Raw genomic sequence first — 288,358 nt, 5'->3', positions numbered from 1 at the left:
TAAATCTCATTAGTTGAGCAAATTGTCTTATTATAATTTCTGTTGCTACATTTTCACCAATAGTTTGTATGACAGCTGTCTGCAGACATCCCACAAAATCAGCAAAGGGTTCATTTGGAACTTGTGCTATTTTCATGAAGGCTTCCTCTCAATCTTGTCTTCCTGGGAGAGTGCCCCATGCTTTGATAGCAGCAGAAGCAATTTGTTCATATGCTGTCAAAGGGTAATTAATCTGTGCTAGTGTCTGCATAAGGACCTACACCTGTTAGTTGATCAAAAGTGACTGGTATATTAACTCCAAGTTGCCTGTTTTGCTGAGCTTGTATTCTACAGACTTCCTTATATTCAGAAAATCATAAGAAATTTTGTCCATGTACTAAGCATGTCCTTTCTATAGATTGCCAATCATTAGGGGTTATAACTTCAAAAGCCAAATTCTCTAATAACATCCTAACATAAGATGATGTAGCCCCATAAAGAATGCAAGCCTTTTTTTTTCAGATCTTTAATAATTTCTAGATTAAACGGAGCATATTTTCTTTTTTCTTGATTTGAAGAGCCAAACTTTTTAATCACAGAATATGCTTCTATTTTCAAATTAGATGTATCCTGTCCTTCATTTCTACCTTTAATTAGTGCCCTTTGTAATTGTGTCATAGGGAATGGATAAAGCTCCTACATGGATAGTGCTAATGGTGTCACTGCCCTTTCCCCTCCTCCTCCTCCCTTCACTCAGGAAGACTAAATTCAGGGAGGAGGGTCAGGAGATGGGGAATGACCTAAGGGCACCTTGTTCTGGTGTAATTTACCTGTGAATGTGAGAAGCACCACACTCTTTAAGCTTAATTTGGTCTAACTAACTATGTCCTCCAGCTGTGTTGTCAGTACCATCCACCTCCTCCTCTTTCTCCTCACACTTCCTTGTCTGGCTATTCTCCTTAGAACATTTCCTTTTTTTTTTTTTTTTTTAGAATTTGTGTGTTCTTTAAAGGCAATTCCATTATGTTATATATATTGAATGTTTCCTTAGAAACTGAATCAGGACCATTATAATTGTAATATTCAATTAGTTGCTCTCCCACTTATCTTTCCAATTTCCAGTTATCTGGCTCTAATTATTCTTCTTTAGAGAGCTAAGGAGACTGTATTCTAATGTTTCTAAGAGTCCAACGATCTGCTCCCAACTTACCAACAAACCTTCGTTTTTTAGTAACTTAAGTATGCATTCTTCATGCTTCCCTTGGGGTGGGGGTGAGGGAGGGTCTTTTCTTAGTATTTGCCCCATTTCAGCAGAAAAATAAAAGTGACTTGTTTAGCTCTTACCAAAGTTTCTTGCTTGTCTATTTTTATATTCACTCTATTTCCGGGTCACAGGGGACTTTTCTCCACTGAACTTGGCCAATAGCATCAGTTCAACTGATTTGTGCCCTGCTTTTCAAGGCCCTGCATGTCTGATTAAATTTGAGTTGATTTGTATAGGACCTAACCTGGAGCCCCACATTTGGGCACCAAATTGTAATGACTGGACTAGCTCTCTGGAGAACCTCAGGATCAGCCTGAGTCCTTGGTCTTAGTGGGGGAGTGAAAGAGGCAGTAGGGCAATGTGGCTGGTCAAAGATAGAATCTGGAATCTTGTTGTCTTCTCTTGTGTCTGTGAATGAGAGCTGTGGCTGAGAGAGACTCCCTTTAAATACTCCAGTACGATTACCTCAATACCTCACACTAAGCATATGCAACCATACTGAGCATAATCAATTGTAGTCATTATATCACCATATTACCCTAAATATATGCTAAATAGATTGATTACACCATTACATTACATTAAGTATGTGCTTAACTATACTTCATGTTGAGTAAGTACTTAACTATAAATATCCTGCTGTTCTAGATTTAATTACACCTTTTCAGAGTTCCTGCCCTCTACATGATCTGCTTTTACTGTCCTCAGGGTGTGAAATCTGTTCTCTTTCTCCATAAAAATTATCTATGGTCAGAGTTCTTTTTGCTTTTTTGCTCATTTTTTTTAAAGGTTGAGATTTTTTTATTATAGTTTTTTTTTTTTTAATTTTCAAAATATATGCATAGGTAATTTTTTCACCATTGACCCTTGCAAAATCTTCTATTTCAAATTTCCCCCTCCTTTTCCCCCACCCCCTCCTCTAGATGGCAGGTATTTATTACCTACTCTAATTCCTTTCATCTTTTTTTCTTTGAATATTGGCTTACCAACATATTTTTTTTCATTTTTCTTTCTAACATTTATAATACAATATTGAATAGTAATAATGATAGTGGGCAACCTTGTTTCACCCCTGATCCTACTGGGAATGGTTTCACTTTCTCCCCATTATATATAATGCTTGCTGATAGTTTTAAATAGATGCTGCTGACTATTTTAAGGAAAAGTCCATTTATGCCTATACTTTCTAGTGTTTTAATAGGAATGAGTGTTGTATTTTATCAAATGCCTTTTCTGCATCTATTGAGATGATCATATGATTTTTGTTAAATTTTGTTATTGATATAGTCAATTATGCTAATAGTTTTCCTAATATTAAACCAGCCCTGCATTCCTGGTACAAATCCTACTTGGTTATGGTGTATTATTCAAGGGATGTTTTTCTATAATCCCTTTGCTAATATTTTATTTAAGATTTTTGCATCAATATTCATTAGGGAGATTGCTCAATAATTTTCTTTCTCTGTTTTTGTGCTACCTGATTTAGTATCAGTACCATGTCTTTGTCATAAAAGGAATTTGGTAGGACTCCTTCATTCCCTATTTTTTCAAATAGTTGATATAGTATTGGAGTTAATTGTTCTTTAAATGTTTGGTAGAATTCACATACAAATTCATCTGGTCCTGGGGATTTGTTCTTAGGGAGTTGATTAATACTTTGTTCTATTTCTTTTTCTAAGATGGGACTGTTTAACCAATTTACTTCTTCCTCTGTTAATCTGGGCAAGCTATATTTTTAAAGGTATTCTTCCATTTCATTTAAGTTATCGAATTTATTGGCATAAAGTTGGGCAAAGTAACCCCTCATTATTGCTATAATTAGTGGTGAGTTCTCCCTTTTTATTTTTAAGACTAACAATTTGATTTTCCTCTTTCCTTTTTCTAATCAAATTTACCAGATTTTTATCTATTTTATTGTTTTTTTTTCATAAAACCGACTCTTAGTTATATTTATTAATTCAATTGTCTTTTACTTTCAATTTCATTAATCTCTTTTTCTTTTTAGAATTTCAAGTTTGGTATTTGGTTGGAGTTTTTTAACTTGCTCTTTTTCTAGCTTTTTTAGTTGCAAGTCCAATTCATTGATCTTCTCTTTCTCTATTTTATGCAAGTAAGCATCTAGAGATGTAAAATTTCTCCTTATAACCACTTTGGTTGCATCCCACAAATTTTGGTATGTTGTCTCATTGTTGTCATTATCTTGGATGAAATTATTAATTGTGTTTATTATTTGCTATGGCACCAATTCATTCTTTAGGATGAGATTATTTTTTGGTCTATTTTCCCCTGGCCTTTTATTGAATTTAATTTTTATTGCATCATGATCTGAAAAGGATGCATTTAGTATTTCTTCCTTTCTGCGTTTGGATTTGAGGTCTTTATGTCCTAATACGTGGTAAATTTTTGTATAAGTTCCATGAACTGCTGAGAAGAAAGTGTACTCCTTTCTGTCTCCATTAAATTTTCTCCAAAGATTTATCATACCTAATTTTTCTAGTATTCTATTTACCTTTTTTAACTTCTTATTTATTTATTTTGTGGTTTGATTTTTTAGTTCTGAGAGAGCACATTGAGATCTCCCACTATTATAGTTTTGCTATTTCTTCACAGCTCTCTTAACTTCTCCTTTAGGAATTTCCATGCTATACCACTTGGTGCATATATATTTAGTATTGATATTGCTTCATTATCTATGGTACTCTTTAGCAAGGTATAGTTTCCTTCCTTATCTCTTTTAATTAGCTCAATTTTTGCTTTTGCTTGATCTGAGATCAAGATGGATACCTCTGCTTTTTTTTTTACTTCACCTGAAGCATAATAGATTCTGCTCCAGCCTTTTACCTTTCCTCTGTATGTATCACTCTGCTTTTAAATGTGTTTCTTGGAAACAACTTAATGTAGGATTCTGGATTTTAATCCAGACTGCTATCTGCTTCCACTTTATGGGAGAGTTCACACTATTCACATTTACAATTGAAACTACTAATTCTGTATTTCATGCCATTTTATCATCCCCAGATTATACTTTTCTCTTTCCTTTTCCCCTTTCCCTCCTCCTTGGTATTTAACTTATGAGCATCACGTGCCTCAATCAGCCCTCCCGCTTTAAAATCTCTTCCCCTTTAGCATCTTTCCCTCTTTCTTATACTTTCCCCTTCTATTTCTGTTTTCCCTTCTATTTAGCCTACCTCTTCCCTTTTTGGCTTTCCTCTCTCACTTTTTATTAAGGTGAGAGAAGTTTCTTTGTAAACCAAATATGTTTAATATATTCTCTTTGAGTCAAATCTGATGAGAGTAAGATTCACACAATGTTCATCTTCCTACCTTCTTTCCCTCAAATATAATAAGTTTCCTTTGCCTCTTTGTGAGATGTCACTTCTCTCCACTTTTCCCTTTTTTCTGGTACCATCCCCTTTCCACCTCTAATTCCTTTTTTATATTATAACAATAAAATCTAATTATACATGTACTATGTATACCCATAATAGAAATATAGTTCTCAAGAGTTTTTACCTTGTTATCCTTTTTTTGACTCCTATATTTGAAGGTTAAATGTTTTGTTTAGTTTTGGTCTTTTCATCAGAAATAAATGGAATTTACCTTTTTCATTGAATGCCCATCTTCTTCCCTGGAAGAAAATGCTCAATTTAGCAGGGTAGTTTATTCTTGGGTGCATTCCAAGTTCTTTTGCCTTATGGAATATCAGATTCCTGGCTCTTTGATCATTTAAAATGGAAGCTTCTAGTTCTTGGGTAATCCTTATTGTGGTTCCTCAGGCTTTGAATTGTTTTGTTTTGTTTTGTTTTTTTTTCTGGCTGCTTCTATCATTTTTTCCTGGGTTTAATAGTTCTGAAATTTAGCCACAATATTCCTTGGAGTTTTAATTTTGTGGTCTATTTCAGGAGATGTTCAGTGAATTCTTTCAATGGCTATTTTACCTTCTGATTCTATGATATCAGGACAATTATATTTGATTATTTCCTGATAATTAGTGTCTAGGCTCATTTTTTCATCATGGTTTTCAAGGAATCCAGTGATCCTTAGATTGTCTCTACTAGATCTATTTTACAGGTCAATTGTTTTCCCAAACAAGTATTTTACGTTTTTTTTTCTTTTCTTTTCTTTTTTTTTTCTTTTTTTTTTTTTTTTTTTGGTTTTGCTTGAATGATTCTTGATGTCTCATTGAGTCATTCATTTCCATTTGTTCAGTTTGATTTTTAGTGAATTATTTTCTTCATTTATTTTTTTTACTTCTTTTTGTATTTGTCCAATTGTGCTTTTAAATGAGTTGTTTTGTTCTATGGATTTTTTTTTCCATTTCACAAATTCTGTTTTTAAGGAATTATTTTCTTTTTTCCATTTCACAAATTCTGTTTTCCTGGGAATTATATACCTTTTGCATTTCACAAATTCTGTTTTTCAGTGAGTAGTATTCTTTTTCCATTTTGTCAAATCTATCTTTTAATGTGTTATATATGTTTTACAAACCCTTTTGCAAACTTTTCCTTTCCTTTCCCCATTTTCTTCTAGCTCTCTTTTAAATTTTTTCTAGGAGAGCTTTGTGTGATGGGGATCAGGTTATATCAACTTTTGGGGCTTCATCTGGAGACAATCTGCTTTTAGTCTCTTCAGGGTTTAAAATGTGTTCTCTTTCACTATCAAAACTATCTATGGTTAGAGTTCTCTTTGCCTTTTTACTAATTTGTTTAAAAAGTTGGCATCTGCTTTTAGGGCAAGGGAGATTTTCCAAGCTTCCTCTACAAGCAGCAAAGCAGCTGTGGCTGCACTGGGTTCTTGCTGACTCACTCCTCTTGCTGGTGGGTGTGGCCAGGTCCTGTGAGACTCCAGTGTGTAAGGATCACTATTTACCTTTTGTGTTTGTGTTGGATGTTTTTAAACTTCTTTGTTGATCTACTGGCTTGCTCCCAGGGCACAGTAGTCAACACTGGTGTAGATTCTCCCTTGTGCAGAGTCTGCACTAACCCATGGAGACCACACCCCATCTGGGTCCACACAGTGTCTACTGACATCCATGTTCTCTGCCTGTGCCTGGCCACTTCCCTCCATGCCTGACCAAAACAGATCTTTTCTAAAGATTTTTCCAATTATCTTCTGCTGGTAATTTTCTGCACTCCCAATATTTGTGGATTTTGCCAGTCCAGAACTAATTCAGATGTTGAATTTGCTAATTAGTTGAGAGTCATAGGAGAAAATCAGAAAGAAACACATTCCTCTCTGCCATTTTGGATCCTAGTTATTGCTCTTTTTTTTTTTTTTTAAAGATTGAGGTCTGCTTTTAGGGAAAAAGGGAGATTGTCTTGTATAGGCAACAATGGCTGCACTAGGTAGGTGCTAATTTATGGGACTGGGTGGGTGTGGCTTGGTCCTGTGTTATTCTGGGGTTCAGGGGCTTACTATTTGCGTTTTATTGGATGTCTTACAGTTAATCTACTGATCTATTGGCTTTCAAACAGCTCAAAATAGCCAACACTGCTGTAGATTCCTCTCATTATATTTCCTGGTAGGACTCCACACTGCCCTGGGTCTGCTCTCTGCCTGTTCTCAGTCTCTCCCTCCATGCCCAATTGAATGATACCTTTTCTGAACTTCTTCCAAAATATCTTCTGCTGGAAATTTGTTACACTCCACATATTTGTGGGTTCTGTCACTTCAAAACCAATTCAGAGTCTGATTTGGTGCTGATCTGAGGGAGATCATGGAGAGCTCAGATAAAGATCTGTCTTCTTTCAGCCATCTTGGCTCCATCTCCTTATAGTCTATAATTTTCTTTCTCTATTTTGTCTCTTACTGGTTTAGGTATCAGCACCATATTTTTGGTTGTAAAAATAATTTGGTAAGACTCCTTCTTCAACTGTTTTCCCAAAAGGTATTGGAATTGTTTATTAAAGTTTTAAAGATTTGATTTATAAATCTATCTTGTCCTGGAACATTTTTTGTTAAAGAATTCATTGATTGTTCATTCAATTTCTTTGTCTAAAGTGGGGTTATTTAAATATTTTGTTTCTCCTGTTAATATTGGTAATTTTTATTTTTGTAAATAGTTATCCATTTCACTTAGTTTGTTGGTTATTGTTTTACAATTGACCAACATAACTAATGTATAGTTTCATTTCTCTTCATTGGAAGTTTATTCACTGTTTTAATTTTTGATATAAGTAATTTGGTTTTCTTTTTTTAGTTAAATTAATCAAAGCTTTATCCACTTTTTGTTTTTTTTCTTGATAAAACCAATTCTTACTTTTATTAGTTACAGTTGTTTTTTTTTTTTTTTTACTTTTAATTTCATTAATCCCACCTTTGATTTTCAGAATTGAAATTTGGGTATTTAATTGGGGAGTTAATTAGTTCTTTTTCTTTTTTTTTATTATACTTTCACTTCCTTGATCTTCTCTTTTTTTCTATTTTATTCATATAAGCATTTAAAGATATAAAATTTTTCTCAAGAACTGCTTTGGCTATATTTGATAAGTTTGGATATGTTGTTTTATAATCATCATTCCCTTTGATTAAATTAGTAGTTATTTCTGATTTAGTTTTTGACCCATTCATTCTTTAGTTTCCAGTTAGTTTTTAATCTATTTTCCATGGTCTTTTATTATATGCATTTTTTATTGTACCACAATCTGAAAATAATGTATTTTATATTTCTGCTTTTCAGCATTTGATTGCGGTTTTTATGCTCTAATTTTGTGTAGGTGCCATGTACCATAGAGGGAAAAGGATTTTACTTTCTATCCCTATTCAATTTTCTGCCAATGTCTATCATATCTAACTTTTCTAAACTTTATTCATTCTCTTAATTTCATTCTTGCCTACTTTCTGGCTAAATTTATCAAGATCTGAGAGCTGGAGACTGGGGTAACCCACAGTGTAGTTTTGCCATATATTTCTTGCTATATTTCACTTAATTTCTTTTCTAAAAATGTGGATGCATTATACTTGGTGCATATGTTTAGTATTTATATTACTTCGTTGCCTATAATATCTCTTTTATTAAGGTAATTCTCTTTTTGTAATTTTATGGCATCTCTCATTTGTTTTCCCAATTTTCCTCTATTACTCATCTCTTTTTTAAAAAAATTCTTCCAGGAGTTTTTCTTGGGCTTGGGTCCACTGTGTATTGTTCTTTGAGGCTGTTCTTGTAGGTTTTGTTACATTGTTGTCTTTCTTCAGATTTTGTATCTTGATCTTTCCTGCCACCACAACTGCTTTTTATGGTCATGTTTTTTTGTTGTAGTTTCCTCATCTTTCCAGTCTATTTCTTGATTTTGAACTTTATGTTAAAGTTGAAACCTGCTCACATGGAGATGGAGATGGATTGTTTTCAGAGCTAATTCTGAGGTTTTGCTTTTGTGTTCCTAAGGTTGTGTGATCTGGAGAGGTATAATCATTGCTCTCCTGCTGTGTGCTCTGTTCTTTATGCAGAAGGGCCATTGTACACCTGCAGCCACAAGTACTAGTACTCCTCTTAACCGTGGCATAAGAAGTAGAATCCCGCTCTCCTGCAGGTGCAAGCATTAATGCTAGTCTCTGTCCTGTAACTGAAATTTGAAACTTTGTAAGGGGAATGCAACAAGGTTCTGTGCCCAGTGCTGGCTCAGAGTCCCCTATAATCTCTGACTAATTTCCAGGTCACTCTACTATCTCTGGCTTGCAAGATCTAAATGCTGTTACTACTACTTTTACAGCAGCCTCTAAGGACTTGTTCCAGGCTGGCCTCTATCACAGATGTCACAGATCTTTTCTGCTGACCTCCTAAATTGACTTGAGTAGGAAAAATGTTTCACCTTGATCTTCTGTTGATTATTTCACTTCAGAAGTCATTTTGAAGAGTTATTTTTAAATTGTTTTGTGGGGGATGTTAAGAAACTTTGGCTGGGTTTTTCCCTCTATTCTACCATCTTGGCTCCATCCTTTCAGCCTTGCTCTAAAACCTAATCTTAATCTCCACTATTTTCCTATTTTCCTGATTCATCTTCCTTGATACATCATTCATGTATGCCTTTACATTCTTTTCTTCAGTCTTGACTTTATAATTACCTAGCTGAATTGTATTCTGTGTTTTACTTTTGACTTTTTTCAACTATAGATCACTCTTATCCTCTCTGTTCAGATGATTTCCAGGTCTAGATATCCAGCCCAACTATAGCTCCTGAGCTTCAATCACACATTACCAACTGCCTTTCAGGTTACTTTCAACTGCCTTGAATTGAGTCTTATGGGCATCTCAAATTCAATATATTTAAAACAGAACTTTTCTTTACCTCAAAAATCTTCCTCCTTCTGAATTTTCTCATAATTGTTGAGGTTCTATTCTTCACCTAGATCCTCTACCTCATTTTCATTTCTCCCACATATCAATCCATTGCTCATATAGCCAATCCATTGCTCAATCTTGTTGATTTTTACCTTCACAGTTTCTCTTATAGCCATCCATCAATCTAATTCAGGCCTGTCACTTATTGCCTAAAATTCAAATAAAAGCAGATCCATGTGGACCTCATATAGACTTTAAAAAGCACAATTTTGCATTATATATTTTGTATTAAATTTTCATTTTGTTAAACATTTCCCAATTGCATTTTAATATGGGTTAGGTATATGGCCTACTAGCTGCATTTGACACATTTGACTTAGAATACTTCAGTCTTCTCTCTAGCCTCCTTGACTCAAGTCTCTTCCTACCTTCATTCATTTTTTCATTTGGCTACCCCGATGATTTTCTCAAGTATAGTTCTAATCATGTCATCCCTTGCTCATTAAACTCCAGTGACCTCTATATTCCTTTTAAGATCAAAAACAAATTATTGTAATGTGGCATTAAAAGTTTTTTTCACCTTGGTATCATCTTACCTTTTCAGTCTTGTTACACTTTAGTCCTTTCCACATATTCTGCTCAGGAGTCATATTGGCTGCTCCTCAAACATAATTTTCCATCTTCTGTCTCCATGTCTTGATGCCAGTTGCCACCCAAGCCTGAAATGTTCTTTCTTGTAATGACTGCATATTTAAAATCAGCCAGAGTCAGGAATTCAGGTTAAGGGGAAAATCTTCAATCTTTATTGAAGTGAAGAGGTGAAAAAAGATTGTGATAGCAATATGGGCATGAAGGATTGCGATAGCAATATGGGCAGCTGCGACAGGAAGCCAGCTAACAGAGAGAGACCTGAGCTGAAGGGCCGTCGTAATGGCAATGCGAGCAGCTGTGTCAAGATGCCAGCCAGCAGTCTCTCCTTCCCCTTCCTTTTCCACTCCCCTGCCTTCACCAACCAAAATCATCATTTCATATACAACACATCAGGACTTGCACAAAGAGTGGGCGGGGCCATTCTTTCTCCAGGCTTATATATTAATAGAGTATGGTCCAATTACTATTTAGCCTCCCGTGCTTGGGGCCTCAGTGCATCAACTCGAGCCTCAGCCCATTACTCTTTCTCCCTCGCTTCTATTTCTTAGATTCCTTGGCTTCTCAAATGCTATCTCTTCAAAAGTCCTGTGCTAGGCTTTCTAACTGCTAGAGCACTTGTTTCTGGGGTTATCTTCTATTTACTTTCCTTATATCTTATATGGGTCTAGTTATTTATACAGTATCTGTTTCACTAGAATGTAAGATTTTTGAGGACAGGGCCAATGTTTTTGTCTTTGTATCTCCAATAATTTGCACATTATCTGGCATACAATAGAGCTTAATAAGTGTTTGTTGCCTGAATAAATAGATGATTTGATTTCTATATGTAAATTCTTTGATGGTATTGCAGCAGAAATTCAAAAGCCATGCAGAGCAATAAAGATCAGAATGAGACAAAGCAAAGTAAGGTTTCTGATAACTAAATAAGTTGTAAAATGGTATAACTGAAAGAACTTTGCAAATCATTTAGTCCAACCTTCTCATTTTACAGAGAAGAAAATTGAGATATGGATTGAATTCCCATTAGTTAGTTGTAGAGCCTGGACTAAAATTCAGGTCTCCTGACCCCTAGTCCAATTCATGATACCCCATCTTCTTAATCTATGATTTGCAACAGTTATTTGAGGGTTGCAAAATTATGATTGTTACTAAATGTCAGATTTGTATACTTATTTTATATATCTATATATTTGTTGTCATGTAAAAATATTTTAGGGGATAGGAGGTTGGAAAAATTTAAGAAACCCTGTACTATACTATAGGCATTCATTCAAAAATATTTAGTAGGCACATATTATATAGTATACAAATTCTGGTTCTAGCTACAAAGGGATTCTATCTTTTTCCTTAAGGAGGAAAATGGCATAAAAGAGCCATAAAGTTTTGAAGGATCCTGAGGTAAATATTTAATGACCCATAAATTCAGGAGAACTTAAGAAATAAAGTAAGATGGTTGATGTAAGGACTTAACAAATAGTTAAGGACAAGAAGAGCTACAGGAACCAAGAAATCAATCCCAGCAGAAGTAACAGCTTAACCTGTCAAAATTGTCCTTTACAATAGCCCTGAGACTTTTCCACTTTGCCTTCTGTCTCCCTTTGGTACTTAAACATATGAACAAAATGCAGGAGAAAACAAGCACAGCTGTGAAATATAAAGCTTTTGAGGGTGGGGGGAGAATTTATAATCATTTTTTTTTTAATTTTGAGGCATGGGTTCCAGCAGAGCCATAAATAGGGAAGGGTGACTCATCTTTGCCCCAGGATGCCAAATTTAGAGGGTGCTGACAGCACTTGCAGTCCTACAGCAGCATAGATACAACAAAGCTTAACACTTAGTTAGCAAGAATAATTAGCTAAAATAGGAACCTACCAGATGGCACTTCCTCCCTCCCAAATTGTATCGAGCTCCTACCCATTCTGGCCCTACCCTCAACTACTCCTCCCCCCTTACTGTTTTATAGTAGTCTTCCATGATCAGCCCTCTGTTGTTCCCTACACACACACACACACACACACACACACACACACACATAGTCCACAACTAAATTGGCCTTGACAATAGTGTAGACTACACAGAGGTTACAGATGATTTTTCAGGATATTTCATGACATAGAATTTGGCATAGACATTCTTCCTTCAATTTGGCTCGTGGGAATAAATGGTTTGTTGTACTAGTTATTATGTATACATAAGTGAGTTTTGTGAACTAATTTTGATGCAAGGATTAGAATTAGAAGGAAATTTAAAAATCAATTGGTCTTCCCTTAAATGTGTACCATTTTACTAAAGGGGAAAATCTAAAAGAGGTGAAATTATTTGTGGTTCTCTGAAGAAATACCATCACTACTCTCTCTTCCTCATAACCCTTACCAAGCATTTTCTTCTCCAAATTGATTTTTATATTTTGTGGTCTCTAGTCTTCTCGTGGTCCTGGTGAAGCTCTAATTTGTCGTTGTCCTTCCTAAAATGTAGCATCTAGAAATTAATGCTATATTTCCTATGTGCTCTGACCAGAATCATGTAAAGCAGAACTATGACCTCTGACATTTTGGAAATTCAGATGAATCTCCAACAGCATTGCTATGGACGTTCTCTCCAGCAATGCAGATTCAATCCATCCACATGTATCCATCCTTATGTGATTCTATTCCATATCCTCCCATAAGTTTCACACAAGTTCTAATCAATATACTGAAGGCTTGTCTTCCTTTCCCCTAACATAATGATACAATAGAATTCCTGGATTATTCAACTATCTTCCCCTGCATTCATCATAAGATCAACTAGTCTTTTCTTTCTATCATATATTGCCTTTTAGTCTTCAATTTTTTTTCCATCAGTTATATTATAACTTATTCATAATTGCTACACATCTCTCCATTGTACTCTATGGGGGACACAAAAAACTGTTGTATGCTAGGTCACCTTATTATAGAGCAACATATTTATTGACACTAAAAATGTGCCCTTGTTTTCACACAATGTGCCTTTATGACCTCATTAAAGGTAACTTGCGCTTACTGCAGGCAATCCAATCTGTTCTTCAACTCCCATTCAATTCTAATCCCAGTTATTGTCCATTTGTGCTATCTGTCCCAGACATACATAATGATGGACAAGTTTCATTGGTTATCTTTCCTCCCAAATGAGTCTACCTCACAATTGTCATTCTTTACTCATTTGGCCTTTCCTGTATGGAAAGTTAAGTCAAACTCATTTGGGCGATTATTGATCTCTTTCAGGAGATTTTTCAATATCCTGCAGTTTAATGTAACCAGCACAGTGTAATCTGCAAAGAATAGCATCTAGAGGACCTCACCATCCATCAGGAATCCTTAAATTTGAACTCATATTGGACATCTTCCATCACAATGATAAACACTTTTAGTGAGAATACTTATCCTTATTTTATTATTATTATGGGGGTTATGATCAGAAGGTCTTTGAACAGGATTATATCTACTATCTCTTTCAAGAAATTATAATGTAATCTTTTCTCACTGTAGCTCAGGATGAAATTAGTTCTTTTGGCTGAAGTACCATACTATTGATTCATTCTGAGGTTCAAGTTTATTCAGATCTACAGATCTTATTCATGAAAATTTGTCTACCTACATGTCCCTTCTGAAACTGATTCTTTGAACCTCAATATAGAAGTTCATATTTATCCCTGTTAATACTTGTCTTATTCAATTTGGCCTATCATTCTAGCACATGATATTTTTGGATCCTAACTATAATTCGATATATTGGTTATTCTTCTTAGTGCTGAGTCATCTGCAAGAATGATAAGTACGCCTTTCATTGCCTTTACTTCTAAATCAGTGACTAAAATGTTGATTAGTCCAGAAACAAGGACAGAACCTGAGGGCACACTATTAGATATCCTTCCAAGCCAATGGTAACTTATTAAAGACTACTTTTAGGATCTAATCATTAGTTAGTTTTAAATCTATCAAAATTTACTATCATCTCACACATATCTGTGTATTTTGTCCACAAAGATAGCATGAGGCACTATCAAGTGCTTTGCCGAAAGGTATAATATGCATAAAATTTTCCTCCCTTTTACTATTCTAACAATTCTGTTTAAAAAAAATAAAACCTGCCTATTCTTACTGAATTCATACTGGTTTTGTGATCACTACTTCTTTTTCTGAATATTTATAAATTGTACTTAATAATCAGTCCTAAAATTCAGCCAGTGATAGAACTCAAATTCACAAGATTTTATTTTGCCTCAGTTTGTCCATTTTGTAGTTTGTTTGGTGGTGTTGTCGTCATCCTTATTTAGTAATTTCCTGCATGCAGAACTCTTTGTGACCTCATTTGGGTTTGTTTGTTTGGTTTGGTTTGTTTTTTGCAAAGATACTTAAGTGGTTTGACATTTCCTTCTCCAGGTTATTTTACAGATGAGAAACTGAGACAAAAAGGGATAAATAATTTTCCAAGAGTCACATAGTTAGCAAGTTTCTGAGGCTAGATTTGGACACAGGAAGAGGAATGTTCCTGATTCTATGTTCATCATTCTATCCATTTTGCCACCAAGCACCATTCACCCTTTCTAGTCCCATTCCATTCCCTATTCCCTAAGAGTTCATACAAAAAAAAGGAAACCTTTTATTATACTGTTTTGGGATATTGTTGTGAGAATTGTATCCAATATTTCATGATAAACTTTCAAAAATTATAGTTTCAAACTATTAGTATGAATGAACCAGGGCAAAGAAGTCCTGTATCTGTAAGCCAATGTTTTTCACATACACATATGCATGCATATCTGTGCATGTGTGTTTATGTGAACATCTAGGTATATGTATATACATGTATATGTATATGTATATACATGTATATGTGTATTACATATATTCTTACGTGATGTATGTTTATATATGCATACACACACACACACAAACATACATACATACATACTTTTTTTCTTTTAACAAGATCTCATTTTAGAGCAAGTATCCTTAACCTTTTTTCCCTGTAGAGATTTCAAGGGCATCTGTGAACTTGAATGAGGAAGAAAGGATATCTTTATCTTCATTAAAATCTTAAGTTAAATTTAGCATTTCCTTCAACTATGAATGTCAGCAACAAACCTTATTCTGAGAAAGGGATCTTTGGGTTTCACCAGACTGCCTAAAGAGACCATAACATAAAAATATTTTAAACCCCAATTTTAAAGTCATGGCCTATGGTATTTCCAGATTAAACTGAAGTGCCACTTCTTTGCATAACAACTTTTTCTGGTTCCCCTAGATGTTAGTGCCTTTTCTCACAAAGTAACTCTGCTTCTACTTTTTGGCTTTTGTTCTCAATGCTTAGACTAGTGTCTGGCAGAAAGGTAATAGATGTTTGATAATATTTGTTTTCTATATACTTATAGCTATACATCTATGCATGTTGTCCTTCATTGGCAAGGTTCTCTTTGTATTGCCTTTGCCTTATGCAGATATTTCATGGTTCCTTTATTTATTTATTTTTTATTTGATTGATATGAAGTGCTAATGAATAGAAAGATCACTGGATTGGAAATTGGAATTCCATAGTTTAGAGCGTGCTTGACACTAATTAACTTCATCATCTTAACATGTCACTCTCCACCTTTATTTTCTTATTTACAAAAAATATAAAGATAATATATTTAAGGGACTCACCTATTCTGCACCCTATGAGCCTTGGGTCTTATTAAATGCTATGAGGTCACACAAAATGGAAAGATAGACATTTACTAGTTGGATCAAAAAAAAATTAGTAAAAAATCAGGGATTGAACAGATGAGGACACAAGAAACCAAATCAATTTCCTAATCTACATTCAGTACATGACATTGAGCTTGAGTGAATGTTGCCAGTGCTAACCCAGGGAAACTATTTAATGCCTGAACCTAAGCCTTCAATCCCAGCATGCTAGTACCTCTGGATCTAAGATAGAGGCTGTTTCCCAGTGTATAAGTGAAAATCTTCACGTACGGATGCAGATGTCCACTCAACCCTTCACCACAGCTATCCTAAGATTCCTATCTCAGGCTGAACTTATATTCACCTCTGTGTTGGCAAGAAACCTTTTGAAAGAGATGTTCCAGTCATTGAGGCACCTGCAACTACTGAAGGGTATCATTTGATTACTTGGAAACACTCTACAGAAATGCAAAATCTTAAAATCATCTTCATCTAATCTCCATCCTATTAGAGAAACTTATATTAGTCTATGATAACTACAGTGAAATCTGTGCAGAGCTGAAACTCATTCTAATACTTGATCCCTTTCCTTATCTGGAAGATGATTTAAAGAATGATGATTGAGATATTTCTTGCCAAGTTTTTTTTTCCTAATGAAGTGAGAAATAGCAGAAGTAAGTTTAAAAAATTAAAATGGAAAAATCAATAGCTGAAGCAAATTATAGACCAATTAAGGAATTGCATCTGGAACATAAATGCCAAGCTGGCAATGAAGAACTGATTTAAAAAAAAAAGTCAATGCTTTAGGACTAGCATAACTGTTTTTTTTTTTTTCTCCTTGGTGATTAATTCTTTTTTAAAGCAGTAATTTGTTTGCATTCATTCTAATGTTATAAATATTCATTTAAATTATTTGGTTTGGTATCTTGGATTTACATTAAATATTTACAGTTTAGAAAATCATGTAAACCTTACATTGGCTATGGTAATTTTATTAATATCTGTTTCAATTTTCACAAGTTTAGTAGGATTCAACAATTATGGAAAAACTTTGAAACCAACTTCATATTAATCAAAAAACATTTATTAGGAACTTACTATGTGCTAGATACTTGAAATATATATACAAGAAATGAAATATTTCTCAATCATAAAGAACTTACATTCTAACAGGGAACATAAGAACACTTATAATTGCCTATAGAATAAATATAAAGAGAATAAATAAAAAATTAAATGTAGTCTTAGAAATGGGTCACTGATTCAAGATAAATCCAATAGACTTGGAATAAAAAATATCAACTGCAGAGACAAAACAATGAAGGATGAATGTGAATTGAAGCATTGTATTTTCATCCTCTTTGTGTTTTCTTTATTTTCTTTATTTTTTTTATATACTAGTCTGATTTTATTGTACAACATGGCAAATATGGAAATATGTTTAAGAGGATTGTACATTGTTAACCTATATCAGATTGCTTACTGTCTTAGAGAGGAGAAAAATAAGGAAGGGAGAAAAATTTGGAACACAAAATCTTACAAAAATGAATGTTAAAAACTATTTTTATCTATATTTGGAAAAATAAAATACTAAAGAAATGAAAGGGAGCACTGGCAGTTGGGGAGATCAGGAAAACTTTCATGTAGAAGGTTATGATTGAGTTTAGAACTGCAAGTGAATATTGGTTGAATTTTACCCATGGCTCCAAGAAGTTGTAGTATGCACAATAGCCACACCCCAGGAAAACTGAGGAAAATCAACAAGCCTCAATCCCATCAGTGAAGTGAGGGGGGGTGACTACCCCAACCACATGAAGATTTCATCTAGTAGAATGGATGGATGAGAAAAATGTGTTCCAACAGTCATGAAAGCATTAGAAGTAGGTGATGTGGAACATTTGGAGCTTGGTCAATCATCTTAGATGCCAAGGTCATTCCCTGAATCCCAGACCATTTATAATTGTCTTGACTTCTTCTGCCATGGGATTTTGATGATCAGAAGGAGAGTGTGAGAGACTCACAACTCTCTACAACTCTGTCTTATTTAAATCCAATTTACACACATGTCAAGATATCACCTGTGATTTCATTGGTCCTCTTTGAAAATGAAAGATACTATTGATCAGAGAAATGCTAATTAAGACAATTCTGAGGTACCACTACATACTTCACAGATTGACTAAGAAGGAAAAGATAATGATGCATGTTAAAGGGGATGTGGGAAAGCTGGGACAGTGATACTTTGCTAGTGGAGTTGTAAACTGATTCAACCAGTGTGGAGAACAATATGGAATTGTGCCCAAGGGGCTATCAAAGTGTCCATATCCTTTGATACACCAGTGTCTATACTGGGCCCTGTATCCCAAAGAGATCATAAAAAAGGGAAAAGGACCCACATGTGCTAAAATCTTTATAGGAGCCCCTTTTGTAGTGGCAAGGAATTGGAGACTGAGTAGATGCCCATCAGTTGGAGAATGACTTAATAAGTCATGGTATATGAATATTATGGAATATTATTGTTCTATAAGAAATGATCAGCAAGATGATTTCAGAAAGACCTGGAGAAAGTTACATGAACCTATGCTAATTAAAATGAGTAGACTCAAGAGAACATTGTACACAGCAACAAGATAGTTCCATGGTGATTAATTCTAATGGACATGCCTCTTTTCAACAGCAATGTAATTCAGGCAGTTCCAATGGTCTTGGGATGGAGATAGCTATCTGCACCAAGAGAGAGAACTGTAGGGACCTAGTGTGAATCACAAAATTATATTTTTGCTTTTTATGTATTTGCTTGCATTTTGTTTTTTTTTTCTTATTTTTTTTTTTTACTTTTTGTTCTGTGTGTGTGTGTGTGTGTGTGTGTGTGTGTGTGTGTGCAGCATGAAAATTGTGGAAATATCAAAAAAAAAAGAAAGAAAACATAAGGAAGTGCAACAACAAAAATATTCTTGAGCTATTCTTTAAGGAAGATAGGAATTCTCTGAAGCATAGCTCGAGTATATTTCAGCCTTGAAGTATAAACATTGCAAAGGCATAGACAAACAATATTACCTTTGAGAAAGAGAAGTTGATCAGATTAACTAAATTGGAGAAGGTGAGCAATCAATTAATCAATAAGCATTTACTAAGTATTTACATTATGCCATTACTGTGATAAATACTGTGTATACAAAAAAAGATAAAAACTATAAAGCTAAATCCAGGATAAATAGAAGATAATTAATAGAAAAAAAAACATTAAAATTTTGAGAGATTAGAGAAAGCATTCTGTAGAAGGCAATATTTTAGTTGGGATGCTAGGGAGTTCAGTAGTTCTAAAGTAGGGAGAGCATTTTCAGGAATGGGGAACAGCCAAAAAATGTCAAGAGCTGAGAGACAATATGTCTTGTTCATGTCTTATGTCATTAGATCAAAAAATATGCCTCTGGGATTATGGTTTGAAAGAAATGGAAAAGTAGTAAGGGACTAGGTTATGAAGGTATTTGAAATACCAAAAAGTATTTGATCCTGAGACAATAGGAAGTCACTAGAATTTGTCAAATAGTAAAAGTTACATGATCAGACTCATACTTTCAGAAAATAACTTTAGTGGCTGAATGGAAGATTGATTGGAGTAGGGAGAGACTTGAGATGGGCAGACTCATCAGGAGACTATTACAGTGAACTAGACACAATATAAGAGGGTCTATATTAATGGTGCCACGACCAGGAAAGAGAGAGGGGAGCATGTTAAAGAGATAATGCAAAAACAAAACTGTTAGACCTTGGTAACAGATTAGTTGTGGGAGATGGCAAATAGGAATCCAGGATGGCTCTTAGTTTGGTATCCCAAGGAGTTGGGAGAGTGATGTGTTTATGATCATAGGAAAATTAAGGGAAAAGGGGGGTTTAAAGGGAAAGATAATAAGTTCTGGTTTGGACATATTGAGTTTGAGATGTAGACTAAATATCCAGTGCTGATGTCTGAAAGGCAGTTGTAGATGTAAAATTGAAGGTCAGCAGAGAAATTGAAAATAGGATAGGAACATCTGAGAACTATCTACATAAAGATCCAAGTCATATATAATATAGAGTAATAGGTTAGGACAAGGCTGTGGGGGACTTTAAAAACTAAATAGAGGTTTCATTTTATCTTCAAGTCAGTAGAAAACTAGTGGAGTTTATTAAGGTTCCCTAAAACTTAAAAAGGAAAGAAAGATGGGAAGTCAAGTGCTGAACTCATTAACAAAAGAGAGATAATGACCTGGGAGACAGCATACAACAGTTACCATGATCTGGAAAAGATAATGGCCTAGAGGACAGCATACAATAGTTACCATGACCTGGAAAAGATTGAAATTTTTTATTGAATAACAGTGATAAAGGGAGAAATTGGAAGTGGAAGTGGGAAACAACAAAAATTTCATCTTCCCTATCAGAACCAATGCATTGGGATTGTGAATTAAAGCACAGCCTATTATGGAAAAGATAAACAGAGATTAAGTGCTATGTGAAAGAGGCAAGATCTCAGTGAAGGCACATAGATTAGAGCATGAAGTTTATGAGACAATGAGATGTAGGGATAAAGGAATTTTTTAAATTGTGGAATAGGAATTCCATAGGGCATAGTAAAAGAGATGGGCAAGGTTACAGTGGGTAATGAATAGGATAAGTTGGGGTGGAATAAGAAGGTAGAAATAAAATTGAGGAATGATTCACTTTCATGTTTTCAACATTGATTAACATAGGGATAGGGAGAGAAATAAATGGTGAGAGAGACATGAGGATAATAGTGAATGGCAGCTGAGTTGAAATATTTAGAGATTCCAAGTATTGTTGTAGGTCCTTAGCCATCCTTACCTTCTCTTCCTAAGTAAAAGTGGGGAGAAGAGTGAGGTCTCTGGGTTTGGACTGGTTTTCAGATATTCCCTCTTCTTTTGTTGTGGTGTGTCTGGGGATGTGTAACAGGAATACCAGGAAAAGTAAGCATCGGGGTCAGCCTGAAAACAAGGGTCTTTAACTGAACGTCCAGGATGGAAAAGATTTGTATAAGCAGAAGAGAAAAGAATGAATATTCCAAAAAAATGAATTATTGAAGGGCTAGACAGACTACATATAAAAAATAGTTCACATTTATATAGTATTTTAAAGTTTGCAGAATTTTATCTTTACTCCAGACATCCTAAGCAAACACTGTAGGAAAAGACCCTTTTACCTTAATAATAACTGACATTTAAATAGTTCTTTAAATAAATTCTCATTCAATCCAAATATCAATTCTCTAAAGTATGTATCACAAGTATTATTTTTCCCATTTTATGAGAAGAAACAAGATCAGAAGGGTAAGGGATTTGCCTATGAACTAACTGGGTCAGAAACTAACTTCAAATTCAGGTCTCTCCTGACAATTCCATTATTCTGCTACAAAGGAGTTGCACCTCAAATAACATTTCTCTTCAAGAAAGGGATTTCTCTGCATTTTTCCTGGATCTTCCTCTAATTCTAAGGGCACTTGGGTAATATCTGTCAATACTTATCAACAGAGCTCTCCTTGGGTCGCAAGGGAATAGCAAACTTAAGCAATTGTCTTAGTCCCATATTCCAGTATCAATGGAAACTATAAGAAAATAAGGAGGTTCCTAGACACTGTTGGCTAAAGTGTAACTTGCCTCCTGCGTACAACTACATTCCTCTTCTATGACTGTTGAATTATTGGGTGACCTATGTGATAACTCCTAATTTATAAAGGTCAATCTATGTTCTAGGTTGTGCAAATAAAGTTGTCCTTGGCTCCTTCTTTAATCCCCATTTCCTCTCCATGAATATGTGAGTCAAGGGATGTGATAATTAGTTTAGACCAACAAATCCCTTGGAGAAGAGTCTAAGGATTATTCTGGTGTAGAATTAAAAGTAAAATTTTTCTGGCACCAAGTCTAGCTCTTTAACCCTTATACTATCTAGCTACTTTAGTTTCACCATCTTTAAAAGAGACTAGGACTATATCATCTCTAAGAAGTCTTTTCCAACCTTAGTAATTTCTATGATTCCATGATTTTGAGTCTATTTCATTTTTGTCCCACAGACTCTCAGTCGCTTCATTTATCAATGTTTCTACAAATATATGGTCCAAATTCCACATCTCAACACTTTTATCTCCTTTAAGCCTCATTGTCTGAATATGTTGTAGTGCTAACCAGAGAAATGCAAGGGATGTTTTGGGAGAAGAGATACAATGAGTATTTTCTCTTCTAGGTAAATATTATTGTGAAGTATTTAAAAGTCCTATTTTTCATGCAGAAATCTTTTGTTTTTCCCCTCTCTTTGTGTCTCCCAACACATACTTCCTACTAAAAAGTCCTATAGTCAGAGGAATCTTAAAATCATTTCTGAAACCAAATGAAAAACTTTATGTTTATTTCTATTATATTTCATCTTTACATCCATCCCTATCTTCTAGCCTGTCAGAAACATTTCTGGATTCTGACCCCATCATCTAGGGTGGTAACTACCTAACTTTAAATCATTTGAAAATTTGATAGTCTTGCTATCTATGCCTTTATCTAAGTCATATAAATATATTTAAGACCATAGATTTAAATTCAGACAGAAAGTCCACATCTTTATTTTACAGATGAAAAACTAAAGCCAAGAGATTAAATAGCTATGTAAATAGAGGTCACATGGCTAGTAAGTATCTGAGGTGAGATTTGAATCCAATTCTTCCTGATTCCAAGTCCAACATTCCATCCATGCCATGCTGCACATTTGTCTTGCACATACCAAATTTGGGATATTGTAGATATCTAATTAAAAATACCCAACAGGCTAATAATAATGTTGAACAAGAATAAGACAATACAGGACATAATACTTTAGCCACAGGAAAGACATATTCACCTTCTTAATCATCCACTTCAGTGATGTGACAAGCTCAAATATTAACTCTTTTCTTTTGGCAGTAAGTAAAATAAGTCTAATTGATTATTTACATAAAAACCCTTCAAATAATCTTAAAGACGGGTGCTTGAATCTAAGTCTTTTTTCCAGATCAAACAATGTCAGTTCCAATAGTAACATAATCACTTTGCTTAAATTATCAATCTTTATATCATCAACTCTTTGTTACTGCCTATTTGTTTGTTTATTTTGCTATCAGAACCTTTCCCTTCTCTCAAACCAACTCAACTTTCCAAATGAAGTTGTTCATAAAAATTGGGATTGCTGCGACTTACTTATATACACAATATAAAAATTAATTTATCTTCCTGGAAGAATTTTCTGTGTGACATGACAAGATCCACAGCCTGATAAAACAGAGCCTTGCTTTTCCTTGACCCAAAAGGCACCACAAAAATAGTTAACAAATATTAGAATTTAACATCTAAGTCTCAGCAGTTATGCTATCAAATGCTAGAATAAATTCTATAACTGATGTTTTAAGTTTCTAAATTTTGGGGACTTCTCCCTAAATTAAGGACTATAATTATCTGTCCAGGAAAAAGGAATGGAAAGATAGCTTTTGTTTATTTATAAGATCTTAGTTTTTGGCTAAGTTAATTTGTTTGGAGAATTGTTGATTGAAACATTAACAAGAAGTGAAAGAGTCACGGAAGTTGATATGCATCTTACCATTTATTTGACTACAGAATAAAAATTTGTTTGAAAAAGAATATATGAACATTAAGAAAGTTTAAAATTACGTGCAATTCTGCTACTTTCAAATATAATTAAAAGTACTATAAAACTTGTTATTGAATTATTTTGGTCGTGTCCAATTTTTTTATAATTACATTTGAGGTTTCCTTGGTAAAAATACTGAATAGTTTGCTATTTCCTTCTCCAGTTCATTTTACAGATGAGGAAACTGAAGGAAACAGGGTTAAGTGACTTTTCTAAGGTCACACAGTTGTCTGAGGTCAAATTTGAATTCACATTTTTCTGCCTCCAGGGCTGACTCTTCATTCCCTGGGCTGCTTAGCTATATGTGTATATACATTTATGTGTGTGTATATATCTGTATATTTGTGTGTATGTGTATATGTATTTATGTACACTGTATGATTTTTATAGTATATATAACATTTCATATAAACATTATATAATTATGATGTAATAATATTAATACATCATCAAAACAATTATAATTTAAACTAAATAATATGGTAAAATTTTGACAAGTAAACCAACAAATTAATTATAACTAGTAGACCTGGTATTTATATGTTTATGAGTACTTTCCAAGTCCTTAAGAACTGCATTTTTTTACAATTTTTACAATCATTTTTGCTAAAACCCCTATAATTTTAGTTGATTCTATCAGTTTGCTTAACAGATACTCTTCTTTACAGATAGATCAAAAGTTAAGTTCAATTTAGAAAAGATTAAATTTTTTTTCTGAAGTAGAAGAGTCACCATTCTTGTTTCATATATATAAACATATATGCCAAACTCCTCTATATTCAAAAATTGCATACATGATGAACTTTATGAAAGATCTAATTTTCTTCTCTATAGTATTTTATTTTTCCAATACATTCAAAGATAGTTTTCAACATTCACCTTTGCAAAATCTTGTGTTCCAAATTATTATCCCTCCAAAGATAGCAAATAACCTGACATAAGTTAAACATGTGCAATCCTTCTTAGCATGTTTTCAAATCCATCATCCTGTCTTAGAAAAATTATTTCAAAAGAGAAAAAAATAAGAAAAAATAAGCAAACAACATTAAAAAGGTTAAAAAACTATTCTCTGATCAATATTCAAAAATCTAATTTTCACAACACAAATTTCAATGCTCTATGATCAAGAATAAATCCCTTGGGAATTCTCCTGAAGACTTCATTATAAGTTAATGTTGAACTTTTAATAATTACTTTTATAGTCTTTTACTCTAACCCCCATATCTCTATCTTTTCCACAAGAATAATATGAGAAAAACTGACATAACCCTTTTACTAAAATCTTGTTAAACCAAATCATTAATATTTGTATGATCAAACATTTTACTAAGGTTGTCAAAAAAAGAAAATGAGGTTAGTCTGCTCTGACTTGTTCTTGATGAAACCACCCTGGCTCTTTGTGATGTACTAACATAACTTTAATAATCAGGAATAGATGTTGTCATAAATAAAAGCCCAGCTCATTGGCAAATATTTTTTCAGACTATTCTCTTCTTTTTAATAATTTATCCTTTTTAATCCTGAAATAACTTTCCCATTCTCGATAGCTTTTATGTCACTGATAGTGCCTGTTAAATTATATTCATTAGTTTTTTCACTATCTTAATCAAGTCCACAAGCACATATTAAATATCTTTACTAAGTATTAAGCATCTCATGCAATATAGTAAGAACTAGAGACACAAAAAAGCCAAAATTTTAATTGAATTTAATTTAAAAATCAGTCCTTCTGCAGAAGGAACATTTAGTCTAATGGGAGAGAAAAGATGCAAGCAATGTATAAACAAGAAATTGGATAATTGGAGATAATCTCACAGGAAAGGCATTAACATTAAGGAGGACTGGGAAAAGCTTCTTGCGGAAGGTGGTGTTTTAGCTAACACTTAAAGAAGTCAGAAAAGCCAAGAAACAAAAATCGAGAAGAGTATTTCAGGCATGAAGATAGCCTGTGAAAATGCTTGGAGTTGGGAAATGGAGGATTTCATGTGAGGAATAACAAGGATATAGGTGTCCCTAAATTTTAAAGTTATATAAAGGAGAATAAAGCACAAGATGGGAAAGGTAAGAAGGGGATAGATAATAACAGATTAGGATACAGTTTATCTGAGTCTTGTGATCTGAAATGGGTATCAATTCCTTATTAGTCCCCTGGTTTTGCTGACTTCGTTCTATATCATCTCATATAAATCTCTTTAGGTTTCTTTAAAATATCTTCCATCCTTTCTTACAGTACAATAATATTTTATTACATGCTTTGTATTATCATTGATTCAACCAATTCAACCATCTCCTTATTTTGCATTGTTGTGTCATGTATATCTAATCTATTTGATTGATCCACCACTCTATTTCTTAGCCAGTACAATGGTTTTGATGACTGCTACTTTATAATATAGATTTAGCTTTCATATTACTAAGCCACCATATTTGTATTTTTTCAGTTAATTCCCTTGATATTCTTGACCTTTTGTTCATCCAGATGAATTTTGTTATTATTTTTCTTCTTCTATAAAATAGTTATTTAACAATTTGGTATGGCATTTAACAAGTAGACCAATTTAGATAGATAGATAGATAGATAGATAGATAGAAAATTGTCATTTTTATTATCCTCAGTCAATCCATGAGCAATTGATAATTTTCTAATTGTTTAGATCTAACTTTATGTGTATGAAAAGTGTTTTGTAATTGTGTTCATATGCATGTTTGTCTTGACAGGTAGACTTTCAAGTATATTATTTTGACTACAGCAATTTTAAATGAAATTTCTCTTTCTATTTCTTACTGATGGGCTTTGTCAGTAATATATAGAAATACTGATGGTTTATGTTGTTTATTATATATGCTGCAACTTTGCTAAAGCTGTAAATTGTTTCCAGTAGGTTTTTGGATGCCATTCTAGCATTTTTAAATATATCGTCATTTCACCTGCAAAGAGTGATAGTTTTATTTCTTCATTGCCTATTCTAATTTCTTTAATTTCTTTTTTTTTATTTTATTTTATTTATTTTATTTTTTTTTATTGCTAAAGTCAACATTTCTGGTACAATATTGAATAATAGTGGTGATACCAGGCATCTTTGTTTCACCCCTGATCTTAATGGGAATGCACATATTTCTCTCCATTATGAATAATGCTTGTTGTTGGTTTTAGACAGATACTGCTTATTATTCTAAAGAAAACTTCCTTTATCCCTAGACTTTCTAGTATTTTTAATAGGGATGGTTGCTTTATTTTGACAAAAGCTTTTTCTGCATTCATTATCATGTGATTTCTGTTGGCTTTGTTATTGATATGGTTGATTGAAATATGAACTAGTCCTGCATTCCTGGAATAAATCCCACTTGGTCACAGTGTATTATCCTGCTAATAAGTGAGTATAATCTCTTTGCTAATATTTTATTTAAAATATTTTCACCAATATTCATAAAGGATATAGATTTATAATTTTCTTTCACTGTTTTGAGTTTTCCTGGATTAAGTAACAGTACCATATTTGTATCATAGAAGGAATGAGACAGGACTCCTTCTTTACCTATTTTTCCAAATAGTTTATATAACATTAGAATTGTTCTTTAAATGTTTGGTAAAATTCACTTGTGAATCCATCTGGCCCAGAAGATTTTTTTATTAGATTTTTGTTTTATTCAATTTCTTTTTTTCTAAAATAGGACTATTAATTTTTTTCCTCTTCTGTTAATTCGGGAAATTTATATTTTTGTAAATATTCATCCACTTCAGTTAGATTGTGAGATGTGCTACCATACAGCTGGGCAAAATAGCTCCTAATTCTTGTTTAATTTCTTTGTCATTAATGATAAGTTCATTCTTCATTTTTGATGCAGGTAATTTGTTTTTTTTTCTTTCATTTTTCTAACCACATTAACTAAAGATTTATCTATTTTGTTGGGTTTTTTTCATAAGACTAACTCTTAATTTTATTAATTAGTTCAATAGTTTCCAAAATGGCTTTAAGCATAGGGGCCCCTTATGTTTGCAGGGGGTTGCTTTGCCTACTCTTTTCAGGAAACAGCCTGATTTCTCAGAGATTTAGCTCTCTGCCTCAGGACTAAGGTTCTTATTTGCTGTGATTAACACTCTCATTTTCCCAGAGTCTATCTGAGCTGGGATGAACACCGTTTTTACTCCAGTGCAACTGACCTTTCTTAAAGTTTTTTTCAGTCTCTCTTGAGTTGGAGAACAGTTTCATTCCATCAGACTCTGTTCAGAGTCTTGGTTTCATGTGATTTTTGAGGGAAACTGGGAGAGCTCAAGCAGCTTCCTGGCTTCACTTGGCCATCTTGGCTATACCCTGTTTCTTAAATTAAAAAAAACAAAAAACAAACAAAAAAAAAAACTTTTTTATTATTTTAGAATAACACCAATCCAACCAAAGTTATGGAGCAGCTAGGTGGATAGAGCACCAGGCCTGGAGTGAAAAGACATGAATTCAAATACTGCCTCAGATACATGCTTGGGCAATTTAATATCCTGTATGTCTCATTTCTTCAAGTATAAAATGAGCTAGAGAAAGAAATGGCAAATTACTTTCATATCTTTCCTAAAAAAAACCAAAAAATGGTCATAAATATTCAGAAAGTGACTGAAACAACTGAACAACAACCAGGCTAGTCATTAATTGCATTTCAGTAAGGCTCAAGATATTTTTGAGATCAAATTTAACCTTAGGAGTTTTGATTTATCTTGCTTTTTTGCCTAATTATTGTCCATCTGTATATAGACATTTGGGACCATGAGTTAAATATATTCTTTGATTTTGTCCCTTGTGAACTTCTTTATGTTATCTATTTTGGTAAGAAAAAAATACATGTGCATATAAACATCCATGTTTGTTGCATGTAAATTTCTGTACACATGGGCATTGGTATCTGTATATGTCTATATATGTCTATATATGTATAAGCATACATATACACATATGTGTCCATCAATATAAATGTTAGAATGTTGTTGTTTATCCTTTTTCAAAGAGGACCAAAGAAATCATGGGCTTGACTTGCTTATAAATTATATTTAAATGAGTCAGAATTGCACAGACTCATCAACCTCATTCTCTTTTCCAGAGTCATCGAAATCCAAGGGCAAGACAAAAGTCAGAATGATAGGCAATGTCCTGGGATGCAGTGGATGACCATAGTGTCTTCAATTACTAATCAAGCTCTAAGTGCTCAACAGCATCTGCTTCAGCAACCCTCATGGCAATTGGAGCAAATTGTTCACCTCTTCCCATTTTTATAAGGGAAGTCTTCATATGTTTGTGGTTGACATTCCCCTAAGTCACTGACTAGGTGAGGACTGTTGGTTACCCTCAGCCAAAAAGATATCTATACAGTGATGGAAAGAGAATAGGAGTTGAAATTATTTGGGGAACATGACTTAAAATGTAAGAATGAAGAATGACTGCTGGCCAGAAACAGATTGCATGATAAAAATGTATTTGCCTAGTTTTTTATAAATGTAACAAAAAGAACTATAAACTAAAACAAATTGGAGAAGAAAAATGTATATTATATATACATTTATATATACACATATATATGTATATATATAAATATACACACACACATATATATATATACACACACAGTATGTATACATATATGTACATAGATATATGTGTATAAATATACAAGTATTTTTGTCTCTGCCTCATTTTTTTCCAGTTTAAAGCTCTTTTAATTGCATTTACAAGAAACTAGGCAAATATTCTTTTCAGGCAATCTAATCTTAGCCAGGAGCCTATAATTCTTATATTTTAAGCTATGGCCCCAAAAATCCAAATCCCATTCTCAGTACCATGTTATTAGACATCTTTTCTTACTTCCCATGGCTCATAGAATCACAAGATTTTAAACTAAAAAGGATTTTTAAGCAGATAAATTACACCATTCCACCTCTCTTTTTCCATTTCTCTCAATACAATTTCCCTCTCACCTCTTAATTTTATTATTTTAGGCATTATCCCTTCATATTCAATTCATGCCTATTTTGGCTCATATAGGACTCTTTCCCTTCTTTAATATTTCTTTGGGATATAAGCCCAGTAGTAGCACTGCTGGATCAAAGGGTATGCACAATTTGATAACTTTTTAGGCATAATTCCACATTGCTCTCCAGAATGGTTGTATTCATTCACAATTCCATCAACAATGCATCAGTGTCCCAGTTTTCCTACACCTCCTCCAACATTCATCATTATTTTTTCCTGTCATCTTAGCCAATCTGACAGGTGTGTAGTGGTATCTCAGAGTTATCTTAATTTGCATTTCTCTGATCAATAGTGATTTGGAACACTTTCATATGAGTGGAAATAGTTTCAATTTCATCATCTGAAAATTGTCTGTTCATATCCTTTGACTATTTATCAATTGGAGAATGGCTTGATTTCTTATAAACTAGAGTCAATTCTCTATATATTTTGGAAATGAGGCCTTTATCAGAACCTTTAACTGTAAAAATGTTTTCTCAGTTTGTTGCTTTCCTTCTAATCTTGTTTGCATTAGTTTTGTTTGTACAAAGGCTTTTTAATCTGATATAATCAAAATTTGTTATTTTGTGATCAATAATGATCTCTAGTTCTTCTTTGGTCATAAATTCCCTCCTCCTCCACAAGTCTGAGAGGTAAACTATTCTATGTTCCTCTAATTTATTTATAATCTCATTCTTTATGCGTAGGTCAAGAACCCATTTTGACCTTATCTTGGTGTATAGTGTTAAGTATGGGTTGATGCCTAGTTTCTGCCATACTAGTTTCCAATTTTCCCAGCAATTTTTATCAAACAGTGAGTTCTTATCCCAAAAGCTGGGGTCTCTGGGTTTGTCAAACACTAGCAATGTGTTTGTCACAATGTGTGACAATATTAGTCACACTAATATAGTTATTGACTGTTTTTTCTTGTGAACCTAACCTATTCCACTGATCAACTAATCTATTTCTTAGCCAATACCAAATGGTTTTGGTGACTGCTGCTTTATAATATAGTTTTAGATCAGTTACAGCTAGGCCAACTTCATTTGATTTTTTTTTTCATTAATTCCCTTGAAATTCTCAACTTTTTGTTCTTCCATATGAATTTTGTTGCTATTTTTTCTAGGTCATTAAAATAGTTTCTTGGGAGTCTGATTGATATAGCATTAAATAAATAGATTAGTTTAGGGAGTCTTGTCATCTATTTGCTTGGCCTATCCAAGAGCACTTAATATTTTTCCAATTATTTAAATCTGACTTTATTTGTGTGGAAAGTGTTTTGTAATTTTGCTCATATAATTCCTGACTTTCCTTTGATAAGATTCCCAAATATTTTATGCTATTGACAGTTATTTTGAATGAAATTTCTCTTTGTATCTCTTGCTGTTGGATTTTGTTGGTGATGTATAAAAATGCTGAGGGTTTATGTGGATTTATTTTGTATCCTGCAACTTTGCTAAAGTTATGAATTATTTCTAATAGCTTTTTAGAAGAATCTCTGGGGTTCTCTAGGTATACCATCATATCATCTGCAAAGAGTGATAGTTTGGTTTCCTCATTACCTACTCTAATTCCTTTCATCTCTTTCTTGACTCTTATTGCAGAGATTAGCATTTCTAATACAATATTGAATAATAATGGTGATAGTGGACAACCTTGTTTCACTCCTGATCTTACTGGGAAGGGTTCCAGTTTTTCCCCATTACATATGATACTTACTGATGGGCTTAAATATATGCTCCTAACTATTTTAAGGAAAAGTCCATTTATTCCTATCCTCTTAAGTGTTTTTATTAGGAATGGATGTTGGATTTTATCGGATGCTTTTTCTGTGTCTATTGAGATGATCATATGATTTTTGTTAATTTGGTTATTGATATAGTCAATTATGCTAATAGTTTTTTCAATATTATGAACCAACCTTGCATTCCTGGTATAAATCTTACCTGGTCATAGTGTATTATCCTGGGGATGATTTTCTGTAATCTCTTTGCTAATATTTTATTTAAGATTTTAGCATCAATATTCATTAGGGAGATTGGTCTATAATTTTCTTTCTCTGTTTTCAACCTACCTGGTTTAGGTTATCAGTACCATGTCTGTGTGAGACTAATTTTTCTGAGACTTTGGATATAGCCTCTTTGACTGCTATATTCTTTTGAGTGTGTTTTGTTCTTCCTTGTCACCACTTTTCTATGATCAGAATCTTTTTCTGTTGTTTGCTCATTTTTTCCAGCTTATTATTTGGCCTTTAACTGTTAAAGTAGGGCTCATTTGCCATGATGGGAGGTGTGATATCCCAAGTTTCAGGTAACTTATACAACTGATTTCAGAGCTCCTTGTAGGGAATTGAAAGTTTTCAGTTTTTTTCAAAATGTTATGATCTAAGGAGAAGTGTGTTAAAGTGGCCACAAGCACTTTTTTTCTGCCTTAGACCTATGAAGAGGATTCCTGTTCCACTGAAGCTGTAAGTTATAGTGTACTAAAGCAACAGAGCCCTTCTTCAGTTCTATAAAAAGACCTTCTGACTAGTTCAACTCCTGCCCTTTACTGTATGTGCGCTGTAGCTGGAAGTTGCAGCTATCACTGTTACTTATGCAGTTGCTGCTGCCCACTGCTGCCGTTACTGTTGCCACTGCTGATTCAGTGACTCCCAAGGCCTGCTCCTGGCTTGCTGGTTTTCTGAGGCCTTTTTACCCTAGTGAGACAAATATTTTTTGTTAGCCTTTCAAGTTGTCTTTGGTATCTCTGGGTTGAGAGATCTGAAAACTGCCATTACCATCACTAATTCAAAGTCCCATAGGTCCACTCCTAGTTTGCTGGAGCTGGGGCTGAGGCTGTACTATACTTCTATCCTGGTGCAACAGACCTTTCTTAAAGAGATTGTCTTCTAAGTTGTCTTTGGTTATAAAAAATTGTTCCACTACATCTTTTTGTGGGCTCTAATGCTCCAAATTTTGTTTAGAGTTATTATTTTGTAAAAATTTAGAGGAGATTGGGGGAGAGCTCAAGCAAGTCCTTGACTTTATTCTGCCATCTTGACTCTGACTCCACTATATCCATTTTTCAAAAGAAAAAGAAAAACTTAGGCTTAGCAAGGTTAAGAAATTTTCCTGTTATTGCACAACTAATTATTTAGTGTCTCATATTTGACACAAGTCTTGATTACAAGTTGGTGCTCATCCATTTTTCCACCCACCTCACTACTATTCCTGATTCAAATAATTGTGTTTAGCATATGGTAAGCAGAAGTGGTATAGTCAATTCTTAGCTTAATATATAACTGGTGTTTTAGCAAGTTTTATAATGTATTTGACCTAATTCAATGTCTGGAAGGCACTCTTAACAATACTTGTGATAGGATAGAGAGAGTGGGAGATGACTGAGATATATCTTTCCCCATTATAAAAACAAAATGTTTTTCTTTTGGGTTACTTAATTTCTACATGGTGAATAAATGATCAGAATTGCAGAAAATAAAGCAAGGTAATAATGATTCCCCTATTTCAACTCCAAACAAATACACAATGTTTTAATCAGTGGCACTTACAGAGAGAAATTCCATAAAGATAGGGAATGTATATATTCCAAGATCATATTCAAAGCAAATTTAGTTAAAGTAATTTACTCTGTTGGCTTGGGTGGAAGCTTTCCAATTCTGTTTTCTTCATGTCTTTCAGACAGGAGATTAAGAAAGACAATAGTGAATGAGTTTATTTTTCAAGGATTCTTCAGATCACCACCTTACTTTCTTTGTTATGTTTCTTGCCCTGTTCATTATAATACTTCTAGCAACACTATCATAAATATAATAATTAGCAATGATCATCACCTCCACACTCCTACATACTTCTTGAGTATGCTGTCAACTTCTGAAATGTTGTATACTTTTGGTCATTATCCTATAAATGCTGTCTAATTTTATGAGGTAAGGCTGAGCCACCTTTTTCTTTTTCACTTTAGGTATCACAACTGCTTCATGATCACAGCAATGGGATATAATTGATATGTAGCCATCTGCAATTCTCTGATATACAGTCATCATGAACTCAGCTTATGTAGCACATGTAACATTGATTTTATGGCAATGATACAAGTGACATCTTTTTGTGATAAAGAGGTATCCCACTTCTGTGACATTCATCCTTGTGAAATCATTGACACCACTGTCAAAGAGATTTTGACATTCATAGTAAGTGTGATGATATCCTTGTGCCCACGTCTTGGTCTTCATCTGCTATATGCTCATCATCTTCACCATTCTTGAAATTGCTTTTTTAGAGGGTCAGAAAGGTCTTTTCTACATGGGCCTCCCACATCTATGTGGTCATCGTTCACTAGGGTTATGTTTCTATTGCCTATCTAAAGCCCAACTCAAAGAATACCAGAAACCAGGACCAGTTGATTTCAATGACCTATACTGTTATCACTCCACTACTCAGTGCAATTGTACATAGCCTGAGAAATTAGAGGGTCAAGGATGCTTTGTATCAAGCTTTATGTGAAGAGTTTTTTTTTTTTTAATTGTATAGCTTCATGGTTTTAAGAAACCACCACAGTAGATATGAGAGGTCCTGGATATGAATGGATATATACTATTCAAAAGAAATTAGATATTAAGAAATTTTAAAGAATTCAGGAATCAGAGAGAACTTGGATGGAGGTTAAAGAGAGATAAACAAAAGCAATTTTTTTATTGTACCATATTATTAAGTACTTATACAGAAAAAGGAAATAGATGAGGAATATTCTCCAGCCCTCACACACTAGCATGACAAAATAGTGTTAAAAATTTTAATTATTCAGACATCTAATGAAGTTATCTCTGTCAAAAACAGAGTAGCAAATTATTTTTTATTTACCTCAATAATAATTTCACTCTTCCAAAGATAAGAGTAATAAACAAGGAAACATTCTTTTCTGTATCTTTCCTAACAAAGACAGATAATCTGCTTGTTGTAATAAAATATAAAACTTTTTTAGGGAAATTACCCCTTTTTCTTAGAGTTTATGATAGAAGAGGGGAAATTTACATGTACATTGATATGCATACTACAGTTAGAGAAAGTAAGCTTCAAAGAGTTCATATAAGTAGGATCCCATTGAGTAAAATTCTATAGAAGAAAGTCCAGGAAAGATGGGAGATGCTCTTAAATAAAATTTGGAAAACACAAAGAGAAACAATTCCAGTAAGGAAAGTCAATGGTATTCATGGTAAGAGACCAATCTCAATGTTCAGAAGAAATGCACAAGTTTACATTTTAAAAAGAAATGGATAGAAGATAAAACAAGGTCAAGTAAAAGTGAGAGAAAGGTGGTATGATACCCTAAAAAATAGTTTTTGTAAATATTAAAGCTCAGAATGATCTGAAACTAACAAAGGAAACCAAGGACTCCAAAATATTTTTGTCTTCAGCTACTGTAAAAGATGAAGAGGAACAAAAGACAGGAGACTTTTCATTGGAGTGGATGAGACAATGATAAATGACTTTAAAAAGACAGAGTTGTTCAATTTTTATTTTTTTCTGTACAAATGAGAATCATCATCTACTGTAAGTGACAAAACAAAAATGACTAATAGGTAATTGACACTCAAGATAAGGAGATAACAAAATAACATCTAATTTCCCTTGAAGAATTCAAGTTACTTAGCCCATATGACCTTTATCTTTGTTTTCTGAAGGAACTAGCACATGTAATTGCTGAGTCAATATCAATGACATTTAAAATAATGTAGAAAATAAAAGAAGTAGCATAAAATTGGAGAAGGGCAAAGGTGGTCTAAAATTTTAAAAATAAAAAAGAGCAGTCTGCAAAACTGTTACCCAACAAATATGAATTCAAACTTAAACAAAGAGAGGTTCATTCTTAAATTGGCTTTGAAGTAATAAAATTGGGGGCCATAGTAAAATTATGCCTCAATATTCAATTTGGCCAAATTTGTATTTGCTTTCTCTCTCATAAAATCATCTCTTGTCTCTGTATCTTTTCAATGATTGCCCTTCCTACATGCTTGGGTGTGGTACTCACTTTTTACCCCTCTTTTCATTTCCACTCAGCTTAAGCACTATCTTCTTTATGAAGTCTTTTAACTCTTTCCAACTAACTACTTAGTGCTCTCCCTCTCAAAATATATTGCCTTTATGATCTATTTATTCTCTTATATTTAGCATGTACTTGTCTCCCCTATTAAAACTGTTAACTCTGCGAAAGTAGAAAATATTTTGTTTTTTATAAATGTATCTCGTGTATTTGGCCTAGTGTTGGAATCTTTACAAACTGTTAAGTCATTAGATCAGCCCAGCCAGCCAAGTGGAAACTGGAGTGGATGTCTCTTGCCTCAGAGAGAAGGCTTCTGGCTCTCAATCTCCCAGAGTGCTCTGCGTCTGTACCAGCATGCTCCTCTTCAATCTAATCCAGCTGAACTCTCACCCAAAGTAACTAACTAGCCTGTAGCTAAGAGCCTCTTTATAAATGATTTCCCAAAGGTTGACTCCTCCTTCCGGAGGCACACTTAAGGGAGGTGTGAATTCACAAAGTTACAAAGTTTACTTTGTAAATCTCCCATACTTGTGAACTCCAAAGAGTACTGGTGTGAACACAAGCATTGTATCAATTAGTTCTACTTAGTACTTTGTTTCAGGTTCTGGCCCAAAACATCTCTTTGTAAGATCAGATCAATGATGCTGAACCATGTTAAATTAGATAATTATTGTCTCTATCAACTCTAATGACTTAATTTGTAAAGATTCTAACAGCATGGTACCTAGGATAGTCAATTCTTAATTGCAATGGGCTGAAACTGAGCAGATGCACTTGGACAGCTGAATATTTAAGGCTAATTACTTATTGGACAATGCTCTATTAGCATTTGCTTAGTAAATGGCCTGCCCCACTATTCTGTGCTGGCTTGATCTGTTGGTGTATAGAGAGATTTAGAAGAGGGATTAGAGGGTGGAGTAAGACAAACCAGGTGACTCCTGTCGAGAGAGGGAGAGGTGTGGAGATTCCTATGTCCATTCTTCTGACTTTGACAAAGAATGTTTATCTACTGATTGGTTGACTTTCTGAATGAGCTGAAGTAGCCAGAACTTATATACTTACTAGCATAATCTTCAAAAACATAGTGCCATCAAGACTTACATGAACATCATGATGCTAAGTGAAATGAGCAGAACCAGGAGATCATTATACACTTCCACAACGATATTGTATGAGGACATATTTTGATGGAAGTGGATTTCTTTGACAAAGAGACCTAACTGAGTTTCAATTGATAAATGACGGACAGAAGCAGCTACACCCAAAGAAAGAACACTGGGAAACGAATGTGAACTATCTACATTTTTGTTTTTCTTCCCGGGTTAATTTTACCTTCTGAATCCAATTCTCCCTGTGCAACAAGAGAACTGTTCGGTTCTGCAAACATATATTGTATCTAGGATATACTGCAACATATCTGACATATATAAAACTGCTTGCCATCTAGGGGAGGGGGTGGAGGGAGGGAGGGGAAAAATCGGAACAGAAACGAGTGCAAGGGATAATGTTGTAAAAAAATTACCCTGGCATGGATTCTGTCAATATAAGGTAATTATTAAATAAAAATGAAAAAAAAAATGAAAAAAAAAAAAAACATTGCCATCTCCACACAATGAAGATTTAAAAATAAAAAACATGAGACACCAAAATATGTCCAAGAGAATGGGGCAAATTATCTCACATAATTGGCATGAAAGAAAGAACTTTTGCAATGGATGGAAAAATGGAGGGTGGGAAAGTATCAAGTCAGTGTTTGAATGCTACTCTCATTGAAATTGATTCAGGGAGGGAATGGGACATACACACTTAGTTGAAAATAGAAATCTATCTTATCCTACAGACTAGTAGGAGGAGGTAAAAGAAGTACAGGTTACTTACAATGGGAAAACATACTAAGGAAAGTTTTGGTCAGAAAGAAAACACTTTTATGAAGATACAGCATGAAAGGAGAAGGAGAGAGGAATAAATAGGAAAATAAGATAGAGGGAAATACACAGTAATCAAAACTATAAAAAATTACTATGACAAATGTCTCTGATAAAAGCCTAATTTCTCTAATATAGAGAGAATTTAGTTAAATTTATAAGAATATGAGTCATTTCCTAATTGGTAAATGGTGAAAGGATTTGAAAAGGATGTTTTCAGATGAAGAAATTGAAGCTATTTATAACCATATGGAAAAAAATTCTCTAAATCATTATTAGAGAAATGCACATTAAAAATTCTGAAGTACAAACTCATATGCTATTGGCTAATATGGCAGAAAAAAAAATGTGGAGGGGATATGGAAAAACTGGGACACTGAAGTACTATCTATGGAGCTGTAAATTGAGCCAACCATACTGGAGCACAATTTGGAATTATGTCAAAAAAAACTATAAAACTTTTGACCCAGAAATACCACTACTTAAATCTGTATAAAAAGACAAAAAACAAAAAGGGAAATGACCTATATGCACAAAATTATAATAACATTTTTGTGGTGGCAAAGAATTGGAAACTGAATGAATGCCTATCAATTGGGAAATGGCTGAACACATTGCGATATTGATTATGATAGAATACCATAGTGCTTTACAAAGTGATGAGCAGGACACTCTCAGAAAAACCTAAAAATACTTCCAAGAACTGATACAAAGTGAAATGAGCAGAATTTGAAGAATATTGTGCATATTAACAGCAATATTGTACAGTGATCAAATATGAATCATTTGGCTATTCTCAGCAATACAATGATCCAATATAATTTCAAAGGACTTAGAATTTTTAAAATGCTATCCATTTCCAAAGAGAAAAAAAAATAAGTCTTACTGCAGATCAAAAAATACTTTATTTTTCTAAAATGTTTTTGAAGGAGATGGTATTTTCTTTTACAATATATTTAATAATGAAATATTTTTCATAACTATGCAACCTATATCAAATTTCTTGCTTTTGCAAATGAAGAAGGGTAAGAAGAGTGTTTTTTAAAGAATGTTTAAATTTTATTTTTATATGTAATTGAAGAGAATATGTTAAAAAGAAAAAATAAAATTCACCTTCCACAGGAAAAAAATTGTCTTTGTTTTATTGGAAAAATAAAATAGAAAAAAATCAATAAAATGAATTGAATGAACTAGGAAAAAGAATAAAGTTGAGTGCATATTAAGGAGGGAAGGGGAAAGTCATACTTAGCTCAAAAATTCTGGTCTTTTCCATCTAGACAAGTAAGATCAATTTTTATCTCTAATATTTAAAAACATGCAGTCTATTATTACTAAACTCTAGTTGAGAGTCCAGTTTCAGGTTAAATATATTTTTATAAGTTACCTAAACCCAAACTAGCTGTTATTTGCTAGGAAACACTTGTATTGACATTATTTTAAAATCTTCATTATTTTCTGTTTGAAATACTATATTGAATTGAATATGAGATACCTGCAAATATTGATTATATCCTTAAAGTGAGATTTCTTCAAAGAGAAAAAAAATTGTAGACTATAAACAACAAATCATTATAAAATTATTTAATAAACTATATTTATTGTGAATGTATTTTTTTCTCTTTCCATTTCTTTCTATTCAAATAAAGTCTGAAAAGGAAAAAAATGATAATGAGTGTAATAAAGATAAGAAGAGCAATTAGAATAAAACTTATTTTCTTCCTCAGAATCTTCCTATAATATGTGATTTTTTCCTATTAAAATTTTGAGATAATAGACTTTAAATCAGATATGGATTTAGAAAGAATAATAGGGGAACTTTGTCCTTTTATTTTGTTTTATCAATCTAGAAAGTATTTCTCAGGAAAAAAAAAAAAAAAACATTTCCTTCTAGAAAGGCATAAAGCCTAAAACAAAGGATTAATAAGGAAAGCTTCTTCATATAAGAAAGACTAAAGCAAAGTAAAGGTATTCATACTATCATAGATATACTGCCTGAAGAGATGCTAGAAATCATCTAGTCCAATTTCAACATTTAACAATTGAGGAAGTAGGCAAAGAAAAGGGAAGTGGCCACCCATGATCACACAGGCGCTGGGATTCAAATCCTTATTCTCTGATGTCAAAACCATGTTTCTTCCATTTCACATATTACTTTTCTAAACCAAAATCAACCACAAAGGGGGTCAAATCATAAGTTTTCATGAATTGAAAGAAAAGTCTTGGCCTAGAAATAATGCTAAAAAGAAGACAATTTGGAGCATTTCTTTTTTCATAAAAATACAAGAAAAAAACAAAAGGAGTATAGTAGTGACAGGAGTCACTACTACTACTACTACTACTACTACAGTTGTAGAAAGAAATGACTTTTATATACTAAATACAAGATACAATAGAAAGAAATTTAGCAATCTAAATGCTGTTTTATTTTAAATTTATATGATCTTGCCAAGCTGTTTCCCTTCTTTCATCATACTTTTCTCTATAAGTGAGTTAGGCTACATAATCTTTAAAGTTCTTTCTCCAGGGAGGAACTTATAACCAAAGAAAAACTAGAGAACATTACAAAATGCAAAATGGATAATTTTGATTACATTAAGAAAGTTTTTGCACAAACAAAACCAATACAGTCAACATTAGAAAGGAAGCAGAAAACTGGGAAACAATTTTAATAGACACTTTCTGATAAATCTCTCATTTCTAAAATATAGAGAAAATTGATTCAAACATAAGAATATAAGTCATTATTCAATTGATAAATGGTCGAAGGATATGAATGGATAATTTTCAGATGAAGACATTAAAGCCATTTCTAATAATAGGAAAAAATTCTCTAATTCACTATTGTTGAGAGAAATACAAATTAAGACGATTCTGAGGTGCCACATCAGGCCTATCTGATTGGCTAAGGTGACAGGAAAAGGTGATGATTAATATTGGAAGGAATGTAGGAAAACTAGAACATTTGTTTGTGGAGTTGTGAAATAATCCAACTATCCTGAAGGGAAGTTTGGACCTATGCCCAAAGGGCTATAGACCTATGCCTTTGATCCAGCAGTCTCTACTGGTCTGTATCCCAAGAGATCATAAAAGAGGGGAAATAACCCTCTTGTGCAAAAAATGTTTGTCGCAGCCCTTTTGTAGTGGCAAGATACTGGAAATCAAGTGTATGCCCATCAATTGGGGGATGGATGAATAAGTTATAGTATATTAATGTGATGGAATATTTTTGTCCTATGAGAAATAATGAGGAGGCTAATTTCATAAAAAGCCTGGAAAAATTTAAATGAACTGATGCTGATGAAGTTGATGAGGTTTAGATTTGGGGTACCCAAATGAAATTAGAGTTTCTGGTGGTCAGGGAGTTAAATAAGGTCTAGTGGCAGGTTTGGGTTCAGGGAATCAAATGCAGGGGGTTGTCTCCCCTGCAATCCCTCGGAATTTGGTGCAAGCATAAGTTTTCTGTAAAGGAATTTACAGACCCAAAAACCTATATTGATAAAAGAGATTTATTATAAGGATTGGAAGTAAAGTTAAAGTCTGGTTAAGGAAATAAGTGAGGATAGAGAGAAGAGGGCATTGGAAAAGAGTATTCCAGTGGGCAGAAGCTCCTTGGGGTGCCAAGCATGGTGTGGCTGGCATGTTTGGAACCTCTGTAAAGAGGCAGTTTTAGTTTGGCTCTTTTTATAATAGGGGGCTTTGGCTACAAGCTGAAGGGAGCTTGTGGGTGAAGTCTCAAGTTGGCTCCTTGCTGGGTTTCAACTTAGAGTTGGAATTTGAATTGAATTCAATGGGTTTCAGGCCTGAGCTGACCCCACCCAGATAACAAATTTGAAACTGTTTGTCCTTTGGGCGGGGTCTCTTGCTGAGGCAGAGTTGAAGGAAATTTTCTCCTTTAAAGATTTTCAGAGTTTTGGGTTCCCCTCTTCAAAGTTGAGCAGAACAAACAGAACATTGGATATAGTAATAACAAGATTAGACTTAACTCTTGTCAGCAATGCAGTGATTCTAATTCCAATAGACTTGGAACAAAAAATGTCATCTGCATCCAGAGAGAGAACAAGGAGAGGCTGAATGTGAATTGGAACAGAATATTTTCATCTTTTTTGTTTATTTGTTTGCTTGCTTATCTGCTTTTTCTTTGTCTTATTTTTTTCCCTTTTGGTCTGATTCTTCTTGTATAGCACAACAAATATGGAAATACACTTTAAAATATTGTATAAGCATAACTCATCTGAGATTGTTGCTGTTTTGGTGAGGGGGTGGTAAGGAAGAGAGGGAAGAAAAATTTGGAACACAAAATCTTAAGAAAAGTAATGTTGTTAAAAAACATCTTTACAAGTATTTTGGAAAAATAAAATATTGAAAAAAAAATAATAACATTCCTTCTATAACATTCTTTGATATTAATTTTCTAATCAGAACCTACTTATGTGTTGGAGGGAAGAGATTAAGAGGAGAGTCAAGTAGCTAGAAATGTGTAGGAATTATAGATTTGTATTAAGAATACCTAAGTAGCAATTAAAGCTACAATAGAACAATACAAGAATCAAATGAGGTAATATTTGTAAAGTACCTGACACAAAGTAGGCACTTGTATAAATATAAGTTGAGTCATAATGATCATTGTTTTGAAAGGACAATTACAATGAGAATGTTTGCCTTTCTTTCACATTTCTTCCTATTATCCTTAAAATGTTTTTGTTCTTAAGATCTGTATATACTCTTGCTATTAGGAGACCTCTTGCTTTTCAAGTACAAATTCACAACAATGCAATGCAACTGTCTCAGCTCTCATCTTTTTTTGGAGATGACTTCAAATGTGACTGCATCAATGTTAAAATATTAAAATAAATAATAAATATGCATTATCATAGCAACAATGTCCCATAGGATTAATATACTATACAGTGAGATATCACTGAATTAATATACTAAACAGTAGGATTTTACAGCAACAGAAATGAGTTCAAATCATGGACTAGTACTGTTGGAATCTTTACAAACTGCTAACTCATTAGAGTTGATAGATTATTGAGCTGATCTTACAAGAAGATGTTTTGGGCCAGAACCTGAAACAAGGTACTAAGTAGAACTAATTAATACAGCGCTTGTGTTTACACCTTTACTCATTGGAATTCACAAGTATGGGAGATTCACAAAGTAAACTTTATAACTTTGTGAATTCACACCTCCCTTGAAGCTCTTAGGGCCAGAGAGCACTATGGGAAAAACCCATAATCCCTCTCTCTGGCATCCCACAATTCCTCTCTCTAGAATAAATAGAGCTTCAAGGGGCTAGTCAGAAGAGTTTTCAGAGGAAGAAGCTAGGAGTCGAGAGTTCAGCTGAAGATTGAGAAGGCTCTCTCAGAGGCAAGACAGCCAACTTGGTGCTGGCTCTGGAGGCTGAAGAAAGCAGAGGCAGAAGCAAAGGACAAAGCAGCAAGAGCTCTTGGAACCAAGCAGAGAGATAGGCCTCTAAGCTAACCGGGCTATATTGGAGATAATAAAAGATCTGAATTTTTATCACCTGGCTGCGTTTTGGGTAATTATTACTCTTAACTGAAACTAAGACTGCCTCCAAGACAACTTCCCAGAGAAACCTGCTCTCCCTCCCAGAGAGAACCATCATATTTATTATATATTTTAAAGAAGAAAAAGATCACCAACAAGTACCAATGTATTTTTCATGTATTAACTTATAGATCTTAATAATGCATTCAGCAAACTTGATTAGAGATAAAATATTAATAAAGTCCTCAAAACACAAACAGCATAACCATATTTTCATGGTAGCCTCAGGTAGGAAATGACACTAAGCTAGTTAAATATTAAATATTTATTTATATAAATATAAATATTTATAATTAAACATTAAGTAAATATTAAAATAACTAGAATAGTTTAGAAGAAACATTCTCTTAAAAAACATTTCCAGGTAACAATCAAGTAAACAAAAAACTAAAATTATCTTTGTCTTAAAAGAAAACTAACTACCAGAAAAAGAATTTGGGGAAAAAAGCAATTTCTAGAATGAAAATAATGCTACTGAATAATGAAAGTCTGAGTCTACAGAGTCACTTATAGGTAGAGGCATGTGCCCAGAGTTATTTAATTTGTAAGTGCTACTTAAAGACTATCTTTCTGGAAAAAATTGGGCCATCCTCTTTTCTTTCATCCTAGAAGAGAAAAAAATACATTATTTCAGAAAAGTCTAAGCAAAATTCCTATAGCTTCTCTGACTTCTTTCAAAGCTTGGATGAATCCTCCCTTCTGCAAGAGACTTTTTTCTAATCCCCCTTAATGTTAGTGCCTTTCCTGTTTGTACATAATTGTCTAAATATAAAAATGTGAGTTCATTGAAGACAAGGGCAGGTTTTGCCTTTCTTTGTATCCCCAGTTCTTAGTATAGTGCCTGATACATATTAAGCATTCAGTAAATGCTTGTTGACTGGAAAAAGAAAATACTTGTATGAAGAACAGACAGAAATTAGTTCTATGTTTCCCATGATGGAATCTTATATATAATATATGAATACAGAAAGGTTAACTAAATATATAGTCTAATGTTGGGGTGGTATGGGACAAATAAGATCTGATCCTCATACATGAGGAAACCTAAGACTATGCTTGTACATACGGTTTGATGTAGGGGAGGGACTGAAGAGTATCTCAGTCAAAGTATTTATCTTATGACATCTGGAACCAAATCAATAATTCTCATATTTTTTAATTCAAAAATTTATTAATTATCTACTATGTGTCAGTATGTTAAGTACTTTAAAGTTATTAACTCATTTGATCTTCACAACAATTCCAGTAAGTGCTATTATTACCCCTAATTTAAAATTGAGGTAATTGATTTAGGCAGCAATCTAGTGTCTTTTCCCATGGTTACATAACTAGTAATGATGAATTTGAAGGGTCTGAACTCAGGTCTTCCTGATATCAGGCCCAGTGCTTTTATAAAGGTACACATCATATAGCTCAGCATTCCCTCTACCCCTCAGGAGTAAAATCTCCCTCCACTTAAGTAGCAATGTCCCAAATCGTCCCTTTTTGGGTGACAGCTGAGTTATACAAGCATGTCATCTCTTCTTCCCAAATTAGAATCATTTTTGTGTTCAGAATTTTATTTTTGAGAATATTTCATCCTTACTAGGATAACACCCAACTGGAGAATTTGAAATAAAGGATCCTAGCCTTTTTTTTCCTGAGCTATTAAAATCTATTCCCTATTTTAAAATCTATTTAAAATCTATATTTCTCATGTGAAAGGAATTATGTCCAAGTTTTCCCCCTTTCCCATCCATCATGATTTCTAAAATGGTCACTTCCTCCAAGATTTCTGCCATTTCTACCTCAGCAACAAGATCCTATTTATCATAAGAATAGTAGTTACCTTCTTGACTTTATCTGCCTATTGAAGAAAGAAATTATCATTATAATTCAAAAGTCCACTGGCAAACATTTAAGGTCCCACAAAATGTAGCTTCAATTTATTTTTCTAGTCTTATCTTGTGCTATTTTCCTACATGTAGTCAAACTGGATTACTTGACTCCCTAGTATGTCCTAAATTTTTTCACCTCCGTGCCTTTTATTAGACTTAAAGGATAGTCTGTACCAGATATATCTTCTCCTCTAAGTCCATCCCTATTTTCTTTAATCCTGCCCATCCTTTAATGTCAAATTCAAATGCCACTTCCTGTGACACTCCTAGCCAAGAGTGATGATTTCCTTCTTGGAAACTTCATAGTATTTTGTGTCTCTTTTATACAAACATGTTGTAAGAATGAGTTCAAAGCCCTTTCATCTTTAGCTGTTCCCATATCCATACTGAAGACCAGGGATTGTCTGAGAAAATAAACGAGATAATGGCTTTATTCCCTATGGTTGGTTTTATTTCTGTACATTTCCTTTGCCTATTTGGTTAAATGAGAAAGTAAAAGAAACTATAGAATTAAGGAACTAAAGAACATCAAACCCCAGGATTATTTTGGTAGTTTTGGGGAAAGTAACTTCTATATAGGTATAGCATAGTCTAACCATCACAAATTAAAATAAGGAAGTATCAGGAATATGGATAACAAGTCATGGGATCTATGACAAAGAAATACAAGCACTTACACAAGAAATTTTAATCCAGAAAGGTTCAGGTGATTATCTGGTGAGAAAAACATACTGATTAAAGAATCTCCACATGGGGATAGAAAACCTTTCTAGCCAAGACTCTAGAAAGGAACAAATAGTCCCCAAGAGTGGGGAAGCTGAGAAACCCACTCTTCTACCCAGGGAAGATTGTTGCTGGTCTTATTAATGAAGTAAAGGTGATGGATTTAGTTAAAATTTTCCCCTAAAAATCTTATGACTTTTAAATTTAAAAGAATAGAGTGACAATCCACTCTTTTGACTTCTCTTCCATCTCTCAAATTCTGTGATTCTGCAATAAAAAAAGATAGTGAGGCAGCTAGGTGGCACAGTGGATAGAGCACCAGCCCTGAAATCAGGAGGACCTAAGTTCAAATTTGACTTCAGACACTTAATTCTTCCTAGCTATGTGACCCTGGGCAAGTTACTTAATTCCAATTGCCTCAATGAAAGAGAAAGAGACAGAGAGAGAGAGAGAGAGAGGAGAGAGAGAGAGAGAGAGAGAGAGAGAGAGAGAGAGAGAGAGAACACCACAGCCAAAGACTATAATCAAGTAAAATCAAACCTAGAACCATACAATGGTACAATGGAAATTATGTAGCTATCAGGAGGTCATTCGATGTAGCAAGATGTAACAGAGTACCATCTGATGGAAAATACACATACAATGAAGCAGTGGTTAATGGGGCAGCATCCATCAGAGGCAATGCAATGTTATTTATAAATCAGTAAGCATTTATGAAGCACCTACTATGGATCAGGCACTGTCCTAAGAACTGGGGTCTTAAAAAAAGGAAAAAGAAATTCCCTATCCATATCCCTATCCACAATCTGAATGTATAACAGGCAAATAACTATGTGTGGACAAGATATGGGGAAGAGGAAGAGGAAACATTCAGCAGAAAAAAGTAGAACAGGGATTAGAACAAGTTCCCTATAGAAAGTAGGGCATTAGCTGAGACTTGAAAAAAAATAGAGACGATAAGAGGTATAGATGAAGAGGCTGAGCATTGCATGAATGGAAAATAGGAAAAATGCCTAGAATTAAGAGATGGAACATTTTGCTTGAGGAAAAACAAAGAGGCTAGTAGAGGACAGAGTATGTGGTAGAGAGTAAGATATAACAATAACAACACAACAATAATAATAATTAACAATAACAATAGCATTTATATATATATATGTATTATATGTCAGGCATTATGCTAACTTTGCTATAACTATTATCTCCTTTGAGAGACATAAGACTGGAAAAGAATAAGGGGTAAATTTTTGGAGGTCTTTGAATGTCATATACTTTATCCTAAAGGTCCTTGGAGTTTATTGAATAGGAAAAGGATGATATGGTAAGATTTGTAATTTAGGATAATTAATTTAATAACTAAGTGGAAGATCAACTGAAGTTGTGAAAGTCTTTTGTCTGGGAAACCTTTTGGATGGCTATTGGAATAGTCCAGGTATGAAGGGACTAAATCAGTATGACATCAAAGAAGAGAAGGGAGTGTGTGAGAGAGATAAAATTGTCAGGACATGATAGTATATTGAAGATGGGAATTGAAAGAGATTGAAGACTCAAGGCTGTGAGTCCCTGGATAACTGTCAATAGGCAAAGATAAATTGAAGATAAAGGAGAGGATGAGTATTGTAGAAAGAACAAGATAGAAACATTGGGACAGAATGGGATCAATTGGGCATGTAGAGGACTTAACTGTGAAAAAAAGGCCATTTTTTTTCTATAAAAAACAAACAGTGAAGGAGGAGATGCTGGCAGAAGGTATCTAAATGATAGGAGATGAAGAGAAAGAAGAAAAGAAAATTTTGGTTGATCTCAATTTTTTATATTGAAATATGAGGCAAGTATCTTAGCTGAAAGGATCTGGAAAATAGAGCCATGAGAGATTAGAGGAAGGATGACTAAAGTTTGTAAAAACTATTGTAGTGAGTGGAAGAGTGTGTTAATTAGAGAAGCATAAAAAAGTCCTTGCTTCAGTGAGGATCCAGTTGAAATCATGTAACAAATTTGTAATGGAACCAGGCAGAATAATTTCATGATTTTTCTCCACCTTTGTTCAGCTGCACATGAATATAGATCGCAGATTGGGAGAGTAATCTCAAGAGTGAGTCTCCTCAGGGAAAGATCAATGAAAGGAAAAGGGATAAAGGAATGGAAAGAAGACAGTATAGAGTTGAACTAGTTCACTAAGAGGATAAAAGAATGGGAAAAAAAGAGTGTAACTAATGTGTGGGTGATGGCATGGGAAAAAACTAAAGGCTCAATAGATCGGAAGTCACAGTGACAAAAAGTGTGAGTGTTTTAGCAAAAAAGGAAATGTGGAAAGACAGTAAATAGTAATGAGACAAGGGGATTTCAGAGTCCATGAACATGAAAATGATGCATTTGTGGGTGAGGATGGTCAGATAAATTGTATGACCATCATTCTGTGGCACTGCGATAGGGTCAAACAATAGATCTTGTGAAATTAGTAAAATGAGGATTTCTGAGATTAGAATGTTTGAGTGATCCCTTATTATGTAGCCATAAGTTGGGACAGAAAGATTGTGCACATGTATTGAATTCATGGAGAAAAGAAAGGGAATGTCCTAAAAGTTAATACATAACAGCTACCAGAATTTTAATTGTGATAGCTATGGATTGACCTGACCTCAAAGAATGGAAGAATTTATTCATAGGTCTGAGTAATTGTAGAAGGAAAATCTGGAATTGGAAATTAAAGAATGAGGTTTGAATAATGACAGCTGGTTGCTCAGAATAACTAGAATGGAGATTGAGGGAGAAAGGGAGGAGAGGCTAGTTTACTGTTCATTGAGGAATGAGTTTATATAGGTTATCAATATCTTTATGGGTGTTTGTTTATATTTGAAGATGTTGTGATCCGGAAGCATCTGTAATGAAAATTACCCCTTTATGAATGTACCTGGCCACATATATTCCCTACATAGGATGATAGAATAAAAGATTTAAAACTGGAAAAGATCTTAGATGCTATTGAGGGCACACCATGCCCATTCCTCATTTTTAAATGAGGAAACTGAGCTTCAGACTTATCCACAGTCACATAACTTTCACTCATCTAGTATCTAAAATAGGATTTCAACCTAGGTCCTCCTGTCTTCAAGTTCAGTGCACTCTTTACTACATGCAGTTTCCACTTCAAGATATGTGTTTGTCCCTCCATAAGTGTTCCTGGACCTCAAATAGTCTCTTTATGTATGCTTCTCCATTCATGTTCCATATATGTTCCCTCTTCCTACTGATACTGTATATATTTAGGGTGAGCGTATGACATAGGTTTATGTAGAAAATATTTTATTAACACACTTCTTCCTTTGCCACTTCATTAATATGCTTTTGCTTTTAAATAGTTGTATATTCTGGCTAATTAATAAGTAAACACTGAAGTAAATGCTTCAGTGAGGGAAACATGAAAGCTATAGTTTTATAGTTGAAAGCTATTGCAAACTATAGTTTGTGGATAAAAAAATAGCTTGACCTTGAGATAGCCTTTTCTTGGAAACCTGCCCTGCAAACTTATCTAGGTATCATATAGTAATTTCTGTTCATGTCTCATAGAAGCAGTATAATGTAGAGGATATTTTAGTTTGGAGTCAGAAAGACGAGTTCAAATATAGGACCTGACATGTAATTGATATATGATCCCAGTTGTCACTTAACTTTTGTGTGCCTTATATAACTTATCTACTAAGTTATAGATGGTTTATGATCTTTAGGATGGGAGGAAGTTCTCATATCAGGCATTACTCAAACTGACAAAGTCACTTATCCTTCTTCAATTCATATATGTATTTCATATCTCCTTTACTAAATTGTGACCATTCTATGGTCAGTCATGTTATTTCTCTTTGACTCTTACTCACTATATTACACAAAGCCTTGCATGTCACACTTTCTTAATAAATGTGTATTGAATGAATGGGTGAATGAACAAAGTCCATAACCCTCCATAATCATTGAGTCTGATTTGTTTCTCAATGTTGAAGGGAATGACAGGAGAAATAATCAATTAACATTTACAACATACCTATTATGTGCCAGACACTGGGCTAAGAGTTTTGAAAAAAAGCAAAAGACAATCCTTGCCCTCAAAATCTAATGAAGACAATGTGAAAGCATTTATATACAAACAAGATCAATATAGACATAGGTAGTATTTATTTATATGTATATATGAATATATGTATACATATGTATGTAAACATACATATATGTATACAATAGGAAATAATTAATAGAGGGAAGGCAATAAAATTAAGAAAAAATTGTATGTAGTAGAAGATCTGTATAACATTTGTTTTATATATTATCATGAATTGTAATTTTTCATCTATATTGTAGATATTGTAGATAAATTCTATGACAGCAAGGGCAATGTCTTAATATCCTTGAATCTCCTAGCACCTAGCACCTTGTTTTGTACATATCAGGTGCTTAATTACATGGGTTTTTTTATTTAAATGAGGCGAATTTTGTCCTATTTATAGGTTACTACTAGGTGAAAATAACACAATGCAGGGTGATAACAAGCTATAAAGGAGCTTCCTTAGATTTAACAAAGCTTTCGTCTCCTAGAGATTATTGCCACAACTCTGTGGAAAAATAGAACCTGCTCATTAAAATGAGAATTTCACTATTTAACCCAAATTCCTTCTAAGGAAGCTCCTACCTGGGATGAAAGTGCTGAAAGGTTTCCTTCACATTAATTATAGAATTGGGGAAATTATAATGAGCTCCCTGAGGAACTAGGTGTTTGGATTCAGACTCCTCTTGGCCCTTGGGCGACTGTTAGTATCTCTTCAGAGAATGTGCCCAGGACCCCCATGGCTCCTCTTCGGGGAACTCCAGTTACTGTTCTAAGTTTAAAAGTCTCTCTTTTTTACAAAGGGACTATAGTTGGTGACGCACGCTCTCGGATTCATTCTAAGTCCTGACCAAACACTGGAGAGAGATGGACTGATGAGATTTCTAAAGAAGCCTGTATTGCCTACTAGCTATTTCACTGTGTCCATTGCTCTCTAACCAAGGCCCAGAAACCTTACCATCCCTTTATTCTCCCTCCTAACGATAGGCTCTAACTGAGCTGCCCGGCAAATGTAAGTGATACTTTAAGGTGGGTAAATAAAATGGGGATTTATTATAATTATACTAGGAAATGATTTGATTACCTCTCTGGGATAAGTGCCTTGAATTCCACCTATGTCTTTTACCTGACTTTCTTTTCTTCTTCTCCCAAACTATACTTCCTTCTAAAAAATAGTAAATTTATGATGTTGGAAGGAATAGTAGTCTACAGATTATTTTATCTATCCTCCATTTCCAGATAGGATTCTATCATATAAAAAACAGACAAATTCTACTCTAGCTTGGTCTTAAAAGTCTTCCAAGGGAAACAAAGTGTAAATATAATACAATACGGCACAACAAAATAAAGTACAACAGAATACAATATAGTACAATTCAATAAAACACAAGAGAGGCAGCCAGGTAAAGTGAATAAAACACTGGAATTGGTGTCAGGAAGACGTGTTTAACTTCTACCTTCACTAGTGGTATAAGTAAGAACAAGATTTTTAAACCTTGTGGGTCCTAGTTTCTTCATCTGTAAAGTGAAGAATTTGGTCTTGATGACCTTTAAGATCCCTTCCAAATCTAGATATATGATCCCACAATGAATATTTATTAAGTGCCTTTTTCAGCCTTTCAAATCATATCTGACTCTACATGATTTACTGATTTGTCATTTCCTTCTCTAGTGTGTCTCCATTTTACAGATGAGGACCTGAGGCAAATAGGGAGGAAGCAACTTGCTCAGAATCACCCAACTAGCAATATCTAAGACCACATTTGAATGCTTATCTTCCTGCCTGCATATCCAAGTGCTTTATCAACCATACCAACTAGTTGCCCCTAGTGCCTAATTATCTTAAATGCCTACTGTGTGCAAAAACCTGGACTAAGTTCTAGGAAAATACCATGCCTAGAAAAGACAGGTTCCACCCTAAGGAGCTTAGATTTAGCAAGGAAAATAACATACAGGAAAAGATAAAGGAATAAATATATGATGCCTACTATATGCCAAATACTATGTTAAGTGACTTTACCAGTGTTATCTCATTTAATCATCACAACAATCCTGCAAAGTAGATGCTATTATTACCCTATTTTATAACTGAGGAAACTGAAGCAATCAGAAGTGTCTTCCCAAAGATCATATAACTAAGGGTCTGGATCAGATTTGAATATGGGTCACCCTGATTCCAGGTCCAGAGATCTATCCTCTGTGCCACTAGCTGTTTGTACTGAAAATAACTATAACAAAAAGTTGGATGTAACTGAGAAAGGTGTAGAGAAGAGAATAAACTGAGGGTGGCAAACAACTGAAATCAAAAAAACTGAATTTTTTTTTAAGTACTCAGTAGTAAAGTTATCAAGGGAGATAAACCATGATCCTTTATCATAAATTCTAATTTTAAGTAAATTTTAGTATCAAAAATTATTTTTATTTCTAATCTCAATCTATTCAATTACAGTTTAACCATATATGTCCTCTGCACTTTCCCCAGTTTGGAAAGTTCCCTCTGACTTCACTTTATAGAGTTGATACTTCCATACTTCAAAGATGATTTCCTTGATTTGTGCCTTGTGTCCTGCCAGTGCAAAGAACAATCCCTCTAAAGAATCATGGGAGGCTTCATGAGTTGCCATGACTGAAAAATCAATTGCCTGATAGGGTGACTTTTTTATCTCTAGCTACTAATCTCTGTGATCTTAATTAGCTGTACTCAGACAGTGTACAATTTGAGGACCACATTTTAAAAAATCTTTCCAATTTCATGGGATCATACAAAGTTTATTTTCTATTATCATAGATTTCAAGAACTTGGAGTCATTTCCAGGACCTGAAACATCAGAGTAAAATTTTAATAAATACTAAATATATTACTGAAAATGTGGAAATTCACAAATTAAATCCCTTTTCTAAAACTTAAGTCAAGCATGACAGAAATGATTGAACAACATATAATAAATTCTTTAGTAAACTAAATAATCTCAAATAAACACAATTTATTTCTGCATAGCATACTTTTTATTCTGATTGCAGCTGACCTTTATATAATGCTCAAAGGTTTAAAAGGATTTTCTTTGCATTAATACTGACGTAGGTAGCAAATATTATTATTACCATTATGCAGATAAGGAATTAGAGATTCAGGGAAACCAAGGTAATATAGCTAGCAAAAGACAGAGTCATGACTGCAACAAATTTCTGATTCCAAATCCATCGCACTTTTCAAAAAACCATGCTGTATCTGTGCTTGATTGAAACAAGTAATGTCTATATCCTCTCTCCAGAGAGAGAGGATGTATAATTTTACATGTATAGCTACCTTTAGCAAAATGTTTAAATGCCATTGTAAGGTTACATGACCAATAAACATCACCCAATTCTGATTAATAATGTTTGAACTTGGTTTGTTAGAATGATAATTAAGGGTACATGAACAGTCAGAGCTTTGTCCTAGAATTCAGAAATTTAGAGAGAACAGGAGTTTGGACAGTAGAAACAACTGAGTTTATGACCTAGTTAACAAGAATATTTAGTTAAAATAGGACCCTCCCATTGTTAATAACATCTGTGGATCATTATAATAGTTAATTCACCCTCCTGTGAAAATGAGTTTGCTGGATAGTTTTCAACAAGAACTGGCCTCAAAATTGAGAAAACTGTTCAGGTGTGTCTTTAATATGTACTAACCGTATAACCATGGAAAAGTCATTTAACTCTTCAGTGTTCCAAATGATTAAGACCATAATAGATACACTATTTCAATTACAAGTGGAAGGAATTTCTATCTGGAATTTCTCCACATTTATGAAAATTTTAATAATATATAACATTTATGTACACATGCACATATGTTCTATATATGCATGCATATATATACATATACTATATATGCATATGCATATATGAATGTGTATATACATTATTAATTAATAAGTATTAAGAGTTGCTTAATATATGTTGAAAACCACATCACTGAAGGGAACTATCAAATAAATGCAATTACAGATCCATTTAAGTATTTCAGTATCATGATTTAGGAAATTCTGACATGTTTATATTGCTTACCCTGTGAATCAAACTTGCTAGTTTAAAATAGCTTTTGGTTTTATCATTTCTATGTTTTTTCCTAGTTAATTTACATCTGTTTTAATTTTAATATCTCTTCTTTTGAGCTTATTTCTGGTTTAATTGTTAGGTTTTTAAATGTATATTCAATTCATTAATACTCTTTTTTCCTATGTTGTTATTGTATATTCACAGGGATATAATTATTCCCCCAAAGGTTGTTTAAGCAGCATCCCAGAAATACTGGTATTTTGTTTCATTGCCATTTCTTTCACATAGTTATTGCTTTTATGATTTGTTTTTCAACCCACTTATTTTTACATTGTTAAATCTCTGTCTTTGGTTTGTATTCCTGACATGATTTTTTTTTTCTTTTTTGCATTATGGTCTTTAAAGGATTTGTTTACTATTCTTTCCCTTTAACTTTCTTTGCAGTATCTTTGTATTCTAATACATGGTCGATTTCTGAGAAAATTCTATGTAGTTCTGAGAAAAAAAGAATTATTTTTAGCAGCCCTGTTTTTAAAAATACCATAAGTCTTTTAGCTCTATTTTCTCTAGCAATTTGTTCAATTTTATTTTTTCTCTTTTTCTGTTTTTATTTTCCAGAACTGAGAAAGAGACAATGAACTCTCCTACCATTTATTTTATTATTTCTAATATATTCTTGTAATTCAAGTAAAATTTTCTCTATGAATTTACATACTGAGGCAATTGGAGTATGTAAGTTTAATATTGACAAGAACTGATAGCCTATGGGTCCTTCACTGTAGTTCCCTCATTTATGCCTTTTATTTAAAATATATATTTTTTCATTCATCCTCTTCACTATTTATTTTTCTATACTGTCTTTTAAACAGTTTCTATGATATTATCTTGAAGATCTTACTACTGGCTCCCTTTTTATGATAACTCACTCTTAGAAATACCAGTTCCTGCCAATGATAGCAAGGTTATTTCCAATACTAGTAATTTTCCTATTCTCAGTTTTCCAGATCATTATTGACTTTTGCCCTTCTAAATATCATTTTCCCCATTTGCCATGAATTCTCTTCTCTGTGTCCATAATTTTCCTCTCTTATAGGTGTCAGTTGCTATCAAGAATACTGGTTCATGTTCTCTGTAGGTAAAATGAGTAATATTTTAGGCAACAAACCTCTGAAGTTTATGCCCATTATAAGATTCCCAATTCCCTTTCTAGAATAATTATCTTCCTTCATGAGAGCATTCTTCAATTGTATCCCCTCCCACTACTGAAACAATGCTTCCTACTTTCTTTCCATTATTTCCCTCCCTTTGTTTCCTTATCCGTTCTTCTATAATCCTGCTTCTTCCTGAGAAACTACAATTATTTTCTCTTTTTAGTTCATCTCTGATTTTATAAAAGTACATCACACAATCCTTTCTATTTCTTCCTGCCTGTCCTCTTTTATTTGTCCTTTCATTCTATAATTTAGGTTTTTAAAAAAATGATTCATGTATAAGCACCTGTAAGCAGGTCTGTTTCTCTCCCAGGAATTCTATGTGACTTCTGCTTTCACCTTTGTCTCAGTATAATTTTACAAAGTAATCTCTTAATGGTCTCTCTGTTGATATTTTCTTGTTTTTCTTCTTAGTTGCTATATTAATGGAGCTTTCTTTTAGTTCTATTGCCCAGTGAGCTTTTGCACTTCCTTTTCTACTTGGTCAAATCTACTTTTTAAGGAGTTCTCTCCAGTGAATTTTCGGGTTTCTTTTACAGTTTGGCCAATTCTATTTTTTCAAAGCATTATTTTTCTCACTGGTTTTTGTGCCTCATTTACCATTTGGCATACTATGTTTTTAAAGGTGTTATTTTCTTCATTTTTTGTGTTTGTGTCCTTTACTAAGCTGTTGACTCTTTTTTAATTATTTTCTTTTCTCATTCTTACTTCTCTTCCCAATTTTTCCTTTACCTTTCTTATATGATTTTCAAAATCTTTTTTGAACTATTCTATGACCTGAGACCAATTCCTATTTTTCTTAGAGGCTTTGTTTGCAGAAGTTTTGACTTTATCTTCTTCTGAGTCTGTGTTTTGATCTTCCTTGTCACCATAGTAATTTTCTGTGGCCAAAATTATTTTTCTGTTGTTTGCTCATTTTCCAAGCCTATTATTTGAGTTAAAAGTCAAATTTTTACCTCTATACTAAAGTGGGTCTCTGCTTCCCAAATGGAGGATGCACCATCTTAAGCTTCAGGTTTTTGTGTAGATATTTTCAAAGAATTTCAAAGGTAATTCTGGAGATCTGTAAACGTTTGATGCTTCCAAAGTGGTGTGATCTAGGGAGAGATGTGTTTACTACTTTCCTGTACTGTGCAGATCTATGAGCAACTACAAGCGCTTTTTTCAACCCAGAACTGTGACTAGGATTCCTGCTCCCCTGGAACTCCAAACTCTGGTATGTTAGTGCTCTTCTTTGCCTTGATACTGCCACCCAGGACTGCAACCCAGATCCAAAGATGGGCAAAGCAACAGAGTTCTGTCCCAAGTGCAGGGAAAGAGGATCCCTGTGATCTCTTTCTGACTAATTTTTCACCCCCTTTTCATGTGTGGGCTGAGAGTTACAGAAGCAGCCATTGTTGCTGCTGATTCAGCTGCTGCCAAGATCTACTCCTGGTTTGCTGGAACCTAATCTGCCCTGGTGCAGAGCTGCATTCCTCTCTCACCCTGGTACATCAGATCTTTCCTGCTGACCTTCTAAATTGTCTTGGAACTAGAAAATTACTTCACTCCATCTTTTTGTGGGGTTTGATGCTCTAGAATTTCTTTAGAGTTATTATTTTAAAGGCACTTGGAGGGATGTGAGGGAGAGCTCAGCCAAGTCCCTGCCTTTACTCTGCATTCTTGGCTATATCTCCAGAATAGTCTAGTTCAGTTTTCTTTTCTTTATATTTGAAACTTTTTTCTCCTCACCACTCGTAGAATATTTTGTCATTAAAATTGTTAAATTCAACCATGTGTCTTAGAATTTTTAAGATAAATTTGGCTTTGGTGTTGGTTTTCCTAGAAGCAGTATGTGGATTACTTTGATTTGTGCTTGTTTTCTTTGTTCAAAAGTTATGGACAATTTCCTAGCATGTATTATTTCTTGTGCTGTTATGCTCATAGTTTGGAGGGGTTTTTTGATGTGTTCCTCTGAGAGACAACAAATTAAATCCTTAAATTTTCTCTTTGCATCCTGTCTTTGAAAGTAATACTTTTTGCTTGTTTGAAGATAATATTTCTTAATGCTTTTTGCTTTTCTTTTTCCAGATTACCCTTTATTTCCAGGTAGTTGTTACATTCCTAATCAGTTATTCTTTATTCTACATCTTTGGTAAAACTTGTAATAGTTAATTCAAGTTCTCTTATTTTTCCAGTTATTTCACAATTATTATTTCTCTATTTAAAAAATTGGGAGTGATCCACACTCTCTTCATAATCTCCAGGGTCCTCTGCCTTCTCAGGTATTAATTCATTCCCTTTTGTCTTGCAATATTTATCCAAAGATGCCTGGACTCACTCAGCTGTTCTGGAGGCCATATTCTCTTATTAATATCTTCTCTTTTGGCTTATCTGCTTATGCTCTGGTTCTTTAATTAAATGTTTTCCCTCCTAAGATCTTGGATAATTCCATTCTTCTCCCCTTGTATTATTCTACTGTTCACTTTCTGATTTCTTCCCTTTTGATGGTGGTTTTCCTAAGAGCCAGATCTTAAGATTGCCTTAGCTTCCTTCAGTATCTGACAATTCATGTTTTACAAGCTTCAATCTCTGCCCTAGGTGACTACTAGAAAGACATAATTTCCACCAGCTAGATTCTGGGCTTTTTACAACCCTGGTGAATCCACACACTCTCTAGTTTTCTGCCCTGCTTCCCCCTTCTTTTTTAAATCTCTTATTGAACACCGCTGTCATAGAATATTGCCATACAACAGTGCCAGCCAGAGCAAAATTCTATGTTTTAGTTTTCTGTGACAGTATAAGGAGGAGATTAAAGAATGAGAGTTGAACTCTGTAACAAGCCTGCAACTTGGCTTGTGCAGCTTTGCCAGAGGATTATGAGTCATGAAGGAAGGGTAAAAGTTGGGGATTGGATTAAAGGTTAGCCTTCTCTGATTCTGGTTCACTGGGTTTTTACCTCATTAGGATTTCTGATGATTTGGATCATTTTACTAGCTAAAATTATATTATCTCTAGTGCATGTCATTGCTGTGGGTTAGATTTTTAGAAATCATAAGAATTGAAGAAATATTATTACTTTCATCTTGTTGGTCATATAAGTAAGAAGAATAGAGCAATGTGTTCTAATCAATCAAATTGGCAAATATGAGAGACATGATAACCTGTCTTTTTGCCCCAGGTGGACATCATAATTATCATTATCATCATTATAGCATTGTACAACACATTGCTTGCAAAATGTTTTTTACATATTATCTCATATAACAGCAACCTTATGAGATAAACACTATTAGTTTCCCCATCTAATAAACAAAGAAACTGAAATTCAGAGAAATCAAGTGTCTTGTCTAGGGTCATACGGTAATTAAACATTTGAGACGAAATTTGAATTCAGGTTTTCCCAACTACAAACCCAGTTGTCTATCCACAATGCCACCTAGTTCCCTTATTTTCAGAATTGCATTCTGAGTAATACCTTTTAGAGGAGACATTAACAAATTGGAACTTGTCTAAAGGAGGGTGATCTTTCTGATGAGGTCTATTCATGTTACGTGGAAAAAAAAAGAGAAAAAACAGAGAATGGTTAGCCTGAAGTGGAAAACAACAAAGGAAACATATCATCTTCAAATATTTGAAGACTTGCCTCATAGACTAGGGATCAGTCATATTTTGTTTAGCTCTCCACTCAGAAGAAAGAACTAATGCTAAAAGGTAGAAGTAACAGAAAAGCAGGTTTCAGATGAGTATAATAAAGAACTTCCCAGAAATTAGATCTATCTCTAAATGGAATAGTTTGCATTAGGGAGTAGGAGCCACCTATGAATATGTTTACACAAAGACTAGATGATTTTTAATAGGTAAAACATGATGAGAATTTCTGCATAGAATAGATAAGTCTGAATTAATCCTGTTGATTGATTAATAAATTAATTTTAAAAATTTGTTAAATGTTTCCCATATTCCAGGCACAGGGGATATAAATACAAGAAAATATTAGAGTCCCACATTCTAATAGAGGAAGACAACACAAATTGGGGGAAGGGTCAATAAGGAATTGAAAATGAATTGTGATTGAAATCATAGCACAGATGATTGACATGTCCCTTCCAGGAATCTAGAAATGGTATTGTTGATTTGGTCTCTATTCTGAGAGACAGAGTTGGAATAGCTGTGCCTGATATTGATATAACACTTTAAAACTTATAAAGCATTTTATATACACATATATATATACATAAATATATATGATATATAATATATAATATAAACATATATATCATGTTTAAAAGATATATAGATAGATATGTAAATTTTGATCCTTATCATAATTCTAGTAAGTAGGTTCTATAATTATTACAACTTTATAAATTCCAGTTTGGTGGTTTAGTGACTTGCCCAGGGTCCCCCAGCTAGTGAAATGTCTGAGGCAGGATTTGAATCCAGATCTCCTTCAAATCCAATTGTTGAATCACTATTTTACACTGTGTATGTGGTGTATGTGTTATGCACAGGCATGTGTGTTTGAAAAGCATAGGAAAGGCTCATGGAGATAGCATGGTATGTTCTTGAGCATGATAAAATGAAAGCCCACCAATCAGAAGCCAAGGATAGTAGGATTTAGGGTTTTTTTTTTTAACCTAATCTACCCAACAGAGTGCTAATCTATAGAAAGGACACGCAGAAATGTACAACATGATCTAAGACTTTCAAAAAGCCTACATTTTACATAGACACACAGCACTAACTTAGAAAAAGAAATTAAAGGACAATCAAGTATAAAACTGTTAAGTAGAATAGGATCAAAGGGTACAGACAGTTTAATAACTCTATGAGTATTATTCCACTTTGCTCTTCAAAAAGGATGGATTAGTTCACAGCCCCACCAACAGTGAATTATTGTCCCAATTTTTCCATATTCCCTCCAACATTGTCACTCTCCCCTTCAAACATTTGAAATCATGGTAATAGCAATATCATTTCAAGAACAACTTTAAGCAACTACATCATTTTTACTATTATAAATCCCCAAATTATCTATAAAGGATCTGTGAAGGAAGAAGCTATCCCCTATCCAGGGAAAGAACTGATTATTAAAATTATGTATAGAATGACTTTATATATATATGTGTGTGTGTGTGTGTGTGTGTGTGTGTGTGTGTGTATGTGAATGTGTGTATGTATATACACACATATATATGTATATGTGTACATGTCTCTATATACATGTATGTATGTATATGTGTATTGTGTAACTAATGGCATGAATCATCAGAACATGAGGGGAGGGTAAGAAAGAAAAAAAGGGGAAAATATAACTCTACATGATAATTTTAATATATATTTAAAAATTATTCATAATAGATTTGCACAGCATTGTTTGTTTTCTTTCTCTCTCTTTTTTTTTACTGAGGCAATTGGGGTTAAGTGACTTGCCCAGGGTCACACAGCCAAAAGGTGTTAAATATCTGAGACCAGATTTGGAATCAGGTCCTCCTGACTTCAGGGCTGGTGCTCTATCCACTGCGCCACCTGTTTTATTTCTTAAATTCAGAATAAAATTTTTAAAGTACAGTAGGAGTTCAGAGAATAGAGATATCAGAGAAGATTTCATGTATGACAGAAGACTCAAGCTAGTCTTTGGAAGAATTTTCAGATTAGGAAAAGGGAATGAAAATAGGTAATTTCAGGTAGTAAGAACTGTATGAATAAAACCACAGGGGGAAAAGTGTGGAAAGAAAATATACTGACCTTGAGACAAGAAATTGTCATGTGTGGTTGATTGTGATGATTATTGGTTACAAAAAGGATTTCTACACAAAGATTCAATAATGTTGTGATTTAGGAAGGAAGAGCAGAGAATCATGAGTTGAAAAGATGCAAAGGAGCTTAGAAATCATCTATTTCAGTTCTCTCTCTCTCTTTAAAAAAAGTACAGTAAAAGGTAGTATGGTTCAGGGGAAAGAACACTGACTCTGAAGTCAGAGATCCTGATTTCAAATCCCATCTACCTCCATTTACTACCTCTATTGGTTTCTTCAACTTTTTTCCCTTGTAACCCCTTTTCACCCAAGAAATTTTTATATGGCCTAAGCTGTATAGGTATATAAAATTGATATACAATTAGACATTTGCTGATAATAAATCATAATTTCATGACACCCACATTCAATGGCAAGATCCTGTATGGCATTGTGAATTAAAATTTAAGAAGCTGGGACCTCTAAGACCTTGGATAAGTTATATAATCTCTTGGTGATTCAGTTTCATCATCTAGAAAAAGAGAGAAGTTGGACTAGATAGTGTTTGAAGTCCCTCCTGCCTCTACATCTATGATCCCATTACACTGATGGGGTTTAGGAAGTGACTTATCCAAAGTTATTCAAGCAATTAGCAAAGCTATGGTGTTACTATAGGGTTGACTCTAAAGTTCATGTTATTTCTCCTATCCCAAGGAAATAAATGGTCCCTAAGTTATAGAGAAAATCTGAGTTAATTTAGTTATGAAAATGTGAGAATGTTTTTAGTAGAAAGTCCTCCAACTCTGTTCCTTCCTTCCTCTTCAGAATTGAAGGTCACTCAATGAGGAGACATAACCGCACAGAGGTGAGTGAGTTTTTTTTTCAAGGATTCTCCAGTTTCCAGGAGCATCAGATCACACTCTTTGTGGTCTTCCTGGCCCTGTACATTTTTACCTTGGCTGGCAATGTTATTATTGTGATAATCATACGAATTGACAGTCATTTGCATACACCTATGTACTTCTTTTTGAGCATGTTATCTACTTCTGAGACCTTGTACTCATTGGTCATTATCCCACGAATGTTGTCTAGCCTTGTATCCAGGGATATGTCCATTTCCCTGGCAGACTGTGCTACTCAAATGTTCTTTTTTGTCACCTTTGGCATCAATAACTGTTTCCTGCTCACAGCAATGGGATATGATCGTTATGTGGCCATCTGCAACCCACTGAGGTATACAGTCATCATGAACAGGAAGGTGTGTGTCTTACTGGTATGGATGGCATTTAGCATTGGTCTTATTGTAGCAGTGACACAAGTGACCTCTGTATTTAGGCTGCCTTTCTGTGGTGTAGAAGTAGCCCACTTTTTTTGTGATATCCGTCCTGTGATGAAACTCTCCTGTATTGATACTACCATCAATGAGATCTTAACTCTAATAATCAGTGTCTTGGTGCTTCTGGTGCCTATGGGCTTGGTCTTTATCTCCTACGTCCTCATCATCTCCACCATTCTTAAAATTGCCTCTGCTGAAGGTCGGCAAAAGGCCTTTGCCACATGTGCCTCTCATCTCACTGTGGTCATTGTTCACTATGGCTGTGCTGCCATTGCGTATCTGAAACCTAAGTCAGAGAACACCAGAGACCAGGACCAACTGATTTCAGTGACTTATACTGTCATCACCCCACTGCTAAATCCTGTTGTATACAGCCTAAGGAACAAAGAGGTCAAGGATGCTTTGCTCCGAGTTTTTGGTAAAAAACATCCCTAATTTTAACTGCAATTATCATGAAGCACTTAACCATTACGCTATATATAAAAAGCAAGAGCAGTATTTAAGTGTTGCTGTTCAAATTTAAGTTCATGGATTGTGCTCTGACAGCAAGAGGATATTTATTGGAAGAAAAAACAGATATTCAATCTCAATCAGTGGTAGTGGGGAGGAGAGGGAGATTCTTTGATGGAAGAATTTACCTCTGGAAGAGAACCAGAAAAAAGAAGGTATGAGCCTGTGATTGTGGTTTTTGCAGCAATAAAAATATGAGCATACAAGGGAACAGTGAAAAATGAGATAAGACTAAGAAATGATGCAGGAATATGTTCTTTTCAAATTCCCTTCAAATTTCTTCGTGAGACTCTGATGAGTTGGCAAATCTTAAGGGAGATGGTCCTCATATTTTCAGAGATGTCAGTAACTCTGGTCAAGTAGTTATAAAAGTGAACTAGTATGGCAAAAAAAAATGAGGGCTCTAAGATTGTCCAGGGAGGGTGGGATATAGAATTAGATTCATTTTTGGTAAAGTTAAGGAACAGAGATAAAGTTTTGGGAGGTTTGGGTTTTTTTTTTTATTCTTTGCAAAGGAAATTGAATCAAGGGGGAAAGGGGAAAAGGAGCTAAGAAAGGAAATATAAAGCTCAGAGAGAAAGAGAGACAGAGAGAGAGAGAAAGAGAGACAGAGAGAGGAAGAGAGACCGATAGAGAGATGGAGAGATAGAGAAAGAATGAGGGATGGAGAAGAAGGGAGAGAGAAGGCAAAAGAGAAGGAGAAAGAGAAAGAGAGAGAGAGAGAGCACTAATGATAATAGTTATGGTAGTTATGGCAGAGGAAAATAGGATATACAATTATTTTACATTTTGAGGGACTAATCCTCCAACCATCTGGGATATAATATTAGGAAGTCCTCAACCCCAGTTAAAGGAGAAATAAAATATAACCAACTACACAAGGATATGATAAAGAGGGTGGTTTTATCTACTTCTGTAACAACTTATTGTCCTTAGATTGAAAAACAAACATACACTTTTGTCTAAAAGGGCTTCTTTCACAATTGTAAAAGAATCTGAACATTTTTTCTTGTCTCCTATCACTGAACAGAAAATATTTGCTCATAATAAATTTTGCAAGTTGAATTCCAAATACTCTCTTTTTCTCCCTTGGCTGATCCTCCCTCCCCTCTCTCAATCCATCCTTTTTCTGTGAAGTGCTTTGCTTATCTATTCTAAGTTGCTGCACAATGTTGCTGATTCACTGTGTACTCTAAATGGGCCTGAAATGTCATAAAAAACAAATTTTTATTCTAGGAAATTGAAGCTGCTATTCAACAAGAACAGTATTCCATTACATGCTAATAAATTTATTTTTTTTTAAATTTGGCTTCCAATTTTTGACCCATAGTCATCAGACCTGCCTCCTCCTAAGTAGTTCTATTTCTCTCAATTGAAATAATTCCCCAATAGCCAGAGTGAGGAACCACTAAGTTCTAAGTGAAGGCAACAGTCCAAATAATTTGAGGTTTGTCCCCTCTCTTGGGAGGAATTACTCAAAATAATTCATTCTTCTTATTATAACATTTATTACTCAAATTTCCTGCTATGTATGTCTGAATATGAGGTTTAATCTTACATACAGAGCATAGTCTTTTGTCTCATTTAGATTCTGCCCATCCAGGAAACATTCAAACAGAACCTGCTTACAGTATTCATTTTTTTTCTGAGAAATATATGCAGAGATCTCCAATCTTCCCAATAAAGAATAGAGCCTTACTAAATCCACCCTATCTGGTCTCAATTTTAAAATGATCTTGACCTCCACAAGCTTTCCATTCCTTTGGCTTTTCCTGAGCTCAGTGATGCAATATAACACAGTTCAACAATCATTTACTAAGTGCCTGCTATGTGCAGAGTACTGAGTTAGGCACTATGAGAGATCCAAAGTTCAGAAAAGACATGACTCCTGACAGACCTTGAATTCTAGCATGGAAATACTAGAATATGAACACAGATGAAATTAATGGATAGCATTCCTTCGTGTATGCAAGTAGAGACACAAAACAAGATTTATGTGAGATTTAACAGTGAAAATTCTTATGATTGAGGCTAATTCATAAAAAGTACAGAAACTTGAGCTAGGGACAACTTTGAATGACATCATTCCCCACCCAAAACAAAACACCATCTTTAAGGTTTTTTAAAATTGAATCTTTCATTTGAATATATGTGGTAAAGCTGAAGACCTTGTCAGAGTCTAGGGAGGCACAAACTGAATCTCTCCCATGACTTCTTCAGATTCAACATTAATATCAAGTAGGCTTTAGCAACATTTGAGATGATTAAAAAATTCAAATTTTAGCCTACTCAGATTCACAGAAGACTTGAAGGAAAATCATTTCAAGCTGCTGAACACTGGTTTGGATTCTTATGATTGAAAAGATGCTAAGAACAATCAACATTACAAATCTCACATTCAATATTATATTCCAATATATCAAGTGTATATTGGGGGGAAAGAGAGGGAGATATAATCAGACATTCACAGTGCCCCTTCTCCTTTACCTCCCTTAATATACTTGCCAAAAAACTGAGCTTGTGTAAAAAATGATAGATAGATTCTGAGTTCTCAAAACAGAATGGGTGGGGAATACTTCCAGTGGCTCTGGAAGCATGGATGGGTAGAAAAAAAAAAAAAGAAAAGAAAAGTCAATAAGAAAAGTTAATAGGAAGAAAACGTATTTATTAAATGTCTATTTTGTGCCAGTTACTATACTTAAGTTCATTATAAATATCATCCGATTTGGTCTTCACAACAGTATTATGAGTGCTATAATTATCCCCAGTTTATAGGTGAGAAAACCAAAGCAGACAGAAACTAAGTAGTTTACCCAGGGTCACATAGCCAGTACATATTGGGCTGAATTCGAACTCAGGCCTTTTTGACTGCAGATATAACAGTCTATCTGCTGAACCACCCTAGCTGTCTCAACATTCCAGTCAATGGACAGAAAAATATTGGCTTTATAGAAACATGGACTCTGAAATATAAAGGTTAAGTTAAGGAGTGCTGCTATCTACTTAATGTGACTGAAGCTATCAAGAATGCACATGAGTACTAGTAACAGTCAAATGACTCTGGGCATCATCAGGAAACAGCCAATCGAAAGAATAATCTATAGATATGGGAATCATACCTCTAATGAATCTTTTGGAAAGAAAAGGCTTAATTATAATAGTTTAATTAATCATTCAATTCAACAAACTTTAAGTATCCATTTATTATGTGATAGGCACTGAAGGCAATGCTTGTAGAGAGCTTAGAATCTAATTAGGGATAAAAGATGAGTACATATACAAGAATTATACAGAATAAAATGTGATAATACTGAAGAAGAACTGTGAAAAAAGGTATGAGAAATTTGAGGAAGGAGAGCTTATTTTCACCCGCTGACATGCTGAGGACTTCACAAGGGAGGTAATTTTTGAGTGGAACACTGAAGGACATCAATAGATGAAAATATTGGAGAGAAGCACATATTCAAAATCTGGGAGTCAGTGGGGACCAAGTAATAGAGATAGGAGGGGATAAAATGAGAAAGGGAAAGTAAGAGCAGTTCTTTTTGTTCGTAAGGTATGATATGTCAAAAGTAGCAAGCAATAAGGCTAAATAAATTAGAAGTTTTTAAATGATAGATGAGGAAATTTAGACTCCAGCCTTTATTGAGTGGGAAAAGGGAAGTAAAAGACTTCTCACTATATCTGAGAAAAATGAAATGGGATGTAAAAATTTCTCAGTACAATTCAAATGTTAGAGATTATCTATTGGGTACATCTATTTGATCACTAGAAAGATAGACTTGACAGAATTTTATGGAGATAAACATAGTATTATTGCAAAGAGAGCTCTAGAATTAGAATAAAAATTAGAATCAGAAGACCTGAGTCTTCTTTTCTCATGTATTAGCTATACAATCATAGGAAAGTTATTTAATTAGCCTCAATTTCCTCATTCATAAAATGGAGGTTACGAATACTTGTACTTTGCATCTTGTAGACAAGGCTGGGTACAGCCATTAACATCTCCAGTAGTTAGAGGTAGCCATGACCATTTTCCACCCCCTCAACTGCCACTGCCTCCCTGATCCTATCAGTCCAGAAGCAAGGATGATAACCAGGAAGAACAGTATAAATATGTGGTAGTATGTATGCATGTATACATGCATGTATACATGTACATATGCATATGTATGCATCTATTCATATAGATGCATAAATATGTATGTGCATAATAATGGATAAAATATATTGTGATTTATTTTAAATATATTTAAATTATATTTCACATGAAATATAATTTATATAATTACAATATGCTATGCAACACATTATATATCATATCAATTATATATCCTGCATCTAATTATATGAATATATAATATTATTTAATTCAAATAAATGTATTATATTTGATGTGCTATACATTTAATAAGTAGTATATTTTATATAAGACATGCATGACCTGCAACATGATCCTGTTGCTAGGAACAAGTAGATCTCCTAAAATGCGATGCAGGGGTTAACATATTCTCTATGCAGCTGAGGATTGATGTGCAGCAGGTTTACCATTCTTCTGCAACCAAGGTTGAGAATAGGACATGTTGACCAATTAGATCAAACAAGTGCTGCTAGCACAAAGATGTAATAAATCTGGAAATTACCTATGTGAATATGTAAGCATCAGGAAAACGTATTTGATATAAATTCAATATAACTTTGATGATGTATGCATGGAAAAGGAACAAGGCATCACAAACTAGACAATTTATGATTATGCTGTGGTACACAGATTGTTGTTGCTAGTTACCATTTAATTTTACTGTCTAGCTACAATGTAACAATGGAATATACATAATGTAACTTAGAGACACCTGGTGTTATTGCAATACTAGCATAAAGAGTATACAAACCCTTACTCTAGGTTCAATAAATGAACTTCATTAGGTGAAGTGTCCATCTGTCCTGCATCATACTTTCTCCTCGACGAGGCCCTTGAGCTGGTCTCAAATGGCGCCCCAACAGAGACATGAACATAGGCCTACACTGAAGCAGAGAAGCATTGAGAAGGAGAAGGTAGCCCTAATCATTCAAGACTTTGGAACAACAAAAGATAAGGGGGACAACAGGAAAGCATCAAATCAACCTACCTATTGGAGGTAGAAAAGGAGCTATAGTTTCATTAAAGCCTTAGGCTAATTGAATTTCACAATGGGACAATCTCAATCAGCAAAAAAAAAAAAAAAAAAAAAAAAAAAAAAAAAAAAAAAAAAAAAAAAAAAAAAAGGAAAAAAAGAGAAAAAAGCTATATTTAAAAATGTTTAAAAAGGTAGTTAAAGAAAGGCGGCTACTGTTAACTAAAGATCAATTAAAAGTATTCATGGAATCCATAGAGAAGTCCTGCCCCTATAACTTTTTCCAGCCTTATACATGGCTTATCTCCAACATTTAATTTATATAAACACAAGTACATGTTTTTAATATAGAACATTTTATATTTTATATACTATATAATGCATTTTATATGTTGTATATCACACAGTACATGTTGTACATAGGGTATATTGTATATATTTTATAGTAATATTTAATTTATTATATCACATATGATATAAAATTACGCTTTTACAATATGATCGATTTTTTCATCACATACTATCTATAATATATTTAATATTTATATGACCTATAAAGTTATATTAATTACATTAATTTGTATAAATTATATAATAACTAATATGTTTCCTATATTGTAACCCTATATGGAAACATATATAATGTATCAACCTAGTTAAGTCACTTATTACTCTGCCATATGCCATACATAATGAATGAAATAACTGTTAAAATATAAGAATAATTCTAATATAGGTATATCATATGTATATCTATAAAGATAATATTTATAGGCATATTTATGCAATTATAAATTACATATTATAATTAATAAATTTTAAAATACTTAGTGGCTTTGTTCTTTAGTGTTTGGGAATCTATCCAAAGGGCTCATCTCTTCATGAGGACTGGTACTATTATATGGACTGGTCCTTTCCCATCCCACTACCCAATCCTTCAGGGCCCAACTGGCACTACCTTGAGGGAAGAGGTCCTTCCCTCACTGACCATTTTGAGGCCTTCCTGTTCCATTTTACTACTGCTACCTTATTCTGTGTATGCAACTAGATCTCCCAAAGTCAACAACCACCTTTCTGCTCCCCAACTCAATTCTGTTATCAACTCTGGTCACAAAGGCATAGAGAAGGATAGGGAAACCTCTCTTCTTCTCTGCAGTCACTCCTGCCATCCTTCCCTGGAGACTTTAGTCCTAGGATGAACATGCTAGTAAGGGAGAGCAAAATAAATAGAATATATTTATACATGATATAGCATAGTGTACATATTTTATGTAAAAAACACCTTTTATATTTGACATCATATATAAAATCATCATATTTACATATTAAATGTAGAATGTAGATTAAATTATTTTTATAGTATAATATATAAGATAAACATGTTGTATTAGACATGATACATTTATGTACATATAATGAGTATAACTTGCATGTGTATATTAAATTCTAAAAAATTATATTATTTTATGCAAATATATTATATAATAGATTCATTTTAAGAGATATATAATATAATCTAGTTTATAATATCACACATATATACTATAATCCATCCATGATTTATTATATCATGTTATATGTCATACAATTGGTTATCACATCAATTATATATTTCAATTTTCTATCTATAATTTTATTCTATATGAATACATGATATAGGCTATGTCATCTATATCATATTGACATATTATAAGTATGCAATTCATTCACATATAATATACTATTTTATACAATATACACTGTATGGCACTGTATATATAAAAATATTATTGTATGTCAGTTAACTATTTAATATATCTTATGTCATTGTGATATATCATATTTTAAATATATAATTTAAATCTGTAATTTATACTTATCATGTGTGTTATAGGATTCTATAATTACATGTACTATATAATTAATTATACTATCACATATTGCCTATGATATAGAATTATATTTATATTATATATAATAATTCAGATAATACTACACATAATTGAATACATATAAATATTTATAATATTACAATTCTTAAGCTGTGTAACATAATGTGCAACATGTAATATGCAATATATTATGCATTTCATATCTGTCACCACAATAAATTAATTTCCACTGATGCAAATTAAATTACATTTATTATTTAATAATAGCTCTTAAGTATTATAATATGTACATAGTATAGTATATGTAAATACATTGTACATTTTATGTTCTATTTATATAATTGAAACTATATTTTTTAATTATAAAAAGTTGGAATATCAAGAGGAAACATCTTCTCATGGGCACTTATATCATTCAGATGATTTCTCAGTCCCCCCATGGCACTCCCATGAGGGCAAAGAGGAGTCTTCCCCTCCTTCAATCTGGGCCTTGTTATTCCATTTGATCAGGGTTGTTCATCTTTTATTGTTCTCACTGCAGACTTCATAGGCCTTCCTTTCCTGCAATCAAAATCACCAATCACCTGGATGGCCAGTACCAGCAAACCGTGAGGCAGGTATCCCTTTCCCACTGGGATCCACTATTCTACTCACCACCAACTCCACAGGTTTGATGCCACTGTTTACTCCACTGAGTTTATAAACTATATCATACATTATATAAAACATTTATATAGCATATAGCATATAACAATATATAATTTACTATATTATCACATAAATTGCCTGATACCTTTTATGTCCCTAAGCCAAGACCACCCAGAATCAGCAGTCTCCCAACTCCCAGCACCAGCTACAACCAACAGTTGTCCATAAGGCAGATGGCTCGCTGCACTCCAAGATCCATGCCTCCAGAAACTTAAAGATATTTGTAAAGACCTCCATACACCTCAGCTATGCAAGCTGTTTTCTATGCTCCAAACAATTCCAGACTAAAGATGAGAATTCTAGCCAACAAAAACAGCTTAAATGTAATATATTATAAAATTATATATATATAATCTTATATGCTGATATATATGTAATTTATGTAACCAAACTCATTATATGTATTATAATTATATCATATGATAACATTTTGATATTGATATATTATGTATAATATATGCGTTTATTTAATATGTATAATATATAGAATATATAGTTCATAATCATATCACATGATGTTGCTGTTCAGTTATTTCTAATTTTTTATGACCCCATTTGGAGTTTTCTTTGCAAAAATAGTGGAGTGCTTTGCCGTTTCCTTCTCCATATCACTTTACAGTAGAAAAACTGAAGCAAACGACTTGTCATCCATCTAGCAAGTGTTTTAAGACCAGATTTGAACTCAAAAAGAGAAGTCTCTCTGACTTCAGGTCTGGCACTCTATCCACTGTAACTATAACATATTATATAATAAAATTGAGATTTGAGAGATATTCATTATATATTATATATAATTTATTAGTGTATTCATATTAAAGTATAATAAATATGCTGTTATATATTATTAGTATATTGTATATAATACTACTTATGTGCGTTCCATCTATAATTATATATTTAAGACACATTTATAGAACATATATTTAATTAACATAATACACATTATTTTCTATGAATTATCTGATATACTACATGTAGTATGATATACTGTGTACAAATATAATATATGCAATATTATATATAATTTAATGTATTATATACTATATGTTAGAGGTTATATATTTCTAATAAATTTTGTTATATGATTGTTTTGTTTTATATAACAATTAAATGTAATTTTTACCACATATAATATTAGATATTTATATTTTTAAAAGTTAACTCATGAAATAACAGATAGAGTGCTAAGCTTAGAGCCAGGAAGACTTGGATTTTAATCTAGCCTTAGACACTTAAGCATGAAACCTGGGGCAAATTTTAATCTCTCTGTGCCTCACTTTCCTCATTTATTAAATGGAAATAATAATAGCACTGATGTTCAAATAAGATGATATTTGAAAAGAGCCTGGTACATTGCCTGGCACACAGTATACTAGCTATCATCATCACAGGTTAGTCAAGAGGCAAATATTTTCTAAATTATAAAACACTTAATATGTTAGATAATGGGTTAGTGTAGCACCATTTTATTAGACTCTGATGTTATTCTAGAGAGTAATTATGAACTTTATGCTTATTTGACAAAAATAGTCATCCATAAGCTAGTTGAAGTCTGATTTTGATTAGATTTTTGTGAATTTAATTCATGGGAGTCAATTCACCATAATCTGACTAACATATGAGAAGCTAAGTAGTTCTAAATGGCACAGTGAATAGAATGTCCTACTTGGAGACAGGAAGACCTGAAATGCAGCCTCAAACACTTATTAGCCATGTGATTCTGGGTAAGTCATTTAACCCCTGTCTGCCTCAGCTTCCTCAATGATAAAATGGAAATAAATAAAGCACCTATCTTAAAGTATTGGTGTAAGGATAAAATGAGATAATATCTCTAAATCACCTATAAGCCATGAAATGTTATATAAATATTAACTATTATTATTGCTCAAAGGACATTTTTTAAAATCCATCACTATATGTAAGAAATTGCTTCAGAAACTACCAGATTAGGAGGATAGATGGGGATAGTTACAAAGAAAGTTATGATTATGTAAAATCCCTCAAGAAGTTCATAGTCTTGTTTGAAAGATAAAACATAAAATCCTGGAAAGCCAAATAGCAATATAGTTAAATTGTATCAATTAAATAACCTCTATTAAATATTTATTCTGCTTTAGGTGCTGTGCTAAGCATTTGGGATACATGTTAAGACAAAAACAATCCCTTTCCTGAAAGAGATGATATTCTAGAAGGATGTAAAATACTAAAGATATGAAATATACACTTAGAATCAATGGAAAGTAACCCAAGAAGACAATGCTTTAGCATCTTGGGTGAGGAGAGGAGTGAACAAGACAGGAAAGGACTCCTGAAGAAGAAGATGGGATTTGAACTGAATTGAAAGTGAGGATGGAGATCATTCCAGGCAGGGAAGGAAAGCCTGGAAGTTATGGAAATGGAAATTGTAGTTTCATGTGTGTTGAACAGCAAGTAGGACAACAGTAGAGGAGAGCAACATGTGAAAAGCTTAGAAAGACAGGAAGTAGCCATGTTAGGAAGTTTGTGTGGAATCTGTAGTCATCCCTTGGAATACTATACCCATAATGGTATAGCCAGAAAACCTATCTATTCAGTGTAATCTTGTTTCTTTTTTGTCATATATGGCTTTCTTCTAGGTCTCAACATCCCCTGGGTACTAGTAACACATAAAAGCTATACATTTTGTTAAGTCATTTCAATCATGTCCAATTCTTTGTGTCTTTGTGGCAAAGATATTGGAATGGTTTGCCATTTCCTTCTCCAGACCATTTTATAAATGAAGAATTAAGGCAAATGGGGGAAATGACTTGTATAGGTCTAGTATCTGTACACAGCTAGTAAGTGAAAACATATTTAACCTCATAAAGTTGAGTTTTCCTGATTCCAAGAATAATGCTCTATCCATAGCATCACCTAGCTGCCCATACATTTTGTTTTATGTACTGTTTCTTATACTCACAATTTTTTATCAAGATCCCATATAATACTTTGTTTTTTATTAGTATTCTAAGGTAACATTGCTTTTGGCTATTGTGTTCCTCCTTTTGAAAAGGAAACTATTTCTCCTGGGAAGCTTTTGGATAGCTCCTCTTGGATTTTTACTAGTTAAACTTCTATAGGTAATCCATACTGATTTCTCTTTTATCCACTTCCCATTTCTAGTGTGGATAACTTGTTTGAATAAGTCAGGTAAGACTACTTAATTATTATGTAAAGCGACTTCTTAACCTTTAATCTTTCTGTTTATTTAGTGCTGACTTCAACTTTTGCTTTTACAAGTTGTGATCTGACTGCATTGAGGCAGCGGATTCAAGAATAACCTCCACATCATTATCCTATCATTTTCTGTCTATTAAAACAGTCAACATTTTTTGTACAATACTTATTATGTGTAGAGCCTGCCAACATTTATTTCAGAAGAAAGTTATTCCAGTATGTGTAGAGGTGAGATTGCTGAGGGGTTTACAAACCTGTGAATTTTCTCATTTATGAATCCAGAACTATATTTTTAAAAATATTTTATAAGGTGCTTCTTTATATTCACCTTTGCATGGAAGTTGCCTAGTTCTAGTATATATAAACACACACACACACACACACACACACACACACACACAGATTTGAGCTGGAAAATCTTGTTGACTTTTTCATAGAATTCTCATACCTCCAGATCCTTTACAACAGGTGTTGGCATATAAGTTGCAATTTTTTTTTCTTTATGCTCATCTTAGCACTATAAGGTTAGGAAATAAAGCACTACATTAATCGACAATTCTTGTAGCCTTTGGGTATGCAATGCAATGAACTCTACCAACTCCTTTATTTGCTTCTCTAAGTAGAATCTATGTCATCAATACATTTAGCCACAACTTCATTATGTCTTCTAGTTTTATTTTTATATCAGTATTATAGGGCTTAGTTTCTTCATTAATATTTCAACTCTCAGAATCACAAACTCTAATAGCTGGAAAGGACTTCAATGTTCATCTATACTAATCTCTATCTGCATAAAAATCCTCTCTATAACACATTCACCATTGACAGGTTCTCAGTAGGAGAGTCATGTAATTGGAGTGGTACATTGAAAAAGATTAATTAGACAACAGTGTGTAGCAAGAATTGGAAGGAAAACAGACTGCAGGCTAGGCAACTGGGAGAAAAATAACAAGACTACATATAGTTGTTGAAGCATGAGTGTATAAAATTTCTGAAAATTAAAAAAAGAAAAATAATATATCATATAACTGCAAGGAGGTCATAACTAAGAAGATATATTCAAATATAGCAAAATATTTATAGCATCACTTTTTGTTGTAGCAAAGAACTGGAAACAAAATAGATACCCATCAATTGGGAAATGCTTACAAATTGTGGTACATGAATATAATGAAATCTTACTTTAAGAAATGATGGATACAATAGTACAGAGAGGCTTGGAAAGACATGAACTGAATCAAAATGAAGTAAACAGAGTCCAGAAAACAATACACAATGGCCACAACAATGTAAATAGAAAAAACAATCACAAAACAATCAAAAAATGAATTTGGAGAAAAGATATGAAAAGACAACACATACATACACATACACTGTTTTGCAGAGATAGGAGGTCCCCTGGATATGGAACATTGTAAATATTTTCAGACTTTTTCAAAATATTGATCAGTTTTACTGATTTTTTTTTCTTTTCCTCTTTTTAGTGTTTTTTAAAAGTATAATTTATTATTTTGTTTAGCTCTCTGGGGAAATTCATGTGATATGAAAACAAAGATAACAAAATGGTTTTTTTAAATGAATGAAACATTGCAGAGCTTCATAAATTGGATCTACAAATATTCAAAAGGTGTCAGTCTGGCTATCTATATTGAATTAGACTAGTTCTAATTTCAGATTAAGATATCCATAATGTTTTTTTTTAATTCTTTCTAAAATTTAATTAACAAAAACTCTGAATCCAGAATGAAAAAAAAAAGTGAAGGAAAGCCAGCTGGATTGTTTTGGATAATTTACACAGTTCTGGTAATGATTACAACCATCTCCTAGAAATAATGACTACCTTCTTTGCACTGACATTTTTCTGTTGCTGAGATATGGCTGAGATTCAGGAAGGGCAGCACAATGTTCTGCTGTTTACTATCAACGCAACCCTGGACAGTCACACTAATTGGACCTCAGTTTCCTTATCTATAAAAATGGAGGAGATAGAATTTGACTAGATGATAATAGAAGTCCTTTAAATCTCTAAATATCTGATCTTATAAATTTGTGATTTGAAGAATTAAAGTTGAATGTGATCAAAAGAACAGAGGCTCATGGTAGGAATGAGCAGGCTGCAACTCTTAACCTAACAAGAATTTTGCAGAAAAGGCATAAATGATTGTATTGGCTAAACAATAAAGACAATGGATTGATCAGGAAACAAGCATGGGGAGGAAACAATGGATAAATCTAATATTCCAGGAGTACCTATGTCAGCTGAAGAAATCTAGAATAGGAGTTGGCAAACTACAGCCAGAGAGCCAAATCTCCCTTGCCACCTAAATTTGCAGTATTCTAAAGCTAAGAACATTTTTTACATTTTTATTCATTTAAATTCATTACATTTATGATTTAAAGGAAGGCTTGTAGCATGCTAGTCTGATCCCCTAAACTCTGTGGGAAAGTATTTTGAGGAAAGATTTGTACAGAGTGAAAAAAAATTAATGGATTGTAATCTGCTTCATTGGGAAAAGTGCCCACATCAGAGAAATCACTGATCCACTAAAGTATAAAAACTTCAACATATTGAAAAATAAGGCTTTTTCAGTGACAGATGGGAATAAGTATAAGAAGAGGGGGAGAATATATGAGTATGGACCTATATTTGAAGTGAAATAGAAATGTATAGAATATTTTCTGTTTGCTATTACAAATCAAAAGTCACTTAATCACCTTAGGAAAATAAAAAATGCATTATGAATACCTTGGTTTGTGATAAAATTATCATGTTTGAAATATTGTTGTTGTTAGTAGTGATGGTAGTGTTCCTCCTTCATTCTCAAAGAGGAATGTGATATCAGGAGAGTGACATCTTGACTTACAAGTGAACTGGATTTAAGTGAGGCAGAGATGTATGAAATCACAGCCTCACTCTTTCTTATTATGAGTTATTACAAGTCCAGTGACAAAATGACTGATGATGGTTAGTCAATATTGATTATAATGGCACCAAGCCGTTCCAGTGTCTCTGTCAAGAAAATCCCAAATGGGATCATGAAAAGCCTGACATAACCAAAAAATAATTGAGCAAAAACGATTGTGTATTCAGAAAACAACTGCATACTTTCCAAGTAAATTCATTTTAAATGGTTTTAGTTTTCTTTATAAAGGAACAATACAGGCTACTGAACTCTTTAGTTAGCCAATCAATAGTGATAATAAGTCAGCTTCACCACTGAGAGTCCAGGTTACTAAAGGGATGCCAGGATTTAGGTAAATGGACAGTGGTCCATTTAGTCCCTCCTCTCTTCTTTCATAATAACATGGGGTGGCAGACCAGTTCTGTGTCAAACATCCATCTATGAATTAACCTTCAACATAGATTACTGATTAGGGCCCAGCCTAGCTGTAGAAGCTGCTGTTAATGCAACAGGGAGCTTCTAGGTACAAAACTCAGTGCTTTGCCAACAATCTTTTCAGAACTGAGCAAAGAATGAGATAACAGGCTAAGAAAGAGAAGCACTAAAATATCCCTCAACCCCAGAAGCTTGCTCTCTCTCTCTCTCTCTCTCTCTCTCTCTCTCTCTTTATATATGTATGCATGTATGTATGTATGTATGTATAGGCAAGTTATCGGCTTGGAGGAATGAAGAAGTATAAGGCTATAATTACAGTGGCAAATGCCAAAAAGTAAAGACATTTTAAATTAGTCAGTCAGAGATCTTATCTTAACAGATCCAATAGGGAATAAAAAGGAAGGAAATATTTATTAAGTTTCTATGTTCTGCTAAGCACTTCACAAATATTCTCTCATTTGAGTATCTTAATGATTCTGGGAAGTAGATGCTTCTATTATTCATATTTTATAGTCGAGGAAACAGAGGCAGACAGTGGTTAAGTGACTTTCCCAGGGTCACATATCTAATTAAATGGCTGAGGCTAGATTTGCCTTCAGATCCAGTCCTCTATCTACTGAATTAACTAGATGTCTAATATTTATACATGAAAAATACTGAGGTACAAAAAAATGTGTATAGAGATGGGAACTGACTTTTTGAGTCCAGAAAAGATCCAAGTGTGTTTCTAAAATAGAGGATGTGAAAAGGATTTATGTGACTTAAGACAAGAAAGGTTTGCTGGAAGAGTATTGTAAATGGCTTTTAAACAGAAGAATATGTTATCTTAGAGATAAAACAAAATTACTGTAGATTAAAGATAAAAGCTCATTAACAAGGGAAAAGTATACAAATAGCTAATAAGTAACGTAGTAACTTGGGGATAGGGGGTATTTCATGTTTTTGTCTTTGTGGCACAGTGCCTAGCACACAAGATACATGTGGTTTGACTGACTGGATGACTCTTGGAATGAAAGCTCATAGTGTTCCAAAAGCCACTAGCTTTTAAAGTCTATTTCAGCCATGTAGAATCGTTCACTAAAAAAAGTTTCTTGTGCTAGTGGGGCCACTAATAAAATAGGAATAAGCACTGGAGCTATGATTTCATTGGTACAAGGAACAGCCAGTAAAGAAAATCTATCAATGTAGGTCAGGTCATCATTAGTTAGCACTTTATAGTCTTAAAAAGTCACTTATAGCATGGAGGTTAAGGGACTTACTCAGTATCACACAACCACTAAAATACTCAATTTGTGGTTGAGATATGTCTGACTCTTTTTTATCTCATTTGGAAATTTTTTGACAAAGATACCACAGCAGAAGTATCCATTTCCTTCTCCAACTCATTTTATAGATGAAGAACTGAAGCAAAAAGGGTTAAGTGATTTGCCTAACGTCCCACAGCTAGGAAGTATTTGATCTTATGAACATGAACATTGACTGATTCTAATCCCAGTGCCCTATCCACTAGGTGCCAACTTGATGCCCCATAAAACACTAAATAGGCCCCACTAATAAGATAATAATATAGACTTTTATGATGATAATAATCACTGCCTTTTACAGTGCTTACTGTGTGCCAAAAACTGAGTTAAATGCTTTATAAATATTATTTCATTTGATTCTCACAACTCTGAGAGAAAGTGATAGATGCTATTTTTATCCCCATTTTATAGATGAAAAAGTGAGGCAAGCAGTAATTAAGTAATATACAAGGATACTTCAAAATTAAAACCTGCTTTCGAGGGCACTGATAAAAAAAAAATCTGTCCTAAGTCCATGCCTGAAGCCCTTGACCCTGGAGGGATACAGCATCACTCACTATGAGGCACAACCAACAGAAGTAAAAAAGAAATCAATTAACCATAGGAATACTATAGAAAATACAATGGGATAAGAGGTCTAGAACAGATTTTAAAAGCCATTTAGTCCAATCCTCTGCCCTGTTTTCCTGACCGATGCCCAGGGAAATTAAATGATTTGGTTAAGTCCACACAGACAGTATCAGTTACTACATTTAAACTCTAGTCCTTTGACTTTTCAGCATCTTCACCTGCTGTCACATCAGTCTGCCTTCCTAAATCTCCCATGTTCAGCATTTCAATTTGGGGAACACATGAGGAACAGAGGTGCCGTGGCAACTTAAGAATGACTCATATTCTTCAGCAAACTATTAAAAGAGAAAATTCTTTCCCTTGAATCACTCTATCTTTTTCATCTTTGACAAGGCTGTCTGCTCTCTGGCACCAAGGGAGATACTGAAACAGATGAAACAGACCAGGAAGGATGAAGTAACTACAAATGGGAGGAGCAAGATTCAAGGAAAAAATGAAAAGATTATTTGGACCAGGATGGAACAAGGCAATAGTTAATAGGAAAGGGAAAGAAGAGGTGGACAATTATCTTATTTAATTAAATGATTGATTTGATAAAATCTTGCCGGCAATTGTATTTCTGCTTGAGATCTTAGCACAGAGGACAGCTGAGAAAAGCTTCTAATTTCATTAGAGCTTGGCAGGAATCTGCTAATTGCCAATCAAAGGCGGGTGAGCAAGCTAATATCACATTGTGAGAAAAGGCAGGAAGCCTGCAATAAATAAATTAAACCTCACACGGGAGTTCCCAGCTACTGACTCTCAAATGCAGTAAACAGATATGGAAAATGGCACTTTGCCAATCAGTTTACTACAAGAGTTAACTGTGAGAGCTCTACCAACAAGAATCGCTGAGGAGGAAAATATTACTTCCAGGATGTCTGTAACTCAATTCTGCAGTGACCTATAGTTTGTGCAACATATATGGAGGATGAAAGAGAGTGCTAATTAATCTTACAAAGAGCCATGTGTCCAGGCGAGTAGAGGGAGATATTTAGAGATTAGCATCAAAGTAAAACAAGAGGGAAAAGTGGGAAACAGGATTCATTAGGTGACTAATTTTCATTATTGTGTTATGTCGTATATGTTTATGTGTCCTTTGATTATTTTTGCTAAATAAATTGAATCTCTAAAATAGAAATATGATTTGCATGACTTCACATGTATAATGGGTATCACATTGCTTGCCCTCTCCATTGGTGAGGGGAAGGTTAAACAGGAGAGATTTTGGAAATAAAAAGAAAATGCATAAAGAAAAAATAGAATGTTACTTTACCATAACAAATAACCAAGTTGATAAAGTTATGAACTGATGCAGAGTCAAATGACTAGAACCAGGAGAGCAATATGTGCGATGATAAAAATATTCTATGAAAAAAGTCTGAAAGACTTTAGACCTCTGATCAGTGCAATGAGAAACAGTAATCCAGAGTTAACAATGAAGTAAGCTATATAGAAACAATGGACTTAAAATAGAGAATAAGTTCTACATTTTTGTAAATGGTCAATAAAGAATTTTACTTCATGTAACTAAACATATTTGTTATATTTTTTGCTTTAATTATTTATCATTTCATAAAAAAGAGAAAAATAGACAAATAAATGAAAAAAGAAAGAAGAGAGAGTGAAGAGAGAGAGAAGGGGAAAAAGAAAGAGGGAGAGAAGGAAAAAGGGAGGAAGAAAGAAGGAAAGGAAGGAAAGAAGAAAGGAAGAAGGGAGGAGGGAGGGAAGGAAGGAAGGAAAGAAAGGAAGAAGGAAGGAAAGAAAGAAGGAAGGAAGGAAGAAACGAAGGAAGGAACGAAGGAAGGAACGAAGGAAGGAAAGAAGGAAGGAAGGAAGGAAGGAAGGAAGGAAGGAAGGAAGGAAGGAAGGAAGGAAGGAAGGAAGGAAGGAAGGAAGGAAGGAAGGAAGGAAGGAAGGAAGGAAGGAAGGAAGAAAAAAATACCTCACACCTGTTGCTCATCCCCACATTCAAATAATTGGCACCAACAAAAAAAAAATCCAACATCAGGGAAATAGAAAAGTCTATTTTAAGATAAGTAAAATGAGATAGATCAGTTTGGGTACTAAAATGTTGTATGTAATTAGGTTGTTGCCACAATAGTTAGCCACAAAGGTTACTAAAGGAAACTAGAAAAAGACCTTGCTTCAGACAAGTATAAATGACTGTCTTAATGCTCTTCAAGTGAGGTTTAGGATTCCAAAGTGAAGTACGAGGAAAGTTGGCAATCTCTTTTATATGCTACTCATTTTGCCATGGGAAAAGCTCTGAAGGCATGAACTTCAAAGTAGGTGGGTCCCACAAACACATCCCAAATGTCAGGAAAAGGAAGGATACCCTACCTTTAAGACATAGTGTTCCCTTCAGTTCTAGTCTCTGTATTCTACATGCCCTAAACTAAAGTTTGGACAGTAGAAGTAGCTACTAAGGTTGCTAGTTCTAATCTTGGATAATACTTGTGATACTTCTGTGATGAAAAGGCTGGAGTAAAAGTAAAGCACCAAGAAACAAAACAAGAAAAGAAAGAGCAGAAAGAAAGTTTTATTAAAGGAAAATACAATGTGAAAGGCTGGCATCATATAAGATGAACACAGAACAAGGCCATTAGGATCTTAGGTGGCATTACGTACCTTAAAATGATAAAGCTAGGGTGGGTTTTTATAAGGCTCTTATCTGGGTAAAAAAGAATTGGACATTGGGAGGAGAGAACAAGGAACCTAGAGCTAGGGTATAGTTTAAGGTTTAAGTTTAGTGATGACTTCTGCTAGGTATAGAATTTTTATTTTTTTACCTCAATTTGGTATTCATACAAAATGTTTCTAGATTAACTGTCTAATTTGATCAAGTATTTTTCCCTTTTAAAACCAAAGCTAATAATATAGTCACTAAAATTATTTACATGTTTACCTACTTAGATTTTAGGAGAACAATTTGTCAATGTTGTTGTTTTGAAATTATGGTTCTCTAAAGTGCCTGTGTTTTAAAAATAAACTTTTTATTATTTTGCATGCTTTTGTCATAGAGTTCTGGGCAGTTATATGACACAGGAGATCAAATATGGAGTCAGGAAGACCTGAATTCAAATCCTATCTCAGACATTCACTAGTGGTGTAATCCTAGGCAAGTTACTTAACCCTGTTTGCTTCAGTTTCCTCATTTGTAAAATGACCTGGAGAAAGAAATGCCAACCACTTCAGTTTCTTTGCCCAGAAAACCTCCGTTGAGGTCACAAGGGAGTTGGAAATGACTGAACAACTGTTTCATTAGGCCTTTTTTTTAACTCTTGGAATATTTCAGTGTTGTGTTTATTTATGTATGATTCAGGAGGAATGTAGTACATCTGAATCCTGGATGACTCTAATAAACTTATAATTATAGATGTTTGAAAAAAAAAAGGAAAATAGAAAGGTCCCCAGACTAAGGAACTTCATAGTTCCCACTAGTTGAGGATTGAAGAGGAAAGGGAATAAACACATATCACACCTACTACATGCCAGGCACTGGACTACATATTTTACAAATATTATGTCATTTGATACTCGCAATAATCTTATAAAATAGCTGCTATTACTATTCTTGTGTTATAGTTTAGAAAATTGAAGCATACAGAGTGGGAAAAAGAGCTTTTGGCCATTCTTGTGAGGCTTACTTTGATAGGGTGATCCTAGATTTAATCTTCTCTGGAGTTCCTTCATTTAGTAGGGCTGAGAAGCTACTGAAATCCTTACAATAATCTGCAGAGATAGCATATTGAAGTTTTCATTCATATCAAGACGTACATATAAAGGTAAGAAATTTTTCTTCCTGGAAGAAAAGGGGAAATTACTAAAATAATATGTTTCTACTCTCCAGGTTGTCAGGGAAAATGAAGTTTCCCTTGAAAGAACGGGAAAAAATAATTCAAGCAGAAATCAAAGAAGAGAGAGGATGTGAAGAAGCAGAGGGGAAATTAGGAAACTGGAAGTGGCAGAGTGTGATAGAGGGAAAAGGTTTGGAGGTATATTATAGATTTCACACTCTTCCTATAGAGAAAAGATGAAAATGAAACTTCATTAGAAGATGCAGCTTCTTTTGCTGAAAAGAACAATAATGGAAAACCGCAAGTCATCAGGTGAAACATCATTCATTAATGGTCAAAAAGAAGAGTAGCTATCATTTGAAACTCCCTAAGTTCTAGAAGCAATAATATCCTAGGTTCCTGCCCAATGTGTGTTGGATTAATATTGAAACCTTCTTAAAAGTCCTAGAGGTTCTAGTGACTAAGAGATAGTTTTCTGATAACCTAAGCACAAGAGCAGTATGCAAGGAATCACGAGCTCCTCCATTAGGCTTAATCAACGTGTCAGCATGTTCAACACAGAGGTGAGGAAGGTGAATCAATGTTGGATCCTTACTAAATATCCTCTCCATGCCATGATAAAATAAAATCCCTTTTATCAAGCACTGAATGGTCTACAGATTGATCAAACATGTAATCTGAGTGCTTCATGAAACCCACAACATCCCAAAATACTGTCCAAATCAAATCAAAATGGAGTTTCTCTCTGGTTTTAAAGCATTGATGTATTAATTTCAAAAATAGATACATGTAAACATGTATACTTTTCTATATGGTTCACAAGGCTCCCCATTAGATTGTAAATTTCATAAGGGCAGACACCATCTTTTGCCTCTTTTTGTACCTTCAATGCTTAACACAATTCATGGCACATAACAAGTGTTTAATAAATGTTGATTGATTAATTGTTGATCTACAGTTTAGTGGCCCCTGTTTCTATTTGAGTTAGACACCACTAATCTATAAAATTACACACAGCACAAATCTTTTAGGCCAGATCTAACTCAAATAGTCAGTGAGGCAAATCTTGCAGGCAACAGTGTCCAATTAAAAAACTGGGATAAATTTGAGTGCAATCTGATTGTAATCCAAATCAGATTTAAAGGTAATTGGGAAATGTTTTAAAAAATAAATTAAAAGGGGGCAACTAGTTGACATAGTGGACAGAGCATCAGCCCTGAAGTCAGGAAGATCTCATTTCAAATCTGGTCTCAGACACTTCTTGACTGTGTGGTCCTGGGCAAATCACTTAACCCCATATAAGTAAAAATAAAATACAGCATATGTTAATTTGATGTTTATTGTCATTATGAAGCTTCAGGGAACTATTTTCTATTTGAGTTTGACATCACTGGCCTACAACACCATGATAAGGAGAAAAAAAGGAAGATATATTTGTTGACCTGATATGAAAAAAGGCCTACTGTCATCCCAGGGCCATTACCTTAGTTATAATATGGAAACCTGTTGGAATCCTTACAAACTGCTAACTAATTAGAGTTGATCTAATCTTACAAGAAGATTTTGGCCAGAACCTGAAACAAGGTACTAAGTAGAACTAATCAGTACAATGCTTGTGTTTACACCTTTGTGTTCACACCTCCCTTAAAGCTCTTTGGGCCAGAGAGCACTATGGGAGAAAACCCATAATCCCATTCTCTCAGAAGATTCACATATAAGGCCAATGAGGAGAGAGAGCTATTCCAGAATACTTTTTCCACTTGGCTGGCTGGTCGCAGAGGAGAGTTCAGCTGGACTGGAGAGGAGCGACTCTGGTGCAGACAGAGAGCACTTTGCGGAATTACGCCAGAAGCCCTCTCTCCGAGGCAAGGCAGAATATATTCCACTTGGCTGGCTGGTGGCAGACGAAGAGTTTTCAAAGGATAAAGCTACGAGTGAGAGTTCAGTGGACAACCAGATTCATCTTCATCTCACACCACTGCGGTAGGTGGCTGGGCTCCTGCATGCCCCCAACTGAGACCAAGCTGGTCTGAAAGACTCACCAGAAAGCTAGCCGAGCCCCAAGAGAAGGAAACAAGAGATTCATTCCATCTCTGTGCTGGTTGGAGGCTGAAAAAAGCAGAGGCAGAGGCTAACGGACAGGACCTTTGGATTTGGAGATATTCGGAGGGCCCTAAGCTAAACCGGCTGTGTTTTGAGAAGAACAAGAACTCCAACATTTGAACTCACTACAGAAACCTCCCAAAATTGTATAACTTGATGATCTAGAGTTCATTATATTATGGGTGATTTATTTACAGTCAATTATCACCATAAGGAAATTAAAAATCATAGCTAAGTATCATGAAGTTTTGTATAAAAGATATATACATATGTGTATGTATTTGTTTATATGTATACATGCACATATATATACATATACATATAGAAATACTTATTTGGGGGAGCACAGATGGTGTTTTCATCATTATATCAGTGTAAGTTGGGGGACTGAAGAAAACAAAAGGGCAAATTTAGAAGGGCATAACTAGATCAGAAAATGATATCTTCACATAGGATTTAGAATTTTGCTTAAGGGTACTAGAATGAGGTTTTCTTGCTCAGAAACATTTTTTCCCACAGTCTTATGAATCTAATCAAGAGGGCATTAAGTACAAAAGGGAGTTAGAGGGAGAAAATTACAAATAGAACTGACAAAATTGGAATCAAAAATTAGCATATAAACAAAAGAGTTGGATGCTACTTATTCTTCCATCTTATAAATGATGAAACAGACCTGGAGATGTGCCATGACTGTCCAAGACAGGCAAGAAGTGACAGAGACAGAATTGAATGTAGATCTTCTGATTCCAAATGTGGTGGTTCTAGTAACCTATGGCTGAAGAAGACTTTCAGAAAAGAGGACAAGTAATCCATAGAAAATAATATCTGAGAAGAAAGGTAGCACTAGAACCCATACATAGAGACATATGTATAAATACAGTGTATTTTGTATACTATATATGTATTGCATAAATATATACATACATAAAGGGAAAGGAGGAAAAAGCGGAAGAGTGAGGGAAGAGGAAGAGAGAGGAAGAAAAGGAAGGGGAAGGGATAAGAAGGGGAAGAAGGAAGAGGATAAAATGGAATAACAGAGTGGTATATTGAATAAAGTCCTGGGTCTAAAGTCAGGTAGATCTAACTTCAAATCCAGGCTTTGGGTACTTACTACCCATATAAACCTAGGTAGTCAATCTTTTTTTTTTTTTTTTTTTTTTTGCCACCATTTCCCCACCTGTAACACATGAATAATAAAAGTATCTACCTCTCAAGGTGGTTGTGAGGATCAAATAAGACAGTGATTGTAAAACACTTAGAACAGTTCCTGGTACATTGTAAGTATATAGTATATAAATGTTAGTTATTATTGTTAATGGTGAAGAAAGAATGGTACAATTGTGTGTGTGTGTGTGTGTGTGTGTGTTTAATTGGAGTCCTTCTTTCCCTAAACTTCTCCTTAGTGTTAGGAATTTTTTTTGTCCCCACTCATTTATAACATTTTATAAGTTTCTTAGAGGTCCTCTTAATAGTAAAGAAAAAGGATAGCTTCCTTAAAATAACATCAGCAGCCCACACCAACACCTGTGGCCCAAGCAAGCTATTTAACATTGTTTCATCTGCCCAGAAATAGAACATCTAAACTCTTTCTTTCTCCAGCTACTCTCATGCTTAAAGAGAAGATATTGGAATGTTCTTAAAGAAAAGATATTGGAATCTGCTTAAAGAGAAGATATTGGAATGTTCTTTGCTGTAATATAAACCACCCATCTCTACACACTGCAGAAAGGGATTATCTCAGTCACTCATAACATTCTAGAAAAGCATGTGAACATTAAATTGACTTTTAATGAGTTTTCCTTGACAACCAGATTCCTCTTGGATCTCTTAGCTGGGACTTGATCATCTTCAATAAAGGAAATGAAATTTCATAAGATGGGATTCAAGGTTAAAAGATTATACCTTATTCAAAAAGAATAGATAAAAGGAAAACAGAATCAGATTTTTAAAAACTTATACTTACATACTTATATAGGAACTTAAATTAGGAAATATGGATATGAAGCAATGGAAGGAAAAGGGAATCTTTTTTTCTTCTGCAATTTGGAACCAAATTCCTTTTTTCCTTCATATCCCATATATCTCACCTCTTTTAAAAGGAGACCTTTTCCCTTCTCCCTTAATTTCATCTTTGGCATTCCTCAGTCTCTCTTACTTCGTTCCAGTCTATGACAACAAAGAGTTTTCTTCTTTCTTAAGACTAACTCATCAATTTATATGCTTGTGTCTTTGATTCTCTTCCTTTTCCATCTTTCTTTCTCCGTTAAGAAACTTGAACATTCTGTGTGTGTGTGTGTGTGTGTGTGTGTGTGTGTGTGTGTGTCTGTCTTTTCACTCTCTCCTTTTCTCTCTCTCTCTCTCTCTCTCTTACTCTCTCTCTCTCTCTCGCTTTCTCTCTGTCTCTGTCTCTGTCTCTCTTTCTTTCTCTCTCTCCTCTCTCTCTCTCTCTCTCTCTCTCTCTGTCTCTCTCTCTCCTCTCTCCTTTCTCCTCTCTCCTCTCATCTCTCTTCTCTCACTTCTCTCTTCTCACCTCTCTCCTCTCTCCTCTCTCTCTCTTTCTCTCTCTCTCTTTCTCTCTTTCTCTTTCTCTCTCTCTCTTTCTTTCTATATCCATCCCTATGTGTCTCTCTCTCTTATCTTCTCTCCACTTCCCTCTTTCCCTCTCCATTATAAATGAATAGTCATGTGAGATATAAAATGCAAACATAAGAGAAGAAAGGTAACCTTTGAAGGGAAGACACTAACAATGGAAGAGATTATGAAAGATTTCCTATAAAAGGTGATAGCTAAGCAGCACTTTTAAAGACTCCAAAAAAAAATTCTAAGAAGTAGAGGTGAGGAGAAAAAGCATTCCAGCATGGGAGAACCAGTGAAAAAGCATGAAGAGCAGGGATAGAGAACCTTGTATGAAGAACAGCAAGTAATTGAGCATGGCTGGTCTGTAAGATATATAAAAAGATTATGTATAAGACTGGAAATATAAGAACAACAATTATAACAATAAAATTTATACAGCACTTTGGGGTTTGCAAAATAAATCCTCATTAAGTCCTCAGCACAGTCCTCTGGATTAAATAATCTTACTATCCCCACTTCACAGATGAAGAAACTGACTGTGAGATATTAAACAACTTGCCAAGAACAGTTTCTGAGGTAGAACTCAAGTTGACATTTTTTTTTTACTGCACCTCTAGCATGCTACAGTGTGCCCTGTTCCCATTACAAGATCAGGCTCTGAAAAGCTTTAACTGACAAACACTTAATTCATATTTTGATTCTTGAAGTAATAGGAAGCCACAGAAGTTTACTCAGTAATAGAATGCCCTAGTCAGAGCAGTGCTTTTAAAGGGATTACTTTGCTACTTATATGGTCAATGAATTGGAATGAGAAAAAACTTGAGTCAGGAAGATCAATTACGAGGTGATTGCAATAGCATAGGAAGGAATGATGTGGTCCTGAAGTGGAGTGGAAGCTCTACAAATAGAGAGAAGAGGACACATTTGATAATGATGGGAAAGGAGCAGATGAGATCTGGCATCTGATTGAATCATGCTTTTTATATTCTCCAAATTTCATTCATGAAAACCTCATTTCCCCCTTGAGTTATGTTCTGATTGGGGTCTTATTGTAGGAAGTTTTCTTTTCTATGATCTTTTTTTTTTAAATCTGCTCTCCTAAAAACGTAATAATAAATCACATTTACATAATGATTTTATGGTTTTAAAAACATATATCTCATAATAATCTTGGGAGATAGCACAAATGATTTTTAGACACAGAAGAGTCCAACAACTAAAAAATGGCTGAAAACATTGTATTATAATGGAGAACCAGCCTTAGAGTCAGAAATTCAGGTTCAAATTGTACATCTAGTTTATTCCAGTTGTGTGACCATACACAATGATTTTAATCACTACATTCTCTAAGACTACTCTCTTAAGAATATAGGCCACATAGGAATTGCCTATATATAATGATAAAAGGAGTTTCCACATTGGGAATTCCTTTATCAAGGAACTCACATTATATGTAGAGTTTCTTTTACTTTACTTTTCGCTGCTTTTGCCAATTGAATATAAAGTTCTTGAGGGCAAGGATAGTTTCATTTTTTCACTATGTCCCCACCATAAGACCTGGAAAGTAGTAGGCACTTAGTAAATACTTTTGTTGTGCCACAGTTTCCTTTTATTGTCCTGCCTCAGTTTCCCTAAATTATTCTGCCTCACCTTCCCTAAATTGTCCTGCCTAGGTTTCCCTAAATTGTCCTGCCTCAATTTCCCTAATGGTCCTGCCTCAGTTTCCCTGAATTGTTCTGCCTCATTTTCCCTGAATTGTCCTCCTTCAGACCCCTTGGTTGCATCCCCCTTTTCTGCTCATTAGAACTAAGATAATTAGGGCTGTGGAGATATGACATTCCAGAAGATAAGACTCCAGATGTCCTACATCAGATACCTAATTGGCATTGTCTATATCTCTTAAGTTTCAGACTTCATGGCTCTAGTTGAATACCTCCTAAGTCCTCTCAATTTGTAAGAACTTATGGTCCTATACCCAACCTGTAAGAACCGGACTGACGGTCCCTGCCTAGAGATTCCTGCTCACCAGAGTTTGGACTCCACACACCCACCACCCACCCTTGCCTTTGTTTCGCTACCGGAGCTTAGAGCCATATATATGTCATTGAGAACTCACATTCCCTGCAGGATGCTTTGAGACATCAGTCCTGGGGGCAACATGCCCCCAGCACAATCTCTCCCTCTCAAATAAAATATTAAAAACTCTCTAATCTCTATCTTGCCTCAGTTTCTCTGGCATTACACTTTTTAAATGCATGAATAAAGGAATAGTCACTTCTGATCAAGGTTCCTATCACTTCTACTCCAACTGCCAGACAGTTCTTTTAATTAAGTGTACAGTTCTCCTTTTAAGAATCTCTCCTTTTCACTTCCTCAATCTCCTGAGAAATAAAAATGAATCAGATGATCTGCTTTTTGCAGAATGGAGACCTTAGCAGATGTCTTAGTAATCAAAAATTCTCTATCACTACTATATCTTGCTTCTGGACCAATTGTAGGATATGTATCAGGAACTCTTACATTTTCTCTTACCAGGTGTTCTATCACATATGCTCATAACTCTATCACTTCCACTTCTCTCTCCTTATTTCCTTGGGCAAACACTCTTCAATACATCGCTTTCCTCTCTCTCTCCCACATAGATTCATAGTTTTCTAGAGTTCTTTCCCATTTCTTTGCACCTGATAAGTTGACTTAGAAAGAATCACTTTATTTTGCTATATTCTAGCCATGTCTCTCACTGATTTTGAAAGTGTTGTTTTTCAAGTTAAACATTTTATTAAGTACCTATTATTTGTGAAACATTGTTAGGTGCTAGGAAAATTTTAAGATATTGTATTTATTTCCTTTTGTTAACATCTCAAGGTTATTTTTATTATCCAACTTCTTCATTTTAACTAATAAATAGAAATGATGTTTTTAAAAACTCTTTCCATTATCTCCTCCTTCAAATTAATGAATATCTCTTCAACTTACTATTTTTTGGTGAATTTTCTTTGTTATGACTGAGATATGATCAATGTAAGCAGACTTACAGTTTTTTTTTTTTTTTTTTTTGGCAGGGAGAGCTGCATTTTTCCCAGTATTTTTAAATTAAAGTTCTCATGCTGGAAAGAGGAGAGAAGAACAAAAATCAACTACAAACAAGGCACAAATAATATCTCATTTGGTCTCCTTTGATCCTCACAAAAAAACCCACAAGATAATTGTGATTAATATCCCCATTTTACAATTGAGGAAACTGAGGCAGACCAAGATTAAATACTAATCCAGAGTCACAAAGCTATTAAGTGCTTGAGGCCAGATTTAAATTTAGGTCTTCCTGACTCTAAAGTCAGAAATCTATCCACTATACTACCTACTTGTCTCCATGGAATGGGAGTTTTGGAAAGTGCATTCTTCCCCAGATGTCCTCATCCACATTTAAAAAAAAAATTTCCAATAGCATTTTATTTTTCCAAATACATGTAAAGATAGTTTTCAACATTTACCTCTGTAAGAATATACGTTCCAAACTTTTTTCTACTTCCCTCTCTTACCTCACCCACTCCAGGACAAAAACTATCCTATACAAGTTAAACACATGCATTCCTTTTAAACATATTTCATATTTGTCATGTTGGGCAAGAAAAATCAGATAAAATGAAAAAAAAAAACACAAGAAAGAAAAAAACAAAAAAGCAAAGGTGAAAATAATGTTTCAATTCACATTCAGATGGAAGGAATGAAGAAAACATCATCTGTGCCTTCATTTTCCTATTGAGAATTTCATAACCCCTACAGGTTGTTTTCAGGTCTTTTTGTTTATTTGTTTTTTTTTTTTTTTTTCTTTTTGGAATCTTTGATTAATTTCCCTTGACTCTTATTTCCATTTCCTTTATTGGGGAGTTATGGCCTGTTACAAGACTTTTTTTTTCCCTTGGGGTCAGTAACTAATTTATATATAAGTTCTTATCTTTTTGAATAAAATAAGAAATGGGGCATTGGACTTGGAATCAGGAAGGTTCAAATCCTACCTCAGACACTTACTAGCTATATGGCTCAGGACCAATATTTTAAGTTCTCTGTGCCTCAGTTTGCTCTTCTGTAAATTGAAGAGGTTAAACTTGATGAGCTCTAAGTTTACTTCCAACTCTCAACCTATATTCCTGTTATCTTCCTGAACATTCCCTGGTGAATAGAATTGTATTTGCTCCTCCAAAGGTCCATATCCATCCTTCATAGGAAGTATCCCATATTTATTCTATAGTTACATGAGAATTTTTTATTCTTTCTTTCTTTTCTTATTTCTTTTCTTTTCCTTGATATTTTCTTTTGCTTCTGTCCTTCCTTCCTTCTCTGGCTTTCTCTGACATCTTTCTTTTCTTTTTTCTTTCCTTTTTCTTCTTATGTTCTTATGTTTCTCTTTTCTTCCTTCTTTGCTTCCTCAGACGTACCTTAAAATTTATTAAATTACTCAAGATCAAGCATTGTGGTAGCTAGCAAAACTTAAGAAAATAATAATAATAATAACATTTATATATCACTTTAAGATTTAAAATGGCTTATTTCATTTGATCCTCACAAAGTATCTGGGATGTAGGTAATATTATTATTTATATTTTAGAGATGAAGAAATTAAGGCAGAAATACCAAATGACTTGCTCAGGGTCACACAGTAGCAAGTGCCTAAGAAAGGATTTAAATTCAATACTTTCTGACTACAAGTCTAGCACTCCTTTTATTATATCACTTAATCCCCTTTGACTTGGCAGCCATGGGAAGTGCCAATTTAGAGCATAGACTCATGTACAAAATATTATGTGGGAGGATAATGAACTAGAAATAAACATCAAAAAACAGTAGAGAAGGAAAAGTATCTAAAGAAAATTCTGCATAAGGATTTAACTAAAATAATTCCAAGAACACTAAATTTAAGTGGAAGAATAACTCTGTATGTGGGGTGGGGTATATCCAAAATAAAAATTATTATCATTTTTCCACAACCCACCCCTTTTCTGAACTTGCCTATTAGTATAAAGGACCCATATCCTTTCAGCCACCCAGATTAGAAATTTCAGGATCTTACTAACCCTAACTCCTAATTCTCACCAACCCCAACACATCCAACAAGCCACTAAACCCTGTGCTTTCTTCCTCTACAAAACCTTTTTGCTTGATTCCCTGCTCTCTTCTCACACAGTTATCAAGTCCTCATTACCTGTCCTCTTGATTGCTACATTTATTTCCTATTTGATTTCCTTACCTAAGATTCTCATCACTCCATTTTCCACTCAATTGTCAATGTGATTTTCATAAATTCTAACGCCTACTATATCTTTCCTTTACTCAGTAAACTTCAGTAACTCCCCATTGCTTCTTTTGTGACATACATTTTTTAAAAATGTATTTCAAAATAGAAAAACAAACAAACAAATAAGAAAAAAACAGAAAAAGATAAATGTTTCCATATATACAGCAGAACTTGAGGATTAAAAACATGAGACTATAAATTTTCATTTCAAGAATATATAATAAAGATTACACATGGGGTTCAGAATTGTAAATTTTTTCTTTGCTCCCTTGCAGGTTTTCTTTTGTTTTCTGCTGTATACTATTCTTTTTTTCCTCTTTCCTCCTCTTCCTCCTTTCCTTAAGAAGATAATAATTAAACATGGATATATTTATATGTGCAATATATACCTATATGTTTGCATATGAATCGATATCTATAATCATACACATATATACATGTATATTCACATATATCTATGTAAGACCATATTATGCCTTTTGTCCCCTATTTCTTTGAAGGTGGATAACATCATTCTTTATAAATTCAAGATTTTCTTTACTTTTTAGATCTACCAACTCATCATTTCCTATACCACAACAATATTTCAACATGTTTGCTATCTTGCTATTTAAGTAGATAAAATGATATTGTTTAATATGGTTGGTATATAATGCAGTTTCCTATCTTTTTTTTTTTTATAAAAATCTACTTTAATTTAACTTTGACATCAGTGGTTATTAGCCCTGCTTTTTATTTTTTTAATAAATTCTACTCCTAGTTTGGGTGGGGGATGGAGCCAAGATGGTGGAGAGGACCCATGCTTCTTTCTGAGCTCTGCTATCCTCAAATAATTTACAAAATTCAGACTCTGAATTAGTTCTGAACTGTCAGAACCCATGAATATTGGGAGTGCAACACATTACCAACAGAAGGTAATCTCAAAGATCACCAGAAAAGGTCTATTTTGGTCAGGCATGAGCACAGGAAGTGATCAGACCAGGTGCAGGCACAGGCAGGCAGGCAGACAGAGCATGGAGGACAGCACAGGCTGAGCAAATGGGGGTAGGGGGGTGGTCTCCCCCAGCAGAGAATCTGCTGGGAGGACTCTACCACAATGTTGGCTACTCTGTTCTGGTTGTGAGCAAGTAGATCAGCAGAGAAGTTATAAAACTTCCAACACAAATGCAGAGGGTAAAGAGTGTACCTCAAAGTGGAGTCTCACGGAACCTGGCCATACCCACTCGTCATTGGGAGTGACTCAGTGGTGACCCTAGCACTGCTGCTGCTGCTGCTTCACTGCCACTTCCTGGTGCTTATTGAGAAAGCTTGGAAAGCTCTCATTGCTGCCAAAAGCAGACCCCAACATTTTTTTTAAATGAGTAAAAAGGCAAAGTGAGCTCTAACTATAGATAGCTTCTATAGTGAAAGAGAACAGATTTCAAACCATGAGGAGACTGAAAGCACATTGTCCTCAGATGAAGCCAGGTCATATCCTGGTCCCCACCATGCAAGGCTCTCCTAGAAAAAATTAAAAAGGGTCTTAAAAGAGAGCTAGAAGGAAAATGGGGAAAATGGGGAAAGGAAAGGAATTAGAAAGGGAATATAACTCATTAAAAGAAAGATTTGTTAAAGTGGAAAAAGAAAACAACTCTCTGAAATGTGAAATGGAAAAGGTAAAGAACTCCCAGAAAAACAGAATTTGTGAATTGTAAAAAGAAAAGAACTCCTTGAAAAAAATTGTGAAATGGAAAAAAACTCAATTGGAGTAAACTCCAATTAAAAACTCAATTAAGTAAAATAATTTCATAGTTCATAATAATGAAAGTAGAATATTTATTGATGGTGGTAAGATTTAGAGTGTGACCAATTTTTGTCTGTGTATAGCTGAAAGAAAAGATAAATTATGGGAATTGAGAAGATCGAGCAACTAGGACGTTAAGGTATTTGAGGGAACATCACTATGTATGTTGAAGTTCCCAAGTATATGGGCAGGAACTGGGGTGGGAAAAGATTATAAACTAGGCATGAACTTATTGAGGAAGAAAGAGAATTTCCTGGGGAATCAGTAAATAATAACTACCAGAATCTAGATTGGGTGATAAATTTAGAATAAATAAATCTCAAAGAAGAGCTTACTGAATGATGTAGATGGAGAATCTAGATGTGGCAACAAGGCTCAAGCAAGGAATATTCTAATTCTTCTAACCATATCCAGTGAGTTGGGGAATATGAGAAATATAAGTGAAAGCATAACCAGTAATAGAATAGGTGGTCAAGGAAGTTGTATCAATTAGGAGCTTGGTCTCAGGAAAGGGATGGGAGAGAAAAAATTTAAGAAGAAAGCAAATTTATTTTTCTATAGAATAAACATTCCATAAGGCAGAGTAGAAGGAATAAGTACATCTGGAATGGAACTATTAGCAGATGGGTTGAGGAGGATAGGAGTAATCTGAGATAATAAAGGAAGTATATATAATAATAACTAAGACTTCAGGAATTAGAAATGTACAATGGGATAGGATTATGTTAACCATTGAGGAATATATCTAAGCAGAGTATTCCAGTGACTGGAAATAATTAAATTGTCCAACCTTATAGCAGGTAAAAATGCTGAATTCTATGGAACACAAAGGATGACCTTTCAATAAGCAGAAGCAGACAAAGAAGTGGCTTATGGGAGACAGAATAGTAGTAGGGCATGATTAATAAAAATGGGTCTGATCTTGGAAAGGACTCTTGGGTACTGGAGAAAGCCTTACAATAAAACTATAAGTAGGAAGATGAATCGACCTAGATCTGGAATTGATACAGGATACTCTTGAGAAATCTCAAAAATTAAGGAGCTATAGGTTGGGAGCCTAGATCTGGAACCTAATGGAATCCTCAAAGAAATAAGTTTTCAGAACAACCAAAGAGCAATACAGACCTGTGTGACAGGCTAGAGCTCATTACCAATGGAAAGTTACATGTAAGAATTGGCATATTCTAGAAATCCATTAGAGTCAGTTAAAATGCTCTGAGAGCCTATAGTTTAATCCTTCTCTCTCTGTTCACATAGATCACATCCTTAATTATAGGTGTTTGGGATAAGAGATATCCAAGTTGATTACTTAGATATCACTCATAAAAAGCAGAATTATTTATTAGATCTCAAGAAGCAGACCCCATCCTGGTCTGTGAGCCAAATTCCACAGCAGGAAGAGTTATTCCTTTGACAATGCTCACAACTTTTATACATTTCAGACAAAAAAAAAAAACCAAAAATCCCACCCTCGAGATGGTGTGAGTGGTCACATAAATCTCTGTTCCCCTATTTGGTCAGTGGAACGTAATAGAGTATAGCTTCCTCACCACTTTTATCCTTCTTTGAACAAATGGAATGTAGTCCAGATCTTATCTAAAATCACATGCTTTTGGAGAAGCCAAAACTAAGGCCTTTAAGGCTTCAATTAATTTAGTTACCAGTCTCTGAGTGCTTGATCTGTAAGTCCTTCACCTTTTCCACACATAGGTGATCACCCAAAACAATATGAATTTTGATCAATGAAAACTTGTAAGATATCTTGGGATTTATGAGTTAGGTTTCTTTTTTTTTCCCCTCTTCCTTATGTATTTATTTTATCATTTTAAAAAATAGACAATTAATTCTTTTGGTTCATGTAGTTTCATTTATGATTTCTTAAAATACAGCATTGGAAAACCAGGTTTTGATAAAGCCTAATGGGATTCAATGAAAGCTACTTAATCATGCCTTAAACCCATATCACTCAGACTCTCATTGATTGACAACAATAGGTACCAGCCCAAGACTTATTTGGACACTGTTTTGAGTTTTGATGACTCAGAGTTAGTTTAAATAACATTTGTTTCCATTTTGGCCAGAAACCCTGAGGCTGGTAACTTTGCATAATACTGACTCAATTAAATCCAATTCACTTGAATCTTCCTGATGTCATCAGCCTTCTTCAAGAATAAAGGTCAAAAAACAACAATTACATTTTTAGTATAAATGTTTACACCCTGGAAATTGGCAAAAGCTATAAATTATAGCTTGATTTATTGTTTTGTTGTTTGTCTAGACGTAATAAAGTAATGGAGAAAATATTAATAATTCAGATTAAACTAAAAAGTACATCAAAAGTGTATTTTTCCAGAAAGCCAGTTGTTAAATGTTCACTAGCATAGTCTTGCATATTCCCCAATGAATGGAAATTTTGATATTTATTCAAAAGACAAAAAAAGAAACTTCATAGCCCTGGGTGAGGAGGATAAACATCCTCAGCTGCTGTATCTGGCCCACAACTATGACCTGTAGTCCAGATGCGGCAGCTGAGGACGTTTATCCTCCTCACCCAGGGCTATGAAGTTTCTTTATTTAAAGGCCCACAAAAAAAGTTTTTGTTTTTACTATAGTCAGGCCCTCCAACAGTCTGAGTGACAGTGAACTGGCCCCCTATTAAAAGTTTGAGGATCCCTGAACTAAGCTATAGGATCAGGTTCCTATTTTCCCTGCCTTTCCTAATTGGCAAATAGTTCCCAGGATAGGGCAGTATGTCGAGGAGAGTGTAAAGCAAACTGACTCAGTCCTTATATCTCATAAATTGAAAACTTATGTCTCAGGGTCAGAAAAAGAAATGTCTTTGTTTAAATTTGAATCTATGTGTTGTTTCCCCATATGCTATATTTTTTTCATGCTTAGAATATAAGGTTGCATTCTTAGTCAATGAGGATGAGCCAAAGGGGAGAGAGGGGTATTAATATTGCTTCAGGAAACCTATAAATTGTGCCTTCTGTTCTTGCTCAGAGCCCTCACTTTCACCTCTCCATATGGTAAGAGTGACTGCCAGTTTCTCATGAGAACCGAATAAATATTGGGTGAGTTGCATAACACATACCCAATAATGTCATTTTTTTTGAGATATAGATAATTTAATTTGCTGTATTTGTACTTCTGGGTTTAAATTCTGTCATATAAGTGAGTGCTTTATAAATGCTTGTTTCTAGATTTTAAAGAAGTATCAAACAAGACAGTTTAGGTAGCATGAGCAATGATATTAGATGACGACGATGGTTTTTGTGCTATAATGGTACTCTTACAATATTATACAAGTCCTTCAGAAATAAATTGTTCAAAAAGGAAGTCCTCCAGACATTTGTTGAACCCCCATAAAGGAATTATTATAGTAACAATTAACAATAATAATTATAGAGAGTTCTAAAGTTTATGAAGCATTCTACATATGCCAACTCATCTGATTTTCATATAAACTCTATGAGGTAGGTCTTATTACCCCCATTTGTGGATGAGGTAATAGATGCACAGAGTGATTTACTCAGAGATATATAGCTAGCAAGTGTCTAAGACAGTACTCAAACTTAGGTTTTCCTAATGTTTTATCTAACATTCTGTCTACTACAACTCTTAACTGCCTTTTAATCATAAAAATAAAAGAAATCTCAGAAGTCAACTAGACCAATCCATAACTGATCAAAAATGCTCCCTAAAAAATACCTGCTATTTTTTAAATCCAACATTTTCTTGAAAATCTCTTGTAGGAGGAAAAGCAGTACCTCCCAAGGACACCTAACTAGTCCTACTTAATTTTTGCCTGCTGTGTCATATTGTGGACTCATGTAAAGTTTTTAGTATACTTAAGCCCACAAATCTTTTTTCAAATTAACTGCTCTTTACTTATAATTCCTCATCTTATATTTGTGAAGTTAAATTTTCATATCCAAGTATAAACTTCTCCAATATGTTCTTTCTCCTCTCTTCAGTATCAGAATAAATATTATTTTCAGAGTATAGGTTGCCAGATGTTCATGAATCTTCTAAAAAAATTAGCATGATCTACATACTTGATCCAATCTGATCACCAGCAAGTAATTGGAATGCCTCATACTGGAAAAATTAGTACAGGTCTATTTCCTTGATTCAAGCTTTTGCCCCATTCTCACTCTGGAGCACAAATTTTCTCAACTGCCTTGGTTTAAAAAGTGTGCCTGCTCCCTGCATGTGATTTCTGTTAGGAAATGTTGTATATTGGGAAGCAATATTGATAATCATTTTAGCAAATCTAAATCCTGGAAGCTTCTGATTAGAATTACTTCTCATTATAAAAGCTGTAGAATGAGATGCTTTATTATAGATAGCTATTTTCCATATATAGACAATTAAACAGTTTAAGAATCATGTCAAGACAATTATGTATTGAAAACAAACAAAATCATAGTGAGATCAGAGTGATGGTAGATAATAGTAAAGCACAGGGCCATCTTTCTCACAGAATGTGTCCAATTAAGCCAAATGAAGGGCCTTTCATTATTCTATTTATATTTGCAGTCTTTTGCAGCAGGATATGAGAAGTCAATAAGTACAATTTGAAGATAAAATTCACATATATTTCAATCAAATGGGTAATACAAAGTATTATACTTTAGCAATGGTCAAATGTCAGAATTGAATTTCCTTTTTGGATGACAGCAAATCAAAAGAAGTCTGCTTTACCTTTGCTTCCATAGTTTTCCCCCTTCCCCTAAATCTTCATTTTTCAGTTGGCAGATAGCAAATTAAGGAAAAGGTACAGTGATTCAAAAGCAGCAATCCCCAGAAGTCACTAAAAGCTCAGTTCTTCCTATCAAATAATGTGGTCCTTAGTTCAATCATAATAGAAAAATGAACCTGAGGATGGACTGAGAGTTTGGGAAATAATGTTCTTTTCAAATGATAGAATCAGCAAAGTTTGACTTTCTAAATAAAAGATGGTCCACAAAAAGCAATGCTGAAGGGATTTAGTTTCAAAAAAGTTAATTAGTTAGAAACTTGAAGTTTTAAATATAAATGCCATGCTATGCTTTAAAAAATTACTTTTGGTAGAGGAAGTATGAGGAGAAATGTGGAATTTTGGTCCCTTTTGGGCCAAGTCTTCAGGGTATCTCACTCATTATAACTGCTATTAGAGGATTATGGCCTAGTGAGGTTTTAGCAAGAGCTAAGGCCTATATGATGAAAGACAATGAGATATAAAGGGAAAAGATTTCAAATGTAAAATAGTCATTTCCTACCATGGAAAAGATTGGATCCTTGAATAGCTCAATTGCTGATGAAAATGCCAGGAAGATTTAATAAATTTACTTCAGTTACAGAATGAATTCCTACATTTGTGCCTAACCCTTCACAGACTTAAGATTTCCAATGAGTATAGGAAATAATACTTAATAAATTGTAACTGATCATGCTAAGGAAGCAGAGAGAGGTTTATTGAAGATGGGGGTCTTGTGAGCCAAGAACAGGAGAGGCAAAATTTCTCCTATCTCCTGCCAAGGAGTAGCAAACAAGAATAGAAATTAAATGGAAGGAAATTCTCTGTCCTAAATCTTCTCATTGATCTAACTGAAGAGAATTTGGTGGAATTTAAAATGAACACACTTGTGGCACATCCATAATGGCAAATGCTTGTGTGAGGAATTCAGTGACCACTCGGGCTGTCTCTTTTGCTGCTGGTATTGCAAAAATGAATCCTGAAAAGGTGTCTACCACAACATAGATAAAAGACAGATGACCAAAAGATTTATAATGGGTCACATCCATTTGCCAGATTTCACTGGGTCTCAAACCACGAAGATTCTTCCCTGGAGGCAGTGTAGGAGCGTGGAAAGGAAGGCAAGCCGTACAGGCTTTTACTATGCTCCTAGCTTCTCTCTTGTTATTCCAAATTATAAACATAAAGCTTGAGCAGCCTGATGATATTTAGAATGAGATGCCTGGGCTTCTTAGAATAAAGGAGTATTGACCAACATAGTTAGAAGGCTATCTGCCTTTGAATTACCATCAAAAATGGGACCTGGAAGTCTACTATGAGAGTGGACATGCAAAATGTAAATCTTACCTGGATGCTTTCTCACTTGCTTTTGAAGTTCCTTAAAAAGCTGATATATATTAGAGCATGCAAATTTTATTTGGGCTGTGGCAATTCTTTGTACTACACCTACTGAATAGGCCGAATCAGATATTATATTTATGTCTCCTGGATAATAAGTAAGAGCTAGAATGATCACATACAGTTCATTTTGCTGAGTGGACTGAAAAGAAGTTCTGACTACTCTCTTTATAGTTAAGTCATGAGAGTATACAGCACAAATATTGTGTTTGGATGCATCTATAAAAATAATTGGTCCTTTAAGAGGAACTTTAGAAAATTTTTCTTCAAGAATCCATCGCCAATTATGTAAAAGTCTGGTTATCTTTAATGGAGACCCATGTGTAAAATTTGGAGCCATGGCTAATAAAATGGGATGGTCTCACAGCACACATTAATTTGTATATTGGAATAAAAGGTGTATATCTTGCAGGTCTTGTCCCAGATAATTGTACTCCTCACTTAATGGCCTTTAATAAAATTCTAGGCACAAGCACTGGGTAAGGAATAAGGCTTTGTTCTGGTTGTGCCAGGAGGTTCACACATTCTATCACACTGTCTCCTTGATGAAGGACTGCTGTGGGTGCCTCTTGTGTGGCTAAAACTGATATTTCCAAGGGTTTTTGAGTGACTCAACAACATTGGATAAAGCCAGTTCAACTTTTCTCAAAGCCTCTTGAGCTTCTTTTGTAAGCTGGCGTGGTGAATTTAAAGTACTATCTCCCCTTAAAATGTCATATAATGCTTGTAACTGATAGGTAGTCAAGCCTAACACTGGTTGCATCCATTGAATATCTCCTATCAATTTCTGAAAATCATTTAAGGTGTTTAACTTCTCTGTTCTCAAGGACAGTTTTTGTACTGTAAGTACCTTAGGGTATACTTCATATCCTAAATATTGAAAAGAAGCATGGCTTTGAATTTTGCCTTCAGCTATGTACAATTTGTAGTTCCTTAGTGTTTCTATGTTCTTTTGTAGACATGCTTCTAACATTTGTTCCTCAGGTGCATATCCCAATATATCATCCATATAATATAATACCATAACTTTTGGAAATGCTTTTCTTACTAGAGCAATAGCAGCAGCAACATACATTTGACATATAGTGGGGCTGTTTTTCATTCCCTGTGGCAAAACTGTCCATTCATATCTTTTATAAGGCTCAGCTAAGTTAATGCTGGGCACTGAAAATGCAAATCTTTTCATATCCTCCTTATCCAGAGGGATAGAATACAAACAATCCTTAATATCTATGACCCAAAACAGCCATTCTCTAGGCAATTGAGTAGGAGATGGAAGTCATGGCTGAAGAGTTCCCATACTTTCCATCTGTTCATTCACTTTTCTTAAATCAGTGAGCATCCTCCATTTTCCAGAACACTGGGGAGTTTTTTTACAACAAACACTGGGGAATTCCAAGGACTTAGAGAAGGTTGTAAATGCCCTTATTCAAGCTACTCCTGTACTATATCTAATAAGGCCTGAAATTTATCACTACCTAAGAGCCACTGTTCTATTCACACTGGTGTATCAGTTTTCCATTGGATAGGAACAGGTGAAAGTGTTGGCAGGCCTTCAACAGCAGCCCTGCTTAAAAAACTGAAGTATTCATTTTTAGCCCTAATTGCTGTAAAACATCTCTTCCCCATAGATTGATGGGGATTTTTTCAACTATAAAAGGGGTAAAAACTCCTGTTTTGCCTTCAAAAGTCCATCTCATAGAGGCAGCACTAACTTCAGCTGCTATTGATCCTCCTGCGCCAGACATGTAGGTGTCTGCTTTAATCTTTGGCTAGTGACTGGGCCAATTGGCATCTCTAATGACTGTATATGACTTATACTGTGCACAGTATAAGATTTTACACATCACTGGCATACCTTTTAATCCTCAAGGATAGGCAATAGTAGAGAGGAGAAACAGACATTAAGACATTGCTCCAAAAACAAAAGAAAGGGGGAGCCACAGATAACCCTAGAGAACTTCTAAATCTAACCCTTTATACTATTAACTTCTTGGTTTTTGACAAAGATGCACTGGCTCCAGCAGACCCGTTTTATAACCCACCGGAAGGGCAGTGTTCAGTGTGAGCAGCTCCACTATCTTTAGATAATCGCCAGGTGATGTGGAGAGACCCAGAAAGTGGTGAATGGAAGGGACCAGATAGGCTAACTGATTGGGGGAGAGGGTTTGCTTGTATCTCTACAAGTGGAGAAGGAATCAAATGGGTGCCAACAAGCCGTATTCGCTTTGTCCATCACAGAGAGACAGAGCAGACCTTTGAAATGAAGGAGAAGACCCAAGAAATATCCAGTGGTTCTGTTGCTGATTGTGCTCACCATTGAAAGAGCATGGTGGTTATGGCCTTTGACTCATGAACATAGAAAATTGTTGGATTTGAAAACCCTCAGGAATCATTGGATTCTTTGAGACATAAGACTTGAAAGCCCTCAGGAATCATTGGATTTTCTGAGAAATGATAAGAGTCTTAAAGGACTTCAAAATCTGCTGGAATCATTGGATTCCCTAACACATAAAAAAACTTTTGCAGGACTTCAAAAATTTGGGGGGATCATTGGATTCCCTGATATGTGAAGCAATGGACAATAAATTGGTTTTGGACTATCTCTTGGCTGCTGAAGAAGGCGTATGTGTGACTGCTGTTTACATACTCTCCTTCTAGGACTTCTGGCAATCTTTTACAACACCATGTTGGTTTATATTGTTTGTTTTACCGTTACTTGTGTGTACAATTCATGTTTGTTACACCACATCAAGCCTGCACTGACTGTGGGGAGAGTCATCACTAATAGCCTCTGCATTATTGCTATGTGTTTGTGTAATACCTACCATACTGATGGGTTTGTGCATAATAAAACCCTTCAGCCCAGAAACCCACTAGCAACCCCCACTTCCTTTTGGTCCTTTTCATCTCCCTTCCTGGGATGTCAGGGGGGTCTTGATCACCTCCTTTTTGGTGCTTTCACCTCCTTTCCTGAGAAGTCAGGGAGGATGTGATCACCTCCCCTTGGGGGCTCTGACCTCCCTGAGGAGTCAGGGATGGCATGACCATCTGTGTTCTAAAATAAAAGAATGCAGGAGATATAATGGGCTGAGGCTTGAGTTGATGCACTGAGGTCTCAAGCATGTGAGGCTAAATAGTAATTGGACCATATTCTATTAATATATATGCTTGGAGAAAGAATGGCCTCCACCCACTCTATGCAAGTCGTGATGTGTTGTATAGGAAATGACATTTTTGGTGGGTGGAGGCAAGGGAGTGGGAAGGGAAGCGGAAGGAGAGACTGCTGGCTGGCCTCTTGACACAGCTGCTCGCATTGCCATTGCGACGGCCCTTCATCTCCAATCCACCTCTGCTAGCTGTCTTCCTGTCACAGTTGCCCATATTGCTATTGCAATCTTTCTTGCCCATATTGCTATCGCAATCCTTGTTCATCTCTTCACTTCAATAAAGATTGAAGATTTTTCTCTTAACCTGAATTCCTGACTCCGGCTGATTTTAAATACGTGATCATCACATCAAGCCAGTAGGTCAGCAGAGAAACTATAAACACAGGAGGTAAAAACTTCAACCCCAAAACACTGGGGTCTCTTTGGGCCTGACCACATCCAGAGAGACTCAGCACACTCACAGAGTCTCAGAGAGTGGCCACTGTAAAGGCAGCACAGTCACTACTGCTCTGCTGCTACTTCACTGCTACTTCCTGTAGTTTGTAGAAGAAGTTTGGTAACATCACACTGCTCAAAATGCAGACCACACTTTTTTTTTTCTGTTTGTTTTTTTTTCTTTTTTGTCAAAATGACTAAAAAGTTAAAATGAGCTCTAACTATAGATAGCTTCTATATAGATAGACAGCAGCCTTCAAACCCTGAGGAGACTAAAAACAGATTGTCTCCAGATGAATCCCCAAAGAGGATTATAATTTGGACCCCACCACATAAGACTCTCATAGAAGAAATTTCAAAGACTCTTACAAGAGAGCTAGAAGAAAAATGGGGAAAGGAAAGGAAAGCTTGGCAAGAGAGATTGGATAAGTCATCCCACTCATTTAAAGATAGAGTGGATAAAGAAATCAAATAACTGAAAAACAGATTTATTGAATAGGAAAAAATAAACAATTCCAAGGAAAACAGAATTAATGAATTGGAAAAAGAAAATAGCTCAATAAAAAATAAAGTTGGCGAAATGGAAAGAATTCTGTAGAACAAAACAACTCATTTAAAAACTCAATTGGACAATTACAAAATGAAATAAAAAAGTAAATGAAGAAAATAATTCATTAAAAATCAGAATTGAAAAAATGGAAATGAATGACTCTAGGAGACACCAAGAATCAGTTGAGAAAAAACAAACAAACAAAAAAAGAAACAATTGAAAAAATGTTAAATACCTATTTGAGAAAATAACAGACCTGGAAAATAGATTTAGAAAAGATAATCTGAGAATTATTGGACTTCCAGAAAATTATGATGAAAAAAAGAGCCTAGACAATATTTTTCAGGAAATCATCAAAGAGAACTGCCCAGATGTTATAGAAACAGAGAGTGAAATAGACATTGAAAGAATTCATCAATCACCTAAGGAAAAAGATCCCAAAATCAAAACTCCAAGAAATATTGTGGATAAATTCCAGAACTATCAGACCAAGGAAAAAAAAATACCACAAGCAGCTGGAAAAAAAGCAATTCAAAAACAGAGGAGCCACAATAAGGATTACTCAAATCTAGCAGCATCCACATTAAAGGATCGAAGGGCCTGGAATCTGATATTCCAAAAGGCTAAGGAACTTGGTATGCAGCTAAGAATAACTTATCCAGCTAAGATGAGCATATTTTTTCCCAGGGAAGAAGATGAACATTCAATGAAATAGGTGAATTTTATCTATTTCTGATGAAAAAAAAAAGCAAAACTAAACAAAAATTTTGATCTCCAAGAGAAACATCAAAAGGTAAAAAGAAATTTTGGAAACTTTATTTCTGTTACGAGTATACATAAAGAATTTATGTATAATTTGGTTTTATAGTTATAATATAAAAAAATGAACTGAAAAGGAAATTCTATCAGAAAAAGGGTAAAGTGGGGGTACTATATCTCATGAAGAAGCAAAGGAAACCTTTTATATCTGAGGGAAAGTAGGGAGGGAGATGAACATAGGGTGTATCTTATGCTCGTTAGAATTGGCCTAAAGAGAAAAATATTATACATATTTGATTTACAGAAAAACTTCTCCCACCTTATTGAAAAGGGGAAGGGGAAAAGCGAAAAGGGAAGGAGTAAGCTAAGTGGAAGGAAATATAGAAATTGTGAAGAAAAGGGGGTAAGAAAAAGGAAGGAACTCTAAGATGGGGAAAAGGGTCCTAAAAAGGGAAGAAATATAGACATTGTGAAGAAAAGGGGGTAAGAAAAAGGAAGGAACTCTAAGATGGGGAAAAGGGTCCTAAAAAGGGAAGGCTGTGAGAGGCAAGTGGTGCTCACAAGTTTAATATTGGGGAGGGGAGTAAGAGTGGAGAAAAGGAGAAAAAGATATGCAGGAGTTAACAAAATGGCAAGAAATGCAGAATCAGTACTTTTAACCATAAATATGAATGGGGTTTTACCCAAGAAAATGATAATAATGAGACATCAAACCAAAATGTGTAGGATGCAGCTAAAGTGGTAATAAGGGGAAATTTGATATCTCTAGAGGCCTACTTACATAAAATAGAGAAAGAAAAGGTCAGTGAATTGGACTTGCAACTAAAAAAGCTAGAAAAGGAACAAATTAAAACCCCCCAGTCAAACAGTAAACTTGAAATTCTAAAAATAAAAGAAGAGATTAATAAAATTGAAAGTAAAAAAAAAAAAACTATTGAATTAATAAATAAAACTAAGAATTGGTTCTATGAAAAAACCAACAAAATAACCCTTAATAAATTTGATTAGAAAAAGAAAAGGAGAAAATCAAATTATTAGTCTTAAAAATGGAAAGGGAAAACTCTCCACTAATGAAGAGGAAATTAGAACAATAATTAGGAGTTACTTTGCTCAACTTTATGCCAATAAATTCGATAAATTAAATGAAATGGAAGAATACCTTCAAAAATATAGCTTGCCCAGATTAACAGAGAAAGAAGTAAATTGATTAAACAGTCCCATTTTAGAAAAAGAAATAGAACAAACCATTAATCAACTCCCTAAGAAAAAATTCCCAGGACCAGATGGATTTACATGTGAATTCTACCAAACATTTAAAGAATAATTAACTCCAATGCTATATACACTATTTGAAAAAATAGGGATTGTAGGAGTCCGACCAAATTCCTTTTATGACACAGACATGGTACTGATACCTAAACTAGGTAGGTTGAAAAAAGAGAAAGAAAATCTCCCTCAGGAATATTGATGCAAAAATCTCAAATAAAATATTAGCAAAAAGATTACAGAACATCATCCCCAGGATAATAAACCATGACCAAGTAGGATTTATACCAGGAATGCAGGGCTGGTTCAGTATTAGGAAAACTATTAGCATAATTGACTATATCAATAACTAAATTAACAAAAACCATGTGATCATTTCAATAGATGCAGAAAAAACATTTGATAAAATCCAACATCCATTTCTATTAAAAACACTTGAGAGTATAGTACTAAATGGACTTTTCCTTAAAATAATCAGCAGCATCTATTTAAAACCATCAGTAAGCATCATATGTAATGGGCATAAACTGGAACCATTGCCAATAAGATCAAGAGTGCAACAAGGCTATCCTCTATCACCATTACTATTCAATATTGTATTTAAAATGCTAGCTTTGGCAATAAGAGTTGAGAAAGAGATTAAAGGAATTAGAGTAGATAATGAGGAAACCAAATTATCACTCTTTGCCGATGATATGATGGTATACTTAGAGAACTCCAGAGATTCTACTAAAACACTATTAGAAATAACCCACAACTTTAGCAAAGTGCAGGATACAAAATAAATCCACATAAATCATTAGCATTCTTATATATCACTAACAAAATCCAACAGTCAGAGTTACAAAGAGAAATTCCATTTAAAATAACTACTGATAGTATAAAATACTTAGGAATCTATCTGCCAAGGGAAAATCAGAAACTTTATGAGCAAAACTACAAAACATTTTTTCACACAAATTAAGTCTGATCTAACTAATTGGAAAAATATTAAATGCTCTTGGATAGAGCAAGCAAATATAATAAAGATGACAATACTACCTAAACTAATCTATTTGTTTAGCACTATACCAATCAGACTCCCAAAAAACTATTTAAGTGACCTAGAAAAAAATAACAACAAAATTCATATGGAAAAACAAAAGGTCAAGAATTTCAAGCAAATTAATGAAAAAAAAAATCAAATGAAGGTGGCCTAGCTGTACCAGATCTAAAATTATATTATAAAGCAGCAGTTACCAAAACCATTTGGTATTGGCTAAGAAATAGATTAGTTGATCAGTGGAATAGTTTAGGTTCAAAGGACAAAACAGTCAATAACTATAGCAATCTAGTGTTTGACAAACCCAGAGACCCCAGCTTTTGGGATAAGAACTCACTGTTTGAAAAAAATTGCTGGGAAAATTGGAAACTAGTATGGCAGAAACTAGGCATCAACCCATACTTAACACCATATACCAAGATAAGGTCAAAATGGGTTCATGACGTAGGCATAAAGAATGAGATGATAAATAAATTAGAAGAACACAGGATAATTTACCTCTCAGACCTGTGGAAGAGGAAGGAATTTATGACCAAAGAAGAACTAGAGATCATTACCGAGCACAAAATAGAAAATTTTGATTACATCAAATTGAAAAGTTTTTATACAAACAAAACTAATGCAGACAAGATTAGAAGGGAAGCAATAAACTGGGAAAATATTTTTTACACTCAAAGGTTCTGATAAAGGTCTCATTTCCAGAATATATAGAGAATTGACTCTAATTTATAAGAAATCAAGCCATTCTCCAATTGATAAATGTCAAAGGATATGAATAGACAATTCTCAGATGAAGAAATTGAAACTAGTTCTAACCATATGAAAAGATGCTCCAAGTTATTATTAATCAGAGAAATGCAAATTAAGACAACTCTGAGATACCACTACACACCTGTCAGACTGGCTAGGATGACAGGGAAAGATAATGCAGAATGTTGGAGGGGATGTGGGAAAACAGGGACACTAATACATTGTTGGTGGAATTGTGAATACATCCAACCATTCTGGAGAGCAATTTGGAACTATGCTCAAAAAATTATCAAACTGTCATACTCTTTGATCCAGCAGTGTTACTACTGGGCTTATGTCCCTAAGAGATCATAAAGAAGGGAAAGGAATCTGTATGTGCACGAATGTTTGTGGCAACCCTCTTTGTAGTGGCCAGAAACTGGAAACTGAATAGATGTCCATCAATTGGAGAATGGCTGAATAAATTGTGGTATATGAATGTAATGGAATATTATTGTTCTGTAAGAAATCACCAGATTTCTATATTTTGTTCCCTTGACTCCAATCCTCCACCCCATTGCCAAAAAAAAGAAAAGAAAAGAGAAACTTGCATGAACTGATGCTAAGTGAAATGAGCAGAACCAGGAGATCATTATACACTTCAACAACAATACTTCATGATTATCAATTCTGAGGGACATGGCTCTCTTCAACAATGAGAGAATCCAATTTTTCTTGTGCAACAAGAGAACTGTACGGATATGCATACATATATTGTATCTAAGATATACTTTAACATGTTTAACATGTATGAGAGTGCCTGCCATCTAGGGGAGGTGGTGGAGGGAGGAAGGGAAAAGTTGGAACAAAAATGAGTGCAAGGGACAATGTTGAAAAATTACCCATGCATATGTTCTGTCAATAAAAAGCTATAAAAAATAATTAGATTATTTAATTTCCAATTGGCTTTTAGTCTATCTTTCCCTGGCCCTTTATTGAGTATAGTTTTTATTGCTTCGTAGTCTGAAAAGGAAGCATTTACTATTTCTATCTTTCTGCATTTGATCCTAAGGTTTTTATGCCCTAATACATAGTCAATTTTGGTGTGTGATGGGATGTACTGCCAAGAAAAGGGTGTATTCTTTTCTGTCTCTATTCCATTTTCTCCAGAGGTCTATCATATCTAGGTTTTCTAGGATTTTATGGACCTCCCTAGTTTCTTGTTGTTAGATTCATCTGATTTTGAAAGGAGAAGGTTGAAGTCCCCCACTAATATAGTTTTGCTTTGTATTTCTTCCTGTAACTGGCTTAATATCTTTTCTAAGAATTTGTATGCAGTACTATTTGGTGCATATATATTTAGTATCTTACTACTTAATTGTTTATGGTATCTTGAACTGGAGAGTGGTTCCATTTTGTTAGATACAAAACAGATATTGTTCAGAGTCTTGATTTCCTGTGGTTTTTGAGGGAAACTGGGAGAGCTCGAACAACTTCATGGTTTCATTGGTTTCATTCCATCATATTGATTGCACCCTAAAAGAGATTTTAAAAGGAAGAAAAAAGATATATGTACAATAATATTTATAAGAGGTCTTTTCTCAAGGCAAAGAAGTGAAAAATGAAGGAATTTCCATCAATTGGAGAATGGCTGAATAAATAGTGGTATGAAAATGATGGAATAATATTGTGCTATAAGAAATGAGGATAAGATGCTCTCATAAAATCCTGGACAGACTTCGATAATTTCAAGCAAAGTAAAATGTACTGTTTAAAAAGTAATAGCAGTATTGTAAAATGATCAACTGTGAATAAATTTGCTATTCTCAACAATGCAATGATCCATATCCAGAGAAGGAACTGATTGTGTCTAAATATACATTGAAGCATACTTTTTTTAGTTTATTTTTCTTTTGGTATTTTTTGGGGAAGGGGCAACCTCTGTTTTCTTTCACAACATGACTTTAAGGGAAATGTTTTGCATAACTTTACATGTGTCTTCTCAATATAGGGAGGAAGAGAGAGAATCTGGAACTCAAAAGTTTGAAAACAAACAAAAAATTGTTTTACATGTGACTGAGGAAAAATAAAATAATGAAATTAAAGAAAAAATTATTTTAATTAAGAACTCTGATTATTGCAATAACCAGCCACAATTTAAGAGCAGTGATAATGAAATATGTTGCTTAACCTTTGGATACTGAAGCAATGAATTTAAGATGCAAAATAAGACATACCTTTTCAGACAGTCATTGTGGCAATTTGTTTGTGATGCACATTTGTTCCAAAGCTCTTTTTCTTTTCTTTTTTTTTTTTTTTTTTTTTTTTTTTTGCAATGAGGTGGAGGATTGGAGTCAAGGGAACAAAATATAGATAGTAGGGAAAAAAAAGAGAGAAGAGGGTTGATTGAGATATCTGTTTTTAAAAATGTAGCAAAGTTGAAGAAGTTATGGCATATGATTCTTTGGAATACTATTATATTATAAGAAAGGACAAGCAGAATGCTTTCAGAAAAATCCAGGAAGACTTACGTGAACTGAGGCAAAGTGAAGTGAGCAGAACTAAAAGAATATTATGTATAACAGCTATATCATACAATGATCAACTGTGAATGACTTAGCTTTTCTCAGCAATATAATGATAAAAGATAATTCCAAAGAACTTTTGATAAAGAATGCTATCTACCTTCAGAGAAAGAATTGCAGGAGTGCAAACACAGGGGTCAAAGCATGCACTTTTTTACTTTTTTTTCTCTGTCTTTTCTTTTGCACCATAGACAATATGAAAATGTGTTTTGTATGACCTTTACAAATATGATTTATACCAATGTGCTTGCCTTTTGGGGGAAAAGAGAATAAATGGAGAGGGGAGGGAATTTGGAACTCAAAAATTATAAAAAGTGAAATGTTAAAATTTTATTTTTATATGTAACTGACAAAAATAAAATAAAAATATTTTTAAATGTTTAAATTTGTTAACAATTCCAAGAAGAAAATAGAAAGAAAGCAGAGATAAGAAAGTCTTCTGTGAAGGCTACAAGTCAAATGTGTTATATAGTTATATGTGTTAGAAATCTATACTTTCTTGTATCAATCTCTTTTTTCTATTCTACAATATATATGTGGAAATATTAGTTTCATTTGATGTCTATTAACTTTAGAATAATTTTCAGTTCAGAAAAATCAATGAAAGGAGAAATAAAAATGTCATTGTAACAAGAATGTGTTACAGACCATCTGGACAGAAAGCAGATATAAATAAGGAGCTCAGTAGACAAATTTCAAGCTGGCACAGATGCAGAATATACAAATTAAGAAGCACTTGAGTTACTCAGACATCTGCTAGGATTCTCAGAAAAATGAAAAGTAGCTGAAAACTTCTTGACAAGCCTTACTGATAATATCATTCATCAAAACATAGAGGATTCTTTGGGGGAAATTCTATTCTATATTGGATTCATTAGCAGGGAGGAGCTATTTGCTAGAGTGTAGATAACCAGAATCATTGAAAGTAACCAGTCTTATTCATCTGGAAGAGCAAAAGGTCAAGAATTTCAAGGGAATTAATGAAACACAATGCAAATAAAGTTGGCCTAGCTGTGTCAGACCTAAAATTATATTACAAAGCAGAGATCATCAAAATTATTCAGTACTGGCTAAGAAATAGAGAAGTTAATCAGTGTAACAGGTAGGTTCACAGCACGAAATAGTAAATGACTATAGTAATCTAGTTTTGACAAACCAAAGGCACCAACTTTTGGAATAAGAACTCACTATTTGACAAAAACTTCTGGGAAAATTGAAAATTAGTGTGGCAGAAACTAGGCATTGACCCATACCTAAGACCATATACCAAGATAAGATTGAAATGGATTCAAGATTTAGACATAAAGATATTATATGCAAATTAGAAGAACAAAGGGTAGTTGACCTATCAGATATGTGGAGAAGGAAGAAATGTGTGGCCAAAGAAGAACTTGAGTGTATTACTGAATGCAAAATGGATAATTGTGATTATATTAAGTTAAAAGTTTTTGTACAAACAAAACCAATGCAGACAAAATTAGAAGGGAAGCAATAAACTGGGGGGAAAATTTTACATTCAGTGGTTCTGAAGAAGGCCTCATTTCTAGAATATATAGAGAATTGACTCAAATTTATAAGCATTCAAGCCATTCTCCAATTGATAAGTGGTCAAAGGATATGAGCTGGCAATTTTCAGATGAAGATATTGAAATGATTTCTAGTCATATGAAAAGATACTCTAAATCAGTACTGATTAGAGAAATGCAAATTAAGACAACTCTGAGGTACCATTATAGACCTCTCAGATTGGTTAAAATGACAGGAAAAAATAATGACAAATATTGGAAGGTATTTGGGAAAACTGGGATACTAATGCTTTTTTGGTGGAGTTGTGAAGTGATTCAACCATTCTGGAGAGCAATTTGGAACTATGATCAAAGGACTATCAAACTGTACATAACCTTTGATCTACTAGGCTTGTATTCTAAAGAGATCATAAAGGAGGGAAAGGGACCCACACGTGCAAAAGTGTTTGTGGCAGCCTTTTTGTAGTGACAAGAAACTGGAAATTGAGTGAATAGTCATTAGTTGGAGAATGTCTGAACAAGTTATGGTACATGAATGTTATAGAATATTATTGTTCTATAAGAAATGATCAGCAAGATGATTTCAGAGAGGCCTGGAAATACTTACATGAACTAATAGTAAGTGAAACAAGCAGAACCAGGAGATCATTATATACAGCAGTAACAAGATTATATGATGATTAATTCTAATGGACATAGCTCTTGTCAACAATGAGGTGATTCAGGCTAGTTCCGATGATCTTGTGATAAAGAATGCCATCTGCACTCAGAGAGAGAACAGTGGGAACAGAATATGGATCACAGCATAGTATTTTCACTTTTTGTTGTTTGCTTGCTTTTGTTTTTTCTTATTTTTTTTCCTTTTTGATCTGATTTTTCTTGTGCAACATGATATTTGTGGAAATATGTATAGAGGAATTGAACATGTTCAACATATATTGGGTCACTTGCCTACTAGGGAAGAGGGTGAGGGAGAAAGGAGGGAAAAATTAAAACACAGGATTTTATATGGATGAATGTTGAAAATTATTCATGTTTTTATTTTGAAAATAAAAGGTTTTAATTTTAAAAAAGAAGTAATCAATCTATAGTTGTTATAAAAGAAAAAAGTTAGCACTAACATATATCCCAGAATTCAGAAAAACAGAGTGTGAGATGTCTAAAGGAAGAAAAGAGAGAATTCTATGAACTAAATTCTCTAGAAGACATTCCAGAACAAAGAGCAATTTCTTTTTTAAAAGAAAAAGAAACCAGTTAGATAAGTAGAGGTATGTGGAACTGTTTTAAGAGACAAATGTGAATGTAAATAGAACTAACAAACTAAATTGAATGCTTAAAAGATTTAAAAAGAAGACAAAATCAGGAACACATATCAAAGGATGAATATAATGATGTGCCAAAGTTTTATAAGGATATGGCCAGAATCAAGATTTTATAATTGACACCTGACCAGATACTGAGGAGATTGAAGTTGGAAAATTTCTTAAGATCAAAAGTTCCAAGTGGCCTATGCAGATTGAGTGACTGCATTAAATTCAGAATATATATATGGTAAGTATCTGGGAGTAGAAGGAGGGGGCACCAGACTGCCAAAAGAGGACCTAACAATCTCAGATTGGAAAAGGAGCAGCTCAAAACTGTTGTAATGATCAGTAGTGAATCTGAGTCATCCTTGCACTTCCAGCGTAGGTGAGGTGAAGTGATTCAGTCTTTATTTTTATTTTTAAATTTTAATATTCTTTTGTTTTTAATTCTGAGTTCCAAATTTTCTCCCCTTTCCAATTCACTAAGAAGTCAAGCAACACAATATCAATTATATGTGTGGAATCATTTAAAATTTATTTCTATATTAGCCATATCACAAAAAGCCAAGAAAAATAAAGGAAGATAAATTTCCACTTCGTGTTCATCAGTTCTCTTTCTAGAAGTGGATTGCACTTTTCATCCTGAGTCCATTAGGACTGTTTTAGATTCAGCCTTTCCCACTTAAATCCAAGTCATAGTATCACCTCCCTGATATAATGGCCCTCTTCTAGAATGAAAGACAGATACCAACAAGATCGTTGTCCTGCAGTAAATACAGAAAGAAACCAAAAATAAGTGATCCAAACATCAGGGAGTCCCAATCAAGATCCACACAAGATTAAGCAGCTACCACAAGGAGTGGAAAGCTTTGAATATGATATTCAGGAAGGCAAAGGAGCAATTTCTAATAATTAACTACCCAGAAAAACTGATTAATCCTTCTAGGATTATAATTGGACATTTGATGAAATAGAGGATTTTTAAATGTTACTGATGAAAAGATCAGAGCTGAATGAAAAATTTGACATTCAACCACAAGACTCAAGAGAGCTATAAAAAGGTAAACATGAAAGAGAAATCATAAGAGATTTAATAAGGTTAAACTTCATATATCTTTATGGGAAAATAATATATGCAACTACTAAAAACTTCATCATTGTTGCTGTACTTGGAATCTACATTGACAAAGAGTGTGGATGTGAATCAATTATGTTAGGATTATCTATTTTTTTTTTAATGAAAGGATGAGAAAGAGGGATGGAAGAAGAGAGGAAAGGAAGAATAGCAAAAATTATATCACAGAAGAATATTTGTGAGCATTTGTATATATTACAAAAGTATAGAGGTGGAAAATGGGAAGTAATGAACAATACTGAAATCTCATTCTTAACTAAACTAGTTGTAAGAGAGAAGAACACACACACACACACACACACACACACAGAGTTGGGTATAGAAATCTATCTTACTGAACAGAAAAGTTTAAGGGGAAAGGGGTAAGAGAAGAGGGCAGTAATAAATAGCATACATCATTTTATGTTATGGGCCAGAATTCTGAACTTGAAACAAAGGATTCTTACAAGGTGCTAAGTCAGTGGAATTTATAGAGACAATAGTTATCTAATTTAGCCTGGCTCAGTATGATTGATTTAATCCTACAAGGAGATGTTATGGGCCAGAACTTAAAACAAGGAACTAAATGGAATTGAGGAGACAATGGTTAAATCTAGTTTAGCATTGATTTAATCCTACAACAAATAATGGTTTCCTAGTGATATAATGATTGGTTTGTACTCAGTGTGGAGCATATAAGCTAGAAGCCTCAGCCAGGGAGATTCAGAGACATTAGGAGAGAAGGCAAAGGACTGGCAAGCAGGAGCTGAAGGTCTCAATCAAGGGGAGAAATTCAATTCAATCTTCGAATCTCTTTGAATCTCTTGTACATTGGTGGAGTTGTGAATTGATCCAACCATTCTGGAGAGCAGTTAGGAACTATGCCCAAAGCACTATCAAAGTGTGCATGCCCTTTGATCCAGCATGTCTCTACCAGGTCTATATCCAAAAGAGATCATAAAAAAGGTAAAAGGATCCACATGTACAAAAATGTTTGCAGCAGACCCTTTTTAGTGGCAAAGAATTGAAAACTGCATGGATTCTCATTAGTTGGGGATTGGCTGAATAAGTTATGATATATTCAAGTCATGGAATATTATTGTTCTATAAGAAATGATCAGCAGAATTATTTCAGAAAAATCTGAAGAGACTTACATGAACTGATGCCAAGTCAAGTGAGTAAGAACCAAGAAAACATTGTACACAGCAACAAGATTATGTGATGATCAGCTCATATATATAAAAATATAAATTCATCCAATTAACAAAAGAGGAAATACTAACCTTATCTTACAAAAAGATATTGAACAAGCTATATAAATGAGCTGTCCAAGAAAAATTTCCAAAGAACAGATGCATTTACAAGTGAATTCTACCAAACATTTAGAGAATTATTTATTTCAATACTCTATTATGATTTTTTAAAAGTAGATTACTAAATTCCTTCTCTAACATAATAGTGCTGATACCTAAGCCAGGAAGAACAAAAACAGAGAAAGAAAACTATAAAACAATTTCCCTAATGAATATTGTTGCACAAATTTTAAATAAAATTCTAGCATGAAAGCTACAGGAATATATCACAAAGAGTATATATACTATTACCAGATGGGATTGATATTAGGAATGGAGAGCTGGTTCAATATTAGGAAAACTTTCAATATAATTGGCCAAATCAATAATAAAATCGCCAAAAATCATATGATTGTATTACTAGTAGCAGAAAAGATTTTTGACAAATATAGTACCCATTCCTACTTAAAAAAACAAAAAACAAAACCAGAAAGTATAGAGTTTTGTTTTGTTTTGTTTTTTAATGATAAATATTGCTATCTAAAACCATCAGCAAACAGTTCTAGAATGGGAAAAAGGTAAAAGCCTTCTCCATTATGACCACTATTATTCATTACTGTACTATAAATGCTAACTACAGACAAGAAAATCAGACAAGAAAAAGACATTGAAGGAATAAGAATAGATAAGAAACAAAACTATCAATTTGCAAATGATATGAAAATACACTTAGAGAACCCTAGAGAATCAACTATTAAACTAGGTGAAACAATAAACACCTTTAACAAAGTTAAATATAAAATAAAAGCACCAAAAAAAATTAGTATTGAAGTTCAGCTTCAGTAGTGAAATAAGGATGTGTTTATGCAGGAGTCGTGCTAAGAGAATTCAATATGAATTCTTCAAATTGCATTGATCAGATATATATATATATATATAATATATATATATATATATATATATATATAATATATATATATATATCCACCTAATATATTATATACATATACATGTAAATATATATATATATGTATATATATATATATGCCCACCTAATATATTATATACATATACATGTAAATATATATATTAAGCCCAGATCTTGGCTACTTCCACAAAGATGTAAATAGTTGAGATTAACATCAGAGTAAAATTATTATACCAATGTCCTCAAATACCATTCTCTCAAATGCCTTTAGCTTGCATTGTGAGATGCTTTTCCTGTCCTGAGTCCTGGGTTTGATCCATTACATAGTTCAATTTGCATTTTGCTACAGTTGCCAGGCTTCTTATCAATATATTAATAAGTATGTTTCTGCTATTGTATATATTGTAAATATCAAAACCTAAAATTAATTCTTACCCCCTAGCCCTCTACACAGTAATATTTCTACATATTACCAACAGCAGAAAGAAATAGAGAAATTCCATATTGCAGACAATGTAAATTATTTGGAAGTGTAGCTGCCAAGACAAACTATTGAGCTATTAGAAATAATGAAGGGCATGATTTCAAAAAACCTGAGATTTATATGAACTGCTGCAAAGTGAAATGAGCAGAACCAGAATGTTATATACAGTAATAACACTCTAATGATGATCAACTGTGATAGACTTACCTACTCTTATCAACACAATGATGAAAGTCAATTCCAAAGGAGTTATAAATAAAAATGCCATCTTCCTCCAGAAAGAGAACTCATGGGCTCTGAGTACAGATTGAAGCATACTTTTTCATTTTTTTTTTTTGGTAACAAGACTAATGTGAAAATATGTTTTACATGACTTTACATGTGTAATGGGCATAATATTGCTTTACCAATGAAGAGTGAGAGCAGAGAGAAAAAAGAATTTGGAACTCAAAAAAAATTTTAAATGAATGTTAGAAAGAAAGATTCTAAGTGTTGGGGGGAAGAGATGAGTAACAAAACTAGAACTGTAACACAGAAAAAATCTTGAAGATTTCTGAAAGAACATAGACCATAGTAACATAAGATGAAGACACAAGCACCTGTGAATAGCTTATCCTCGTTGATAGATCTCATGTCCACCATAACATTTAAATCACTGAATTGTAGATAGGGTTTGGGGTTGAGGTAGAGAGTTAAAGAAGGAAGGATACATGCTCTTGATGATAATTCAGTGTATTAGGGTACACAAGTGGGAATCTAAGAAAATGAAATACAATGAGTACAAAATAGAGGTACAAATAAGGAACCAGGAGTATCTGCAAGATAAAAAGACTACTCTGACTGTTAGTTTCAAAGACAAGACATCAAAAATTTCCTAAGCAATAACTGTGAGAAAATTAAATTCATAACCATTAGGTAGATATAAATTTGGATAGGGGAAGATCTCATTATTCAAAAAACTTACAATCTAGAATAGATAAAATACCAACATAGCTTTTAATATACAATAATGCAAATAAACATTTATTAAACACTCACTAGGTTAAGCATTGGTGATACAAAGATAAAAACTCAACAGTCCCCTTTACCCCCATCCTGGTTGTCAAGTTGTTTCTGGGCTACTGGATTAGAGATTTTTTTTAATGTCATCTGAGATCTTAAAGGGAAATTTTTTATCAAGAAGTGGGATCAGGGACATTTTTCAGAGGAAATAGTATCTGATAGGGGCATGAAAGCAAAGGTTCTTCACCACTTTTTGTTTGTTTTGTTTGTTTTTTTTTTTATGATGAGTCTCTCTGACAACCTAATGAAGCCTACAGACCTGTTCTTGGAATAATATTTTCAATGCAAAAATAAATACATACCTAGTATTACAAATGAAAACAATTGATATACTTTTAAAAGTTTAAAAAAGGTATTATCATGGACTTTAGTTTGAGAACCCTTATTTTAAAAGTCTGATTCAGAATCAACAAATGAAAACAGAGAGAGAAAATGTCACATGCCCAAGAAACAAACTGAATGTGGGTATAGAAATGTGAGAGCACAGAGAATGTTCATGGATAAAACATTTGTCTACTTACCTGTAATATGGAGTATATGGAAGAGTCCAGAGACATCCTATAGAGATGAAAATGTAGGATGCCAACCACATCATAGAAGTCCTTCATTAATAAGCTTCCATGTTTGAGCATTTTAGGAGAGGTAATAGCGAGTCACCTGAGATTTTTAAATAGAGAAGAAATATGACCAAATTAATATCTGAGAAATATAACTTTAACAATGTCATTAAAGATGAATTAAAGCAATGAAGGAATGGAGACCAGAAATACCAAAAAAAGAAGCAATTGAAATAATCCAAAAGAATGGTAAAGAGGAATTATAGTAAGGTAATGGTAGTAGGAATAGACAGAAACTTAGTTTGTGTGATGTTGTAATAAATGATTAGATATGGAGTTGAAGAAAAGAAAAGAATTTGGAACATCAAGGTTATAAATGTGGGAGAGAGTTTTTTCAAACTACCACAAATTTATTAGTGTTATGAATAAAGTCAAAATGAAGAAAAGGCTTAGGTAGAAGGATAACATTCTATGTTTTAGTGAATTTGAGCTACTGGTGCAATACACAGGTGAAGAGGTCCCGAAATCAGCTAGAGATACAGGTCAGGACCTCAGGAGAGATGTAAAAAGTAGAAATATTGACTTGGAAATCATTGGCATGATTAGGGATACAGTGTAAGTAAAATTGTCAAGGGATAAGAGTATGAGAGAAGATAAGTTATTCAAAGACAGACCATGAGGAAACATTTACATTAAGATGTTGAGAAGAGAAACAAAAGAGAGAGAAAGTAAAATATTTGGGAAATACAGTGAGATCCAGAATAATGTGGCGTCCCTGACACTGAAGAATAAAAATAATACTTAGGTGTATATAAATTTTTAAGATTTGCAAAGCTCTTCTCATGAGTTTTCAATAGATTTTAGTAACAAAAACCACAGAGATCTAGAAAGACTGAAAGACCATTAGGTTTGACATCTAAGAGAACATTAGCCACCTTGGAGAGAGCAGGTTCATTGATGTACTTGCAGGAGAAGCTTCTCTGCCATGGATAGAGAGACAGTAGGGACATCACTCTTTACAAATAAGAAATGATTCTAGCTCACCTGGAAAGAGAGCATTGTGCAACAGAAAATACAGTAAGTTTAGGATGTAAGGGTAGAGTGTGAAAAATACTGGTTTTGGATTCATAGAGTGGATTCTGCCCCTTAATTCTGTTTTCTAAATACTCCTTGATACTTCTATAATGATGAGTATGTTATTTAAACTTTTCTAAATCTCAATTTCCTCACAAGTAAAATAAGATTTGGAATGACTAATGCTTCAATTCCCTTTTATCTCTAGCTCAAATATTCCCATAAATCCCCAAATCTACCATTTAACAGCTTTGTGATTTGAGCCATGCCACTTAACTTCTCTATGCCTCAGCTTCATCTGTAGGATTATGTTTGTACTAGTTCCCTCACAGGGCAGGGGGGGGGTGTTAAGTGAGGATCAAATGAAAACACAGAAAGCATTTTGTAAAACTTGAAGCTCTATATGATTGGAACTTCTCCCAAGTTTGTTTCAATAATAAAATGAAATAGGACATAACAATACCTGATTAATCTGACTTGTGCAAATTTTGACTACTGATATTATATAACACCATGGCACCCTGTCTGTCCACTGAAGTCTTACCATGATTTTTCATCTCGACAAAGAGATAACTCTGGTTCTCAAAAGCCAACAGAAAACAAGGAGAAGGAAAGGTTTCCATAATTCATTTGGTGATGGATTTTAGATCTATTCCTCTTTAGGCATTATATTTATCTAGGGCTCCCTGGTTTACCGTGTTTCCCATAGAGGCTTTGCTAAATTCAGAATGGCAGCACCTCATTGTTGGAAGAGGCATTAGCAGCTAATTCAATCCACCCATATCTGAAAATGGAACTCTTCCCCAACATACAGGGACAGAGGTTAATCAGCATGCATTTTGTGAGAGAAAATCCACTACCTCTCTCATAGTGCATTGTACTTTGGGATGGTGCACAACTTTCCCCCTCACATCAAATTTCTTCAAAGAGACATAATCTGCTTAATTCAAATAATAATTTGGGATGGCAAGAAGGATATAAAAGCTCTTAAAGATCATTTATTAAGTTAGAGACAAATTCTGATCAATATCAGTGAAGTGAACGTCCACATTTAAAAAAAAACTTATCTAGATTCTTATAAGTAATGTACATCAATGCATTATGAATCCACGTTAATTTTAGGCATTTATGGATACCTGGTTTCTGGATAGACTCCAGGTGATTGAGGTTTCACATAAATGACTTATGAATACCTGGATTGCTACTATCATACCATAGCATACAAATGAAGGGTATTTTAATTCTTTATTATTTAACAGGGTAGCACAAAGACTCTCAGATCAAGGCACATAAAATCTAATCTCCTAGGGAAGAAATCATCTACTTGGTAGTCATTTATGGCTCAGAGACTCAGGACCACAATGGGGATTTGACGACCACATAACCCTTTATCTCATAATTCAATGCTCCCCAATCTAAAATATTAGCACTGTGGGTCTCACCATTGTACAAAGAATGAATCTCTGATGGAGAAAGTACATGATCCCACATGTTCACATCTCCAATTTCTCCAACAAAAGACTGTTTTTCACTAAAATTTCCCCCAAAGGAATCTTGCTCTTGTCCCAGGATAATCTTTGCCTCTGCTCTCACCAAATAACCCTTCTTCAGGCCCTTTCTCACTAAGGGTTTATTATTTATCCACAGTTCAACTATGCCAGAAACTGATTCCCAGCTTGCACAAATATGGACTGGGGAAGAAAGGTCATCATTGACTTTGAAAGAAATCTTTTCATTCCCAATGAACAAATTATATTCCCCAGTTTGAGGCTTATATAGGAGTAATTCATTGTCTTTGCTTCTGGTGGCATAGGAGAAAAGGCTGTAGGAACGTGTGAGGTCAGTATAGGCACGCAGGCAAATAGTGAAATTTTCCAGTGACTTCTCAATCTGAGGGATTAGGAGGACATGGGCATCAGATGTTTCTTTAGGGAACACAAACACTTTAGATCTCATGTCTGTAAGAGAGAAAGAGGATTAGAAATAGGACTTTCTTTAAACTTTTCAGAATACAGAGTTCACTTACTCTATGACTCTAAATATTGGGATTGAAAACATTCCTTCTGGTGTATATTTCCTCCCATTCTTTCACCAATTCAATCCACCCCCAGTTCCATATTCTAGACTACAGGCATCAAACACATGGTCACTCTTGCACACCTGAACCAAAATAAAATGTCATTGGGAAATATTTAACAAAATAAAAATACAATAAATCATAGATAATACATTTTAAAACTGTCAATATGCAGCCCACAAGGTTCCATATACATGAATTTGTGACTCCTATTTCTATTTAAGTTCAATGCCATTGTTCTAGATCCAGTCCCCGCGCAATTCAAAGACATCATACCTATAGAAGCAATAGCCCCCAAAAGACTGTAAAACAGCAATGTCCCAATCAAGATCCTCTCCATCTTCTCAGTCTAGAAGTTCCTGTGGCAGTAGCAATCGTTTTAGGAACAATGTTTATAGAATTATCAGAAATTGAGGCTCACTATTCCTCACTTCACAGTGATGATTTTCTCATCTCTGGTCTCAGGACCTTCAGGGATTTTATGCACATGATGGGGGAGGGGAAGAAATATTGTGTAAGATTTTTCCCAGCTCTCCCACAGGCAGAGGTGATGATCTGATAAATTCTGATGGAATTGTGGTAGGAAATCGATGGAAGTTATTTATTAGAAATTCCACTGGCTGCCTGAGCTCCTATTTTGTGTGACACAGATAGAGGATCTAGAAAGACACTAGTTCAAAGAATCTAGGAGTTATCAGCAGTGGATGACAGTTAGAGATAAGACATGAGATAAGACATAACTAACAGGTTCTGATCCAATACTCTTTCCTGTTGAATTAGGGACCTTGTTCTCTTTCAAAGTTTCCATTTGATCAACACTTTAATGACTACTTCAAAGTTCTCTTGATCCACACTGTATCTTCTAACCGAACTCCAATAGTTCTTTCTGGAATTCATACCAAACAAAGGATTTTATTTGTATGACTGGATCCTCATTTCATGAATGTATAATGTTAGGTTTTATTTAGTCCAAATCACATATTCTATCTATAACATCCTGAAAAAGTGGTCATTCTATTTTTGCTTAAACTTCTCCAATGATGGAGACTCCCCAAAAAGACCAACTCATTTTTGAATACTAACATTTTTAAGAAAGAAAGACAGACCACTACCCTTATGTGAGGTAAAATCATTCTTTTGTATTCCACTCATTGTTCCAAACTTTACTCTCTAGACTTTTCCATCATCCAAAATTATTCTGCCAAGTTTTGAACTTTGAGATTCCTCCTCTCAAATCCATGATTTTATATTCTTTTCTCTTCCACCAACTCCCACCTCCAAAACTTGCAAATTGTCATCAGTGTAAACCTCTTTGACTCAATCCTTCCCTATTCTTCTACTCCATCTACCAACTACTCTGGCTTTATTTTCATGCCTTCAAAATCGCAACCTGGTCCCCAAAAAATCTCATTATCTTTTCTCCAAAACTGACATTTCTTCCAAACTTTTACTGTTGTCACTTTAAGGCTCTCAGTGACCCAGATTTATCAATGTTCCACTCTCCCCAAAAATCTAATTCAATGCCAAATTGTGTCCTTTCTATCTCCATGATATGTCTCATATTTCTCTCTTTTTTTCCATTCACATAGCTACCCTCATCCCCTCTCACCCAGACTATTTCAATAGCTTTCTAAGTGGTTTTCCTATTCTAAGTCTCAGCTTCCTCCAATCCATCCTCTACTCAACTATTGTGGTAATCTTCTAAAACAAAGATCTAAAGATCTGACCTACTTTACTCCCCCGCCACACACACACACCCCCTGTAAACTCTACTGGTTCTTATTACTTCCAGGATCAGATAGAAAGCTTTCTGTCTTTCACTTACAGTTCTTCACAGAGAGGTCATTTCCTACCTCTCTGGTATACTGAACTATTTTATCACTTCTCATGTCTGCAGTAAAGAAAGAGGATTAGATGTGGGATCTTTCTTTAACTTTACAGAATACAAAATTTCACTTGCTCTCTGACTCTATTCTGGTATACCCTTATGGTATGCCCTCCTGGTATATTGGACTATTTGTTCTTCCTTATACAAGACATCAATCTCCCAAATCTACTACTAGAATGTTCTCCTCACCTCAGCCTCATAAATTCCCTCTCTTCCTCAAGTATCATATTCTATAGGAGTTTTTCCTTGTCTTCCTGCTCTCCCATAAAGTTTTCCTTTTGAGATTATTTCATGTATACACATACATACACACACTTACATATGTATACATACATGTACATAATCCAAGGATAAGCATACATACACCCATGTGAGCATATGTTTGTATGTATTTTACATGCATAGTTATTTGCATGTTGTCATCCCCTTTAGAATTTAGACACTTGAGGGAAGAAGATGTGTTTTTTTTCTCTTTATTTGTATTTATCATTTATCAGACTTATGGTAAATGATTAATAAATGCTTGTTGACTGACTGTCCCTAAAACAAAACTAGTTCTACAAGGCTTTATCCTCTGCCTTGCATTTTTTGCCCTCTTGACTTTGAACCATTTATACTCTATTAATCCTCAATCCTTGGTCACAACTAACTGTTGTTTCCCATGCTGTTTCCCATGCTCCAATTTATTCTTGTCACTGAAAGTTGCAGAAAAAAGTCATGAAAATAAGTAGACTTTGTCCAGTCCAAATTTATGTTATTTAATCTCACCTAGGACCTTATTGCTGCAAGGTCTATTTTTCAATTCTGATGGACTCTCTCATGCTTCAAATAATGACTACCATAAATCTTTTTCTCTTTCTTTAATTCCCATACCAATGCCCCATACCCTCTCTGAGAGTAAAGGAGAACCACTTTGCTGATACAACCAAAGGCATCCATTGTGATCTCCTCATATCCACTACTTAATGCCCCAAAACTTCTCTAAATCTCCACCTTTCTCTTCTGCCTAGTTCTAGTTTCAGATAAGATGATCCTTAATTTGACAATGCTAATCCTCCCACTTGTGGTTTTTCCCTCTTATCTCCTCTAGGACTTTCTTGAATTAACATAAACTTCCTTTCTCAAGGGTTTCTCCTATTAACCAACTAATTATAAACTTATTTTTTTCCTATCCCTAAAACCTCTTCTTTGATTCTGTAATCCTATATTATTTATCTTTTTTTCTATTTCACTGATAGAAAATTAGAAATAATAGTCTATATGCATTGTTCATTAGTACAGTACTCATTTGTTCCTCCATCTATCAGAATTCAACTTCTAATTATCCTCATTCAATGAAACTGATTTCTCAAAGGTCAGCAATGCTTTTTTAATAACTCCAATAGCTTTTTCTCAGTCAATGTTTTCTTTAACCTTTCTGTAGCATTCAACATTATTGACTATTCCCTTCTCCAAGATATTCTCTCCTTCCTGGCTTTCTATGATACTGCTCTCTTCTGTGTCTCTTTCCATCTGTCTAAGTACTCACCCACCCTGTATGGCTGTCCATCATGACTCTAACCTAGAACCTCTTTTTTCCTTTTTCCCTCTGATTATCTTCTTCAAGGAGTTAAGTGATTATCTCACAATCTATATATCCATCCCTAATCTCTTCCCAGAGTTCTACCTCTTCATTAACCTATAGGACATCTCCACTTAGCTGTTTCACTGACATCTCAAACTCCACATGTCCAAAACAGAATTCATCCCCTAACCTAACTAACTCCCTATTTCTTCTGGTAGTACTACTATATTCCCAGTCACTTAGGTTGAAAACTCTTTTTATCATCTTTTATTCTTACATCTCTCTTTTAAATCTTCAGTCCATGACCATATGACTTAGGACAGCTAGGCAGTACAGGGAATAGAGTCTTGAACTAAGGAATAGCAGAGATCAAATCCTACCTCAAATACTTGCTAGCCCATGCCTCTAGGCAAGTTAAAAATTTCTCTTAACTTCAATTTCTTCATATGTAAAATGGGTACAATAGTACTTGCTTGTCATGGTTTTGTAAGAATTGATGATTTAACACATATGTAAAGTACTTTGTACATATCAGTACAAAAATACAATTAGCCAATATAACACAAAGTTTGCTCTATTCTACTTACACAAAATATTTTATGTTTATCTTTATCTTCTAACACAAACTGCCATCACCCTATCTCAGACTTCATCATCTCTTGCCTGGATTATTCAAATAACCTTTTGACTGAATTTCCTGCCTTCATTCTCTCTCATTTCCAAACAACCCTTTATATAGCTACCAAAATAATCTTCCTAAGGCACAAATCTAATAATGTCATGTCATTGCTCAAAAATTATCAGTGACTTCCTATAGTTTTCAGGATAAGTAAAATGTCTGCAGTCTAAGATTTAATGCCTCATCCTCAGTATCTTTCTACTTTGTATTGGACTTGCGATTTTATTAATTTAAAAAAAAAAAATTCCAGTCAGGAAACTCTTTAGCAACACAGATTCCTATCACCTCTGAAACTTTCATTTACATAAATACATATATATACACATATATTTAATTTCTCCTATTGGATTATAAATTCCTGGAGAGTAAATATTATTTTATCTTTTGTACTTGTATCCCCAAAACCTACTTTGAATAGTAGGTGCTTAATAAAAAACTTATTGATTAGAAAATTAATATATGATGAACACTTTCTTTGAAAAGAGATCTGAGAGGTACTAGACATGAAAAATATCACATTTTAAAATTTTTAAATTTATTATATTTTACCAAATAGGTATAACACCCATATTGTATGCCTTCCCCACTCTATCTATGGGCTGACTCTTTAATTCTAATCTGTTACATAAAGAATGACTGCCAACACACAGCTATGACTCAAACTATTTCAGGATGCTAGAGTAAACTTCTTGGGAACAAAAGGATAAACTAAAAGTTCCCACTGAAACTCCTCAACCCCAACAATTTTGCTTTCCATTTATACAAAATTATTCAGTCATGTTGATAACAGAGAGACAGACAGACAAAGAGACAATGACAAAGAAAGAGAAAATGAAAAAGAAGAAAGAGAGACAGGAGGAAGGGAAGAAGAGAAGGAGGAAATAAGGGAGGGGGTAGAAATAGGGACACATATGAGGTGCTGGCCTCTTTCCAATCTTTCTTCCTTTCTAGAAACATATCCCTGAAGAGAGCCTAGAAATAAATGTATCCTCTTTTAAAGTCAGAAGTCACAAAACAAAACAATTCTTCTTTCCCAAGCACTTCACCAATTTTGTCTTCATTGGCACAGAGCACTGAGTAATCATTTTTGTTCATTAATAAGGAAAATTTAATAATACTAGCTATCATTTTATTGCACTTCAAGGTCTGCAAAATGTTTTATAAATGTGTCTTTTTATTATCATAACAACCGTGGGAGATAAGTGTTATTGTTATCATTTCATCAGTAAGGAAACTGAAGCAGAGGTTAAATGACTTGTTTGAGCAAGAATTAATTCAGGTCTCCCTGACTTCAGTCCAGTACTCTATGAATTTTATCACCTAGATGACATTTGTGCAAATACTTAGATTCCAAGGAGAAGAATCCTAGACAAATACCTGGTTACATATTTCTATTCTTTTTCTACAAATTGTAAAACTCCTACTGAGAATGGGCTATTTCATATATATTTATGTATTTTCAGTATCTAGCATGTAACTGGCATATAAAGGAACTTTAAAATGCTCATCAATTAAATATTTATCCTCATCATATCATCAGTTTCAGAGGTCTGAATTCTCTCCTGTTGCTGCTTTCCTAGGAAACTCAGTCCTTGTGCTAGATATAGAAACCATAGGCATCCCAACCTCACTATCTCTAAGTCTTAAAAGTTAATTGCCCATAAGATTTTCCCCTTTCACCTCCCACCATTATAACTCTAACCACTCATTGTTGTGATTGGCACCCTTCTTGCTATCTTCTTTATTAAGAGCCTTCCTCTGAGTGGATGCCCATCATTCAGGGAATGTTTGAATAAGTTATGGTATGTGAATAATGGAATATTATTGTTCTATAAGAAATGATCAGCAGGCTGATTTCAGAGAGGTCTAGAGAGACTCACATGAACTGATACTGAGTAAATGAGAAGAACCAAGAGAACATTGTACACAGAAACAAGATTATATGATGATCAATTATGATGGACTTAGATCTTTTCAACAATGAGATGATTCAAGGCAATTCCAATAGATGTGATGGAGAGAGCCGTCTGGATCCAGTGAGAACTATGGAGAGTGAATATGGATCACAATATAGTATTTTCACCTCTTTTTGTTGTTGGTTGTTTGCTTGTGTTTTTCTTTCTCATTTTTTCCTTTTGATCTGATTTTTATTTTACAGCATAATAAATGTGGAAATATGTTTAGAAGAATTGCACATGTTTAACCTATATTGGGTTACTTGCTATTGGGAGTGGGGAGTGGGAAATGGGGAGGTACGGAGAAAATATTGGAACACAAGGTTTTACAAAGGTAAATGTTGGAAACTATCTTTGCATATATTTGGAAAAATAAAAAAGCTGTTATTATTTTTTAAAAAAGATCCTTCTTTTCCTCCTTTTTTCTTCCACATTCAGCAGAAGCAGTTTACAACCTCATTTTTGATTTAGGACTGAAAAGGGACTTTAGCTGACCTAGTCTAACTACATTCATTTTCTAGATAAGGAAATCAAGACCCAGAGAGGCTCACTGATTTCCTCAAAGCCACAAGGGTAGCAAAGCCAGACTCAAAGCCAGATTCACTAACTCCAAATCAAATGCTCTTTCTACACCACAGCATTCCCTAGGTCACTTAATATTGCTTTTATAATCTTTCTCTCTGCTAGAAAAGGCTTATTATATTTAACCTAAATCTATTTATGAAACTTATTTCCTTCCTGTTCTAACCTTAGTGGAAAAAGAGAATTTCTGGTCACCATGCTCTATGGGATATCCTTTATTATCACATTTTCACTTCCCTTCATTTGTTTCTACATATGTTTAGGGCAGCAAACATAAGGGAAAGAGATTATTCATTAATCTGAAAACCTACAGTTGTGGAAGTATAATTTATTTTTGTGGTGGGCAGTATGATTATAAAAACCAGCAGAACAAAGCAGAATTTCAAAGAAAATTAATAACTATAGTCAGGAGAATTATGCATGAAATTTTGGGTAAGTTTTGGGACTATTTAACCTATTCATAACTAGCTCACACTTGTATCTAAGAGAATTTTTACAAGTTAGTTTTATTTCTACAGGAAAGAGAAAATACAAATTCTTTCTGGGTAGCAAAAAAAAAAAAAAAAAACCAAAAAAAAAAAAAAGTAGTCTAGCAAATCTGTAACCTTTCCTCAATTTATTTTGTGAGAATACAAGCATGAGGAAAACCACTTCATACTAATAATGGCATTGCATGTTTTCTGTTGTGAAAATATCTGTCATCAGTTTCAAAGGACTCATGTTGAAAAATGCTGTTCACCTCCAGAGACAGAATTGGTAAATTCTGAATGAAGATTGAAGCATGCTTTTTTCACTTTCTTTGTTTTCTTATGTTTGTATATTTTCATGACTAATATAGAAATATGTTTTGCAAACTTTGGCATGTACAATTTCTATTGAAATACCTTAGTTTCCCTGCATTAGGTTTCCTGAATTATAATATCTCAATTTCCCTGAGTTAGTATCCTATCCCTCCTTCCCCCTGTACATTATGACTGAGTAATTAGGGCTGTGGAGCTCTGGCCACTCTGACATTTCAAAGAGTCAAAAAACTTCAGATGGCTTATCTCAAATACCTAGATGGCACCCTCCATCTTTCCTGGCCCAGATTTCCTATCTCCTGATTGACCACCTTCTTCACTCCCAACTTATTAGAATTTATGGTCCTTTCTGAAATTATGATTTACTAGATGTTTCTCCCCCTTGCCTTTGTTTTCCTGATAGTTGGAGCTCTATAAAACTCTCTAGAATTAATTGCTAGATGCTGGGTGCTTTGAGACAAGAATCTCATGCAGCCAATTAGTCAAAGTACTACATTAATAAAATATTAAAAACCTTGATCTCTGTCTTGCCTCAGTTTCTCTGGCATTACACTATCATATCTCTTGCTTTCTCACGTTGTAAGGAAGGGATAAGAAGGGAAAGACTCTGAAACTAAAAAAAAAAATTAAATTAATATAAAAAATGTAAAATGTAATTGGAAAACATTTGATTAAATAAAATGAATTAAAAATAAAAGAAAGTGTATGTCATAGTCAGTGAAAGCCCTATTAAGTAGAGGTGAGCAGAGAAGGGGAGTTCTTTTCTCTATCACTTTTCCTGATCAGATATGAATGTTAACTCTGTTTTAGAATTTGGCCTTATGTTAAGATAATCATATAGATTCAATTGATCACTGAAGGTATGAACTGTGTAAAGTCTTCTGGGTTTGTTGACAAAGAGGTCATGGAAAAAAGTTACAACTTAGAGAAAGAAGACAGTGTTGGTGCCATTTTGAAGCCATGCAGAATTTTTGCAGAGTCAAGCATTTAGTGCGGTTTTTTTGTTGTTTTGTTTTGGAGGTTTTTTGCTTTTGCTTTTGTTTTTGTTTTTTACTGTTGTTGTTCAAAGATTCTGAAAAAGCAGCTGTTGCTAACACAGCAACTGTTCCAGTTAACAGTCAGCTAAAGCAGGGGAAAGAATTATTGCTATGAATGAACACTGGGCCTAGGATGCCAGGTTGAATGAGATGACCCCTATTGCCCCTACAGATGATTACCTTCTCTCCTGGTTCTGAACTAGAGAGAAATGGCAGCTGCCATTAATTGCAACATTCCTCTGGAGTTTGTACCTTGCTTCTTTTCTGGTTAATTTCCCTACCTTATATCTCTCCCCACTCAGATCCAACACCCATTCAACTGTCAAATTATTTTCCTAAAGCACGTCTGACCATCACTCCACCACCATATACACATGTCATATTCAAGCAATTCCCTATCCTCTCCAGGAACACATAGAAAATCCTTCATTTGGCATTTAAAACTCTTTATAGGGACAATTAGATTGAGCAATGGATAGAGCACCAGTCCTGGAGTCAGGAGGAACTGAATTCACATGTGATCTCAGACACTGAACACTTATTACTAGAAATGTGATTCTAGGTAAATCATTTAATACCAATTGCCCCTCAAATAGAAAGAAGAGGAAAAAAACCTCTTTATAATCTGATTTCTTCCTACTTTTCCAGTCTTCTCACATATCACACCCTTCTACTTTGTAACAGAGAAATATTAGTTTTCTTGATGTTCCTTGCACACAATACCTTATCTATAAATTCTGTGCATTTCCATTAGTCAGTTCTTCATCCTTGGAATATTCTCCCTCTTAACTTTATCCTCCTGATTCTCTTAGCTTCCCTCAAGACTCAAATAAAATCCCAGTTTTTTCAAGAGATTTCTCCCCATCCTATTCCTTTATTATATTTTCCCTTACAGAATACTTTCCATTTGTTCTGTATATATCTTGCATATGCATGGTTGTTTACATGTTGTCTTCTGCATGGGAATGTGAACCTCTGTTTCTTCCTCTGAAATATAAGGGTAATAATACTATTTACCATAAAAGTCCTAAATGAGAGAATATACTTCTCCCTGCACTAAAGTCATGAGAGGAAGAAACTGTCTTTAAAGAAATCAGAGATTATCTCAGCTAACCTAGTACACTAGGCTCAGCCCTCACCAGTCACAGACATTCTTCCTCCATTTCAACTGCAAAACTGACCCAGTAACTGCTTCAGTGCTAAAAGCCATTTCTTGCAATATTTTTGATGGAGAAATTAGGCAATCATAAATTTAATGCTTAGTTCTTCTCCTCTTCCTCTTCTTCCTCCTCCTTCTCCTTCTCCTTATTCTCCTTCTCCTCTAAATAATCTCAATATCCAATGGCATCCCAGAAAAGAATTTGAATTTCTATCTTTACTTTAATAGAGGGCTAGATTTCAGTGCAGGATTATGTGAGAAATCAAAAATAATGAGATGTAAATGTGTAAAATTTCCAGGAATTTTACATAAAGTATTTAATATACTGCCTAAATATTGTACCCTAATTACTTTGAAACACTTGTTGTAGATGATGGTTTACTGTTATTTGAATTGTGTAAAAAAAAGAAAAAAAGAAAAGAAAAGAAAAGAAAAAACTTTTATTTCATACCCAGCATTGATGAGAGTTCACAAGAAAATATGATTCAATAGGATAACTCAAAAGCCGTTCAATCTTTTCTCCATCTTTTCTTATTCTGTACCATCACATAAGGCATTGGTGTTTGAGTGTTGGTTCATTGATACTGCCACAAATGCTAAAATCCAGTCAAGGGTCTAAATTTACTCACAATGTTATATCTGAGTTAGCCACCAAGTAGAATTCTCTGTGAGTTGTTTTATTCTCAAGGAACGCTTAAGCTCTTAAGTTACATTTATAAGGTGCTACCAAACATTTAGTAAGTTGCAATACCCCTTCTGGCCACACCACAGAGTTCCCCCATACTCAAAAAGCCAAGGTATTCCTAAAATTGAAGCAGGTTGGTTTTATTTTTGCTTAATCTTAGAGGGAGCCTCACACCTTTACAACAATACTAGTTTCCCCAAATCCTAGTGCAGGAGATTAAACATTAACTTTTAAAAATAAAAATTGCTGCAATCTTCTATCTCTGGTCCTCAACAAAAGGGAGAACTTACTCTCAGTTCTCTTCCCTCTCTACACATCAATTTGGACACACAATATATAAATCACTACAAATGTTATATACATAAGATTAAACTAATTAGTAAAAGAAATAATAGCTAGTATTTATATGGAGCTTTAAGATTTGCAAAAAAAATTGCGAACATTTTCTTTTTACAATGATACTAAAAAGTAGGTACTATTATTATGCCCATTTTTCCTTTTCCCTGAATGATATTTTGAGCATGTTGTTTAGAACTATCTAACACTCCATAAGAGAAGATAGCAGACAGATAGACTCCATACCTTTTAGAAGGTCCCAAGTGACCCCTCTCAGCCCCTTTGTAGATTGGGGCCTTGGAATATGAATAGCCTTTGAGGTCAACCTTGGAACAAAAGAGAATTATTGAAAGAATAGATCTCAGAATAGTAGATCTAGAAAGAATGGCTTCTCCAAGTCTGGAAAAGTATCTTTATCTCATTAATCATCCTTCACACACACACACACACACACACACACACACACACACACACACACAACTTTACTCTGTGAGGACTGAGATTTTATTCAAATCTAAAAATCTGAGAAATGAGAATAAGTTCAGGAGCTTATTCACTACTGGATCTATGAAAAGAAAGGACTCCTGGTAAGTTAGATATATTTATTGTAAAGACACCAAGGCAGTGACAAAAAGATAGAACTAAAACAAAGAAAAAGATGAAGAAGACAATTTATAATAGATAACTGAAATGCTTTTCAAAATATTCTCAAAAAATAGAATGCAAAATTCAGAAAAGGAAGGAAAGTCAATGAAACAAAATCAAAAGACAACAAGATTATAAGAACATATGAAAATATTCTCTTTTAAAAACAAGATATTGTGTGTAGAGAAAAATATAAAGATTCCTAGAAAAAAAATTATTAAAAAGAACTCTCTTCCTTTTGTGCCCCCCTTACAACAAGAGAACTAATAGAGTGATATGGAAATAGGAAGTATATGTTTATGAACTGAGAGAATAGTTCAAGGGCATCAAACCCTACTATTCTCTATAGAGGACAGAGAATTTTTCATGATTCAAAAATCTAAGTCACAGAGAAAGTTTTGTGGGGCAATATCAAGTCTGGAGGTTTCTTGTAGATGCCAAAAATTTCACTGTATCCTGTACTATGTCCTAGAAGACTAAAGTTAAGGAGTTTCTCGGGCAGTATAGACCTGATGAGACAGGATTTCGTTTGTTCTATAAGCTCCAAATAATTTTTATCTTTCAGGGACTATAAACTATATATCTCTCATGATACAAGTCCTGGGAGGTTTGTAAAGAATTCTATATAGTGACTGTTGTAGGGTATAATATTTTTTTGTTCCTAGAGTGAAAAGCAAGTATGAAACATATTTCAGGACTAGAAATAGCTCTCTCAAATGTCAGAACATGCTCAGGCATCATTTCCACAAATTCCACCCAAAAGATAAAGCAGGATCATACCTTCATCCAGTTCTATTAGTAGCATACATATAATTAAATTTCTGAATATTTATGTGGATATTTTGAACATAAATAAGTTATATTTTGGTGAAGCTCTACATGTCCATGAGGCATCAAAGTTTTAATATACATAGGATTAAAATTATTAGCAAAAGTTCATCTTCTTCATTAAATCAACTGACATAGTTGGTCAGAGTAGAGCTTTTTCCATAGAAGGAAGTTAGGACAGGAGATGGGAGAATGGGGCAGAGAAAGAGGTCCCTCTTCCCAAGAATAGACAGAAATAGCTTAAGTAACTAATGAGCACAAATTACTGAACACTAAAGGAATTTTACCAACATTCTTTCATTTGCTAAATTTGGAGTTATGCTGCACTGTGGTGGTTTTCAATTTTTTTGGTCTCAAGACCATTATAAACTTTTTAACATTCATTTTCAATATTTTGAGTTACCAGTTCTCTAGTTCCCCAATACAAATAATCATTAATCATAGTTTTAAATAGGTCCCATTTAGGATTTTAAGGAAAACTCCATTTGTTCATGTGCTTTGTGGTGTTTTTAATAGGAATGAGTGTTGCATTTTGTCAAAAGATTTTTTTTATATCTATTCAGATAATCATATGATTTTTGTTATTTTCATTATTTCATGGTTCTTGCATTCTTGGCATAAATCCCACTTGATCAAAATATATGATCTTTGTGGTATATTGTCATTGTCTCCTTGATAATATTTTATTTACATTTTTTTGCATTGACATTCATTGAAGAAATTGGCCAATGGTTTTCTTTCTCCATTCTTGCTCTTCCTGGTTTAGGTATCAACATGATATTTCTGTTGCAAAAGTTGTTTGGTAGGACTCCTACTTTGCCTGTTTTTCCTTATAGTTTGCATAGCATCGGAATTAATTGTTCTTTAAATGTTTGGAAGAATTCACTTGTGAATCTATCTGGTCATTGGGATTTTTTCTTAGAAAGTTTATTAATAGCATCTTCAATTTGTATTTTTAAAATAAGTTTGTTTAAGTATTCTATTTCCTCTGCTGACAATTTGGACAGTTTATATTGTTTATAAATATTCATCCATTGTCCTTAGATTTTCAGATTTTTTGTCATATAATTGGGTAAAATATCTCCTACTTGCTTTTATTTCATCTTCACTGGTAGTGAATTTACCCTTTTAATTTCTAAAACTGGAAATTTGATTTGTTTCTTTTTTGTTTTAATAAATTCAACCAGTGACTTATCTATTTTAATATATTTTTAATAAAACCAGCTCCTGGTTTTACTTATTAGTTCAATTTTTTTAACTTTCCATTTTATTGATTTATTATTTGATTTTCAGGATTTCCAGTTTCATACATAATTAGTGATTTTAATTTTTTCTCTCTTGTTTTTACTGTATTCCGAGTCATTCGGAATAAATATATATATAAAGAGTTCTCTCTTTATTTTATTGAGTAAGAATTTAAAGATATAAATTTTCCCTTAAGTATTGTTTTGACTGCTTGGTATTTGGTTTCATTGTTATAATTCTATTTAAAGAAATTATTGAGTATTTCTATTTGTTCTTTGACCCACTCACTCTTTAGGATTAGATTATTTAGTTTCAAAATAGTTTTAATCTACACTGTCATGTCCCTTTTTTAAATCTTTTTTCTTCATTATGGTCTGAAATGTAAATATTTAATATTTCTTTCTTTCTGAATTTGCTTTTGAGATTTTGAAATCCCTTGATAATGCTCAGTTTTTTTTTTTTTGACCTGGACAGGCCATGTACAACTGAGAAAAAGGGATATTCCTTAATATTCCCATTCAATTTTCTCCAGAAAAATCTCTTTATACTGTTAAAATACAATGAAGACCTGCCCCCATAAACTTTTGTTTTGTGGGTTATATCTATTGAATAGAAATATGAATTATAAATTTGTAAGCCATTTTGTTTAAATTTATTTTTAAAATAATAATAAATGAACTATTACAATGTTAACATAAATAGCATTTTATTTTAAATATATATTTTCCCCAAAATAGTGAGACAGGTAGCACTGTTACATATTATTTTAAATCTCTTTAATGTCAGAAAATTAATAGGCATTTTTAAGTACCTACTATGTGTCAGGTACTGAACTAAATACTGGGAGTAGAAAAATAGGCAAAAGAGAGCCTTCAAAGGGCTAATTAATCTAATTAAATCTAAAAAGACAACAAGGAAACAAATAGGTATAAATAAGCTATAAATTACATATGCATATGTTTATATATACACATATATACATATATGTACACATACAAAAACATACATACACAATGAAGAAAAAACAATTAAGTATTAGAATTGAGAAATTCAAAATGGCTTCCATTATAAGAGGGATTTTAGGTTTGTCTTGAAGGAAACCAGGAAATCTAGGAAAATAAACAGAGATAATGAGGGGAAAAAGCATTCCACTTGTGGGAGACAACTAAATAGGTAGAACTAAGAGATAGGGTGTTTTGCTTGTGAAATACCAGGGAGAGACGTGTCAATGAATGAAAAGGTACATGACAGAGACTAACTGTAATAAGACTGGAAGGGTATGAAGGGATGAGGTAATGAAGGGCTTTGAATGCCAAACATAGGATTACTTTGGTAATCTTTGGGTTTATCAAACACTATATTACTGTAATTATTGACTATTGTGTCTTACAAATCTAATCTATTCCACTGATCTACTACTCTATTTCTTAACCAGTACAAAATGATTTTGATGACCACTGCTTTATAATATAGTTTTAAGTCTGATACAACAAAGTCAGCTTCATTTGTATTTTTTTCATTAATTCCCTTGAAATTCTTCACCTTTTTTTTTCTTAGATGAATTTTGTTATTATTTTTTCTACCTCTAAAAAAGTAATTTCTTAAGTTTGGTTAGTATGGCACTGAATAAGATTTCAATAGAATTGTCATTTTTATTATATTAGCTTGGCCTATCCATGAACACTTGATATTCTTCCAATTGTTTAAATCTAACTTAATTTGAGTGCAAAGTATTTGGACATAAACTTTCTAATCTATAATTTGGATAGTGCTTCCCTCCCTCACAAATGGTTATAATAGCTTTAGGAAATTAAGGCATGATGGTGCACACCTGCTGCTAGAAGGCTGTTGGATAAATTTAAAAGGGCTAAAGCTAATCAAATGTCTTCAGTAAATCCATTATCAATATGGCATGCTCATGAGAGCAAGGATCAAATTATCTAAGGAGGACTGAGAAAGCCTAGGTAAGAAGTTGAATTGGTCAAGGTTTCCATGAAGATCAGGGTTAAAACATAATAAAGTAAATGTCAGAAATAGGAGAATCAAGCAGGTCTTTTTTTCTCTAAGATCTTACCACAATACCTAAAATGAATTAACATGGGAAACTGTTGTGGAGAAATAACATAACTTTGATCTCAAAGCTAGCAAGATCTGAGTTCAAATCTTGTTTCTGGCACACACACTGGTTGTGCAAGTCAATTATCCTTTCATTACCCATAGCCATCTCTTTCAACTATAGATAGATTCAGCTATTTTGAAGCACAATCTGTAACTATGCTCAAAGAATTATGAAACTGCCTATGTTCTTTGACCCAGTAATACCATCACTAGGTCAATTTCCAAAGATGATAAGGGGAAAAGGAAAGGAATTTATATATTCTAAAATGTTCTAAAAAGCTCTCTTTGTGGTATCAAAGAATTGTAAATTATAGTAATGCCTATTAATTGGGGAATGTTTGAACAGGTTGTGATATATGATTGTGATGGAATACTACTATGCTGTAAGAAATTACAAGTTCATTGATCATATTAAAACATGAAATGATTTTTACAAAATAATGAAAAATAAAATCAGCAGAACCAAGAGAACATTGTATATAGTTACAATAATATTTTATTAAGAATGACTTTGAGTAAATAAGTCATTTTGACTATTACAAATACCAAAATTAACTGTAAAGAACATATGAAGATACGTTGGATGGATTGCTTTCTAGGGGAAAGGGTTGGAGGGGAGGAGGAAGGGAAATTTGGAACATAGGGTTTTCCAAGGGTAAATATTCAAAACTATATTTCATGTATTTTGAAAATTAAAAGCTATTATTTTAAAATTAATTTAATTTTAAAAAGAACACATGAAGAAAGATTCTCTCTACATCCAGAGAAAGAATTGATAAATAGAAATGTGTATAGAATAATTTTGCATATACATACCTACTTTTATCTAATAATAGTCATTTCTAGTGAAGAAGAGGAAAAAAAATCAGAGGGAAGAATTTACATGATAACTTTATTATATATTTAAAAGAAATAGTAAGTTGTACCTAATAGATTTTCAGTTTCATGCACAATTATCTTTTTTATTATAATATGATATGGAAATTCTTGTTTTATTCCATAAATTTAAAATTAATTAATTAAAATTTTGAAACAGATCTATATATATATATATAATATATATACATACATACATATGTATGTATATATGCATGTGTGCATAAACATATATATACATATTTAACATGAAAAGAGCTAGATGAATATATGAAGAATAAAATGGCAAACACTCCAGTACCATTGCCAAGAAAATCCCCAAATGGGGTCATGAAGAGTCAGATATGACTGAGAAAACTGAACAACAATAATGAATATATGTTTCTGTGCTCATCCATTTTTTGCCATTATCTTCGTTCATCCAAGCTGAATATAAAAGCAACACAACTATGGAAGAATCTAAGATTCAGGATCATTGAATCTAATGTCCTTTAAAAGAAAGAAAGAAAGAAAGAAAGAAAGAAAGAAAGAAAGAAAGAAAGAAAGAAAGAAAGAAAGGAAAGAAAGAAAGAAAGAAAGAAAGGAAGGAAGGAAGGAAGGAAGGAAGGAAGGAAGGAAGGAAGGAAGGAAGGAAGGAAGGAAGGAAGGAAGGAAGGAAGGAAGGAAGGAAGAAAAGAAGGAAGGAAGAAATTATCCAACTATTGGTCCTTTGGTATTCCCAGCATCAACATTCTTCAAACTTATGGGCAAAGTACATCCAAAGTTTGACTTGGAAACCACAAAACCATTCACCTCAATTCAGAGTCTATCAGAGAGGATATTAGAAATCAAAATGTCACATCTGCATACAATCTGTAATTCTTCAAGTGAAGAAACAAAATCCTATGTTCACAAAACCTTGATTTCTCCCAAAAGATTGCTTCTTACTAAAATCCCCTCTACCTTATCAAGGAATTTTCCTCTTGCCTTAGGACAGTCTACCCCTCTACTCTCACAGAGTATTTGTGAACATATTGTTTTCCTCAGTAAAGTAATCAAGAGCAGAATCTGTTTCATTCTCATCTTTGTATCTCTTTGTATCTCATTTATTATTGCTTATTATATGCCAGGCATTGTGCTAAGTGCTGAGGATATAAATTCAAGCAAGAAAACATTCTTTACCTTCAAGGAACTTATACTCTAAAAGGGGTAAACAATAAACAGACCCGAGAGAGAAAATGAATATTGCTTTGCTTGGCCCCTTCAACAAACTGAAAGTTCAAGAAAGAACTCTCTAATTAATAGGAAAACAGGGCCAATATGTGAGAAGGCAACTGAGTCATGATCATATAAGTCCAGAGAATAGGAAACATGGTGGAGAAAGGACAATTTATAAAAGCTCCTAGTTGCTGGAGGTATCTCCTAATGTCCTGGCTTATTTTATGTGCTTTATTAATATTTGTTGACTGATCGAGTTAATACTATACATTGCTATACATCTGGATCTGGTATGACCTACCATGGGATAGTTTAGTAATAAAATTGACACATTGGAGGACAATAGGATATGTAAATTGTGGTAATTCATATTATCTTAACCCTTTACCTGACAGGTAGTGCTCATTTAAGATATAACCAAGATTTCATTTCATCTTTCATCTAAGACCGGCAGTGCAGATTCAATAAAGCACCATGAACAAAAACTTATGGGTTTAGCTGAATCTTTGTCTCAAAAGCAAACCCTACTTCTTGACAGAGAGCTCAAATTAGAAAATCAAGATTACCTAAAAGTTTCCCTAGGATTGAATCTTATCTGTACTGAGATCCCCAGAATTCTGTGTATTTGATTCTTATTCCTTTGGGCTTCTAGCAAATTTCAGATGAACCCAGGAGACAAGATTTAGACAAGCTACACTTCCACCTTTCAGAATATCAAAGGTGGATTTCTTTTTAAGGATAGATCTCCTATAAGGCTTCTTTCTACTTAGAAGCTTAAGGTAAATCTGACACCGTGTTTGAGCCATTGCTTCCCTGGTAAGTGAACCTCAAAAATAATAATATTAATAATTAATATTGAGATGTGAAAGGCATAAGACTTGTTATTTTATAGGTATAGGTGTCTTAGGGTTCTCTCAACTGACAGGATTCCATAGAAAAGCCACAAGCACCTTTGTATCCAAGTTACATTTAATGGGGGGTAAAAAAGGGAGGGGGAAGGCAGGCGCATTACTGTTGACTTCCATCTCTCCTGGCTGCTGCCCCAGCCTTTGTTAAGAGGTGAAGGGAAACCTGGGGCATAACGCCAACACAAATACCTTTAGCACTTTGAAAACTTTCAAAACCTACAGATTCTTTTTTACTAGATAGGGTTATGACTTTTCTTTAACCAACTCTTTTTTTCTCATTTATTGCCTTCTCAAATATTTCAGCGAATCATACATTCCTCATGAGGTCATCCTATTCATCCTGATCATAAGAAATGGTTTTATTTTTTAAAATAATCCAAGAATATGCCTCAGGTTAAGCATTTTAGATGTGCATATAACTGAAGTATCTGTTATTTATCAGTGTGAGGAAATAGCAACAGATTGAAACCCTTCAATACTGAGAAGATCAATTTTAGGAAGCTTTCTGAGGCAGGTAAAATTTAAAGAATTGCCCACAGTCACATAGTTAGTACACATTATAGGCAATATTTTAACAGAGTTCTTCTCAGAGACAGTGGATAGAGTAGGTAAGTCTGGATTCAAGAAGACTAATTTTCCTGTGTACAAATTTTACCTCAGAAATTTACTAGCTGTGTGATCCTGGGCAAGTCAATTAATCCTGTTTGCTTCATTTTCCTCAATTGAAGAAGGAAATGGCAAACCACTTCAGTATCTTTGACACAAAAACCCCAAAGTGGGATCAAGAAGATACAACTTAACTCTACAATAATTTGATAACAATTTGAGTATTTCAATCATTCTTTTGAATAATCAATAATGATCAATGGCTCTTATTTATCAATTAACCACTTACTAAGTAGGAATAATTCTAGTATATGCAAAAAAAGGGAGGGGGGTGTCATTTTCTGGTTGGGGCAGCTAGGTAGCACTATAGTGCACAGAGCTTGGGGTCAGGAAGAACCAAAGTTTTAATTTGGTCTCAGATACTTACTATGTACTCTGTGATGTGTAACTTAAACCTTATTTTCCTCTTTTTCCTAGACTGGGATGGGGATAATGACATCTACTTCCTGGGAATGTTGTGAAGATCAACTGAGATATGTAAATCACTTAGAATAATGCCTGGAATTTAATCAGTGCTATATAATGCTTATAGCTTTTCCTTTTTCCCTGGTTCAGATATTAGTCAACTGCTAGAGACCTTTATAAATATGAGGCAAATATTTAAGCCTTCAAAGATGCTCACTATTGTGAAGCCTTCATATTTTAGACAGTATTTCTTACCTGGTATTGTTAATGTGTTTTCATTCTTTTTCTTACCTCTTTCATTATCCATTGATCTCATTTGTTAAATCATTCCCTGCGTAGATTCTTACATGTTTAATATATATTTTCCTGTCCTGCTTCATATTTATGACCTATATCACCTCTTTCTACTGTGCACATTTTAGAAACTTTGTAAAAAAAAAAAAGTAGTAAGAGCTAACATTTATATCACACATACTATATACCATTTTACAATTGGACAATAATGTGTATTGCTATATATAATATAGCAATAAAAACAGGAAGTACATATAGTTCTTTGAGATTTGCAAAACTTTTTAAAATTACAATAGCTAGCATTTATATAATATTTCAAAGTTTACAAAATACTTTGCATATCTTAGGTCATTTGATCCTTACAACAACCTTAAAGGTAGGCTCTATTATTACAGCCATTTTACAGATAAGGAAATGAAGCTATGAAAAGTTAAAAATGATCTAACTTGAATCACACAGCTAGTAATAAACAATGAGATTCAAACAGAGCTCTTACTGACTCTTAAGTCCAGCATTTTATCCACTGTACCACCTAACTAAAATAAATACATGGCAATTTGATGGAAAGAGATACTATCAGCTAGGGAAGTAGGAAAGATAGGAGATGGCATTTGAGTTTATAAAGAAACTGTTCTGGCTTTAAAGATACAAAGGGGGAAATAGCATGCATTCCATATATGTGGACAGCCTTTGCAAACAGAAATGGGAGGGGCATGTCCTTTGCTAGTCAATAAGGTGAACTTTTTAATTCCTGAACTGTATGTACATGAGTACATAAAGGAAAGTAATGTACAGCTATGATGGAAATATACATTGGAGCCAAGCTATGAAGGATTTTAAACTGCAAATAAAAGGATTTGTATTTGATTGTAAAAGCAAGCAAGAACTAATGAAATTCATTAAACAGGTGAGTGACATGGTCAGTCCCATGCTTTGGGAATATCATTTTTTTTCAGCTAAGTGAAAGAGAGACAGGTAGAGCAATTAGGAAGACCATATAATGTCACTCCACAGAAAATGCAAAAAAAAGAAAGTATTCACAGGAATCACATAAACTGATATTTAAAAATACATAAAGAATTGACAACAATTTAAGAGCTTCTCTCAGAAAGAAACCGGACTTTGAGCTGTGAAATGGGCAATACATTAAAGTAAGATTCTTCCTATAGAGTTCTATGTAGTTCTTAAAAGAACTGCCACATTATGATTTAGACTAGGCTTCTTAATTTTTTTCCACCCGTGACACCTCTTTACCCAGGAAAGTTTTACATGACCTTAGATATTGAGTTTATAAAATAGGTGTACAAATCAAACATGCAGTTTAAAAAGCTTTGATTTTGACCCCCTCCCCACTTCAAGAGAGTAAACATGCTTTGGAGCTTCTAAAAAGGTGAAGCTCTTATACAATAACCAAATTATGGTAAACCAAGGAGAATCATGATTCCAATTTCCTGACAGCTCATATGCTGGCTTTAGTTTTTATCTGCAGGAATCATATAGGCAATTCTTTTTTTTCCTCAAGAAGCACACAGCTCAGGAACCAGATCAAACTATTTCATGAATATATATATTCATATTCATTTGCAAACCTAAATATGCTCTTTCAAAGTCAACTATTATAATGCTAATACATTATTAGACATTCTCACTCTTGGTGTTGCTTGTGAAACAACTTCTAGACCAGTGCTGCTAAAGAAATCTTTCTCCTCTGACTAGATATACAGATTCTAGTATTATACTTCCTTAGAAATCAGCATCTTTCCTCTTCTATAATAGAGGTTGGGGTTATGACTCTTGTTCATAAACCCCCCTCAGAGGCAACATGGGAATCTAGCTTATTGCTAAAGCCAACATTTCTAGTATAATATGATAATGGGCATCCTTGTTTCATTCCTAATCTTATTGTGAATGTGCCCAGCTTCTCCCTATTGCAAATAATGCTAGCTAGTTTTAGATAGATACTGCCCATCATTAAAAAAAAAAAAAAACTCCCTTTATCCCTTTACTCTCTAATGTTTTAGGGTGTTGTATTTTGTCACAATCTTTTTTGGCATCTATAAAGATTATCATATGATTTTCTGTTAGTTTTGTTATTGATGTAGCCAACTATGGCAATAGTTTTCCTGATATTGAATTAGCTTTGGTAATAGTGTATTTTCTTGCTGTTAAATTGTTGTAATCTCTTTGTTAAAATTTTTGCATCAATATTATTTAGGGAGATTGATCTGTAATTTTCTTTCTCTGTGTTGGCTCTTCCTTATTTAAATATCAGTACCATATTTGTGTCATAAAAGGAATGTGACAAAATTTCTTTTTTACTTATTTTTCCAAATAGTTTACATAGTAGTAGAACTGATTGTTCTTTTAATATTTGGTAGAATTCATTTGTAAATCCATGTGGCCCTGGAGTTTTTGATGGATTATTCTTTTTTTTTCTAAAATGGAACTATTTAAGTAATTTATTTCCTCTTCTGTTAATATGGGCAATTTGTATTTTTGTAAATATTCATCCATTTCTATTAGGTAGTCAGATTTTTTTGACATACAGCTGGGCAAAATAGTTTCTAATTATTACTTTAGTTTCTTCCTCCTTGATGGTAAATTCAACCTTTTTATTTTTGATGCTGATAATTTGATTTTTTCTTTCCTTTTTCTAATCAGATTAACCAAAGGTTTATCTATTTTGTTGATTTGTTTTTTTTTTAATAAAAGTAGCATTTAGTTTTATTAATTAGTTCAATAGTTTTTGTAGATTCAATTTTATTCATCTGTCCTTTGAGTTTCAGAATTTCAAATGTGGTAATTAATTCAGGGGTTTTAACTTGTTAATTTTGTAGTTTTTTTTTTTTTAGTCACATGTCCCATTCATTGTTCTCCTCTTTATTTTATTCACATAACCATTTAAAGTTATAAAATTTTTTCGTAAGAATTGCTTTGGCTGGATTCCAAAGATTTTGTATGTTATCTCATTGTTGTGATTCTCTTAGATGAAATTATTGTTTCTATGATTGGTTGTTTGACCCACTCATTTTTAAGAATTAAATTATTCAATTTCCTCTATCATTCCTTGATCATTTATTGAATGCAATTTTATTGCATTCTGGTCTGAAATGGAAGCATTGACTATTTCTGCCTTTTTACATTTAATTGTGAGATTTTTATGCTCATAATCAATTTTTGTGTAGGTGCCATGTACTGCTAAAAAGAGGTATATTCTATTCTGTCTCTATTCAATTTTCTCCATAGGTCTATCATATCTGAATTTTCAAAGATTCTATTATCTTTCCTAGTTTCTTGTTTATTTTTAGGTTAGATTTACCTAATTCTGAGAAGGAAAGTTTGAGGTCTCCCAATAGTATGGTTTTGCTCTCTATTTCTTCCTATAACTGACTTAACTTCTCTAAGAATTTGGATGCTGTATCATTTAGTGCATATACATTTAGTATTGATACTATTTTATTGTCTATGGTAACCTTTAACAAGATATAGTTTTCTTCCCTATATCTTTTAATTACATCTATTTTACTTTTACTTTCTCTGAGATAAGAATTGCTATCCTGGAAGGTTGCTGAGTAGTTGGTAAATTTCAAGCTCTTCCAATTTCCCCCACAAATAGAACAAACTTGCTTCTCAAGATAAACATAGACTGGTGAAAAACCAAGAAAACTTGGGGCAGTACAGGGATCCTATTGCTCATGGCAAGATCTGAAGAAAGACCACAGGCTGAGATTAACCTGTCTAAAGTGCAGACACTTCAGAGCTAGCTCTGCAGAAACATCAAGTGTGGACCCCTGAGGTCCTGTTTGTGGCTGGAGCCTTTTTTGGTCAAGGTCAAGGACCCAAAAGATAGAATGAACCTTGGCTGATTGGGAATGCCAGACCCAGCTCTGATGCTGAGACAGGGCTCTGGACAAGAAGGAACTAGCACATGGTGAGCACACAGAAGCTCAGGACAGGGAGTAATGCTAGCTATGGTCACTTGCATGAGGGTAGAGATCTTGGTTTGAGGTTCCTGGACAGAGTGGAGAGCTGAAGACAAGCCTGAGTACCATCCCCTCACCATATAGTTAGGGTTATTTACATTAATACCTCTTATTTTAAAAAATGATCCATCAAAGAAGAAAGAACCCCATCATTAAAACATATTAGGGGAACATGGAAGACTTGAATCCATCTTTAAAGAAGGACATTTTAGTAAAAAAAAAAAAAAAAAAGAAAGAAAGAAAGAAAAAAGAAAGCCTTTACCCCAAAAGAGTTATGGTAAATGGCTTCCTGCTCAGAATTTATTTTAAAAAAACTCAAAAAAATTCAAAAATCAGTTAGATATTAAAAAAACTAAAGAAAAAAATAAAACCAACTAAGAAGATTATGGGGGGGGGAATTAACCAATTGAGGTGCAGAATTTCAAAGATGAAAATAACACTTTGAAAATTAAAATTAGGTGAAGAAGCCAGTGAAGCTATAAGAGACCAAAAATAACAAAACATATTATAAAGAAAGGGAAAATAGAACAGAACATAAAACAACTCATAAGATAAACAAAAGATCTGGAGAACAGATCAAGAAGAGAAAATGTATGAATAATTGGATTGACAGAAAGTCATAATCAAAAAGAGAACTTGACACAAAAATCTTAGAAAAATTGTCCTGGAATGAAAGAACATGAGGGTAAAGTAGAAATAGAAAAAAAATCCAACCATCACCATCTCAAGGAGATCTTTTGTAGAAAATAGGAATATTATTGTTAAATTTTGAAACTTCCAGATCAAAAAGAAAATTTTGCAAGAAACAAGAAAGAAAATTCAAAGATGCTAGAGCTGCAATTATAATTGTATAAGACTTATCAGCAGCTGCAGTAAAAGACCACAGGTCTTGGAATCATGTCTACAGAAAAGCACAAGAAGTAGGCCTGTGGCCAAAAATATCATATCCAGCAAAATTATCTTCAATTTTTAATGAGAAAAAATGGACATTCAATGAACTCACAGATTTTCAGTCCTTTCTATCAACCAAGTTCAAATTTAATCGAAAATTTAACATATAAAAGCCAATATCAAAGAGCAGTTTTAAGGAACTCAAAATGGACAAAGTGTTTAAACATGGAGAAATTATGCCTTTTCTACATGGGAAATAAATACTTTATGTTTAAAATTTACATCAATAAGGTAAGCTCAAAAGAAAGATTGGCAAAATAAAGGTAAAAAATAATAGTAATCATGTTATACAAATGAGATGCAAAGGAAGAATAGACCCAGAGATATTTAGAACGGGAAAGAGGACTCATAGTTCTAAAAAACCTACTCACATTGGGAATGGGTTCAATAAGCAACACACCATATATATCATAAAGAGTAGGACTCTTCAAAATCTATAAATGAATTAAAGCGATGGAATAGATGGATGGGGAAACAAAGAGTGAAGAAGATGGAGGTATTTCTAGGTGGAGGGAGGTTAAGTGCTAGTCAAATTATGGAGCAGAATTTAATGGAAGAGTCAGCAGCAATAAGAAACACATGTGTATATGTGGGGGTATATGTGTGCATAAGTCTATGTATGTATATATCTGCATATCTTTACATAAATGTAGCTTTTCTTAATTGTAGCTTGCTTAGAGTTGATGAGGGGAAGGGAGATATGTATGTGCCTATGTGGTTGTATGTATGTGTATGTATGTATCTACATACAGATATATAAACATATGCTTTCTTAACTATAATAGCGTTCTTGAGGGGGATGAAATGATGGAAAAAAGAATAAAGTAAATAAGGTACACAGGAGAGAACAAAATAACAATTTACAAGGAAGCAAAGATGGATACTCATGAATATAATTTCTTCTACTTATATATATATGTATGTGTGTATATATATATATATATATATACTTTTTTAAATTGGTATTTGTTATTATATGTTTTGAATCCTCCTTGATGTTCTGCTGAAGATAATATTCTCTTTTTTGTTTCATTTTGTTTTGTATTACTTTTCTGTTTTTTTTTTGCTTATTCTGTTTCTTCAAATAAAATAAATTTTCAAGAAAACAAACACAAAAATAGATAAAGAATTGCTATCACTGCTTTTTTTTTTTTACTTTGTCAGAAGCATAATAAAATCTGCTCTAGCCTTTTACCCTTACTCTCTATGCATTTGTTTTTTTCAGATGTGTTTCCTGTAAACAAAATATTGTAGGATTCTGTTTTTTAAAACCATTCTACTATTCACTTCTGTTTTATGGGAGAGTCAACTCATTAATGTTCATAGTTATGATTATCAAAATTTTCAAGAGTTATAGATATTTTCCCATCTAGGGATATAAAAAGTTCAACCTTTAAATTATAAATATATGTGAGTGTATGTATATATGTATGTGTATATATATCTATGTATAGATAGATAGATAGATATAGCTATATATTTCCCTATTCACCTTTCTAAGCTTCTCTTGAGTCTTCTGTTTGAAGATTAAATTTTCTGTTTACCTCTGATTTTTTTCAATAGAAATGGTTGAAAGTCCCTTACTTCATTGAAGATCCATCTCCTTTCCTGAAAGATGATGTCAATTTCACTGGATAGTTGATTCTTGGTTGTATTCCCAGGTCTTTTGCCTTCCAGAATATGATGTTTGGAAACCCTTCTCTCCTTTAGTGTAGAAGTTGCCAGATCCTGGGTAATTCTGAATGTTGTTCCTCCATATTGAATTGAGGCTTTGTTTTTTTCTCTTGGCAGTTTGCAATATTTTTTCCTTGAGATTATAGTCCTGGAATTTTGCAACAATGTTCCTTGGGGTTTTCCTTGTGGAATCTCTTTCCAGAGGTAGCCAAATGGATTCTTTTGAAGAATATTTCATCCCCTGGTGCTAGTATATCAGAGAAATTTCCCTTAATCACACTCTTTTTTTGATCATGGCCTTCAAGTAGACCAATAATTTTTAAATAGTCTCTCTGGAATTTATTTTCCAGTTGACTGTTTTTCCAAAGAAGAATTTTACATTTTCTTCTATTTTTTCATTCTTTTTACTTTGTTTGATTGATTTTTGATGTCTCATAGAATCATTAGATGCCATTCACCCAATCCTAGTTTTTAATGTGTGATTTGTATGTCAGTTTCTATTTAATTGATTATACTTTTCAAGATGTTTTCTTCAGTGTTTCTTTTTTAATTTGAACAATTGTATTTTTCAAGGAATTGATTTCTTTGCTCAATTTTTTTTCATTTGGCCACTTGTATTTTAAGGAATTGTTTTCTTCAGTCATTTTTGCCCTTCCTTTTCCAAGTTCTTTACTCTCTCTTGCCTATCTCTCATTTCTTTTCCCGATTTTTCTTCTCTTATTTGCCTTTTAAAATCTTTTATGAATACTTCCAAGAAAATTCTTTGGGTTGAAGACCAATTAATGTCATTCTTTGAGATTTATACCAAGGGCCTTTTATCCTCATCTGAGTTGGTGTTTTGATCTTCCCTGTAACCATAGTAACTTTCTATGGTTAAGGTTCTTTTCTTTTTGTTTTCCATTTTCTTTCTCTTTGTCCTCCCTATTTTGTGACTTTTATGGTCAAGCTCTGCTCCTAGGGGGCACTGTTCAAAGCTTCTTGTGCAGCTCTGAATCTTGACTTAGAGCACAGGAACCTCCTGTGCTTGGTGTCTTGCTCATAGCAGCACGTAGCCCTACCTGCTTTTTCCAGAAAATGTTCTCCAGTTTTGTTTTCTGGTGGGCAATTTGCTTTCTGTGATGGAACTGGAGGCTTCTCCACTAGTCTGGTCTGCTACTGAGCCAGGATCAAGGGTCTCAGTGGCTGATTTGCTGTTGTAGAGGGCCGCAAATAATGGGGGAACTCTGGGTAAGGTATAAGACACTTCAGCCCAGTGGAAACCTGCTGATGATATCTGGTTTGGCTCCCCATTTCTTTTTGGTGTTCTCACTTCCCTTCCTGAGAAGTCAAGGAGAGTGTGACCACCTGTGTTCTACTTGAAGCAAGGGATACTTATAGCAAGGTACTTATAGATAGCATATACTCCATGTGATTAATGAGATAATGGTTCTCTAGTTCTAACATATTTAGTGTGCTGTAATGATATAATCATACTGAAGTATTTAAGGGTTGAGAGGATTGGAAATAACACACTTGATCTTTGATCATCCTGGTGGTTCTTCTGCCTCCTTCACTTCTCCACTAAAGACCAAGACTGGTCCAGAGATCCCCTAGAGAGGATAGGCCAGACACTACATTTTGGCACCCGAACAAGGACCTCCACAAGGACACTACATGCTGTGATTAATACTTTCTCACTGGCTTTCCTGGATATTGTCTGAGATATCCCAATGAGACTGACCTTTCCTGAAGTCCTTCCAATTTATCTTGTTCTGGAGAGTGGCTTCATTCCATCACACTCTGATCAGAGGCTTTGTCCCATGGGGTCTTCTATTTTTAATATCTTAAAAGTGAATACATGCCATCACTATAACCACCAATATCTCTAAGAAGTGAATTTCATTATTTTTTCTGAGAAGTGAGAATTTAGAATTCAGTATGTAAAACAAAAATATTAAAGTTGAAGAATTTCAGATTGACTTTAGTTAAGTTTGTCAGGTGAAGAAACAGCATTGTTGACATTATTAAAAATGTGAATAAAGGTTTGTAAATAGGTATTATGTCTTAATGTTAAATGGTTTTTGGTATTTAACAATAACATCTGAGACTTCTACTTGTTTATGCTGTCCCAGAAACCATCACAGTGATGAATGACACATATCATTTACATAGAAAATTCTATCCTCTTTTTGTTGGATTAAATAATTCTCTATCTACTAAATTTTCTAATAATCAAGCCCCAAGACAAGAGTTATTAATTTTGGGCAAGGAAGATTGGAAAAGTATCCTTCCCTATTCCTGCTTCATTCCAGGAGACAGTTGGAATTGCAAAAGTGGGGGAGGGGAGGTGAACCGTTTGTCAGTTCTTTTTTATGGACTATCATTGAAGAGTGGTTTCTCAGGCAAGAATCCCAGTCAAGCACATTGTTTCAGGGACCCAGAAACCTATGCCTTAGAAGAGGACAAGTTTCCACAAGTCAGTTCATCTCCCTGTAACCTTAACCTCTTCAACGTTATCAGGAATTTTTTTTTGTCCTCTTAATATTTACAGTGTAAATACATATACATATTTACATATGTACATATACATGTGTATTTATAAATACATATTCCTCTATAACAGGGATTGTTAATGGGTTTTTTGTTTGTCTTAGACCACTCTGGTGATTAGGAGAAGCCTACAAATTTCTTAGAATAATGTTTTCAAATGCATAAAATAAAATACATAGGATTATCAAAGAAACCAATTATATTGAAATACAGTTGTCATTTTTTTAAATTGTGAAGTAGTAATATATGTGTATCTTTATTAGCTGTTATTTGTCCTTTGTTTTCTAAGAGGACTATGACATTAGGGAAATGACATGACATGCAAGTGAATTGGATTTAAATGAGGAGGGCTATTCAAAGACATCAGTCTCATTCTCTCCTCTGGAGCTATTTGGGTCCAATGGTAAGGTGTGGATCAGAATGACTGAAGATGGTCCTGGATATAGTGGGAGACCTTGTTTTTTTTTTTTTTTTAGCTTTTTAAGCTTTAAATTTTAAAAGCATAAAATAAAATACATAGGATTACAAAAGAAACTAATTATATTGAAGTACAAATATAAAAATATTTTTAAAATTAGGATATAGTTATATATGTGGTTTTTTTTTAACACATTTGGAAGCAAGGTAATACATTTAAATACAACAATGTTAAAGTTAAATTAATTTTGTAAGGGCCACCTAAGTGGTGCAATGAATGGAGCATTAATCCTAGCATCAGAAGGATTTGAGTTCAAATCCAAGTCTCAGACACTAACTATTTATATGAGCCTGGGGAACTCACTAGATTGCCTCCAAATGGAAAAAATATTTTGAGAGATATCATTGTGAAGGTTGTTGTTTCTTAGCTTGAATAAGAACATTAAACTGTGGAGTAGCCTTTTAACAAGGCAACTTGAATGTCATATTGGGCATCAAGTCACTTTTAAATTATAATATAATAGAAGAACATTTATTGGTATTGCTAATATTGTGGTTTGTTGACTGCATTGATAATTGAAATAAAAGATAAATTTCATTTAGAAGTTAGTTAAAATAAAGATACATTTTTCCCAACCAAGTTCACAGGGCCCCTTAAATATATCCAATGACTCCTAAGGAGTCCATGGATTGCAGGTTAAGAAACATTACTGTGTAGGGAAAGAAGTAAACTCATCAAATTGATGAGAAGTAGTTGAAAAACCCCTATTACATATTTCTTGACCATAAAAGTTAATTTACCCAATTGAAGTTTTGTTGAAGGAAAAATGGACCTACTATTTTATATGTAAATGTAGTCATGACCTATATAGTCACATGGCTATGGGCAGGAATGGATGGATCCAAACCTGCACCCACTGAAGTGTGCACTCACCTCTATGAGATCACAGATTTACTATAGTATTATAGCAACACTTAATCACTTGCAGCAAATTGCTCAGAATACTAACTCAGTGATCTGTTATATTGGTTTAGTGAGCCCTCTACTTTGAATAGCTTAGCTATTTGCTTTGTTGGATCAAAGCAGAAAGAATAGGAGGATTTCTCAGTTGGTAATCCAGCCATACCAGAAAGAAAGCACATCCAACCCCCTACAATTTCTAGATATCTCCAGTGTATTGTTCAGACTTTGGCTAAAAAAAGACAGAAAATGAGACAGATGCCAACATCTCCCATTTACTCTTTTGGAAATGCCTGAATTTTGTTTCCAAACATCATCTAAAAGCTCCCAAGCAGTTTTCTGACTGCTGGGCATCTCAGATTAGAAAGAAACCTAGATAAAATGAGTAGTTGCCAAGGGCACAAGAAACATTGCCCATAGAGGTAGCCCCAAGATGTACAATGCCTTCACAAAAGTTTGCTTCAGTCACCAACTTTGGCAGGGACACAGCTTGAGCAAAAAATGGACTAAAAGATAAGGCAGTCTGGCTCAGTTTCAGTCATATCTACACAATGCAGACCAATAATGAAGTGCCTGAAAAAAAAAAAAAACAGAGCTATAAGCTCCAGCTATCCATGCCTATTTAAGCATAAGTATGCTGGTCTGTGAGAAATGAGAGAGACTCACTGTCACTGGGTCTATAAGGAGAAAATGTACTGTGTCGAATGACAAATAAAGAGGTGGTATAGTAGGAATGACAGTGATCATGGCATCAGAAGACTGAGTTTTCATTGCAATTCTGACTCTTTGGCCTGGATAAAGTCATTTAATCACTCTGAGCTTCAGTTTCTTTATATGTAAAATGAGGGAGCTGAATTGGACCTCTAATGTTCCTTCTAATTACATATGTGTGTGTATGTGTATTCTTATGATTTTATAAGATCGAAGACATACCAGAGAAAGTTCATCCTCCAAAGTCCATGGGTATATCATGTGAGAATGATAAACAGCATAACCCGGCTTACAGAATGGATCACACAGGACCACAAACAGCCAACCAGAAGGTTGAAATCTTAGTGAGGTAAGCCAATAATCTAGAGATTTGGACAGAAATGAAAACAACAAACAAAAATTATCCAGTTTTCTAGTCAGCAGATCTGAATTCATCACAAGAGGTAGGATAGATTGAACCCAATAAACTTTATGAAGAATAAATCACTCACTATACACTCTAGTTCACTCTATTTTCATATTAGATAGTATTATCCATGGTAAATAAAACATGTATAGCTGTATATCCAAAAAATAGTTTGTATATCTAAATACATGACCTTTAATTTTGAGAGACAAATCTTAATAGTTTGCAGGATCATAGGACTAGAATGAGAAGGGACCTTGAGGGAAACCTAGTTCAACCCCCCTAATTTTACAAATCAAGAAACTAAAGACCAAGAGAATTAAATGTCTTTTCCAAGCTCACATAAGTAGGAAGCACCAGAAGTGAGATTTAAACTTGGTTTCTTTGCTTTTTTTTGTTTTTTGCTATGCCATGTCAACTCTATTCCTCTTTATGAGCTTTCATATATTCTTACCTGGAGGATGTCACATTGGTCCCATATCCATCCATCCAAAAACATTTTTATCTTAATGGAATCAAGTTAAAAATTATTACAGATGATCTTGAAAGGAAATATCACAAATGCTCACTTTATGTCTGTGAGAGATAGAATTACAATTTTATCTGAGTTAAGGAATGAAGGGTTCTATGGGGTGATATAGAAATGAGCTTCAGGTTTTGAGGAATAGAATTATGTAAATACAATTATTATTGTTGTTTTATAGGGGAAATATTTTGACTGGCTTTTGTCATGAGCCTTCCAAATATCATACTAAACTATCTCCCTATCCTCCTGTCAATCATTAATGTCAATAGATTTGAAGAGCACCAATTCTTACTCCCCAGAGACTGGAAATAGCTCTACATGTTAATTGATATAAAAAGAGAGCCAACTAGAATAGTTAGATGGCGCAGTGGATAAAGAACCAGTACTAGAATCAGGAAAACCTGAGTTTAAATATAATCTCAGATAGTTAATACTTATTAGCTGCGTGATCCTGGAAAAGTCACTTAACCCCGAAAGAAAGAAAGAAAGAAAAGAAGAAAAAAAGAAAGGAAGGAAGGAAGGAAGGAAGAGAAAGAGGAGAGGGAGAGAGGGAAGAGAGAAGAAAATAAAGTAAAGGTAGAAAAAAGAGAGAAAAGGAAGGAAAGAAAGAAAGAACAGAGAAGGGCTAACTGTTTATAAAGTCTTTTTGTTGTATAAAAACAATTAAAGAACTTAAATCTTTTTTACTCTATCATTCCCGTTACTCCTATCATGCCACTTTCATCATCCCCTCCAATTCATCTTTCACATCATGACTATTAAATAGGATCTCCTCTCTTATGTGATTAATATTTTCAAGTAATAGAAGGATATCCATGCACCTCCTCCTAATGCACTAAATGTCCTGCTTTATATTAAGCAGCTTGACTTAGTATTCTTAAAATAGGGGTTATGATATGGACATTATCTAACCCATAGGGCTGCTGATAAAAAAAGTTCTTTGTAAAACTTAAAAGTCCTAATCACATGAGTACAGGGTAATACACAAAACCAGTTGCAGAGTTGGGGAATACTTGGACTCAAGTATTATTACTGACATATATTCACTTAGCAATTTATTTAATCTCTCTGTGTTCAAATCTAGGCAATTCTCTAAGACTGTAAAATGTAGATCACAAGCCAGTAGGAATTTCCTTAAAGAAATTTTAGCTCTATCAATAAAATCATAGATCTGATCCCAATCCATCCCCCAAAAAAATTTAATTAAGAGTTGTAGAATCAGCTAAATGTACCCAAGAGAAGCTGCATAAAATTTGCCATCAAGTCAGGATTTGGTTTTGGTTTTGTTTTTGTTTTAGGAAAGTGCAATTGAGGTGAGAGAAGGGAAAACCCCTAGAAATTAGCCTTTATAGTAAGAGAGAATACTGGAAGGCCATTACTAAAAACAGTGCTCTAGAATGAGGACTAGAAGAAAACTAAGTTTCAGAGCTATTCAGTCATTTTTAGTCATGTCTGACTCTTCGTGACCCATTGGGGGCTTTTTTGGCTATACTGGAGTGGTTTACCATTTCTTTTTTCAGTTCCTCAGATGAGGAACTGAGGCGAACAGGGTTAAGTGATTTGCCCAGGGTCACCAAGCTAGTAAGTCTATGAAATTGGATTTGAATTCAGGAAGAAGAGCCTTCCGTGCTCTAAAGCATTGGACTTGGAATCAGGAATACTCACCTTCCTCAATTCAAATCTTACCAGCTACGTGCAAGTTATTTAACCCTGTTTATTTCGCTCCTCATTTGTAAAATGAACCAGAAAAGTAAATGGGCGAATCACCCTAGTGTCCTTGCCAAAAAAAACTCAAATGGGGTTACCAAAAATTGGACACAGCTAAAACAAGATTGAGGAGAAGCTAAGTGGGAAAAGTTAAAGTGGGGAGAGGAAGAGGAGGCAAGCCTATTTATTATTACTGCTTGTTAGGTAGAAGAATTCACAGGAATCCCCCTCTCTTTCTGGTTCTTGCACATTTAATCAGTATTTGAATTGCTGCATTTTCTTCAAATACTTCTTGTATTATGCCACTCAATTCAAATGGCATTTGCCATAGGAAACCTTATGATTGCTAGTAGTTAGAAACAACCTCTCCCTTTTTTACCTTCTTAAAGCATAAATTTGCATAATTCACTGGACAATTAATCATATAACATCTTATGACATCTCTGTGTTCCTTATTAGTACCTAAAAAGCTTATATTTAGCTTGTGGCATCTTCTTATTTCCAGCTAGACTATAGTAGCATACTTCAGGCAAGAATTGTTTTAAATGGCTTTGTAGCCCCTAAAGCATTTGATATTATAGGCACTAAAGTATACTTTACTTCCCTTACGATCTGTCACATTGTCCAAGATGAACATTTACAGTCATAATGTAAAATTTAGAGATCAGTTACTAAAGCTCCTTCACTGTAATGATGAGGAAATTGGAGCTCAGAGAAGGAAAAGTATATTCGCTCTCATGATTCAACTGTCATCTCTTCGTGTGAATCTCTAGATCTGACCTCTCTTCTGAGTTCTAGATATGAATCTCTAAATTTATAATTTTTCCATTTTTTCCCTCTTCTTTTTCCCTTCTGTCCCCATTGAAAGCTAAAATATACGTTCATTTTTATTTCTTTGTTTCTTATAAACATCATTCCTTTTACTAACTTCCCTCATCTTTGAATGATGAATGATGATCTTCAAGAACATCCTTGGACAGAGACCAATTCTGTAGAAAGCTCTTTCCTCTTTCCCTACAATCTAGGTCTCATAAGTTTCCCTCCCACTCCCTCCTAGTCTACTTTTGCATGCAAGCTTGTGGGCCCTTTCTTCCCACATACCATTCTTTCTTGACACAGAGAGTTATCCTGTCCTTGCTCACCAATCCTAAAATATTTCTGCCAAGTAAATTACATATAGGGATGTGCTGAAGCTTGCTTGAGAGAATCAATTGTTAAATTTTCAATGTGAACATTTACATCTCCTAAGTCAACATTGGTTGTCTGAACTTAAGAAAGGAATAAAAAAGAAATGTTGACAATTCAGATTATACTTTAAAGTGTGTCATATATGTACCATATACATACATGTACATGCACATATAAAAATGTATGCATATGTATAATATATAGATATATCTATATGAGTTTTTTTTTCTGAAAGCTGTTCATTAAACATCTACAAGCATACCACTGGTTACATACTTAAACACTCAAATGATAGGCAGGAAGGCAAGAAGCATTTCATACATGCTTACTGCATGCTAGGCACTGTACTAAGTATTGGAAATATAAATACAAAATAAAAATAGTATCTTCCTTCAAGGGAGTTATATTCTAAAGGAAGAAGACAACACACAAAAAGGAGCTGAAAAGCAGGAGGGGTAGAGATGTCTAAGCAGGAACAAGATGGTAAAATCCACAATTAAGACTAGATTCTGAAAGGGACGGAAGCATGGCCAATATGGGCTTCCCCACAAAATGAGGGCTACAGAGGAACTCATTAGTGAAAGAAAGGGCCCACATGAAGTGGAGGAATGTGAGAAGACCCCAAGTGCTAAAGGAACTTTCAAGGTAAGAAGACAACTAAAGTATGAAGGTGAAATCTCAAGAATACCGAGCAACCCCAGAAACTTTCATTCTAATGGGGGAAGACAATACAGAAAAAAGAAAGAGGGTGTGCAACATCTCTTTGGCCAGTCTCTGTACTCAAGTGATCTTTGTTCAAGTCCTAAAAAAGAGTTTAGTAGGCTACAAATTTATAGAATTTTAGAGGTTTTCTAGTACAAGTTTTTTATAACTCAGGAAATGAAAGTCATTGAAGACTAAAAGTCTTTCTTGGTCAATTCCTTCTTCCTCCTCATTTTCTAGTGTAAAATTCTGCTACTTGGTCCATATTCCAAGCTTTAGCTTGTCCTTTACTACCTCACTGTGTCCCTTTGATCATCATTCTAATTCCTCATTGTATCTGTCATTTATAAATGAACCAACAAAATCTGTAAATCTGTCATGACTTAAGATAATATTCAATGCTATTCTCCCAACAGAATCATATACCTTTTTCCTATCAGGTTACAAGAAATCGTATGCTTTCACCACTTTATGGCCAAAGGTCTTTACAACCCAGGTATATAGGACTATAAAGATGGATCTCAAATTCACCAGCAGGTAACATAACATATTACATGGAGCATTAGATCAGAATTCATGAAGACCTGGATTCAAATCTTGTTTGAGACACATTTGTTTTGTGATACTAGGCAATTTTTTTAACTTATCTGTTTCATTTTCCTCAAAGTGAAGCTGTTGCACCTGATGGATCCTCTTCCAGCTCTCAATCTATGATATATACTATTCTAAGAATTCCCCAAACAAAAATCTCCTGTACACATAACTTTTTATTTCCCCTACCACAAATCCCAAAGAAAGACTTCCTTTGAACAAGGAGTTATACAATGTCAGAGCTGAAAGGCTTTCCTATGGCCCATCATATTTTGTCTAAATATATTTACACATGTACCTTCTTTCTTCCTGGCTTCTCAATGCTTTAGCTTCCTCCTCTGTAAAATGAAATAATAATGTCTGTAGTATTTTTAGTACCAGGTTATTATGAGACTAAAGTTCATGTAAAGCATTTTTTTTCGATCATTAAAGGCAATATAACTATCAGTTGTAAAGATGATGGTAATCTTTCTGGAAAAGAATCACTTCAAGTGATGATCATCAAACTTAATAGTCACTCATGATTTTTCCCTGTTTTCCTATAGATTTTGCCACAAAAAGGAAGAAGAGTTTTAAGATGTAAACTAACAAGGTGAGTCTATAGCAGGAGGATCTTCTCTGGAAAGATTGGTAAGATTTAACCCTCAAGGAAGTCCTACTCTGCATAGTTGTCCCCTAATAAGCACATCCCTATAAGGAGACTTGTCAATGCCTAAGTTTTTTTTTTTTTTTTTTGAGTTTATTGTTGTTAATGGAGTAATCTAGGAAATATTTGGAATAGTCTCTTTATCATAGGTATATAATCTGTGTATCAACCAGTGCCATGCCTAGCACTATGCAACTAGAAACTGAAGAGAATTTATGCAAAAATCTGAGACATAACCCTAACTTCAAGTCACTTAAAAGTCTGCTTATCCAAACAACATGGAACTGTAAAAGAGGGGACCAGACAAAACTGTGTAAAATTAATACTAAATTGTATGAGGACTCAAGGAGAAAATCAGCATATATTGAAGTGGTAAGGTAAGGCTTTCTGAAAGAGACCAGACTTCAGCTGAGAAGACAGTATTCATTGTATAGAAGATGACGTGATGGAGTCTGAGAATACAGAGATCTGGGTATAAATCATGCCTCAGATATTAGCTGTGTGACCTTGGAGCTAGAAAAGCTCAAAACCACACTAAGACTTTTGAGATATCCCCTAATGATTGCCAAGAAATTTATCATGTATATATAGAGGAAGTTGTTCCCAGACTTGGAATCAAGAGAACTTGATCTTGACCCCTACCTATGACATTTTTTTCATTTTTTTAATCTGTTAAAAATGAGTCAGATTGGACTCTGTGGCCACACTGGTGCTTTCTACCTCCTAAACCTATGATCCTATTATTTTGTTTTTTCTGTTTAACAAATTAATAACCACTCTGAAATTCACTTTACTTTTCTATAATACAAAGGGCTTGGATTACATAATCTAAGATCTCTTTTACATCTAATATTTTATGCTATGCTAAATACAGTTATGTAGGAAAATTACAATGTTGCATATAATTGTGCTTTCAAGGAATTTATAGTTTATTGATGAAGATTAGACTTTTAAAATTTTTATATTCTAACAATGTTATAGTGCATATTTCTATTTTTAAAATTATATTTTCCATTGATCACTATGATAAAATCAGATGTTTGTTTTTAGTTAATAAAAAATCAAAATATTCATTATGTTATTATTGTCACAAAACAAAATCAATATGAATTAAGTAAAACACAATGCCAGAAATTCTAAGAAAATGGTCATCATATTTCCTTCCATTTATGTAAATCATCTCAATTTCTGAGGTGTTTGAGATTTTTTTGCTTCAAACTGCCATAAACTTATAACTTCAATTCTTTAAGCCTTTATTTTCTCACAATGGTGTTTTAGCAACTGTTCAATTGCTTAAATTTATGGATTCCTTTGGAGATTTATCTCCTGGTTATCTCTTGTGATATAGTCCAGGAATATTTTCATAGGAGTAAACAACTATTAGAGAAACTCAGAGACAAAGTCCTTGATGAACACTGAAAACTCATTCAAGTATTTATAAGGTCAAAGATCAAAAAATTTAATAGATTGTTCATGTTGAAAGTTAGATTCCTATTCAATGTTCAAATGATAGTTGGTGGCCTCAAGAAAGACTATTAATACAAATAGCACAAGGGAAAAAGTGCAAAAAGCACAAAGGGGAAAATGTCCTTGTTGGACATCAACTAGATATAAAGTTTAACTATTTATAGTTTAACTAACCTAATCCCTTCTATTAAGAAAATAGGAGGGGGAGCTAAGTGACACAGTGGATACAGCACCAGCCTTGAAATCAGAAAGACAATTTTTTTTTCCTCCTTAGTTCACCTGGAGACAAAGGTTGGACTTCTCCAAAAGAACTTAAGTAACTTTACATGAAACCAGATAATTTTTTAAATTAACTAGGGAGCACAGATTAGTCCAGTTATAGAATCTAGAAATCTTATTCAAAAATATACATAATTCAACCAATAATTTAGTATAGCTCTCAAGGCTAACTAGTCTCTTATTTTAGCATCTAGATTTGATCTCATTGTGTGATCTGATATCTTTCTACTTTAGGAGAGGACCCTTAATTTTACAGTTTACATCAAAACCTAAAACCCACCTTTCCCTTTCTGTCCCTCCATAATCAAAAGGACTTGAGCAACTACCACTCCAAAAGTTTTGGGGGAGATCCACTAGAGGACTTACTAATTAAAAAAAATACTCAGTAAGACTGAATTTGGTCCCAGATAAGAAATGCATGTCCCCTTCTAACATGGCATCATATTTATATAGGTATAATATCATTTCTTTGCCTTACACATTTATACATTGAGAATTTTCATTTATTCTTTCCATCCTCCATACCACCTTCCCTTAGCCAATTGAATTTTTGTACTTGATCTATTGCCACAGCAAAAGTAGCTACAGGAACAACTTCTTCAAGGTCCACTTAGTTTGGACTTACAAACAAAATATTAGAGTCTCAGCCTTGAATAACCAAAAAAGTGCTCAAAGTAGCAAAAGTCCTTCATTCATTAATCCTTACTTTTTAATTTGCATTGCCTGGGTAGTGTAGCATCAGCTCATAAAATGAAATGATATTTGTAAATTTTGCAATTTCTTTTTTTTATGTTAAATGTTAAAATGTTTTTTTTAATTTTTATTTAATAATTACTTTATATTGACAGAATCCATGCACTCGTTTCTGTTCCGATTTTTTTCCCCTCCCTCCCTCCACCCCCTCCCCTAGATGGCAAGCAGTCCTTTATATGTTGGATATGTTGCAGTATATCCTAGATACAATATATGTTTGCAGAACCGAACAGTTCTCTTGTTGCATAGGGAGAATTGGATTCAGAAGGTATAAATAACCCGGGAAGAAAAACAAAAATGCAGATAGTTCACATTCGTTTCCCAGTGTTCTTTCTTTGGGTGTAGCTGCTTTTGTCCGTCATTTATCACTTGAAACTCAGTTAGGTCTCTTTGTCAAAGAAATCCACTTCCATCAAAATATGTCCTCATACAATATCGTTGTCGAAGTGTATAATGATCTCCTGGTTCTGCTCATTTCACTTAGCATCAGCTCATGTAAGTCTCGCCAGTCCTCTCTGTATTCATCCTGCTGGTCATTTCTTACAGAACAATAATATTCCATAACATTCATATACCACAATTTACCCAGCCATTCTCCAACTGATGGGCATCCATTCATTTTCCAGTTTCTAGCCACTACAAACAGGGCTGCTACAAACATTTTGGCACATACAGGTCCCTTTCCCTTCTTTAGTATTTCTTTGGGATATAAGCCCAATAGAAACACTGCTGGATCAAAGGGTATGCACAATTTGATAATTTTTTGAGCATAATTCCAGATTGCTCTCCAGAATGATTGGATTCGTACACAACTCCACCAACAATGCATTAGTGTCCCAGTTTTCCCGCATCCCCTCCAACATTCATCATTATTTTTTCCTGTCATCTTAGCCAATCTGACAGGTGTGTAGTGGTATCTCAGAGTTGTCTTAATTTGAATTTCTCTGATCAATAATGATTTGGAACACTCTTTCATATGAGTGGTAATAGTTTCAATTTCATCCTCTGAAAATTGTCTGTTTATATCCTTTGACCATTTATCAATTGGAGAATGGCTTGATTTCTTATAAATTTGAGTCAATTCTCTATATATTTTGGAAATGAGGCCTTTATCAGAACCTTTAACTGTGAAAATGTTTTCCCAGTTTGTTGCTTCCCTTCTAATCTTGTTTGCATTAGTTTTGTTTGTACAAAGGCTTTTTAATTTGATGTAATCAAAATTTTCTATTTTGTGATCAGTAATGGTCTCTAGTTCATCTTTGGTCATAAATTTCTTTCTCCTCCACAAGTCTGAGAGATAAACTATTCTATGTTCCTCTAATTTATTTATAATCTCGTTCTTTATGCCTAGGTCATGGACCCATTTTGATCTTATCTTGGTATATGGTGTTAAGTGTGGGTCCATGAAATTTTGCAATTTCTAAATCTCTGCTATCAATACTATTATTGTTGTCATAATTTATGCTATATAATAATACAAAAAAGTATTTAAAGTATCACTTTAAAATTTGCAAGTATTTTACATGTGTTATCTTATTGCATCCTCACACCTACCCTTTGTGATGAGGGAAAAGGTACTCCATATAACTGAATTTTCTGGATAACAATTTTCAGGATATTAATTTTGTCTCTTTGCACTGAAGAATTTTTATCACTTTAACTATTCTTGATTGAAATTGTTCTGTAATATATAATTCCCTTTCTAGCCTTCTTAAGCAGAATAATTTCAATTCTTATATTTATGTTATTTTATATCCTTGGGAAAAGTTATCCTAATTCAAATAAATTTAAGTTTTATCTGATTCCATAATACAAAAATAGTGTATAGTCACAGTCACATTCATCACCAAAGTCTTCATTCACAATGTTTTATACTAATGACCAGGAACACCTTATTTATTTAAGAATGATACGTTTATATTACATGATGTATGTAAAAGTGTATGCAAATTAATTTAGAGGGGAGATCTAGCAAATAAATGCTCTAAATCACAATAAATCTTATTTGATAGGCTATACTGTTTTCAGAATGATGTTCTGTATTCACCTGTCTATTCAAAAACCTTCAAAAACCTCCCATTAAGTAACCTTCAAATTTCTTTGCTTAGCATTCAATGTTCCCCGTAATACAGTACTACCCTACCTTTCAATTCTTATTTTAATCCTTCCAATACTCCAGTCAGTTGAAAAATTTATTTTCCCCCATAACTCCCACTAATAAATCACCTTCATGCTGTTACTCATGCAATTATTCCTGGTATCATCTTCTCCCTATCTCTAAGCTCTCATCTTCCCCTATTGAATTCCTACCCATCCTCAAAAGACCAGTTTAAATGCCACCTTTTCTGTAAAAAGCTTTCTTGATCCCACAAGTGAGTTGTAAATTCTGTCCCCCTTAGAACTCAAGAAGTACTATCCCCTTATCTTTGTGTGGTATTATTTATGTGTGGCATATCATCCTATTAAACTGTAAGTACAATAAGACAGAAACCAAATTTTAATTATCTTAGTCCTTCATCACTGTCTATGAAAGATAGTATACTGCATACAGTAGATGCTCAATAATTGTCAAAAGTCTCCATATTCTTCTGAAGCTAATATTTTTCTCATTGTAGCATGCTGTCCCCAAAGAAAAAGTTCTTATTTTTCACACAATTACTGCCATATTTTCATATACAAAATGAAGGAATAATTCCTTAAAGTTCTAAAAAGTTTCACTGGAAATATTTTCATGGGTATGCTAGAGAAGACATTTGGGGATATCCATGTGCATTTGATTGATAACTTTTTAAAAGGCTGATCCAGAAATGTATGTTTTTCCCCCACTGTAAATGTCCCTGAAGTAAGCAATGGCAGCAGGTTGCTAGTCATTCTCCTACCACCAAAAGAGAATCTTTTTTCTATTTTTTGAGCACTAGCAGCTTCAAATGTAAGACATGCTTACCTTTGTACTCAAGAAAAAACCCTAAGGTAAACTGTATTGTTCAAACTTGAATTTTTAAATCATAGAATACTACAGTTAAAAGAGACATAGAAGATCATTCAGCATAACTTTCTTGATAAAGAGTGAATCCCTGACAATTAGTCATCCAGTGTCTACTTGAACATTTACAGTGACAAGGAAATTCCTATATAAATAACATTTATTAAATAGCTATCATTGTCAGGAAGCTTTTCTCTGCAATAAGCTAAAACTGCTTGTCTATAACTTCCTGTTGCTATCACCTCCCTTACTAAGTAACAGAGAAAGCTTATAATGTTGCTGCTTAACCTCCAGCACCAATGTTACAATGGAATACTAATGTATATATCTTACATAATTCAATACTTCAAGGATCCATTACTGTGCCCTTGTGAATACTTCTCCTCAGCATACTGCAATCTCTCTATGACTTAAGACTATCCACTTAAAGCTGGAAGAAACATCTAAGAATCTTGTCCAAACCCATCATTTTAAGGTGGAGAAAATGAGATCCATAAAGATTAAGGTGTCCAACATCTCACAGGCAGTGATAGAGGCAAGAACTCTGGTCCTCTGACTCCAAAGCCTCTTTCCTCTATACCACATTAACTTCAGAGATAATTATTTCCAATTAAGATCCCCCCCCCAAAAAAAAAAAAACCTCATCATTGATATTGATTGGGTTTGTTGTTTTTTTTTTCTCTTCTTTTTTCATCAGAAAAAAATTTATTTTGTATAAAGGACAGCTTTCTGGGAGAGGAAAAAAGAAATGAAATAGGGGGAAATCAAATGATTTAAAAACAAAGACATCAATAAAAGTCTATTTTTTTGGAAATCACCATCTGGTATCCAAACTCAAAATAAGCCTCTCTGAACTTAGCTGAGCTGGTCCTTAGATGTCAGAAATACAATTCATCACTTTCCATTGACATAGCTTTTGAAAATTCAGGGTTACTTCTATGACATAATGAAATATGAAGAGGTTTCCCAGAAGACATATATTAAAGTTTTATATGTTACTCTTGTGGGTAGGGAGTAGAAGTCATGACCTCAAAAAAAAAAAAAATACTAGGATGTCATTAGTACAAAGAGTATTAGGTTTCAGTCACTTAGTCCCATCCTATAAACTTAATAGTAGGAAGAAGATAGAAGGAAATTGGGGGGTGGAGTGGCAAGTGAGCTCTTCCCTGTTCCTGTTTAGTCATTGGTTTAGTGGAAAGCACACAATTTTAAATAAGAGGACAGAACTTTAAACCATAGTTTTGCCACTTACGAATTATGTTACCTTAGACCATTTTCCATATTTCTGAAACTCATTTTCATCATATATAAAGAGTTTGAATTAGATGACCCCTAAGGTCCCTTCAGATTCTAAATGTATGACTTTATAATATTACAGATTTCTTTCACTTTGTGGTGCTTGACTGAGGCAGTTGCTCTGTGGCCTGGGCCTATTTATACATTACAATGTCTTATAGTTGTAATTCTCATCCCCTAATATCACTATCATTTCTAACACACATGTAGTCTCTAGTTCCACCCTGACTTAAAGTTATTCCCAATATTTTTCTGCTAACAGAATCATGTCCTTTTAATCAGATCTTGCCCCATGATAAGTATTATACTTATCATAAGTAACTAACTTACATGATGTTTGCTTCCCCAAGTTAATAGGAATACAAAGCTGTATCTCAGATTCATTCATAATAGCAATTTTTCAGAAGTTTCTCATCGGTCAGCTGTTTATCTCCCCATATCACAAATTCCAAAGAGAAGCTTCCTTTGATAAAGTTCTCATATACTATCAGAGCTGCAAGGGACAAAAGAGTAATAATCTTCCTTTGCTAAGACCATATCAACTACAGTATTTGCTCTAAATTTACTTGACTGAAGATAAAAACTTACTCCTTCCTGTCTCTCTAAACCTCAGTTTCCTGATCAGTACAAAAAGAAATAAAAATACTTATAGAATTAACTTCACAGGACTAGAGTAAAACTCAAATTTGAGATCACACATATAAAAATGACATAAGCTTTAAAATGCTATTTAAATATCAACACATCTATGGCAGCATCATTATTATCATTCTCTCTCAAAGATCACTTTGGGTCATCTTTGGCTGTCCTCTTTGAAATCTTCATTCATACCAAATAATTATTCTTCATTTTCCACCATTCCCCAAAAAAAAGTTACTGCAAAAAAAAAAAAAAAAGTTGAGATGGTATGGTGTGATCTACAAATTTGGGTTCCTTATAAGGAAGTCCTATTGCTAAACTGGTGCTGATAGCTCCCAGCCAGAGTGGATAAACTCATAAGAATTTCAGAGGACTCCAATCAGCATTTCAATGAAATAGGATTATACTGAACTGCTCTGAGTCAAATGTTCTTCTTTTAGCCCAGGTTTGTGGTTCCAAGGATCACAGAAGAGCTTATACATAAATATAGATAGACTTCAACTTTATAAACATTTAAGGCAAAGACATCAAGCATGATGTATTGTGCCCAATACTCCAAAGTACTGCTGAACCCGATTAAAATATTTAACAAAATAAATAAAATTGTGGTACATGTAGACATGTTAATAATGTGGTTTTTAAGGCAATCTGAACCCACATAGATCCTAAGGTTTAGTGGTCCCTGTTTCTATTTCTTTTTGATACCATCAATCTAAGTGTTCCCCATTATTTTCATACATTTCTTTCTACTGAAACAAAACAAAACCAAAAAAAAAGATATGTTTCTTCTAAGTTACAACAGCAGTATAGAAAAAAATTATACAATTGTTAATAATAATCCAGGATTTTGCTTTTGTATTTTTTAATCTCCAAAGCTAAGCACATGTTCACACTTAAAGACAGAGCTTAGGTATTGTGCTTCCCTCACTCAGCTGCCTCTCCCCCCAACTGTGTAAAGTAATAGGAGCTTTGGACTGTGGAAGCAAGAAAAGAAATGAGATGGTGTAATATTAGCAGAGAGAAATACTCAAGGTGGGAAGAAACAATGTTATCAGCAGACTTCCTGCTCTGTTCAACGATTCAGTCTACTCACTCTGTTTCATAATGGGCTGGCTGTGACCAGGAAAAGCTTGAGATACCTAATAATAAGATGATCACAGTCAAATACTACATCCTAAGATAACTGAGATACTGAATCTACTCAGATCCTAAATCCATTCACTTGCCATTAATCCCAGATTTCTCACTGAGTTTCTGCCTCTTTGTCTAGAGTATGATGTCTCATAAAGTGTATCCTCAAGGGGAATAGCAATTGGAAAATAACTATATTGTAACTCCTCTTTCATGGAGATCCAATTCCATTGTGACAATGTAACATGACAAGCCCTCATTGGAAATATAGCACATTTTAAAAAGATATGTGTCTTTGTTAAGGAAAGGGACTCAGGGTTAAGGTATAATTGGGTCTATCAATGAATTATAAGATTCTTTGGCAATGAGCTTGCTTCACCCTATACGGTGAGGAAGACCTGAGACATTGATTCTCTGTCAAACACATGGAGCAAAACACTTCCTCAGCATCTCCATTCTAGCCGGGCCTGCACAGATTATAAAGGTGTGCATGAGATTCCCCAGTGAGTCAGTTTTTTGCTCAAACTTTGCCTATTCGTGCATTTTGCCCAATCTGCTTTTTCATCACTTTAAGTCTAATCAAGTGCTCTCATAATAGCATCTGCCAATACCTGTAGGTTCATTTGTTTGCTTGGGACAATCAAGTATATATCCTCTAGTTCCATTGTTCTAACTGCACATTTCTGAAGCAATCTCTCCAAGGATATCATGAACTCAGAAGTATTTTTTTCTTCATATTAATCTGTATTGAAAAATTTAATATAAGATTGCTATAGATTTTCTTCTCAGCCAATTACATCCAGAATGCCAATACTCTGTCATAAGGCTTTTTAAACTTTTGACCACTCCTTGGATTGAAAGTGAATCTCTTGAGAATGTTGAGTCATTATCACAGTCACCTATCCCTGAGGCAGAGTCATTGTGGTTTATCCTACTCAAAAGTGTAGTGGTCCCTTGCCAACAAAACATGGGCAACTTTCCTGAAAAGAAATATAACTTATTATAATGAAAACTTTGAACTGGCTTCTATTCAACTTGATCTGCACCTTCAGATGTCCATTTTTCCTAATGCATACATTGGTCAGCATCTGCTGATAGTCCATATTTTGCAAGAAGTTCTTGAGTTTTAGTTCTATTACTTTCTTTCTTTCTTTCTTTCTTTCTTTCTTTGCTGAGGCAATTGGGATCAAGTGACTTGCCCAGGGTCACACAGCTAGGAAGTGTTAAGTGTCTGAGGTCACATTTGAACTCACGTCCTCCTGACTTCAGGGCTGGTTCTCTATCCACTGTGCCACCTAGCTGCCCCTAGTTCTATTTCTTCTTCCTCAATAAGAGGAAGTGCCTAAATTTCAGATGGTTTTCTCATCTAATAAGTGACTTATTCAATAGTGTTTTGCTTTGATTTTTTTCCAAGAAAAAATAATCTTATTAAGTAAAAAACCTAATGAAAATCACCTCAAGCATGTTTATGTATATGAGATGTAGAAGGAAAGTAAGATAACTTGCCTAATCACAAAGATTCAAAAGGATGATAGATGGACAATGGGGAGTGCTAGATTTATAGTTTGGAAGACCTGAGTCCAACTCAGGCCCTTACTAGCAATATGACCTGGAGGAAGTCACTTTACCTGGACCTGCCTCCATTTCTTCATCTGTAAAAGGGAGGCAATGATTTATCTACTTCAAAGGGTTCAAAAAGGAATCAAATAATATAAGATGTGTAAATCATTTTTCAAACTTTGAAGTGCAATATAAATATTGGCTATTATTATAAATTTTCTTAAAAATGAAACAATGGGAAAATTTTTTCCTAGAACAAAATCACTTAACCTAACATCAGAGGTCATAGAAGTTTGGCATAAGAGCACCAATAGCAGAGCACAACCAAAGACAGAGCACTATCTTTTATTACAATTGTGGTCAAGAGTGACATGTGGATATTGGATTCATTCAAGAGGCCACTAAAAACTTAGTTTAATTAGTCAGTTAATAAGCATCTATGTGCAGACACTGTGCTTAAGCACTGAGTTAGGGTTAGGGTTAAGAGACAGGCAAAAAACCTTCCCTATTCTCAAGAAATTTACTATCTAATGGGACAGACAACAGGAAAATAATCAAATGAAAATAAGCTAAGATAACTAAATACATTCAAATAGTGGTAGTCCCAGTAGGAATGTGACCTAGGACTCAATGGAATAATGCAAACTACTTTGACCAGATGTAAACATTAAAAGAAGCTCCAACTACCCCATGGGAAAACTTGCATGCGACCATTGGATATCTCTGGCACTATGCTTTATTTGTTCCATTTCTAAATAATGCCTGGTTTGACATGAGGATGGTGTAGGGATCCAGAATGTTACTTTATCCTTTGCTTCTCAGGATGATTTGTTTCTTGTAATTAAACTCTCCCAATTTATCCTAATAAAATCAATTAATGATTCTCTTTTTTTTGGAGAAAATTAGAAGTGAAGTGTCAAGTGTCACACAGGTGGTATGTGACTCCAGGGCCAGACCTCTATTGACTACTTCCCCATATCTCAATATTTTCTCAGAGAGCATGCCATCCTACAATTAGTATAACCAAAGCAGGACAGATCTGCTCCCTTACAAAATTTTAACAAGATAATAAAGAGAAGGTGTTAGCAGTAAGCAAGATAAAGAAAGACTTCTTACAGAAGGTAAGGTTTTAACTGAGACTTTCAGAAAGCTGGAAGGCTTCCATGAAAGGATTAGATTGGCAGAAAGAATTTGATCTGACCTTACAAATTGACAGGTACCATTTTTGCAGTGCCTCTTATTAATCACATAGTGTCCAGTCATAAGTAGACACTGATGCAGACAAAAGAAAAATATTCATCAGCTGGCCTTGTCCAAAGAACTTTGGAGCTGTCCAATGGAATTCTATTCTAGACTATCACTAATCCCACTCTCTTCTCTAGAAGGCAGTTAAACCACTCAACACATTTTATTCTTTGTCCAAGGCAGCACTACACAATGACTTTGGAGATTTGTGTCAAGGAAGGACAATTGAACTAAACAAATTCTCAGAGAGAAGCAGCAGTGGAGAACTTCATATGTGAGTGTGTGGTGGGCAGGGAAAGTTGGATGTGTGTGTGACAGGGTGTATAATCTGGATATAGATGCAAATGCCAGTTAGACTTTCCATTATTATCCTCTATTCCTTTTAATCAGTATACTGCCACTTTTATAAATATCTTGGCTAGCCAGAACTTCAAAGAATTTCTCCACAGAGAGGAAAGGATGCTCCCCTGAGAAGATTAACTTCAAATACTAAGTCCTTTATAATTGTACTAGCTAGCTAACTCTATCCATTCAAATCTTACCTTATATCATTAATTTTGTGATATTTTCAATCCAACTTTATGCCCCACTGGTGTTTTATACCTTTTTTTCCAACTCCTCTTTCTGAGTAGGAGGTTTAGCAATTAATTCTCACAATCTTTAGCTATTTATGGAATAATTGAATGTATCTTTGCATCAAGCAATTGAATAGGAACATTCATTGTCCCGTCATTTTTCTAATCTCATATAGATATTAGTTGACATTTCTCCAAACTATCTATATTATGAAAAGTGTTTTCAAAATCTTCTTCACTAGGATTCATCTATTGCTGTCTGTACTGTTAAATTGTTATATTCTACCCCTAATCAATTCTATCACATAATTTTCCTAAAATTAAACATCTTTCAAATGGGTTCCATTCTCACTAGTGCACAAAGAGCAATGGCAATATTTTAGCTCAAATCTTATCAAAATAAAACTCAACAATGAGTCAGTGAACAGCAATATATTGTTGGTGGAGTTGTGAACTGATCCAACTATTCTGGAGAGCAATATGGAACTATGCCCCAAATTGTACATACTCTTTGATCCAGCAGTGTCTCTACTGGACCTGTATGCCAATCATAAAAAAAAGAAAATGACCTACATGTGCAAAAATGTTTGTAGCAGCCTTTTTTGTAGTGGCAGGTAAATGAAACATGAATGAATGTCCATCAATTGGAGAATGGTTGAATAACTTATAGCATATTAATATTAGGGCATACTATTATTCTATAAGAAATGATCAGCATGATGATTTCAGAAAGTCCTGGGAAGACTTATATGAACTGATGCTTAAGTGAAATGAAAAAAAAAAAAAAACCCAAGTACATTGCTTGTACAAAGCAAAAAGATTATGCAATAATTAATTCTGAAGGTTGTGGCTCTTTTCAACAATGTGGTGATTTTTACTATTGATGGCTTTTTTTTCTCATTTATTTCCTTGTTGATCTGATTTTTCTTGTCCAGCATGATAATTGGGGAAATATGTATAGAAGAATCGCACATGTTTAACACATATTGGATTACTTTCTGTCTAAGGGAGGGGGTGGAGAAAAGGGAGGGAGGAAAAATCTGGAACATAAGGTTTACAAGGGTGAATGTTGAAAACTATGCATATATTTTGAAAATAAAAAGCTAAAAAAATGCTTAAAACAAAATTTAAAAGATACTGTAAGAGCACATCAGAAACCTCAAACACCAAATTGATATTTGATACACCATAGCATAAGAGATGTAATGAAACAATAACTGTTTTATTCAGGAGAGCTTTCTGTGGGAAATTATAATCTTGAATTCTCACTTACAGCTAGAGAAGTGGGAAAAAACTGGAAAAAATCTTCAGTAAATCTGAAGTGCTAAAAGAAATAGCCTCAATCTGATACAATACTCTAACAAGAAAAAATATTTTCCCAGTATTTACTGAGGTAAATAGCAAAAAGTTGTGAATGAGGAATTTTCAAAGGAACACTTTTTTTTAAGTTAATAGCTTTTTATTTTTCCAAATACATGCAAACATAGTTTTCCAACATTCACCTTTGCAAAACCTTGTGTTCCAAATTTTTCTCCCTCTCTCCCTCCTACCCTCTCCAGTAGACACCAAGTAATCTAATAAAGGTTAAACAACACATATTATTAATGGTCACCTAAAGAAGAAAAAAAGTTCCAATTGTGAAGTTCCAATAATCATTTGGCACACTGTCTGGCAAATTGTAAATGCTTAATAAATGTTTTCTAGAATGACTGACAGCAAATATTCATCAAATGGGCAATATAATAGAAAATATCAGCTAATTGATAGCTAGGCAGCTATGTGGTACAGTGCTAAGCCTGGACTATAAAAACACCTGAGTTCAAACAACAGACACTTCGGCAGCTGTGTAATCATAGGTAAGTCACTTACCCTTCTGTCTAACTCAGTTTTCTAAAGTATAAAATGGAGATTATCACCTACCTCACAAAGAGTGCATTTCCACTGCAATGTGGTGATATGTGAGACCTGACAACTTGACTGGAATTCAAACTGTGTGAGAAGCTGTATCCCAAGCAGCAATGAGTTGGTCCTAGTGCCAGACCATACTACATGGGGACAGGTCTCTTTGGGAGCCATCTCTCCAACCACAGGTAGCTACTGGCTTGATTCCAACTGAGTTGGGAAGAGTAGCTACCCTTTAAAGTATTTTTAAACTTTTGATTACCAAAAAAGGAGGTCAAATAAGATAATATTTGTAAAGTGCTTAGTACAGTGCCTGGCACATAGTAGGAATTTAATAAATACTTGTTCCTTTCCTCCCCTCTTACAGCAAAGCAGAGCTCACAGCAAAACTCCTTAAGTAGGTTGTCAGGAAAATTAAGATAAACTCAGTAGAATCAGTTTTCAGCCAATAGCCTCTGCTTTCAGCAAAACAGATACAAAGACTGCTCTTTCCCTTTTCTTTTTTTTTCCTCTCAGGCCAGAGATTAGATAGCAACCTTGCACCTCAGAAAGGCTTCCCCTCTCTCAAGCTGGATTCATCTGGAGGATAATAAATTCAAAGAGCATCAGTATTCTGCTATTTTTCTAATGAGCTTCCCAGTAGATGCTCTAGTCTTTCTCCAGCCAATCAACAAAGTAATGCCTCTTGTGGAATCAGCAGGTTCTCAGAAGAGTAGCAGAAGTCTTCCTATTATCTTATTTTCCTGCTATTTTCTTCACACTCACTTTCTTCACAGCTGGTTTTTTAGTCCACTCTCAGTGCCTCAAATCAAAGTTTGTTGTTAGTTATGAGATCAAATTCAAGAAATACATCTTTCTGTTGTTTTTTGAACTAAAATTTCTTTATTTAATCATCCCATTGTCTCCAAAGAGTTAATTGCTTCACAACTTTGTAAGTTATATTTTTTTTAAATTCTAAAAACAATCATATGCAAATGAACTGATGAACCATAATGCCCTAAAGTCATATTCTTTCAGTTATTTCTCAGCTTCAAACAGGCCCTCTAGATACCATTCCCTATAGAGTATTTATATATCCAAATTTCCTAATTTGGATCTCTCTTCAGCATTTTAGCTGAGAAAATTGTTTCTTTATAAGTTAATTTTATTCTTATTTTTTTACATAAAAGTGTTGTAATGAAAGTTTTAAAAATAAAAATAAAAAATAAACACTTCAGTAAGGAACAAATAAGCTATGTCTTTGAATGAGTACTTAACCCAAGATATGTCTCAAAAGTGAGAAGCTTCCCTGGAAGTTCTCTTGGGAAGGGGAACAGGAACAGCATTTAACAAAAAAGAATTTGAACAATATACACACCATCTCTCTAGCAACTTAATCTTATAATATCTTTAGAAAAGAAATGATCCAAACAGCATTCAAAAGAAGCAAATGAGAATGAGGTGACATCATTATTATTGTCATGCCACAGTTCCTTAATTGTCCTGCCTCAATTTCCCTAAATTGTCCTGCTTCAGTTTCCCTAATTGTTCTGCTTCAATCCCCCTAGTTGCAAACCCCCTTTTCTGCTCATTAAAACTGAGATAATTAGGGCTGTGGAGAGCTGGCATTCCAAAAAATAAAACTCCAGATGTCCTATTTCAGATACCTAATTGGTATCTCTAAGTTTCAGACTTCCTGGCTCCAATTGGATCCCTCCTAAATCCTCCAAATTTTTAAGAATTTATGGTCCTACCCCCAACCTGTCAGAACCAGATTGATGGTCCTTAGCTGGGGATTCCCACTCAGCAGAGTCTGAACTCCACCCCCACCCCCCTTTATGTACTAGAGCTTGGAACTATGTGTATATATTTCATTGAGAACTCACATTCACTGTTGGATGCTTTGAGACATCAGTCCTGAGGGCAACAAGCCCCCAGCATAATAAGGCCCCAGCACAATCTCTCCCTATCAGAAATCTAAATAAAATATTAAAAACTCTCTAATCTCTAACTTGTCTCAGTTTCTCTGGCATTATATTACTTATTTAAAAATCAACATACACATTCATTTTTGGGTTCTTGCTAACAGCTCAAGTAGTTCGGGTCTGTAGTTTTATTTATAATTCAAAGTTTTAGTTTTCTTTGCTTGTTTGAATGCTTGTTTTGTTAATTATGTTTTTAATAAAAACAAATAAATGAAAAAGTAGGTGAGAGGATGATTTACTTGCCTCCTTTTAAGATGAGTTTCTTTGTGAAGGATAATAGCAGGTTATTAGTAGAAAATCCACTTAGTTATTTCCAGTTTCTAAGATCTTTCTTCATGGCAAAAACACCAACTATCATTGTTGGTACAGATAAACCAGCCAAGTTGAATCAACAAGACATACTGGGGGAAATTAAAGGTTATATGTCCATGGTGAAATACATCAATGCCATCATCTTAATAGATATAATCCTATAAAACTGCCAGTGAAAATAAATTAAACATTGGGCCCAAGAGTCCCAGAAATAGTAGCAACTCTCAGAACATTTGCTTTGCTTCCAGTTTTGTAATGGGCTGAGGCTTGAGTTGATGCACTGAGGTCCCAAGCACATGAGGCTAAATAGTAATTGGACCTTACTCTATTAATATATAAGCTTGGAGAAAGAATGGCCCCCGCCTACTCTTTGTGCAAGTCCTGATGTGTTGTATAGGAAATGACGATTCTGGTGGGTGGAGGCAGGGGAGTGAAAAAGGAAGGGGAGGAGAGCTCAGCCTTCACTTGCTCTGCTAGCTGGCTTCCTGTCGCAGCTGCCCATATTGCTATCGCAATCCTTCTTGCCCATATTGCTATCGCAATCTTTTTTCACCTCTTCACTTGAATAAAGACTGAAGATTTTTCCCTTAACCTGAGTTCCTGACTCCAGCTGATTTTAAATACGCGATCATTACACAGTTTAGTACCTATAGTTTAACATCAGTGAAGCAACCTTAGAGGAGAAGAGACCCACCACTTATGCCACTACCAACATCAACAACTACCACTTATTGAGAGATTCTTTTTTTTCTTTTTTATATTACAAATTTATTTTATATTCATCAAGCAAAAAAAAGGATTTCCATAACTACAATTTTTTTAAATGTTTGCTTGTGAAACTGCACAACTACTATATACTTGTTTTTCTCTCCAAACATACAACAAAGTTGTCATACATATGTGTGTGTCTGTGTATGTGTATTTTTTTTTCTTCTTCCCCCTCCTCACCAGTTTTAGAGATGGCTACCATTAGACAGAAATAGATATAAATAAATATATGGCCATAAACACATATGTATGTAAAACTATTCTATACATATTTCTATTTATCAGTTCTTTTCTGGATGTAAATAGCATCTTTCTTCATGAATCTTTTATTTTTAATGTGTACATTTATAATAGACAAAATTTCTTAGTCACTCAAAGCCATTCTTAAAACAATATTGCTGTTACTGTATACAATGTTCTCTAGGTTCTTCTCACTTCACTTTTCATCTTTTCATGCTAGTCTTTCATACCTTTTAATATCATTGAGCTCATCATTTCTTACAACACACTAGTATTCTATCACAAGAATACACCACAACTTGGTTAGCTATTCCTTAATTGATGGGGATCCCTTCAATTTTCAGTTATTTGCACCACAAAGAGCTCCCATAAACATCCCATTCAAAGTTCAAAATTATAATTATTTATAAATTTCTGAGTTTCCTTACCACCTTCAAGTTTGAAAAACAAAGGAATGAGGTAAGAGTAGGTAAAATATAAAAGGAGAGAAGAGAAAGAAATATTAATTAAAATCCTAACCATAAACATAAATATAAACAACTCACTCATAAAATAAAAGAGGACAGAAAAATGGACAAGTAGCAAAATCCAATAATATGCTTTTTATAAGCAACACACTTGAAATATAAAGAATCATAAACACTTATAAAAGAGAGACTGGAGCAAAATCTATTACACTCTAGATGAACATAAAAAAGGATCTCAATAATGATTTCAGCTACAATAAATATTGATACAATTAAAAGAAATAAGGGATACTACATTCTGCTTAAATGAATCAATATCAATGCTTAATACATGTGCCAAAAAGTTTAGCATCTGAATATTTAAAGGAAAGATAATTAAATGGCAAGAATAAATAGTAAAATTATAATGGGGGAGGGGTGGTAACCTGGGCAAATCTAACAAAAATAAATAAATAAATGAACAAAAAGAAAGGACCTAAGTGTAACTTTTTAAAAAGATTAGAGGCATACAACTCTGATGGTTATTAAATGGGAAAAGAGTTTGCGTATTTTTCAGCTATGCATAGAACCTTTAGAAAATTTGAACATATATTAAAGCATAAAAGCCTAATCCAAAAAAAGATTAATAAAATAAAGATATTACACACATTATTCAGGGATTACAATAACATAAATGTGTATTTATATATGCATGTTAACATATACTCAATAAAAAACCTTTGAAGAAATAATTAAATATTGTTATGGGCTAGAACTTTGTATTTGAAACAAGGATTCTTACAAGGTGTTAAGTCAGTGGAATTGATAAGATAGTGGTTATCTAGTTTAACATGGTGATTAATAGTTCTCTAGTTCAGTATTATTGAATTAATCCTACATCAAATAATGGTTCCCTGGTAATATAATGATTGTTTTATATTCAGTATACAACATATACAACATATAAGATGGGACCAACTCAGACAGACAGATTCACTCCATCTCACACCACTGTGGTGGCTGGCCCATCTTCCTGCATTTCCTCCACTGAGACCAAGCTAGCTTAGGCCCCAGGCAAGGAGACAATAAAAAAATTGGACTTTAACAACTGGCTATTCTCGTGGTGATTACTCTAATGAAACGAAGGTTGGTCCCAAGACCTCCAGAAAACCAACATTCAAATTACTTAGTACTAAAAGAATTGATGAGTGAGAGAAGAGATGCTAAAACTATAGAAAATTCCATCAAAGAAAATTATAATGATAAGACAGAATACCAAAACTCTTAAAATGTAGATAAAACAGTCCTGAGGGAAAATTCTGTATCTCTAAATAGTTTGATTTTTAAAAAACTATAAAGAACAAATTAATTAATTAGTCTGTGGTGTTCTTCTTCTTTAATATAATAAGATAATGGTTCTCTCTGGGAGAGAGAGCAGGTTTCTCGGGGAGGTTTTCTGGAGGCAGCCTTAGTATCAGTTCAGATCAATAATTACCCCAAATGCAGCCAGCTGGTAAAAATAAAAATGTTTATTTCTCCTTCCAAGTTTTGTCTCTTTCCTTGGGCCCGGATAGCTAGATTTTAGAGGCCTATCTTTCTGCTTAGTTCTGAGAGTTCCTGCAGCTTTGTCCTTTGCCTCTGCTCCCTTCAGCCTCCAGCCAGCACAAAGATGAATCTGTCTCTCTTGCCTTCTGAAGTAATTCTCTCCTGGCTCTAGCTCAACTCTGACTCGTGGCTTCTTCTGACTTGTCGCTCCCCTCTCCATGTAATTTGACTGAATTCCTCCCACTGGGCCTCTGCTTTCTTCTTATATATCAGAGAGAGGGATTATGGGTTTTCTCCCATAGTGCTTTCTGTCCCTAAGAACCTCAAGGGAGGTGTGAATTCACAAAGTTACAAAGTTTACTTTGTGAATCTCCCATACTTGTGAATTCCAATGAGTAAAGGTGTAAACACAAGCATTGTATCAATTAATTCTACTTAGTACCTTGTTTCAGGTTCTGGCCCAAAACATCTTCTTGTAAGATCAGATCAATAATCTATCAACTCTAATGAGTTAGCAGTTTGTAAAGATTCCAACATTAGTCATTTAACTTTAAAAAATATTAAAAAGCTAAAAATTCATATTTGAACACTAAAGTAAAAATTTTGAAAATCAAAATAAAATTGAAAGCAAAAAGTAACTCCATTGAATAAACAAATAAAACTAGGAGCTCTGCTTTTTGTTTAGCTAGCAAAGAAGATAAACAGCTAGTTTCTTAAAAAAAAAAAAGACTAAGAAACTAAATTATTGAATTAAAAAAGAAAATTCATGAAAATTAAAGAAATAAATAAAATTGTTATAAAATATATTGTGTAAAACTATATTATATAATATAAATAATTTAAATATATTTATAATATATAAACAAATAAAACTGTAAAATAAAGAAATCTTGTGTTCAGTTTTATGCAAATAATAATGATGATTCAGATGACACAGATTAATATTTTTATATAAATAAAACCGAGTAAAAAAGATTATTTAAATAACTCACTCAGAAAAGAAATCGGAAGAAGTAATTTGGAACCCCTGATTTAAAGGAAAAAATAACCTCTAGGATCAGATGAATTTGCAAGTGAATTTATCAAAAATTCCATGAAAAATTCATTTGACTATTACATAAACTGTTTGAAAAAAACTGGAAAATAAGGTACCCTCCCCACCCCTTTCTATGATAAAATATGGCTTTGATATATACATACAGAAAAACAATAGGCCAAAAACCTTTATAACCATGCAAGCAAACATTTTGAATAAAATAGCAGTGAAGAGGCTATAGTAGTATATTTTAAAAAACTATGTAATGACCAGGCTATAGTAATATCAACAACAAAGAACTGACTTAATATAAGGAAATAAAATCACAAAACAGATGATGTTAGGAACAACAATTAAAAAGAAAAAAAAACTTTTTTAACACACAACATTATAAACAATAGATACCAAAAGACTTTTGACAAAATCAAAACCTGTATTTGTAAAAACAGAAACAAACAGATGAAAGAAAAAAAAAACACTAGATAACATAAAAATTAATTTTACTTTTCTTTAATATGGTAAGTGGTATTTTGGGACAGTAAAATGAATATCTAATATGAAGAATAAACTTTTATGTAACAGAGAAAAGTCATAGTCCTCTCCAAAAAGATCAAGAGAAAAGGTATTCTTTATCATAACTACTATTTTAAATGTTACTAGAAATGTCAACTATATCAATAAGACAAGAAAAGGAAATAAAGAGAATAAGCACAGGAAAAGAGAAAACAAATCTGTTGGGTTTTGTAGGTGAGATAACAATCTATAGAGAATCCTAAAAAGTCAACAAAATTACTTCATCAAATTATTGCTTAATTAGTTAAAACGAACAACTAAATTGTGGGATAGAAAATAAACACTCATATAGCATTTGATTTTCTATATATTATCAATAAAAACCAGCTGAAAAACATAGAAATTCAATTTAAAATAACAACATATATAAAAGTTTCTATATATAAAATGCAGAAATATATATAAAATTATTCTATATTAACATATTATATGAATTAATGCTGTTATAGTATTATGGGAATGTTATAGAAAATATGATTTATTTCAGAATCAATCTTCCCAGACACATATTAGGACTATATAATTAAAACAACAAAATAGTTTTTACAGGAATAAAGGCATATAAATAATTGAAGGAATATTAGTTGGTCACAGGTAAGAGATGTCTATATAATAACAATGGTACATTAGGTACTTTTCCAGTATTTTATCAATGAAATAATCAAAGGATTACTTTATAGAATTAGAAATGAAATGACATGGAGAAATAGGTGAAGAATGTCAAAGGTAATTTTTTAAAGTGGAAAAAATAAATAGTAGTCAAATTAGACTACAAAGCAGTAATCACTGAAATGATTTAATGGGTTGTTGTTTTGTTTTGTTTTTTCCAAATAGAGGAGTTTACTGTTAGAACAGATTATGTAAACAACATACAGAAACAATCAGACACAATAGGATAGTACAATAAATCTAAAACCACAGTTCCTGGGGCAAGAAGTCACTCTTCAAAAAACTCTGCAGGGAAAACTGGAAAGTAGTCTGGTAGAAATTAGGTACAAATGCTATATGCCAAAATAAACTCCAAATGGATATATGACTGACATAAAAGTTGACTTGCAAATTAGAGGAGCCAGGAAAACCTTTAAAATCTATGGCTAGGGAAAGAATTATGACCAAATAAGAGATAATGAGGATCACAAAAGATAAAATAGAAAGTTCTATCTGTATAAAACTGAAGGCATTTTGCCAAATAAAACCAATACAATTGAAATTAAAAAGCAAACAGATAACTGGGAGAAAAATCTTTGCAGCAAGCACATAGTTGTCATTTTATTTTTTGTCATCTTTGCTAATCTGATGGTTGTAAAAAAAAAAAAAAAAGGAAGCTCATAGTTGCTTCAGTTAGTATTTCCCTGATTATTAGTGATAGGGAGAATTTTTTTTATATGGTTATTGTAAGATTGAATTCTTCCTTTGAAAACTGCTTTTTCATATCCTTTGTCCATTTATCTATTGTTATAAATTTAAATTAATTCATAATATATTTTAGCAAAAAATAAAATGACAATTATTTGAGAAATTTTTAATGAGGATGTGAAATAGGCTAACCATTCTGGAAAAAAATTTAGAAATATATACCAAAATTCGCTAAACTCACTAAATTCACCCACTGATGAGATCTATATGCCAAAGAGATCAAAGAAAGAGGAAAAGAACACATATGCACAAAAGTATTTCATGTACCTCTTTTGTAGTAGAAAAAAAATGGGCCCTAAATGTATGCCTATAAATTGATGAATGGCTAAACAAATTATGGTATATGAATAAATAGAGTATTATTGTGTATGAAAAAAACATAACAAAATGAATACTTTTAGGGGAAACTGGGAAGACCTATATGAACTGATGCAGAATTTAGTGAACAGAACCAAAAAAAAATACAATTTAAACCATGATTACAAAATTATAAAGAAAAAGTTTTGAAAATCAAAACAAATACAATTAAATAATAACTATAATTCCAAATGATCAAAGATGAAGCATGCTATCTGCTTTTTGATAGAGAGGTAATGGACTTACTTAAGAAGCAAACTATGAATTTTTTAACTTTGCTTGATTATACATATTTGGTTTTTTAAAAGTTTGGGTAGGAGTTTCCTTATGGGGAATGAAGAAGTAGGGAGAGAAAATAAGTGCTTTTTAAGCATTTTCATGAAAAAAAAAAGAATAAAACAAGAACAATAATAAGATATAAAGATTTTTTGACAAATATTTTTGTAAGACTAAAATACAATTTTTACTTGAGATCCTCTGTCCACCTCAGCAAAATACCTCTTCATTCTTCATTGTCACTGTTACATAAGGTCAAATGCATACAGGGGGAAAAGATATTGTTAACACATGGCTCAGGGTTCTTTATAGGTAAAGTAGAAACTGCACATCTAAAGTTCTTCACAACCTGGCTCCAATCTACATTAACAAGTTTATTCTCCATTACTTTATTTCAGGTACTCTACAATTCACTCTAACTGGTCTTGTCACTGTTCCACACATACCATTCCTCCATGCTTTTGAAATTTGTCTTTCTTGCTTGGAAATCACTTCCTCCTCACTTCTGCTCCTTAGAGTTTCTAGTTTCCTTCAAAGTTCAGGTCAAATGATTCTACATGAGACTTTTCCTGCTTCACTCATACTTTTATGTGTCCTACAGATTGTAAGCAGCTTGGGGACAGAGACGGTTTCTTTACTTAACGTGATACATGTTAAGTGGTACAATCAATGGGAATGATTGATTGAAATATGGAAGATCTGTGGAGCTCAAGTAGTGTTTTTGTTATTGCTGCTGATTGAAAGAAAGGGATTGAGAAGAGAAAAGCAGATTTGAGAAATGAACCCGCTGAGTAAGAAGATAGTGTCTAATGAGAAACATTTGGCTTTCTAGGCAATATCATAAAATATAAGGATAATAGACCCAGGGTCAGAAAATGAGTACAGCTAAGAAGAGGCAATTTAAAAAAGCCTGGAGTCTTTTGAATCTGTTAAAGAAAGCATTATATTGCAAAAATTGAGGGGAAAAGAGAAAATTGTCTACATATATCTGCTAAGTCTGGTATAACAAAGATTAGTAAACATAACATGGAAAGAGAAATAACAGAAGAGAAGGCAAGTAATTCAGAGTTGACAATATTCAAGAGAGCCAAAAATGAGAACTCTTCATTTCAATGTCATTACATAACTATACAAAGTATAAATAATAAACAGGATGAACTGGTTGGAGATCTTAATGCAAAGAGGCATGTTTTATTTTATGTATTGTTAAGACTTCATAAAATGTTACTCTTGATGAGATTTTTAAGAAAAAGATCTTTTAAAGCTCAGCAGCATAACATTTTATTTTAAGAACACAAGGAATTCCAGTAACATAATGATGGAAATGTAGTGGAGAATATTGGAGTGAGAATTGAGAGAGAAGCAAAAGCAATACAATACTATTATAAAAATATCTAAAAGAGCAATTTAAATAAAGGAAAAATAGATAAGGTGTTCAAGAAATACTTGGAGTAGAAGCATTAATGGCTTAATTTAACTATCTACACATCTGTTGCAGGCCCCAAAAGAAGGCAGCAGATTAAAAAAAATTTCCTTGATAATAATCACATTTTTCAAAAGGCAAGAAAAGTAGCAAGGCAGAACTAGGGATAAGAAGTTAGAATTACAGAGAAAGATTTAAACTTGAAATAAGTATAGGCAAGGCCAGGATGCAGCAGGAATATGGAAATATAAGGCAAAGATCATTACTTTTGCTTTTCTCTCTCCCACTTCGCTACATATCTCCTTTTCCAAACTATTTTCATAACTTTGGAAGCTAACTGCCAGAAGCATGATGGACATTGAAAAGAATTTACTCACCCCAACCCAAATATTAAAGAAGATTGGGAAAAATGTAACTAAAGGAGGAGTGAATGTGGTTGGAAAAAATGTTCTTGAGATTAAAATGTAATTGAGGATGGTAGAGCCAAGAAGGAGGAGTAGAAGCAGGAATTCCTTCAAACTCTCCCAAACTCCCCTCCAAACAATATTAAAATAATACCTGAAATCAATTTCTGGAGCAGCAGAATTTTTTAAAAGGCAAGTTTCCAGGCCAAGGCAATTTAAGCAATTGGCAGGAAAAGGTGGTGATTGAGTCTGGAGTGCAATACAAGCACAGCAATGCCATCAGGAGGTCTTAAAGGTAGCTACAACAATAGCTATAGCACCTTTGGAAATTCTCAGCTCAGAGACAGTAAGAAGAGTTCGGTAACTGGTCTAGAAGAAATTACAAGGAGTCGTTTGCTGATACTAGGTTTGGGACCCTGGTACATTGCCCATATACAATTCTAGGTCCCAATTTCAGGGCAAAGAGAAGCACTAGAGTTTCTGTCCATAGGGCAATTAGAACTCTAGTCTCAGTACCAATGCAGAAAGGAATAATAGCACTTATGACTTGAGGGAGGTAAGAAAAATGGTCACAGTTTCAGGAACAAAAGAAATGCTAGCACTTGGGGCTATATGAGAGCACAGACCCTTCATTACATTCAATAAAAAACTCAAGAAACATAAATTAAAAATTGATTGGAAACTAAATAATTTAATCCCAAAAAATGAGTGAATCAAATAAGAAATCAAAAACCAATCAATAATTTCATTAAAGAGAATGATAGCAATGGCTACAACGCTCCTTAAACTATACTAACTTAAAACACCAGAAACTTATAAAACCCTAGAACTAGCTCTGAAAACAGTAGTACAAAAAACCCTGAAGCTTATGACAATGACCCTTCCAACATAGAGCAGATCCCAACTTTAATATAAATTTCTTCACTTTGAAGTAAAGAAATAGTTCAGGGTATATGAGCACACAACAAAGAAGAAACTGACATAAAAAGTTACTATGGTGACAGGGAAGCTCAAGACACAAACTCAGAAGAAAACAATAAAGTCACAACAGCCGAAAGCATAGATTCAAAAAGAAAAAATGGAAATTGGATATAGGACCAAAAGGAATTCGTGAACTAGTTCAAAAAGAAGGGGATTATAAATGATAATTCAAAATATTGTTTCCAACAAACAAAACAGATATACACACAGAGTAAAATTAAGGGACTGGAGTAGAAAATGTTATGCTTCAGCTGAGGTTAAAAAAAAAGTAAGGGTAGCAGTCATGATCTCAAATAAAGCAAAAATAAAAAATAGATCTAATTAAAAGAAATAAACAGGGAAGCAACATATTACTAAAAGGTACCTTTTGATATAGGATTCAAATTCTTAAAGGAAAAATTATTACAGGAGGAAATAAAAAATACAACTATACTAGAAGAGGACTTCAACTTTCCTCTCTCAGAACTTGGTAATCTAACCATAAAATAAACAAGAAAGAAGTTAAGGATGCAAATAGGATAATGGAAAAGTTAGATGTGGTAAATCTCTGAAGAAAACTGAATGGTAATACAATATATCTTTTCCTCAGGTGCACATGATATATTCACAAAAACTGACTATATATTATGGAATAAGAGAAAAACAGAAATATTAAATATAATCTTTTCAAACTATAACACAATAAAATTACATTCAATAAAAGACTCTAGAAACATAAATTAAAAATTGATTTGAAACTAAATAATTTAATCCCAAAGAATTAGTGGATCAAACAACAAATCATAGAAGTAATCAATAATTTCATAAGAGAATGACAACAATGAAAACACACCAAAATTTATGGGATATAGCAAAAGCAGTACATAAGGCAAAGCTTATATCTTTCTTTTATCAATAAAGTAGAGAAGGAGTAGATCAATGAATTGGGCATTCAGTTTAAAAAGTTAGAAAAAGAACAAATATACCCCATTAAGGATCAAATTGGAAATCTAAAAACAAAAGTCATCTAAAATACTCTAAATAATTTTTTGATTGAAGAAATGAAAATTAAAACAATTCTGAAGTAACATCTTACATTAAGGAGATTGACTAATATGATCAAAAAGGGAAATGACAAATGTTGGAGGGAATGTAGAAAAATCAAGACATTAATACACTGCTGGTAGATTTGTTAATTGGTGCAACCTTCTGGAGAAAATTTTTAAACTATGCCCAAAGAAGTATAAAACTGTATATCCTTTAATCACTACCAAATTAATTATCCCAAAGAGATCAAAGAAAAAGGAAAGAACCTATATGTGCAAAAACATTCATAGAAATTCTTCTTGTTCTGGCAAAGAATTGGAAATTGAGAAGATGTCCATCAATTAAATGAACATGTTTTGGTATTAGTATTTGGTATATGGTATTTGTATGATAGTATTACATCATATTGTACTATAAGGAGTGTTACATCTTATTGTATCATAAGAAATGGCAATCAGGATGGTTTTGATGAAGTAGTAGGTAAGCATTTCAGAATGTGAAAAATGTACAACAGGCATTATCATAGTCACAAGGGTCCTCTGAAAAGGCTCATAGTCAAAAGAAAAATGGTTAAGCAGCAGATTGTGAGTGAAGGGAGCTATTTAAAGATCAGAGGGAAAGGAGTGAGGGGAAATATGGGCCAAATATAGAATAAATTCATATGCATATTATGTCTACCTCAGCAACTAAGTGATAGAGATATGGTAATACAGGATAATGAAGGTTGGTTGTGAGATGAGAATGTAGCCTGCTCAAGCAAGAAGTATCCCTTATTTGATTTGGAGAGTTAAATATATCTTAGTCATGCTGAGAAGATAGTCCCAGGAATTTTGCCTCCCTTTGTGCTGATAAGGTGGACAATGATAGCAGGACAGACACTGTTAAAGTTTATATCATTCCTGACAATGGCATTGGAATGGACTAGATTAGAGTTCACATCAGTTTTATGCTTTGAATATTACTTACATCTCACTTGGAAGAACTGGACCCAACATTGTGATAGATTCACACCAGGCTCCTCTGAGCCTAATTATTAAAGATCTAATTATTGAAAGAGATTATATTTTTAATCTTAGGAACTAAAAATCTGGGAAGATTTATATGAACTGAGCCTCATTGAAGTTAACAGAACCAGAACATCATTCACAGTAACAGCAATATTAGATGATAACTAGCTATTTTCATTAATACATAAGTCAAGGTAATTCCAAAGGACTGATGATGAAAAATGCTATCCACCTCCAGAGAAAGAACTGATGGAGTCTGAATACTGATCAAAACATACTTTTAAAACTTTATTTTTCTTGGAAGGTAGACATTTGGATCTGATTTCTTTTGCAAAATGTTTAAAATGAAAAAATGTGTTGATGACTCCACATGTATGATATATATCAAATCACTTTCTTTCTTAAGAGAAGTGGGGAATGAGAGAGAAAACTTGGAACTCAATATTTCAATAAAATGTTAAAAATTGTTTAATCACATATAATTGAGAAAAATTCAAAAGTGTAATTGGGAAATGCTAAAGAAAATTGATAAAAGAAAAGACTATTCTTCTCTTTCTCAAATTCTGTCATTTACTATTTCTCAGCTATTGTCATTTGCTGCTGGATTTGTTCTCTGATGAGCTGGCTTCTGCTGCTGGATGTATTATGCAACTTATATGAGCTTGCCCAGCCAAAATGTGCCTATGGATCTTTGATAATATTTCAGTCCACAGTTACAGACTGAAAGAAACTCCAAGGTTGAGAGTATTTTTTTTCTTTTCTTTAGTCCTTTATTTAGTTACCTAAATCACCGAGATTAAATGATTTGACCAAGGTAATACAACTAGTGTGTGTCAAAGACAGGACTTAAATCAAGATCCTTCCAAATATTCTGTCCATTACTTATTGCTGCTTATTATGTATTTATAAATACAATGGGAGTAAATGATCATCTTACTGGTATTCAGGTTTCAGTATAAAAAGAAAAAAATAGCTCCAAATCTAAAACATCTTTAGCCTTTAATGGACAGGCAATTTTTACTTAAGTTTTATACTGGGTTCCAATTTTTTCAAGTTGTTCTTTGCAGAGTAGCATATAACCCCCATGTGACCCTTTAGGTCAACTTCACAGAGTGTTGTATGAAGTACAATCAACAAAAATGACTGCATGCTTAATTACTTTTATTTCTAAGGAAATAAAGCTTTTTGCTAGAGAGTTATAATTTTTATTACCTTCCTTGAACTCCCCAGAAATGAGCCCAATCTATAACAAAGTCCCCAAGCAATTTGTTGTTTATATTCTAACTCCTCTGAGCCCCCAGTAAATCATCAAGGAAAAAAAACTCAGGAGACCAAGGCTAGACAAAATGGCTCCACCTCTCAGAGCCACCATTTCCACACCTCCTGTTCCTAAGGACTAAAACGATCTTCTCTTTCAATAATTAGATCTTTTAGGCTCAGAGGAGCCTGGTGTGAATCTATCACAGTGTTGGGTCCAGTTCTTCCGAGTGAGATGTAAGTAATATTCAAAACATAATAATTCCTAGTAAGGCTGGAACAGAACTATGTTTATGATTTATAGCAATCATTATCAGAACCATGTTCTCTCAAAAGAAGGGACTCCATAGAATACTGGCAAACACTTCTGTACAGTAATCATGATTAGTCATAATTGCTCATTTATTCATCCCAGTTAGCTGTTGTTGGTCTAGTCCTGCTCAGGAGCTAGAGATCCAGAACTTGAAAGCAGCAAAAATACCTTTTGGAAAATGAAAACTTTCAAAAACCACTCTATCTTTAGATTATTTCTTCTTTTCAGTAACCATAATGAATAAAATCATAGACCTAGACTAAAAAAGGATCTAATAGTGCTTCTAGTCCAAACTCTTAATTTTAAAGATGAGAAAACAGAAAGGCTACAACTCTTCTGCTCTTTTTGTGTCTTCCCAAAAATTTTGAAAAGGAGGTCTTTCCAATAATCTGGGACCCTTTTTGATCTTTTAATGTTATATGCATACCTCTCATATGTAGATCAAATGAAATATATCTCTCCCCTCTCTTCGACTCCTGAAAAATAAGATATTGTTTTCAACTACTTATCAACCCATTGAGTTCCTATCATCCTACTGTAGACAGTTTGCTTGCTTTCCACATACTACTTCCTCATCCTACATGCCACAATTTTCAGTTATGAATTCTTTTACAAGTATGGAAATAGTATCAGCTCTATCACACCACTCTCATTTTGTATAGTTTTTGTTAGATATCTGTCATTTCTTAATTTCTAAAAAGTATATGCACATATCCATGATTTGAGGGCAAATCATTTAATAATAGTAACTGACATTTATCTAACACTTCAAGGTTTGCAAAGTGCTTTGTATATATTAAATAATTTTATTTTCATAACAGTCCCAGGATGCTTTTATTTTCCTCATTTTGTAGATGAAGAAACTGAGCAGTCAGAGGAGAAGTGACTTGTGTAGGATCACACACCTAGTAAGTTTATGAGGTATGAGATCTTCACTTCCCAATTTTAAGGCTAGCACTCTACTCACTATATCAATTTCTTAGAAATTCATTGGGAATTGTGACCCTTTCTAATCCTTCGCGTTGACCTAATGAGCCCTTCTCTGGTCCTGCCCAGCCATTGGCCTTACTACTCCTCCATTTTTCTTTGTTGAAAGAATATGAAGCAACCAGATCCTCAGAGTCATTAATTCAGCCAAAACCTAAGGAGAATACATTTACCCCAAACTAGCCAAAACTACCTCTTTTACATTGTCCAGGCTTTGACTAGAAAAGCAGAAGAAATAGATTCCAATATCTCTCATGTGCTATTTCTGAGACAACTGTGGCATTTTTTTTTTATCATTTCCAAACAACCATCCAATGGCTCACAGGCAATTCTATAGCTGTTTCATTCCACCAGCTTGGAAAAGAATCTTGGTTGAAAGAAGTTAATGGCAAGCAGCACAAGGGACATGAGCTACAGGACATGGCTTATACAGGCAGCCCTTAAATAGAGGATGTCTTGGCAAGAATTTATCTCAGAATCCAAATGTGCCAAGAGCATAACTTAGAGAATACACCAGAAGAGAACATATACTGAACCTGTTACATTCATTCATATCCGTATGATGGCCAACAGTATGGTGGCTAGGAAGATCAGAATGGAGAGCTATAGTTGCCGAGATCTGCCTGTAAAAGGAAAATTTTGGTCCAGAAGGAAAAACAGATGTTTTCCTTTAAGGGATATGAATAAAAAGTATAACATGTAGACTGGTAATACACCATCTCATATAAGACAAAATAACAGACACTCTTGGGCCCTGACAACCATTTTATCACTACAGTAATAATAGCTAATTTTATATAGCTTCTATTATATGCTAGGTACTGTGCTGAGAACACATTAGCTCATTTGATCCTCACAAAAACCCTAGAAGGTAGGTGCTATTATTTTACAGATGAGGAAATTGAGGTAAACAGAGTTTAATTGAATTGCCCAGGAGCATACATCTAGTAATTGCTTGAGGCTCAATTTGAACTCAGACCAGGCCCTCTGCTATGTCAACTGTATCACCCACCTGCTTCCAAGAGTACCACTGTATTCTTGGAAATTGCCAAATTTTCCATTTGCCTACAGCTGAATTTCCTTTTATGTACTGTTCCCCCCAGCAGAAATTCAAGTTGCTTGTGAGTAAAAACCATTTTACATTTTCTATTGCTGTCCTAAAGTTATCTCACAATACTTGGCACATAGTAAATCCTTAATAAATGTGGGGGTTTTTTTCATTCATTTGGGAGTCAAAAGCCTCATTTTAATCTTCTGCTACACATTTGTCTGACTTGAATAAGTCACAAAACCATTTTGAGACTTAATTTCTTCATTTGTAAGATGACAAGTTTGGTCAGTTGACAGCCAATTGACTTTTAAGACACAATGAGCCTATGATAAGATGTTCTGGAGACAGTTTATGTCTAAAGAGATGTTAAGTAGGCCATATTAGGTGATAAATGCTTCAGCTTACAGGAGGGATCCCAGAAGAACATAAATAACAACCAAGAGGTTGAAAATTTGGTAGGCTAAGCCTAATTTGGGAGTTTGAACAAAAACTGAAAAGGCAAACAAAATCATTTGGATATTCAATTAGTCATCACATCAGGCAACAATAAATCACACTAGAATGGAATCTATTTTAGATTCAATCTATAGCAAATATATGACTGTACATTTTATATTTATCATATTTTATATATTTGAAAGTATCATATATGTTACATGTATACAATAGATATTTATGTGCTCAATGTATATCCCAAAAAGTAGCTTTTACTTTTGTTTTTTTGAACACATTTTAGTTTTTCTTCATGTATTTTTTTGCTATCTACCCTATCTTTTTACCTATGATATTCCCTCCCTAAACAAGATTACTGGTAGATCCTGGTGAGTTTTCACTATTTTTATTTATTTTTGTCCAGGTGAAATCAAAATATAAGTGATCAAGGACAGTCTCGAAGGAAGATATATATTACTAAGACCAAAATCCTACACATAACTGTCTTAGAGAAGGAAGGGTTTTTAGAATCAATCTTTAGCTTAGCTCCATGTTTATGGGATGATGCTAAAATGTGCATTTATTTTTTTCAAAAACAACCAAGTTTAGCATTTCATTTGGGAGAGGAAAAATAAGGTCTGATCCTATGATTTCATCACTGTCAGAAAACCCCTTTCCCAGAACTTCTATACAACATCAACTAAACTACACTTTAGTCTTAGACAGTTGTTTGGGAAAAATGAGAGATTAAATGATTTCTCCAAGGTCACACAATCATAAGTGATAAATGAATGCAGGTCTTCCTGACTCCAAGTCAACCATTACAAATGAGGTATCACACTTGGCTGAAAAACTCCTGATTAGGGCCTAAATCAGATTTTAAAAATAATTGTGAAATGTTTAACACAATAAGTAAAAATATACAATAAAGACATGTATAATGTTAATTTGTGATCTTCTAAGACAGTATGTGACAGAGATCAGTTTCTTTTTGAGTTTGACAGCATTACCACAATACCTCTCAGTTAAGAGCTACTTTATGAAAATAACTAATAAAAACAGAAAAATAGATTGTTGACTTTATTCCACTGGATACTGCAACCCAGATTCTTCTCTGTTCTGGGCCTACCCCATTCTTAACTTCATCATTAATATTTCCAACAGTAAGCTCAAGATCCCTATAGACTCCATCTAATGGTAGGTATCTGTAGGTTAGGATGAAGAGAGGGAAGAAAAAAAAAAAAGAAGTAAAAATTTACATGATAACTTAATTAAATATGAAAGAAATAAAAATAGTATATAACAAATTTAGTTTCATGTATTAGCATCTTTTGTATCATGCTATGTTATGGAAATGCTTCTTTTATTATATAAATTAAAAATTCAATATTTTTTTAAAATCACCATGAACATATTTCCCCTATATTGGCGTAGGGAGCCATCAGAGTGCAGTACAGTCAGTCAGTTAGTCAATAAGCATTTACTAAGTGTCCACTATTTGAAAAAATAGTCAGACGCTATACTAAGTGTTGGAATCAGAACCTATATTTTTTTATAATAACTTTTTATTGACAGAATCCATGCCAGGATAATTTTTTTACAACATTATCCTTTGCACTCACTTCTGTTCCGATTTTTTCCCTCCCTCCCTCCACCCCCTCCCCTAGATGGCAAGCAGTCCTATATATGTTAAATATGTTGCAGTATATTCTAGATACAATATATGTTTGCAGAACCGAACAGTTCTCTTGTTGCACAGGAAGAATTGGATTCAGAAGGTAAAAATAACCCGGGAAGAAAAACAAAAATGCAAATAGTTTGGATGTAGCTGCTTCTGTCCATCATTTATCAATTGAAACTGAATTAGGTCTCTTTGTCAAAGAAATCCACTTCCATCAGAATACATCTTCATACAGTATCGTTGTTGAAGTATATAATGATCTCCTGGTTCTGCTCATTTCACTTAGCATCAGTTCATGTAAGTCTCTCCAAGCCTCTCTGTATTCATCCTGCTGGTCATTTCTTACAGAACAATAATATTCCATAACATTCATATACCACAATTTACCCAGCCATTCTCCAATTGATGGGCATCCATTCATTTTCCAATTTCTAGCCACTACAAACAGAGCTGCCACAAACATTTTGGCACATACAGGTCTCTTTCCCTTCTTTAATATTTCTTCAGGATATAAGCCCAGAAGTAACACTGCTGGATCAAAGGGTATGCACAGTTTGATAACTTCTTGGGCATAATTCCAGATTGCTTTCCAGAATGATTGGATTCATTCACAACTCCACCAACAATGCATCAGTGTTCCAGTTTTCCCGCATCCCCTCTAACATTCATCATTATTTTTTCCTGTCATCTTAGCCAATCTGACAGGTGTGTAGGGGTATCTCAGAGTTGTCTTAATTTGCATTTCTCTGATCAATAATGATTTGGAACACTCTTTATATATGAGTGGTAATAGTTTCAATTTCATCCTCTGAAAATTGTCTGTTCATATCCTTTGACCATTTATCAATTGGAGAATGGCTTGATTTCTTATAAATTTGAGTCAGTTCTCTACATAATTTGGAAATGAGGCCTTTATCAGAACCTTTAACTGTAAAGATGTTTTCCCAGTTTGTTGCTTCCCTTCTAATCTTGTTTGCATTAATTTTGTTTGTACAAAGGCTTTTTAATTTGATATAATCAAAATTTTCTATTTTGTGATCAGTCATGGTCTCTAGTTCATCTTTGGTCCCAAATTTCTTTCTCCGCCACAAGTCTGAGAGATAAACTATCTTATGTTCCTCTAAATTAATTATAATCTCGCAGAACCTATATTTTAATGTGGTTTTGCTACTAACTGTATAATAATCACTTTCTGGGACTTAGTTTCCTTAATTGTAAAATGGGGGGTTGGACTAGATGACCTCTAAAGTACCTTCCATAGTGCTAAATTTTGAAACCCCCAGATCAAAAATGAAATTTTACAAGAAACAAACAAACAAAACAATTCAAATATGCTAAAGCTACAATTAGAATTATACAGGATTTATCAACAGCTACAGTAAAATACCACAGGTCCTGGAATAACATATATCAGCAATCAAAAGAACCATAGCCAAAAATATTATATCTAGCAAAACTAGCCATTATAGTGGATGAAAAAAAGTGGACATTCAGGAACTTGCAGATTTTCAAGACTTTGTCTCAATTAAATCTGAATTTGGCAGAAAATTCAACATATAAGAGACATCAAAAATTAATTTCAAGGACACATCAAGGACAAACTTTAAGGTTTTTTACATGGAAATGTATACCATATGTTTAAAGTTGACATCAGTAGTTGGGTAACTCAAAAGAAAGATTGGGGGCAGGTCTGAGTTTGATCTGACTCTAAAAATGAAAATGATCTAGGAAAAGGTAAAAGTAGTAATTATTCTGTACATATAAAGTGCAGAGGAAGGACTAACTTGGAGGCATTAAAAAGGAGAAGAGAATTGGTAGTCCTAAAAAACCTACTTACATCAGGAATGAGTTAAATAAGGAATAATACATATATGTAGACCATGAAAAGTATAGTACCCTCCTTAATTTATAAAGAAATAAGAGGGAGGGAATAGAATAAGATAGGGTACAGAAGTGTATGTACATTTCCAGTAGTGGGGCAAGGTGTATAAATTAATGGGACAGGGATAAAGATGAAGGAAAAAGGTGAGGGGAGAAAATAAGGGAAGGATCCATGAATGGAGGGAGGTTAAGTAATAGCAAGGCGAGTTAAAGAGTACAATTAAAGTAGAAGAGTTAGCAGGGATAGGAAATTAGAGGATACAAATACTACAACAAGGATCAGGAATAGAATTCATTAGGGAAAAAAGGCAGGGCTAGTAATCATTGATCTCAAAGATTTAATCAAGAGAGAAATATCTATTATATGACAGTCGTATTAATATTGTTTTGGATGCATCTCTATATATGTCTAAATGCGTATGTATATGTGTGTGTGTGTGTGTGTGTGTGTGTGTGTGTGTGTATGGATGAAGGTCTATGTATGTGAGTAAAGAGATATATATAGTGCTATGAATATGTGTGTTAGGCCTAAGTATATATATATATATATATATATATATATATATATATATATATATACACACACATTAGTGTGTTAAGCATAAGTGTATATATGTATGCACTTATATGTACTGTAGTCTTCTTGGGAGTGATAAAAGGGGAAAAAAGGATAAAATAAAAAGTGTAGCAGAAAACAAATGAATTACCTACAAGGATGCAAAGATGGACGGTCATTAATATATAATCTTCTATGTTATTATATATGCTTTCTGGAAATGGAAGTTTATTGTTACATATTTTGAATACTTCCTGATGTTCTGCTGGGTGCATGACAATGTTTTGTTTGTTTTGTTATCCTTTTCTCTCTTTCTTTTTCTATTTTGTTTTTTTTCTCATTTTGTATTTAGTTTTAAACATTTTTAAAGTCCCTTCCAACTCTAATTCTTTGATCCTACAAAAGCATTTTATTATGTTGCATGATCAAGATGACAAAATTGCTTATCACAGTTTTATTACATGGGCTCATTTATGCATTACAAAATCTCTTAACCATAGTTTTCAATCCTACACCATACCTGTTACATGTAAATAGTCTCAAGTCTGTATTGTGATTTAACTTAAGCTTATTTCCTATATTACCCTACTAAAAGAATCCTTATCTTTAATCAGGACATGGCCACATAAGGGCCATATTTCTAATAATTCACTCTGTAGCTTACAGGGTCTTTATTTCTCTAAATTAGCAAGACTAACAATATTGTTCTTGGATTCCTTTATTCTAAAGACTCCCAGAAGAGAGTCTCTTGTAATGAAATTGCTTATCTTATTGCATTACAAATTCTAAAAAGAAACATCTCTCTATAAGGCTAGAGCCAGAAGACATCCTATGGCCTAATAATTGGCTTAAATCTTCACAAATGCAGGAGAAGCAACTTTTTTTCTTATATATTCTGAGTTTCAATTTCCTCAGTTATAAAATGAAGATAAAAATGTCTGTAATCTTAACCTTATAGGATTGTAGTAGGTTTCAAATATGATAATTTAAGCAAAAGTCTTTGTAAAATTTAAAATAATATCTAAATGTCAATAGTTATCAACATTTTTATCATTAGCATTTTTCTGCCCACTATGTAAAGGGACTCCTTCTGGTCACTATACCCTACAGATTCAACAATTGTAGTTAATCCTCACTCATAATGGAAGGAGTATTAGTTTTGTAGCTAAAAATATTTGGAATCCAATCTCACCTATGATATTAGCTTTGTGACTTTGAGCAAGTCACAACCTAACTTTCAGTATGCTCATTTGTAAAATGAGATAAGACTAAGTGATCTCTAAAATCCCTCTCTTCACACTAAATTCCCCAATGCTTGGCCAATATTTGTATTGTGAGAAGCATATAGGATTATATATGTAAGTATACAGTTAATAGTTATTTTTACCCAAAGTACCTATGATATTCCTATTATTTTCATGCCTACAGAAAAGAAAAGGCATAAAATCTATGTTCCTATGATTTTACCCCTTTACCCAGATTTCATTGCAAGTATATTACAGTGTAAGCTAACCAATCAATCTACAAGTATTTACTAAGTACCTACTATGTGCCAGGATATGAGTGCAGGTTGTGGTTCTTTTGACAGGCTGGTGATGATGGCTTCTAGCAACAATAGGTGGGCCAAAAACAATTTTAGAGAATGCCAGTAACCATTTAAATAGAATAGATTCATACAAAAACTTATGTGGGTCAAGTGTGTCAGCTGCTTAATTCCCCAATGCTTGGCCAATGTTTGTATTGTGAGAAGCATATAGGATTATATATGTAAGTATACAGTTAATAGTTATTTTTACCCAAAGTACCTATGATATTCCTACTATTTTCATGCCTACAGAAAAGAAAAGGCATATCCTTTCAGGTAATATAAAAATTTAGAAGATTAAAAATGCCTCAGTTTGCTGTCAAAAGATAATGCACAGGAAAAATCCTTTATGTCTGACAGCTATGAATATGGAACATATAGGAACAGCCTGAATTGACCCTCTAAGCTGCTTTTTTTTTTGCGAATTCATCTCATTATCTGCTTCATGAGTCAGAACTCTAACTCTTCTCTCTCCCCTCAAAGAACAGCAAATAGTTCACCACAACATAAAACATGTGCAAAAATCCCCATAATATAAACACACAGACACACACACACACACACACACACACAGTAAAATAAATAAATCCCAACTTGAACTTGCTATTCTATCTTCAGTATGTTTATTGTTTATGGATCCAGCTGGAAAAGATTTGCAGCAGCATTTGTTTATTATATGCATGGTTTGTTCATCAATCAAAATACTATGTACCCAGAACTGTTCTAGCTACTATAGAAAATATATGTAAAATCTAAGATACAGTCTTGACCCTGAAGGCATTTAGAATCTGCTTGCAATGACAAGATGTATGCGTGTGACAAAGAGAACTAATACAATACAGAAGAGAATTAATGTTAAGCTTGTGGCTGGCCCTGATTCCAAGTCTTATAGGAGCCTACACCAGAAAGAAATTATCAAGGTGTGTTGGAATAATGGCAAAAAGCTTCAGTTGAGGGGCCAGTGTCTATTTGTATAAAAAGTTATGGAAGACCACTCCAACACATTCATTATTTCTTCTCTCTATAAACTCCTATAACTCAATCCTTAAACAACAAACATGCTAACGACTAAGCTGATCAGCTCAAAGTCATTGTTTTTGTTTTGATGTAGATTTTAAATGTACATATCTTCTCCCAATAGAATTGTAAGTTTTTTGAGAGTAGGGATCATTTCTTTTTCTTTTTTCCTTTGTATCCACAGGAACCAGCACAATTTATAGTGTAGAAAAAAAGAAAACAAAATTAGTTATAAATGTTTGTTGATTGATGGATGGAACTACTTGAGGGCACTTGCTGAGTCTGGCAAATGACCGATCATTCTGAGATATTGAATTTAAGATTTTAATTGTCAATGATTCTGGGTCACTCCCACAGACAATATAATAATATGAACAACATACTGAGTAAAAGACGATAATTATGCTTGTAGGTTTAAACTTTACAAATTAAATTTTTCTTAAGCAAGAGATTAAGTTTATTAAGTTGAGACACATTAGATCTGATTACCTCTCTTCTAAAGATACATATGGGATGAGGAAACAAAGAGAAAGATATGAATAAATCAATTGGAAGATTCTTTGATAACTTAAATACAGCAGAAAGAAGGGCATTCCCAGAAATGCTCAGAGAATGCTACAATATAGCAATACTTCATCCAAGCAGCTAGGCAGTAAGTATAGCAGAGAGTGCATTAGATTTGGAATTAGAAAAACCTACATTAACATTGTCTCAGATACTGGTTGTGTGATCCCTTCACCTCTCTGTTACTCAGTTTCTTCACTCATAAAATGAATGTAATAATAACACCAACTTCAAAAGGTTATTGTGAGGATAAATGAGATAACATGTATAAAATGTTTTGCAGCTTAATGCATTGTGTGAATGCTTGCTATTATTATTCATTCTCGATCTATCAATAAACGTTTATTAAGTTCCAACAATGTGCCAGGCACTGTACTAAGAACTGGAGATACAAAAAAAAAAAAAAAAAAGCAAAAGATATTCCAAGCCCTGGAGGAGCTTACAATCTAATGGGGGAAGTATTGTTATAATCCATGATTAACTTTTTTATTATTATTACAGCTTTTTATTGACAATCACATGGCATGGGTAATTTTTCAACATTGACCCTTGCAAAAACTTCCATCCCAACCTTTCCCCTCCTTCCCTCTACCCTCTCCCCCAGATGGCAGGTAGTCCCATACATGTTAAACATGTTAAAATATATGTTAAATACAATATGTATACACATTTATACAGTTGTTGTGCTACACAAGAAAAATAGGATTTAGAAAAAAAGTAAAAATAACCTGGGAAGAAAGACAAAAATGTAAGCAAACAGTAACAGAAAGAGTATAAATGCTATGTTGTGATCCATACTCATTTCCCATAGTTCTTTCACTGGCTGTAGCTGATTGTGTTCATTACTGATCAATTGGAACTGATTTGGATCCTCTCATTGTTGAAGATAGCCACTTCCATCAGAATTGATCCTCGTATAGTATTGTTGTTGAAGTGTATAATGATCTTCTAGTTCTGCTCATTTCACTTAGCATCAGTTCATGTAAGTCTCTCCAGGCCCCTCTGAAATCATCCTGCTGGTCATTTCTTACAGAACAATAATATTCCATAACATTCATATACCACCATTTACTTGATCATTCTCCAATTGATGAGCATCCATTCAATTTCCAGTTTCTAGCCACTGCAAAAAGGGCTGCCACAAACATTTTTGCACCTTTCCCTTCTTTAATATCTTTCTTTAATATCTCTTTGGGATCATGATTAACTTTTAAAAGAAGTTTACTAAATCTCTGATGAAGTTCATTCTTAAATCAGGGGCCAATAAGAACAGGCAAGAATTGAGTGAATAATTTCATTCACTTTGCAAGGAACTTTCAGGCCAGAAGTGAATTATTGAGCACATTTTGACACTGTCCTCATTTCTTTTCCTGTGCTAAAGTCCACTTAAGAATGAAAACTTCCCTACCCTGACTTCATTCATTGCTTTCAGACCCTAGGATTTCTCAATGCAGAAAAAGAACTACACACAGGTGACCATGTTCACCTTCCAGGGATTCTCCAGCTTCCATGAACACCAAATCACACTTTTTGCAGTGTTCCTCATTTTGTACATCATAACTCTAGCCAGCAATGTCATCATTGTGACCGTCATCTGCTTTGACCGCCATCTTCATACCCCCATGTACTTCTTCCTGAGCATCTTGTCCACTTCTGAGACATTGTACACATTGGTTATCATCCCACGAATGCTGTCAAGCCTCATAGGATGGAATCAGTCAATCTCATTGGAAGGCTGCGCCACTCAAATGTTCTTCTTTGTCACTTTGGCCATCAACAACTGCTTCCTGCTCACAGTAATGGGTTATGATCGTTATGTGGCCATTTGCAACCCCCTGAGATATATGATTGTCATGAATAAAAAGGTATGTGCTTACTTAGTGTGTGGGGCATTTGCCATTGGTCTGACCATGGCATCTGTACAGGTGACATCCATATTCAGTTTGCCTTTCTGTGAAGCAGAGGTGGCCCACTTCTACTGTGATATCCTCCCCATGATGAAACTTGCCTGTATAGATACAACAATCAATGAGATCATCAACTTTGTTGTCAGCTTAGGAGTGATCCTGGTGCCTATGGGCTTAGTTTTTATCTCTTATATTCTCATTATCTCTGCCATCCTCAAAATAGCCTCATCTGAGGGGCGGAAAAAGACCTTTGCCACTTGTGCCTCTCATCTCACAGTGGTTATTGTTCACTATGGCTGTGCATCTATTGCCTATCTCAAGCCCAAGTCAGAAAATTCAATGGAACAAGACAGACTACTCTCTATTACTTACACACTCATCACACCATTGTTGAACCCTGTTGTGTACAGCCTGAGAAATAAAGAAGTCAAAGATGCTCTAAGGAGAGCCATAGGCAAAAAGCTACCCTAAGCAACAGTGTGTTTCTCAGATAATCTTTGGTCCCATAAACCTTATGTGATGACTACAGATATTACAAATAGTTTAAGTGTACAGTTATCCCTGACTTTTAAGCAAAATGCATTCTTCTCCACCACCTACAATTACTATGGGATTGAGAAATTGGAGACTGGGCAGGGCAAACACTGTGAAAGAGGAAATGGACACTATGTCCCTACTTGCTTGGTCTCTGGAGATCCTTGATATATATTGATTGCTTGAAAGTTTAATTAATGTCCACCCAGATTCATTTGGCTTAGGCAAAAATGAGTATTCTCACTCCTTAGTTCACCTGGAGACAGAAGGTGAGTTTTCTCCAATGAATTAACTAACAAATATTAATCAATCAATTTGTTTAAACAATTATATGGAAAAATGTATAGTGTTTGGGAAGAAATGTCAAGATGGATTGTTCATTCATCCTACTTGTTCACTTCACCCTACTACTGGCTCATTGCCTATGTAATTCTAATGTGAATGTTCTTTCTTTGATTTAGGAAGTTGTAACAAAAGGATCTATAATTATCTTTCTCTTCTCCCTTTCTCTCTCTTTTTGTCTCTGATTCTTCCTGTTCATGTCTCCATCTTTCTCTGGCTGGATGGCTGTCTTGTCCTCTCCAAGCCCTGTCAAAGAAAAATATTAATGTTATTGTCTGTGTTTTTTGATATGTCTTCCAGATCTAAGTTTGGTAAATTTAATGCTGATTGAATTTCTAAGAGGAAAGGAGAGAAGAGGGAGAGGGAGACAGAGACAGAAAGAGAGACATAGACACAGAGACAGAAAAAGAGATAGAGACAGAGAAAGGAGGGAGGAAGGGAAGAAAGGAAAAAGAGAAGGAAGGAGGGGATAGAGGGAAGAAGGGATGGGGGAAAGAAAGAGGGAGGAAAGGAAAGGAGGAGTGAACAGGAATGAACAGGAGAGGACAGAAGAGGCCAGAAGAGGAGAAGAGAGCAGAGGGCAGGACAAGACAGAACAGAACAGGAGAATGTTCACCCTGGTTTAATCACATGACATTCCATCCCATGCCCTTATATATGTTTGTCTACCCAAAGACAAATTGAATTAACATTTATAATATTTATGAACAAGGAAAAGACCAAATATATTAAAATATATAATGCATTATTAAAATAAAGTTTAGCATTAACATTTCAGAACAATAGTCACTACTCAATTTCTCCCTTGACCTGAGAAATGAAAAGGCCTCCTTTTGGCAATCAATATAACAATTCTTTCTGAATAAGAGAAGAGGGCCTTTCTCTGAGATTGCTCACAACAGGCCCATGGCTTTAAGGGATGTGAAAGACTAAATTCTAAACAGGACAAAAAAAATAAATTTGATTATTGCCCTTAAAATTCATTTTCCTGTGGAAAGATTTTAACTTTTATCCTGCCCATTTTCCTAAAGGAAAAAGTCTGAAAGGAAAAGGAAAAAATCTCTGAAAAGATTTTTAATATGGAGAAAATATTATTTCTTAATATTTTCAGTTGAACTAAAAAGGGGGTTCTCTTCCTCCTCCCCTATCACTAGGGACAATATTCTAGCAAAACACTTCAATGTAAAAATTTATCTCTTTTCTCCAGAGTTGTTCCTCCTTCAACCGACTCTTCCCAACTGAATTCTCAATAAGTACATCTAGATATATTGTTTATAAAGATAAACTGAATATTAACAGACTTTTCTATGTCCCTGGGAAACAGCTTCAGGTTCTCAAAAGACAGCTTCTATCTTGACATTTTCTCATTTTTTATGAACCTACATGGACTCACTCCCAAGGTACTGGCCTTGTTTCATAAGCCAGCTACTCTCCTAGTCAGGAATTGAATCTAGTTAGCTCTGGGAGTTGTCAAGGCTGCTCTTTTCACTCATTCCCCTCAACTCACTGATTGAAATGAGGAAGTTGGAATTATTGGGAATGGCACTAAAATTTAAAATGTTGCAAACTGAATCTGATTTACCAATATGAAGATAATATAATAGGTACCCTCATTTTTGACCAATGATTTTATATGCCACTTTTTTAAAAGTAAATACAAGCACCATTTTTATTCAGCTTCAATGTATCTACATGGTACAAGATTTCTAACGTGTCTGTAACTGGATTAAGAGTGCTTGATCACAATAAATTGTATATAATTTGATATAATGTACTAAGGACATCATAGAATGTAAAAACCTAAATGGACTTTGGTAGTCTCTAATCCAGTCTTATTATATTTATGGAAAACAGGAGGTTTTAAGAGATTTACCCAAAGTCATACAGCAATTTAGTGGCAAAAACAGAGTTAAGATTGTGGAGAGTCAAAATAATATTTATCTACTGATATAATCTCGTTATAGGGATAGGAACTAAAATAATAATTTCATTGCTTTAGGAAATTTCTAGATAAAGAAATTCCTCATGCCACTGCATATTAACACCTTCTTTCCAAGTCATGGTTTTAGAGATCTATTAAGAGCACTGAAAGGTTAAATGACTTGTTCAGGATCACACAACCAATATGTGCCAAAAGCAGGACTTAATCTTGATATCCCTTTGCTCAAAATATCTTTGCTGCCTACAAAATCATGATCAAATTCTTTCACTCTTCACAATCTGTTGCTACCCTGCAACATATTGCAACACCTTTTCTACCCTTCACTTATTTAAAATTTTTATCTTACTTTTTCACAAGGAAGAAAGAATAATTTTAGAAAGTTTTAGAATTCAGAAAAAGGATGCCTTTATATCTTTATATATGTGGGGAAACTCAAAGATTCTGAATGGCAATTTGTGAAACCAATTCAAGAATGTCTATTTTACTGCCTTTTCTCCAATGCAAATATTCCTATAATATGCACAGTTATACCACAAGTTGATGACAATTCTTTTGCATCCAAAACAGAAAGCCTTTCTTAAACTGTCATCTCATCATCCCTAGCACTTGACATGTAATTCAAAAGAAAAAGGACACACAAAATGTCAAGTTTCCAGGAGCCAGCCCAAAAGATGTTTAATTGGAGTAAAAGCTTCACAAAGCTTATGACCAAGCTCATCCTCTTCTCCAAAATCTTACCCTTCTTCTTAATTTATCCATTTCACACTATTTGTGTCAACCATATTCCAAGTTAACCAAACTCTAATATTCAAGGATTTGAAACATTATTCACAAAATCATAGAATCTTTAGAATTGGCAAGTTGGATAACCTCTAAGGTCATCAAGTACAAATCTTAAACAAAAAAAAAAAAAAATTAAACTCTATATCACACCTTTTATAAATGGTCATCCAACCTTGGCTTAAAGGAACTACTGAGAAGGTACAAATTGCCAAGCAGCCCATTATACTTTTCAAAAGCTTGAATATTCTTTATATCAAGCTTAAATTTGCTTCTTTGCAATGTTTGATCATTGCTCCCATTTCTGCCTTCAAAGGCCAAAAAGTTTATTTCTTCCCCCTTAAAGAGTTCTCTCACCATAGGCAAAATATCTCCAATTTCTTCAATCAGTCCTCATATGTCATAATCTTGCTTTCCTTCATCACCTTGATTGTCTTTCTCTGGAGACTGTCCAATTCGTTAATATTCTCCCTAAAATGTACTTTTAAATCCAACCACATAATATGCATATGAGGTCAAAGCAGAATGAAGTAGAATAGAAATATCATGATTCTAATCTTGTATACCTAAAATTCTATTAGCTTTATTTGCTACCATATGCTACTGTTAACTCATGTTGAGTTCATTGTCCACTAAAAGCAATAGATACTTTTTTTCAAATGCATTGCTATCTCAGCCATAACTGCTTGAAATTGTATTCATAAAACTGATTGTTTTTAATCCAACAGGTTTATGCAATTCTGAACTCATGTGAACAGTTAGTTTCTGTGTAGGATATATTGAAAAAACTCATTTGGCTTGACTTCCCAACCCAGCTGGAAACTGAAAAATCAAATGTACTCAGTTTGAATCTTTACTTGCAGATCAGACAAGAAATATGCATTTTAAAAGCCAAATTTTCAATCTGGATTAAATCACTTAGCAGAGTAATTGAGATACACAATCACACATATTGTCAAAGGATTATAATCTATTGCCTCTGAAGCTCATGCTACAGAGTAAGGAGCAAAAAAAATGGCAAAGTTGCTTACAGGGCAGACCTATATTGTTAGCCTTGTCCTCCCTAACTCCACTATTTCAATACCTGGATCCTAGTTTCTTCCTCTCTCTATGGCCCATATACCTCAAATCTTCCAATAAATTGATTAGCAATCTAAGCCATTTATCCTATCTTTAGTTATGCTGTCTTGCTCCATCTTAACTCTCAGATTCAAAGTCTTAAAAAGCTTACACATATAAATCTATCCTTTTTTGTCCATCAGTGTCACTACTATGAGTAATTCCTACAAAAATATAACTTTGAAATGAGGCAGTTGACTAAGAGTTACATCAGGTGGTCCCTGAGGTTATACATGTTGGAGAGGAAAATTTTCTGAGACTGCTCTCAGAAAGGGCAAAGAGTAGATGAGATGGACTGTATATTCTGTACAGATGGACTGTATTTTTCCTTAAGAATACTTCCCTCCCATATCATTTGTACAGTAAAAATAGGACAACCCTGGTATGCCTCTGAATTCACCTTTGAATGAAGAATTCACTGTTTCAGTGATGCCCTTTGATAACCTCTGTCTTCTTACAAGTTTCTGAATAGGAATTCTGGGTTTTCTTGCTATCCTGGTAATATACTTCAGTTTACGACCTTCAGTGTTTTTCAGTATTTTGAATGAAATGAAATTGGTCCCATTCAATACTGACCCTCCTGAGATGTTTGCAAGTTCTGAATCAAGGCCTCAAATGCCACCATTTTGTTGACATTTCTATTTTCCCTAGGACCCAGCCTCTTAAACAATAGGTCACAATCCTATATGGAGTCTTATAACAATGTGGGGGTTGCAAAATTATGATTTATTATCAACAAATGTTTATCTGTATGCCTATTTTATATATTATGTATCAGATCATCAAAAATTTCTCAGGATAAAAGGGTCTCAAGTGGGAAAAGTTTAAGGCTTGTCTTCTGACATAAGGTAAATATAGCAAGGTTTTCTTGCTTTGTCTAGAGGAAACTATTTTATAATAGGCTACAGAGCAGAGACAAATCTTTTTTGACAGCATATTAGCTTTTTTTTTCCTTTGGTCATTTTTCAATCATGTCTGATGTATCGTGACCTTTTGGGATCTATGTTGCATTTTTACTTATTTTGCTAAATATTTCTTAATTACATTTTCATCTAGTTGCCTCTGGAGTATTGGGCTGCAACCTCTGCTGTAAAGATTATATAATGCAAGTGTCCATCATAAAATAATACAATTGTCACTTGAGATCTACTATCCAATATAACAGGACATTTATCTTTAACCCTCACTAACACTATTACATGAGCCATGAACTCCAGAACCTCCATTTAAGGAGATTTTCCATGTAAGAACAAATCAAAACATCTCCTCAATTCTCACCTGGCTATATTACTTTTGGGACTTCTCCATCTTTTCCATCATGTCCTGTATTGGGTGCCTTCCCTGGATTCCTGCTCTTGCTTTTCAGATTTCTTTTGGGCGACACCATCCCCGTTAGATTACAAGTTCTTTGATGAAGGGATTGATTTTCTTTTTTTCATATTTGTATAACCAATGTTTATCATACTTTTTGGAATATAGTGGCATTTAATAAATGTTCATTAAGTGACTATTATTTCAGGAGGAAAGAAGAAAGGAAAAACTGATGAAGCAGATAAACCTTTCAGGGCTTGAGATATAACTTGTCTCCAAGGCCATCTCTGTTTCCTAATACATATCCACTGCCTTCTGATAGTGGTAGAGCAATACTGAATTTCATCTTTCATATACCCTTACATGTGACCACCTTGAACACAGGGAGATTATAACTCTGCCTCTTTGGCAGTGCTCTGTTTGTGGTGTTTTTGTAGTAAGCTATCTGTAACTCCAAGCCTTCTTTCCCTTCTTTAAGAAATTACTCTGTATATTGATCATATTCCAGCACATTTGCTTCAACCTTTTTCAGTGGGATTCAAATCATCTGTATTGATCTCCTTTTTGCTTATAATGGTCCATATCTAAGGAGAAGTCCTGAAGTAAGGTAGAGGCAATGTCTCCTATTTCTAATCTTTCTTTCATTCCACTATTTTTAATTCTACATTCACATCTGGCAAATCAGAATAACCAAGACATTGTCGTTGGTCTTCCTTCATTTATAAGTATATTCTACAAGGACTATTTAATTACATATCAAGCTCCTGCTCATTTAGCTAAATCTGATACTGGCCATCTACTGCTCAGGCACTGCCCCTTTGATTATCACCCTCCAGAGAAACCTTCTATTTTTCATGGTGAACAACATTAAAGAAATGGGCATATGTTCTATGTGCATAATACTTTGTTAAGCAATCAAAAAACAAGATAGTCCCTGTTTTCAAAGAGTTCACATTCTATTTAGGAATAAATACATATAGAATTGTTCTGCTGCTATTCCATGGTCCTTAGAGTGTGGGAGCAAGATAGATAGCCAATATATATTCTATTATATCATTTCTGTGGGTAATGATATCCATTTCTGATACTAAATCAATTGAAAATGCCCCAAATTTTAGGACAAGCATTTTATTTTCTGGATCCTCAGTAGTTCTACTGAGAAGGTAAGAGCTCCAATGAAGCAGTTGCTGGATCACATCTTCACAGGGATAGCTTCCCTCAAGGATGGCTGAGGAATGAAAAGCACTTTTACATTTGGAATCTGATTCCTGTTACTTTCATATTACTTCTTTGACATATCCTAGACAAGACTCAGAAGTTTTCTCACCTATGTAGTAAGAATGCTCACCAGAAAGGATAAGGATTTCCCAATAATCAGTCTTTGTAGCTATACTGATAGCCTTCTTTTTTTAGATGAGAAGTTTGTTTTTAATAAGGGAGTACTGAAGTACATCAGGGAAAGTGGCAAGTAACTTTTATCTTTTTATTTTTTATTTTCAAAATATATGCAAAAATAGTTTTCAACATTCACCCTTGCAAATCTTATATTCCAAATTTTTCTTTCCTTTCCTGGTCCTCCCCCCTTAAATAGCAAGTAATCCAATATATGTTAAACATGTACAATTCTTCTATACATATCATGTTGCACAAGAAAAATCAGATCAAAAAGAGGGGATTGAAAAAGAAAACAAAAATCAAGCAAACAACAACAAAAAAGATAAAAATACTATGTTGTGATCCATGTTCAGTACCCCCAGTCCTCTTTCTGGATGCAAATGGCTCTCTGCATCACAAGTATATTAGAATTGGCCTAAATCACTTCATTGTTGAAAAAAGCCACGTCCATCAGAAATGATTGTCACATAAACTTGTTGTTGCTGTATACAATATTCTCATGGTTCTACTCACTTCCTTTAGCATCGGTTCATGTAAATCTTTTCAAGCTTTTCTGAAATCATCCTACTGATCATTTCTCATAGAACAATAATATTCCATAACATTCATAAACCATAACTTATTCAGCCATTCCCCAACTAAGGAGCATCCACTCAGTTTCTTTGCCACCACAAAAAGAGCTGCCACAAACATTTTTGCACATGTGGGTTCCTTTCCCCTTTTTTATTATCTCTTTGGGATACAGACCCAGTAATGGCACTGCTGGATCAAAGGGTATGCACAGTTTGATAGCCTTTTGGGCAAAGTTCCAAATTGCTCTCCTGAATGGCTAGATCAGTTCACAATTCCATCAACAATGCATTCGTGTCTAATTTTCCTACATCACCTCCAATATGTATCATTATCTTTTCCTGTCATCTTAGTCAACCTGAGAGATAGACATGACTATGCTATGTGCCTAGCTATGACTAACTAATGGCTAGGGAAAATATAGTCCTTCTCCTCAAGGATTTCACAATCTAATGAAGGAGACAATAAACAAACAGAAATATACCAACCAGCTATGTACAAGATAAAGAGGAAAGTATTCAAAAAGAAGAGCCATTAGAATTAAGAGGGCTTGGGAATGTCTTCCGGTAAAGGATAGAATTTAAAAGAAATCATGAGGCAGAGATGAAAATGAATATCATTCCAGGGATGGGGGACAGCTGGAGAAAATAAATTCCTGAAGCTGAGAGATGAAATATCTTGTTCTTGGTATAGCCAGGAGGCCAGAGTCACTGTATTGAATGGGGAAAGAGAACAAGATGTTTAAAAAAAAAAACCTAGAAATGCATGGGAAGCTATAATATGAAGTACTTTATATATCCAACAGAGGATTTTTTATTTGATTTTGGTACTCCCAAAACTGGTAATAATAAAAAAGGATCAAGATTCATTACTGAGTACAGGTTTTCTAATAATCATAGTGTGTGATAGCTATGAGGGAGTCAATATTTAAATATGAAATAAATAACAACAGTTTCACAGTATCTCTCCAGCAATAAACAAGAAAACTTCATTGACACATTAACATACAACAGCATCATGGTTTTCTTAAATCAATTGGTCTGACTAGTGAAAAAAGGTTTTTTTTAAGTTCACCATCAAATTTTTAATTTTAAAAAATAAAAATAAAAAAATTTATCTTCAAAAGATTCCTGTAGTAAGTTTGCAGCCTTACAGTACTCAAAATGATATTCATTAATACTTGTTTAAAGATCCACAAATCTAATACCAAGTCTTTCAAGTGACTTTGGAATCCTTTATTACTTCCTGGGTTTCAAAGTATCATTTATGTCTATTCAGATCTATAATTACAAACCCCAGCAATTCTGTCTATGGCACACAAAACAAATAATACATTAGTTCAACACAAGAGGCATTTTGTTAGAATAGCAAAGCAGATAAGATCTTTTTAAATCTCCCATACACAAAGTAGCACAACCACACTCAGATCCCCATGTTGCCAGAATCATATTCCTAGGATTGTATTCCAAATGAAACATATCCCAGAATTCTATAAGCTTAAAGTTTCAACATCCTACTGTGCTTTGCTTTTTACATCTCAGAATCAGATGCTGGCTACTTCTCCACAGAACTATTGCTGTCTTTTGTTTTCAGAACTCTTCCCCACTGAATTACTATCATTTACTGCTGGACTGGTTCTTCTCTGAGTTGATGCCCTTTCAAAAGGAGTTTCTTCTTCAAATGGGAGTTTGGGGTTTTTTTCCCTCATTCTTTGCAATACTATATATGTTCTATGTCAGTTTTTTTGGTCAATAAGACATATCCTTCCCACAAAGCAGAGGAAAAAACCCTATATATAAGTTCTTTTTGTCAATTGATTTTTCCTTTCAAAAATTACCACAGAATTGATTGATATTTCTTTTGAGATGATTTTTTTTAATGTCTCATTATGCCCAAACAGTTAACCTCAAGTACATGCAAATTTTGTTGGATCTTCACATAGCAATATCAGAGGACTAGGGTAGAAATATGGTAGAGTTGTCAACCTTTGTCCTGAGATGTTTAAAGCAAACCAGATTGCTTTTCTTCTTATCCAAACAAAAAGGTTAATGTGAAAATTGAGTCATAGTAAGAGTCACAGTATCTCAAAGAAGGGAGGTAATGTCCTGACTGGTGTTGATGACATTCAAGCTAGGTCTAAAATATTTTGCTTCCTTGGGCATTCATTTTAGGAAAAAATATTGACAAGAGAGGAACTCAGGTTTTGAAATGATATCCTTTCATGCATGATCCAGTGGTTTTCATTGGAATTATTCTATTTGATCCAAAGTGGAAGACAGAATTGTAAAAATGGAAATAAAGACTCAATGGAGAAAAAAATACTTCCCAACAAGAATTATTAAAGTATAGAATGAGCTTCATTTGGGAAGTATTAGAATTCTTCAAGAAGTTTCATGATTTCTTGTCAATAATATTATGCTGGGAATATTCAGGAAAGTTTACAAAACAGTCCACTTTAACCCAGGAATAACAATGTCAGATCTGTATCCCAAAGAGAGCCAAGGAAGAAAAGGCTATATAGTTATAGTTATAGTTATGTAGCTATATATAGTTAACATAGTTATAGTTATATATAGTTATATAGCTATATATAGTTATATATAATTATAATGGCTCTTGTGGTGGTGGTAAAGAATTGGAAATTGGAGGGATGCCCATCAACTGGGGAGAACATCTAAAATGTTCTTTAGATCCAGATGATAGGTGTCTTACAAGGCCCATTAAATAGAATTAAAGTAATTTTTTTTTATTCCTAGAATCAACTTTTATTCCTAGAATTTTTTGTGCTAAGAGTTTCTTTTCATTTACCTTACTTTCTTTGGTGACTAGCAAAATTCTATGTGGGGAAACCCAACTTTTTTCTTGATTTCTTTTCCCAATGTGACTAATATGTAAATGTTTTTGCATGACTTCATAAGTATGATGGGTATTATATTTCCTGCCTTCCCAATGGGTGGGTAAGGGAATGGAGAAAGAGAATTTGGAAATAAAAATAAACAATTTTTAAATGTTATTACTATTGAACAGTTAGATGACTCAAATGATTAGACTACCAAACCTGCTGTCAAGAAGATCTGAGGTCAAATCTAGTATTAGATAGATGTAAGAAAGGGCTAATTATTCTAGGAAATTATGCCAGACATAAAAGATTAAAGTAAATTTAGTGATAAAATTCTTGCGATATACACATTATCAATTTTTTTACTATGAACTTCTCTTCATTTGCTACATTTTCTAGATAGAGTTACTTATTTTGAGAAAAACTCCATTTATTCCTATGTTCTCTAGAGTTTTTATTAGGAATAGACAATGCATTTTGTCAAATTTCTAATTTTGTTTAGTCACTAGTAAAATCCTTTGTGGGAAACCCAATTTATGTCTGGTTATTAGCCCAGTAGGAAAAATAGATCAGTAGAATCTTAGGAACAGGAAGCCTACAAGTCTTCACTCCTGTGAAGATTATACTATCTTTGGCACCCTGGGATTACCTATTGATAGGTGGATAAAATGGAAGTACTAATTGTCCTCTGGTAATGTTGAGGTAGCTTCTCATACTACAGATATGAGTTGTAAATGTTGGAAAGAGAAAGAGAGTCAGAGAGGACCCCTTGATAAGACAACAGTGCAGTGGTGGGAGTCTGAAGTCAGTAAATATCTTTATCTTCCAATGCCCCTGGAGAACTCTTGTACATCTAATCTTGGTGTGAACTACATGAGGTTTTAGATAGAGAAAATATTAAAGGATTTGGGGTATAGCCAAAATGCTTCTGCTAATATTTTGATTAAGACATTTCTATGATTTGGGGGGATTTCAGAGTGCTTTTCTCAAAACAGTATTATGAAGTGGTTTGTACAAATATTAGTATATTCATTTTATAATTATGAAAACTGGAGCCACTAGAGATTAGAAGAACAAAAGGGCTTAGTGACTGGTCATAATAACAATGCAAAAGAAATTGTTATTGTTATTATTATTAGAAATTGCACTTAGCTATTGCTTTCAGACTCTGAGAAGAGATTAAAGCATATTTTTTCCTTGATTTCTTCTCCCAATGTGGCTAATATAGAAATGTTTTGCATGAATTCATATGTATGATGGGTATTGTATTTCTTGCCTTCCCAATAGGTGGGGAAGGGAATGAAAGGAGGGAGAGAATTTGGAAATAAAAATAAACAATTTTTAAATGTTATTACTATTGAACAGGTAGATGCCTCAAGTAATTAGACTACCAAACCTGCTGTTAGGAAGATTTGAGGTCAAATCTAGTATTAGATATTAGCTGTAGGACCTTGGGCAAGCTACTTAGTCTCTTCTCTATAAAAAGAATAGCACCTACCTCCTAGGGTTATTGTGAATATTAAATAAAATAATATTTGTGAAGTTCTTTGTAAATCTTAAAGTCCTATTTAAATGCTAAGTATTGTTATTTAGATCACATTTCCATAGAACTTTAAATATTAGAAAATGTTCAAGTCTCATCAATACTATTATATCCATTTTATAAATGATGAGTTTGAAGCTAAGAGAGATTAAATAACTTGGCGTTGGTCTCACAACTACAAGTGTGAACCCATATATTCACCATCATCCTCATTCCACTATAATATACTGCTCTATGGAAAGAGGTCAATAACAGTTGTGTCCTTGACTACAACTGGCCCCTTACCTCTTCTCTTTGGCCTGCTTATACCAGAATTCACTACACCCTAAAGGGGAACTGAAAAAAGCTATCAACACCAAATAAAAGTGAACACTAAAAGAAGTTATGGAGAAATCACAAGAAGTCTGAATGGAAACCAGGAAGATAGAAGAAATCCAGATGGGACTGAATCAGGCCCACCCTCATCCCACCTAGAGTCTGCTTCAACATGAATTCTTTAAAAAGATCTTCCTAAGCAATAAACTCAGAAAGTTTTTACATTCAAGGGTTCTGACAAGGCCTCATTTCTAAAATATAGAGAGAATTGACTTAAATTTATAAGAATTCAAGCCATTCTCCAATTGATAAATGGTCAAAAGATATGAACAGACAATTTTCAGATGAAGAATTGAAACCATTTCTAGTCATGTGAAAAGATGCTCCAAATCACTATTGATCAATGCAAATTAAATGCAAATCAAGATGACTCTGAGGCACTGCTATACACCTCTCAGATTAGCTAAGATGACAGAAAAAGATAATGATGGAAGTTGGAGGGGATGTGGGAAAACTGGGACACTGATACATAGTTAGTGGAATTGTGAACTGATTCAACCATTCTGGAGAGCAATTTGGAACTATGCCCAAAGGCTATCAAATGTTATCAAAATGTGCATGCCCTTTGATCCAGGAATGTTTCTACTGGCTTATATCCCAAAGAGATCTTAAAGGAGGGAAAGGGACCCATACATGCAAAAATGTTTGTGGCAGCCCTTCTGGTAGTGACAAGAAACTGGAAACTGAATGGATGCCCATCAATTGGAGAATGGCTAAATAAATTATGGTATATGAATGTTACAGAATATTATTGTGTAAGAAATAATCAGCAGGATGATTTCAGAGAAGCCTGGAGAGACTTACATGAACTAATGTTAGATGAAATGAGCAGATATTCATCACTGTATATTCATCATTGGATGAATTCTGATGGATGTAGCTCTTTTCGAAAATGAGATTAAAGCTAGTTCTAATGATCTTGTAATTAAGAGAGCCATCTAGACACATTTCATGGGAAATGAGTGTGGATCACAACATAGTATTTTCACTCTTTTTGTTGTTGTTGATTTTCATTTTGTTTTCTTTCTCATTTTTTTCTTTTTGATCTGTTTTTTTTCTTGTGCAGCAATATAATTGTGTAAATATGTATATGTATATATATATATATATATATATATATATATATATTGGATTTAACATATATATTAACATGTTTAACATATATTGGATTACTTACTATCTTGGGGAGAGGGGTGGGGAGAAAGGGGGGACATTTTGGAACACAATGTTTTGCAAGGGCCAATGTTGAAAAATTATCCATGCATATGTTTTGAAAATAAAAAACTTTAATTAAAAAAAGATCCTCCTAAAATGCAGGTTTGACTATGTCAGCCCTCAATCATACATATACACAATAAACTCTAGTGGCTCCCTATCATCTCCAGGATCAAATAGAAAATTTTCTGTTCAGTCTTTTAAAGTCCTTTATAACTGCCTACCCTCTTCCTGCACTACCACTTAAGAAGATTAAAAATGATCTTGTATCATTTTAATTGATCCCAGTTACAATTGATTTTTTCCACTAACTGCTTTTTTCCTATAACTACTGAAGTCATGCTTCTTTGTCTCTGAACTCAGTTCAGAGATTCAACTGATCCTTAATGGGTTAATTTTTTTAAAAATCTAGCTCTTCTTCTAATCATTGTTCTGTTCTTATCCCAAGGAATTAGCAGACTTTAAGGGATGTGTATAAACACAAAAGAGTTGAGAGTAATATCGTTACATCACCAAGCTATCTTTCAAGAATACCTAGTTTGCTCTCCAAACAACCTGAATGGCTATCTTGCATCTGAACTCAAAACAACAAGCATTTTTTAGTCTTAAGGATTCATTGCTAGCTCTTCATTATCAAACTTCCAACCAGTCATATTGTTTTCTGTGCTTCAGATCTATAACCAATCATGTATCCCTCAGCCCCATAACATCACTTACCCTGTTCTGGTTTTTGTTCTACAAAAGGGAAGCATCTTTTTGCTTAGGATCTTTGACCAAAGACAGAGTCACTGACTTTTTCATTGTTAGGAAGGATGTTCCTGTTAATAAAATGTTATCTTGCTTGGAGAAATGTGCCTCATTTTATCTTTTTGTTAAATTTCACATATGATACTACCTACTCTTTATTCCAGCTGGCGTCATCACCTTCTCACTGTTTCTTGAGCAAGGTACACCATTTCTTAACTGTAGGAAGTTCCCCTGGAAATCCCCTATTCACGGAGTGCTCTCTTTCCTCATTGTCATCTCTTGCTTTCTCTGTCTTCTTTCAGGTCTCACCAAAAATCCCACCTTCTACGGGAAGCCAATTCCTAATTCTCCTTCATCATAATGCTTTCCCTTTACTGATTATCTCTAATTTACCCTGGTTGTTTTATTTTTACATAGTTATTTTCATGTTGTCTCTCCCACAAGAGTGGGGGCCTTTAACCCAGCACTTAACATAAAGTCTGCGATTTAGCAGGATTATAATAGATGTTTTGGGCTAACTAGATTCTAGTACTATACCTTTATGTCGCCCTCTGGTTATCCCAAACTCCCCTTTCAACTTTAAACACTGCCTCCAACCTATCTTGCCTCTAAGTGACTTTCTCTCAATTAGAATTGCTACAACCAGCACAGTTCCTCTGGGGTGGTGGGTAATTATAGAATGGTCTATGGCAAATCAAAGTTTAGATTTTTTTAATGATAGGATGGTAATGATTATATTGAAATCAACAGTTGAAAGGTTGATAGGTAAAGTAGCTTAAATGACTACTTCTTGAGATGTTTTGTTTTTACCAATTAAAAAAATGAGTCTTCCTAGTTGGAATTATCCTAACTCTCTCCTTGAACATAGAGAAAAGGAAAATGAGTGGCTGAACTTTCATTTTTTTAAGGTTTTAGATACTTATAGCTTCTGTTGTGATTCAGACATTTCAGTCTGCAATTCTTCATGATCCCAATTTCTTGGCAAAGATACTAGTGGTTTACCATTTCCTTCTTCAGTTTATTTTACAAATAAGGAAACTAAGGCGTATAGGATTAAGTGACTTGCCCAAGCTCACACAGCTAGTAAGAGTCTGAGGTCAGATTTGAGCTCAAGAAGATGAATTTTCCTAATTTCAAATACAGTACTCTATTCTCTGTGCCATGTAGATGCCTCTACTTAAAGACTTCATTCACATAATACAAAACAAGCAAGAAGGCTAGTAGAAGAGCTACAAGATTAAATTAAAATACTCTCCTTTATTCTCTTTCTTTTTAGTTCTCTAGATAGCTTATTATAATGGGCCTCAGAGTGAAGGGGATTTTGGATTGTGTGGGCTGATCTCAGGACTCCCTTCCAACAAAACTGAGGGTTTTGAACTCATAGGATAAAAGGTTTTATATTAAAAGTATAAGATGGGGAGTCATCAGGAGACTTGAATTTTAGACTCATCTTCCCTCATACAGAAACAGAGTAATAGATTTGGAGTCAATGGACTATGTTTATATTTGTCTTTACCAATTATTACTTGAGTGACATTTAGTAAATCATTAACTAGTAAATCATTAACTTCCTTAAGAAAATAAGAGGATTTGACTAGAAGGTCCCTGGTGTCCCATATTTATCTATTTTCCAAATGATCCTCTGACTTGATACTGTCAAAAAATAATCTGTGTAATCTTCAACCAAAGATTCCCCACTCGAAACCTTAGACTTCATCTATAAATCAGGAGGTCTGAACTAGATGACCTTGAATATTCCCACCTTCAGCTCTAATAATTTTAGGATGCCACTGATGCCAGTGGGAAAATCTGCCAAAAGTGTCCTAATTACCCTCACTTACAGCTTATACTTCTGCCTTGGTTCTAATAAGACATTACCCATACTTTGAAAAATCCTTGTATATGATCACTAGAGAGGTGCTGATCTTTGCCCTGCTATGCAAAACTTAAAATATTCATATGCACAGAAAAGTAAAAGTCCTTATAGAGCAGAGTGACACAGTCTTCACAGTATATAGAAGTGTCTTTCAGGATAAGAGAGCTGAGCAAGTGTGGAAATATGAAGATGGCAGAGTCTATATATGTATATACAAAATTACATACACACACACACACACACACACACCTTTCTCATACACAGGTGTACATGTGTGTATCCCTCTCTCACACACACATACCTTTCTCTCTTACACATACAATCTCAAATACCCTTCTCACACACACACTCTTCCCCTCTCACTATCACCTCCACTCACTTTGTCTCTGTCTCTCTAAAAAACACATACATATTTATACACTTACATATATAGATATACACGCAAACATATATTACACATATGTGTGTCTATATATATATGGATAGGTAGATATATACATATACATGTTTTATGCAGATATATACATATACATGTATGTATTCTTATTGTGTATGTGTGCATATATACAAATAGATTCAGGTATGTAGCTTGCTGACATGTATGTAAGAAACACATGTGTACATAGGTATGCGTATGCATGCATACATGTGTGTGTGCATGTGTGTGTTTATATAATCAGAACTTTTTTTGAAGCAAAAAGGAGTGAACTAAAAAGCTTATAGATTCCTAAGAGTAGCAGGGGCTTGTGCCCATAGCTGAGGCTTAATGACCATATAGCCCTTTTTCTCAAAGTTCAGCCCCCTCCAATCTAGGACTCCACCAAAATACACAGTATTAATCTTCCCTGGTGACAACACAAAGTCCCACATGAATACATCTCCAATGTGACATACCAGGGACTGAATTTTATCAAACCCTCCTCCCAAAAAAGAATCCTGTTCTTTCCCAAGGATAATATTTAGCTCAGTCCCCAGAGAGTATCCTTGTTTTAGAGCTTTTCTGACCATAGGCTTCCCAAAGTTCAGCTGTGCTTGACTGACTCCCACATGGCACAGAAGTGAATTAAAGCAGGAGTGGTCTCTGGGACTTAGAATAATACTTCCCTATCACCCTCTCCAAAAGTATGTATCCCATCCCTCTCTTAAACAGGAGCATCTCAGCATAATTTGAGGGAGTAGCATGGGAGGAAAGGCTACAGCTTCTTATCAGGTCAATGTAGACTTTAGGCACACAGTAAAGACCTTCAGGATCTTCAGGGTTCATTAGAAATGGTGTCAGGATCATATAGGAATCTTGGGAATACAGAAGAAGAAAGTCAAGATATACATAATTCAAAAATAGGTTTCCTTATATGTTAAATCAACAATATAAAATCCAATACAATTCCTACATCCCAAACAAAGCATTCCTCTAATTTATCTTTGCAAAGCCTTCTCCCCCGTAACAAATCTCAGATACAGTTATAGACAATGCTTAATTGCCTGAGAAAGAGAATCTCTCAAGACTGATGATGATCAAAAAGTGCAGTGGCAGCTTCTTCTCAATCAGGTTCTGGGGAGGTGGCCTTGGATGGAACAGCTGTTCTGCGATGTCTAGCATTGACTCTCTCAGCTCTTCCTATGTAAAGATCTGATTCATGAGAGTTTTTATCCGCACCAATCAAGACAATACCAATAATGTGCAAATTATTTTCCAAAACTTCCTGTTGGATATGGTATCAGGGTTGTAGTAGCATCAAAGGATACAGGATTGTTTCTCACTTGGGAATTGCTATGTTATTTATTATAGGGATAGTTGGAGTTTCAACACTTGGAAGCAATAAATAAAGGAACAAAGAATATAAACACTTTTAGAAAAGGTATGAGAATATTCCAGGACATGATTTTGAGGAATAGGTGGAAAATTCAGACTCCTAAAGAAATACAAGCAGGGAAAAAAGGCAGCCCCCTGGTAGTTAGAGTATAGTTTTAGTCTCTAAGGTGCTGAAATATCAAAATACTGAAAGATTCTTCCTATGAGTTTGGTAAGCAGAAGCTGTGCATAATAACTCTGTCTTGGGAACCAGCTTTATTCCCATCCAGAACGGTTACCCCAGGGATCAGATAAATGCATCCCAAGCCAGAATCTGTCAATTGGCAATATAGCCTGTTCCTTATCCTGCTGTTACAGAATCATAGTATAGCCGAATGTCAAAATTGGAAGGACTTCAGAATTTATTGAATCCAATCTAATATTCATTAATAAATCCCTGCTACAATGTATCTCACAAGTAGTTACCCAGCCTTTTTATTAAAATCCTTTCAGTGAAAAGAAAAAAATTCTATTATATTTTATATAGCTCACACTGTTAGGATATTTTTTAGCTTTGTGCCTAAATTTGCTTATTTGTAATTACAAATTTCTTTATTTACTTTTCTGAGAAAAATATGAAAGCTAGCCTCCATTTTGCTTCAACTGTCTTGTCATTTCTTCTATTATATGATTCAGTTTCTCTAATGGTAAATTTGCTCATTATTCATTGGATAAGCATATTACATATAATAGTTCAATAGCTGGGTTAATATTTATAAACAATCGAACAATTGTGTAATTCTTAGCATACTCTACTCCATTTTACATCACTCTGACACCATTATATCAGTAATTTAAGAGGGTGACACATACGACAAAGAACTATTTGACATTTTTCTTCATTTCACAGTTTCCATCATCAAAGAATTCATTGCCAAACAGCCTGCTTGCTATTGATGATCTCATGATATTTAGGTATTCTGGTCCTCAGAAAATGTATTGGTATTGCACTCAAAAGCTTTGCAGTTTGGCAGACCCTGACACAGTCTGCATTTCACTGAAGTAGGCTTCAAGAATCTTCTGGCAATAAACTCAACAAATCTGATCACTCTTACATGGATTAGCTCTTTAAATATTTGAAGATGATTATGATGTCTTCTTCAGGTCTTTTCTTCTTTATTCTAAACATACTCTTTTCCTTCAATAGGACGAGTAATCGTCACATTCCTCTAGACCCTTCACTTTTCTGGTTATTCTCATTTGGCTGCCTTCTAGCTGACTTATTTCCTTTCTCCTTCACTGCAGGAAACTAGCCCAAAATCATACTACTTTTATAGTTGCTATTTCATATTGTTGATTTATACTGAGCTGTTCATCATCTATAATTATAAAGCCTCTTGCATACAAGCTTCTGCATAGCCATGCTTTTCACCTTTTGTGCTTATGAAATATTTCTTTGTAACTCACATGGAAGACTTTATATTTAGCTCTATTAAATTGTATTGTGTAGCTTTAGTTCAGTATTATAGGCTGTCAAGTTCTTCTTGAGTCATTCAGTCATCCGGTATAGTGTCTATCCCTTCCAGTTTTATTCATCTTCTAATTTAATAAACATACTTTCAGTGTTCTGATGCAAATCACTGATAAAATATCAAACAGCATAGGACCAAGAACAATTCTCTAGGACACTACAATATAAATCTCTTGCCAAGCTGATAGTGATTATTCATGAGTTCAGTTATAAAAACCATCCTGAATCTATCTAAAAGTACTATATTCTAATCTACATTACTCCACCTTCAGAACAAGAATACCATCAGATGATTTATCAAAAATTTTGCTAAAATCTAGGTAAACTGTCTATAGGATCCTTCTGATCCATAAAAAAGCAAATAAGGTTGGACTGACAAAATTTGTTTTTAATGAAACAAATCTAGTTCTTTATAATCAATAAGTCCTTTGCCAGATGTTCCATAAATAACTCTTTAATGATTCACTTTATATTTTTTACTGAGATCAAAATTTGATCATCCTGATAATTTCATTCCAGCCCAATAGAAGCATGCAATGAAAATTCAAATAATGTAGCACTTCATGGGAGTAATTATTCATACTACTCAGGACCTGTATTGCCTTTCAGGTATAACAAATAATTGGGGGGGGGGGGTTTCAGTACAATTCTAAAATTTTAGTACAACCTTTTAGGATTTTGAAATTCTATAATTCTATAATGAGAAAAGAAAGATGATTAAGTTGGATTCTAGATATGATCCTCCCTTCTTTCTCTAGAATTATAGTGATAGATGTGAAGCCCCAGTATCTGAGTTTAAATTTATTTCTATCACTCAATACTTGTACCATTTTAAGCAAGCCATTTAACTTTTTTGGGCCCCAATGTCTTCCTCAGTAAAATAAGACTACACTAAATACCATGGGATATGCCATCTTTGACTATTGTTCTATGATCAATTATTCTACAAATTTGGCACTAGTCTGTGATCTTGAGACAATAACTTTCCCTCTGGCAGCCTAAATTCTTCATCTATAAAAAGATGAAAATAGAATAAAAAAGAATGAAAAAAAATAGATTTGGACTATATGGCCTGGAATGTCCATCCCAGTTCTAATATTTATGAACCCAATACCCAGTGGGCAAGGTTTCCAGAAGTAACCCTCTTGCTCTTAGGTCATTACTTGTGCCCTCTTCCTTTGCTGTAAGGACAGAATAAAGAGTATAGACATAATGTAATATAAGAATGTAGCCATGTGAGCAGGGGAAAAAAATAGCAGAGTCTAAGATGTGAAAATGAAGTTTAATTTTTTAGGTAACCAAAAAACCATAAGAAAAGTATGGAGACCAGAGGTTAATAGAGGCTCATGCCCACAGTTGAGGCTTAATGACCACATAGCCCTTTTTTTCAAATTTCAGTGCCCTCCAGTCTAGGATATTAGGATTACCAACCACACCAAAGAACACAGACTTAATCTCTTCTGGTGACAACACAGAGTCCCACATGAATACATCTCCAATGTCACCCGCCAGGGACTGAATCTTTTGAAACCCTCCCCCAAAAGTATCCTGATCTTGCGCAAGGATAATCTTTGACTTACTCCCCAGAGTATATCCTTTCTGTAAAGCCTTCCTCACCATAGGCTTCTCATCTATCCAGAGTTCCGCAATGCCTGACTCTGACTCCCAGGAGACACATAAGTGCCTTGGAGTAGTAGTCTGAGGGATCTGAAACACTACCTCCTTATCACCAATTGCCAAGACATACAATGGAGGCCCTCTTTTAAGCAGAAGGATCTCATTAAAATGTGATGGAGTAGCATAGGAGAAAAGAGCAACGCTTCTTGTCAGGTCAGTGTAGACTTTCAGACATAGAGTGAAGGCCTTCAGGGGTTTCTCCTCATGGGGTGTCAGGGCCACATAGGAATCTTCAGATTCTACTGGGAATACAAAGGCTTTCCCACTGAGATCTATGGAAAAGATAGAAGAGAAGAAGAAAAAAGTCAAGCTCCAGGAAAAAAAAAAAAAAAACCTGAATAGGTTTCTTTATTTACACATTAAGTCAACAATAGAAAATTCAACACCTTTCCCCCATCCCCCTACATCCACATTTGTCTGGTGGAGCCAAGATGGCAGAGAGAAGCTGGGAAACTGCTTAAGCTCTCCCCAGTTTCCCTCAGAAACAACATTAAATCAAACCTGTAAAAGAATTCTGGAGCAACAAAAACTAAACTAAAATAAAATAATAAAATAAAAACACAAACACAAACCAAAAAAAAAAAAAAAAAAAACAGAGTGAAGCAATTTTCCAGACTAAGATAATTTAGGACTTCACACAATTTTTGTCACCCTTCAGTTAAAAAGGGAGCACAGCCCAACACATACAATATACTGGCAAGCCATGGTGAGGCTCTTAGCCACAGTATAGAGCAGATATCAAAACTCCATGTTCCAGGATCAGCAAACAAGTGAAACAGCAGGCCAGCTATAGGCTCTCCAGCTCCAGTACAGCAGGTAAATTGCCAGCCCTGGTACCCTGCCACAATAGGCATAACAAGGCTGAGCCATTAGTGCAGTGAAAAGGCCACTATCCCAAGAATACCTAGAACAAAAAAGCAATAACCAGACCCTCTGCTCCCCCCCACCCAGTGCTAGAAGTTTAGGAAGATCAAAACACAAACTCAGAAGAAGACAACAATGTCAAAATGCCTCCCTGTGATGCTCAATGGGGAATATGAATTGGTCTCAAGCCCAAAAAGTTCTCTTGGAAGAGTTCAAAAAGAATTTTTTAAAAGTTAAGAAAAGTAAAAGAAAAAAAATTGGTAAATGAGAGTTATGCAAGAGAATTATGGGGGGCAGAGAATCAATAGCTTGAAAAAGGAAGGACAAAAACTGGTTGAAAAAAACAACTCCTTAAAAAATTTTAATTGGCAAAATGGGAAAATGATTCACTGAAGAAAATTACTCCTTTAAAAGGAGAATTGGCCAAATAGAAAATGAGGAACAAAAGCTAACTGAAGAAAATCATTCCTTTAGAATCTGTATTGGTCAAGTAGAAAGTAATGATTCTATGCAAAATCAAAAATCAGTCAAACAATATCAAAAGAATGGAAAAATAGAAGGAAATGTAAAATACATCATTGGAAAAAATAACTTATTTGGAAAATAAATCCAGGAAAGATCATTTTTAAATTATTGGATTAATTGAAGGCAATGATAAGAAAAAAAAAAAAAAAAGCCTGGATGACATCTTTCAAGAAAACCTTCTGTGATATCCTAGAACTAGAGGGCAAAATAGTCATTGAAAGAATTTACCATTCACTTTCTGAAAGAGTTCCCAAAACAAAAATTCCAAGGAATATTGTAGCCAAATTTCAGAGCTATCAGGTCAACAAGAAAGTACTGCAAAGCAGTCAGAAAGAAACAATTCAAATATCAAGGAGCTACATTCAGGATTACACAAGACTTAGCAGCTTCTATATTAAAAGACTGGGGGACTTGGAATATGATATTCCAGAAAGTATGAGTTTGGATTACAATCAAAAATCAACTATCCAGTAAAATTGAACATAGTCATTCAAGGGAAAAGATGAGCATTCAATAAAAACAGGGGCTTTCAAACTTTCCTGATGAAAAGATCAGAGCTAAATAAAAAATTGATCTTCAAATATAAGACTCCAGAGAAGCATTTTATGATAAACAGAAGAGAAAAGAAAAAATATGGTATTCAATAAAGCTAAACTGTCTACATGCCTACATGGAAAGATGATTCTTGAAACTCTTAAGAACTATATATAGTTTCCCTCACTAATATATGGATATAGATCAGTGCAGTTAGCAGTATACTTAGAGAGTGTTCATATAAGTTGACTTTGATGTGATTTTAAAAATAAGTAAAAGATGAAAAAAGAACTGTATTAGGGAAAAGAAGAAAGGGGGAGGCAGAATGGGGATAATATATCATATGAAAATGCATGCAAGACATATTGTGGTATAGAGAAAGAAGGGAAGGGGTAAGCATTGTTTGAACCTTACTCTCATTGAATTTGACTCAAAGAGTAAATAACATAAAAATTCATTTGGGCAAAGAAATCTACCTTACTCTAGAGGAAAGGAAGAAAGAAAAGTTGGGAAGTGATGATATAAGAGAGAGCATATTGAAGAGGGTGATGGTCAAAAACAACATTCTGGTGAGGAAGGACAGAATGAAAGGAAAGAGGGAGGGTGTTTATAACCATAGCTGTGAATGTTAATGGGATGAATTCTCCCATAATATAGAAGTAGATAGCAAAAACTAAAATTCTACAAATGTATTTACAAGAAACACATTGGAAGCAGAGACACACATACAGTAAAGGTAAAAGGCTGGAACAGAATATACTATGCTTCAATTGAAGTAAATAAAAAGCAGGAGTAGCAATCCTGATCTCAAACAAATAAAAACCAGAAGTAGACCTATTTTAATGAGACAAAGAAGGAAACTATATCTTGCTTAAAAAAAAAAGTACCATAGACAATGAGGTAATATCAATATTAAATATATATGCACTGAGTATATAGCATCCAAATTCTTAGAGGAAAATTTAAGTGAGTTACAGGATGAAATATTTTGTCCAACTATATGCTAATAAATTTGACAATCTAAATGAAATGAATGCATATTTACAAAAGCATAAATTGCTCAGATTAACAGAAGGTTTTGCTTAAATAACCCCATTTTTGAAAAAAAGAAATTTAACAAGCCAGCAATGAACTCCCTAAGAAAAAATTTCCAGGACCAGAAGGATTTAAAAGTGAATTATACCAAATATTTAAAAGAACAATTCATTACAATATTATGTAAACTATTTGTAAAAATGGATAAAAAAGGAGTCCTGCCAAATTCCTTTTATGACACAAATATAGTGTTGATACATAAATCACAAGCAGCCAAATCAGACAAAGAAAACTATAGATAAATTTCCTAATGAGGAATATTGCTGAATTTATTTAAATAAGATACTAGCAAAAAGATTACAGCAATTTATCATTCAAATAATACATTATGACCAGATGGGATTTATACCAGGGATTCAGAGTTGATACAATATTAGGAAAACTGTCACCATAATTGACCATGTCAGTAGTAAAACTAACAGAAATCAAATAATTATCTCAATAGATGAAGAAAAAGCCTGTGATAAAATACAGCGCCCATGTCTAATAAAAAATACTGATACTGATAAGTAGTATCTATCTAAAACCATCAGCAAGTATTATCTGCAATGGAGATAAGTTAGAAACCTTCCCAATATGATTGGAGTGAAAGAAGGATGCCCGTTGTCACCACTATTATTCAATATTGTACTAGAAAATTTAACTTTAGCAATACAAGAAAAAAAATACATTGAAGGAATTAGAATAATCAACAAGAAAACAAAGCTATCACTCTTTGCAGATGATATGATAATAAACTAAGAAAATCCTAATCAAATAAAGAAATTCTTGAAATAATTAACAACTTTAGCAAAGTTTCAGGATATAAAATAAGCCCACATAAATCATCAGCTCTTCTATATATTATCAACAAGGCTCAGCAACAAGAGATAGAGAAACTCCATTTTAAATAATTGTAGACAAAGTAAAGTATTTAGGGGTCTACTTGCCTAAGACAAAATCAGGAAATATAGGAACACAATTACAATATAGGAACAATTTTCACACAAAATTAGAGATGATTTTTTGGGAAAAATATCAATTGCTCATGGGTAGGCCAAGCTAACATAATAAAAATGATAATTCTACCTAAATTAATCTACTTATTCAATGCCACACCAAATTACCAAAAATTATTTTATAGAAGTAGAATCTAGAAGAACAAAAGTTAATAATATCAAAGGATTTTATTTTTAAAAATGCAAAGGAAGATGGCCTACCAGATCTAAAACTATATTATAAAAGAGAGCTCATCAAAAATATTTGGTACTAGCTAAAAAATAGGGTGGTGAAGCTTTCCTTATGTAAGGTTACAGTTGTTGAGGATTTATTGTCACACCAGTCAGGAAGTCAGCAAAATAATATGGAATATATTTACATAAAATATACAATACATAATTATAGTAATCTACTTTTTTTATAAACTCAAAAGACTCCAGTTTCTGGGTTAAGAACTATTTGACAAAAATTGCTGAACAAACTGGAAAACAGTATGGTAATAACTAGGTATAGACTAAGATCTCACATCATATACTAAAATGGGTACATGATTTAGGGTGATATCATGAGCAAGATAGGAGAACAAGGAATAGTTTACCTGTCAGATCTTTTGAGAAAGGAAGAACTAATAACAAAATAAGAGATAGGGAACATTATGAAATACAAAATGAATGATTTTGATTACATTAAATTTAAAAGGTTTTGCATAAACAAAACCAATGCAACCAAGATTAGAAAGAAAGCAGAAAGATGGAAAACAATTTTTACACAAGTGTTTCTGATAAAGGCCCCATTTCTCAAATACTTGGAGAACTGAGTCAAATTTATAAAAATACAAGTTATTCCTCAATTGAACAGGAAATTTAGATGAATAAATTAAAACTATCTATAGTCATATAAAAATTTCTCTAAATCACTGTTGACTGGAGTTATTGACTTTGTGTGGTGACAAACAATTGGAAATTGAAAGAATGTCCATTAATTGGGGAATTGTTGAACGAGTTATGTAATATAAATATAATGGAATAGTATTGTACTATAATAAATGATGAGCAAGTAGATTTCAGAACTGATGTTGAGTGAACTGAGCAAAACCAGAATAACATTATGCACAATAACACTGTGTGATGATTAACTATTATTGACTTAGTTCTTTTCAGTAATGCAATGATCCAAGACAATTCTGAAAGACTCACAGCAGTAGGAATGCAGATCAAAGCATATTATTTTCATTTTTTTTTGTTTTGGGGAGCTTTTGCCTTATGCTCTCTCTCTTCTTTTACAAAATGGATAATGTGGGCATATATTTCCATGATTCACACGTGTATAACCTATATCAAATTGCTTGGCCTTTTGGAAAGGGGGAGAGAAGGAACAAAAAAAAATTTGGCACTCAAAATTTCATAAAAATTAACAGTGAAAAATATCTTTACATATAATTAGGAAAAATACTACTTTAAAAAAGAATGTTTCTGACTTATCTCTGACTCTACTTCTTCTCCTATATCACATCTCAAACACAACTGTAGACAGTCCCTACTACTGGACAAGAGCATTTGAGAGACTTATTATGACTAAAAAGAATAAGGGCATATTCTCCATGTTCATTCTCAACTTCTGCTCAATTAGGCCTTGGAGAGGTAACTCTGAAGAGAACAGATGAGGTCTTTGACTAACTCTGAGCCTTTCTGATGTAAGGTTACAGTTGTTGAGGATTTATTGTCACACCAGTCAGGAAGTCAGCAAAATAATTTGTAATTGCTTTTTCAAGTTTGTAAGTAAGATAATTCATGTAAAATCTCTCTCCCAAGAATTAAAGGGAATAATTGTGACATTGTAATCTATTAATTACTTTCAGTCATATATATTATTTTGTTCCTATAGATCATTGTAAATTAAGAAGTGGGTGAAATAGGGCATTGATTCTAGCTAACTTCCCTATTATCCAGCTTTCCTATTTCTACAAAATTGAACTCCAAGCTAATTCCTCATTCTTATTAAAAAATTTGTTATAGATGATAAATCGTAATTACTTCTTTAACAATTATAGACACTTGGGCTAGGAATGCCCATACCTTAGCTATTGTTAATCCATGAATTTCCCTATTTCTTTAAGTGTTTCCCACTCTCAGAGATGCTCACACAAGACAAATTTCCATGATGATAATGGAAACTCTTCTAATATCTCAATCAAGCAGAATGCATAAATACCCATGTTAATCAATATCATGCTACTCAAATTTTGATCAGTGTTTCTCCTTTATTTTTATGTTCTTTTTAATGTCCCTCATTGATACCTATAAGAATGCTCTGTAAGCTTATGATGAGGTCCTTGTACAACTTAGCTGATCTTGGATTCATTTTATTGGCAAACTTCTAGTCAGAATAAATTGTGCTTACAACTTTTTTGCCACAGTTTCTCTTATTTACAGATTTCAATGATTACAACAGATAAACAGATAGATAGATTATATACATATATAGCAGTAAGTAATAATCTTTAGTTGAGCGACAGATTCTCTCCTCCTCTGAACTACCTTGAGCACCAAATAAAAAATAAAAAGGGCCAAAGACTTTTAATTGGTGCTATAAGATGACCCATTATATTCTTCTTCTAGGATCAGAGAATAGCAACATGGAAATAGTTCAGATTTAATTCTCGATGGGTGTGAGAAAACATACAAATCAGTCCCTCACAACACACTCAATAAGTATTTGTCAAGACTAAGAAACAATTAGGTGGAGTAATGAAGAGTGAACAGAGCTTAGAATCAGAAAAACCTAATTTTTCAGATCCTGTCTCAGATAATTACTGGAGTAAGTCATTTAGCCTCTATTTACCTCAGTTTCCCAACTATAAAATGGTAATAATAATAACACTTTTGTTCAAGAGAAGTTGTGAGAATAATTGGGAAATATTTAACAAAATAAATTTTAAAATATTTCTTTAAGTGAGGATGAAAGAAGATGTTTGTAAGTTATTTAGCACATTGCCTTACATATTGTGTACTTCTTTTCTTGGCTTGAATACTATCAGTAAAAAAAAAAAATGCTAAAGGAAGCTTAATTCACAGTTCTGTATCTCAAAATGTTGATAATATTCTTTGCTAACATCAAATCTCTTTGAGGCTCCAAATTCCTTTCTTTATTTTTATCCAAGGAAATTTTTTCATTTTTAAAAACAAGAATGATAATATTGGGGTGATCCAGTTTCTCAAGTATTATGTCTACTGGAGTTCGTTATTGGCCAAGGATCTCACACATTAATTACACACATGCACCCGAAAAAAAAAAAAACAGAAAGAAAAACCCTGTAGTGAAGTTTATAGATCATTTAAGAATTATGGAAATATAGTTTCCTTTGCCCTCTTTCTCACCCCATTACTTCAGAAGTAGAAGGAGACTGCACAAGACTGAGGGTCAATTTAATTTTCTTTAACTCATTCATTTCAATTGTCAAAGAATTCAGAACTAAACACAACACCAACCAGCCTATTGGTGATGAACCTCTGTAAATTTAACTAAAATAATCTTAAAAGGAGAGGATTCTGGAAAAGTGGTGGAGTAGGATGGTAAATTTCAAGCCTTCCCAATTTCCCCCACAAATAGAACAAATTTGCACCTCAGGGAAAACACAGACTGGTGAAAAATCAAGAAGACTTGGAGCAGAACAGGGTTCCTCCTGATAAAACTGGAGAAAATCTGAAAACTCTGGGCTGGAGATTAACCCTTGTGAAGTACAAACACCTCCAGGTCAGCTCCACAGAAACACCACTAAGTGTGGCTAGAGACTTGCAGGAGCCACAGAAATTCTTAAATTCTTCTTAAACTGTTGTGAGAGGTATAACTCTGGGAAGACTAAGGGAACATCACCTGATTAGAAATGCCAGGCCCAGCTGTGCTGCAGAGAGCCATGACCCTGAGCAAGGAGGAACCAGCACTACCCATGAATGCAGAAACAGTAGGGCAGACATGCTGCTGGCTGCGGGCACTTATTGGAGGGGGAAGCTCTTGGTTTAGGGCTCCTGGTCAGAGGACAGAGCTGAAAGAAACCTTGAGACACCATCCCACTCCACACCAGAATTAGAGGTGTTTATACTAATATCTCTTATTTTTAAAAATAAACAATCAAAGTAGAATGCCACCATAGAAATGGAACACTAAGGTTCATCTTCAAAGGACACTGAAGTAAAAAAGGCTTCTACCCCAAAGAGTAACATAAAATTGCTTCCTGTTTAGAGAGAATTTATAGAACTCAAAAAAGAATTTAAAAATCAAATGACAGACATTGAAGAAAAACTAAAAAATAAAATAAAATAAAAATCATCCAAGAGAAAACAAGATTAAGGGGAAAAGTTAATCAACTAGAAAAGGAGATACAGAGTCTCAAAGATGAAAATAATTCTTTCAAAATTAGAATTGGATAAGGGGAAGCCAGTGAAGCTATGAGAGACCAAGAAATAACAAAACAGATTATAAAGAATGAAGAAAATAGTGAATGTGAAACATAAGAAACACAACAGATCTGGAGAACAGATCAAGAAAAGAAAAGAAAAGAATAATTGGACTACCAGAAAGTTGTGACCAAAAAAAGCTTCAATACAATTATGCAAGAAATAATTGAAGAAAATTGTCCTAGAATGATAGAACATGAGGGAAAAGTAGAAACAGAAAAAAATACACCTATCATCACCAAAAGAGATCCTGTGTGGAATACTCACAGGCATATTATTGCCACATTTTGAAACCACCAGATCAAAGAGAACATCTTGCAAGAAACAAGATAAAACCAATTCAAATATGTTGGAGCTACAATTAGAATTGTACAAGATTTATCAGCATCCACAACAAAAAATCACAGGTCCTAGAATCATATCTACTGACGATCAAAAAAACTAGGCCTGCAGTGAAGAATATCATATCCAGCAAAATTATTTATAATATTGAATGAGAAAAATTGATATTCAATGAAATTGCAGATTTTCAGGACTTTCCATCAACTGCCAAAGATCAGTTTCAATGAACTCAACATGGACTAATTGTTTATGTTTTTGTTTTGTTTTGTTTTAACATGGAAAATGTGTAGCCTATGTTTAAGATTGACATCAACAATAGGAAGTTCAAAAGAAAGACTGAGGTAGAGTTAAGGTAAAAATAGTAATTATGTCATACAAATGAGGTACAGAGGAAGAATAGCTACAGAAGTATTAAAGAAGGAAAGAGAGTTCATAGTTCTGAAAGCCTACTCACATTGGGAAATAGGCAAAACTTCATATATACTATGAAGGTATAGCACCCTCCAAAATCTGTAAAGAAATAAGTGGAGAGGGATAGGCGGACAGGGAAGCAAAGAGTGAGAAAAGAAGACAAAGGTGGAATCTATGGATTGGGGGAGATTAAATAATAGTAAGACAAGGAAGGGCAGAATTAAAGCAAAGAGTTAGCAGGGATAGGAAAGATGTGTGTGTATGTTTATGTGTGGGAGTATGTATATGTGTATATATACACATGTATATATAAAAACATATCCTTTCTTAACTATAGTCTATTTAGGATTGCAGCAGGGATGAAAGAGAAGAAAAAAGAATAAAGTTTAAAAAGTGTTTAGTTGAGAACAAAAGAACAATTGACAAGGAAGTAAAGAAAAGATGGGTACTCATGAATATAATTTCTTCTACTAATATATATTCTTTCCTGAACTGGTATTTGTTGTTATATATATATATATATATATATATATAACACCTTCCTGGTGTTCTGGTGAGCATATGACAATGTTCACTTTTGTTTTGTTTCATTTTGTTTTGTATTCTTTTTCTATTTTTCTTTTTTCTTATTCTGTTTCTTTAAATAAAATAAATTTGAAAAAAATTAATTAAAATTATACTAAGAAAACTGATAAGGCTTGCCACTGGGATTGTACTTCAGCATGAAAGAAACTGTCAAAATTTTTACTTTAGAATCCCTCCAAGAAATGTCTCAGAACAAGCCAAAGAACGCAAAAGCTCTTATATGATGCAGTCCTTCAAAAATTTGAAGAAATTATCATATCTTCACTGAGACTTACTTCTCTAGTCTACACTGAATTTCTTCAGTTCCTCCAAATGATCCTCATTGATATAAACTTGAAACTCTTGACCACCCTAGTTACCCTTCTCTGGACACTCTCCAATTTACTGAACCATTCCTAATATTCAATGCTCTAAATAAATCACAATAATTCAGATGTGGTCAAATTGGGGCAGAGTACAATGAAACTATTACTTACCTTTTCCAAGAAACTTTAGTACTCTTATCCCAAATTAATTCTAGCATTTTTGCTTCCACTCTCAAAACTCTCACTCACCCTGGTAGATTGAGTCCCCCAACCTATTACTTATTCTTAAAGTTCTAAAAGGAACCCTGAATCCCTGGAATTTAAGTCTCTGCTGGCATGTTCTCCATTGATTATTAGCCAAAGTTAATTAACTTTAGAAATGATATCTACTATGTAGATTAGAAAGCACAAGTCTTATGGAAACATACTCCCAAATCAGGAACTCATTCTTCCATTAGACATAAAAGATCCTTGGGAATGATGGGATCAAAACCAAAGAACACACATGATCAAAGAGTAAATTCACTGGATATTGCAAATGCTTTTCTCCCTTTGTGGAGTCTTTATGAAATCTCTTCAGGTGTAACTCTTTGCTGGATTCCAATGTCCTAAACTTGTATCTCAAATCTCAGCACAAACAGTGCTATCAGTCACTGCTGTTCCAAGGGCACTGCTACTGGCTTTGGTGGGCATTACTGCCACTGCTCCTAGGAATTCCAGATTTTCCTTTAACCTTCACAAGATCCTCATCCTATTAGTTGGGGAGGAGAAGAAAACAAGTAAAAAAAACTTCCTCCTTCCTTTCCCATTTCTGTCTCAGGAGTCCTGCACCCAGGGATTCAACACTTTCCAATACACCTAGATTCTGCTAGAATCTCCAATTTGATACTGACTTGCTGTAAGGAATCCTAGTGAGTAAGGAATCTTTAGTGAATCTCAGCCATGTCTTTTGTGTAACTTTTTGCTGAGAACTTGAGAATGTGCTTGCAGTTATCTGATGGAATACCAAGAAAACACAAAGAAGTTGGAAGGGCATCCTTTCTTGCGTGTTAATCATTAAGTATACTTTATTGCAGGTTTATCCCAGAAACCTGGCCAGTTCCTTGAGTAAATGTTGTCCTCCTAAAGGAAGGAACAAATATTCTCCTTGGTGAGCCTCTTGTGATGGAACATGCTGTACTTGGGAGGCTGCTATGTCTCAAGAGTCATGTATCAAATGAGAATACTTAGCATAGTGCCTTCTGTGCTCTCAGCCTATTAAAAACCCTTTAGTGGAAAGTGACTTTGAGAATTCAACTAGTAAGTACTTGTACAGTTTGCCTACAATGGCTCCCGTTCAAAACTTTAAATAGCTGTGGCCATTGATTCTTCCAGTTAAGAAATTCAGATGTTGGTGCTTCCCTGGAGTGGTGATGGTGTATGTTGTATGTTGTTTGTTATAGTGTTTTTATTGTAATGGCAGCTACCATGTTTGTTAATTGTGCATTAATTTTGTTCTACGAGTTTCCTCTTCCCTTATGTCTTATTTAAATCAAGGTTCTGAGCAGTAATAAATTTGTACAAGTAATAAACTCATAGCCTCTTTAAGACTATCCCTGCTGAATGTAAATTTCAAACCTCAATTAATTGTATACTTAATGGAACCAGGAATTTGTCTGATTCTTTCAATTACAAGGCATTTCCTATGTGGCACCATCTATTTTCATCCAATAAATAAAGCATAGCATACTTCCCCAGTCAATTAAGGACTTTTTCAGACATAATTTTTTCCCCATGGGAAATTTCTGACTAATAGATTCAACCCAGTTTTTTAATAGATGAAGATCTTTTCAGTGTCCTGAAGTTATCCACTATTGTGTTCTCTGTCCTTTCTAGCTTTGTGTCATCTTCTAATGTTATGAAGATGCAGTCTATGCCCTTACCTAAGTCACTGATAAAAATAAAGTGATATGCTACTAAAGACTTCATATAAGATCTATAATATTACTCTTTGAATCCAGTCATTCAATCAATCCTAAACCCCTCTGATTGTATTATCCCTTTCATTCAACTGTCTCCTTTACAATGGTATTAGAATAATATGCTTTATCACATGCTTTATTAGAATTTATATAACTATCAATAGCATTTCCCATATTTATCAGGATTTTTTTAAGGATATAAAGTTAGTCTGACACAAGACCCTTTCTTAATCTAACTATGATAATTCTTTGAAACTACCACTTCCATTATTTCAGTTATGTCTGACTCTCCATGACTCCATTTGGGGTTTTCTTGGCAAAGATACTAAAGTGATTTTCTATTCCCTTCTCCAGAAAACAGGGTTAAGTGCCTTGCCAGAGGCACACAAACTAGCAAGAGTCTGAGGTCAAATTTGAATTCAGGTCCTTATGACTCCAGGGCCAGTGCTCTATCCACTGTGCTACCTACCTGCCCACTTCCATTTTAAGATATCATCTCTTTAAAGATCCATTCTAAATTAACTTGGGAAATTAACTCACAAGTCTATAGCTTTCTCACTCTAAGAACTTTCCTTTCTTAATTATTAGGATACTTGCCCTTCTCCATGCCTGCTTATTCTGCAGGGTCTAGTGTTTCTTAGTGTTGTTCTCCATCCACTTTGTTATTGTGAATTTTTCTGTTCTATGAACTACTTAAAGCCTTTGGCCAAGAAAACATGAATAGATTTGTGGATTATTCATGGATCAGACTGGAGAAATCACTGTAAAATCACTTTAGGATTATCAAGACAATCTTAAGTCATACAAATATTTTATTCATTTTATAAATGAAAATTCAGGCCAGAAAAGGTTAAGTGACTTGGCCCAGCTCATATAGCTAGTATCTGGGCCCAAATGTGAATTCAGTTATCTCACTTCTACTTCAAGTGCTCATCCTACTACACCACTACTTTCAGGCAAAACATTAGCAGCAATTATGTTTCTTTATTTTTTTAAATTAACAAGCAATTGTTTTATCTTTCCTCCCCATACCCTCCTTCTTCACATTGAATAACAACAAAAAAAGAGAATCATAATAACAAAAATGCAGAGTAAAAACAAAACAAATTCCCACATACATATTCAGAAATATATGTCCCATTTCTTATATTAAGTCCATCATTTCTCTGGTGGGGGTGAGTAGCAAGTTTCATTTTCAGAGCTCTGGAGTCATGGTTTGTCATCACACTGCTCACTTATGCCATTGACTACACCTTCAAAACCATACCCTATTATCTTGAGTATGCTTTTATGCTAAAGTACATGATTCCCTGATAGAACACGCTAAGGAAAAATTAAAAAGGTTCCTAGTAAGGGAACATAGAAGAAAGTCATAGAAGAAACACAAAAAGAATCCCTTGGAATCTGAATAAAGCCTTTGGACTGATAGTAAGATGAAGTAAAACAAAGGAAGATCAATTCAAATAAATGGTCCTGCATTCAGCCACCCTCAAGCCTGCATGGGGTTTGTTTCATCACAAATTCTCCATGCATTAGGACTCTCAATCTACCCAAGAATGTTCCAAACTCTCCCTGCAACACATTCTGAGGACTATCCAATCTTTATAAGTCTGACTTTCAATATTACTCTGGGCCAAGTCTAGTTTAGGCCAATTTAATGACTCAGGTTCAGGATTGGATGCAATAAAACACTCAGGTATTATAACATTCCTTAAAAATAAATTCACAGTACTCACAATGATTAAAAGGTATTTTCTAAAAATAGATATTTCTCCTTATTATTTCCTTATTCACCAGAATAGCTACATTGAGTCTTACATTGCAGTTAGTGACAAGGAAGGCCCACTCTCAGGTCAAGTCTTACTTATCTATCAATGCTCCTTACTAACCAGTTCCCAAAGTTGACCTTCTCTTTTTAAATGGAAACCTCCTCTTATCACAAGTTTCAATTGCCAAGCTTTAACTGTGCTCCTATTATAATAGGTATAAATAGGTTATTTAATACTGACATGGTAACGATCACTAGGTTCATTGTGGATAATTTTTGGAGGGCTGATGGCAAAGATAACTTCAAATACTATTTCTTTGGAAATTTTGTCTCACCAATTGAAAATGCCTTCTCTTTTTGACTCTCTTAGGTTCCTCTCATGTTTGATTGAATTCATAGTTCCTAAATTTAAAGTTCAAATTGTTAAATGCTCACAGCCTCTAGGACAGGGCTGGGGAACCTATTTTCTGCCTTGCAGGCCATACAAAATTATCAACTTATAAAAGTCAAACAGTGAAATATTGTTGTACCTAGTTTTCCTCTCATCATCACCTGAAGCTGCTTTAGCAAATGATTTCATAAGCCTTATATGGCCAGTGGGCAGGATGGTCTCCATTCCTGCTCTAGAATAAACCTTGGTTCACATGGAAACTTATTAAAGGAACTACAAGATTACATTTAAATGCCTTTGCTAATTTTGTAAATTTTTGGTTCTTTTGAGACTATGTAACAATAAACCTCAAAGAGAAGAGAATTCTGGATTGTCTTGACTACTGATCATACTGCTTAGATGTTCTTAAGCTTCCATTCAACTCTAGAATTCTAGTACAATGCTACTATATATTTGTTAAGATTTTTATATTCTAAGAAAAAACATGCAATAAAATTATAAAGAAAAGTGATGTTAAGAAAAAGGAGAGGAAATTCAGGAATTTGAGTTTAGATACAAAGATGGAAGAAACTGAGACATATGAAAAATAAAGTTTAATTTCTTGAGGAAGAAAGAGCAATCAAACAGCCTGAATCTCAGAAGATAGCAGAAGCTCATGTCCACAGCTTAGGCTTAATGACCACATAGCCCTTTTGTTCAAATTTCAGCTTTGTCCAGTCTAGAACATTAGAACTAAAAGTCCCTCCCAGATATACAGAATTAATCTCTCCTGGTGACAATGCAAAGTCCCACATGAATATGTCTCCAATGTCTCCCACCAGGGATTGCTTCTCATCAAACTTTCCTCCAAAGGAATCCTGATCTTGCCCAAGGATAATCTTTGGTTGGTTCTGCACAACATATCCCCGCTGCAGAGCCTTCCTCACCATGGGTTTCCCATCTACCCATAGTTCAGCAATGCCTGACTCTGACTCCCAGCTGGCACATAAGTGTCTTGGAGCAAAAGCAGCCTCAGGAACCTGGAACAGTGCCCCAGTATTGCCCACAGTCAAGCTGAAATTGCTGCTGTCCCTTTCATGATAGAGGAGGATCTCATTATCCAGTGCCTGAGTGGCAAAAGAGAAAAGACTATAGGCTCTGGTCAGGTCAGTGTAGAATTTTAGGCACACTGTGAAGGCCTTCAGGGGTTTCTCTAGATGTGGTATTAGGGTCACGTAGGAATCCTGAGACTGTCTTGGGAACACAATGACTTTCCCACTCAGTCTGTAGGAAAGGAAGAAGGGCAGAGGAAGAGAATAAAATTTCAGATAATTCATAAATTGGTTCTATCACTTACACACAAATTCAATAATAGGAAATACAGTACCTTCCCCAGATCCCATATAAAGAATACCTCACAATTATTTTTGTAAAGCTTGATCCCCCATATCACATATCAGACACATAACACCTACCTGTCTGGGCAAAAGCATTTGAAAGACTCAAGATGACCAGAAAGCACAGGGGCAGCTTCTTCATATTCATTCTCCACTTCTGTCAATCAAGTCTTGGGGAGGAGAGAACACTATGACGGAGATCCCCACCTGGTTCAGTGAAGTCTTCCTTTGTGAGGATTCACTTGGTGAGGATTTATATCCAAGCTAGTCAGAATGTCAGGAATAATGTGTAAATGATTTTCCAAAATTACCTTTGAGTTTTAGGATCACCCCTGAGCTGAGAAATCGATGTAAGTTATTTATTACTGGGATAGTTGAAATTTAGCCTTGTTGGGGGCACAAATTGAAGAGTTGGAATTAAAACAGCATTAGGTCCTGATGGGAAGAATCTCAGGGTTATATTTTAAATCTATAGGCAAAAAAATAGAAATAATCAGACCTTATCATAGATTTTAAGAAACAATAAGAAGCACAGTTCCCTAGTAACAAGAGCATATCTTCAATCTAGGAGCTACCATATCAAGAATATCAAAGTAGTACTGTGAAGTAAGCAAGTATTTCTCAGGTAGAGACTAGATTTTCATTCACTGTGAGGGAGATTAAAAAAATAAAATTAGGTAGATGTCAAAGTTTTTCATGTGTACTCTAGGCTGACATAGGCTGCTGTAGCAGAATCAAAAAAAAAAAAAAAAAAGTCAAAGTGGGAGAGAATTTCATTATAACCATCTAATCCAACTCAAAGGCCCAAATGAATTTCTTCTACTACACACATGACAAATAGTTACCTAACTTTTGCATAATGATCTGGCAAGATAAGGAATCTATTATATCCTGAGGTAACCTGATCTGCTTTGAGAAAATCTTTCCAGTCATCACACCTCAGTTTTTCTCTTTGTAGCTTTTACCAAGCATTTTTAATATAACCCTCTGGGAAAAGAGAAAAAAGTCTGATCCCTTTTCATTTATCCATCTGATTCATGTATTTATCCATCAGACATCCAGCCATCAAATTAATCCATCTGACATTTGATGCCTCTTTAAGTACTTGAACTCAACTATTCCCCACCTTTACACCCAACCAGTCTCCTGCAGATTAAACATTTCCACTTCCTTAATGAATCTTCATAATGATGTTTAAATCTTTCATATTGTCCTCCACCCATGTGTTGATATACTTCCTAAACTGTGGTGCTTAGGACCAAATGCACTACTCATTGGTTTGACTTCCATTAGACAGGATGTTGAGGGATACCCCTTACTTACTCCTAGGTGTCTGCCCATTTTGATGCAGTTAAAGTAAGCTTTTTTATGGCCATCATCATGCTCATCAATAATATTGAGTTTGTGGTCCACTAAAACCCCTAGATCTTTTTAAGAAAAGCAATTACTTCCCTACCTTGCATTTGAGAATTATATTTTTAAACCATTGTGTAAGATTTTAGATTTATCCACCTGACATTTAATCTTTTTATTTATTTAATAGTTTCACCAGTTACATTAAAAACAAAAAAAAATTTCCTTTCTTTTTAAAATTTGATATGATTCCAAGATCTGTGGTCTTTTATTGTAGCTGGTGAAATGATTTAAGAATTACCAGACTACTTGAAAGCCATGATCCAAAAAAAGAGTCTACACATCATCTTTCTTTGTTGTTTGGTCATTTTAATTTTTCTGGTTATATATGTGCAATTACTTTTCTAAACATATTTCTTAATGAACCATGTTAGGAAAGAAAAATACATATCAAATTTCAAGAAACTGTAAAGGAAAACTGTCCTGATACCTTAAAACCAGAAGGTAAAATTGAAATTGAAAAAATCCACCAATCCCCTCCTAAAGAGAAATCACAAAATGAAAACTAAGCTAAGTTCCAGAGCTCTCAGGTTAGGGAAAAAATATTGCAAGCAGTCAAAAAGAAAATATTTAAATATAGTAGAGATATAATCAGACTCATATGACATTTGGTAGCTTCTCTACTTTAAAAGAATGGAGAGATTGACTTTTAAGATTTCAGAAAGCAAAGGAGATGAGATTTCAATCAAAGATGATCTACCCAGAAAAATAAATACAATCCATCATTGGAAGAAATGAACACAATGAAATTGAGAATTTTTAAGTATTCATGATGAAACCACCAGAACTGAATGGAAAATTTTATAAACAGAAGAAGAGAAACATAAAAAGAGAAATATGAAAGAGAAATTACGAAGGACTCCATAAGGTTAAATTACTTACAATCATATATGAGAAGATTATCAATAGTTAGAAGAAAACTACATAGGCAGAGGGCATGAGTATGAGTCAATTATAAGATGATCTCAAAAAAATGAAGGGAAAAGAAAGAATACTGCAGATGAAGAAAGGAGAAACAAGAGGAAGAATAAAAGAAATGATCTTAAAGAAAAGTAGCATACAAGGAAAATCTTTTGAAATGGAGAAATGGCAAGCAATACTTAAATTTCACTCTGTTTAGAACTGGTTCAAAGAGATGAGTGTGTGTGTGTGTGAGTGTGTGTGTGCGCACGTGTGTACACATGCTTGCACAGTGGGTGTGTGTACACCTTTGCATTCATAGTCAGTTGGATATAGAAACAGATCTTACCCAAAAGAAAATAGGAGGGTAAGGGGAAAAAAGAAGGGAGGGAATAGTAAAAAGGAGGTTGAATCAAAGGAAGTAGGAATTGGAATGAAAACAGTGTTTTGGGAAGAACAGGATAAAAAAAATAGACAAAGATAGACAAAAAATAGGATAGAGAGAAATACAGATTAAGAATAATCAGAAATAGGAATAGAATGAAATAGGAATAGATGATCAGAGGTGGGGGGAGGGAAGGAAAGTATAGCAATCATTATCCCAAATCTAAAAAAGTAAGACCTAATTAAAAGAGATAATCAAGGAAATTACATATAGCTAAAATATACCTTAGACAATGAAGTAATAGCAATACTAAGCATACATGCACAAAATGGCAAAGCATCCAAATTCTTTTTTTGTTCTCAATTTTTTAAATTATTTATATATTTTTTGAATTATAGCTTTTTATTTACAAGATATATGCATGGGTAATTTTTTATCATTGACCCTTGCAAAACCTTCTGTTCCAACTTTTCCCCTCCTTCCCCCCACCCCCTCCTCTAGTTGGCAGGTAGATTAATAAATTTTAAATATGTTAAAATATATGTTAAATACAATATATATATATACACATATCTATACAGTTATTTTGCTGTACAAAAAAAAAATCAGACTTAGAAATAAGGTAAAAATAACCTGAGAAGGAAATCAAAAATGCAAGCAGACAAAAACAGAGGGAGTGAAAATGCTTTGTTGCGGTTCACACTCATTTCCATAGTTCTTTTGCTGGGTGTAGCTGGTTCTCTTCGTTATTGAACAAATGGAACTGATATGGTTCATCTCATTGTTGAAGAGAGCCATGTCCATCAGAATTAATCATCATATAGTATTGTTTTTGAATTATATAATAATCTCCTGGTCCTGATCATTTCACTCAGCATCAGTTCATGTAAGTCTCTCCAGGCTTTTCTGAAATCATCTTGCTGGTCATTTCTTACAGAACAATAATATTCCATAATATTCATATACCACAATTTATTCAGCCATTCTCCAATTGATGGGCATCCACTCAGTTTCCAGTTTCTGGCCACTACAAAAAGGGCTGCTACAAATATTCTTGCACATACAGGTCCCTTTCCCTTCTTTAAAATCTCTTTGGGATATAAGCCCAATAGTAACATTGCTAGATCAAAGGGTATATACAGTTTGATAACTTTTTGAGTATAGTTCCAAATTGCTTTCCAGATTGGTTGGATATATTCACAATTCCACCAACAATGTATCAGTATCCCAGTTTTCCCACATCCCCTCCAACATTCAGCATTATCTTTTCCTATCCTCCTAGCCAATCTGAGAGGTATGTAGTGGTATCTCAAAGTTGTGTTAGTTTGCATTTCTCTGATTAATAATGATTTGGAGCATCTTTTCATGTAGCTAGAAATAGTATCTATTTCTTCATCCAAAAATTGTCTGTTCATATCCTTTGACCCTTTATTAATTGAAGAATGGCTTGATTTCTCATAAATTAGAATCAATTCTCTATCTATTTTGGAAATGAGGCCTTTATCAGAACCTTTGACTGTAAAAATGTTTTCCCAGTTTATTGCTTCCCTTCTAATCTTGTCTGCATTAGTTTTGTCTGTACAAAAGCTTTTTAATTTGATATAATCAAAATTTTCTATCTTGTGATCAATAATGATATCTAGTTCTTCTTTGGTCACAAATTCCTTCCTCCTCCACAGGTCTGAGAGGTAAACAATCCTATGTTCTTGTAATTTATTTATAATTTCATTCTTTATGCCTAGATCATGAACCCATTTTGACCTTATCTTGGTGTACAGTGTTAAGTGTGGGTCAATGTCTAGTTTCTGCCATATTAATTTCCAATTTTTCCAGCAATTTTTGTTAAACAGTGAATTCATATTCCAAAAGCTGGGGTCTTTGGGTTTGTCAAATAATAGATTATTAAAGTTATTGACTATATTGTCCTGTGAACCTAATCTATTCCACTGCTCAACTAGTCTATTTCTTAGCCAATAACAAATGGTTTTGATGACCACTGCTTTATAATATAGTTTTATATCTGGTACAGCTAGACCACCTTCATTTGATTTTTTTTTCATTAGTTTCCTTAAAAGTCTTGACCTTTTGTTCTTCCAGATGAATTTTGTTCTTATTTTTTCTAGGTCATTAAAATAGGTTTGGTAGAGTCTGATTGGTATAGCACTAAATAAATAGTTTAGTTTAGGTAGTATTGTCATCTTTATTATATTCTCTTGACTATCCAAAAGCAATTAATATTTTTCCAATTAGTTAGATCTGACTTTATTTGGTGGAAAGTGTTTTATAGTTTTGCTCATATAGTTCCTGACTTTCCCTTGGCAGATAGATTCCCAAATATTTTATACTATTGGCAGTTACTTTAAATGGAATTTCTCTTTTTATCTCTAACTGTTGGATTTTGTTAGTGATATATAAGAATGCTGATGATTTATGTGGGTTTATTTTGTGTCCTGCAACTTTGCTAAAGTTATGAATTATTTCTAATAGCTTTTTTAGTAGAATCTCTGGGGTTCTCTAAATATACCATCATATCATCTGCAAAGAGTGATAATTTGGTTTCCTCATTACCTATTCTAATTCCTTTAATTTCCTTCTCAACTCTTATTGTCGAAACTAGCATTTCTAATACAATATTGAATAGTAATGGTGAGGGTGGGTATCCTTGTTTTATTCCTGATGTTATTGGGAATGGTTCCAGTTTATCCCCATTATATATGATGCTTACTGATAGTTTTAAATAGAACGCATCCAAATTCTTAAAGGAAAACTTAATGAGTTACAGGAGGACATAGACAATAGAAATATACTAATGGGAGATCTCACCTAACACCTCTCAGAATTAAATAATTCTAATGATAAAATAAATATGAAAGGTTTAAGGAAATGAATAGAATTTTTGAAAAGTTAGATTTGATAGAACTCTAGAGAAAACTGAATGGGAATAGAAAGGAGTATCTTTCTCTCAACTTTACATGGCCCCTACACAAAAATTCACCATATATTAGGCCATGAAAACCTCACTAACAATTTTTTTTAAATAGAAATATTAAATGCACACTTTTGGAATGAAAATGCAATAAAAAATCATATTACATAAAGAGTCTTGGAAGCATACTTTAAAAAATCTATTGGAAACTAATCCAATGCTGAAGTATGAATGGGTAAAAAAACAAAATGTGTGAAAGAACAAAAAACAAAAGAAATAAACAATAATTTTATTAAAGAGAATGACAACAATGACATAGCATATAAAATTGTGGGATAGAGCAAAAGCAGTATTTTGAGGAAATTTTCTATTTCTGAATGTGTACATGAACAAAAAGAAAGAAAGCAGAACAATGATTTAAATATGCAAATTTTAAAAGCTAAAAAAGAACAAATTAAAAATTTTTAACTAAACATCAAAATGGAAATCCTGAAAATCAAAGGAGAGAATAATAAAATTAAAAGTAAAAAAAAAGTGAAGGAACAAAAAAATTAGAAGCTGATTTTATGGGGGGAAAGCAAAAATCATACTATTGATTGATTTGGTTTTTTTTTAAGAGAAGAAAACCAAATTAACATTAATAGAACAAGAAGTAGAATAATTAAATAAACCTATCTTAGAAAAATAAATTGGCAATTCATAAATGAGTTCCCTAAGAAAAAATTTCCAGGATTGGATATATTTACAAATAAATTCTACCAAACATTTAAAAGATATTCCATTCCAATACTATATAATCTATTTGAAACATAGATAAAGAAGGAGACAAAAATATGATTTTGATGCCTAAATCAGAAAGAGTAAAAAAGAGAAAAAGAAACCTACAGGTCAATTTCCTTAATGAATATTGATGCAAAAGGGTTAAATATGATACTAGAGCAACTTATAAAAACTATATACTATGAAATTTATACTAGAAATACAGGGTTGATTCAATGTTAGGAAAACTCTCAGTATAATTAACCATGTCAAAAAATCATAATTTATTTCAATGACATAGAAAAAGCTCTTGACAAAAATATAATCCCCATTTCTATGATAAACCAGAAGCCTTCCCAGTAACAAAAAAGGTGAAGAAAGGATGCCTATTATCATCACATTGTTCCATTTTATGTTAGAAATACTAGTTAAAGCAATAAAACAAGAAAAAAACAGAAGGAATTAGAACAGCAAAGTGGAAAGAAAATTATCACCTTTTGTACATGATTTGATAGTCAATTTAGAGAGCCTTGGAGAATCAACTAATATTTAGTTGAAATGATTAACAACTTTAGGAAAGTTGCAGAACATAAAATAAATCCACATAAATCTTCAGCATTTTTATATATTATCAACAAAGTCCAAAAGAAGAAATAGAAAAAAAATTCTAACTAAAATAACTACAGACATTATAAAATATTTAGAAATCTAACTGACAAGATAAACCCAGGAATTATATAAATACAATTACAAAACACTTTTCACACAAATGAAGATAAACCTAAGAAACTGGAGAAATATTACTTGCTTATGGGTTGAGCCAATTAATTAATTGACATTGATTGAAATTAGAATTTTAATTATTAATTAAATGACAATTCAGTCTAAATCAATTTATTTATTCAATGCCAATATCAATTCCAATCTATCAAAAACATATCTTATAGAGCAAGAAAAAAAAATAACATTTTTTTTTCTGGAGGAACAAAAGGTAAAGAATATCAAGGAATTAATGGGGGGAAAGAGGGAAAGAATAAGAAAGGAGGCCCAGCAGTACCAGATTTCAAAATACATGCTGATTAAGAAAAAGAGTGGTAGATCATTGGAGCAAATAAGATATACAATAATAAAAGTAAATTACCATAGTAATATAATGTATAATAACCCCAAAATCCAAGCTTTGGAAGTAAAAATTTGCCATTAGACAAAAATGGGGATACTGGAAAGTAGTTTGGCAGAAACAGAGCACTTATCAATGTCTCACATTATATACCAAAATAAGATCAAAATGGGAACATAATTTAAACATAAAGATTAATATCATAGACAAATTAAAGTGGCATAGCAATATTTACCCTGTCAGATCTGTGGATTAGAGAAGAGTTGATGACTACACAAGAAATAGAAAAAATCGCAGGAAATAACATGGATAATTTTGATTACATGAAATTAAAAAGCTCTCACACAAACAAAACTGATACAGCCAAAATTAGAAGGAAAGAAGTAAGTCAAGAGAAAAAAATTTCCAACAAGTTTCTCAGATAAAGATCTCATTTCTTAAACAGATAGTCAAATGTATAAGAATACTAGTCATCCCCCAGTTGATAAATGATCAAAAGATATAAAAAACAGTTTTCAGGAAAAGAAATCAAAATTATCTATAATCCTATAAAAATACACCAAATCATTCTTGCAAATTAAAGCAGCTCTGAGATACCACCTTACACCCATCAGATCTGTTGAAATAACAGAAAAGAAAAATGACAAATTTCAGATGAGATGAGGAAAAGGACTGACAATAGTGCACTGTTGTAGGGTTGTGAACTGGGTCGATCATTCTGAGAACAGTTTTAACCCAGCAATACCACCACTAATTCTGTATCCCAAAGAGATCAAAGAAAACAGGGAAAGGACTCATGTACAAATATAGTTACAGTAATTATTTTTTGTGATTGGATATTAAGGAGATGTTTATCTTTTGAGGAATGGCTGATTGTGAAATATGATTATGATGGGATATTATTGTTCTGTTAAAAAAAAAAAAAAGATCAGAAGGATGGTTTCAACAAAACCTTGGAAGACATATAAACTGATGCAAAGTGAACAGAACAACAAGTACACACCATAATAACAATCTTGTAATAATCAACTATGGAAGACTTAACTGATCAATACAATGATCCAAGATAATTCCAAAGGACATGTAATGAAAAAAGCTATCTACTCCAAAGAAAAATGATGCAATCTGTACAAAATGAAATACAATTTTTTTTTTAATTTCCTTGATTTATAAATTTTTTCAGCATGGCTACTGTGGAAATGTTTTCCATGATTTAACCTGTCAAATTGATATCATATTGCTTGCATTTTCAGTGAAGGATGAGAAGAGCTTGTGAGAGAGAAAATTTGGGACAAAAAAAAATTAATGAATGATATAAGCAATGTTTAAAATAAATGGCACAGTTGCAAGAAGAATCTCTGACTGCCAAGAATCACTTAGATTTTGAATCCTCTGAATTGTATATGTAGATCAGTTTCTTCATATGTAAAATGAGACTAATAATAGCACCTTTCCCCCAGGTTTGTGGTGAGGACTAAAAGAAATAATATTTATAAAGTGCTTGGCACTTAGTAGGCCCTTTTTAATATTTATTTCCTTCCTTCCTCTCTAGGGGATAAAACCAGGTACAATGGGAGAAAACTGAAAAAAGACAGAAAACAGGTTTGAAATCAGGATGGGAAAGTGAGACATACTACTTACTGTGTTTCCCCGATAATAAGACACTGTCTTATTATTTTTTTTTTGACAGAAAAACACCAGAGGACTTATTTTCAGGGGAGGGCTTATTTTAATGAACATTGACAGCAATTTTAATAAACAGGTAAATGTGAACAAAAAAAAGTACCTTTATTCAATATTGATCATGTCTTCTTCTTCAACAACATCATCATGAGTGTCCATACTCTGAATTCCATCCTGGATGTCTTGCACCTCTATTTCCTTCAGAAGAAGTGGACCCAATCTGTCATGTCCAGCAATATAGCTCTCTTTAAATGAACATGTCTTGTCCAGGTGACCTGCTCGTAGTGCCTTGGCGACACAGCTGTCAGTCATTTTATCCCATGACTTCTTCACCCAAGTCACGATTTCTTGCAGACGGGGCTTCACAAAGTTTCCACGCTGATTTCTTTCCATTCTATTTTCAATGTAGTCATTGACTTCCATGCTCAAATGGTCCTTGAATGGCTTGTTTATTGCAATATCAAGGGTGTGGAGATAGGCAATCATTCCTGCAGAAATCATTACTTGATCTATTCTTCTCTCTGCAAGGAAGTTCTTCATTTCTTTAGCGTGGTGAGTGCTGGCTGAATCCCAGATTATCAGACCTCTTTGGTTACCTCGCATAACAAGTGGCAGCATTAAATCAACCCACTTTCTTATAACGGCTTGTGTACACCAGGCTTTTTCGGTTTCAAGAACGTAAATGCCTGATACACATTCAATCTTATCTTTCTTGCCCTTACTGATGATTAGAGGTGTGGTTTTCTTTCCATCCAAACGAATTGCCAAAACACAGGTGACCCGTGCAGACAGAATAATAAAATTATGACCATCAGTCCTTTTCACTCCATCATGCCCCTCAATAATGTTTTAACCCCATCATGCTCTCTGAGTGCTCCTTCTATCCTCCATAATGCCCCCTGAGTTCTTCTTTTATCCTCCATCATGCCCCCTCACTCCCACTTACATACCAGGTTTTTCTGTTGTCCTGCCTCAGCTCTCCTCCGCAGCACTGCTCTCAATGGCGCCAGCAAGCAAATCACTGGGGAAGAACAGGATGACGCACTCACTGCTGCAGCTCTGATTGGATGCAGCTTGGAGCGCTGCGTGCATTTCACCTGGGGGGAAGGTTGGGGTGAACGGTGCCTACAGAGGGTACCATAATGTAGTGTGTAGCGCAGGGGATCACCTTCACTACAGTAGCAATCTCAATAGGGCTTATTTTCAGGGGAGGGCTTATTTTAGAGGAATCTTACACAGTAAGAGGAGGGCTTATTTTTGGGATAGGTCTTATTATCAGGGAAACACGGTAACAATTTTAACTCTTTAAAAGTGAAATGAACTGCCTTTGGAATTGGTGGTTCCTTGTTATTAGAGAATTTTGGGTAACCATTTGTTGAATATGCTATAGTACAGATGAACTTTATTTATGATGGTTGCTGAAGTCTCTTCTACCTTTAAATCCAGAGATTCTGTGATTCCTAAGACCTTTAAATCTCTAGCTATGATCCTATAAATTAGCAAGGGGTCACAGGGATGTTGAGTGGTGAGCCAGATTAGCAAGGAGCTAACAGATGGATTAATAAATTTTGTTACTGTGTGCTCACAGGAATCAGAAATAAAACCTGATTGGGATACTGAGTAACTAATTGGTGAGATGTGTCCAAATGAGACGGAATTGATGAGTAGTGAGTTGATTTAGTGTAAATCTCATAGAGATCTTAAGGAAGATGTGAACATGATGAGATGGTGAGTAATATGCCGAAATGATGTTTCTCTGAAGCATAAGGTCTTCCTAGTCAGTCCCCTGCTGAGATCCTGCAGTCACTAGAACTCCCTAAAAGGCTCATAGAGCAGTATAAAGACCATCTCTTTGTTTCAGTTCTGTTGTTCCCTGTTCCTTTAGGTGGCAAATAAGATATTTTTGGATCTGACACTCTCTGTGTGGGGATGTCATTTTTTAGGAAAAAGTAAATTATTTGGAGTTTTGCTATTGTTGTTTTACCCTCTTAAAATTTACTATTTTTGACATTTCCATCCTCTACTCACTGAGAAAGAAAGCAAAAACATATCAATTATTTGCATCACATCTTGCAAGAAATATTTTCATATTAGCCAAATAGTAAAAAAATAAAATAAATCAAAGAAATTATTCAGCTTGCGCTCAGACTTCATCAGTTCTTTCTCTGGAGGTGGATAGCACTTTTTCACCATGAGTCTTTGAAATTGTTTTGAATCATTTTCTTGATCAGAGTAGCCAACTCTTTCCCAGTTGATCACCATATTGGTTTTTTTTAATAAATTTGATTCAATTTCCTATGTATTAGAGATATGAGGCTTTTATCAGAGATACTTGTTTTTTAAAATCCCAGTTTTCTTCTTTATAATTTTGGTTGTATTGGTTTTGTTTGTACAAAAGCTTTTTAAATTTTATATAATAAATTTCTATTTTACATTTTGTAATGCTCTTGATATCTTCTTTAGTCCTAAATTCTTACCTTATCCACAAGTCTGACAGATAAAATATTCTATGTTTTCTTAATTTGCTTATGGTATCATCCTTTAGGTGTAAATCATGTACCCATTTTGAACTTTTTTTAGTATATAGTCCATATTAGTTTCATATATTAGTTTATATCTAGCTTCTGCCATAGTGTTTTCCAGTTTTCACAAATGCTTTTGTCAAATAATGAATTTTTAGTTCCAAAAGCTTGGATCATTAGGTTACCATATACTCAATTACTATGGTTATTTACTATAATGTAATTAGTCCCTAGTGTATTCTACTGATCCCCACTCTATTATTGTTTTAATAATTATCACTTTATAATACAGTTTGAGATCTGGTATGCCTAGACTACCTTCTTTCACATTTGTTTTTCATTAATTTCCTTGATATTCTTGACCTTTTGTTCTTACTGATGAATTTTACTATTTTGTTTTAGTTTGATAAAATAATTTTTGGTACTTTGATGGGTATGGCACTGGATAAATAAGTTAATTTAGATAGAATTGTCATTTTTATTATATTGGCTCAACTTTCCATGAGCAATTAACACTTTTCCAGTTGTTTATATCTGACTTTGTGTGAAAAGTGTTTTATAGTTACGTTTATATAGTTCCTGGGCTTGTCTTGGCAGGTAGAATCCTAAATATTTCATATTTTCACAATTATTTTTAAATGGAATTTCTCTTTCTATCTTTTGCTGCTGAGCTTTGTTGGTATTATGAAGAAATGCTAATTTGATTTATATGGATTTATTCTGCATCCTTTTGTAAAATTGTTAATTATTTTAACTAGTTTATAGTTAATTAGCATACTGTCTACAAAGAATGATAGTTGTGTTTCCTCACTATTCTAATTCCTTTAATTTTTTCTTCTCTTTTTGATATATCTAACATTTCTAGTACAATATTAATAGAGCTGATAAGCATCCTTGATTCATTCCTGATTGTGTTGGAATGGTTTCTACCTTATCCCCATTATAGGAAAGACTTGCTGAATGTTTTAAATTATTACTTACCATTTTAAGATGAGATCCATTTATGTCTATGTTCTCCAGTATTTTTATTAAGAATGGGTGCTCTATTTTGTCAAAGGCTTTTTTCTGCATCTAATGAAATAATCATATGATTTCTCTTAGTTTTTTTTATTGATATGGTCAATTATGCTGATAGTTTTCCTTAACATTGAACCAGTCCTGCATTAGATCCCTAAATCCCATCCAGTCAAAGTGTATGCTCCTTGTGATATATTGTTGTAATGTCTGTTATTTTATTTAAATTTTTTGCATCAATAATCATAAAGGATATTGGTGTATAATTTTCTTTCTCCTTTGGCTCTTCCTGATTTAGGCATCAATACTATATTTGTCATAAAGAGAATTTGGTAGTACTCTTTCACCTATTTTCCCAAATAGTTTATATAGTAACAGAAATAATTGCTCTTTAAATGTCTGATAGAATTCTCTTGTAAATCCATTTGATCCTGGAGTTCATTGATGGCTTGTTAAATTCATTTTTCTGATTTGATTGTTTAAGTATTTTATTTCTTTTGTCAATCTGAGCAATTTAAATTTTTATATTCATCCATTTCATTTATAGTATCAAACTTATCGGCATATCATTGGACAAAATAACTACTCATAATTATCTTAATTTTCTCTTGGTTGGTGGTGAATTCACCCCTTTAATTTTTTATATGAGTAGTTTGGTTTTCTTCTTTCCTTTCCTTGATAAACTTAATCAATGGTTTATTTTATTGCCCTTTTTTCATAAAAGCAGCTTCTAGCTTAATTTATTAGATCAATGATTTTCTTTCAATTAATCTCTCCTTTGCTTGTCAGGATTTCCAATTTAGTTTTTTAATTTTTAATTATTCTTTTCTATTTTTTCAGGTATATGCCCAATTCATTGATCTTTGACTCTATTTTATTGATGTAAACAATTAGAGATATAAATTTGCCCCTAAATACTGCTTTGCATCCCACAAATTTTGATATGTTGTCTGTCATTCTTTTAATGAAATTATAGATTGGTTCCATGATTTATTCTTTGTGTTTACTTTATTTTTGTTTTTTCTCAATAGGATTTTTTTTCAAATACATGTAAAAATAATTTTCAGCATTCATTTTTGTAAGATTTTTGAGTTCAAAATGTTTTCCTCCTCTCTTCCCTTATCTTCCTTCCTCTCAAAGACAGCAAGCAATCTAATATAGATTATATATGTACAATACTTTGAAACATATTTCCATATTTCAATATGGAATAGTGAATATTTTCATATTTCAATAAGACCAAAAGGAAAAATCCATGAGAAAGAAAAAAGTGGACAAAAATAAAAAAGGTGAAAACATTATTCCTCAAGCTACATTCAGTCTCCATAGTTCTCTCTCTGGATATAAATGGTATTTTCCATCCCAAGTCTATTACAATTGTCTTAGATCACTGCATTGGTGGGAACAGCTAAGTCTACCCATAATTTAACCCATTTGCTTTTTAGAAGTAGGTTATTTAATTTCCAATTAATTTTAATTTCTCTTTCCATTGTTCATTTTTGCATTTAATTTTTATTGCACTGTGATCTGAAAAGGATATTTACTATTTCTGCTTTTCTGCATTTGGTTGTGAAGTTTTTAATGTCTTAATATATGGATAATTTTTGTGTAGGTGCCATATTCTGCTGACAATCTTTCTGGTGGCTAACCCTGAAGGATGGCTCTTACTGTGAATCTGCCCAGGGGTGGAGGCCCTGTTGCTGAGTTACTATGGAAACAGGGCCCTTTTGCTAGCAGGCCTCAGGAGCAGGGTCTCATAAGGTCCCTGGAGTTGGGGGAGGGAGTTAGGGCTGCTGATTTACAGAAGGTTTGCACTGGAGGCTGCCCCCACACTACCTTGCTGTAGGCCCCCTGCTTTGAGGTTGGCTACTTGAACCTCATTCCCCTACCACCCCAGTGAAACCAACTTTTCCTGATGGGCTGATAGACTGCTTTCCTACTTTTAGACCAATTTTGAGGAAATTTTCTAATTTTTAGAGGAGAATTTGGGAGGGCTTCTGGATGGACCTTCCTTACTCTGCCATCTCAGCACTTGGAAGTCCCACTATGAGATTTCATTATTTTTAGTAAAATATAGTTTCCCTGATTGTCTCTTTTAAATCTAATTTTTGATTTGCTTTCTTTTAGCTCATACTTGCTATCCCTGCCTATATTCTGCCACCTTGATTCTACCCCCCCCCCCCAGAGATTGTTTTTTGCTACTTGGAAATAATTCCAGTGTTGAAGCAAGGAGATGATTATGTTGATTTCCATCACCATGGACAGGTTTATATTCATCACCCCCATACTGACATTTCTAACAAATTCCCCATCATGTTTTTCTCCATCATTTCTAAGACCTGAGCACCCCAAATCAAAAACTTTTCAATTATTATTCTGTTTTATGAAATGACCTCTGTCTCCTCATACAATCCTGATTATCTTCTTTATATGTCCTTCATGTTGTAACTACATAGTGATTCAATTTGTCCCTTGCTTATCTCTGCTAGTTCTTTTTTTCCAGTTGTGTTCTCTTGTTATTTGGGTTTAAACTGGAGCTCCCCATTTTGTCATCTCATCATTTACTCTCTATCATCCTAAAGTTCCCAAAAGAAGTTTTTAAACAGCATGTTTCTGAGAAATGACTACAAAACATGTTGGTTTATTGGACTCTGTTGCATTACACAAGAGAGAAGTTTTACAAAACATTCCAAGGACAACATAGGATTTCAACATGACCCATGAATGAGGTGTTGCTTTTTATAAAGGGAAAGCCCCATCTATGACTGGAAAAGAGCAAATTGTCCTCTTGATGACACAGCAATGCCCCTAATCATTCTTCAGTCCAGTTCTTTGTATCTCTACCAAGTTCTAATGCTCAAAAGGCAGCATCAAACATTTTGTCAGGGCAAGGCATGGCTTCCTAGGAGGCAACATGGATCTGGTATCAAAATCAAATCTTAGTTCTGTGATTTAATACCTATTTAACTTTAGGCATATTTCAGTTCTCTAATCCCTATTATCTCCTCTGTACAACAAAATGTTTGGACAAAATCATCTTTACAAAATCCCTTCCAGTTCCCAGTGCCATAATTTTATGAATAGTCTTGATTCAAATATCCTCAAATGAATTATAAGAAGAAATGCTGAAGAATATAAGAATGGTTTTCATAATAAAACTTCTTCATCATTTTCAGAGAGATGACTTTGACTCATCACCTTAGCTTCCTTATCTTTAGATTCAATTCTAGAAATAAATGAAGACAATGTAAATTCTAAAGACTGATGTCTGAGCACTGAATAATAGTGTGATTCATATGATTGTGTACTTTTCCAAAACAGGGGATATGGCAAGGTTTAAAAAGACTCATTTGATATTAAAAACTTCTAATATTTCAACATGCCCTACATATCCAGAAAACAAAGTCATTGAACTTTCCTGTGATCAAACACTGGACTTTTCCCAGGCCAGGACATCAAGTTATGTTTGCTCTGATGTATGTGAAAGTTTATATTCTGTTAGTGTCATGCTATTACATTGGGAAGAATTTGATAATATTTTAACTATGAGAATTTTGTTACTCATCACCTCTATGAGCCCATACAACGCAGCTTACTATTCCTATCCCTTTAAGCCCCTATCCAAAAGCTTGTAGGGTAGATTATCTTTCTTGAATTTTCAAATAAGGCACAGCAGAAGGGTCATGGGCCAGAAATCCAACTGAGTGACCTGGTAGCATGGGAATGTATACAACTTACTGCGAATAGATTGTTCAGGAATCATCATTAAAAAATCAGAATAAATACAGAGCAGATATCATTATTGGGAGAGCCAATGCTAGCTTGGAGACTGAAAAGAATGATACTGAAGTTCTTCAACTGCAAAACATTTCCTACCATCAATATTTTTATAAACAATCATTCACATACAAAGAGAAATTCCATTCAGAATAACTGTTGATACCATAAAATATTTGGGAATCTATCTACCAAAGGAAAGTCAGGAATTATATGAGCAAAATTATAAAAAAGTCTCCACACAAATAAAGTCAGACTTAAATAATTGGAAAAATATTAAGTGCTCTTGGATTGGCCGAGCGAACATAATAAAGATGACAATACTCCCTAAACTAATCTATTTATTTAGTGCTATACCAATCAGACTTCCAATAAAATATTTTATTGATCTAGAAAAAATAACAACAAAATTCATATGGAACAATAAAAAGTCGAGAATCTCAAGGGAACTAATGAAAAAAAAATCAAATGAAGGTGGCCTAGCTGTACCTGATCTAAAATTATATATAAAGCAGCAGTCACCAAAACCATTTGGTATTGGCTAAGAAATAGATTAGTGGATCAGTGGAAAAGGCTAGGCTCACAAGACAGAATAGTCAATTATAGCAATCTAGTGTTTGACAAACCCAAAGCCCCTAACTTCTGGAAAAGAATTCATTATTTGATAAAAACTGCTGGGATAATTGGAAATTAGTATGGCAGAAATTAGGCATGGACCCACACTTAACACCATATACCAAGATAAGATCAAAATGGGTCTATGACCTAGGCATAAAGAACGAGATTATAAATAAATTAGAGGAACATAGAATAGTTTATCTCTCAGACTTGTGGAGGAGAAAGAAATTTGTGACCAAAGATGAACTAGAGACCATTACTGATCACAGAATAGAAAATTTCGATTACATCAAATTAAAAAGCCTTTGTACAAATAAAACTAATGCAAACAAGATTAGAAGGGAAGCAACAAACTGGGAAAACATTTTCACAGTTAAAGGTTCTGATAAAGGCCTCATTTCCAAAATATATAGAGAACTGACTCAAATTTATAAGAAATCAAGCCATTCTCCAATTGATAAATGGTCAAAGGATATGAACAGACAATTTTCAGAGGATGAGATTGAAACTATTACCACTCATATGAAAGAGTGTTCCAAATCATTATTGATCAGAGAAATGCAAATTAAGACAACTCTGAGATACCACTACACACCTGTCAGATTGGCTAAGATGACAGGAAAAAATAATGATGAATGTTGGAGGGGATGCGGGAAAACTGGGACACTAATGCATTGTTGGTGGAGTTGTGAACGAATCCAACCATTCTGGAGAGCAATCTGGAATTATACCCAAAAAACTATCAAAATGTGCATATCCTTTGATCCAGCAGTGTTTCTATTGGGCTTATATCCCAAAGAGATACTAAAGAAGGGAAAGGGACCTGTATGTGCCAAAATGTTTGTGGCAGCCCTGTTTGTAGTGGCTAGAAACTGGAAAATGAATGGATGCCCATCAATTGGAGAATGGCTGGGTAAATTGTGGTATATGAATGTTATGGAATATTATTGTTCTGTAAGAAATGACCAGCAGGATGAATACAGAGAGGCTTGGAGAGACCTACATGAACTGATGCTAAGTGAAATGAGCAGAACCAGGAGATCATTATACACTTCGACAACGATATTGTATGAGGACATATTTTGATGGAAGTGGATTTCTTTGACAAAGAGACCTGAGTTTCAATTGATAAATGACGGACAAAAGCAGCTACACCCAAAGAAAGAACACTGGGAAACGAATGTGAACTATCTGCATTTTTGTTTTTCTTCCCGGATTATTTATACCTTCTGAATCCAATTCTCCCTACGCAACAAGAGAACTGTTCGGTTCTGCAAACATATATTGTATCTAGGATATACTGCAACATATCCAACATATAAAGGACTGCTTGCCATCTAGGGGAGGGGGTGGAGGGAGGGAGGGGAAAAAAATCGGAACAGAAATGAGTGTCAATATAATGTAATTATTAAATAAAAAATTAAAAAAAATAAATAAATAAATAAATAAAAAGGAAAAAAAAAAAAAAAAAAAAAACAATCATTCACAAGCCACAAAAATTCCTGTTACTCTCCTTAATCCCTCCAAAAGACCACAAAATTGGGGCAGATGTTGGCTGCATATTTGCAATTGTGAACTTCAAAAAGGATTCATATTTCAAGGTTTTCTTGTTTCCATATTATGTAATGAGTTCTCATAGTTTTTTGCACCTCCTTTTCTTATGCCTTATACTTATGCCATAAGCAATGATAAGTAATGAAGATAAAGTAGGAAATCAGGCTGGAAGATAGCAATATAAGAGCTAAGCCTGACAAATGACCAGAATTCAATTTAATTTAAGTTAAAATAGAACCAGGGCTAAAAAAAAAAAAAAAAAAAAAAAGCCAAAGGATCCCACTGAAGCAAAGACAAAGCTCAAGATCAGAAGCCAAAAAAACACCCAGGACAATAAACAGGCGGCACAAACAATAAAGAAGACTTAAAACTACGTTTGCTCTAACCTTCTGATGGAAGTGCAAGACTCATAATACAGACTAAGATGTACATTTGCAGGCATGGTTGATGAAAAAATTTGCTTGCTTTGACAATGTATATTTTTATAAGGGTTTTCTTTTTCTTTTCTAGTGTATTTAATGAGGGTGGGATGGGAATAGGAGGAAGAAAAAAACAAATAAACATTAAATGGGAAAAAAATTAAAGTTTTGAAAAATATTAAGTGAAATACCTTTTACCTCCAACAGTAATGGTTATATACTTCCAGACTGGTGCAGGAGCTAGTCTGGGTTGTAGCCAGTATAAGATTTAGCAGGTAAGAACAAGTAAGCTATCACAAGGAGATGGTTCAGAAAAAAAGGTAAACCTAATCTCTTCAGTAATTCCTAAACTTAGCTGAAGAGTTGTTTATGTACCAAAAATATTTTTTCCTTATTTTGCCCAGAGTTAATTTGGAATAATTTCCAAAATAACTTGGAAGTATTCCAAAAGGTATTATGAACTTTCCTAATTCTTTAAACAGGATACATTAAATGTGATATAAAATTTTTATTAATAATTCACTCTAATCAATGTAAGGCCAATCAAGTCAATAAGAATTTATGAAGCCAAGAATACCTACTACTTTCTTGACACAGTGACAAGTGTTAGGAATACAAAGAAAAACAAAAGCAAAAGAAAATTAAAAGTTGCAATAGTCCAGTTATGAGATGGTCATGACCTTCAACATAGAGGTGACAGTGTCAGAGGAAAGAAAGGGGGCAAATATGAAAACTGTTATGAAAATAAAATCAAAATGACTTGACAAGTGATTAGGAGTAGGGTAACAAGAGAAAATAAGGACTCAAAGTTTCTATCTAGGTTACCAAAAGATGGTAGATGGCACTTTGGACACTAAAGGAAAAGTTAAGAAAAAAGAAGGGTTCAGGGAGAAAGAGTATGAGTTCAGTATTGACATATTGAATTTAAGATAACTAAAAGACAACCAGTTCTATATATACAGTAGGCAGTTGGAGATGGCAGAAATGGCAGACCAGAATTCAAAAGAGAGATTAGACTTGGACAAATAAATCTGAAAATTATCTGCATAGAGATAACAATCCATGGAAACTGAAGAAATCAATAAGTGAAATAGTATATCTGGCTTAGGGGGCTCAGGACACAGTCTTCTTATCACCTACCACTTCAGCTTGGTTAGGGAAGTCATATTTTGCTCTGGGACTTTGAATTTATAGGATTCTGATAGTACTTCCCATGTGAGAATCTCAAAAACCTATCCTTGTCCACTGCAGTCTTGTCCTTCTTCCCCACTTCTGTAGAGAGAAACAAAGGACAAGGAAACATAATAATTGCATTTATTATAATGAGACTTGCCTTTAGATCAGGCCTAGATAATATGGAGACACCCCTGGGAGCTTTTTTGGGCAAGCCCAATTTGCCTAACAATACAGGTGTCCCTTCTTCTATAAAACCAGAACAGGTCAGAAAGACTGTTTCTTTAAATCTACTTAGATAATCAGTCTCTTTCTGGATTGTATGCTCTATCTTCCTCAAGATTTTTCCTTCATATCTAACTCAGTTTCAATTGATCAAGGATGGACAGAAGCAGCTATACCCAAAGAAAGAACACTGGGAAATGAATGTAAACTGCTTGCATTTTTGTTTTTCTTCCCGGGTTATTTATACCTTCTGAATCCAATTCTCCCTGTGCAACAAGAAAACTGTTCGGTTCTGCAAACATATATTGTATCTAGGATATACTGCAACATATTTAACATATATAGGACTGCTTGCCATCTAGGGAAGGGGGTGGAGGGAGGGAGAGGAAAAATCAGAACAGAAGCGAGTGCAAGGGATAATGTTGTAAAAAAAAAAAAATTTATCCTAGCATGGGTTCTGTCAATAAAAAGTTATTATAAAATAAAAAAAAAAAAGATTTTTCCTTCATGAACTTTCCTGCTGTTTCCAGAGGGCAAAGTTCACGATTAACAGCATAGAGGAGGCTATGAACTGATCAGGTAAGAAGAGAAAGATTTCTCTTTGACATTGGCTACACAAAATGGACCTGAGGGTATTTGTTTCTTCTCTACTCCATGTCTTCCCAGTTCCAGATGTCAGAGGTAACCCCCACAGATTCCAGGAGTTTGGGTGACCATGGAGCCAAAAATTGTAAGCAGGTTGTTGAAACCAGCTTACCTCTCTTTACCTAATCCTCTCTCTAGAGACTAAAGCTATATAGACCAAGGGGAATTATACTTCCCATGTGTTGGGGATTCAGTTTGTACATTTATAATTATAGCTTTGAAATAAATATTTCTTTTTTTAATAAAGCTTTTTTTTATTTTCAAAACATATGCACAGATAATTTGATATTGACCTTTGTCATAGCCTTGTCTTTCAGATTGTCCCTTCCTTCTCCCCACCTCTTCTCCCCTATTGGCAGGCAATTCAATATGTTAAACATGTTAAAATATATGTTAAATCCAATATGTATAAACATATTTATATAATTTTCTTGCTGCACAAAAGAAATCAGATCAAAAAAGAAAGTAAATGAGTAAGAAAATAAAATGCAAACAAACAACAACAAAGAGTGAGAAGGTCATGTTGCAATCCACATTCAGTTCCCATAGTCCTCTCTCTGGGTGTAGATGGCTGTCTTCATCACAAGATCATTGGAACTGGCATCAATCATCTCATTGTTGGAAAGAGTCACATTCATCAGAATTGATAATCATATAATCTTGTTGTTGCCATGTACAATAATCTCCTGGTCCTGCTCATTTCACTCAGCATCAGTTCGTGTAAGTCTCTCCAGGCCTCTCTGATATCATCCTCCTGATCGTTTTTTACACAACAATAATATTCCATAACATTCATATCCCATAACTTACTCAGTCATTCTCCAACTGATGGGAATCCACTCAGTTTCCAGTTTCTTGCCACTATGAAAAGAGCTACCATAGACATTAAAATTAATATTTCTATATAAAAGTTCATCTATTATTGGCAAATGTAACTGGGGTACAAGACACACCTCCTACATTTAGAGGAATACAATTAGCAAAGATGGAGTTATTTGCAAAGAACTTATATATCCCAAAACTCCCCTGGGCACCAGAAAACAGTAGGGGGTGGGAAGGAAGAAAATAAAATATAATATACTTGACCTTCGAGGAATAGGGGCCAAGATGGCAAAGATTACATGATGAAGAGGGAAAAAATTTGCTTAGAATTGTATCTTTCTCTTCTTGTCTCCTCCCAGTTCAAAATCTCAATGGCCAGCATTCTCTTAGACCTGAAATCAAGCTCAACACATTCAGATCTCAATATGATCTTTATGGACTTGGCCTTTTCTCAGAAAATTGGTTTGTTTGCCTTCCCACAGGGTATATTTTCACAAAATGGAGCCAAACCAATAAGATTAAGGGGTAAGCTTGGAGTTGCTGCTGTGATAATGGCTGAGCATTTAATTTTCACTCCTCCCATGTCAACTTTCATGAGATCCATGTTTACAGCAGGTTTGTTCTAAATGCCACTATTATGAAAGGAAAATCCTTTCTCAACAAACTCCAATGGAGAATCATTTGCATTTGAAATGCTTATAAACTGGATCGCTGAGAAGACAATAATACACAGGCGTTGGTGAAGCCATGAGATTTCAGGGAACAATGGCAATGCCAGACCATAAAATACCAGTTCCAAAGTACCAAGAGCTACAGATAAGGGAAGGAAAGGGCAACACTGGCTCTCCCTACTCCCCCACCTCTCCCCTTAAAACCTCTTAGTATCTGTTCCTGTCTGTGATTCCAGGTATTCCTTTTGCTTGTTTCCCAGTAATATTGGGTGAAAACTAGGCTGAAGACCCTCTGCACATGCACAAAAGTATTGGGATCTAGTGCTCTCATCAACCCCAACCTTAGATAAACAGGTGCCCCCCCATCAGTCAATAAGCGTATATAAAGCACCTACTATGTGCCAGGAACTTTGCTAAGTGCTAGAAATACAAGGAAAAAAGGCAAAATATACTTCCCTACCTCCCAAGGAACTTAAAATTCAATGGGAGAGACAATAAACATCATATATACAAATGCATATTTGTTGTTTATATACATTTATATGTGTGTGTATTGTGTGCTTATGTATATTTTATATATAGTGAAGCTTTTTGTGGAGGACAGAGGAGAGATAATATGGTCAGACTCCAGCGTTAGATAAATCACTTTAGGGACTGAATGGAGAATGGATTAGAATGGGGAGAGACAAGGTAGGCAGACCCATAAGTAAACTTTTAAAATAGTACAGGTGTGAGGTGATGAGGGCCTACAGGTGTGAGGTGATGAGGGCCTACACCTGCGTGGTGGCAGTTTTGGTGGAGAGAAGAGGTATATTTGAGAGATATTGCAAAAGTGAAATCAACAGTCCTTGACAACACTCCATTTCTCTAATTCGGGTTATTATCTCAGGCTAACTCTCATGCTTGTAATGTTCTTTCTCCTCTACTTGGACAATTGACCTCCCTAAGTTTCAACTAAGATGTTTCCTTCTCCCAAAAGCCCTCTGTTAATTATTTCCTTTTTCTACTGGACATGGCTTGCTTTGTATATATTTGTTTGCTTCTTGCTTCCCCCATTAAACTATAAGTTCCTTGATGACAGGAACTTGCCTATATTTATATACCAAACACTTAGCATAATACCTGGATAGTAGGCAATTAATAAATGTTGATTGATTGAATAAAGGACTTCTCTATAAATAAAGTGCTTTATCTTTAATATAAATATTTTCTGGCACTTATTTTTCTTGATTGAAAGGATGCCTATGGGTCTTTTTGCTTCTTTCTTGATTCCTGGCTATCTTTTGGATAGATCAGAGAAATATATTTCAGATAGAAGTGTTACTGTAAGGAGGTTATAGCCTCTTTAAAATGCCTACAATGCTCAAATTTTCTTTTCATTTTTCATTTTTCCTTTCTTTTCTTTTGACTTACTTTGTTTCCAGTCACTTCAGTAATGGCTGATTCTTCTTGACCCCATTTGGGATTTTGTTAGCAAAGATACTTGAGTATGTCCAGCTCATTTTGAAGATAAGGAAATTAAGCTGAGCTAAACGGAGTTAAGTGATTTGCCCAAGTATTTAAGATTGAATTTGAATTCAGGTCCTCCTGACTCCAGGGTCAGCTCTCTCTACCCACTGTGAAACCTTGCTGCCCTATTAGCTAACTAACCACTTTTTAAAACTCAAATGTTACCTCTTACTGATCCCCCAGATCAGAAACAACCTTCTTCCTCAAAACTCACATATTATTTGAGAATGTAACTCTTTACTTAAACATATTTACTTAAACATAATATGTGTTATCTGCGGGAGAGGGTCTTAACTACCTACTGCAAGGTTCATGAAGGCAATAGTCTTATCATCTCTAAATCTTGTATTTCTGCCAGCACTTAGTAAGAAGTTGTACCCACAAAAGGAGCTTGATAAATGGACATTGTATTGGCTATATTGGGGGTTTGTTTGGTCTAGTGATGGGAAGCACTAAATTTGAGAGCAAACCCTGATGCTACCTTATAAAGCCAACAAGACAGAGGTTGACAACCTGGATTTGAAGTTGGAGGCCCTAAATTTTGCTTTTTCCACATTCTACCTAGCACAAGGAAAAGTCACAACCTTCCTGTTCCGCATCTATAAAATAGAAAGTTGAACCAGATTTACAATTTTAAAGGTATGGTTCTAATGTAATAGGAAGGGGCACACATACACACAGAGTGCTCCTGATAGCATCTCCCTATGTAGAAAGGCCACAGAGTCAAACCGGAGGTGTCTTTAGAAAGATACCTCTATTACACACCATCATAGCTCCCCTGAAAGCAAATTCTTCCAGCACTTCACATAAAGAGACACTGTCAGAGGCATTCTGAATATGTGCTAGTCCTAAGCACAGTAAGAACCTAGAGCAAAGTAGAAAAATTTCAGTAACTGTTGAAGAGTAGCTCTCCCCTAGCCCATAAATGACTAGCATCCTCTGGAGGGTACCCCTCTATCTACTTTCCTACACACACGTTTCCTAGTCCCATATGCTGCAACTGTCCCCTAAATATTCCTCTATCAAAAACTATTCCTTCTCTCATCAAAATTGACTATGCTAGGAAAAGGAAAGTAAACCAATTAAAGCAATTCATATATAAGATAGAATTAACCCTCTCAGGGGATATTCTATTTGCATTTTATAAGAGAAACTTATTAACCTAATTGCATTTCTATTTGGTGGAAAGTACTTGGAAAGTATTTTGAGCAGGCAATGAGGCTTTCCAAGTGCCAACCCAGCACCACTCTAACTCCTTGTTATTTGGAAAGAAAATTTTATTTCCCCTTCTAAAGTACCTTCAACTTCTGTTTTAAGCAGATGACTTGAACTGTGGTCAAAAGATTTGTTTCTCATCATGATGGAGTTAGAGAAGATTGACTCACTTCTCTTATCTCTTTAATTGCCAGATATAATTCTAAAACCAATTCTTTAAAAGATAAGGTGAATCTTATTTATACCAAAAACTGACATTTGAGTACAAAAGTCACTTATTTTTACAAATGAGATACAGCAGATTTTCCTAAACAGACATATTTTCAGCTCATTTTTTCAAAAAAAAATCAACTGTATCCAGGATAGATTTCAAAATTAACAGATACTTCCTCTCTTGTTTCAGTTCAAATAACTATATGAAAGTTTGTAATGAGCCTACTTCTGATCATAATGATTCAGGGGTTTATATTATATAATAAAGAAGAGTTTTCTAGTTGACTACTGAAGACAGAACTGAAGATTCAGGGATACTGAAGTGAAATTTAATGCACATACAAAAAGGGATACTTATCCTTTTTTTTCTTTCTCTTCCTTTTGATTTTGAAGCTGAAGATTACTTCGAACAGCCCCTTGAAATCTGGAGGAAAGAAAGTCCCAGAAAACAGAGCAAAGAAAGTGTGAAAGGTCCTTTCAATATCTGAATTAAGTCTTGAAAGATGCCAGGAAAACCAAGAAACAAAGGTAAGGAAAAAGAACATTCCAGGTTCTAAGAACAGCAGTAGTATACTGAAATCAGATGGAATGAACTTTTTCTGATGCTTAAATTTTTGTGTGAACTTCAGAAATTTAGCGCTTGTAGAGTTGTGAACTGATCCAGTCACTGCAGAATGATTTGGAGCTATGCCCAAAAGGATATAATGATCTAACAATACCACTACTATGTATGTATCCCAAAGAAATTTTTAAAAGGGAAGCTGGTGGGGAATCTATCTGTGCAAAAATATTTATAACAGCTCTTTTGAGTCTTCTTGCACAAAATGACTAATATGGAAACCTTTTATATGGTTGCACATGAATAACCTATATCAGATTGTTTACCACCTCAGATAAGAGAAATGGGAGTCAGGGATAGAATTTGGAACTCAAAACTTTTAAAAAATGTTTTTTTTTTTTTATCTAATTGGGGAAAAAAGAAAAATCAACAAGTGCTACAAATCAGGATTTGGTTTATTATTGTGTAGTTTTTTAGACTTTAAAAAGTGATGGAGAAAACAGCAAGTTAAATTTAAAAGTGTGTCCTGCATACATTTTTTTTCCCTTAGGGAGCCAATTGTTAAACATTTACCAGCACTTAGGTGCACTTAGGATAGCAATAAATAGAGCTGGAGTGTGGTGTTCAAGGAAGAGCATATAGACAAGCAAGTACCAGTATTATAAAGTATGTGAAAGGTAATAAGATATAAGAAGACCAGAAAGAAGAAAAAGGTCGGGTCTAAAGAGGGAAGACTATTCCTGGAAGTCATGTTCCTCTTACCACACTCCAAATTGAAACTCATATTCATTTTGGGGGGTTCTCATATCATACTACTGATTTATACTAAGCATATAGTACATTAAAACCATCTTTTTTTAGAACATATCATGTAACAATGTCTCCATCATCTTCTGTTTGTGAAGTTGATTTTTTTTTAACCAAGTACATTTATTTTACATTTATTCCACTGAATTGAATCTCATTAAATTCAGCTCAGTGCTCTAGCCCAGAGGTGTCAAATATGTGATAAGGTGGCAGCAGCACTCTGGAGTGTGGTTGAACCAGATTAAAATGTAATTGAGAAATATTAACAAAATAAAAATACAATAAAGCACAGATAGTATCACATTTTAAAACTAAGTCAATAAGTGGCTGTAAGGATCCTTTTGTGTGAATTTGTTGCTGTTCAATCACGTACAACTTTTCATGACCCCATCTGAGGTTTTCTTGGCAGAGACACTGGAGTTGTTTGTTATTTCCTTCTCCAGCTCATTTTACAGACAGGGAACTATGGCAAACAGGGTTATATAACTTTGCTTAGGGTCACACAGCTACTAAATAGATTTGAAATCAAGAAAATGATTACTCATCACTTAAGATGTATCACTCTATCCACTGTGTCAGATAGCTGTTCATATATGAATCAACAACCTTTAGTTCTGTTTAGTTAGAAACCAATATAGCCTGTCACCATTCTTTTAGATCCTGACCTTGTCACCCACTGTGTTTCTCTCCCTCCCAGATTTATGTCATCTGAAAATTTGATTAATATACAGTCCTTTATCCAAAACATTTATAAAAATGCCACAGACCAGGACCAAGTACAGTTTCCTAGGTTAGTCCATGGGAAACCCCTTGCCATGTTGATACTGACAGCCTGTGAGCTTCACCATCCAATTACTTGTGAAACCATCTGCTTGTATTATTGTTTAATCCATATTTCTCCAACTTTTATTCCAAAGCAATATGAGATACTTTAACAAAATGTTTTGTTAATATCTAGGTTAATTATATCTAATACTTATCACTATGTGGATTCATTTTGTCTTCACAATGCTTAATTTTTACAAGTTTTGTGAAGGGAGTGGGGAGAGATGAAGACAGAGACAAAGAGAGAGTCATTGTAAACTTTTTTTAAAATTCATAGAAGAGAACAAATTATATAAATAACATAATTTTATCAAGTAAAAAACAATAAAATCACATACCAAAACTTGGAATGCTGCAATATTATTCAGTAATGAAAAATATTTCAATCAACAAACATATGAATCAATAAAAGAAAGAACAATTCAATTAATTGAAAATACAACTAAAAATACCAGAAAAGCAACAAAACAACCCTCAATCAATGTAAAGATAAAGTTGTGAAACTCAACAGAGATAAACAAAAATTGGGGTTGGGGAACACAGATTTTAAAAATAAGACTAAAAAATAAAATATCTTTTTGAAGGAACTAATAAATTGTTGGATAATCTGATTCCTAAAAGAGGAAAATGAAATTACCAAAATAAAAAAATGAAAGCCTTCAGAAATTCACCACAAATGAAGAAGAAATATAGGAAATTACTAAAACTTTTTGCCTGATTATATGCAAACATAACTGATAGTAAAATGGATGAATATTTACAAAACAATATAATACCAAGATTAATAGAAGAAATGAAAATTTAAAGAACCTACTCTCAGAAAAATAAATTGAACAAGTTATAAATGAAAACCGAAGGAAAAAAATCCCCAGACCCAAATGGATTTACAAGTCAGTTCTATTAAACATTTAAAGAATAATTACCTATATTACACAAATTGTTTCCAAAAACAGGGAGATATGACATCCTTCCAATCTGAGAAATGGATGCTATTTTATCCCCCATTTTATAACTGAAGAAACCGAAGCAAAAAGAAATTTAAGTATTATTTTGTTCTTCGTTCTCAAAGAAGACCGTGACATCAGGAAAATGATGCAATGACATGTAAATGAATTGGATTTAAGTGAGGGAAGGCTAGGCAAGGTCATCTGCCTCACTTTCCCTCCAGAGTCATCTGGGTCTAGTGACCTAATATGGATCAAGAGGATTGGAAATGGTCCTGGACCTGCCCAAGATCATGCAGCTAGTATCAGAAACTGGCTTTGAACTCAAGTCTATAAATCAATCAATAAACATTTATTAAGAACCAACTATGTGCTAGGCAGTCTGCTAAGGTTGTTCTTTTTATAAAAGAAGCAAAAAACAATTTCTGCCCATAAGGAACTCACAGTTTAATGGGGAAAACAATAAGCAAACAAATATGCACAAAAAGGTATATACAGGATAAATAGGAAATAATTAAAGAAAGTAGGCACTAGAATTAAGAGGGTTGAGAAAGGTTTTCTCAGCTAAAAATCTGGGACTAGAAGGAAGCCAGGAAAATCAAAAGAAAAAGATGAGGAAGGAGATGATTCTAGGCATGAGGGATAGATAGGGAGAAATGCTTGTGGAATAGCAATGAGACTTGTGTTGCTAGATCGAAGAATAAATGGCAGAAAATAAGGTATAAAAATGCTGAAATGAGAGAAAGAGGCTACATTGCAAAAAGCTTTGAACACCAAAGAGAAAATTTTGTATTTGATCTTGGAGGTGCTAGGGAATCATTGAAGTTTAAGTCTTCCTGATCCCAGTACCTTTCCACTGCATTCTATCTACTGCACTACCTAGTTGCCTTAGAAAAGAAAACTGTTTCTGCTTTAAAATCAATATCTGTAATGTATATTGATGTGAAATTTTCACATAAAATGCCACCAAAAATCTATAACAACATATTAGAAGGATTATCTGTTATAATTAGGTTGGATTTTTTCAAGGATGTGTCACTATTATGCTGAAAATATCAGCATAATAGACAATAGGGATAACAACTAGATTTGTTGTTTTATTTGTATAGGAAATTCTAATTCCAAAGTGAATTGTAATTCCTGTTACAAGTATAATTTGGTATTGTCTATACTAGTGGTATCAAGCTCAACTAGAAATTTGACTTATTCAGTCATATATAAGTGAAGAGTGGAAGCTATATATTAATTTAAGATAATATTTGTAGAGTATTTTGAAAATCTAAAAATGTATATGAAAATGGGGTTTATAATTTAGCAATTGTCTTCCAAGGTTGTTGTGAGAATCAAATGAGATATTTGTAGAGTGTTTTGAAAATCTGAAGATGTTATAAATATTAGAGCTATACTAAATGCGAATTTGTTGAAAAAACTATGAATGTTGAGCGTGGAACAGAGAAGATTCTGTAGGGACAAAATAATTGTCTTCAACTATCTGAAAAGCTGTCATGTAAACTAAGAAATAGATTTGTTCTATTTGGTCCCTGAGGACAGAATTCAAAATAATGGTATAGCTTCTTGGAGCCATAAATAAGAGTTGGGTAAAGAAGGGGTACCAAAGATGAGCAGTGCTGAAAAGAACTCAACAAGCCCTCACATCAGAGGTGCTAGTCATGCCTAAACACCCCATACTATCCATCTACTATTGAGAGATAATGGACCCAAAGTACAGACTAAGATATGAATTTTTTAACACATGGCCTTAATAGGAATTTGTTTTGCTTGAGTATGAATATTCAAAGAGCTTTGTTTTTCTTTTCTTTTTCTTAAGATGGGGGAGGTGGAAGAAGCTAGGGAAACAGTAGCAAAAAGAACAAAAAGAGAGATCATTAAGGCATCTTTATAGCACTGATGAGAACAGAAAGTATCACAGACAAGTTTTAAATATTAAATGTAGAATTTTATATTTAGAAAAAACCTATTGGTACACCAGAGATCTACAGTTTCATTTACAATATTCTCTTATACAATGCATATAGAAATACTTATTTTATTTGGTCTTTAGTAAGCCCAGAATATTGAATAAAGAGATTATCATTGACATGTAACTTTTGGCCCAAAATTCTACATTCATATGAACTTTAGTCTATTTCTTGATGGACTTTTTCCAATTAATACCCTCTTGTTAGTATTCCTATTTGGAATTTCCTTCCATATCTTCTCTTTGAACCTAAAGGCCAGCCTGAGGTTGAAACTTCACCACGCAGAAAAAGGTCTCTAAGAAAGTAGAGATGTCTCAGTAAGTTCCATTTTCCCAAGTGATCTGTACTATAGCTCCATACTTATAGTTTCACACTCAAGTTGTAGCCATCCCTAAGTGGGGAAAGAGCCAGGACCCAGAAAATCATGACATCTCAAAGTTGGGGTTTTTGACACTACCATACTTAAACAAAAATTCCTTCTACAACGTATATGACAAGTTGGTCATCCAGACTTTGCTTGAATAAGTCCAGAGAGATAGAATTTGATATCGCCCAGAACTGTTCAATTCAATTTTGGAAAGCTCTAAGTGCTAGATTTTTTTCTTCACATTACCCCTAAACTTCTCTCTTTGGAAGTCCACCTCTATCCCTTGTTTGTTTAAAAATTCTTCCCCTAGCATTTCCTTCAATTGACTCTAGATGTTTTTTAAGAAGATCTTGGTTTTTTGGGTTTTATTGTTCAATTAAAAGGCGACCCAGAAGAAAGAAAATAAATGCCTGTTAGTGAAAAAATTAATAAAATTAAATTTAAAAACAAATTCTTTCTCTAGCTATAGTTATAAAAGTATTTCCCTTTCAACTTACTCTAAGTTTTTATAATTTAACTTTTAATGTTTAGGTCAAGTATTCATTTGGAACTTATGGCATATAGTATAAGACTATGGTGTCAAACAAATTAAAACAATTTCTGCAGGCCACATATTGACGTAGAAAAGTAAAAATTAAAGATAGGTAAATAGCATAGTAAATAGAACACTAGTCCTACAGGCCAGAGGGCCTGAGTTCAAAGCTGACCTCAGGTACTTAGTAGTGGTATTAGCCCAGGCAAGATATTTAATCTTTCTTGTCTAAAAAGAAAGAAAGAAAGAAAGAAAGAAAGAAAGAAAGAAAGAAAGAAAGAAAGAAAGAAAGAAAGAAAGAAAGAAAGAAAGAAAGAAAGAAAGAAAGAAAATCACAAATTAATATTGTCTATGTGGTACTGTATTTTATTTATGTTGTTAAATATTTCCTAACTACATTTTCATCTTGTTTGGACTAAATTTAGTAGTTTTGTAGTTCCTGAATTTGATACTGCTGACTTAAGACACTGGCCTACTATGCCCATCCTAACATAGTTTAAGGTCACATTAACTTTCTTGGCTTCCATAACAGATCAACACTGTTGACTCATTGAGCTTGCAGTATACTCCCCAGATCTTTGTTGTCTAGCTTCATACTTGAGAAGCCAATTTATAAGACTTACATTTTTTTTCCAGTAAAATTTCTCTGATTAGATTTAGGTCCAAAAAATTAAATGGTTTTGTTAGTGTTGTAGAGCTAGTAATGGGGGCAGGACCAGAAATAAAACCCAGGTGTCCTGAACCCTGCCTCAGTGCTCTTTTCATTAGAATCACACTGTCTCTACAATAATGCAACTACAAAATATCTTTTTTTAGTTACACAAATGAAAGGTCTTTGTCTAGATCTTTTTCCCCTGACTATTTAAATTGCTTTAAATATTTATTATCTTCTATCTGGCCCCTACCATTGGGGGCTGATCACAAATATCACAGTCACTGAGTCAACACATAAAAAGAAAAAAACAGAAGGAAAATCATATGAACCTATATAGTTACCATAATAAGGTAGGCATGTCTACTGAGCTATGGGAATAAGCAGGTAACAGCTGGGAGATTCTAAGTGATAAGGAAAATGTCTGAGTGAAAGTACAAAATAAAGTCTCAAACTGAAAATTTAACAATTGACTCTCTCCAAGCAGTAAAGGCCAGCTCTAACACACCACTTAGCTGCATCCTTGACTGTACTTTGTTTGCTCTATTCTATTCTCTTTTCTTTTTTTGCAGACCAATTCCTATTACATTAATTTACCATTTCTCTCCTGGTCACCCAACAACCTGAAGTAAATAGAATTGGGGAAATATTAACCCAAATCAGACAGTTTGACTGTGAATGAGTCACTCTGTCTACTCACTCTATCCTTCCACACCTATATGTATGTTCATGTGCCCCACTTCACCTCCATTCCTATAACACAAGGGATTGATTTTTCAACTTTTTGAGAATTTATATTGTTTTACTCACTTATTCATGCATTCATGACTTCATTCAAAAAAAAAGAAATTTATTAATACATACTAGTTATAAGGCACTAGGTTAGACTCTAGAAGAGTAAGAACTAAATAAGATAACCTTGTCATTTTAGTTTGATTTCTTTACAAAAACATTCATGCACATACACTCATATAATCCACATAAATTCATATAATCTCTCTCCTTTCTCCTACTCCACCCAAAAATAGTTTTATAGTTTTTATTTACTTTTGAAATTAAAGTGATTTAGAATTAATCCTGTTTTGAAGAATTTCACAGTACCTCATTAGATAACGTAAAACACCCTAGGGCGCCATGAGAATTTCCACTCTAAAGCCCAGGGAGGAAAATGAATCATTAATTACTGAGAAATATAAAACATAGCAGAGAGCCAAAGAAAACACATGAAATCTCCATACTAAAAGCTACAAGAAACATAGAGAATAGTTTATTGCAGCCCCAGACCCCTCCTTTTCCCTTTCCCAATGGGGCTCCCTTTCCATACTTCTGCTCTCTATCCTCTGCCTCTGCTCCAATATTGTTGCTCGAAACCCAAGAGAAAAGATGGTCATTTTCATATGAACTTCCCCCAAGCAGCCATCATAATAATATGAATAGAACAGCTGTACTATTCCTAGCAATGTCCTGGGAGACATATGACACATACTTGCCTTTGCTTCAGAAATCTGCAGTCTTGAAAAGGAGACAAAACTTACAGAATATGTTAATCAACGAGCTGGTCTTGTTCAGTCATTTTTTTTTCAGTCATGTCTGACTCTTTGCAAACCCATTTGGGGTTTTCTCAGCAAAGGTACTGGAACAGTTTGCATTTTCCACTTCATTTTACAGATAAGGAAACTGAGGCAAATAGAGTAAAGTGACTTGCCCAGTCACCCCAGCAAGTTAGTGAATGAAGCCAGATTTGAACTCACAAAGAATAGCCTTACTACAGTTCTAGCACTCTCTCCACTGCAACATCTAGCTGCTCTAGGTATTAAACAATCACAGAATGCAAACCAGTGAGCCAATGTGGTATAAGAGTAAGAGCATTAACCCTAGATTCAGAGGTTTAAATTCTAACTTTGCTACTTATTCCCTCTATAGTAAACCATGGGCAAGTCACTTATGGTCTCAGGATCTCATTTTTCTCTTTTCTAAAGTGAAGGGTTTATTTAGATTAGGTGATTTCTCTCAGATGAGAGCTTATAAAGTCCCTTCCAGTTATAAATCCATTATCCCTGTCAAGAAATTGCCTAGCCTCTACTTAGAGCCCATCAATGGAAAGAGTTCAAAGAGCTCACTACAAAGGAGCATATCCAGTAATTTAGGGCTAAATGTTGGTTGTAAGCACCATAAATGATCAAGAATTCACGCTGGATTAATCAGAAGAGGCTACTTAAGGGTGGTATGTCTTGAACAGGATGGGTAGAATTCAAATAGGAAGAGAGAAAAAATAAAGACTTTAGAGCAGAAGAAATTAGGGTATTCCAAAGACTCCTTCTTCTGCAGCAGTAACAATAGTGAGCCAAGAAGAATCCTAAAATGTTATAGCTAAAGGAACAGTCATATTACCCTAAAAGGTCTGCCATCTTTGGAATGGTAACAGGTTGGAACTTAAGGACTTGGTCAGAAATAGTCAATTCTCCCTTAAGCTTCAGTTTCAATTATAAAATGAAAACACTGAATTACATGATCTCTAATATCCCTTCCATTTCTCAAAACAAAAGCAGCAACAAGTTAAACTATGAATAGAGTGAAGTGAACATGCAAATTACAGTATTTAATATTGGGTAATCCTTCTGACCTGTGTGCAAAATTGATAACTCTATTTGGTGTTATGAGGTTCTGAAGTAGCCTTGGACTTTCCCCAGATTTCAAAACTTGACTCTAGGCTAGAAATTCAGGTGTATTTCTAATGCACTAATGCACTGCTGGTAGAAATGTGAATTGATCTATCCATTCTGGAAAACAATTTGGACTACACTAGAAAAGTCAATTAACAGTGTATACCCACTGGCCCAGTGATACCACTATTGGATGTATGCCTCAAGAAGATCAAAGAAAGAAGAAATAAACCCTGCATAAATATGCATAGCAGCACTTTTGCAGCAGGCCCTACAAAACAAAACAAAATAAAACTAGGAACAAAGTGAGTGCCTATTGTTTGAGGAATAATTAAACAAATTATGGTATGTGAGTGTTAGAATAGTATTGTATTGTAAGATGCAACAAATGGGAAGAATTATAAGAAATATAGGAAGATCTACAGCAACAGATAACAAAATAAGCAAAACTAAGAGAACAATTTGTATGATGATAATAAGATAAATTCAATGTTCCATTGAAATAAAGCATAATATTTCAATCTATACAATGTATACATTTGATAAATGTAATGATCAGTATTAACCTTCGGAGATTGATGATAAAGTATATTCCAGCAGATAGCTGTGGACTATAAGAGCAGAACGAGGAATGTTTTTAGGCATGGCCAAATTTTAGTTTATTTTAAATGATTCTTTATTATAAAGGATTTATAGTTGCTTAGGAACTGAAAAGGTAAAGATGAAGAGTCATTGGGAAACATGTCAAGTCAACAAGCATTTATTAAATACTATCTTCCAGAAAAACAGCTAGGTGTGTCAATGGATAGAGCCTAGAGTCAGGAAGACCAGAGTTCAAATCCAGCCTCAAATAATAATTTTGTGACTCTGGATAAGGCACTTAACTTCTCTTTGCCTTAATCCACTGAAGAAGGAAATGGCAAACCACTTCAGTATCTCTGGCAAGAACACTTCATAGACAGAATGGTCTATGAGGTCATAAAGCATCAGGCACAATTGAACAAGAACACATGCCAGATACTGTGTTAAGCTCTGGAAATGAAAAAAATGTGGGAGATGGGAAGAGGGATAAAAATAATTTCTGATTTTCAAAAAATTCATAATCTTTTATAGAAGACAACACACAAACTACTACATGGTTATGATATAGACAGGGTGAACTGGAGATAAATCTCAGAGGGAAAGTATTTAGCATTAGGAAAGATTGGGAAAGGCTTCTTGCAAACACAAAGATTTCAATTAAGAATTTAAAAAAAAAAAAAAAACAGGAAAACTAGGAAGCAGAGATAAGGAGGGAAAGGATTCCAAAGATAAGGAGTAATTGGTGAAAATAGATAGAGATTTGGGAGATGGAATATCAGATCATTAAAAATCAGGTTGCAGAGTATATGAAGAGGAATACAGAGTAGTTATTCATCCTGTTTTCTTGGAGGACCAATAACACCATAGGATGGTATTTTGATTTGATCATATGTTGGATTTAAGGGAAGAGAATTTAGTAAAGTCATCAGCCTCACTCTTCCTGAGTTATTGAACTTCAATGACAAAAGTCAGGATGACTGGCAATGGATGACCAGAGATAAGGCAGATAGCCGTGGCATTTTCTACATCTGATCAAGTTCCAAAAATAATCAGGGGTCCTCACACTTTTTAAATTGGGGGCCAGTTCACTGTCCCTCAGACTGTTGGAGGGCCGGACTGTACTAAAAACAAAATCTTTGTTTTGTGTGCCTTTAAATAAATAAACTTCATAGCCTGGGTGAGGGGGATAATCATCCTCAGCTGCATCTGGCCCGCGGGCCGTAGTTTGAGGACCCCTGTAAAATGCTCCACAGTGCCTCCTTCAGGCACTTCATGACCATTGCCAAACTATCCTCATCTGCCCATTTCCCTGGAAAAGTTTTCACAAATCTGGAGCAGACATCTCCTAACTCACTAAAGATTACGAGACCTCTCGGTTACTCTCAACCTGGTTGCTCAAGATGGTTTTAACAGGGCGCTACTATACATGTTATGGCTTCTTGTAGCTACAGATGAGAAGTGGGTTAACACCAAAGGTAGATGAACAGCCCTGAAAAGGGTTTAGTGAACCCTTACACCAAAGGCGTTAGTCCCTGCACTTTCCAAGGAATAAGGTGTAAGGAGACTGGAAAGGTAGAAAGGAGCCAGGTTATAAAGGACTTTTAAAGTCTATCATCATTGATCCTGAGGATGATGGAGAGAAGGGGGAGGACGTGCACTTTAGGAAGATCGATTTGACAGTTAAGTAGAGGATGGAGGACTTTTGGCAAGCAGAGCACAGTAATCCCAGGGTAATGTCATGAGGATCAACACCAGGGTGGAGGCAAGTGTCAGAAGAAAGAAGATGCTGAGAAAGTAAAATGGACAGATTTTAGCAACAGATTGAAAATGGAGGTGAGAGTGAGAGTGAGGAGGGTGCTTAGATTGTAAGCGCGGGTGACCAAGGATGGCGGTACAGCAGTAAGTAGTAAAGAAGTTTGGAAGGAGGGAGAAGGCTTGATATATATTTCTTGTGCGTTTGTTACCCTTAATATTCCACTGGAGTTACTTATGTATGAGTTATATTCCCCTGCTAACTCCAAGTGGGCAGGATCTGAGTCACACAATCAAAGAATCTGAGGTAGAAGGAACCTCGCGGAGGGAGGGAGGGAGGGGGGAAGGAGAGGAGATATTGAGCCCAAAATGAACTAGAATCTTCTTCACATCATACCGCACGAGTGATTATTCTGCCTTTGCTAGAAGTCCTCAGGCTGGGACAACCCCATATCCTGTAATCAGTTTACCCCTTAAATCAAATCTAAATCTGTTTCGTGTTAGCTCCTATCTTTGTCCTCCCAGGGGTCAAGTATAATTTAAATAATTTCAGTCTCGATCCCGACATGACGTCACTACCAAGAAAGGGGCCGATAAAATATGGTGCCCAGGAGGCACTATTGTAGATGGGCTCTGACCACGACTCTACATACTGGAGGCTTGTCTTTGTACTGCGTTGTCGAATCGCCCCCAGTGCCCAGCTCGAGGTTCGACAGTCAGCAGGACTTTAAGAAAAATCCAGTGAAAAAAACGAATTGAATAAGACAGGAAAGACCTAAAAAGTAAATTAAGTGGGATGGACCGCAAGTGGTGACTTATCGCACCGCAGCGGCCAGGAGGCGGTAGAGCCCGGAATCCTGGAGCGTTTTCCCCAGTTAAATCCCTTGACTAGGGCTATCGCCCTCCTCAGCTGATGGAGCGGCTTCACCAATGACCAAGTGAGACGTTCTAATCATTCCCGCCCATTCTTGACGAATCAGCCAATAGCCTTGCGTTTGCCTTGGAGCTCGGAATGTCCGATTCCTTGTTACAAGGAATTCCAGCATTTGGCTCCGCCCCATCGCCTATAATTAACCAATCCCGGCGTAAGGGCGGGATCAGTACTACCTCGGAAGTTGTAGGAGACACCTCCTCTCTTCCCCCCCCTCTAGGAACCCTGGTACCAACGAAGCGGGTGAAGTGCCTGTGGCGGGGCGGGGCCTGGGGGACGGGGTTACGGCGCTGTACCCCGTCCCCAAAAGACCCCCGCTTCCGTTACTTTATAGCCATGGGCTCCCAACCCCCCAACTTCTCATGGGTGCTCCCGGGCCGCCTAGCGGGGCTGGCTCTGCCCCGGATCCCCGCCCACTATCAGTTCTTGTGGAGTCAGGGAGTGCGGCACCTGGTGTCCTTGACCGAGCGCGGGCCTCCCTACAGTGACACCTGCCCGGGACTCAGGGTGCACCGGATCCGCGTCCCCGACTTCTGCCCGCCGACACCCGAGCAGATCGACCGCTTCGTGCGCATTGTGGACGAGGCTAACGCGCGGGGAGAGGTCAGCCTACCGGGCTGGGGCGGACCGGTCCGGGCCTGGAGAGGAGGGGAGGAGAGGCGGGGGTCCCAGAAAACTGGAGGGAGGCGGGGAGAAATGTGGAAAAGGGAACCGTGTGACCCCGAAGAACCCAGCCATCCGGGGAAGGATCAGAAAGGGCTGTCAATGTTAGCACTGGGCTGAAGTGTGGGAATTCAAAGAATGGCCGAAACGGCCCTTGCCCCGAAGGAGCCCATATTCTGGTGGGGAGTTAGAGACCATACATCTATGTGTAAAATATATACTTATATATGGATAGATAGGGCATATACTTACCGCCATAGGGGGTGTCAGGAATCCGCTGAGAGAAGTTTAGGTGTTATGTAAATGTAGCCACGCACAGAGTAAATAGAAAAAGGGAACCTCCTGCTGAAGGTAAGGGCTTGGAGAATCCGGCAGAATTAAAGGGAAGGGAGCTTGATGAAGATTTAAAATGAAATTAAATTTGGAATTTAGGGACCAAAGGAAAGTCAGTGATTGGAAAGGATAACATTCACAGTTTGAGATGTGAATGCTGATAGGAAAACTAGTTATGGGCGGTAGAAGGCAATGTGACCGGGAAAATGGTCAGTGATTCCTGAGGGCAGACAAGGGGACAGGAGTATAGTAAAGGAAGCATCAGAAGGAAAAGAAAATGAGATAATGAAAATTCTAAACAAAGGGGGAGAACTTTGTGCCTCAAATGAATACTTTCTGACAAAGACCCTAAAGCTAGAGTCTTTTGTAGTCATGTTCCATATTCATTCCTCCTAAAACTAGGGAGCGCTTGGGTATATATGTACACTGGCTTCCTGCCCTGTGTCTCGGCCCATAGGCGCAGCCTCCTATCGCAAGTACCATTCCTTGGGCTGAGCTGGAACATCCACTCTAGTCAACAAGGGAAGTTGGGCTTAGGGCCTGCTGCTCTCCAAAGATTATCTGCCCAATTCTTAGGTGTATTTAGAGAATAGGGGGAAGGGGTGCATGCTCCAGGTTTCTGTGAGGTTAGGGAGGTAGGATCAGGATTCAAATACTATTTACATATCAGATAGGACTACTTTCTATGTCAGCAAGTCCCTTAATTTCTCTGGGCAGTCAGTTCCTGAGGTTCTTTCCAATTATAAATCTATGATCCAATGGTCTTCTAATGACTAGAACCTAAAAACCCTGGGACTGAGAGGGCACAGGATCTGTGAGAACCTGTTCCCACTGAACCCCATCCCTGCAGGCTGTGGGGGTCCATTGCGCCCTGGGCTATGGGAGGACAGGCACCATGCTGGCCTGCTACCTGGTAAAGAAGAGAGGCCTGTCAGGGAGACAAGCTGTGGCCGAGATCCGGCGGCTTCGACCAGGTTCCATCGAGACCCGGGAGCAAGAGAAAGCAGTTTACCAGTTCTACCAACGAACCAAATAAGGAAGATGTGGTACCTTTCTTTCCTCCCAATCCATATGATGCATGGGTTTGAGAAGCTAAAGCCAGGTCTTCCTGTGGGAGAATGGAATGAGGATCACAACAGCAACCATAATGTATGTGTACCAGAAGAAATAACACCTCTGTTCCTACTGGGTAGTGAAAAAACCTGAAGATGAGGATGGCCAACATCCGTGGGTAGTACCATTATAGACTTGTGTACATGGGCAAACATTATGTTTCCCTCAATAAAATGATCAATGAAATGTCTTCTCTTGCCTTTAAGAATTATTGGAGTTTTCACAGAGTTGGTTGACTATGCAGATGCAGCACATCAGTCCATTCTTCAGTATCCTTATTTCTGAGTCTCTAATAGACCATTTCCCACTAGTAGATCACATGAACCCAGACCTATCTTCAGAGTGTGTCATTTCTTTGAGGAAATCAGGCTTGGTTGTATGTGTGCCTTAGATAATTTATGTTTTCCAACCACTAGGTACTACCGAATTCCCTAAGGGCAACTCCATGGACTCAACTGGCATTTCCACTTTACCCATTTACCCATAACATCCGCAGACCACAGACTGCTGGATCCCAGTTCATACTCAAATCAGGGGAAAAGTCCTATTGTGATTGTCAGAGGTAGTACTTAAAGGGTATAGAACCAGACTTCTCTCCTTTAGCAGATGAACATCAAAGGTTTCCAGTATTCTGCTCCAGAGTTGAATAAGGTTCCAGTTCCCATCTCTGAACAGAGCTTGAATTTTCCATGTTATGGAGATTAGAGGTTGGGATCCTCAGATTAAAACTGTGTATCTTAAACCTGAGCTTTTCAAGGAGAGACCAGACTGTGGAGTTCTGAATAGTTCAGTGATGAAACAGGGACTTCTGAGTGTGATCTCTGAGACCACTCCTAGAAAGGGAGTCCATTTTTTGGAACAATGAGATCTATGATTCTCTGAAACAGGGACTTAGATGATTATTGATGTTATACTAAGTAGATAGGAGAGAAAGGCCTCTTGCATAAAATGGAATTTGGAGCCAGTGAAACTGAGTTGTGAGGGCATAGAGTATCCATGGTTAGGGGCACAGGTAAAATAAAGACAAATACAGGATATCCAAACCTTTTTTGCCCCCTTTCCATACCATGTATATATTAACTTTGGTATTAGATGGGAAATTAGCCTTCCCCCTTTCCCTCTGTCACCTCTTTTCTCCTATCTAACATTAGTATTGAGAAACTGGCCATGTCTTTGAGGAAGGCTAACACTAGACATTTTGGAACATCTGTTCCCTATACAAGCTGAGAGAGAGAGAAATATTTATATTTTGCTGTGGATACATGCATTTTAATTTCAAACAAAGAAGCCAAAAATTTCCTTCATCCTTTTCTTAACCCTTTTCATGTCAGGGACTCCTGTGGCAATCCAATGAAAATTACAGATTACTCAGAATATAATAACTAGTATTTGTATAGCACTTTACAAGTATTTTATCCTCACCCCAACCCTGAGAGGTAGATGCCATTATTATCAGCACTTTACAGATAGGAAACTAAGGCAGTTAGACCTTTGATGTCTAGGCCTGGGTCACACAGTAAGTGTCTGAGGATTTATTTGACCTCAGATTTTCCTGACTCCAGATATATAATACTCCATCCATCACTCCCTTAAGCTTCCCCATATATGTATGTGTGTATAATTATATGTATAATGTTTTTAATAAAATATATGGGGTTACAAAGGAAACAAATCAAATGGAAATATAATCAATTTTTTTTAATTCATGGACCCCAGGTTAAGAACTGTTTCAGCCCAGTTTCTTCATTTTAAAAATAAAATGAGACTTAAATCTTTTGACCCTTTCTAGTATAGGGACTGACATCTCTCATACTTAAAGGAGTTGATGTTTTGTTTTTGTTTTCAAATTTTCTAGATGAATTTACCAGTAACCACAACCTGAATAACATCTCCTCTTTGTGCTTACCAATTTTATTTTTCTCTAGCTCATTCCTTGGTACGTGAGCAGAATTGCCAGTGAGATGAAGCTTTTTTCCCTCACACAACACTTCTCAGGTTTCTCTCTACTGTGTGGATTCTCTGGTGCTCGTTATAATTTGAGCTCTGACAGATACATTGCCTTGCACTCATCACATATACTGGCTTTGTCTCCTGGGTGGGATATTCAGATGGGCAAAAAGCTTGGAGTTATCCTAGTCACATCAACCATACTCATTACCTTGGGAAAGTGTCTCTCGGGTGGGCTTCTCTGGTGAGCCATAAGACACAGCTTCACATTCCTTAACACTGACAGGGTTCCCTTTGCATTATGCTTTTCTCTTTTCTTACAGTATTTAGCCACCTGTGGCCTCGATCTTCGGGAAATGTCAGGAAGCTTAGTTGCAAGCCATCATTTCCAACCTAGATTTACTATTCAGACCATATGTCCTAGATGCTAAAGTGAGTGGAATGGGAAAAACAGCCCTGACAGGTCCCTGTCCCTTTATAACTCTATTGTTATCACAATCTGTTACTGTAGACTTTTAAAATTAGAACCATTTGATGCAGCGATTTAAATGAGGGCTATTTGTGTGTGGTTTAAGAGTTTTAAAAAGAAAAGGAGATTTGATCAATTTTTCCTTCTTGCTTCAATCAATTCTTACCATTATGGTGGCAAAACCTCTCCAAATTAATACTTAATAGAGTAAATTAGCATATACACTTGCTGGGAAGAATGGTCAAAAAAAGTGGATGTCCAATTGAGTTCTAGCAAAGGCCATTCTTCACAACCATCTGGAGACAAGGAGGCAACAGTTCTCCAAGTCTAGGGCCAGATAGAGGTGGTTAAGTAGTAGTTTTCCCTTTTGGGACAGTAATATCCTGTGTCTCCCAGAATTCCCCACCCACCTAGAACCTACTGGGGAAGTAAGATGTCCTGTGTTCTCCATCCCCAGATCAGGATTTTGGAACATTGTAATTGATTTGATGGAGTGAAAGAGTAAGAAAGGAAAGGGAAGAGTGACATTGGCTCATTTCATCACTAATTTTGGGCCTATACTCACAGAAATAGCTTTGTATAGTGAATAGAAAGCTGGTCTTTCAGTCAGGAAGATTACTATGTAAGCCCTGCCCCTGACATGCACCAGTTGTGTGTCCCTGTGTTGAGGTCTAGCTTTGGGGTACCTAAATGAAATTAGGGTTAAGGTCTAGTGGCAGGTTTGGGGTACAGATTCGGCGCAAGGGGGTCTAGTAGCGGCGCGAGTTCCCAATAAAAGCATTTATTGGCCCGGAGAGCTAGATTGATAAAAGAGGTTTATTATTGGGTAAGCAAAGTTAAAGTATAGGGGAAGATAGAGATAAAGAGGGCACTGGACAGAGGGTCCAGTGGACAGAGGGTCCTCACATGGTAGCCATGTTTGGAATCTCTGCAAAGAGGGGTTCCCAGCGTGGCCTTTTTATAATAGGAGACTTAGCTCGAGGGGCTTTCGGGTGTAGCCCCAAAGTTGGCTCATATCCGGGTGGGGCTGGGAACAGGTCAGATCTTCTATTGGAATTCAAAGGGACCAGGATTTGTGAGTTAAAGGGCAATTTACATTATTAACTAGGAGAGGGTGGGAATCTAGAAAGGAAGCTTTCCCGCATCACCTGGGCAATATTCTAAGGCTATGGTGAAAGAGAAGGTTCAGCAACAAAAAAGTTTTCATATTTTAGAGTTATCAGGGACCAGTGAAATCACAGAACTGTTCACTATCCCTCACAGAAATAGAATGACCTTGGCCACTTTCTGAGAAATGCTTCTCTTATGAGATGATACAGAAAACAAAAACAGCCAAGGTTTGTCCATTGTTTGAATTCCTGATTTAAATTTTAACTCTCTGAACCAATCTCTAAAGTCTAGGATCTAAAGCATAGTATAGACTCAGTGAACAGATTAATATTCACTTAGGGATCTTTTGTGCAAGTACTTCAGATATAGGATATCTTGCATCTATAAATGGGCCAGCAGGCAATTGCCCAAAGCAAAAATAGGTCCTAGTGCTCCTCCCAACAGAGTTACTTCCTGTAATACCAGCTTATCCTCAAACTCAACCTGGTTTCTTTTGTGTCCAGTTAAAACATCTTGGTTTCAGTTCAATTCAACAAACATTTAAGTATGTAAAGCACTGTGTTAGACAATAGCAATTAGCGAAGATAACAATAAAATAGCTCCTGACTTCAGAGTTTACAATCTCCAGGTTAGGATATGAGACACAAAATTACTGAATCAGATTTTCAGCTACAAGAGATCTTAGAAGCCATCAAATCTGACCACCCCATTTTTCCAATGAGGAGACTTATCTTTGTGCATAAGTCCTTTGTGCATAAGACTTAATCCAGAGTCTCTCAGCTACTATGTCTGAAGCAAAATTTGAACCCAGATCTTCCTGATATCAAACAGTATTCTATCCACTTTGTATAAATTCATATTTATACATAAATGCTAAGTAATTTTTAAGAAGGAGACGACCTTAACAATTCAGGAAAAATAATGTGTGTAGGAGTTGGGACCTAAACTATCCTTTGAAAGACACTAAGGATATTAAAGTAGAAGTGGGAAAAAATTGCATTTTAGACATGAGAGATTGCCTTGCAAAGATACAAGATGGAGTTTCACAAAAAAAGGAAACAGATAGCAAGCCAATTTGGAATGTAGAGAATATGAAGGTGGGTGACATGGACAAAGGCTGGATAGGTAAGTTGGGATCCTGATTGTAGACAGTTTTAAGTATTAGGCTTAGGATTTTGTATTTATCCTAGAAGCAATAGGTGTCATCAAAGAGTTTGTGTTTGAGGAATATCAATTTCACAACAGGTATATCAATAGATATCCATGTGAGAAGTAATGAAGGATTGAACCAGGAGAGAGGATATGGTACTGGAGACAAGGAGAAAGATCAGAGAGATATTATGAAAGTCATATCAACAAGACTTGACAATTGATGTAGAAGAAAAGGGAAAAATCATGAATAAATACAAAATTATGAACCTGGGTGACTGACACACTGGTGGTTCCTTTAAATAGGGAAGTATGACAAAAAAAACCGTTTTGGATGGAAATTTAGCTTCCATTTAAAACATATTAAATTTGAGGTTCCTATAGGATATGCAAGTGAAATTGTCTATAGTTGGTAAAGCTAAACTATAATACTGGAGAGATGAGGGCTGGATACATGCATTTGGAAATCATCTGCATAAAGATAATTAAGCCATGTGACCTGATCACCAAGAAGAAAGGAGAAAGTAAGAAGAGATGATGACCAATGATGGAATGTTGAGGCAACCCATCTATTAATTGTGGGTGATGATCCAGCAAAGAAAACTAAAGAGTAAGATGTGAGGAGAAGCAAGTGAGAGTAGTGTTACCCCCCCAAGAAGTTACCACATTCTACAAACCCTAATATCACAAGTAAGTCAATACTGCAGGAAGCTTAAAGAATAAAGTTTATATATACAAAAATAGCCATAGCAATTCTATTTATAGTAGCAAAGAGCTAGAAATAAGAGTGTCTTTTAATTGGGGAATGGTTGAACAAATTGTAATATACAGATGTAATAAAATACTGCTCTGCTATAAAAATGATGAAAGAGATAATTTCAGAGAAATGTAGGAAGACCTGTATGAACTGATGCAAAGTTAAGAGAGCAAAATCAGGAACACAATTTATACTGTAACAACAACATTGTTAAAAAAAAAAAAAAACATACACACATGCAATTTTGAAAGACTTTAAAACTCTGATCATTGTAGTAATCAACTATGTTACATATTTCCAGACATAATAAGGTGATAGATTAATATACAGAATAAGAACCATTTTTTATGTGACCAACATGGGAATTTGTTTTGCTTGATTATGTATATATGTTACAAGGGGTTTGTTTTACTTTTTAGGGGAGGAATAGGAGAGAATTTTTTAAAAAATTAAAAGAGAGAGAAGTCAAGAGAGAAGAGAATATGCAGGAGAGGTAGTCAATAATGTCAAATGTTAAAGAGAGGTAGGTAAGAGGGCTGAGAAAATTTTATAAGGATTTTTGAATTAGGAGACTATAAGTAATTTAGTAGAAAGTTTCTGTTAAGTAGTATGATTGGCAGCTGGAGTTCAAAGGACTGAGTTTACATGCACAATAGATATATTGCGTGCTTTTTCAGTGAATGGGAGAGGGACTTGAGGGAGGGATAGAGTTTGGGACTCATAAATTTTAAATGAATGTTAAATTTTAAAGAATAAAAATTAACTTTTTTTAAAAAATCAAAGTATTCAAAGAGAGTGAGAAATGGGGAAATGAAGATCATAAATATAAATGGCATTTTCTAGAAGTTGACTGTGAAATGAAGAAGCAACATGAGATGATAGTTGAAGGATCAGGTAAAGGTGATAGACTGGGATGGATCTGACATGCTAGTCAGTAATATTCTTCCCTTTCCCAAGCTTTCCTACAGGTACATTATCATGATGTATAGGACCTAGACCAGAATGCTGAACATAATATGTAGTAGCCTGATAGAGTACTGGACTTAGTGTTAAGAGACCTGGGTTCAAATAATGGTTCCAGCAATTCCATCAGAACTGGCCATATTATCCTGAGCAAGTTATTTAATCTTCCTCTGCCACAGTTTCCTCATCTGTTAAAAAAAAAAAAAGTAAAGATTATAATATCTGTACTACCTCCCTCACCAAGTTGTAAAGATCCTGGTGAAGTAGAAAGTAGATCCTGGGTGGATGTGAATATTGATAGCAGGTGCTTTAATAAATATATGCTGAGTTGACATGACCACAGCTGTACTGATTCCAAACCACTTCTCCACTCTCCCTTCAATGATTACCCTATCATTTCTTCAGAGTGGGACATTGTGCAACTGTCAATATGGTAATTCACACCAGCTTTATGAGTCTTAAAAGTGCAACCTAATAAATTTTAAAACCCAAATAATAATCCCTTATATTTTTGGTGTTCCTAGTATCCCTGTTTTAAGGACAAAATCAAAATTCAAAGATGAAGTGATTTGCTCAAGTTGACACAGCCAGTATTGCATCTGCTCTTTGAAATTCAGTTCCTAGATAATTGGAGTTGGGAAGAGGAGTTGTAACTAAAATAAAGTGAAAAGACCTTTCATGACAAATACAAAATTAACCTCACTATAGTTTTTTAGAAGTATGATTTTGTCTTAGAACTGCATCATATTTTCCTTAGACCAGGCTTCCTGTCACTATCAGATTGCGTGACTTGGTTTTTCTGATGACCCAGCAGTCATGCCTTGGTTTAGATGGCTTAAACTGAATTGAAAGGGCACCTGTTTGGACAACATTATTAATAGGTTCTTGTCTCAAACTTCCAATACAGTCAATAATAGATTTAGCTATTGATTCTGAAATGAGTTATATAAGCATTTCTCCTACCTATTAAATATATTCTGCTTCTTACATATTCAAAACATTTTCTAGGCATAATTTACCAAAGCAAGTAAGCTTTCAGGAAATGCTGCCCAGTGTACTTCCATGTTTGAATTTGCTGATTTGTTTGCAAAGCCAGATGATTTGAGTCTTCTTGTGCCAGGAACATGAATTATAATCAGCCATTCATTCCAACACCTCTTTTCCTTACTGTGCTCTGACTCCACGCTTGTTAGTGCCACCTCTAAGTTTTCATTATATGGCTCATGAAATCATAGATAAAGAGATGGGGACTTTAGAGGTTATCTGGTTCAAATCTTCACCCAGCCCACCCACAGATGAAAACCTTCAGACACTGAGTGGTTCCATGACTTGGATAATACCACAAAGTAAGGTGAAAAGCCACAATTGGAACCTAGGTCATCTGGCTCAAATCTAGCATTCTTTCCAACATTGCCTCTAAGTGATCTCTTGTAGTGAATAGAAAAATAAAATCTCAGAGTTGGAAGAAACCTTTGAGGTCACCTAGTCTGACCTGTACTTGAGAAATTAGTTTCTTGTACAACCTTCTAGACAGATACACATCCAGATTTGATTTAAAAGTTCCCAGTGGCAGAAGAAATTTCTACTTTCTGAGATAGTTCACTCTACCTTTGGATAGCTTTCTTTGCTAAGATATTCTTTCTTATTTTGAAGTGAAATCTGCCTCCCTATAACTTCTACTCACTGGGGCTAGTTCCACACTTTGGGCCAAGCAAAATAAATCTAATTTGTCTTCTACATGGCAAGCCTTCAAATATATAAAAGTAATAAGCATATTCTCCCAGGTTTTCCCTCCTCCAGGCAAAACATCTTTAGTTCTGTTTGCCCTACTTTATTATCAGTCTTTTATAAATAAAAATCCTGCCCATCTCCTTAGTCAGTATTTATTGAGCATCTCCTATGGACAAAACCTCATGCTGGGCAGGGGGCCTTTCACATGCAAATTAAACTACTGCCTGTCATCAGTAGAGCATGTCCTTTGAACTGGTTTTGTTTTTGTTTTTGTTTTCAAAAAAAATGATGGATCTGATTTCTCTTCCACAGATAAATCTTTGTGAGTCAGGTGGTACAGGCTGTGGTCATGGAGTGAAGTGAAGCTAAACAGTCCACAAAAGAATTAAGCCTACCACCTCTGCCTCTTTAGGCCCATACTTAGCCTATTGAGCATCTGGTCATGGATGATCAACTTTATTATGTTCCTGCCTCTGAAGACTTAGTGAAGCTAATGGACAACAGGAGACAAACACAGGAATGAGCTAATACAGCTATAAAGAATTATGTACAGAAGAGTTGTATGCACAGAACAAGTATTTAATAGCTGTATACATGTGCCAAATACTGTGCTGCCTCAAGAAGCTTACATTCTAATAAAGACAACACATAAGCTGAAAAACATACCATCCCAACTCCTACCATTTCAGGACCTGGTTATCTAGAATAGCAGAGGTTCAAGACTATATAGATCTCCCCTAATTTTGAAAAGTAATGCTTCTCTTCTAAAATAGACATCTTGGTTCATCAGAATCTATCCACTCAGTGGTTTTCCTTCCTTTCTGCTGGATTTTTATGCTCCAGGGAGATTATTCTTGATATGTTTTTCTTGTTCCATTTGACTTCCGAAAGGCCTACCCTTCTCCAGAACCCTCTTTCCAAGGTACATTCAGTAAAGTGGTTTCCCTACATAGCAAGCAACCCTCTTCACTCTCCATATAGCTTCACTCCTCTCTTTTTTTAATTAGGTTAATAAATTTGTTCCCTGAAGTTTAGCCATATTTAGGTTCAATATGAGGAGACAACTTCCTTAAAAATAAAGCTATACTAAAGTGCCTGATAGGTAGTGGATTCCCCTTCTTACAGGCCTTCAAGTGAAGACTGGATGATCGCTTTTTAGCAATTCTTGCTCAGGCATAGTCTCTCCTCTGAAGTACCTTCAGAACCTAAGATTCTATGTGATTCTTTGCAGGAAAAGATGAAATAAAATTAAAAGGAGTTTTACCTGGATGGATCAGAGATTTCATACCAGAATTTAGCCAGAAATCAGTGAAGGAAAACAGGAGTTTTTAGTTGGAGGAGTAGGAGTCATGCAAAAGGATTAGAGTTTTATGTGATGGACAGCCTAGAGTCACCACAGGGAAAAACTTAGAGCCCTGCTTCACCAAGTCCAGGTTCTTCTGGCTCTATTTTGACAAGATGTCTTAGCATCAGCCTTTTCCTTTTATAATTTAACACTGCAAGAGAGAGACAAGAGCTTTAAGTAAAGCAAGGGTTCTCCCTCTGGATTTGCCACCAGTGGTTTTGAGTGCTTCTCAAATGAAAGCTGAAGGCCAAGGGCATGCCTGCTATCCCCTAGTGCAGGAAGTTAATGGTTTCTTTAATGCTCTGCAAAAGAAAGAGCAGGGGTTGTTAAGTCAAAGTGTTCGCCCTCTGGGCTTACAAGTTATGATTTTTTAATGCTTTTCAAAAGGGAGAGAATCTTAAGTGAGCACTATCCCTGCTCAATGGAAAGGTGTGCTTTTTAAAAGGTGATTAGTCCAGGTTCTTGCACATTAACTGCTCTGACTTACACAGTGACTTCACATTTTAAAATCCTGGGCTAGAATGTTTCTTTAATCTGGCAAACCAAGTATAAACATCCATCTCAAAGGAAAGCTGACTCTTGGGTGCAGAGCTCATTCAAGGTTTCTATCCTATACCTTAAACCTCAGGACTCCCGAGGGCAAGCCAAGATCTAGATCCTGGGAAAGAATTCAGCCCCACCTTCAGTAAAAAGTGGAACATGCCCATTCCTACCATCGTTTGGCTAGGAAGACAACCGACTAATGGTGCAGATTTAGCCAACAGATTAACAAAGGGACCTCCTAACCACCATGATTTAGAGTTTAGTGAATACTTTAAAAACATCTATAGTGTCAGCAGCATGAAAGCTCCTACCACTGCAGGGGGAAGGAGAAAGGAGAGAATTTGGAATTTTAAAAAATGAATATTAACTATTTTTACATATATTTGGAAAAAAATAAAATATAAAATGTATTTTTAAAAACCACCACATTATAGATTACCCTTACATCTCGATGGATGGTTTTTGTGACTTATTCCAACAAAAAATATTAATTTCAATGTGGTCAGTTTTCTGGTAATGAGCTTTACAAAATGGCTTCTTGTAAAATCCTCATTCTATCTGATCATCTGCAGCTTTTGCCTATCTATTGCTGCTCTAACATTCTCTTCTCTCTTTTCCTCATATCTCTATGACTTTTTTTCTCAAATTCCTTTATTCGATCTTTGTCCTAGCCTGGACCTGACTCAGACCAGTCCTCCAGTAGTTGAGATTCAATATTGGAATAAAATGAAATGCTCATAAATCATTTAATGATTAACAAAAGGAGACTTACTTAGCTATAGGAGGAAGACATTCAGAAAGCATTGAGAACACTTTGAATTAATTTATCTGAGAAAAGTTTCTTTGCCTA

At 34.3% G+C, this 288,358-nt stretch overlaps 4 protein-coding genes and 2 long non-coding RNA genes across 10 annotated transcripts; 2 read left to right on the top strand and 4 right to left on the bottom strand.

Moving 5' to 3' along the window:
* Nucleotides 1-61,564: 61,564 nt before the first annotated feature.
* On the top strand, nt 61,565-200,523 carry LOC127561295 (putative olfactory receptor 10J6). The gene is made up of 2 exons (XM_051996579.1): nt 61,565-62,074; nt 199,585-200,523. The coding sequence occupies exons 1-2, from the start codon at nt 61,565-61,567 to the stop codon at nt 200,521-200,523; spliced, it is 1,449 nt and encodes a 482-aa protein (XP_051852539.1).
* On the bottom strand, nt 69,960-111,460 carry LOC127559726 (uncharacterized). 2 transcript variants are annotated; one of them, XR_007953199.1, is made up of 3 exons: nt 110,592-111,421; nt 109,726-109,890; nt 69,960-70,115 (listed from the first exon to the last, which is right to left on the bottom strand). It is a non-coding gene; the product is annotated as an uncharacterized LOC127559726 (long non-coding RNA). The 2 variants fall into 2 exon arrangements; XR_007953198.1 differs by lacking the exon at nt 69,960-70,115 and having other exon boundaries at nt 109,786-109,890; nt 110,592-111,460.
* LOC127559725 (serum amyloid P-component-like) lies at nt 121,513-122,752 on the bottom strand. Its single transcript, XM_051993699.1, has 2 exons — nt 122,635-122,752; nt 121,513-122,239 (listed from the first exon to the last, which is right to left on the bottom strand). Exons 1-2 carry the CDS (start codon nt 122,696-122,698, stop codon nt 121,632-121,634), a joined length of 672 nt encoding a protein of 223 aa, XP_051849659.1. The 5' UTR covers nt 122,699-122,752; the 3' UTR covers nt 121,513-121,631.
* A 479-nt stretch (nt 200,524-201,002) lies between the features above and the next one.
* Nucleotides 201,003-237,513, bottom strand: LOC127559724 (C-reactive protein-like). 4 transcript variants are annotated; one of them, XM_051993697.1, is made up of 3 exons: nt 237,308-237,513; nt 221,683-221,912; nt 201,061-201,174 (listed from the first exon to the last, which is right to left on the bottom strand). In XM_051993697.1, the coding sequence occupies exons 1-3, from the start codon at nt 237,375-237,377 to the stop codon at nt 201,124-201,126; spliced, it is 351 nt and encodes a 116-aa protein (XP_051849657.1). In that variant the 5' UTR covers nt 237,378-237,513; the 3' UTR covers nt 201,061-201,123. The 4 variants fall into 4 exon arrangements, 3 of the variants coding, with proteins under 3 accessions (XP_051849657.1, XP_051849656.1, XP_051849658.1); XR_007953197.1 differs by lacking the exons at nt 221,683-221,912; nt 237,308-237,513 and adding an exon at nt 204,008-204,122 and having other exon boundaries at nt 201,003-201,174; XM_051993696.1 differs by lacking the exon at nt 201,061-201,174 and having other exon boundaries at nt 221,227-221,912; nt 237,308-237,476.
* Nucleotides 237,514-252,561: 15,048 nt separating this feature from the next.
* LOC127559722 (uncharacterized) lies at nt 252,562-259,312 on the bottom strand. Its single transcript, XR_007953194.1, has 3 exons — nt 259,173-259,312; nt 257,460-257,591; nt 252,562-252,853 (listed from the first exon to the last, which is right to left on the bottom strand). It is a non-coding gene; the product is annotated as an uncharacterized LOC127559722 (long non-coding RNA).
* A 16,235-nt stretch (nt 259,313-275,547) lies between these two features.
* DUSP23 (dual specificity phosphatase 23) lies at nt 275,548-277,684 on the top strand. Its single transcript, XM_051993694.1, has 2 exons — nt 275,548-275,988; nt 277,232-277,684. Exons 1-2 carry the CDS (start codon nt 275,722-275,724, stop codon nt 277,415-277,417), a joined length of 453 nt encoding a protein of 150 aa, XP_051849654.1. The 5' UTR covers nt 275,548-275,721; the 3' UTR covers nt 277,418-277,684.
* Nucleotides 277,685-288,358: the final 10,674 nt, after the last annotated feature.

Source organism: Antechinus flavipes, chromosome 4 (genome assembly GCF_016432865.1).
Source record: "Antechinus flavipes isolate AdamAnt ecotype Samford, QLD, Australia chromosome 4, AdamAnt_v2, whole genome shotgun sequence".
Taxonomy (NCBI): Eukaryota; Metazoa; Chordata; class Mammalia; order Dasyuromorphia; family Dasyuridae; genus Antechinus; species Antechinus flavipes.
This window is presented reverse-complemented; position numbering and strand designations above follow the sequence as displayed.

What these genes read in the sequence shown, in the direction of transcription:
- LOC127559724 (XM_051993698.1), bottom strand. Translation starts at nt 237,377, where the DNA reads ATGAATATGAAGAAGCTGCCCCTGTGCTTTCTGGTCATCTTGAGTCTT. An exon ending in GCTTTTGCCCAGACAGGTAG is followed by an intron (nt 237,117 to 237,303) that starts GTGTTATGTGTC and finishes CCTTTCCTACAG; the next exon opens with ACTGAGTGGGAAAGTCATTG.
- DUSP23 (XM_051993694.1), top strand. Translation starts at nt 275,722, where the DNA reads ATGGGCTCCCAACCCCCCAACTTCTCATGGGTGCTCCCGGGCCGCCTA. An exon ending in AGGCTAACGCGCGGGGAGAG is followed by an intron (nt 275,989 to 277,231) that starts GTCAGCCTACCG and finishes CCATCCCTGCAG; the next exon opens with GCTGTGGGGGTCCATTGCGC.
- LOC127559725 (XM_051993699.1), bottom strand. Translation starts at nt 122,698, where the DNA reads ATGGAGAGGATCTTGATTGGGACATTGCTGTTTTACAGTCTTTTGGGG. An exon ending in GGGGGCTATTGCTTCTATAG is followed by an intron (nt 122,240 to 122,634) that starts GTATGATGTCTT and finishes TCTCTCTTACAG; the next exon opens with ACATGAGATCTAAAGTGTTT.
- LOC127561295 (XM_051996579.1), top strand. Translation starts at nt 61,565, where the DNA reads ATGAGGAGACATAACCGCACAGAGGTGAGTGAGTTTTTTTTTCAAGGA. An exon ending in TTAGGCTGCCTTTCTGTGGT is followed by an intron (nt 62,075 to 199,584) that starts GTAGAAGTAGCC and finishes TTCAGACCCTAG; the next exon opens with GATTTCTCAATGCAGAAAAA.